The sequence below is a fragment of the Haliotis asinina genome, chromosome 10, assembly GCF_037392515.1.
Source record: "Haliotis asinina isolate JCU_RB_2024 chromosome 10, JCU_Hal_asi_v2, whole genome shotgun sequence".
Lineage (NCBI taxonomy): Eukaryota > Metazoa > Mollusca > Gastropoda > Lepetellida > Haliotidae > Haliotis > Haliotis asinina.
Window position 1 is genome coordinate 50,312,540 of NC_090289.1, and position 240,718 is coordinate 50,553,257.

The window sequence follows — 240,718 nt, forward strand, 5'->3', positions numbered from 1 at the left end:
GCTGTGGCGTGTTCCAGTGCTATTCCTGCAAACATATATTTCCCTGAATTGTTTTGGCGAAAACCTCTCACCTTTGAAGTTTCGCTTGCTTATTTAAAGATCGATCAAAATAGTAATCGAAATGTAACGCTTTCCGTGTAGGATAAAGCACGACTCAGAGGTTGAGAAAGTGAAACACGAGACCGGAGGGTGGTGAGAAGTCAGTCTTACTTCTCCCCACCCGATGGATGAGAGCCTACTTTCCCAACCATAAACGAGGAGTGCTTTATTATACATATAAACCGTCAATGGTGGATAATTAGATGTTCTCTCAACTAAGATGCGCTCTCGGTCTTACTTCTCTCCACCCGATGGTCGGGGGCTTACTTTTCCAACTAAAACCGAGGAGGAGTGCTTTATTATACACATAAACTGTCAATGATGCATAATTAGATGATCACGTGATGATCAATAACTGAAGCGTTGGTAAAGTCAATGCAATGACTAACCTTAAATAGATAATTTAACACAGCATCTTTGTCGGCTCGGCGGCCGTGCGGTGGAGCGTCCTCTTGTTAACTTGACAGATCTGCCTTCATTCCTGCAAAGGAAAACATTTGCGCATAAAACTTTGACGATACTTTTTCAATTGATTTCACACACTCCCTGGTCTGAATTTGAATGTTGATGTTGATATAGATTTTTAAAAAAAAGCGAAACCTAGGAAGATGTCTTACTTACAAAAAGTAAAACCTGGGAGCAAAGAGAAATGTCAGATGCGGTTATTCTGGGAAAAGAAGCCATGTTTAATATACAATGAGAGGCACCCTTCGGGTTTATATTATGCCTGAACACTCAGACAATGTATGGGTTTCATCAGTTTTTTACTGAAGACTGTCGGTCAGCACACGTGTACTATCTTCATTTCTTTGGTGGTACGTACGATATATGGCAGCGATCTGTAAATAATCGAGTATGGACCAGACAATCCCGTGATCAACATCATGAACATCTAACTACGCTATTGGGATAGGATGACGTGTCGGCGAGCCTAAACACACGATCCCTTCAGTCGCCACTTACGACAAGCATGCATTGCTAAAGACCAGTTCGAAACTGGATCTTCACGGATCAAGGTCTCAGAATGGGTTACTGAGTTGAAAAAGAACCAGATCGAGTGACCACTGACGCCCTGAATGCGATTTTGAGCATATTTCATCTGATCGACGTATGCAAATATCCATATATTATTATTCCGTGAAAACATCCCTGAGAGTGCCAGTACTATTATATTTTCTTAAAAATGTTCAAGCTAAAAGCTCCCGATTTGACTATCGATAAAACCATTAGCAGTATCACTATCTCAGAAATCAATGTTTGTCAGATGAGTATATGTTTGTTTTCAACGCTCTCGAACATGTTCCATTTGTGAGCAGCTGTTGATGATTCTCTGTGGCTGTTCACTCCATCAATACAAGCCTGCCTATCGATGTCATGCATTTACTTAGATGGTTTATTCTTCCGTTCAATAAATCCTGTCGAATATAAAGTGTTGATTGTGTGATTGGTCTTCTGATGCTGGAAGGACGAGCTCCCAACTGCAGCGTGTGTAACAGGTGTCTCTTAGAGATTGTTGAGATTGCTGGGTCCGCAGATGAATGTGGAACAAACAATGAGTGACAGAATCCTGAATATGTTTGCGTGGGTGCCCTCTCGGAAATCTACTGGCAACAAGGACGTGTTTTATATATTACCCATGGATGTCGGTTGCTTCATTAACGACGGACTCAGCTATTCCAGCTATATGGTGGTGGTCTGTAAATAATCGAGTCTGGACCAGACAATCCAGTGATCAACATCATTAATATCGATCTGCTCAAATAGGATACGATGACATGTGTCAGCCATGCCAGTGAGCCAGTAATATACTAAGGAAAGTACTGGGTATGTTTAGTAAGACACCTGCTATTAGTGCAAAATAGGACACATACTATCTAGTGTAACGTAAGACACTACCTAGGGCGTTGTAAGACACCTGCTACATAGATGTTGTAAGACACCAGCCAGCTAGTGTGTGTACGGCACCTGCACCCTAGAAAAATGTAAGACACCTGCTGCCTTGAGCATGTAAGTCCCCTGCTACCTATAGAGATGTAAGACACCTACTACCTAGAAAGACGTAAGACACCTACCACTTAGAGAGATGTAAGACACCTGCTACCTAGAGTGTTCAAGACACTTTCTACCTAGAGAGGTGTAAGACACCTGCTACCTAAAGTAAGACACCTGCTACGTACATAGTGTGAGACACCTGCTACCTTGGCTATGTAAGTTACCTGCTACCTAGAGAAATTTAAGACACCAACTATCTAGAAACATGTAAGACGCCTACTACCTAGAGAGTGTATGACACCAGCCACATATAGAGATGTAAGACACCTGCTACTGGGAGTGTTGTAAGACAGCTATTACCTAACGAGATTTAAGACACCTGCTACCTAGAGTGTTCAAGACACTTTCTACCTAGAGAAGTGTAAGACACCTGCTAGGCAGAGTGAGTCAGACACCTGTTAGTCAGAGTGTGCACGACGCCTACTACGTTGATTTTGTGCGACACCTGCTACCTTGAGTATGTAAATTACCTGCTACCTAGAGAGATTTAAGACACAAACTACCTAGAAACATGTAAGACGCCTACAACAAGTGTTGTAAGATAGCTATTACCTAGTGAGATGTAAGACACCTACCGAGTGAGATGTAAGACACCTACCCAGTGAGATGTAAGACACCTACCCAGTGAGATGTAATGTAAGACACCTACTACCTAGAGTGTTGTAAGATACCTACTACCTAGTGAGATGTAAGGCACCTACCTAGTGAGATGTAAGACACCTTCCTAGAGAGATGTAAGACACCTACTACCTAGAGTGTTGTAAGATACCTATTACCTAGTGAGATGTAAGACACCTACCTTGTGAGATGTAAGACACCTTCTTAGTGAGATGTAAGACACCTACTACCTAGAGTGTGTACAACACCAGCCGCATAGAGAGAAGTAAGACAGCTACTGCCTAAAATGTGTAAGACACCTGCTTCTTACAGAGATGTAACACTCTCGCTACCTAGACAGATGTACGACACCTGCAACCTAGAGTATGGCAAGTACTATCTTGTGTATCGTAAAACACTGAATTGAGTATGTATGGCAATTACAACCCCGAGTATCGTAGCTACCGCCTGGAGTATGTAAGAATCTCACTACATAGTGTTTACTGAACCACCTACTTCCTAGACTGTTGTAAGACACCTACTGCCTATAGCGTATCGCAAGGCGCCTTATATATGTATACCCATTCATTTCTATCGAGCAGAGTCGACAAATTGCTTAGTTCCGTGAGAAATTCGGGCACCTGCAGGAATGAATAAAATGTGTCTTTCACAAAGTAATTCTCTCATTACCTGAAGTATCATCGTTTCATATTAAACACTTACAAAGTCAATAGCCTCATTGATTGTTTTCAGCTGGAAGCATCCAATTGACTGGAGGAACACCTGTAGACAATTACCAGTGTTTGGGATATAGATTTGACACCTGGATACGGTGACCATAGATTCAACCATAAGACAGATGTACGTCGTGAAAATCGGTTGAAAGAAAACACAAGCAGACCGAACCGTAGTGAGCGTGCACACCACTGATGTAAGCCTTTTGTTTCGGTTATAGGTCGCAGTCTTTGTGATTGCGAGTACGTGAAGAACAATCGTCCTTATGCATGGATTTGTGTGAGTCGTGTCGTCACGCTTTCTGAAACTGTAAAATTTCGTGATGAATCTAGGAAATCATTGGAATACATCTGTCATATTTAACTATCGCTTGCTACGAGGGTTGGCTGAAAAGTTCTAAGCCTCACTGTGAAAAAAAGTTACAAAGTCCACGTTTGGAATTTATTTTTCTACATAGTCCACTTCCAAGTTCACACACTTTTGCCAGCGATGCTGCAAGGTCCGCATCCCGGTCAGGAAGAAATCTTCTTCAGCTACCCTAAAAAAATCAGTCACAGCGGAAATGACGTCATCATTACTTGCAAAATGGCGACCGGCGAGTTCCTTTTCCATTTTGGGGAACAGGTGGAAGTCAGAAGGAGCCAAATCAGGTGAATAAGGAGGATGGTCAATGAGTTCAAAGCCACAATCGCGGATTGTTGACATGGCCACCACCAATTGGTGAACAGGCGCATTGTCTTGGTAGAAGAGGACACCTTTAGCGACCATCCCTCGTCGTTTGGCTTCGATTGCTTTTCGCAACTGGTTCAGTGGATCAGCATAGTATCTGCCGTTGATAGTTTAACCTTTTTCAAGATAATTAATGAGCAGAATACCCCTGGAATCCCGAAAGACTGATGCCATCACCTTTCCAGCTGAAGGAACAGACTTGGCTTTCTTCAGAGCTGGTGAATCAGGATGCTTCCACTGTCTTGACTGTAGTTTTGTTTCCGGTTGAAAGTGATGTATCCAGGTCTCATCCATGGTTACAAATCGTGCCACAAAATCATCGGGATCTGCTTCAAAACGACGCAAATTGTCAAGAGACGTCTGGAACCTGACACGTTTCTGTTCTGCTGTCAAGAGGTTTGGCACCCATCTTGCAGAAACTTTAGTCATTCCTAATTCGTTGGTGATAATATGCTCAACCCTCTCATGAGAGATGCCCACTACACTAGCAATATGTCGAGTAGTCAATCGTCGATCATCCATCAACATATCGAGCACTCGCGTGATGTTTTCTGGAGTGGTTGCTGTTGAAGGCCTTCCTGAGCCTGGGTCCTCATCAAGGCTTTGTCTGCCACGCGTAAATTCTGCAGCCCACTTCTTTACTGTGGAAAATGAAGGAGCGTCATCCCCTAGAGTGGAGACCATGTCAGCATGTATCTGTGTTGGGGACATCCCTTTCTTTTGCAAGTACTTGATGACTGCCCTGTATTCAGTTTTGTCCATTTCTGATGATTTCAGAGGATAGGTTTACCAAAAGAGCTGTAGTTGAGATAAAACTATTAGTACGTTTGTAGTTCTTGTGTCTATGATTCACTAAATGATTGTTCTCATTGGTGGCAAACACCTGTCTCTACCTGGTGGGGAAAAACCACTCAGACTGAGAACTTTTCAGCCAGCCCTCGTATGATACCCGTCACATGCATGGTCTATAACTAATGAGCAAGAGTATGCAACAAAAGTAGGCTAACAGACACACACTGTGAAATCAGATTGAAACGCGGCATATGATATATTCAATTATGTTCGATTTCATTGAAACCCTTGGCATTGGTGACAAAAACCATTTGTCATTGTATTTTGAACTGTCTGAGGAATTCAGGGGTTCATGTAAGGTACACTGTATTTATTCATAAAGCTGATTGTATGGGGGGAACGATCGACGTGATCGATCGATACGTGAGTTCATAGCCATTCTGCAACCTGGCTGAAAATTCACTTTGACGTTAACTGTGTTTGCGTATAATCCAAAAGATTCTCAGGGATTGGTGATTTTCAAACAACAATACTGCTGGTCAGAATGAAACTTTCTGTCTTCTAAATTCAATTCTCCCAGTAAATTCTGACATTTGAATTAGGGAATCCTATAAATAAACAAACTGCAGGGAACGGTGATTTCGTATCGTGTCAAAAATGGCCAGATTTATGATGCATGCAATTTTCAGTGCATTTGCTTTACAATGAATGGATGTTATCATGGAAAGCCTAATTTCAAACAGAATGTTCGTGATGTATTTGGATAGGATACCAGTATCACAGTGAAGGGGAGGGACATAATTATGTAGCGGAGCGCTATATACCTCCGACTACGTGGCAGTGAGGGTATAATAACGCATGAATGCATGAATTCGGCTTTCAGATAAAACCAGCTCTCTCACAGCCAATATATGTTTGAATCGTGTCTTGTTTATATTGTTTAGATTTTCAATAAATAAACACATAAATAAATCAAACAACACCTGTTATATTTAAAACATGGCTATTACCGTAAACTAAATGTTGCTGTATAGCCTACACTGTAATGTCAATGTATGTCGCCAACTTACCGCTGATCAGAATCCATCGAAACCATTTGGTTGGTAACAGTGTCAGTCTGAGTGCCTCTACTTTCACTTTTGAGTGACAAGAATTTTAAAAAATTGAACTCTATCATTAGCGGACAAATCTTTTTGATCATGTTATTTTTTCAACGTTACCACAGGCTTGAATTTGTGTTTTATTGTCTATGTTGGTCCCAAAAATTGTTTTATATCAGCTGAATCTCTCTTGTACTCTTTATTCGCGTTGCTATCTAAAAGGACAAGACGAATACATGTACATATGATTAGGCGATTAAGGACAAAAGGAATAACAACAATTAATTTGCGTCTATAGAAGGTGAAACGTATAACAACAAGTACCGACCACTATTCTCCAAGCTGCATGATATTTGGATAATTTGGGGTGTGGATGACAGCAACTTTGATTCAACCATATGTAGATTACTTTGTTTAGCTCTCCTGGATTCCAAATATATTTCGCACAAGTTCCAAACGCCACTCCCTTTCTAATCCATGAAAGAATCCACAATGAAATAAATCTGTGCTCCAGCATTTCTGTCTGATCTTGCTGTGTGGTACCAACCATCACATCCCCCTCAAGGTCCTTGTAAATTAACCAAGGTCATCAGCTACTTTGGAAACGTTTTACTAAAAACGTTGAAAAAGGGAACTTGTTGTTCCCCTAGCTGGCCATAAGAATCTAGTGGAATAAACATGAACTGGTCGGCGTGTCAGCTGGGTCGTCACAGACCAAGGGCGCAACTGAGAATGTGACTTTACAGTTTAAAGCAATGTATTTAGTACAATGACAAGACGGGGCAGACTCCACTGCAAATTGTACACATTTGAGGAATCAAAATGGCGGACACTTCAACATCCTTACTCTCTCAGCCCAGGGCCTCCAGTGACAGGGGCGTCAGAACCAAATGTTTCAGAAACAGGCATAGTACATGAATATTTCCCCCATCGCCCAAAATCAGACCGTCCTAAAGGTATTTTTGTCAGTCCTTACTTCAACACTAATCAGCCATCATGAACTGTGGCAGCCATTTTTTGCCCTATAACAGTCGCAAGCACACATGAACAGAGCTATCTAACAACACAGAAACCTGAAGTCCCGTGACATGAATCCCACTGAAGGTCAAGTGACAGGTAGATGGTTGCCAGGAAGGAGGTACCGTTTGCACAAGAGAGCAATGGAAGGTTGTGATTCTGGGTCATCAGTTATTCTACGGGTCGAGGGATATAACAGTATAGAACAGAATTAGGTACGCGCAGTGTCCTCGACTAAGAACACGACGAATCGTTTTACTGAATCATGCTGCTGGGAGATTTAGCAGCGTGGGTGGACGTCATATTCTTCTAACCAGATATTGAACCAGATTTGACAGGCTAGCCAATAAATCCGTGATGGACCTGGATTTCTTGTCGTTGAATTAACTCATAACAGCTCTCGGTGTCATCTTGTGATGTCATTCGTGAAACATTCATAAAGATTGCAACGGACTATTTAGTTTAAATACTGGTGCATGATACGCCAAGATGTAGAACGGCCATATAGCATTTAGGATAATCTCAAGTGCCTCCATGCACCCCAAGAGTGTCCGGCGAGCAGGTTCCGTAAATATGTATAATATACATGTTTTATGAATACAACACTTTGCGTCTTTGACCAAATGTTACTTATTTATCAATCGATTAAGTCTTAACGAAATTGGTGTTTAAGGGGTTTCAACGCTCAAAGACGTTGAATTAGAAACCGTGTTTGAATACAATGAGTGAATCGTCCAGTGCAGTCTAAGCAAACTTATCCTCAGTACTTTTCGTTACACTCCACTACGTTCGTTGGGTTAGATGCTTGTAAGGTCGCCTTCGCCGGTTGGCATGTCGGCAGACCCAACTCCACTACTGAATCTAACCAGAGACCATATAATATGTTCTCTGATCTAACGAAACCTTATGGGAGGTCGCGTCAGGTAACCTTTGAGATTGACCAATCAGAACACAGCTTACCAAATCGCGAACGTGCTCATTCGCACACACCCTTTGAACTTTTTATCTCGGAAAGGTTCGAACACGAACGTTTCCGAATGCTTTTTAGCGTACGCTCGCTTCCGGGTGATGCACACGGCGTACGTACAACCATGACAACGGTGAATAAACAGTCGCTGAAAATTGTGGTTTTGGCAATATTTAAGGATGTTATCTTGCGGAAACATTAGCTAATGGTAACCATGTCAACAGAAACCCCAAAGCGTATATACTACAGGTGAAATAAATGTGTTATATGCGGATTTTTGTTTGTGGAGAGATCTGTGTCAGTGACCTGAATATTTTGACAGTCCCTCCGATCCCTAAATAGTAGCCGTTGTCTGGTTGGTTAAATCTACTTAACCGTCTGGCGCATGATTGGACGGTCATTGGTCGTTCAAAGGTTACCTGACGCGACCTTGTACTAGGTGTTGTTATACTCAGTGGTGGAGTGTAACGAAATACACTGAGACTAAGTTTACTTAGACTGTCGTCCAGTGTATTATAGTTCCCAACCTTTAACAGTTCAGTCAGAGCAAGTACCTTCTCCTCTATTAAGTTTTGATTTGTTTGGTGATAAACGCCGCACTGAACAATATTACAGCTATGTGACGCCGGTCTGTAAATATCGAATCTGAGACAGATATTCCAGTGATTGTCATAAAGAGCATCGATATACGCAACTGGGTGCGTTTGACATGTGTCAGTCAAGTGAGCGAGCCGAAACACCCCATCCCATTAGTCGCCTTTTAGTACAGGCATGGGTTGCTGAAGACCAATTCTGACCCGGATGCTACGGGTCATATATTTAAGTACAATATAGTTAGTGGATATGCCTCTTTGAAGAAACACGTGGGAGCAGGTTTGAACACAACCCCTCGGGCAATAGACAAATACAGACGTGTTTACATAACCAGGACATTGTATCTCCGAAACTCAATCACCGACTCAGTGGGGATTATCTGTTATACAGATCGGACGTCGAAGATTTCAGATTGATATTCCATTTAATAACTGTCACGTGACCCTTTATTCTTTGTGTGAATAATGATAGGTGGTGAATGCATTAGTGATGTGTCTGCGACATTGTTTTATGATAAACATGATCCTGGAACACATGTTTGATTATTGTTAACTTTCATGATTAAAACGCTACACTTTGCTATCTGGCATCGCCAATATTTGAGCCATGCATATAGCAGTACTGTAAGTTTAAGTGCATGATCAACTGATCTTATGATATTACTGATATTATGAACAAAGACCCACTCCGTCCGGGCACGATGACATGGTCATGGCACATGGATCCAATCAGTCCCTTTACGATCGGCATGTGTCGGTAGGCAACCAAGCGAACCCGGAACCACCATGGGGGTCAAGGTCGTGGCAGACGTTGATAAACGGATACTAATGTAACATTACATGGTCGAATTATAATCAGTGATACCATCTGCTGTTGTAGTAACTTGAAGATGTCTGTAAGTTTGGAAATAATTCTCTTTATTTTAATATTTGAAATTAAATCGGTGAATATGATGTAGCCCTGCAATGGCTCGCCTTATCATGCATATACTGACACGCGAAAGAAAATATACACTTATTTTAAATCCTGGCCGAATATGAAACTAACAAGAAAGTGTTGTTCCATGGCGATGTATTTGATACGTGAACCATAGACTCGTTTCAATAAACATATATACATTATAATGGACAAGATATTTCAGAGTATATGTACTCATGGGAGCGAGTGAAGGAGCACATGGAAATACAGTGTGCCATTATTCATTCCCTTAATTTCACCTGCAGAAGCCAGGAAATGATTTATGGAGCCCGTGTACTTTCATGTGTTCTCTTATTCCTTTCCCTGCGTATATATATAACTGACGCTTTCATCCGAACCGCCGCGTTCCTCATAGTGCATAAGATGGCATTCACAAATTTCCCTTCTTAAAATCTTCGGGACACTTCTAAATGCTAGATTTTCTTCTACCTTTCACGACTTGCTTTGAATGCACATTGGTAATTACTGCATGTGGTTCACGTATCATTTGTAGATTTCACTTAAGCTTCAACGCCTTTCTCGAAGTCAACTGTGGGGCAGTAGTTAATGAAAACAATTGCTAGGAAGTGTAATTTTGAGTTAACATCATCGGATAGGGAATATAATTAATGATCTACATTTCTGTGTAATTTGATTACAGATAGATCCAGTGCCACGCGAACGAAATTTTCCATGTGGTTGTATTGTGTGAAGTTCATCTGTGGTGTACTCCTCAATGTCGCTGAATGGAGGCGTAAAAACACACTCACTCACGAACTTTAATACGAGATTACTGTATAGATATGTTTGGTTGAATTTATTGTATTGATATTTTGTCTTTAGATTTCCAAAGGCATAACGTTAAGTCGTACCTTGTTAGACAACAGAAATGAGATTCTACATACGTTTGGAAAGTTTAGAGGTAGGAGAAAGACGTTGAAAAAAGTGTGGAGGCTCTTTTATTGTCACGTGATCAGTCACGTGCCAATGTTTGCTCAAAATGGCGGAGGGGGTGTTAGGCGGAAGTGACGGATTTACTAACACAATCTCGTCAATCTCATGCGAAACTACGCCAGCCCTCTCCAGCTCCTCATGGTTAGACAGTTTTACAGGGGACAGAAGTAGAGTCGTTCTGCCATACACGGACGACCTATCAGATGACGACTTGTTGGATACGGGTCAGACCGACCCCAATCTGACACCTGGTCTTTCACCGACAGCAGATTACAGATCTATGGAAAATGTCAACATGTCGGGCTCCGATCAGCACAGGAGAGCGAACTGTTCGATTACCGTGGAAACTCCTGTGTTTGAAGGCAGGAACGGCCGGCCAGTTGGAATCCTGCCAGATGTGCAGGTGGTCGGCAAACAAGAACAAGGTAGTTTATCTCAAACTGCAGCACTGGTGACTGGCGCCTCTGCATTCGCTGTCAATGGAAATAGACTCGGCCAAACGGCTGTCAGCGAGCATGTGGTGCCTGTGAGCCACAGTCCTCATCCCCAACATCGGAGTACACACTGTCATATGGGACCTACAGGGAGCAGTGATAAGTTGGCCCGGAATCAACTGATCACCGTTGTAGTACTATGTCTCTTGTTTATGGCAGGAGAAGCCATAGGTAAGTTACCTGTTTAATTCTAAGAAATGTGAAAAAAAAATCAGTGCTATTTGCATACAAAAATGGCCGAACATATTTCTTTTGTGTCAAGTTGATTTTGAGTTTAATTTATCATGAACTTGATTTGAGAATTAAATCAAACTTAATAATCAAAAATTTGGATGAAAGTTCATACTGATGCAGATTGCAAATTTAGCAGCTGGTGCAGTGAAAATCAGATAACATACTTACCTCTCTGTACAAAATATTCCAGCCGATTTGGTAGTAATGTGCCATTTGTTTTGGTGGAGAATATAGATCTTGGGTTGTCAACACAGGCAGGTAAAAGATCAGACTGAAACCAACATGACCAAGGCTATATATTTAGTCAGATGTACAAAGTATGTGGGTACAGAATAGAACTACATTTGTCGTGTGCAGAGTCTACTTTAGACTGCAGTCTTGCGCCACTGGTGCATGATACTTAAAATGACGCACTGTCCCTTATCCTTGTGGGCCTGACTGGCGCACTATAAAAATAATTTGACTCATATCAATCATGTGAAAACATACCTCTTCAAACTCTCTGTAACATTTACAACATATTTTTGCAATTCCAAGCAATAAATCAGCATTCATAACCCCTGCAGTGCTGTACTCGATTTTCCACATCTAATGCCGTGCCAAGTCAGTGCATGGAGCTTATATGTAGCCTATTCAAGTCGTGTTGTTTTGTTATACATTAAGAGTCAAGTCCCCGACCAGTGTATTGCCCAGGTCTATATCAAAGGGCAGTAATTGAATTTGAAAAGACAGTGTGCAGTTATCGAAATAAAGTTATCAAAAAGTCATTTGCTGCTGCATTTTCCGAAAGAAAAAAGTTAAAAACTGAAATACCAAAACCGTTGTGAAGTCAAGTGATAACAGTTCTAATATAATAATTGAGATGAAACTGTTAAAAGCCAATGATACGCCAACTGATGTTAAAACCAAAAAGAAAACAGCCACCCGTTCGTTCCAAACGAAATTGAAAGGTTTGTATCCGTGGGTTCCCTATGATGAGTGTAAGAACAAAATGACTAGTGCACTTTGTCTGAAAAATGGAAAATGTAATGTTTTCACTGATGGAACTGATAATTTTGGAACTTCCACGCTCCAGAGACATGCTGATAGTGACAATCATAAATTTGCTGTCCAAACTGAATGGTTGAAGAGGCAAAAGAAATTGGCAGTGAAAAATATGCTTCATGGTGAAGAAAAGGCAGCAATTCAATTTAAATCAACACTTTAATTCATACAACTGAACAGCTATTTGTGTGAGAAATTTATTAAAATTGCAGAGTGAATACATTGTCTCCCTTTTCTTTTCCAGTGACCCACCTACAGTGGCAAATGTCCCACTATTTTAATAAACCATGGGGCAAGGGCCCACTTCTGAATAGTAAATTAGATATTGCATGTGGAGTGAGTGAATGAGTGAGTGAGTTTGGTTTTACGCCGCTTTTAGCAATATTCCAGCGATTTCACAGCGGGGGACACCAGAAAATGGGCCTCACACATTGTACTCGGGTCTTTGGCGTGACGAGCGAACGCTTTATCCACTAGGCTACCCCACCGCTCCCATTGCATGTGGAGCCACTTGCTCAATGGATTATAGATATGGTAACTTTTGTCTCTGATGAAAAATTCTCAACATGCCTGGAGCCTCTATTAGTTTCATGTGTCTGTATTGAAAAATATCAATTAGTTGCAGAAGGACTACTTCCATTGTAATATTATGTCCCTTGTGAATACTGAAAGCAAAGGGATTGTAAGTGGAGAAAGCTTATTTTGATTATCAGAATTAATTAAGATGAACACCCAATATCAGTGTGTAAGCCACATTGTTATAAGCTTGCCTGGAGTGAATTGATTGGTCATATGGAGTTCACGGTTTTCTGAGCCATCATTTGGAGTGATTTCTTGATTGATTGCTGATGAAGGGACACAGGTGCTGATAGAAGTAGGATGAACGTTGAACTTTAACATTAATTAGAATGGCGTGCTGTTTTTGTCTGATATACAATGCAGAATATATTTGCCAGGGATCAAAAGCAACAAGAATGATGGTACCCCATGGTACATGATATGGTGGTGTTTTGTATGTTGTATTATCATTAGTTTAGATTTACATGCAAGTTTTACATTTATGTCTGTGATATTCTTGGTTCTTTTTTTTACTGTCCTTCAGTCATAGTCAGGTTTTCATGTTCAAGTTAAGAAGACTAGAATGTATGACTTGATTTGGTCAAGATGTTGCTGAGTGAATGAGTTTAGTGTTACACCATTCTCAGCAATATTCCAGCTATATGGCAGTGGTCTGTAAATAATCGTGTCATGGTCGGACAATCCATTCACCAACAGCATGATCATCGATCTATGCAATTTGGAACGGAAGACATGTGTCAGCAACGACAGCAAGTCTGACCACCTGGTCACACTGACTGCCTCTTACGATAAGCATTATAAGTCGCCTATTGTTGCAAGCATAGTCGCCTGGTGTGGCAAGCATAGTCGCTTGGTGTGGCAAGCATAGTCGCCTGGTGTGGCAAGCATAGTCGCCTGGTGTGGCAAGCATGGGTTGCTGTCTGATATACTGATGATGTGGCTTAAAGTCTTCCCTCACTCATGATTGTATATGTGAATGTATAACTATGTGTGCAAATGATCTCAAATGAAAGTTTGGATTTATGTATGTTTAAATGTATATGCCCCAAACAAGGATGACCAATTCATGGAAAGTTATCTGAGGTGCTGTATTCTGCTGTACAGAGTCACATGCCTTGGGCACACCAGAAACCTATACTTATCTGTTTGAATCCTGCTTCAACCTGTTAACCATTTCAGGTCTGTCAACACCATACTTGTAACATTCCCGATATGAAACTGAAATACCATGAGGTGACTGGTATACTGATTAAAACAGTATTTAACCCTTACTAACTCACAATGACAAAAGGAATATATCAATAAAAGTTCTCCTAAAAATACATTATTTCAACACTGATATAAAATAATGCAGGAAAACCAATTTTCAGGCAGTATATCATGGTATATAGGATTTGCCAAATTAATTAACTTGTTAAAAAAACTAGGAATTTAATAACAATATTGATTCCTCAAAAACAAAAACAATATAAGAACAAGATTTTTTCATAAAATGAATAGTTGAACTTTTTATGGTAAACTCACATTAGGTTAGTGTGCAAAATTAAGAAAAATATGTTATAAGGGGTTATCAACTTTATCTCCAATCAAAACAACATACCCAAATTAAATGATAAAGGGTGATAGCTCTTGCCCAGGTTTACCTCAGGATAAGTGCTTGTGTGGCCAAAATATCATAAAGTATGATTACAGGCATATATAACTGACATAAAAACATGCTTGTGTCATGACCCATCACATATGCTATGCTCACAAACCACGGTATGCAACCTCTTTAATCAGCTTGTTTAAATTTTTTATTGAATATTTGACTGGTCCATTTGATTTAAACACCATATGACCATATTTATTACCATATAGTACTGGTTTACTAGTACCGGGTGACTGGTACTCGATATATTCATTACTTGAACATGTACCAGTGTACAGTGTTATTAGTGCCAGACATATGTGCCTTATGTATGAACCTGTACACTTTGTGACATTTCAACATCTGAATTATGTAGTCGCAGACTGGTGCTCTATCATATTCTACACCTGATATAAATGATAAGTGATAACAGTTAGAAATGAGTGTCTTGTATGAATGTACTCATTTTTATGTATCAGATATTATTATTAATGATCTCCATGTGGTACTATTAGCATTAACATTGTGAATAGCAATAAGATGTGATTTATCATGTACACTGAAGAAAATAATTGTGAAAGTTGGAGTGTCAAGTACTGTTGATTGTTGGTATTTGTTTATGACCTTTCGCCTTACCTGCAGTTGGTCCATTGTTGTTGTTTATGCAGTGCAACGTGCAGTTAACATCCTCTTGCTTCTTAAAGTATTTCTGCTTGCAATTTGCAATATTTATCACCTTTGCTGTCCTGTGAAACATTATAATTGGGCTGTCCAAAATATAAAAATGATTTAAAAAATATTGGTGCAAAAAGTGTGTTCTTAATAATATCTTCCATAGCACATAGTGAAGATGTACAGTTTTAAATTAAACACACAGTACAGTCTTTATTCATGCACTCCTTCCAAATTATTTTCATACTGCTAGTTTTGTTAGTTTGTGGTCTGAATCATTAAATGTAACACCCTTCACTAGTGCCATGAATTATGTTGAATTTAGAGGACTATGTTACACAATTGTCATCAAATGTGCCTACTCCAATATCTGATAATAGATCAATATGTTGTAAGTGATTATAGATCTATTTGATGTCTATTGATAGCCAATTCAGATTTTAGATTTAATATATAATAGTTCATGAAGTTGCAATTTGTTAAAGCTTCTGGAAAATATATTGACAAAAATGTCTAACACCTATTCAAGTTAATTAGGTGTATGTACCATCATCATCAAGTCTTCAAGAATGGGTGTGCTGTTTCTTTCTAATTGATATCTGTATTTATATACAAAGATTAGACCTAACACCCTGACAAAACAATACAGTGTAACTGTAAGAAAACACCAGCTAAGATATTGTTGAACATGATGATACTGACAGTTTCTACGAGAGGTGTGGAAGAGTAAGTGATTGAGTTTTATGCAGATTTTAGCAATATTCCAGCAATATCACTGTGAGGGACTCCACAAATGGACTTCACACATTGTACTCATGGGGGGAATTGAAAACAAGTCTTCAGGGTGAAGCTCAAACATTGGGGCTGCACCACCTCCTGGTTTATAGTTTTGAAATTGGTTACTGACATTGATATTCGTTTTCTGTGATATTTTGTTCTAAACCTTGAAAAGGTTTTGACAGAGACAAGGTATGTGTTAAATCAAGATAACTGAGCTCCAGAAGTGTCCAGAATGTCTTTTGTGAAAGTGTGCCACATGGCATTCTTCTGTGCTCTTTGAACTTTACAGGTGACAACAAGAATCCTTTTGATCCATCATCAAACTGAATGTCACTTCATCATGAGCTATATATAACTATCAGTTGGGACTTTGACAGTTTTGTTTCAGTAGGATTGATAAGACACTGAATTGTTTTGATTTCTGAATCCCTAATTATATTTTGTGAGTCATTCATTATGAGTTTAAGTGCAAACAAACTATGTTTTCAGGTCTGCTGAAAATCCTTAAATCACCTTGTAATGGGCTATGAAACTCCCAAGAATTTCAGCGAGACCACATGTAAAACTAGCCAGACCTGACCCAAATGTTTTTGTGTCACATTTCTTTTATTCACATTCACTATGATACACTTTACATGAAAGGATCAGTGGACAAAGTTTGAAATGGTATAGTATGAGTGGCATGTCACTTTGTTTAAATTTCCAAATTGGCAATAAACAAACATGTGAAACTGGGACAAAGGCAGAAACACTGAGGTATAAGCTATTTTGTTATCACAATCACAGAACATGTTGGAAATTGCTTCTAGCAATATATTTCTGACTGTCATATACATTCAAACATCTTTTAGTAGCCCTTTATATGTGGTGAAATTTTGATATTCAGGACAAAAATGTGGCACTTGGCTGACATGATATGGTTGAGCAAAGGGTTACTATTGGCACAAAATAGTTTTTCCTGAGCTGAGAGTATGAATGTTCTGTGTAGGACATGATTAACACAATTTGAAATTCTTCCCAGAATAATCTAATGGTTGGACATTCAATATACACATGATAGATATTCTCACTTAGGCCGCATGATGTAAATGTGTAAGTACTTACTAGCTTCATTATGAACAACTCTCATTTTGTATGGCCATAAAATGCGACTATGCTTGTCGTAAGAGGTCACTAACGGGATCGGGTGGTCAGGCTTGCTGACTTGGTTGGCACATGTCATCGGTTCCCAATTGCGCAGATCGATGCCCATGTTGTTGATCACTGGATTGTCTGGTCCAGGCTCGATTATTTACAGACCACAGCCATATAACTGGAATATTGCTGAGTGTGGCGTAAAACTAAACTCACTTGTATTGTATAGATAACTCCGAAAGATTTGTGTCTTTAATGGTTTGTCTATCTTGCAAAAATATGGTGTTCCAATCGATGTGATTGTATAGTTCAGTTTCCTATTTATCGCATACAGTAGGAAAATTGGATTTAGATGTGAGACTATCATCAAATGAACTTAATCCTTTAGTGAGTCTAATATGATCATTCCAAGGGGAAGATATCGTTACATTTGTCATGTTTTAGATGACCAGCTGTTTGAATGACTTCTTTCCATCTTTTCGGAATGCTAAGGATGATATGGTTTAGGTCAAGTACTGTGTCTTTAATGTCAAATTTTGTTATAAGTTCAGCAAATGAGAGTAACTCTTTGGCGTTGAAAATGTCTTAAAATATGAACACTTCCTTGTTTGGAACAGTTATTAATTATCAGACATGGATCACAAAACTGGTGATTTAATCAGAGGGGTTGCATAAAGATTTTGTTTAAGTTAGTATCACCCTGACCAAAGCTTATCTGACCACAACAAATCTTCCTGTACATGTCTAAATTTGAACCTGACCATTGGGCAAGTGACTTTGAAAATCTGTCACTCTGTGTTGAAAATGACCTGTCGTGGGCAGTCAGGCAGTCAGGCAGTCAGGCAGTCAGACAGTCAGGTTTTCAAATGTTGCTTTGTGGTTATTCAGAAGTTATGACTCATACTGGCTATGGATATTTTTGCAGGGGTATTCAATAGAGGTAACTGTTCTCATACAATTGTGTTGATTATAATCCTACTTTCATATGTACTGATCTGTGTATGTGACATGTTACATATACACAGTTAACTCTCAACAGCAATATAAATGTCTTGTTAACAGTAAATGTCATGTGGTGCTTATTTTATCATGATTCATGTGTGTGTGATGCTTGATTCCAATCAGTACATAATGAAAGGTATAATACATTTATGTCAGTAAAAATGGATACATCGATTGTTTTACTCATTGTTAGTATACAACAGCACTTGTGAAATATTTCATCCACTTTTGTACACTCTTGACTTAAAATTGATTGGTTACTGGTGATTAACTTTGCAAACTGTATCTGAATTTGAAGCTTGTATGGAGTTTAATGTACTTCAACTTTTGGTCAGACCTTTTTGTGTGTAGTTAAATATATCATTAATTTCATAATCTTCATAATAAAGTTTGCCAGCAGATAGACAATGGTAAGGAGACTACACAAGGCCAGATGGCGTTGTGTATTTTGTTGTGCATTTCGTACGAGCGTGTTTACGTCAGCCAAAGATACTGTGAGCGTGTGTGTCTTTATGTTGAGAAAGTTCTTGGTGGCAGTGTTGTTTGTGACATCATAGGATGTTTTCTGACAGTGATGTCATAATGTCACAGCTTACTGCTGATGGAGAGTAGCCTTGTTGAACTGTGTACCCAGAAACAGGCCGCTTTAGAGTTAGCATTTGACCAACCGGAGGTTAAAAGAAGAAGGCTCACTTTTGAGTTTAACACTGACACCTCCACCAGAACCACTGAGTCAAAAGAATTTCTTGAAAACATGCCTCCAAGGAGACATTATCCTAACACAAAATCCCATGAGCCTTTTGTTTTTTCAAGCAGAGGAAGCATGATTTCTAGTATGTGTCTGGGTGTGACCTCCAGGCACCAGGTACTCATTCACCAAGCAAATACAATTCACAAATAAAACTAAACTCCTGAAATTAATTAGTTGTAATGTTGTGTCGCAGGTGCATGTTTTTGGAATCAGCAGGATGGTGGTACAGTGGTTCATCATGTTGATGTTAGGGGATTGAGTCCACATATGATAAACTGTGGGAAGCCTATTGAGGGTTTCCTGCTGCAAAACTGCTGAAATATTGCTGAAAGCAGCATAGAACCAATACTGGTTGAGTAAATCAAAGATTACTGAAGTTTACTCAGAACAAAGACAAAATGATAGTATTCATTAAGCAGATAAACAACAACGGGCAAAGTCAATGTAGCTAGGAACTGGAGAAAACCAACTGTTCATATTTGATTGATTAACAGTGATAGCTGGAGTACTGTGTTGTGTTATCAGGTCATTGCAGGCGGATAGGAGGAGGCATCTTTAGTCTGTTGATGGGGGCTCATTGGTTTGTACACATTTGAACTCCTGCAAGTTTTCTTAGGTTGAAGTCCTGGAGCAGTAATCACGTTAGGTTTTGTAAGAGTGCATGCAGAATAAAATAACAATATGTAGTCCAGATCTCATGTAATTTTCATTATAATCCTGAATCATTTAAATTTCTTTTTTATGTGTTGCTGTTTTAAAATACTTTTTGAAATTAAGTATGTCAGAATCTGTGCATCCAAAACATGCACACAAAATATTTTTTTAGGTGTTTTTATTATTTTATTGCATGAAAAATGCAGATTTCTGCATTAACACGAATACTGTGGGGTATTTTTGATAGACAACAACCACAAAAGCAATGGATCAACTGCACATGAACAAGATATACATAGCATTGATTGTTGGAGTGCTTTGTTGTTTATTGATTGTTGATTGTGTGGGTGTCTGTGAGGAGTGGTTGGTTGGAGTGGGGTGGGGGAGGTAGCATGGTTAGTGGAGGGGGATACAATGGGATACATATCCACAGTCTCTGTTGATTGTGGGCTTGTGGATTTCAACTGCTGCCAGTTTCATTTAGTGAAGTCATGGAGGTTTTTGTTTGTTTCTTCATTATCCCACTTGTGGGTGCTGGACAGTTGACTGATCGTCATCATTGTCCAGATACATTTGATAGCTGCTTTCTTTACCAGTTATGAAATGTTTCAGCTGTGCCTCAAATAAGACCTGATAAATCTTTATTTCAATCTCGTTTGTGGTTTGCCCTTGCACCAGGCTCTGACATTCCCCAAGAAAACCAATATGGCTTCCTCTCGTTAAATCTCGCTCATTTCTCGAGATCATCATGATAGTTTCGAACCAATTTACAATCTCAACTATTTTTTTTTCTTTTCTAGATCGAAATACATGAAAATTTCCTTAAAACACATCTTTTGTTTGTTTTCTTTTGTTTTAAAATAAACATGATAACAGTCCTAATCTTGGTGCAGGCATCCACAGTCAGTCCTCGTTATAGCTGTCTATTAGCATGACAATAGTCCTTTCAGTGATTCGTATATAGTCAGCTCTCATTTTTCCGACACTTGTGGGTGCAGAAAAATATGTCGGATCAAGGAGAGGGTCGGATTAATCATGTATTTGTGTGGTAATACAATGTATAAATGTTTACTAAAGGTCATGATCGTCATTCTGTTGCATGCATATCCGAAACACTACATTCAGTTATCGTATGTAAAAGCATTCACAGAAATTAAAAATAATAACAATACATTCTTCAAAAGGCAGATTTCTTTCTTGATCAATGGCGTAATTTTTACTCGGGCACGCTTAGCAGATGGTGTACTTTTTGACATCTTGTCGTGATGAAAACTCAGGTTGATTGTAAGCATTTTATACAGCTTGCTCTATTGTTATTTCTTGATTAAATCGTCCAATTAATTATCTTGTGTTTGTAATTAACAAGTGTGATGTTCACCGACAGCGGTGTCAAGCAGCTAGTAAGGCACACGTTAATTACCACCCATGTGATTGTTTGTTTACGGTTAGATTATCTGAGCAGCTGTGTTGATTGTCGTATTTCCGAATGTTTTACAATGTATTTACAATAATCACTTGCTGGCTTGGTATTTCAGAGTCGGAGTGTGAGAATGCCGGATTAATGAGAGTAATAATCACTGTTTGAAATGGTTCTCTAATTTTTGGTCGGATTCACGTGAATGTCGGATCATTGAGTGTCGGATAGACGAGAGTTGACTGTACTGTTATTTAGAGTCACTTCTGTGTCATACTGTTTTTTCAGTTTTATGACACTATATTGATGTATCCATCTTGCAGAGCTAGCAAAAACCGAACTAGTGAAGCTCCTTTTTCCTTCATGCAATCAGCTAACTGTTCATATTGATTCACCCATTTAACTGAAACATACCTGTGTCTTGAAGTTCCTTGATGCCGACTGTTTCTACTCTTAATCTCTTCTCAGTAACAGATGTATTGGAATGAACAGCTTCACACACTGACTTACAGTCTGTTAAACACACAATGAGCAATATATCTGATTGCTTACTTTTTCCAGATACAAATTCAGCATACAATGTTGACATATATACTACTGTGTCATTGGCATATGCAATTGCTAATGTCTCTGCAACAAGAGTATTGCGCACAACTTATTTGAATTTCTTTGAACCCCAGCACACTGGTGACACTTGTCCGAATTCAATCATCAAGAATATCACATAAGATCCCTGGCTCCCTCCATTTTGTAGATTTCCTAAGGAGTCATCAGCATATGTCAGCAGTTTAAGTTTCCCATCTAGCTTCCTGTATCTCAACACAACTCTCTAACTTTTAATCTGTTTTATGACCTTGTTCACTTCTAAGAGACTGGCCACCACTGCAGATTTTATACAACTTGATATACGACTTGTTTCGAACAAGATATCCTGACAAGTGTGATGAGCCAACCAGAGTATTTGCCCTAAGCAAGACCTCACCACCTTTCTTTCTTCTTCTGAGACTGACTGTTGCTTTTCTGTTGCTCTAGCCTTGTCAATACTGATAAAAGTGAGTTTGTCACTGTATTCACTGTTGTGCAGGAAGGCAGTCTTAAAATGACCATAGCATGAGGTGTCCATTGCTTGTTGACCACAGCAAGCATCATTTTCAAAGCTTCTCCTGCACATGTTGGTGATTCTGACTGCACTACTTTTGAGGCTCCATCTTCAAAACCCCTAGCTACCAGTCTAGCTTTCCAGCTTTCTAGTTTCATTCCGTTCTCGCTTTCTTTAACTGTCAATACCCATTTCGTTGACACGCACTTCTGTCCAGTGTCTTCAACTGTTTCGTATACTTGATTCCTTTTTCAACTGTCCAACTCTGCCTCTTTTTCTTCCACCCAAGAAACACTTCTAACATCATTGCAGAATCATCAACTTCATCTTCTCATCTCTGTTCTTGTATTTCATCATTCACCTTCAAGTCTGTGACTTTAGTAAGATCTATAGACTGTTGAACCCCTAAATATTCTATTGGATCAGTAGGCTCAACATTAAACCAAAATCTATTCTTTCCCAGCCTTGCTGATAATTTTAGCTGTCATAACTTCCCCTGTTTCATCATTCTTGTAGCTGATGGACTCTCCAACATTTAAAGTTCAGTCTTGTCTTATTTACACCTTGTTGTTATGTCTTTCCCTGATCTGTCATTGTCTCCAGATCTCCAAGGTCAACTTCTTCCCAACTTAACTGTTTCTGATCATCACAACAAACTTCCTTTTCATCATGTTTCTGGCATATTTTCATTTTATTTTCTCTTCCTCCGCTTTTGTAACATGTTCAACGTCAAGAGTCTCATCTTCACTGATTTTCCTCAGTCTGTTCCTATGAACTCTGATCATGATTCCACCTTGTCGGAGAAAAAACACAACTCCATCTTGACCAGTAACTCTGGCTGGTCCCCTCCATGGGCCTCACTTGGGCTTGCAGAGCTCTTCCTATTCTGTCATCACATTCTGCTTCCGTGAACGCTTTCTTAGCAGAATGCAATACTCGGAGATGATTCCCAATATTTGTGCTGGAGGTTATTCCTTCCAATACTGGGGGATTATTTGTCAAGATTGATGGAAGGTTTGGATTCCATAGACAAGTTGATAAGCACTGATGCCATGAATGTTATATAGAGCATTCTTTCCTGATAATGCACCACTCAGTGCTATATCCCAGTTACAATTTTCTTGCTTTTTGATTTTATTCAAATTTAAAATAAATGTCAATGTTTAGTTGTGCCCCACAACTGCTCCATTTGACCATGGACTGTAAGCAGGTGTTGTAATCACTTCCACATTAAAGTTCTGACATAAATCATGCATCTGTTTATTGTTGAACTCTCGCCCATAATCTGTGAGTATCTTCATCTTCAGTGGCAACCGAGTGTTGTATATATTTCTCCACAATTGTTTCTGCATACTTATTTTTAATCACTGCTGCTGCATTGAATCTTGTAAACATGTCTATCATGCGAATATACCATAGGTTTTGTTCAAGTTGATGAAGGTCCATTGTGACCACTTCGTAAAAGCCCAATGCCATGGGAAGTCCAGCAACTGGCTTTGCAGGTGTTTTCTTATGTTTGTTACATATATCACAACTGGCCACAGTTTTCTCAGTAATTTCAGTTTTCACTTCAGTAACATTTCCTGATCACTGTATTAGCCTTTGTAGATTTTTCACCGAAGCATGACCAAATTGTCTATGCATTTTTTGTACAATCATAGGAATCTCCTTTTCAGAAGCATCATCCTTCAACCACATCACCTCATCAAACCCCTGTTCTATATTCCCTGTCAAGGCAACACAGTAATGTCCATGTGATATCATTTCTAAATTGACTGCTTCTCCAAACATTGTAGCTTTATCACTGTCCATGTCAATAATGGCTCTAGCTTTCTTAAGGGCTGGCTTTCCAAGCAATAATGGAACGTTGGAATCCACAATCACTGTGTCAATCTGACATTCAGTTGTCTCAGTCACTGCTGGTATCACAGCTGTACATGCCAACAGAAGCCTTTGTGCATCTCCAAAGTTGAAACTTTAAGCAGATGCTCTCTTTTCAGCTACAGTTTTCTTATCTTCACTCATGGAGTTAACATAATGTTCATACCATTTCTTACTACAAACTGATGCGGTACAAGCAGTGACAATAACCGCACAACACTGTGCTTCAACCATCAAGACACCATCATCTCTGGTGATCAGAGCTATATTTTCCTCCGATTCAGTGTAGTGCTTTATCTTTATCTGGACAACCTCCAACCCAGTGAAATGTGGAGAAACAGTGAAACAGTCTGGTCCTTCTTCCAAATTTATCAAATGGATTTGTTCTTCTTTGGCTATAGAACTTTTCCTCAGACCCTGGTTTCTGTTGTTTGTTGAAAAATCTGGGACGTTTTTTTTTTCATTTCTTTTATGGTTTGTCCAAAATATACTTTCTTGTTTAATTTCTGTGGAGTCCATAGTTTCAGTTCCAAAAGTTCGTCTCAAGGATGATTTCATCGCTTTCTATCTTTTACCTGCTGTGGCCATCAAAACTAGCTATTTTTCCTTCTGATTCAGATTTATACTTTTCAAAAGTCTGAAAGCAAGCACTGCATCTGGTAACTGCATGTTGTATTTGATACACATTTTGTACTTTCTTTCATAGATATTGATGAAATCACATACTGACTCAGTTTTCCTCATGAGACTAAAATATTCTGAGAAACCTGTGTACGCTGAATCTACACTGTCTTTTAGGTACCACTTATCCAACTCTTTTAGACATTTGTCCAATTCCTCCTTCTTATTCAATTCATCAACTGGACTTTGTAAGATGGTCTCTTTTGACGTACCTTTCAACACTTGAACTAGCGCCAGTCCCTTCTTTTCATCTGGTAGCTCTGTGAACAGTCGCCAAACCTCTACTTCTGTTTTCCATGTTTCATAGACTCTTGGTCATGAGTAGGCGGTAATAACAATTTTTGTGCCATTTTCACGAACCACGCTCTACTACCAATCATAAATCTATATTTTTTTATGGAGAGAGCCAACTGCACATGAACAAAATATACATGGCTGAAAAGATTAACTAGCATTGATAGTAGGAGTGCTCTGTTGTTTATTGATTGTGTGTGTCTGTATGGAAGTGGGGGGTTAGTGGAGGGGGATTCAGTGGGATGTATATCCACAGTCTCTGTTGATTGCAGGGCTTGTGGATTTCAACTGCTGCCAGTTTCATTTAGTGAAGTCATGGAGGTTTTTGTTTGTTTCTTCATTATCCCACTTGTGGGTGCTGGACAGTTGATCATGTGGTTTGAGATGACTGATTGTCATCATTGTCCAGATACATTTGATAGCTGCATTCTTTACCAGTTATGAAATGTTTCAGCTGTGTCCAAAATAAGACCAGATAAATCTTTATTTCAACCTTGCACCAGGCTCTGACATTCCCCAAGAAAACCAATATGGCTTCCTCCGGTAAAGTCTCGCTCACTTCTCAAGATCGTGATGATAGTCTCAAACCAATCTACAAGACCTATATGAAAACAATTTGATGTCAGCTTAAGTTAAAACCAATCTGGAAGGTTGTGATGTGTGATGGATATTTGGCAGATAGTTGTCCTGTTACTTCTTGGTCTCTCCGCTCTGTAACCTGTTAACCAGAGACAACAGGATCTTCAATAGGCAAAGGTTTTGTTTCTGTTCCTGACTGAAAAAATAACTCCAACCAAATTAAAGAGGAACACCAGTGGGACTTAGGGTTCAAAATCTGTCAGCTGTATGAAAAATCCAGACTTGCTTCATTTAGAGCCATTGCATTACGTTGAGTAGAAGGTGGAAGGAAAATAGTATTGTATGTCTGTGATGCCTTCTATACTGAGAAAACTTAAAGAGACACATGAACTTCAAATAACAACAGATGGTATCTGTATGTCTTTATCCATGTCAGAGACTGGGAGTAATATTGCTGGGTAACCTGGTTGTAAGGGCAGCATGTGATGTGATTGGTTGAGATTTCACTTCCTCTGGCAGTAAGCTGTGTTCAGGGATTGGTATATTGCTGAGAAGGACCATTCAAACAGTGCTTGAGATTTCATTGTCAAATGAGAGATTGCTGGTAGTGCCAAGATATGCAGTTTGGCAGTGGTGTAGGTTTTACATTAACTGGTTTGAAGAGGTTTAAAACTCTCATAGTTTTCGATCAGAAAATTGTATTTGACAAAATATCAAAGAGCAACCTAAAATTACCTTGTGACCTTGTGTGACTTCTACTGAGAGAAAGACTTTTACTGTCTTGATTTTTGCCACTTCAAAGAGCATGGTGAGAATGGTGTATTGATTTATCATTACATGCAGAGCAAGGTGCAAATGATCCATGCTGTGAAACCTGTGTAGACTAAAATATATTCAGGAATTTAACTACAGTGAAGTACAGTAGTAGCACACTCAGTGACAACACTGAATTTATCCCTCAGTTTGTTATACACATTTTGACTAAGCTATGACAAGTAATTGGGACAATATAATCCAGTTTGTTATGTCGGTAAATTACTTCATGCAGAGTGTTATAAAAGTACTGTATTCCATATCATGTAAACTGTCAGCTCAGCATGACTGGAACAGTTTATGCTTAATTCTAATTTTCTCAAATTAATCTGTGAAACTGAGTAGAATGTACTTCTTAGGAGTTAAAGAAATTCTGTAGTTTGAGGCCAAATATTTAATATTGTGGACAAAAATTATATTCATGTCACCCTGTTCTCAAGCTCAGTATTAAGATACGTTACCTAATCCTGAAGGAAAGTGCTACATTGGCTACTAAATGACATAATGACCAGATAATACCAGATTCAGGGCAAGTCCTCAACTGGCCTCTAACGTACCATTCATAAGTAGATTATTGTGAGTTATCATTCCATGTTGTGTAATGGGTGTGAATTACATGAAACAGCCCGAGGCCACATCGGCTACAGTATGTGTTGGGACAAGTGTTACTGTTCATGATGCTGCACCCAAAAGAATTTAACATGCAAATTTCGGTCAGTAAATAATTGAGTCCGGATCAGACAATCTGGTGATCAACATCATGAACATCAGTCAACACAACTGAAATACAATGTCGTGTCAACCAAGTCAGCGAGCACCCAATCCCGTTAGTTGCAGTCTTATGACAAACATAGGTTACTGAAGATCAGTTCCAATCCGGATCTTCACGGCTACGTCACAAGATGAAATACAGTTTCATCTTTCCATCAAATATGAAATGTAGTCATCTTTATTGTCAATTAGTAAAGCCCTTCAAATGTTTTTGTTACTTTGCAAACTGGCTGTAAACTATATCTGTCTGCTAAGCCAATCATGGAAACAACTGCGAGCATTTTAAATTGGTTTAATTTCTCAGTGACTGAAAATGTTACGATTAAAAGAAAACAAGATGTCAGTGTGCATTTATATTTTTTTGTGGATTATAATGCAGCAGTGTCGTTCTTTTGTTACATTTGTATGCACTCTGGAACAGATAATTGTATCAATATTCTTTAGTCAGATGTTTTAGTGAAATTGTAAAATTTCATTGCAATATCCAGGCATTTCATAAATTGTCAGTAACCTGAATCATGTATGCCACATATACAGGTATTGGGAAAGGCAGGAGCTATGGGCCATTTTGCACATTGGAATAAAAAATCGCCCTTGAAAATTTGGAAGTTAAATATCGATATAAGGGCGGTGGCCCATTCTGAATTCAGAAAATGGCTAATAATCATGAAAATGGCCCATTGTCAAAGTTCTCTTTCCCAATCCCTGCATAGATCTATACAACTACAACGATTATGCATGTGAAAACAATAACTTGTTTTGTTGCAGATCAAAGAGCTTCCTAACAAAAGCGTAAATGAAATGAAAGATTCTGTTCAATCTGGAAACAAAAGGATGAGATATGTATCTCCAAATATTTGTCAGTATCAACACAAAGAAACAATATCACTTGCATCTATAGCTGACTAAGATACCTATTTGATGTCACATGTCTTTTAACAATCTAGTGTTATAAAATGTACACAAAGTTTCCTGATAAACGTGTGGTCATTCTGCATCTTGTCACAAAAGTTTTAGGTGTCTCACATGCGTGTAAAGTCTAAAGGGTCAGCTGAGAGTGCATACATGACAGCTATTTTCAGCATATTCTCATTTTTTATTTAAAAACACATTTAAGTTGTATCAGCCAATTATTTGAAGAAATGGCGTTGTTCTCACCAAGGCACATTACCACTGGGTATGGGTGTAGTTCTGCTTTAGTAAACTAACTTTCATAAACACAAACTTTCAACTAATCCGTTGTGCACGATAAGTCATTCATCAATCACTACATTGTCAGTTGATTCCCTGGTCATATTATTTGACAAATCAGATGATAATTCCTCTCTTGTTGTGCATCCATGTACATATTACATAACATCTAATACAGTTACTGACTTAGCACAAAAGACCTGAAGGTTTAAGGTTGAGTAAAATTATCTCAGACCCAAGAACTGCAGGGATTGGGAAATTCAGGGGCCATTGGCCATTTTGCACATTTGAATGAAAAATGGCCCATTAAAATTTGGAAGTTTATTATTGATACAAGGGCAGTGGCTCATTAAGAATTCTGGAAATGGCTAACAATCCTGAAAATGGCCCATTGCCAAAGTTTTCTTTCTCAATCCTTGAAACTGCCAAAGGGGAAACCTTTGTCAGGTAATCTGTGAGTGATACACCAAATTGTAACATGGTTAAATATCAAGCAAAAAAACACAAAAATGATCAAAATCAATCTTGGCAATCATACCATCCAGGCATCAGAAATTCAAAATGTTTATTATCTGGAATACTTTGTGGCGTCCGTATGTGTCTCATTGCCGTAAGCATCTCTCCTAAACTATTGTGATAGCTTAACTAGACATGGTACATATGTTGAGCCTGAAACTTAGATGTACCTTTTGGGGCTTAGACCCAGAAATGACCCATGATATGTCCCTGAAACGTGACTTAGGCTGTGATTATGAGGATGTCATCTTGTCTTGGAGTTTTCAATAAATATTTCATCATGACCTTTGAGTTAGTGAAGTGAGTTTTCTAAGAATTAAACAAGTTTTCAAGCCCAGACAATATTGTAGATATGCTCCATCGTCGAGTGTTTCAAAGACTATAATAATGTATATATTTGTTTGTTGTTCAATCATGAGAAAATGAGATTGATTTCTTTCTGGTTTGGTCACTGAGACCAATTTTTGATTATTTCAATGAATCAGAACTCCACCACTTGGTACGCATGTCAAGCATGATCCTTAGATCTGTCTATTTGGGATTAGACCCAAATATGAATTTGATTTTTTGTGGTTTCCATGAAAGTGTGACTTAGGCTCTGACTATGAGGATGTCATCTTGTCTGGAGCAGATCTCCAAAGATTTAGTTTTGTCAAACTTGGTACGCATGTTCACCATGATCCATAGATGTGCCTTTTGGGAGTTACACATGTGTGTGAATTTTATTTTTTGTGGTGTTCATAACAAGAAGTTTGACTTTGCTCTTTTCCAGAGCAGAACTTTAAAACTGTTCACTATTTCATCACCAAAGTTGGCACATAGATAGGGGTGTACTGGTGCCCTTTGGTAGGTTTGGATTTCTGAATACAGTATGTATGTTTTTGTTTCACAATACCCCACAATACACACCTTTCACTCTGCCATATGCACACCAAAACATTTGACATACTGTAACCATTACTAGTAGACATATTCAAGAAGAGTATTTTCCCATTGGTGGGGATATTGATGACCCTGCATTCTTGTTTTAATGGGACTATAAGTATCAGGGATATTTCCATATAATGGGATCTGGTGGGCACCCACTGCACTTTTTGCATTGAAGAAATTTAAGAAATTAATATGCAAGTGCCCTTTTGTATGTTTGTTTGTTTGCATACTGCTATAAACATTGCTCAGTTGTCCCCCTGACAAATCTTCTCAAGGCAGTTAAAAACATCTAGGTATAAACACACAATGCCATTTACACATATCAGAGGGGTACACAAAGTCCACAGTCAAGACTACCAGTTGTCTGCTGACTCCCAGTTTTGTGGAAGTCACGGTGGCTGAGTGGGTTAAGTAGCTGACTGTGTGCTGGTGATTAGGTGCCTGACTCTAAGGGTGTAGGTTCGAATCCCAAATGGGACTCCAGCAAAAGAGTACTAGAAAATGTACTTTACTCACAAAGTGTAATCCCAAACACAACATACATTACAAGACCTAGGTGACAGTGTTAGACTGCTCAGTTGAAGTCTTAGATCAGTGTCCCTTAGGAGTATCTACATTTTCAATGGTACTGAGAAAGAGACAGCAGTATAAACCATTTTGCATAGCTCTTTATGTCAGGTTTCCAGACAAAAAACATGATGGTTACATTTTTATGCCCCAGCCACATATGGCAGGGGGCATATAGGGTTACCGTCCGTGTCCGTCTGTCTGTCCGTCCATCCATACGAAACAGGGAATGTACTCTATCCTCTTCTTCCCCCAAAACACCCCCTGGAATTTAGTGAACTTATACTGCTGAATGTCATGATTGTTGTGTAATAGGGATGAAGTCTATCCACAGAAACTGCTCAAGAGAAGAGAATTCTGCATGTCTTTTGTTGGGACTCTGAAGGTGTGCGTTTCGTACTTTTGTCACTTTTGCAGATGTTTGAAATTAGTTGAATTTTGTTCTATTCAGAATGTTCGCTACATCCAACAGGGGGTGTATATTATCCAATTCTCCTAAAGATATCCATTATGCCATTCATTTAGATTACACATGTGCTTAAAAGGGACTCCAGAGGTGTGCATCTCATATTTTGATTTTGCTTTCTATATATTTTACCAATTTTAATGCTGGTTGAAGTTACATGAATTTTGTTGAATTTCTCTCTGAATATGGTGTTAAAGGGGATGAAGTATATCCACTTCTCCACAAGAGCATAATTTGTTTTTACTTTGTAAAGTTTTTTGTGTGGTAGAGACATTTGAACTTGCATACAGTTCAAAAGTATTTGCTAAAGGTTTGCAAGATCATACAGCATATTGTAAACCAAAAGTTACTGTGTTCTGTAATCTGATTGGCTGAAAAACATGATTAAATGGTATTAGATTCCCGGAAACTGAAAGACTATTCACCGCGTATTGACACGTAAACAATTGTTTTGTTGTGTCATCAGCAGTGGTGACGTCATTCAAATTATATTGTGACGTAAAGTTAGAATGACGTCACAAATGAGCAACTCCAGATGCTACCATGAGAACCAGCTGAAACGGCCAGCTGATGACACTTCACTGCTGTGTCCGTATTCGATGTAAACAAGTGCAGACAGTAAAACCCCTTTGGTTTACTTTTGTGTTTACAATGTCGATAAACATCATGTGTTGGCCAATTTCCGGGTGTTATTGAGTATTTGAAGCACAGGAATATTTCATTTGAAACCTCCGGCTGACGCCGTCGGTTCTAAATGCATTCCTGTGCTTCAAATACTCAATAACACCCAGAAATTGGCCAACACATGATGTTTATCTCCTAATTGTGTAATTTAATGCACACAGTTATTATATTGACCAGATTTATGTAGATTTAATTTATCTTTTTTATTCAGGAATGCAGATTATACGTTGTGTTGACAGTAGGTTTAAGTGGGATCTTTATAATACCCCTGCAGTGGTGGACAAAGACTAATGCTTAGAATAATGAATATATGTCAATCTAATTAGTAACAAATAATCCCATGTTGAGCGAAAACCAAGCTGAGAAAATACAGGCTTACTTCATTCAGGATTTTAGCATTGCAGGCAGGGCTAGGTTGTCGGGAAAACAATGGCATTCAGGGACTCATAGACATATTCAGGACATATTCGCAAATTGCATTGACTTAGATCTAGTTGATCAATGTGCGAAGGAAAGATTTGGTATTTCATACTTGGGCCAGACCAATTTTATTTCTTGTTTTACAGATTTTTTGTCCTCAGAAAACCCAATGGCAGGATGGAAAAAGAATTAAAATGAAATCGCCAATCAAAGTAATATTCCTTCCAAATGCTTGAAGTATTTTAATTTTGGCAATTTATGGGACAAAAAAGTACCTATGTACATGAGATGCATTTTGCTTGTAAGTTAAAACATTACAATTTTATTTTTTGAGCTGGGAAAATTAAGTTTTTTGTCTTTTTTAAACTTGAAGAAATGTGCTAGGCAGATCCGTAAAACAAGAAATAAAACTAGCCTCAACTCAAAAACAGAAGCTAGCGCAATAGAGAATGCAGGATTCAGTGGACAAGACGTCTTTCTTGATGTGACACTTCAGACATTTAATGGCTAGCTTGTCTGTTATCAGTGAGCAGAAAGGGAGGGGAAGGGGAGATGCCATTACATGACTGGGTTCTGTCTAGATGAAACGTTTGTTCATGATATATTGTTCAGAAATTATCATGTAAATTATTATTTATTACGTTGGAGACTTGTGCAAGTCTAGGACTGAGACTATGCTTGGATGATTAATGCGTACAGTTCAGAGCTATTTCTTAAACAGTGGAAGTGTTTCCTTGACCTGTATTTGACACCATGTTTCAATCATCTTGATGAAGGTGTGTGTTGACTGTAATATGATTAAATAAGTGTGCTCGGAATTAGCCTCAAGGAAACAAAACAGTTGATAAAACGAAAACATATATGATAGTTAGACAAGAAAATATATTGTTCCTGTCATCGTTGCTGATTGCTGTCTAACTATATTCATATATTAAATTTGTTTTCTGTCACCATGGTTACTGACAAAGTTTCCACCAAGTATGTGTAAAATTACCATGATTACCTATGTGGACTTCCGAATACCTGAACAGCCTGATTATGGCAGCTGTTGCCAAGTGAATGACAAGATCATGTCCAATAGCCTGTCTGAGATCAAATCTCAATCATCTAGTCACAGCTTGCTTCTCAGTCAATATGGTTTTCTACTAAAATGAAGTCTCAACAGAGTCAGGTATCCAAGCCAATGAGCCTGTGTCAACATGGCCGTCTGTTACATAGCATCTGCAACAGAGGCAAGTATCCAACACAAGGCAATCTTTTTTCTACATCTGTATTTCAGAAGCTTTGTCATACCCTCAACATCTGTAGCCCAACATTTTCAGATGTATGTATTTTTTTTGAAAATAGTCACAACAGTCATGTGAATAGCAGTTAAGGATGGTTTTATTGAATACTAAACATTGTAACATATTTTTTTATCAACGTGTTGTTGAGCCGTAAGATCCCCTCGAATGTGCACAAGGTCGCTTGTGGCATTGTAGGTGATGGTAACCCACATCATGATACTACTACCGCCAAACCTGTCAGCTTCCTGCACACAGTTTGGTGCAAAACGTTCGCCTCAGTGACGGTAAACATGAGTCCTTCCATCCTGCCTACAGAGCATAAAACATGATTCATCGATGAACTAAACTTGCCTCCATTGTAGATGAGACTATACACAATGTGCCCGATTCCACTGCAGCTGTGCTTGACGATGTTGCTAGGTGAGGATGACACCTCGGACTGGACGTTCAGGTCTGATTCCTGCATCTCGTAGACTGTTGCGTACGGTCTAATCGGAAATCCTATGCAGCCCTGGTATGGCTGAGGTCGCAGTGGTGGTCCTGTCCCAAAGGTGATGTTACCAAACATAGCGATCTTGTGCGGGTGTTGTCACAAGAGGTCGGATCTGGGACAGTCACGAGTTGATCCATGTTGTTCCAACTGACCAATGGCATTGTTGCGTTGTGCTCATTCAGTCTGGGCATCACTTTATTGCATGTCGGTGGCTTAACACTGAGCTATGGAAACCGAAAACCCATCACTTTTATAGAGATTTTGCTCATGTTGCACAGGCGGAACATGAAGATCTCTTAAAGAAATGGACACGAATGTGTTTGGTAAAAAATTCAATGTTTTCATCTGTTTTTATTGTCATTTTTTTCTGACAATTGTTACAGTTAAGAATTTACCATGACAAATGATGTAAGAAATCTGTCGTGAACCAGCAAAACAGAACAAAGACAAGTTGTAAACGTTTAGATATTGTATTATTATGCAATGAGAGCAAGGTATACAAAGTCACAAGGCAATTTATCAATGCTGATTACAAATTCAATACAAGTGAGACAAAATCTAAGGCAATGGCTCACAAAATATAAAGTACAGCAAACTCACCAAAGTCTGAGTGAGAGAGAGAATCAGCTATGCAGAAAGTAAACACAATGATCGGTCTGACAGCGGATGATGTAGATAAGGTGTTGATGATTGTTGGTGATGTAACTTCAGTAAATATGAATGAGTGTCACCCCCAACACGGCAGCCAGCCTTTATACATATATCTACTCAGTCATTTCCCGAAAGTTCGGGCACTTACGAACATTGTCAACATTGTAGAATGCCCTTGAGTAAGTCTCCCGGAAATAAACACATAGAAAACTAGGAGCAGTTAAATTCCGGAAAACCAGAATCCTAAAAGTGTAGACCATCATAAACAAAATGTGACCCATCATATTTAATATTTAAAACACTAAACATTATGGCCCAATAATAATTATTACTGAATTAATAACAAAATATACAAAAAATACACACTCGTAACACAATGCAACATCACATACGATGAGCATGTAATGTTACTACATATATTTCTCTTTAAAATATAAAAGATATCCCACTTGCGTTTTATTTTTTGGAAGTGTATGTATGATTAGAGTTGGCTCAGCACACTTTTTTGTTAATACTTTATCTTTTGGCATCCTGCACTTCAAAACTTCTTTTGACCATTTTCGGCCACTCTTGTTAGTGATGTAATGAAATATGGCACCAGTGTAGAGTGAGTTGTACAGAATCTTATCTCTTGTTATATTTCTATTTTGGTGGGATTACATATTTTAACCTTTATACAGTGTCTCCCATAGAAGCCGTAGGGTCAGTTGTGGTGAAATTTCACTGAATGAAAGTGTGTAGTATTTTCAACTCCCCATTGTTCCTTTTGGAATTGTACATACTTTGACCATACCTTTTCCGTTTTCAAAACATGTGTTTGACTCTATGTCGGCCGGTAGGTATCCATTTATGAGGGCACTTTTCTGTTTCTGATCATTGGAGTTGAATGTTTTCAAGCCACTGCATATTTGTGCAGAGAATCTCTAAATATCAACCAACAACTACTTGTAAGTGTCTGTTTTAACACTGAAAACTGTTACAACGATTAGATTCATGTCTGGTTGACCTAAAGTGCTGCGCCCCTATTTTCCTTTCTGTAAGTGACAAAAGACTGTTGATGGAGTAAGTAGGACACAGGTGAGGCAACCCTCCCATCATCTTCCTGCTGTAATAGGTACAGGGAACCCAATTGTCTTTTGTCTGTTTGGGCACAAATGAGAATGACTAATGATTAAATAATTTGAAACTGGGATAAATGCACAAAGCAAAGATAAAACAAATGATCCTGAAACCCATGTACCATCAGGATCATTGTTCTGATCTGAGCCCAGACGAACAATAAAGCAACACAACTTGCTGCAGAGTTATTGAACAGGTGACCAGGACACAAGTAACATGCCCTGATTGTCTGGAATATGCAGGAAAATGTCAGTACAGGCTTCGTAATCTGTGTCTGGACTGGTCTGTCTCCAGTTCAGAGTAAGCCTGTCTTGTAGGTTGGTTGGTTTCAGGAAACATTTCTACATTACTGGACATAGATCATGGAAGTATTCATGCAAAGAGAAATATGAATACAATATGCTGTTCTGGTTTAATAAACATTATTGTAACTCAATATATGTATACTGTGCAATGCCCTGATGTGTGTATCTGTTTACCACTTGTACTATGCACATTCAAAGCTTGTGTTTTTTCTAAGGATGTTGGTGGACAGATGTAGACTGGGGCACTGTTTGCTGTTTTTTAAGGATGTCGTTGGACAGATTTGATGTGTATATAGATCTGGACAGTGTTTACTGTTGAATGTTTAAAGATGTTGTTGGTCACAATGGTGTAGACTAGGGCTGTGCTTGTGTATTTTTTGAGGATGTGGTTGACCAGATGTATTGTAGACTAGGGCAGTGTGCAGCAAACTGTTCTTGTTACTACTGAAAGGGACTACCTGTTTTTGGTCTTTGCAACTGTACTTCGTTATGCTCATTTTGACAACAAATAAACACCGAGAGACTGGGTTATCAGTATATTTATCATGGATGTAGTTTGCTGAGTGTTATAAGTGTGTCTTGTCATAAGATTTAACCTTTCAGTACTCATGGTATTTGCTTATCAATCAATGATTACAGCTATAGATTCTATCCTGTTTCTCAGTGACCATCACATCTTTTGCACAATCCTATTATCCATTGGTAAATGGGCTTGTATATACATCTGTCTCCTCACATGTGACTTTCTAAGTAGGAATGTATTTGTTTCACCTAGGTTGTTTGCTTTCCTGTAAAATCAAATTTTCATTCATGATGATTCGACATGTGGATACAACTGTGGATGTCTACATGTGTTTTTGCGTGTGTTGGTTTGACTGTGGTAGGGATATATATATTTGTATGTGTAAGTATCTGAGGTAAATGTGAAAACAAATGCAGATAATAATACCAGTGTGTGTGTGTGTGTGTGTGTGTGTGTGTGTGTGTGTGTGTGTGTGTGTGTGTGTGTGTGTGTGTGTGTGTGTGTGTGTGTGTGTGTGTGTGTGTGTGTGTGTGTGTGTGTGTGTGTGTGTGTGTGTGTGTGTGTGTGTGTGTGTGTGAGAGAGAGAGAGAGAGAGAGAGAGAGAAAGATATCTTTTTTATCAACTGCACAATTTTATGTAATATATTTTATCCATTGCACATATTTTAATGCTTTTAAGTCTCTTATAGCCTTTTGGTGACTTTTGCACGCATGCAGGGTTTTGAAAATCTATGTTTGCATTACTTGTACTAAAATAAACTTCACTCTCTGTATCATGTTTGTGATTACAGAAGAAGTGCTGCATGCTTGCAGCTGCGCATAGAAAGAGAATTATTAGTTTAGAGCAGCCTTCATCAAATGTCAAGGTCTGCTCTCGAGTTGTTCTGCTCCTTTACATTGAACCATCTCCTAACTGTTCACATGACATGTTTGGATTAGCTAGCACCACTGTTTTCAGCTTGAACTGGCCAAGCACATGATTTGCGTAAATGGATGCAGCGGAACAGGAAGTGCATGAACCCTCATGTGAAAAATGCACCAGTATCAAGATATGTTTTGTGGGACATCATTATACACATGTTATCCACCAGACATGAAGTGGTTAAAACTGAAAAATCATGCTGGTGTGTTTAAAAAGGAGTCAGAGGTACATGACTTTCTGTTTTAAAGCTGCCTTGCATGTGACTCCTAAGTGACACCGTTAAGCCTGACTTAGCATGTGTGACATTAATATTAACTTGTAGGTAGTTAAATAGTTAGAGGAAAGGGTCACCTGTCATACTACATGTGAGTTACATATTCCCTCAGCAGTAGGTGGACACATTCATCCAGAAGTGGTTCAAGCTTTATTATTATAATAGTTGGCTGAAAAGGACTTTCTGCTTGGAAATTGTTCCGGATTGGTAGGCTTTCCTGATGAGGAATGTCAACGGACTGAAAGTGCTGTTGTACAGTGGAAATGCCAGAAGTAGGTTCCTTTTGAAGTCAGCTGGAGGCAAAGTTCCCTTGTCTTGTAGAGGCAATGTGTATCACCAAGCTGAAGAATGAGATCTGCCTGGAAACAGTGAGGTGGCATGGAATCATTGCTGGTGTTGTCAAGCAGTGGTGCTAAAGGTCTGCTGTCTTTGCTGCACTTGTCTTCTTATCTGCTTTTGTAGCTTAAAATAGTTTGATCCTTAAATCATGTATTGGAACCATATAGCAGTGTTGGAAAGATAGCCCGTCCCGTTACGTCTGAGATGAGTGAATTTTGTGGAGGACGGGTTAAGAAAACATGTATCTGTAACAAAGTCCTCTTAGGACATTGGTTCACCTTGGATTACAAAAGTAGCACCATTAAATATTGACATAGAAGCAAACCATCACTTGATATCTGCTCTTGCAGAGGCATTAAATGCAGTAAAGTGATGTTTATGTCGGACACTTTTATACATGTTGATCGACCGCCCGAGAAATGTATGTCCTCCACTGACTGCACATGTTGCCCAACTTGGCTTGCTGATCAGCTGCTGCAGTTCATGTTGAGTTGGTTGTTTGAGGTCATTGATGTTACGTAACACTGCTCTTTAGTTTCTCTAGTTTTTTATCAGGGAGAGTTCCTGCACAGGTTTCTATTCTGTTTCCTATGAAAATAAACTTTTGTGTTGATTCAACAAATTTGTCATGATTAATTGTAATGCCTGATTATTCAATCTGTTCTTGAAGACATCTCGCTGCTATTTCACTATGTAAAATCCTCCAAACCCCTAACACCTAACAAATACCTGGCCTTATGCTGAAGTTGACTCCCCAAAACCTGTCCATGACTTCCTCTCATGACACCAGGGACTCAAGATGACTCCTCAGTTTTCATGTCTAGGGCAAACGCTGCCATTCAGTACAATATATCTGTTCATTCTGCACATGCCTGCTCGTGCCTGCTCGTGCCTGCTCGTGCCTGCTGGTGCAGTATAGTGCTGTTTCCAGATATGGCACCTGTCTGTCCATAGACTGTTGGAGTTAAATTTTAATAATATAAATGATTACCCCCTTATCCTTTCTCATATTACAAAACAATATAAATAACAAACACATAAACCAACATTCAAATTTAATATATTTTCACAATTAATGGAAAATTAGATTCTTGAGAGGCTTGTAGAAGTTGGTATTCTAGTGTGAGACAAAATGTCATGGATGTCAACTTCTTATCATGGTGGCCTTGTGGGGTCACAGGAAACCCTGTTAAAATCTAGGTGATTGAACAGACCCATCCTTGATACAGTGTTCCCAGAAATTATTGAGAAAATCTTTGTTTTTTTTCTAATGATGCTAAGATTGGAAAAAGGGCTTTCACTATGCACTAAGCATACTAAATAAGGGAGACAACTCTTGAAGGCTTAGAAGGCAGCTCATTACGTCAAGAGTTATCTCCCTTGTCTGAGCAGACAGCTTCCTGTGTTGACATGGCAGAATTTACAGCAAGAGAGAAAAGAAAGCTCATCCTAGATGATTTTGAAAGGGTTGAGGCTGATGCTAAAGTGTTAGCTTGTAGACATGGTATTCCTCTGTCTACAGTATACAGAACTTTGAAGAATATTCAAACAGGAACTGGGATAGAGCACAAAGCAGGGGCAGGTCGGCCTAGGAAATTCAGTGTTGTGGATCGCCGAAGACTTGGGCAGATTGTGAGTAGGGGCAAATTGAAAAGTGTTGAGAACATCAGAAATGAAATGATTAGCAGAGGAAGTCCTCAGGTATGCAATGAAACAGTTAGGCAGGAATTACAGAGACTTAATTGGGTGAAAAAACTTGGAATTCCCTTGCCGTTGATGAAAGATGCACAAAAGGAAAAACGTTTAAACTGGTGTCGAGCTCATGAAAATCAAGATTGGGATAATGTTTTCTTTTCGGATGAAAGTTCTGTTTGGCTTTTCCCTAATTGTGTGAAAATTTGGAGCAAAGATACTGTCAAACCTATCTACCAGCTACCAAAACATAGCCCGAAGTTTCACATGTGGGGTGGCATATCGGCTCGCGGAGTGATGCCATTGTGTGTTTTCACGGGAAACTTGACAAAAGAAAGATACGCTGACATTCTAAATGGTCACCTTCTTCCGACAGCACAAACATTGTTTGAAGATGATTGGATTTTCCAGCATGATAATGACCCAAAACACACTGTGCGCTACACAAAACAGTGGTTGTCGGGCGAAAATGTTCAAGTTTTAGACTGGCCCAGTTACAGCCCAGACCTAAACCCAATTGAGAATGTGTGGGGAGTCATGAAGGACAGAATAAACCAAAAGGGACTGAGAAATATTGAAGATATGAAGGCCGAGGTGGTCCAATATTGGGATACCCTGTCACACGATTACCTACAAACTTTGATGGGTAGTGTGCCTAGGCGTATTCAGGCATGCATTGCTGAGCGAGGAGGTCTAACAAAGTACTAAAACAAGACTGAGACTGTAAAAGGATGATGTTTTAACATGTTTATGTAAGTAAAACGCCAGAAGTTAATAAACGTAATGAGTTACATGACGCAACATGATTCTCAATAATTTCTGGGAATACTATATCTCAATGGTATATGTTTTGATAAATCCACTATACCCTGGATGCATCTATGGCTCATATATTATGTTGTGTTTGACAGGATTTGTTTTCAGGCTTGGTTGATGCATGTCACTGTATTCCAGTTGTAATGACTGAGAATTCACTTAAAACACTTCTTCTGGCTCTGACAACTGTTCCATTGTTTCAAACACGAAAATAGCAATTCCAGTTATGAGGAAGTATCATTGATTGCATGGTCATTTGGTCATATTGGCCAATATTGGCCAATTAATCTTAACACCAGTAAGTGGCTAAATGTAGGTATTGCCCGAGGGAAAGGGAGGGGTTTAGCAATATTTAGGCATGATATGGGCACAAATATAATATTCTGTTTATTGCCAAGGTTGTCAAATTGAGGAAAATATGCCCAAATCTACTTTCAAACGTAGGCTGGCTACCTGCTGAGGCCGCTTGTAAAGCTTCACAGAAGAAACGTGATGTTATAACAAGTTATAACATATATCAAACTGACAGTAGTCTTGACTTAAATTTTGGCACACCTTTTTACCAAATAGTCCATTCTTGCCTGTGACTTGTGTGTAGTGATTTGAATGCATACATGTTTGAGTGACATATATCACTAAATCCATCCTGCACCTGCCGCCGTTCCTATGCCAGTGCTTTAGTACTTTATCTGTCCGAACCATGTCACCTGTAGATGTAAACATTCAGTCACACATTTAATGGGTAAATAAGATGGGTAAATATACACTGGTTGCCTGCTTGTTTACCATACTGTTTGTCCTCTAAAATTTATTGTATTTATGCATAAATACAAAGGAACATTATTTAAATAAGCTTGTTTACTAGTCCATAATCACTTTTGGTGAATGAAGTATGTGTCAAATATCCCAAGACCTAGACCTTGTCAGACCTTGTCAGACCTTGTCTTTTGAATTTAGAATAAGGTGCTGTAGTGGAATGGTAGATGATACAGCATTTGACATAGATATTGTGTTGGGTTGTTGTTGTGTTAATGTTTACATCTGTCACCTGATAAGTGATTTACAATCACCTTAGTGCTTTCTGAAAGGAAATCCAGGTCAAGGGAAGCCCTGTCACAGCTCTGGTTGTGTTGATGAAGACTGTATCAGGTCAGGATGGACTGGGGACAGACATGTGACAGCCATGAAATACCGACACTTTGTTTGCACCATATATGTGTCACACAATGTTGCTGCTGCTCAAACTCTTGGCTATTAAGGTTTACTTGACTTTGCTTTCGTCACCTTGTCAACCTTGCATTGTACAATTTATGATGACCCAACTGTCAAATGAAAAAACCCCAAAAGTGTTGAAACAACAGTGTTTACACAGGCTGCATGAGATACACCAATCAATAGTGTACATCCAGTCTTGTTGCAGTGTGGCATCAGGGTGGTGAAGGGTTTACTCTTGTCTGACTTGATCTTAGTACTAATGTTTTAGTATCACTGAAGGACAGTGGTGGTTATTTCTAGATGGTGAATTCTATTCTTTTGAGTAATATTACAGCAAAATTACAGCAGGGGACACCAGGGTGTGACATGTGTCCATGTGGGGAATCAAAAGTGTACCTTCGACATGAGGAGCAAACACTGCAGCCACAGATTACCCAGCCCTGCTTATTTTTAGTATGGACAAGTGTGGCTTATTTTCACATGTAGATTATATTCAAAATCTATCACAGCCTGGCATTTAGATGGTTGATAGCATGGACAACAATCCTTACTGTTAGATTTTTTTGAAGGTTGCAGCCACTACATTATGTTCCTTCATTACATGTTGACATGACTAGACTTGTAGGCTGGGCATCAACTCCAGCACTGGCTGGGGTTCACTCTTTGTACCAATACTGGGAATCAAACCCAGTATGCCAAGCAATTACCTTCACCACAGGGCTTCTCCGCTGGTGTCGGAAATAGAGAATGAAGTAGTATTGTTAACTTACCATTTATCATTCAAGATACAGTTTATCAGATCTTGTAACAATAGATTGCTGCATTTTATGACCTATATGTTCATTATATTGTGTGCCATAGCTGCTCTACAGTAGAGGTCACAACACACATTGTGTGCCATGTGACAACAGATATATTGTGTGTTATCTGATGACTGATATATGGTGTGCCATAGCTGCACTTACAGTAGAGGTCACAACACACATTGTGTGCCATGTGATGACCGATATATTGTGTGTTATCTGATGACTGATATATCGTGTGCCATAGCTGCTCTTACAGTAGAGGTCACAACACACATTGTGTGCCATGTGATGACCGATATATTGTGTGTTATCTGATGACTGATATATTGTGTGCCATAGCTGCACTTACAGTAGAGGTCACAACACACATTGTGTGCCATGTGGAGACCGATATATTGTGTCTTATCTGATGACTGATATATTGTGTGCCATAGCTGCACTTACAGTAGAGGTCACAACACACATTGTGTGCCATGTGACGACTGATATATTGTGTGTTATCTGATGACTGATATATCGTGTGCCATAGCTGCACTACAGTAGAGGTCACAACACACATTGTGTGCCATGTGACGACCGATATATTGTGTGTTGTCTGATAACTGATATATCGTGTGCCATAGCTGCACTTACAGTAGAGGTCACAACACACATTGTGTGCCATGTGACGACTGATGTATTGTGTGCCATCTGATGACAGATATATTGTATTCCATGTGATAACTGATAAATTCACTGAATATGTTAATATAGACATAATATGTCTCCGATGGTTGAATATAGATTCACAGTGAAAATTGAATTATTCTAATAACATAACAACTTATCATCCCCTACAACAGTGAAGTTGTAGGTGATATAGAACAGAGTGCCATCCTCAATACTTTGTGCGAAGCATATCTCCTAAACTATTCCTGATAACTTAACCATATTTGGTACATATGTCAAGAATGATCCCTAGATGTGTCCTTTGGGGTTAGAATCAGATATGACTTCTATGTTTTTGTGGTATCCATGGAAACATGACTTAGGCTGTGACTGTGACTGATGATGATGATGATGAGATCTTCCAAACTTTACAAACTAGATTCATCAAACTTGGTACATATGTCAAGCATGTTCCCAAGAAGAGCCTTTTATAGATTAGACCCAGATATGAATTTTATATTTTGAGGTTTCCATGGAAACATGATTTAGACTGTGGCTATGAGGTTGTCATCTTGTCCAGAGCAGATCTCCTTAACTATACGTGCTAGCTTTATCAGATTTGGTACATATGTCTGGCATTATCCTACGAAAACATTCCTCTGATTGTGGCTTTGAGGAAATTATCTTGTCCTGAGCTGATCTCCCAAACTTTAGCTTTATCAAACTTGGTGCACATGTTTGCCATGTTTACCATGATATCTAGATGAGCCTTTTTCGGTTAAGCCAGAAAGGGAAGTTTATTTTTTTGTGGTTCCTATGACAACAAGTTTGACTTTGAATGAAATTGGTGGTTGTGCTGTGAAGTTTTCTGGAGCAGAACTTTAAAACCGCTCACTATTTCTTCACCAATCTTAGCACATAGATAGGTCTGTGGTATAAGGGTGACTTTTGGTAGGTTTGAATTTCTAAATAAAATATATTTTCCGTTTCCATGGTAAAAGTTCATCCTTGACAGAATTTGGTGGTAGTTGTCCTTCTAAACTTCCATATGCACACCAAAACATGGACATACTGTAATCATAATTACAGTAATGTTGGAAATAGAAAAATACTGTTTTTAGACTGCTTTTCTGTATCCCTCAAATTTACACAATTGCAAATAGCATATGTCAAAATGGCCCACACCCGCCTAACTGGGCACTCAGTGGGATGCATAATAGGATATCTCGAAAGGTATGTTTACTTACGAAATAGTGCAAAAATAGGTACTGAAAACAACAGATTGCATTATAGTTGGCACTAAGGTGTCTTTTTCATAAGGTTTATGTTGAGATATGTAAGAGTGTATCATACCCATGAAAAGCTTAATACAGCTGTCTTATTATATATAACAAAATATTTTGGTGGCATGACCACCCGATGTTTGACAGGACAGGATATTATTTGTAAATTGTACTGACATGTCGTTTGCTTCCCCAGTTTAACTGCCTAAATCTCAGCTGATATCTCTAATAAACTGCTGTCCTGTAGTGGAGTTCTCTGTTAAACAACAAACCATTAATGATAATCATTGAAATGAGTTCAGTAACATATCTCGCTACTTTCAAAAGGTATGTTGAACTTCTACTAAACCAAAAAGTATAGAAAGAGCCTGAACTCCGATAGTCATATATAAACTTTAACTTGGTGAGGTCATGTATGCCCTAAGGTAAATGCAACTTTTTGTGTGCTTAATGGGCACTTTATGTGACATGCATTGAAACAACTGATTCCATATTCATTGGGTTTGAGTGAATGAATGCAGCATTGTCAAAAACAGCAAAAACAAGGGTGTTGAGACACACCAGCACCAAATTTGATTCAAACGCCCAAACTCGAGACCTATTGCATGAATAAATAAATGTTTTTGTATCAAATCTGGAGTGTATGGTGCTTGACACTGTCCCAGGTATGTATTTAGTGTGCTGCAGTAGAACAAGATGAGGATACATCCAGGAAATGCTGCAGGACATGTAGCCCTAGGAGGTTATAATGGTTATATTTTTTCAGATCTCACATGTATCCCATGTATTTTGTATCATTACTCACTCTGATTGAAAATATATCACTTCTATTAGTCTCATCTGTTTTATCTGTCACACGACAAGTGTACGATGGAAGGTGTTATGATTTCTATCATCAATGGCAGTATGTCTTTTTATGCTGATAATTGATTTCATATTGTCATATATCAGTGAACACTTCAGGAAATGCTTATTTAGAAGACATGAGCTTATACACACCTATAAAACTTTCCGGCGTTAAATAGATTATTTAAGGTATTGTTTTGTACTGTTCTGTTTCAATCTGTATTCAAACATTGTCAGTGGAAGAAATATTTGTGTATTCCACCAAAGTGATGGGTGGAGAAATATTGCATTTTCTGACTGATGGTTTAGTTTTGTGCCAGGGCATTGGGTTCTGAGGGTGAGGCTCAGGAGTATATGGTTCGGAGACATGAGGTTCATGTACATGAGTTTCCGGGACATGAGGTTCAGAGACATGATTTTCATATACATGAGGTTAAGGGGCAAGAAGTTCATTGAGACATGAGGGTCATAGACAAGAGGTTCAGGGGTATGAGGGTGAGACATGAGGTTCAAGGGTATGAGGTTGAGACATGAAGTTCAGAGATATGAGGTTCAGGGGTATGAAGTTCAGAGACATAAGGTTCAGGCACAAGAGGTTTAGGGATATGAGATTCAGAGGTGTGAGGTTCAGGGACGAGATGTTTAGAGACATGAGTTTCAGGGGTATGCGGTTCAGAGACATGAGGTTCGGGGAATGATGTTCAGGGAAAAAATGTCAGAGACTTGAGGTTCAGGGTATGAGGTTCAGAGGCAAGAGGTTCAGAGACATGAGGTTCAGATGTATGATGTTCTGGGGAACGAGATTCAGGCAAAAGAGTGTGAGACATGAGGTTTAGGGGCAAAAGGTTCAGAGACATGAGGTTCAGGGTATGATGTTCAGGGAAAAGAATGTCAGAGACATGAGGTTCAGAGGTATGAGGTTTAGGGGCAAGAGGTTCAGGAGACCTATTTTCAGGGGCACAACCATCCTTTTAGTCAGCAAGGATCTGCTGATCATGGGTTTGAATCCAATATTCATCCTCATGCCATTTTTCATGGGTTTTAGCAAGGTGGTAAATATCTGAGACATGCATTACTTCAGTTTCTCCAAGGACTTTCATACCATTCACAGCCGCATCAAACCACAGTCACTAAATATCAAGGTATCTCACATAGACCTGTCTGCAACTTTAATATAATGAGTCACGATGTCACCCATTCAACTAACACTATGTTGTTGAACCTGACACCTTTTCAGAACACTGTGCAAAGTCTGCATCCAACAGTGGTCAAGGTTATATGGCTTGAATACTTCTAAAATCTGTGTGAAACTTAATGTATTTAATTAAACCTCTGAAAACCTTCCAACATGGCCTAAAGACTTTGAAATCTGACTGTCTGCATTCATGATGCAGGTTCTGGAAGACATAACTGAAAAAGATCTCAACATTTCTTGTTTTCAGGTGGCGCCCTCTCCAACAGCCTTGCCCTCTTCACCGATGTACTTCACCTTGGCAGCGACCTCATCAGTTTTATCATCAGCCTGCTGGCCATTTACTTGTCCAGCAAACCGGCCTCAAAGAAGATGTCGTTCGGCTACCATCGTGCTGGTATACTTTTTCTCTTATCACAGTGGGGTGGTTGGGTTGCCTAGTGGTAAGAGCATTTGCTTGTCACTCCAAACAACTGGGTTCTGTTCCCAAATGGGTATATTGTGTGAAGCCCATTTCTTAAGTCCACTTCATGATAATGCTGGAGTATTGTCAAGAGTCCAACTGAATCATTGCAATTCAACAGAGGGAATCTTTCACAACCTTAACCTTAGGGATTGTGAGACAGGCCAGAACATGATACAACATGATACAACGCTATATGCTTGTCAATACACTCTCAGGGATTTACCAGCTCAAAACAGATGCTTAAAATACAGTCTGCATCCATGGATGCATAAAACTTGTATGCATGTTTAGGAAGGAATCACTTTTCACACATCAACTCTCCTTGAAATGAATGTTAAGCATTAGAGACACAAAATATCTCCACCTGTTAAGTATCTTAAGTGTTTCCCTTTGTTTTTATTATGAATCAGTAGACACAAGTACAAGCAATATCTAAATTCTGAATATGAAACAGGTAACATGTCAGTACACTAACTGCGCTTTTTCGGAGTGGAAATAAAAAAACAAGATTGTGTAGACTGAGTGATGATATGGCGGCTCCTTTGAATCAAGGCTGTATTTTAATCCTTGCTGGATAAAATTATTATTTAGAAAACGCCAAGTGATGCAGCCTCTCATTGCAATATCAATTTTGTCAGCTCACACAATGAGGTCAACAAAAGAAAAGGCAGTTCTCTTCAATGAATTGAAATTTCTCTTGAACCCCTATTTTTCCGCATGGGGAACCCCTTTTTTATATCTGGAACTATCTACTTTAATTGAAATCCTGACAAACTTCTTAGTACAGATACCTCTTTATGCAGTGGGGTAGTTTAGTCGCACTGGTTTGTCATTCTGAAGACCTGTGTTTGATTTCCCACATGAGTACAATGTGTAATGCCTATTTCTTGTGTCCCCTCCTGTGACATTGCTGGAATATTGCTAAAGACAATGTAAAGCCAAACTCACTTACTCACTCCCTTTTTATGTCACAAGGGGAGAGAATTCAGAACCTGTGTTTCTGTTACAGAGGTGTTGGGAGCTCTCTTCAGTGTGTTCATCATCTGGCTGGTGTCAGGAGTTTTGTGCTACATGGCTGTGGAGAGAATTATGCATGAACACTATAAAGATGTGAAGGCAGATGAGATGCTGATAACTGCCACCATTGGAGTTGTCTTCAATCTCATGTGAGTATTTACCAGCTCATCAGAAGGCAACGAGTCAGCTTTAGATTTCATGTGTTCCTTCCATGCAACACATTTTTCTGTGAAGATTGCCCCCAAATTTGAGTCGCACTGCGAACAAACCTTCGCAGGTGCGACCACTATCTTTGTTCACACTGACAAGTTCAGTTGTAACAGCGGCTTAGCTGATTGGCTACTGTGAGCATACAGAGCCAGCAAAGGGAGGTAATAAAAGTTTCGGTCCGAGTGGTAGATGTATCCAGGGTACAGTGGAGATTCATCGGAGCATATACCCTGGAGATATCAAGGATGGGTTGTAGGGAAAATAATGTTGTTTCGGGACTGTGAGACCGACTACACAAAGAAGCATCCATAGACAGATTTTGTTTAGTATTAGCAAGTGAGACATGTAAAACAAGGTGATTCCTACAGTTTGAAAAGAAGAAAAGTGTCGATATAATGCCTAATCATTCATCTGATTGGCTCAGGAACACGCCCATCTGTCTTCAGATAGAGTGGCCAAAGTTTGCTTATTGTTAATCTGGTACAACTTATTTCAGAGGTGCTACCAACTCTTCATGCAGAATGATACCAGTATATATTTTATTTTGAGTGTCCACCCAACTGTTGTTCAGTGATGGCCTAAGGGTGCATGTAAGTTAGTGGGAGCCAGATTGTGAGAAGGCTATGTAGAATGTTATATGCAGGTTGCTTCATCCATGTACCCCTTGTGTACCCATATCCATCTCACTGTATATTTCCAGAATGGGTTTTGTGCTCCATTCAGAGAGATGTTGCAAGTTTGGTGCAGCTCATCGCAGTTTTGGGCACAACCATTCCCATGGGTCAGCCCACGGTCACAAGACCCACCGGAACCAGAGCGAGTACCAGCCTCTACATCAAATTCTAGATGATACAACAGAACTGGATGAACATGAAGATAACCAAGAATTTCATGAATTCAGTCATCGACATAAAAACATTAATGTGCGTGCTGCTTTTATTCATGTTGTGGGAGATATTATTCAAAGCCTTGGAGTGTTTGTTGCAGCTCTTATTATAAAGTTTACGGTAAGTGATTAATCATGAATGTACTTCCAGAATAAAAGAACTAATGAGTGAAATCACGTTCAAGAATTATTAGACTCATGAAACTCAGCCCTCTTTTGTGTAAGCCATGTTTGAATGCATATTATGGAGTGTGAGTGAGTGAGTTTAGTTTTATGCTGCTCTCAGCAATATTCTAGCTATATGATGGGAGTCTGTGGTGTGTGCGGTTCGTTGTATTGCCTTTTGTGGTGAACATGGTTTGCTGACGACCTATTCTGCCCCGGATCTTCACAGGTCACATATTATGGTTATAGACGTACATTGCTGACATAAGTAATACGCTGAACACAAACTGAGGGTTGTGAGACATGAAGAGATATTTCCTTCAAGAATATGAGTTACCTGCCCTTGTCTTCTGCTCAATATGAAAAACGGCAACAAATGATTGACTTCTGTGGACATTTTGCATTTTGTACTAGGTGATACTCTTTTTGTAATTATATTGATATATGGTGGACATTGAATGTCGTCTTGTTTTTCATTGGGTCATTCCAGTCAGATGACCGGTTCCGTCTAGCCGATCCCATCTGTACGTTCCTGTTTTCTCTGTTGGTTCTGATCACCACATTAGCTGTGCTACGTGACACGCTGTTGGTTATGATGGAAGGTGAGTTGATATTACTAGGCCAGTCATAATGTAGGCAGGTCCAGATTCAAGTGCTGATATCCTTGGACCAGTCATCAAGTAAGCAGGTCATGTTTCAAATGCTGATTGTATGCCAGTAATCCTGTCTGCAGTACTTTAGTGACAGATACCAGATTGTCTTTGTCATTGGATTTCAGGTCCAAACACTGCCTGAGAATTCAAGGTATATCAAAATTCAAAATATGGGTAAATGCTGCAACTTCAGAAGCCTGTGAAGCACTGTGATACATCTTCATTAACTGTTACTATGCTGTAGGAATGACATATCTGTTTGAATTAAATTACAAAACAATCTTGTATATAACTCATTGTAGTGATAAAATGCTCATGAAGTTAATGAAGTCCTGGTGCTGGTATTGAAGCAGTATGGAGTGTGGATGGATGCAAGGTGCACAGGTGGAACAAGAAATCTGTAATATGAATGTAGCCAGAGCACAGACTGCTTTACCTTGCTGAAAGCAGGCCATGACTTGATGTGTTGGTAAAAACAACGTCTGCACTCTAAAGTGGACATAGGTATTGAGGAATGTGGTGAAGTATTGACCATGAAAGAATACAGTATGGGCCTTTATTTACATAATGTGTGCAATAATACAAGACAACTTACTGCTACATTTCAACAAAATGCTGTTACTTCAGCAAGTAATAGGCACTTTCGCATCGTCCTCAAGTCAGCCAGGTAGGCCATGTCCTAAGGCAGTGCTTCATGTTCAGTGTTAAGTCTGTGTACATGGGAAACGTTTGTCATTGCAGGAGTTCCAAGAGACATCAACTATGACTGTCTGAAGCAGGAATTGTGTTCAATTGAGGGTGTTGAGATGGTGCACAGCCTGCATGTGTGGTCCCTCACTATAGACAAGAATGCCCTGTCTGTCCATCTGGCAGTCGGTGAGAACACCCTGTTAGTCCATCTTGTAGCCTGTAGACAGGAAAATACTTATGGTCAAAGCCAAAGCTAACCCTCCATTATCATCAGTCAGTTGAATTACTACCTCCAAGATTTACTGGATCAAGCGTCTGAATGGAGGGCTGAAGGATGTTTGTTGGCAGCACTTGTATTGACATAGTACCTGCGATATTATTCATCATGATACGAGTCACGACGATATATAGCACAGTATTGTGCCCTGAAGTTGTGATAATATACAAATCCTGATGCAATGGTGGTGATATGATATGTATTAACCATAATAAAATCTTTCATTCTAACAGCAACTATGAACGACCTTCAGATCAAAACAAAACCATTTTAAAGTATTTCGTCAAATTCCTCAAGTGTTTTTCAATGTTCATTCAGAAACGAGATAATAAAACGTTGGGAATATTAATAACATACAAGCGCTATATTTGACACTGTTCTTGATGCAAAGATTTCTGAGAAAACATTCACTTACAAAGGGAAAATATGTAAACATATATTTTAATCATTCAAACAAAAGTAAGTGTTTTCTCTGGACAGATATAGCGATTCGGCAATATTCAAAGTTACACATCAGTATTGTGGCCATTTTGAAGTATCATGTTTGGATATACAACAATGCAAAACTTGTTCATTCAGCAATTGATGCATGGATCGATGCATTGATGCATATTGTCACACCACTAGTAGTTGGATCACAGTCTAAGTAAACTTATCCTTAGTACTTTTCGTTACACTCCACTACTGAGTCTAACAAAACCTTATGGGAGGTCGTGTCAGGTAACCTTTGAGACTGACCAATCAACACACAGCTTACCAAATCACGAAAGTGGACATTCGCACATACCTTTTGAACTTTTTATCTCGAAAAGGTTTGTACCCGAACGATTCCGAATGCTATTTAGCATACACTCGCTTCTAGGTGATGCACACGGCGTACGTACAACCATGGCAACAGTGAGTAAATATTCGTTGAAAATGGTGTTTTTGGCAATATTCAAGGATGTCATCTTGCGGAAATATTAGCTAATGGAAACCATGTCAACAAAGCCCCCAAAGCATATATACTGTGGGTCAGATAATTGTGTTATATGGGGATTTTTGTTTGTGGAGAGGTCTGTGTCAGTGACCTGAATATTTTGAAAGTCCCTTTGATCCCTAAATAGTAGCCTTTGTCTGAATGGTAAAATCTATTTAACAGTCTTGCGTTTGATTAGACTGTCATCGGTCGCTCAAAGGTTACCTGACGCGACCTTGTACCAGGTTTTGTTAAACTCAGTGGTGGAGTGTAACGAAATACACTGATACTAAGTTTACTTAGACTGAGTTCGATCACTGACTCTTTTGTACCTAAATACCCTTGTTGTTACCTGGCATCAAGGATAAAACATAGACTGTTAGGCTCAATATAGCAGGAAAACTGATGCATGATACACATAGTTTATTAACATGCTACTTCATGGACCCTTGTAGTTTAGACTCTGCTGCATTTAAGCTTATAGGTTAAAACAACCACTTCCCTCATCAATCACCTGTGTTCACTTGGTCACAGGCTTACAATGAGTGAAATCTAGTTGTTTCATCAAAGCCATGTTATTGCCTGGAAATTACCTTCTGTGCCCCATTTCTCAAAGCAACCATAACCTGAAGACGATTGTAACTCCCATACTTTACATAGAGTTTCGACAGGTCACTTTAACCCTGATCAACTGCATGTTCTTGTTACAGATGAGTCAACAGACCACACCAACGTGCTGTCCACAGCCACGAGTAAGATGCAGCGAAATCACAACATCAGTCATGTGACCATTCAGGTGGAGCAGTATGACAGAGAGATCATGTCTTCCTGTGAACAGTGCCAGGAGCCCAAGAAATAGCGGTCCATCTTCTATACACAGTATAAATCAGAGATCTTTATATTTGTATCATTGTACTGAAGGGAACCTATTTTTGACACCAGTATGCTTTCAGTATCTTTTAGTCATGCAAGCAGTGACTGGTGTACTTAACATCATTTGAAACACAAGGGTAATGCTATTTTTCAGGGTATTATCATTTTCAGAAGCCTGAGGTCTTTCATTAAAAACTTCCCAACGATGGAGGCTTCTGCAAATGATAATGCCTTGATGAATAGCATTACTGTTATTATAGCTAAAATGGATAGCCTTTTCAATAAAATAAAAACAAACAATGGCATCAATTTTGAAGCATTTAGTGCTAACAACAAATGATGGAGGTCACTAACACACTTTTTTCAAATATGGAAACGTGGTAGAACAGAACAGATGACATCACTATTGAAAGTGATGACATTTAACCTTGACAGTTGCCCATACTACCAGCCCTACAAGTCTTACATTGCTGCGTGTTTTAATTTATGTTACTATTGTTAAGGGTAGTACCGGCAAGAAAGTGCATAATGGCTCAGGTACATGTGACAAATGTGAGTCAGAAATATTGACAACATGAAGGTGTTTAAGTGATAATTCTATCCATTTTAGCTATAATTTCGTGCAACATATTTACATGGGAATCTGTGCAACAATCTGTGTAATGCTGCCACACCAGCTCATGTGAATGACCAGGTGATATCTCTACCATGATAGCAATGCTGCTCAAACTTTTGACAAATTATACTATATGTAGTGTTATATTTTTTAAAATGATATTCTTCAGACAGTTAATACATAATCGTGGGAAAATAAAGCTTTTCCCAGCTAATTTGTGTTTCAGATTAATACATTTTTCAACAGAAATTCGGAAGAAACAAATATGCTCTATCCCCATGTGACTTGTTATGACCAATGGCTGATCAAAGCCCAGAGATTGCTTTCGGCAAGTAAGTGTTGGCATATGTTACTCTGGTATTTCGACTGAAAATGATAGCTGAGATATACTGCTTAAAATAGGGTAATTACTATCACTTTCTTCAAATCAACTCTAGTCAATATGCCATACGTTAGAGATAATTATAGTCATATTTTATCAAAATGCCTCAAATCACACTTTACATGTCTACTTGTCACAGTCTGGTGTAAAGAATTTCTCTCAGTGATCTCTGGAGCATTCATTAGGAAATTTAACTCACAACTGAAATATTTTATGAATTAAAAGGTCACATGCAACCAAAAAATCAGACATAATTAAAACACAGTTATCACTTTTTCATGATATGTAATATACATTGTTGATTGTGAAAAAAAAAATAAACAAAATTATAAGCATATAATCGCGGGTTTTCTTCCCTCGAAATGAAGCATCCGGTCAGAGCGGGTGCGTATGCACTTTCATAGGCTGGTTCATTTGCCGATATGCAGAAGGCTCATTATGTGTATAGAGAGATGACCTGTTTCCTTGGCATTTATGAAGTATGTTAAGTAATAAGAAAGTAAGTGTGGGTAACAACTTCTTTCATTGTATATGATGCGACAATTCTTTATGGATTCATATATTGTTGTCAAGCAAGAACGATATCACAAGAAACATCTCTGTTCTCACTATAGTGATAATCATTATCATTGCACGCATCACTTGCTGGGTTTTTATGAGTTGTCTTACTGGTTCAGCCTAATCAATGCACATGCGCTATGGGCACAGAGCAGCACATCTGGTAAAACCACTTTTTCTCCCAGTGAGGGAGAAAATTAGTAAATCGTGGAAACTGCAATTTCGTTGTTTTACGAATTTATTAGTTGAATTTGCATTTTTGTTAATTTGTTTCTCTAAGTCCATACCGAAAGGTATCAGAATCTGCAAAGTTGTGTTTCGCATTGCATGTGACCTTTAACTATATTCCACTTATCACAATAGTGATGTTTATTATACTTTTCATGATGGAATTTCCTAGCTATTTCCATGTGATACCTTGCACATGTTATGCTTTGGATATTGTAACCTTGGTTACCAGAGATTTCCAAGGCACAACATGCAACTCGACATGAGGCCATTGATACTTTAGTGTGTATAAGTGTGACGTCCCAGGAGGACGGACTGTGCTTCCATACCAAACAGTATGCAACAAGTCTACTTCTGAAAGTATACTACTCATCAAAATTTTAGACTCACTAGTGTAAATGTAGCCACTTAATACAGTCAGCTGTGTTGAAATTGATTTTGCAAGATATTTCATAGTGTTTAAAGGTACAGTTTATACATGAACTGACGTATTGTAAAACAAATTCTTAACGTTGAAAGAGTTATTGTCACAGGTTCAATAAATGATGAAACTCAGTGAAAATTAGAGAATTCATGACATGGCCTTACACTAAAATTCTGCCGTTCACATGTATGATATTTGCACATGTTTTGCAGCAATTTGATGCATGATTCTCATGCTGTTCTTCTGCATTAGGTTTGTAGTTGGTTTCCTCTGTGGTGAAAGTCATCTTTGATGTAGCCATACATATATGCATAACATAATGCATGCTTTAGGTTAGTCTAAACTTTTGATGGGCGGTATAATATTGTAATGTTCATAAACTGAAAATATCTATGTTCCCGATACTGCAATATATTTTTCAAGAGCTTGTAACATTGTAAGATCTGTGGTTATGATGTTGTATGGTTTAAGTTAATGATATTGTAATATTTATTTTCATGACCTTGTAATATTTTAAGATATATGGTAATGATATTTTAAGATCTAAGTTAATGGTATTGTAATATTTATTTCTCATGAGCTTGTAATATTGTAAGATCTGTGGTTATGATATTGTACGATTTAAGTTAATAATATTGTAATATTTATTTCTCATGAGCTTGTAATATTGTAAGATCTGTGGTTATGATATTGTAAGATTTAAGTTAATGATATTGTAATATTTATTTTCATGAGCTTGTAATATTGTAAGATATATGGTAATGATATTTTAAGTTCTAAGTTAATGATGTAATATTTATTTCGATGAGGTTGTAATATTGTAAGATATATGGTAATGACATTTAAAGATCTAAGTTAATGATATTGTGATACTGACAGTGTGATTTGTGTTTGATTAGTTTATGGTATTTAAAACCACATGTTAATTCTGAGACATTGATATGACAAGCTGGAAACAAATGCCAGGCCATCGTGAATCAGCGCAGTCATGGGTAACTTGGGTACAGAGCTCAGGAGTTGGGTGGGTGTCCTGAGGAGAATCCAGCTACCTCTACCTGTGGTTAGTCATTTGATAACTGGTTAATATTATTCTTACAATAAACTCACATGGTTACAATGTAAGTAGCTAACTTTTCGTTTCTTTCTTATTGGCCTTCATTCGGTTATGAATTTTATAGATATGAGTAAGGAACACCTTCTGTCAGCTTCAGGGTACGGATGATCAGATTATCTTAGATGTTTATGTATACTGGCTTTGTCAACACTTACCAGCCAACTCTTGACACCTTAAGTGGGTACCCAGAAAGGTTTGGAAATAAATAGTAATATACCCAGGTGGAGAACACAGAGTCGTCCTAGACCTATCATGAATGTTTAATCATTTAAGATATTTTTTGTTGTGCAAATAAATTACTTTTGGTTAGTGTCGATATTCTCACTTCAGGCCTCAACCTATTACAGTTTTGTACATCAGTTGCATTTGATTTGATGTTAACGATTGTGGAATCTTTTGCTTGCATGAAGTAAAATCAGTTTTAGGAACCCTGTTTGCTAACATGATTTTATGGGTGCTTCCACAGATATGCCCTTATGCTGTTGTGCCTGTGTAAAATGTAGTCATTGTATGTTATAATCCAGATGTCTCTGCGGAGGATATACCATGCCTACAGTAGTAGCCAAGAAGTCATACATGAGTCATCTCCAAAACACATACTACTTCCCTACGACTACTAAATTGTGCTGAGGAAAAGGAACAAACATGAATGCTGTTACATTGACATGTAGCATTTGAGGACTGATGTTCTGAACCAGTTTCCAGATCTTCAATTTTATTACAAAATGAATTGAATAAACCATTTACTTTGTGAAGTAAGACAAATGATAACAGTCAACACTGAACACAACAAATTTCATGAAATGCCAGGTCAGTATATCAGTTGTTGATTTCCACTGGCATCTCACTGTACACTAACTTTGTCAGTCATCTGTACAAAATGACTAATCTACATGGCTAGTGTATTGCATCTATTGTAGGCCCTATCCTACCTGTCCTCTGGGCTTGCAGCTAGTCAAAGCGAACCAAAAAATATTAGCATTACTGTAAACTAGGTTTGTAATGAATGTGAATGAAAAACTCCATTTTGTACTGCATATAATAGTCAAAATACATATAACAAACTACTCTTAAAACCAACTGAAGATGTTGGTTCCTTTGAATTCCCTAAAACCATAGAGTACTTTGAGTCTTCTTGCTGTCCTCACTGAAAATCAAATAAGCATTTAAATGAAACGTCACATATTCCTTCCCACCCAGTAATACCTCAGAGTGTTCCAAAGGTACAAATATTATTTTGAAAAAGGTGTCACAGCAATTTTCTTTTGTTTGTGTTTGTGATATCTTCTCCTCTAAATTTTTCAGTAAAGGCATGCTTGGAAGGTTTCTTATTTTGATGAAAAATTTCCTCCACATTGCTAGGAACAGTGTGTGCTTCTTGAGAGATGTTCATGTTGTGAGTTGTGTTGTGAGTGTCTGTGTGACATTTATGCTGATGACTTCATATCAAAGTATCAACAGAGCCTAGCCGAGGGAGTATTTTTGTAGCCATTCAATATGTACATACGATATATACCAAGTTATATTTTCGCAACTACTTTTTCTCTTTGTAAATGATCTGAATGTGATGTTGTTTATGGTGTTCTTTATTCAGGATTCTGGTACTAGAATTATACTTACCAAATTATTTCATGAGTATTGACTTTTTTGTGTTACCATAGTAACCAAGTTACATATTTTTAATGAAAATTCAAAGGAATAGTAATTTATACTATTAAACTTAATAAACTTTTAGTATATATTTGGTGGTATGTTTCCACAAAAACATCGTTGTGCCTGAGTTGCCATGCAACAACAGACAAACTTGAAAGAAGCACATTATCATTGTCATGTTATGTAATTCATGTCTCATCCAATATAAGGCTTTAGAAATGTACCCCAGGGCATCACTGTGACTGTTTAGTCCCTAGATGACCAACCAGTGGTTGGATTCAGGTTGAATTGTTGCTATGTTATTCAAATACAGCTGAAGGGACCGGATCAGAATTGCATTATGAATGATGTTAATATAATTAACTATTAATTACTATTAAGTAATTAATGATATAATTACTTAATAGCCATTAATGAAACATGTTTTACTGATACAAACTGACAACAGTGTGTTTTTTGTGTACATGGGAGTGTAGGTCCACAACATGTAAGGCCAATTCTAATAAATACATATGCATATAGACATAAGAGTAATAGAGTAATATCATCACAGTCTGCTTATTTAATCAGTACCAAATCTTCACTTATAAAATCAGTGGTACAGTGCCTGCATGCATTGCAAGACCCAGCCATTTAGTTACCAGCCAGTCAGGTACAGTGCATGGCCTGTTTATTTAGAAAGTTCTCGGTGTTTGAATGAATTGAAGCATAGCCTCTTCCTACAGTTTATTTATTTAAACCTAACACAGGAACATGGTCATAGGTTGTTTTGTGAAACTTTAAGGGAAGCTCTGTATTTTTATTGTTTCTTGTGTCAAGGTACAGTTGTATGCATAAGAATACCATTGCAATACCAGGGTAATATTTACTTGAAAAAAGCTGCAGTATATGCAGATCGATTCACAATTCACACCACACATGATTGCAAATGTGCATGAGTTTCCCAAACAGGTCATTTTACTGTGTAGAGTTTGTGATGTGTTGATCATCCTGGAAGTTAAAAGAGTATATTACTAAGGTTAGGTATAAGCGCCACTGAGCATCTGTACACTTTACAAATGTATAATAATTGTAACTAAGAAATAAATATTTCTCAGGGATGGGATTGTCTTCTTCTTAGTTTTTGGAATGGGTGGGGGTTGGGGATGTGTGTGTATGTGTGTGTGTGGTGGGGAGGTTGGGGATCTGTTGTTGTGAAAGAGATTGTGATAAGATAAAGGCCATTGTATTATTTGAGCTAGTTCTGTCAGAAGATCATTTGGTGCGTGGAAGTAACATTACATTTTGTGTTTGTTTTGTATGCGTAATATTTTTAGTTTACATCAGAACATCAAAGAAACAACATGCATTGCAACTCTGATCTTGTACCTAGATGACTGGAGTAGTTAACTGTGTTGGTTTTAATTTATACTGTTTGATATTGTTTTACAATCTAATCATAGCTCATAGTACTCTACATTCCATGTTGTCTGTTTACCTGTACTTGTTTACTGTACATCATTTTGTTCAACTTTATCTACTTCAGTTTATGTATCTAGCTTTTGTTTATTATGCTCAGATATTTTCAATGTATTTCTCAAAATGTTTTTGTTAATGATACTTTATAGATCTGCAATATTTGTTTTCAATGCCTTTTAAGCATTACATTGAATAACTAGATACAAGTGTTTTCTTGTTTGGAAAATAATGATATTTAGATAAAAATAGATATGAACTTTTCATGAAAGATTTTTTAATGATGAAAACTCTCCTTGTTATAACATTGTAGTTAGAACTGTGGAGTACATTATGCAGAGGTTTATGTTTCATGGTGACGAATATGCTAAATCATACTAAGGACGGTGCAAACAAACCTTAATATCTTGTTGGAATTGAACCCAAATGTGGTTAAGCACTGTACCACCGGACCATGGTGATCACCTTTGTGCCATGTACCATTGAAATCTGGAGATTTTCTACTGTTCAGATGATAGTGCCTGATAGATGATAGATAAATACTAGCATATAGGAAACTGTTGCTGGATTTTTTTCTGATATATTTTCATCTGCTGGGTAGATATATGTTAAAAAAGCAGTCAGATATTATAAGTATCAAGTCATCTCATACTTTTTGACATTCTGTCTGAACCTGTACGTTTTTGTTTCATTTCATATGTTTACAATTGTTTTATGTGTTTGATATTTGGTATTTCTGTTTGTTTACAGGGGTATTTTTAGTCTTTGATAGTCATTCAGCAGTAAAAAAATGTGAGGTTATGACACTTATTGATGGTAACAACTTTCTTATTCTTGCCCTCTCATTAGTTGATTAGAAGTAAGAAAAGAGGAGAAATGTAATAGAAGAAGGATAACAAATTGTTATCTGTGAAAAGTGTAATATATCTGAAAATAATTTTCTTCATCCTTTTACAAGAGTGATGCTATGTACAATCTGACTCAGTGGGGTACCTGTACAGGAAACAGTGGTTGGAAGACAGTATCACAGTGGTTTGATATAGATTATGTTTAATTTGATATTTGAAATGCTGGTGCTCTGAATCTTTTGTGCGTGTTTATTTTCATTTCTTTTTTGTTAAGGACAGACCTGTGAGTGAAGTTTGTACCTGTGTTGTTGTAACATACACCACTACATGGCTTTGGTATATATCATCAGCCTCATGGCCAGTCTGTGGACATTGTGTTGATTTCAAGCTGTAAAACATGAAGTCGTGTTTTTGTGTTTTTTATTCGCTTTACTGTCAAGTGAGCTTTTTTCTTTTAATTGTCTGGTCACTGTCAACATTCACATTTCAAACATCTGAAACTAAGAGGCAAGCAGATTGAATATTGTATAGCTGATCTCAGTAGTTGCCCCTTTACCAGATTTTGCTCCAATTCTTACTTATTGCTGAGCCATTTCTGCAGGCATCATCCTGACATGCTTCAATAATGTGTTATGTGAAGTAACAGATACAGTTGACCCTTGTTTTGTTGAGCTTCAATTAAAAAAATGTCAGTTATTTTCCATGACAGTAAATTTCTGTAAAACAGACACAGTGTTAGGATAGGCTGTTACAATAAGACAGGCACTGTGTTAGGATAGACTGTTAGATTAAGACAGACCCTGTGTTAGGATAGGCTGTTACATTAAATATATTTGGTAGTCTCAGGTCTCAAACACTCAGTTCATTCAGTGTTAATAACTTTGTAACAAATAATGATAGTTTTGTATCAATTGTAGCTCAACTACTACAGTTGCACCTTTCTCACTACCAACATATTTTCATCAATTTCGCACAATTTTGCTAGTCATTGTTCTAATAATAGATGCACTTGCAATCTTAATCCATGTTAGTAATTTCTCACTTTTGATATGTCAGCAGCAGTCATGTGACTTCCTGTCCACATGTACACCATTTCCAGCTTGCACCATGTTGTAGAGTGTGCTTACAGGTTAGACTTGGTTACTGATCGGGGCCCCATTTCACAAAACTCTTGTAAGCCAAAGATCTCGTAAGTTTTCTCGTACCCATTATGCCTCCTACACTGTAACATGAGATACGGATGCTACGAGAATAGTTACGAGATCTTTGGCTTACGAGAGTTTTGTGAAACGGGGCTCTGTAGTCGGATATCATCCTTCCTTTGCAGTTACGACACATGAAGTCAATCAAAGTGACGTGAGTTAAAAGTTTTGTTAGAGAGGGTCTGTGCATGTTAAATTTTGTTTTGAACTATTGTAGTCATCAGGGCCCCATGTCACAAAGCTATCATAATGCTACGACTGTGTTAACTCCTGTTCTTTTACAAAAACTTATGACAGTCATAACGCTACGATAGTTTTGTGAAATGGGACAGGGGAATATTGTCCTTATTTGGAAACTAGTGACACTCTGATGGGTGCACAAAAACATATAATTCACCACATCCAGTTTGACAGACTGATTCATATGAAAGGAATCCCTGCGCATGGAGGGTAAATTCAAGACCACCTAGACTTTGTTAAATCTCAAGTTTGAGACAATGAGGTTCGACTCTAAGGTTGGATTGAATTGTTGTGATTTTGTTACTCTATGACCTTAAGCTAGATTTTTCTAATACTGATGAATTTTTTACATTTCTCGAACTACTTTAGAGCATTCTAAAGCTGAAACCTTATACATTAATAATCATAGTCATTATGTCTCTGATTTGATAAAATGGCTGCCAAACTTTCTTCATAATTTGAGTGAGCTACAGAACAAATGGCTCATTTTTGAATTTGAACAATGACTTGTTACATTTATACAATTTGTCTCATTTGCCTTTTGAGAAGCATTTGCTGTTTGTGACAACGCTCCAAGTGTTTGCTTTGCATAAATAATTTTGACCAACTGTAGTAATTACCCTTGGCTCATGCAGAAAAGTTTTTACCACCAGAAAATGTTTTTTTGACCTGAGCTGAACAAACGAAACAATAAATGTAGAATATATCTGGGTTTCATTTGTTCATCTCCTGTTGACCTTAACTTGATAATAAACAGAGATATAACCGGAGGCCATTGGTATATGGTCTCTAATTAAACTGTGAACAGCTGACATGGTCATCTGTTTAGTTGTTTTGTTTTCTGAACATTGACTTGCACAATGTCAAACAAATAAATATTCAGATTCATGTTATTTGTTTCATTATTTTTTTACCAATTTATTTCTACCCAAATAAGTTCCTGAACAAGGATAATGTGAATTCACCCTTGATTCATGAGGATGAGGACTGAGCATAGTGTTGGCACACTTCTGGCACCTAACACCATATCAGTGTGCTTTAGGATAAGAGATTGAAACTATGCAAGTGTGCCTTATTGCAGGGTGGTGGGGTAGCTAAGTGGTTAAAGTGTTTGGTCGACATGCTGAATTCCCCTTATGGGTACGGTGTATGAAGCCCATTTCTGATGTCCCCTGCCAAGATATTGCTGGAATATTGCTTTAAGTGGCGTAAAACCCAACTCACTCACTCACTCACTACCTCATTGCTAGCTATGCAGCTCCCCATGAGAGGAGATTCAATTGTGTACAAGTAGTCAGTCAGTCAGTCATTAAATTACCCAGTGATCTAAATTTTATATTTACGCAAAACGAGTTACTCAGTCTTTTTGAGAAATATTTGAAATTTATTTGAAAAAAAAACTGAAAAAAAGAAATATACTACCGACAGAAAATAAGGGAATCAAGACATTGAATGTAGATGACTTTGACTGTGACAGAGTCCGTTATCGTGGCGTATCTCCCAAACGCAACATCCAATGACAATGGAATTTCGCATAATGCATGCCCAGCACGTGCTACACGTGCATACAGAAGTTAACTCCTGTAAATGTACTGGAGAAGTCGCAATCACTAATGCAATAGAGATTGACACTTACTGACAGAAATGCCTCCAAGGCAGTATCTCGGTGAAGCAACAAAATGGAGAATTGTGGGGATGATAGAGGAGGGGACATCATTATGTGAAGTTGCCCGGCAGATGGGTAAATCAAAAAGTGTAATTTCACGCCTGTGGGATAAGTACCGTCAAACGGGTGGGGTTGCAACGAGACCTGGGCGTGGTAGACCAAAATCAACGACACCACGACAGGATCGTCTCATTACGTTAATTGCTCTACGCGATAGGTTTAAATCGGCCACTGCCATCAATAGAGAATTCCGCACACTCACTGGAAGACGCATTTCAGCCTCAACCGTTAAAAACCGACTCTATCAAGCTCGTCTGAAAGCAAGACGGCCTTTTAAGGGTGTCACCCTTTCAGCTCACCATAAGCGTCAGAGATTGGCATGGGCTAGGCAGCATCAGGGACGGGCTATGCGCCACTGGCGTTACACCATGTTCTCTGATGAGTCAAGGTTTTGCCTACTATTCACAGATGGCAGAAAACGTTGTTGGCGTCGGAGCGGGGAGCAATATGCCAGAGCAGCAATTCTTGACCATGATCGATATGGAGCTGGTAGTGTCATGGTGTGGGGTGGGATTACACATGACAGACGATCAGATTTGGTCATCATTAACGGAGCCATGACTGGTCAGCGATACGTTGACCAAATATTGCGTCCTGTTGTGGCTCCATTGGCTGGAATTATCGGCCGAAATTTTGTATTCCAAGATGATAATGCCAGACCACATCGGGCCCGAATTGTCTCCGCTTATCTCCGACAAGAAGGTATCCAGACATTGGACTGGCCCTCTAAGTCCCCAGACCTGTCCCCTGCAACCATCCGGAAATTGTTTAACAGCATACCATCAAGGTGCCGTGAATGTGTTGCCCAACATGGTGGACACACCAGATGTTGAACTTGACGCCTAAAATTGATTTAGTGGATATTTAAAGCAGTTTCAAATTCGCTATTATTTCATTAGTTCCCTTATTTCTTGTCGGTAGTATATTTTCGCCCATCTGCTTTCGTGCTGGTTTTCGCTGATGAACACACAGGCGTTGATGAACTCAGAGATATACTACTGGAATAAAGTTATTATACAGCTGGATAAAGTTATTATACAACTGGATGAAGTTATCATACAACTGGATAAAGTTATGAAGGTATTATACTGCTGGAATAAAGTTATTATACAACTGGCTAAAGTTATTATACTTCCGGATTAAAGTTACACTACTGGATAAAGTTGCCATGCATTATTTGATGTTATGCTACCTTTTAGTGCAAAACATACCATGATTTGGGGTGTGTTCTTTGGTGTTTAACTGTTGACAGGATGATATCGGAATCTCTGTGATTATGATACCAGGCATCGTGTCAAAATTCACTTCACAAATTCAGTATTGTATGTGTCCACTGTTGACAACTACAGTATACCCCATTCATACGACTACATTTAGTAGCTGATATGAGTATAATTTACACATATGTAAACATACTTATGTGAGCAATTTTGGTCGTATGAGCGCATTTGCTTAAATGCAAATTTTACACACATATGTAAATTTACACCTAGCCAGCACTAGGTGCAGATTTGCTACACGGTATAAGAAAAAGGTATGGGGGGTCAGTATTTTCTGTCTCTGAATGTAAAAACCGTCATATGAACGCGCAGTAAATTTGCTTAGGGTAAGTAAATGTTACGGTTGGTTGCATCATGTCTATTTTCACTGGTTACTATTGGCAACTGCCGGGATAATCCACGGGACCTGATGCACACAAGTACAGAATGTCAAACAGCGACACTGTGAAGACGAAAATGGCGTCGAAAAAGAAGAATGAAACTAGTAAAACACGTGGCACTGCATGGTCAGATGACGAAACTAGAAGTCTTTTGGGAATTTGGCAGGAATTTAGCATTGAAGAACTACTGGAAGATCCAAAAAGAGACAATGGCCTTATTTACAAATCAGTGGCTACAGAAATGGCTGACAACTTTGAACCATTCCGCATTCATACGTTGAAAAGATCATACAGAGAATGCAAGTCAAACCTAAGAAATAGTGGACAGGGTAAAAAAACCTGCAAATTCTCTGAAGAACTTGACTTGATTCTGGGACACCGCCCAGCATCGTCACCGTTGCGAGTTATTGAATCTCTGAAACGGAAAATCTCCGACAGCGACAGTGATGATGAGTCTACCACCCAACATTCTTGTGACGATGATGAATTTGGGGATATTGTACCATTCGAAAATGAAGATGATGAAAGTAATCAAAAGGATGACGCAACTGATGAAGAGACACAGGAAAAACAGGTAAAAACAGGTAAAAACAGGTAAAAACGGATGCCTCAAATCTGAAAAGGAAACACGTAGATGGAATAAATGACGGGAAAACAAAAGATAAAGAACTGGAGAACAAAAATGGTATTAGTAACGAGAATACAGAAAGAGCTGAAAAGGTCAAGCCAAGTGAAAAGAAAAGGCGGAAATCAAAACTAGAAGTTTCATTGAAGTCAGTAATGGAAGGATTTCGTGAATCAAATCAGAGACCATATAATAGATGGTCTCTGATCAAATGAAAAAGCAGAGGATAAGGTCTTTGATCTTGAGAGGAAAAAGCTGGAGTTGGAAAAACAAAGGCTAGATATGGAAAAAGCGAAGATGGATTCTGAAGAAAGACAAGGGCGCGAGGAAAGGGACCATCAATTAAATATGATGAAGATGTTACTGGGCGTTATCAACAATCAGCCGACGAGACAGGTTCAACCGATGTCATCACATCATTTTAGTACAGGTCAATTGTCACATGGAGATGAAGGTCAGATGTATAGACCTGAATGATTTTATGCCTCCACAGGAAGCTCCCAGTCATCTCTATCCGGTCATCCTGGTCAAATGCAGATAACTGCTCATCCTTTGGTCTCTGAAGATCTGTACATAAATGTATAGAGACTAAAAACCCGTTTCATTTGTGGTTCCAGAGAGGACATTTCCTTTTTAATTATATTGAATGTTTATTCGTCTGACAATGGTAGTTATACTTTAGTGTTTCTGAAGATTTATGCATAGAATGACACACGAAAACATTCTTTACTGAGTTAACCTCTGCAGGTGTGGTGTACATCAATGTATAGAGATACCCAAAACATCCATTGATTTGGTTCCAGAGAGGACATTTCTTTTTTGATTTTACTGAATTTGTGTTAGTTTGACATTGGTAGTTATATTGTAATGTTTCTGAAGACTGATAACATTTACAGATCCTTGGAAAATGGAACTTTCTTTTCATTCCTACAACTAATAGTTTGTCAAGTAAAGCTTCATGTATGTCTCTTCAGAGATATATTCCACATACGCGATTGATGTCTCACTACAATACATATAGTTATGATCAAAATGTTACGATTCTTTCCCGAATTGTTCTTTATTGTTATAAGAAATAAAACTTTTGAAATTTATTTATTTTTTTAATTTTGTTATAAATAGCACATACATGTTGTTCAGTCGATGTTAACACAGGGAATATATTTAATGATGATGAAAATGGCGTTTTAAAATCAACTGATACACGATTCTGTAATTCAAATAATTCAAAGTTCTTTATTCAGATAAAAAATCTGTGAATCTGCTTCCAAGGATGCCCGCACTTACTGAATAGGCTCGCCTACCTCTCTGTATTTTATCATCACTGAGTGCTTTAGTTAAAGCTCATTGCTCAGAAAAGCCTCTGCAAGTGTGTTTCGAAGGTTGTTCGCACATCTGATAGGCTCTCCTACACCATCCTGCATGTCATCGTCTTCATCATCGATGTCAGCTCCTTCATTCTGATTCCACTCATCTCTGTAGACTTCATTGACACTTTCACAAATGGTGTGGAGTACCACACAAGACCCGATCACTGAACAAACAAATTCTATGTTTACGTCAAGTTCTTTTTTGCAAGCATTGCCAGCGCCCCTTTAGTCGGCCAATCGAATTTTCAATAGTCATCCTAGCTCTACTGAGGCGGTAGCTGAATATCTTCTGAGCTGGAGTCAGGTTGGCTCTGTTGGTGTATGGTTTTAATAACAATGAGATGTGATGCTTCACCATACCATGAGGCTGTCATCCACCAACCTTGACCTTGAACAACACATACGTCAGCATAGCGTTCATCTTGCTGTCTGTACACCCTTGCCCTGCCATCTTTGCTGTCCAGATGAAGTCCCGACTCTTCAGTAAACTAAATACTACAATAATCCTGTTTCCTGTACCGTAGATGTTGTCTACACAAGGCAAGATGTGCTTGTCGGTGCCGTTGGAGCTTAATAAGATGTATTGTATTGGGATGCTGTGTTCCTCAGTCGGTTCTGTGCAGTCCTGGAACTGACTGGACATAAGTCAGGAATGGTCCGAGCAGTCGAACTGGCAGTCTGGAATCGATTCCTTGGATGTATCAGTCAAATGTAGTTCTCTTGTGAACGGTTTCGATGGACAAATCTATCGTGTCCCCTTCTCCATAGAGATGAGATTGTGTTTCGATGGACACCTCAATGTCTGTCAACTTCATTTTGGGTCATTCTACTCTCCATCCTAACCACTGAGCAGAGACGCTGGTTTTCAGAAAGCCGTGGCATGACGCTGACACAGTTTATGTTGAAACTTACATCATTTCCACAACACCCAGAGACAAGGAAATAATCAACCGTTCTTCAATTTTCAATATCACGTGTGTGAACTTAGGTGTACAAGGACATTCAAAAAGCGAGTATGTTCGTTGTGCACAAAGTGTGACACATGGCATCAAATGTCATGCAAAGTACTTTGCAAAATGTTTGTTTAGGGTTGTTTTTCTTTTCTTTTCATCTTTTCAAATGATTTAATTTTATGCAGTTTTATGTTATTCACAGTTACTTTTTAGTATCTATGAATGGATTGTGAGGTATGCGTCTGTTCTGTAAGTTTTGCCCTTTCCAAGGTTGAGCTAAATGAACATGATACTGAACAGATCGAATATTTAGAGGCTGACATACACTAGCACGCACGCACGCACGCGCTCACACGTGAAATATTGCTCAGTGCTGCGTTAAACAACAAACTGAATATATGGCACGTTTTATCACAGTTTTTCATTCTGCATACGATACTCTCAGAAACGAAGTATATTTTGATGGGCACTTTAAAAGTTGACTTGACGAAGAATGATGACAATTTTTATGAATATCACTTGCTTGACAATGACATTAGAATTTATGTGGAAACGTCGTCTTCCATAGAAGTTGTATGTCCATAAAATTATCATAATTGTTATAATAAACAGAAGTCGTTATCCATTAAACGTGCCATGCATTCATGTTCGCCAACCCTCATGAATTTCACTCTTCAACTGAATATGTCTTGCGCAATGATAGGACGTTTTCATGACAATATGACTAACAATGGGACACATTCATTCTTGGGGAAGAAGTTCAGATATCTCTGACCAAAGTTTGTATTGTGGCACTGTCAGTAGATCTTAGTTCCCGTGCTGGGGCATAGGTTGATATCAGCTCTGATATTATGAAGGAAAATGCTCCTGCAGACAGATAATTTCGAACTGGGTAATGGTTGTTATTGGGAGCCAGTGAATGTTTCTAAGAACAGGAGTGCTGTGGGATTTCTTGAAGATGAGGGTCACGATTTGTGTTACCGAATTTTGCACCTTTTGACGTTTGTCAAGGAGAACATGAAGGAGTCCTACATAGAGGCTGTTACAGTAGTCAAGTCCACTCAGTGTCAGGCATCTAGCTAGACAATTAACAGTTTCCACGGTAATCCAGGGATGAATATCCCCTAATCACTCGGAGATTCCAGTAGCAAGTCTTAAGGACGTTATTAGCCGTTGGGTCCAGAAGGACACCGCGATCTTTGACAGTCTCTGCTAAATGGACTTCCATGTCTGAAACATTAATAATGTCTATGCCCGCCATTAGGAGGAGCGCTGATGCTTGGTTCCGAAAAGGATCGCTTCAGTTTTATCACTGTTCAATTTGAGTTTGTTTGTGGTCATCCAAGATTCCATCGGCCATATCAGGGAGACAGCTTGTCGTGAAACCCGACTATCGGGGTCGGATGGTCAGGCTCGCTGGCTTTCATGACACAGGTCATCGTTTCCCCAGCTGCGTAGATAGATGCTCATGGTGCTAATCTATGATTTGTCGAGTACAGACTACATTATTTACAGACTGCCACCATATCGCTGTACTGTTGCGGTGCGCATCGGCGCTAAAAAACCAGTCAGCTACACAGCTGTAATATTTCAGAGACTAGTGCCAGTAACATTCGCATAGACGTACATGATCATTCAGTGTAACTGCTGTAGAACAGAAAAATTCTTTATTTTAATTTTGGTAAGATCCAAGTCAATTTGGCAGATTTGTCAAGAATCATCTTAATTACTTACGATCACATAATTTATGTTTAATCTTCCGTTGCTTATTTATCGAAAGACACCAATTGCGCAATTGTACAAACATGTACAGTATCGTGAACTCCTTTAACATGGCGGCCTGTGGGATTGTGCATTGTGGAACCATACATAAACTGATAAATGTGATGTCATTGGATAAATAGTGCTCGGAAATTTGAACGGAAATTATGTGCATATAACAGATGTAATTATAATTTCACATTTGCCTGTCAGACTTTACAAAGACCCATCCTGAACTTCATGAAAATTATTTATTCTACACTGAAACAACATGTAACTCTATGGAAATGACGTCCAGTGTCCGAATATATATAACCGGCACGAGGCTGTACCAGTTAGCTTGATATCAAGGATATGTGCGAATAAAATTAGAACAGACTATAACTGCGCAGTGACGGTTCAAGGATGTGTGGGGAAAATCCGTGACGTCAGTTCCGGTTTTGAATCACACACACATTTCCAACCAGGAAAATTCATCCGTCAATGACTGCTTCAGAATCATGTTTGCAATTAGACAGTTATCAAGATCTGCGTTTGGATTTGCCGCTAGACAGACAGAGAAGGCCATTGTGACCCAGATGTCACGATGCACATATGTGACACACACGCGAGGTAAGAAAAACAATTTCATGAATTAACACGCCAATTTATTCTTGAGAACACCCCTTTAGTCTTGTCAAAGGGGTGGTATCATAAGTAATAAGGTATGATTTTGGTTTTTTTTTGTTTTTTTGTTTTTTTGGGGGGTGGGGGGGGGTGGGGGGGGGGGCAACTTGTAAATGCACGGAAGGCGAACATGTGTGTGAATAAACGCTTCCGATAAGTGATCAGATTGCAAACTATTACAATCTTCAATATATCTGCGAACTAGATGTCAGTACATGTATTTAGAAAACCTTTATTTTTCTTCATGCTGGTGGTCATGGCTCTGTGACTAGCTTAATTACGTGTAATCGTAACCCGGATCGTAGTGTGTAATAAACAAACACTGTTCGGTTATTTACAGTATGTCGATGTCAATGCATATAGTAAATATATCTGCAGCAGGCGGAAAACAAAGAGGTGACTTCATACTTCAACAGAGTTCAATAGGTGCAGTATTTAAGCATTTGTGTTTTTACATTGCGCAGTTGCCAGGTATTTCTCGCAGTGGAAAGTGAACTTATTATAAATATACGTTATAAGAAATCTTAGTGTATAATTCCGACGGAACCACGGTTATGAAATATACCAACAGTTTCTCAGCGGCATGCATGACAGCTGCACGCAGTTTCCCTAGTCTTGATCTTTATACGTGTACTTCATATTTAGGGGCGCTTGGTAGCCTAGTAGTTAAAGCGTTAGCTTATCACGCCGAAGATCCAGGTTCGATTCCGCACATGGGTACAATGTATGAAGCCCATTTCTGGTATCTCCCGCCGTGATCCTGCTGGAGTATTGCTGAATGCGGCGTACAACCACATTCATTCACTCACCCACTTACAGGATAACTCATCTTTACATAAATATATACTCACAGTTCTAACACATGGTAAACCTTTGTGATCACATCGGTACAAGGTGTCTGACATGCGTTTACATATTTCTGTCTCATAAAATACTTAAAGTTTTGAGACACGGATATTTACACATTTTAGATACATATACATATTTTTCAAACGTATGTGACATGCACGTATTCAAGGCGTAGACTGACAATATATGTAACGTTCTTGTAAATGTGACAAATAATTTCCACTTATGAAGACAATGTCTAATCTGAAGTTGCGAAAACAATATAAATAATATAAAACAATTTCAAATAATTTAAAATGCTGAAGAAGTGAAAGAACACCCGAAACTCTAAAATATTTCCATCGTGTCAATACAGGTGGTCTGGCGTGGCGCGAGCTAGTAATTACATTTATGCTAAAAAGTAATTGTATGTTCTTAATCCGCTTTTATGGCTTCTATAGAAACTTCAACACGTAACAGCTTTCTTGAACTGCATTTATGTTCAATACTTTTAGAACACAGTGCATGCTATGAGCGACGTTTTGTCGGGTAAAGGCAAGTAATGCCATACGAGTGTAATATCAGATAAGCAAGCCCTGCTGTTGTTTCATTATATGTACAAGCGACGTGACATCAAGACAACCTGGATTGTATCCAGTGGATGCATATGTCTGACAGCGGGTATTTTCCACCGGGCCCCCTGTCTATAGCCTGTTTCACTATTTGGGCCAGCGTTGTAAACGCTATGCTAGTGGGTTCATTCGATCGAAGAGCGATGTTTTATCGGGAGTGGTAGAATGAGACATTGACCCATGATTGGGTCCGCGGGACATCTTTCTTGTACATACTTTTTACACAGTGAAAGGTGCATGCAAGTACGTTTTCACAAGTTAAGCCTTGCAGGTCATTAAATAGACCATAGCATAGACATATGTATCCAAATTGTCTTTCATTCCCGTTGTTTTAGTCACTACATGCATGACATGCTCAAAGTATATGTGCAGATAAGGTTTTGCGGAGAATCTTCATGTCACGCTTGTCGATCAGAGGGTAATCCTTACACTAACAACTAGTCTCTCAAATAGACATATTTTACACGAAAAAGCTCATAATAAGTGTATGAAAATCTACTTTTGTGTTCGAAAAACGCTACTCCCTCTTTTTTTCTTAATGTTTCTAATGTAAACTACATATAGTTATCTCCCCTCCCCTTGAGCATATGCAAATGAACTGTTGCAAGAAGCTCGGCTGCTGTCAATGCTGGCATCATTGATAAAGCGGTAAGTATGTCACCGTGTCTTTTTTGAAGACAGGAAAGTTACCCGCGTCTACACCTTCAAGTTCTCTCACGAACAATAAGTAAAATATGTAATACTATAATGAAAAGGAGCCCTGAGACTTTCTTACCAGAAGCTGCGGAAATCCAGACCTGCCACATTTTCTAGACTTGTGTGGGCTTACTTGGATATATTTGCTTCAGGGTCTGTGTGATAGACCAGGTAGTCCTCTGCAGAGAACGACTCAGTCTGCTAAAACTGTACTTCAGTAAAAAAAGACATAAATTGTTCGTATAATAATATAGCTCTTGACTACATTACCGTTGAGATATGACCTCTTTGACAACTATCAAAGTGAAAACATTCCGTAACCAGAAACTAACAGTATGGGTGTATGGGTGTGTACGAGCCAGTGGGATGGAGAGTAGAGATGGTCGTCACACATTGTACTCATGTGGGGATTGAACCAGACTTTCGGCGTGGCGCTCAAACGCCTTAACCGTTGGCTTACCACTGTAACCTCCATGAGCTAAGTTAACCTGTCCCCAGTCCTTGAACCCCATTACTTACCAGCGTGGGCTAGAGAGTGAGCAGTGCCTGTGTGATTAAAGAGGCATGATCTAACGAAGCAAAATTAAATGTAGTGGTCACTATCTCCACATCGTCACATACACATGTATTTTAAAGAGGCAAGTTTGTATCCTAATAACAACCCTTAAAAGGTCGGAGCCCGCGTGTGCCTTTCCAGACAAAGCATCTCTACCGTAATGAACTCGCAATGGGGAACTGTAAATTCTGCCTTCCTTTTTGTGTGTGTATCATGTTAGCTAACTGAACATATTGAAGAAGTTTTTTTTAAAGATGAAACATTTGACTGGAACAAGTTTGAATTGGGTAGATATAAATACCAACTGATAAACACTCTCACTGTTCCAGTCTGTTTTTCTACGTTTAAAGACGAGGGGTCTGATCCTTCTAAGATAACGAACTCCTACTGGGAGAAGAAGCTGACACCCGAACAGTACAACGTCACAAGGGAAAAGGGCACCGAACCGGTACGTTCCTGGTTAATGCCACTGAGCTGGGACCAGCGTTGTCTCAGTGCAGTGGACAAATGTACCTGATGATAAGCGTAATGTCCTTTCAGACTCTGATATTGTATTACTTTGTTCCTCGATTTCTTTCGCAGTTTCTTGGCACTAAAAATGTCTTCTCAAAACTTTGGATCAATGTAGTGGTTAAGTCATATCTTGACACCCAAAGCAATCTCTCAAGAGGTTTACATCCTATGTCTAAATATGCTCATGGAAACCAATAAGGGAACACGTGAAAATACACCCTGAATAATACATAGAAGAATTCCTAATTTCGAGGTTATCTGTATATTACACAATTTTCAAGAAAATGATCTGAAAAGAAGTTTAAATCAACGTAATCTTGAGTGAGAGGTAATTCATGACGAACCCGTGTGACTCTGACAGATTAACAATGGTGACTGAAAACACTGAAGGTGATGTCTTTTCTTATTACAACAGGAGGTAGAGACGACTGAAGGTTGTTCATCCATGTGATATTAATGAAGCTACATTAAAACTTGCCTTAAATTTACTTTCTATGCTAATTTTAGCCTTTCACCGGAAAGTTCGTGTACCACAACGAGAAGGGAATTTACACGTGTGTGTGCTGCGAAGCAGCTCTATTCAGGTATATATACTGAGGTTACACCAAGTCACGGATTCTAATTTGCATAAAGTCTATTTCCCTGCGCTGTATACGTGAAGCGAAAGACTGTAGTGTCCAGAACATTGTTAGTATCACCAACCTCAATATCACTCATTTACTGCTATCATGCAAGTCTGTGTCTTAAGATCTATTTAATATATTGGATATCTATTTAATATAATGAACAAACGGGCTTTCTACAACCTATAAGATGCGAACCTATACGTCCAAATGTTTTTTCTTGGCGAAGTTAGCTTATGTCACTCGTTATGTATTGCCCATGATGAAAAGAAGTACTGGTCATTGATGTTGTTCTGTGTCCGATGCTTCTCATGCAGAAAATGGGAAAAACATGGTATGATGAGCGAATTGTGTGTGTACTTTACACAGCTCGTCCACCAAGTTTGATTCGGGGACAGGCTGGCCCTCATTTAGCGACGCCTACCACGAAGCCGAACAGAGTAACGTCATCTGTCGGTCTGATCTCAGTTACGGCATGGTGAGGACAGAGGTGTTATGTAAACAGGTAGCTTATTATTTCATCCATTTGAATGTACTAAACATTCCACAAGCAGAATTATAAGAACATGATAAATATTTTAAAGAAGAGTCTCAATGGAGGATTCGAATCCCAGTTCGTCTAGAGAGACATCCCCTAACATCAGGTGTTCGGACTTGTAAACTTGGCTGTCGATCAATGCTCATGTCTCGTGATTGTCTGGTCCTGCTCAAACTGTTGACAAAACCTCTCCACCTAACTGCTTTAACTGTTGACAAAACCTCTCCACCTAACTGCTTTAACTGTTGACAAAACCTCTCCACCTAACTGCTTAAACTGTTGACAAAACCTCTCCACCTAACTGCTTTAACTGTTGACAAAACCTCTCCACCTAACTGCTTTAACTGTTGACAAAACCTCTCCACCTAACTGCTTTAACTGTTGACAAAACCTCTCCACCTAACTGCTTAAACTGTTGACAAAACCTCTCCACCTAACTGCTCAAACTGTTGACAAAACCTCTCCACCTAACTGCTCAAACTGTTGACAAAACCTCTCCACCTAACTGCTCTAACTGTTGACAAAACCTCTCCACCTAACTGCTTTAACTGTTGACAAAACCTCTCCACCTAACTGCTTAAACTGTTGACAAAACCTCTCCACCTAACTGCTTTAACTGTTGACAAAACCTCTCCACCTAACTGCTTTAACTGTTGACAAAACCTCTCCACCTAACTGCTTTAACTGTTGACAAAACCTCTCCACCTAACTGCTTTAACTGTTGACAAAACCTCTCCACCTAACTGCTTTAACTGTTGACAAAACCTCTCCACCTAACTGCTCAAACTGTTGACAAAACCTCTCCACCTAACTGCTCAAACTGTTGACAAAACCTCTCCACCTAACTGCTTTAACTGCAACGTAACAAATAAACAAATCGAAGTGACAAGCATCAATTCGTGCTCTGCTCTCATATGAAGCCGATAGGCGATACACCTTGAAAATGCGGGAACACTGTACTTCAAAACTCACTCACTTAAAAGATAAATAAAAACCAGAAGAAATTAAATTTCTTGACCACACAGAAAGCACCTTGTATGTTGTATGTTTCAGTGTAATGCCCACCTGGGTCACGTGTTCGAGGACGGCCCTAAGCCCACTGGTCTGCGGTACTGCATCAACAGCGCGTCTCTCGGCTTCAAGAAAACTACGTGATACATCATGTGGTGAAACCACACACCATATTAACGAACAAGAACACAATACATTGCTGACGTTTTGATGTATGTATAGTCTGAAAAACAGCGTTGTGGTGAATGTCAATTGTATTCGAATCTGTGACTGCAATCAATTGATTTTCAAAACGATTTTTTATGTTATGTTGTGATTGATACTGAAATTGAATACATGTGTATATTTATAAGCGCGATATTATCGTTAATCTTTGTGTCGATGTGTGACAGTGCATGATGTTTGCCCGTCATTCGTGACGTGTTCTTAAAAAAGCTAGTGTCGTTCCAGTTGTAAATCTGTATTAATAATAGATAATAATAATAATAAAACTGTATGATATGAGCATAACATACACCCTTATAATGATGATCTTTAAGAAATTGATATAGACATTATCCTACGAGCACGTGTTATGATTTTTAAAAACGAGTGTTCAAGTTCTACTGTTTCAGTCCTTACTGTTGTGTGTGCAAGACAATCCAGTGATCGCTAAGGTGGGTGCCTGTGAGGTCGTATATTCCGCGTGACTCGGAAATGAATATGAGGGTGAGTGAGTTGGGTTTTGCGCGGCTTTAAGCCATATTCCAGCAACACCAGGACGGGGGACAGCAAACACATTGTACCCGTGTGTGAACTCGAACCAGGGTCTTCAGCGTGACGAACGAACGCTTTCACCGTTGGGCTACCCCACCACGCTCAGTGAACAGCATGTAACAGAATACTCAAAAGAACTTGAAGAAAACCCGATTCCTTCATGTGCCTGTTGTTAGTCTATCATGACTCGATAGTAATGCGAAATTATCAGTTGTTCTTAAACCTTATTTGAGAAGTATGTATGAAGAGATATGTGTTGAATGCAGATGGTTGGTACGTGTTGGTATTTCCAGTTCTGATGGTATGATACTGTGTTCAGAAGTTCAAGAAGTCAATCATGAATCACGTCTACAAGAAGCCCGTAATACACTGACTAATTACATATTACTTTATCGGTTTACAGTTTGCTGAGGTCATAAGTGTTAAATTGTTTTTACCATTGTAAGTAATCCACATGATTTTATCGCTCGTTTTGTCTCAGTCACATTTCCCATAGCGTGACTTTGGGCGCAAACAGTTCATGTTTTATGCTTTGTGATTAAAATGAATACGATATTTGTGTATCTGATTTTTTGTTATCTGATTTATCCGCATCGATGGTTTGTCTGACAGTGCAAAAGGGCTCCCCCTCTGTAGTAGGGCTGGGACCCGTATACCCTGGTCGAATGAGTAATGAGTTGGACCCGGGTACCCCTCTTAATACCCGGACCCGTTATGATATTGTGACGAATACAAGTAGATTAAACAATGTTCATATGCTATACTTTCGTGATTAAGAGGTTATGATTATACAATGCCATTTAGAAAGTTGTCAAATGTGACATATTTGGGATTACACTTTTTAAATGAAGTACAGATTCTAGTACTTTTGTTGGGTCTCATCCAGGATTCGAACCCACACCCTCAGAGTCAGGCACCAAATCGCAGGCAAACAAAGAGTCTGTCTTTGGAGATTTGGACATTATTTACAGTCACGTGTTTTGAATATAATGCATGGTTAAGATGTTGAAAAATCGAAAGTTTAGCCTGTGAGCTTAAGAATACATTGCCATTTCTTACAAATGTAATGTCAGGAATTAACATAACGGGTATCCGAGGAGGGTTATGTAACAGGGGGTGGGATAACCGGGTAGAACATTTGGACCCGTCCCAGCCCCACTCTAAAACGTTCGCAGTTGGTCGTTCGCAGTATTCCAGCTACCTCAATACGGCCTTCATATGAATATTGCTTTACCCAGCCTTTATATTTTAGCATTATTCCAGCATTATCACGGAGGACACCAGAAATCGGCTTCACGTTGTTCCCATGTGGGGATTCGTGTATTCGGCATGACGAGCGAACGCTTTAACCACGGCAGATCGTTTGATTATCTCTAAAAAAAATACTGCACCAAGGATTGCCAGAATCTACGCAGATGCGCTTTACCCCAAAGTGTAAGCGCATAGAGCGTATTACACTGACGCCATATATTTCTGTATGCATTGACCATTGTGTTAATGTTTACAACCATGACCGACTCCCACCACGGTGCACGCACGGTCTCACAGTATCAGGCGTGTACTCTTAGTGTCCCCTGGCCGCTATGTAGATATGATGTTAGGGAAATAGTATTCACTTTTTGAAACATCAGTTTACATAACAGTGAGTGAGTGAGACTATCAAGTGATCAACAACATGAGCATCTATCTGCGCAATTGGGAACCGATGACGTGTCAACCAAGTCAGCGAGCCTGACAACCTGATCCCGTTAGTCGCCTCTTACGACAAGCATATAGTCGCCTTTTACGGAAAGAATGGTTTGCTGAAGGGTCATTTTCATAACAAATCTTACACTATTTGTAGTGAATGTGAGGGTTCAGTTTAACGCCACCATGGAACTGATATCACACGTTTCATTATCACTTTGATGATACCCACAAGCAGAGGTGCATTGATGACAGACGTAGAAACATGAAGGGGGTGAATCATCGAACCCACAATCAAAGGTTTCTGACACGGCCAAGGGACGCCTACTCTACAAAGCGCACCCTACTGGGCCGCCACCAATTGCCGCTACCATTATTTGTAACGTACAGTGAGTGAATGAGTTTAGTTTTACGCCACACTCAGCAATATTCCAGCTTTACTGCGGGGGTCTGTAAACAATCAAATCTGGACCAGACAATCCAGTGATCAACAACGTGAGCATCGATCTACGGAATTTGGAACCGAGATAGACCGATCACCCGATCCCGTTAGACGCCTCTTACGACAAGTATACTCGCCTTTTGTGGCAAGCATGGGTTGCTGAAGGCCTATTCTGCCACTGACCTTCATAGGTTGTCCCATTATAAAGCACCGTGCAGCACCGATGTGCAATCCAAGTTTGTGTGGGTATTTTGATTGTCTCGCACAGTGAGTGAGTCATTGCCAAGTAGCGTCAACATATTCATTTACATCACAGAACTTGATGAACACGTACAATGGGTGAGCGACCTGGGACTCGAACCCAGTGAAGATCTGTAGTTTCTAGTTGCCTTAAGTCACGGAACGGTGAACATCGCGGGGTTGCTGGAATGCCTGGGACGCTGGGACAATAGTGTCTTACTACAAATATACGAGAAGTGTTCATTTGTAGGGTACGGTACATATCTTAACCTCTCAGGTCGTGTCCCTGCGTGAAGCTTTAGGAAACGATACAATACTTGCTGAATAATCGTTATGTATTGGTTATTTATTGCAGTATCAAGCTTGTTATTTTGAATGGAACGAAGTATAACGCATTTTGAAAAAAAAAGTACCAGAACACCAAATAGCAGTAACCCAAAAGTTGAAGGTAGGCCTTAAACACGTACATTCACTAACTCACTGAACGGTTGGTGTGCGTGTTGAACGTCTACGGAGTTACACGGTAACTAAGCGGAGGTCTCGACAGTGGAACATTTATACCGTGTTAATCTGTTTGTAAACACTATGATGTATTTGGATTAGCTTCGTAGTCAACCAAGTACAATGGCTGTACGCTCTATAATCCCCTTACCTTAAACCATTAAATCTCTTTCCTTCTTGGCATAGTGTAAAGTGAAATTCACCATGTTGCACTGTCAATTTTTCGTATGTTTTTATCTTTACAGTTTTATGAATATAGTCTTTAATTCAAACTAGTAGCCTAAAATTATAAATAGACATTTTTGAAAAATTATGTCGCTAGATTAACCCCGTGCATGCGTATATTGTCAGTGACAACGTTGATGCAATTTCATATCAGTGATCAAAAGATGAAGTATATCAATATATAGATATTCACAGTATTTTACGATCATCCCTTGTCATATACAGTCAAAATATTTCTCAATAAAATAGGAATCGCATATTAAGTTTTGATGGAAGAAACCACAAGTTGGATTTTTGACCATGTGCATGTAGCTTTACATTTTCATTTTGTTTTTGAGCAAAAACACTTTAAGTCTGAGTGAAAGGTGGAATGGACATTTTGTAGAATGTGTGCTGATAAAAATCGACTTTCGATATGATCATCTGACTGGTACTTTATTTTGTTTTTGTCCGGGATAACATTCTGCCCGGGATGAGGGTGCCAACATTGTTACCTAGCAACGGGCATTCGCCCGTCAATGCCTCGCCAACGTTCGTGAGAGAGCAGTTGTCTCGTGTCTTGCTTTGCGTATTGTGGTGGAATATTTAGTACCAAATCATGTATGAAGACGATGGATCATCGGAAGGCCCAAGGGGCACCTTTGAAATATACAAAGCAGAGGCTGATGCACTTTTCAAACAGGGAGACTACAGAAAATCCATCGAAAGTTACACGACGGTAACGTTTTGCTTTTCACTTTGATTTTGCAAAAACGCAGTCAGCCGAAGTTTACATTTGATTATTGTCTTTAGATGTACTTTAATAAGTAGGAACGTCCATGCCATTGAAGTACTGACACGTGTCTCGCCACGCTGCGGTCCGTTCTTTATTTGCACAATATGTATTACTCTGCTGATGCTGAAAGTTTGGGTCCAAAACGGCTGCCCGTTTTATATATGTTGCATGACCGGGTACATTGGAAAACTATTTTTAGAATCCATTTAAAGATCTCTAAGTCATCAGTTACCTCCAAAATATGCTAATTTCAATCAACGTAAACATTTATTTCCTGAAGAAAAAAATAATTGGTCAGAGTTTTTAGTGCAAGATTGAAGTCCAAATCACATCCTTTTTTGTTTATCTTTTCTCAAAATCCCTTTCTGAGAATGGTACTATGAACACCAGCGATCAGTGTCAACATGTAGTATTTTAGCCAAAACTGAAGAATAATCTAATCAATTTTTCTGGTCCTTTTGTCCTTTTCTTTTCAGAAGTCTTAACCCTTCTTTCCATGTCTTTGTTATGATATGTATTAGCATGTGCATTGTGTCATTTTTCTTTATGATTTTTACTGAATTTGTAATGAATCTTGGAGATTGGAAGGCCTTGATGTACATCACAGTGAGGACTATTAACTGATTCAGGATATCTTACTTATTGTATATCGTAAAATAATGTGATAAATGTTTTGATGAAAGTATGCAGTTGCTCTACTGCAGTACTTTTAAATATGGCAGCATGCTTCTACTGCTGGTAGGGTGTCTAGAAAACAAAGACTCACAATGCTAGTAATGATCCCCCATCCTTGATAAACGTTAATTAAGGTTTGAAACAATTTTTAATCAAGTTCATTTAGTTGCTTTGTTATTGTGGAGCTTATGTGAATGATAATTCTGCATAAGTTAATGCTAAGCTTCTCTGCCCGATGAAGCGCCACTTAACGAGTGTAAAGCTTTACCTGTTACAAACAGCACACTAAGCATTAAAAGTGGAACAGTTGACACGGATTTATGTGAGGTAAATGTGTCTTTTTTCCAATGCCAATCCAAGCTGACAGCTTTATGTTATATTTAGTGTAAAATGCATGCGGGGCTAAAAATGGCATTTGATATGGACAAATGCTATGGATGAATAACCTCTTTATTCACTTGTAAAAGGAAGCTGATCATCCATAAAGTTTGTTCACATCTGATTTACCAAATTCTTAATATGCCACTCAAAGAAGTTACGTGATACTTAAGGCTCAGAGAAAGTCTCAAATGCCCTGTGAATGTTGTACGATATCTTGGCTGTCTGGCTTTGTAATTGTACCCTTCAACAGGACTGTTTTGCCTGGTCCAAACCTGATTCTTTACAGACTCCCTAAATAGGAGTCGGTCTGCTTGATAGCTGTCAGCAATGTTCACTGAAATAAGAAATGAGGCCCATAGAGAAATTAAGCATGATACACAGAGGGTCTCTATATTCACTCCTCTAAGGTCAACATTTAGAGTGAACTGAAAATATAATATTACTCATATTGATAGCAGAAAACCTATAACTCTCAAGAACTCAAGAGATCATTGTAGTTTTGAACACAATGAACATGTGCAGAGTTTTCACAATGTGGACAATGATATGCTTTTGTATTTGTTTCAAATTAGTTAATTTCATTTTGACCAAATATACACAGGACTAGTTTGCCAGTAGTCATTATTATCTTACATTCCCAAAGAAGTCTGTGAATATCTCCTACAAATTTGCCTCTATAGGGTGACAGGCTTGTTTTATGTAGAAACAACAGTCAAGGCATGACAGTACATGCAAGTAAAGGTAGTCAGATTGTGTTATTTACTTACTACATAAGAAAATACATTGTTGTTAAAGGCTACTCACACTTAACAATTTTTGTTTTTTACAGGCACTGGAACTTCAGACAGGAGACAAAACCTGCCTAGTTGCGAGATCTAAGTGCCATCTTCAGCTGGGTGATACCAAAAATGCCCTTGCTGATGCTGAAGCTTCTCTTGAGGAGGATAAGACTTTTCACAAGGTCAGTTCTGAAGTTTGCTGAGCATTTCATCAATCAAAATATGTTAATATGTACACACTGGTCCAAGTCTTTCTATGTAATTATTGGATTCAGTATTTATTACTATTACTGAGAAATATAAGATTGTTCTGCTTGCTTGAGTGAAATGTTTGGTCCTGTGTAGCAATGGTCTGCATGATATTGTTCAGGGGGTCTACCAGAAAGCTGAAGCGCTATACTACAAGGGAGACTTTGAGATGGCATTGGTGTTCTATCACCGTGGTCACAAGCTACGACCAGAGCTACAGGAGTTCCGATTGGGGATACAGAAAGCTCAGGAGGCTATTGACAACTCAGTTGGAAGTGAGTTAAATGGTTATGCCATGTTTGGTTAGGTGTATTAATGGTAGAAGAAGGAAGGTAATACTTTTTGTGTGTGAAGTCACGTGACAAGTAACCCTTGGTCATATGGATTTTGTCATGGATATTCCCTTTTGTTGTCAGTGACTCTTGAAAATCATCAGTGCCCAGTCTTTGTGTTTTCTCCTCTTGCCTTGGACAACAAGTTCACAAAAAATTAATGTTAAGGTGAAATGCTCTAAATATGATTTTTCATTCCTGTCAGATGAATCATTGAATATCCACATGCATAAAATTTCCAGATAAATATTTTAATGAAATGGGAACCTATTTTCAAAGGTGTGACAGAATACTTTATCATATATGATGAACTGTGTTTCAGCTGTTTTAGAGGAACTGTATTTTAGTGTTTGTAGATCCAACTTGGTACAATGTGTAAAGCTCATTTCAGGTGTACCCCAGTGATAATGCTGGAATACTGCTAAATGCCGCATAACACAAAATTCACTCACTAATTATGTAGAAACTAAGAACACACACATACTGTCAGAATATTTTAAAATACTATTTACTTGCAGCTCCAGAGAAGGTGAAGCTCAACACAAGTGGGGACCTGACATTCTTTCAGGATCAGGATGATGTAGGTGTACACAAAGACAGTTATGTAATGAATTTTGTTGTTTTTGACATCAAAAGCCTTACATTAAGGTAACAGCATGTTATTGTTTTGTTTGGAATAAAGAATGCAACAAAGGATCCTTGTTATGGTCCAGATGGCACACCTTTAAGATAAAATTCAAATACATGTATAACAAAGCATCATGGCTTAATTAACATAGATATGAGATTTTGTTTCTTGAGTTCATTGTTGAGGTCATCACACTAGGTCCTTCTGGAGTATTGTAGGGAAATGAACTGTCATATGTGACTTTGAATGTTGCAGAAGCAGAAGAGAAAGCGACAAGCATATGGAAGCTTTGCTCGCCAAAATGCCCAGCAGCAGAGTAAGCAGAAGCGAGACACAACCCGTTCCCAGGCCAACGAGAGGACCATCAAACAGATGCTGGGCGAGCTGTATGGGGACAGGAAGTACCTGGAACTTCTACTCAAAGAGACAGGTACAGAGACAGTACATTAGGGTCACTTTACATTGTGATGTGCTGCAGCCTGAAACAAGTTGGCAGCCTTTCAGTATTCTGGGCCTGGACTACACAAACAGTATTTTGATAGCCAGGCTATAAAATTATTTTCCATTTAAAGTGAAACCCAGTCACCAGGTCACATGATATATACCCAATCATGTTTGGATTCTTAGACATTGGGTACTGAGCGCCCTTAACTCACCCTGTATGGAAGAGAACAGAAAATGATTCACTCATATTTTAACACTGGTCTTTTTTTGTCAAGTAATATTTCCTTGGGTGCATACACAAATGAGATGTACATACTTCTTGTTCAAGGAATACAATCCACACTGGTTAACTCAGGGACTGCAATCTGTGTATGAGTGGGTCATCCATGTTAAACTGTGGCATGGTATGTGGTAGAACTAGCTCAGTTAAACCATCCAAAGTGCAAACTGGTATGAAGAGACACACCCACAAAAACATATCGCTACAGAAGTGCAATATTCTTTAGTCCAACATGAAACTCCATTTCACTCAGCACATGTAGGGATAGCATACCAGTGTTACATGTATCAGTGTAAATAGAAGTCAAGGAGGAGTGAATTACCTGTCAAATAGTATTTCATACTCGCATTTCAAGTTTGTTCAGTAGTTATTTGAGATAGAGCATACTCTAAAATATATGAATCAAAAGTATTCTGAAATGATCATCATCCACTCCTCGGTGATGCTCACTACTTTAATACAATGATATCGCGGGTGTCTTTATTTTGGCAGGGACCATATACCGGTATATGGTCTCTGATTTTGGTAACAGACAGGCAATGGTGCCCACAGATATACTGATCTGTTTTAACTCACCTTTTGTTTACATTGGTTTAGATGCCTCAACGAATACAGGAAAGACAATCTCAGACCTGGTGGAGGAAGGTCTCTCATACCTAGACACTCGCACAGATTTCTGGAGACAGCAGAAGCCCATGTACACTAGACTGTATGAACGTAGGGAACAGCGACGACGCCGTGACTCTGGAAACAAGGGCCAGTCTCCGCAGGAATATGTCATGAGTGAATTGGAGAAGATAGATGAAGGTAACACTGGATAAACAAGTATTAGAAGTGTAGTAACAGTAGTACCTGAGGCTGGTTGTCAGCGGTGAAGGTTTTAAACATAATACCTATCACTACTGCTATAAGCTACATAGAGTCAGCCAGTGCTGTGTCAAGTATATGTAATGTTTACTAATATCACCATGGAGTTAATATTTCTAGATTTATCTACTAGTGTATTCCATGTGCAAGCACACTGTAGTTGGTAACTACACTGAGAGTTCCATAAGTGTTTAAAAGGATTTCTTACGACTAGTATCCATGAGTAAGAGGGTTAAGTTTGCCACAGTTTAGGGGTTATTTGACATCTCAAAGTGTCAGCTTGGTGGGGTAGAATATAATATGTGTGGCACAGGTACAACACGTTTACTACTTGGGTGAAATCATAAAGCATATGTATGGTGTGGACAGAACAGAAATACGATAATGAATTTAGAACTGTATAGCTTTCTCAGCAGATCTTGGCACGTTTAAGATGTAGCTCTACACAATCACTTATGGGCCTACATATTACCATGTCACCAGGTTTCTGAATTCGGGAGTGTAATGATTATCCTCTTGAACTGTAATTGTTCCTCTTGTAACTGTGTTCTTCAATCTACCAGCACAACTAAATGGAAAGACATCTGAGAGTCTGAAGCGATCAGAGAAGTGTCTGGTAACAGTACAGAACTATGGTGATGATGTCATCCCCAACAAGATGGAGGTGATGGCCAACTTGCACAGCTACATCGGTAATGCCTTCCTCGACATGGGTCAGTATGAGAAGGCACTGCACCATCACAGCATTGACCTTGACATTGGAGAAAAGAAGTAAGTCTTCTGATTTAGAAAGTTTGACTGATCATCTTAAAGGTCACATGCAACGTAAAACACAACTTTGCAGATTCTGGTACCTTTCGGTATGCACTTACTGAAACAAATCATAAAAAATGCCAATTCAACCTATAAAGTTGAAAAACTTGGAGTTAAAACGTTTCACTAAATTCCCCCCAGCGCTGGGGGGTAAACTGGTTTCAACAGCTGTGCTGCGCTGCGTCCATAACGCATGCGCAGTGAATAGGTTCGCGGAGCTTGGAACAGTACGAATGCCCAGCGTCTGAGGTCATGAGCAGTAGTCTAATCTTGGTTGTGTACACAAACAAGTAAATAATCTACTAGTTACGTAAAAAAACTTGTTGATTGTGGTAAGCAGTCTCTGTCACAGAGAAAGCTCAGTGTCTGGTTTATTCACACCTATATGTCTGTCTGCCTGTCTGCTAAAGACAACATGCAATACACAGCTTCAATCATTGACCACGTGCAATTTGAACTTAACACCTATCAGACTATACGACATAAAGAAAATAAGTTGATTAATGACTTGTGCACCCGAGTCCTGAGTCTGCCACATTATGTAATTAGGCACATGTGATAAACATGACATGTTTTTATGTCTGTGGGTTGCAAACAAACTACATTCATTTTTTTCGGATGACTGGATCTGACGGAAACTGGTGCAAACTCTTGTCAGTTTCAAGTCCTGCTTTGTACTTGGATGAGTGACAGATTCCAGCCACGCAGTAGTTTGCCATCTCCTGACATTATTTTTGATTGGATAGAGCGCAAATTCAGAGAACATGTATTTTCCAAACCCAACATCTTTATATACATTCTTCATGGATAACGACTTCTTTCAGTGTATATGATTTTGTTTGACAACAGTATATGAATCCACACTGAAACGACGCATCAAGTACACAAAAAGAAGTTGTTATCCATAAAGAAACTTACTTTCTTGTGACTGGCTATACTTCTAAAATGCCCATCAAACAGATCATCTTTCTGTACACACAGTAAACCCTCAGCATATCAGGAAATGAACCAACCAATTGGAAGCTGTCGTTACACTTGAGTGCATATCCACCCGCTATGACTGGGTTTGGTCTCCCGAGGGCTTCGTTTCGGGGGAAGTAAGCCCAAGTACAAAAGATTGCACTTTTGAATCGCGATTGTACACTTAGAATTTTGTGTATTTGTTTTTTTAAAAGCAGCAATGTATATTATATGTCATGAATAAGTGATAAATGTGTTTTAATTATGTTTGATTTTTTGGTTGCATGTGACCTTTAAGTATTTTGGACTTGTCTGAGGACAAATAGTGATAATCAGGAGTGCTGGTTAAAATTCATCCCCAATAATCTGTGTTTGTAACAAGAGGCAATTGAATGAAGCTAAGAGGGTAAGATTCTTATGGATAACAACTTCTTTATTACATATGATGCGACGTTTCGGTATGGATCCTTATACCGTTGTCAAGCAAGACAACGTTGTCAAGCAGCAGTTGTTATCCATGAAGAATCTTACCCTCTTATTACTCTTCAGCTTCTAATAACGCCAATCAAACAAATGAATGAAACTAGTGGTCAAACTTGGTACCTGGCTGATTGAATGTCATTGTGCCATCCACTAAATACTGTTATGAGTATGCAAGTAAATTGTTCCATTCACAGTGTATACCTTATGTTGATCTCATTTTTGATTTAAGAAAGGTGTTGTCATATACAGTGAAAGTTGTCTAAACCAGTCTTCATTGGGACTGAATAAATAATCCAGTTTAGACAGTGTGCTGGATTGAAGAGCTGATGATAAATGTACAAGTCACGAATGGGACTGAGACTTTATGCCGGTGTTGACAACTTGCTTGGATTGGAGAAATGCCGTTTGTTACAGCTTCCATTGTACAGGAGTTTATCATTTCTTTATTTTGACCATGCTGTTCCCTGTGAGTGATGATGTTGACTGTTGTGTCTGGCAGTAAGCTGACTGATGCTGTGTCCCGGGGGCTGGACAATCTGGGAAGGGTGCACGCAAGAAGTGGCAGCTTTGCGAAGGCGATACAGGTGTAAGTATGCAGCACACTGTACCACAGGGGTTGATTCTGCTGAGTTTCATTTTTAAGGCACATACATGGTTATTTTTTCACTATTGCAGTCCAATCATTGCTGGGGCCTTGAGGATTGCTTTGTAGCATTTGTGCCTATGTACCAGTTGTTAGGGACATGTTTAAATTTGAGCATTGTTGGGGAATTAAACCCAGGCGGTGAGACATATGCCATCCACATGCCCCACATACTATCTACAGATCTTCACCATTAACTGAAAAGATATATGGGTCAAGTTCATGTTGGCTTCTGTGTAGACTCTTCTGTGATTGTATGTTAGTACTGGTGTGACTAGTATTATTTGTTTATGCAATGCTTTTATCTTATGGGATTGTTTGTGTGTAGGTGGGAGCGCAAGTTGCCTCTGACCAAGTCATCCCTGGAGAACACCTGGCTGTACCACGAGATTGGGCGCTGCCACTTGGAGCTGGGTGAATATGCAGATGCCAAGAATTATGGGGAGAAGTCTCTAACAGCATCGGAGGATGCTCAGGACACAGTGTGGCAGCTGCAGGCATCAGTTCTCATAGCTCAGGCACAGGGTGAGAAACAAACAAATAGTGTATGACAGGTTGTGAGTTGGGTTTAGTTGCAAGAAGTCATGCCAGCTTGATGTTGTTGGAAAGCCTGAAGTATGCAGGTCTTTGACTTTTATCACTGGATTGTCTGGTCTCAATTATTTGCAGACCACTTCCATGTAGCTGGAATATTGCTGAGTCCAGTGTGAAACTAAGTTCACTGATCTTTATAAACTTTGAAGATAGTGTTTCCAAACCAAAACAGGATACATGATCAGAGTGAATTATCACAGTCATGAAAGTTCTTGTACATGCATGGTTACTAAGGAAATCATTATTGAAGTATTCATGCATTGCCTTTGTCCATTAATAGAGTACTGGTGGGTGGAATATTTTTGCTATTGTAAGGAGAGAATTCAAGCTTTCCTCGCTTAATGTGTTCTTTGCTGCCAAGCATCTGTTTGTGAATTTATTGAAGTCTGGTAACTGATGTGTTGTTGACAGTGAAGCTTGCAGACCTCCAAGGGGCGTTGGTCAGTTTTGAGAAGGCAATGGACCTAGCCATGGTGCAGGATGACCGATCAGCAGAGGTAGCCATCAAAAAGGCCATTGATGAAGTCAACAACAAGATTGTCCAGTCACTCAAAGCAGATAAAGAAGGTGGGTACTGCTAGATGGTGCATGCTATACCTGTACATTGTGTGAACAAGAATATGGTTTCATCACTAGACCAGACCAAAGGAGTCTTACAGATTTCCTTGGTCGTCTATAACTTAGGATGAAAGTCACATTGTTCATTTGTGGTTTAGTTTCTCTTAAGTCAAGAACAGAAACCTCTTCTGTTAAAGATGATTTAGAATAACAAGAAGAAGAATAATGCTTTCAGTTGAACACAATTGTTTCTCTCTGCCATTTTTCACTCCATGCAATAAAATCAATACAGACACCTGTAATTTTTTTATAATCTATCAGGTGATGTCAGTCACTTGACTGTCTAGTCCACCTGTGATTGTTGATGGCGACTGTCTGTTTCCAGGTGGGGCTAGTGAGGAGAAGACAGGAGAAGAGAGTGAGAAAACAGAACAGGATGACAACAACGCAGCGGAAGAAGGTGAGAGTTAGACATTGGGCCTAGATTTTCAAAGCTAATATAGTCGTAAGTGCCATATGTTAATATTGACTTACAACTATCTTTGCAGTTAGAGAACTTAAAAAATATAGGCCATGGCTTATTATAAAATTTTACTCTGACCAAAGTTGAAGGGTGGTAAGGTATCCAAGTGGTTGAAGTTTTCGACACATGGGTGAAATGTCAGAAGCTCATTTCTGGTGTCCCCTACCTTTGTATTGCTGGGAGGTTGCTTAAAGCTATGTTAAACTGAACCCACTCACTCACTGAACATAGTTGATATGTGTGAATAATAAATAAATTGAAAATATCCTGTTTTTTTAAGGCATGACAGGTTTAATGCATGACAGAATATGCCATACAGAAATGATTGTCTTTGGACTCTTGTTGGTTAACTAAGAACCATTGAATCAACTTGTGAATGACAAGATTGAATGAAGCTTTTGTAAAATCTAACTCTTTCTCCATGAAAACCACCCATGTGATACTTGTTTCAGACCCTGCTGCCTAGAATAGGACAGACACAGGTCAGCTGATGCCACTAATTAGTTACAACTCAGACATGCCTTTATGTCTATGGTCAGACGTTTGTTGTCATGGTGATATCTCCATGACAGTAGTACTGCCATATATTTCGGGATTACTTACACTGGGAGATCTTGCAGTTGAAGGCTTTGGGCATTCAGGATTGACTTTATTTTGTTAGGTGGTTATTTCACGCCAGTTAAATGTTGAGTACATAATTTCCTTGTTACAAATGTGTCAAAATGTCAAATATTATGTGTTCATATTATGTTTACACTTGTTGAAAGTGGATTGAAGCCAACTGTGATATGCATTAAAGGTATTTACAACATTAACTTGCATGTCTCCGAGTTTGTGTACATGCATAAAATATTTGTGGCAGTCTATAAAAGGTATAAAAGTCCACGTTTTATGACTGTGTGGTAAGGAGGGGTCGATTTTGTCTTATGTGTGTGACTTAATTTGACTTGATGTTGATACGATTCACACCTGTCAAGGGGATGATTTTGTACTAAACAATGTGTCAATGGGAAAATCTTTCGCACCATGTGCATAACTATTTACACATGATGTTACAACAGCCACGGAAAGGGACATGATTGTATAAATGCATTAGTACGAATGTATGTCCAGCTGACCCTCAGACTGGCGGTTCTGTTTCTGTACCTGCATGCAGAACCATTCAACCTTTGTAAACAGGATAAATATGCAATGGAAACAGTTCTTCGGGTTTTGTGATATCTTGGTAATGAAAGTTAACTATATGCATCAAAATTTGTAGAAATATAGTATTGTTTGCAATAACATTCATATAAACAATAAAAAGTAATGAACCAAGCATCGTGCCCTGTGGCACACCAGCCTTTGTGTACATTCCTGTAGATATTTTCCCATTCACAAGCAGCTTTGGCTACGATTACTTATGTAAACTAGTAACTTAAGTAAGACCTCATAACAACTGCACCTTTTACACCCCGCCTTTCTAATCTCTGTACAAGTTTACTGTCCCATAAACAGTAACACTCATACACATTTTACTGGAAACGTATCAGCTCGAAATATTGCAATGATCATTTCTCCAACAACGAACCGCATAGGTTTCCCGCAAAGGTACGGGGCTACCACTTTTCATTCACTTGACACACCAAAGGACTTCCGTTTCAGGACACGTGTTACAAGTTACTGGATGGATGGTCTAGACTCGAGTATTTAAAAGACCAACGTCATATATCCTAAGCGTGCATCAAAATGGTATTATATTTCCCCGTTTTCTTGCTTGATAAGAGGAGAGGTGTGATTATGTAAAAAGTTGTTTTATTAACCCTAGAAACTGCCTAAAATCATCAACACCAACAACAAAAACAAACGCTTTGCACTCACAACTCATATTTTCTTTTCTGAAGCCACAAACTGAGAATGAAAGAAATAAGGGCACCACTAATAAATAAGAATCAAATATCAAAAGAATACAACTAGGTCACTCTTGTGACAAAACTTCAAAATAAAATAATCAAAAGAATACTACTGGGTCACTCATGAGTCCCCTTTATATTGGTCCACTTCAGCTGGATATATATTTCTATAACGTTTGTGTGAGGGAAAAAGGCGTACTGTCTCGGGGATTTGTCGCGTGTACAGGAGGGTCCCTACCGAGTGGAGTAGGACACAATGTTTAATCCCACGTACCTGACATGTCTGTATTCCATGAACCCGTGAAGGTCCGTGTTAGAATTGGGGCTTCAGTAAAACATACCTGTCGTACGAGGCATCTAACGGGATCGGGTCGTCAAGTCCGCTGACTTGCTGGGCACTTGTCATCGTATCCCAGTACGTAGATCGATGTACATGATGTTGATCAGTCGATTTACTGGTCCAGACTCGATTATTTACAGGCTGCCGCGATATCAGCTGGAATGTTTGCTGAGTTCGGCGTAAAACTAAACAAACCCAGTCACACTCACTTTTTACCAGGACACTACCCACGACTGTTTAAATGGAGCGTACGGTTGGGCCTGGAACAGAAATACCAGTGATCTATGAGCTACGCATCGATTTGACATGTCCCCAGACTACGATTTGTAATTAATGTTTGTTAGCAAAAGAGATCTTTGTGAGTTGATAACACAAAATTCTACTTCTACTGGTATACTTAGTGAGACCAGGTTCACAACAGCCTATACATGCTTGTTGAAAGAGGCAACTAAGTGGATCAGGTTCACTAGTGTTGTGTGGACACGATAAGTAACGAAAACAAACATCAACTTTCGAAACTGAGCAACAGAATATGCAAGACTTGTTTGTTTTAAAAGTATCTTGCCTCCGAAAATGAAATTCTCAAAACATTTTTAGAATGTGTCATATCGGGGTATACCCAGTCCTAGCCACCCTCAGCGTAGAGCTTATACCCACTGCTGTTTGTACACTTGACATAGTGAAAGGCAACTGACAACCAGTAGTCTTCACATTCATAGCGCATGATATGAGGCTCTCCAGACACTATACACTAGTGACCCAGTATCACAACACTCTGCGGACAGTGGACCTTTAAATACTTCCAGGAAGTGTCAGGTAGGGCATCAATTTTATTTGCTATATTCATTCTGAACCAATGAAATTAGCCCCAAACCCAGCCACATGTCAGGGCTAACGGATATCAGGCATTCAAAATGTTACCAGTCCAAAATGAATTTAACCATACCAAGAATTCTCTCAGATGTATGGAAGATTTAAAATTTGCTCAAGACCGTCGGCCTGGCTAGCTGTACGTTTACACCGTCAGTTACAAATCTAACCCGGACGGGCCTTGTTTCATACAGTGTTCTAAACCCATTTTGTTTCGATTTCATTAATTGTTTAAGAGGCAAGTGTACACACAAACTCCACCTTATTGTAATATAAAGTTGACAATTATAGAATTAGGCGATATCAATGTTTTAAAATGTTTAATGATCACTTGTCTCACTTTGAATGAAGATAGCTCATTGTAAGGACTGAAGTGTTGAAAATGCAGGAAATAACAGAATTTATGCAGAAAATAGTTTATCCGAAATGTTTTTTACGTGAACCGATGTACCTTAAGCTGTAGATGTTTTGCTTAAGAAGTGTTTCAAAGGATAAACATGTTCAATATTAAGCCATACACTTGTAAATAACATTATAAATAAATGAATGCAGAAAACCCGTTAAAATCGACCGGATTACAACTGGTCGACCACGACCCATTTGGAAGAGGCGACTAACGGGATCAGGTGATCACACTGTTAATGAATGTCATTGTGTCCAAATTGCGTTGTGGTAAATACATGCCCGTGATGCCAATCACCGGAGTGGCTGGTCCAGACTCCAGATAATTTACAGACTGCCATCATATAGCTGGCAAATTACATTGCGTGTCGTTTAACAACAAACAATGTAGATGATAAACAACGGGTATTTCATATTTTTACATGAGAGTGTCGTAAAGATCAATATTACCCGAGCGAAATATTTCGAGATATGTTTGATTAGGCGTCTTATGTTCTTGCGCTGTAATTCACGCCTGCTTTCCCAGCTGTATGAAATTCTGTCAGTAGTGTGAACATACCCAAGTCTAATTTCTGAAATAAGTCATGCTAGGGACCCCCATTGTTCACCACAGAACAATGCACGCTGTTCATGTACAAACATATGCTTGTACCATTAAGTCAGTATATATACACAGATCGGTGTCAAGCAATAAAAGTTTTCAATAAGTTGCCAAATATGTCGGAAAGAATGGGTTACATTCAGTTTGTTGTGTTTGCACGCTTTGTGCTTGAGGCAGGACACAGCCATATTCAACTAGCTGCCACTCAGATATACAAGTCAGCGTGAAATACAGAAAAAAACCCAAGGAACCTGATTCCTGTGTGGTGCCATTTACCGCGCCTGATACAGACACTAGAACAGCATTAATCAGTAACGAAAAATGTGTGTTTGTTGCAAAATCATTACGTTGAAAAAAGAAAACCCGATTTTTTTTTCACTTACATGTTCCGGGAGATTCCTCGGACGCTGTGTCGTCCCATGGATCGACAGTACTGAAGAACATATGTGGTGCCATATATGGACCTTACCATTGGTGGGGTAGCCTAGTGGTTAAAGCGTCCGCTCGTCCCGCCGAAGACCAAGGTTCATTTCCCCACATGGGTGCAATGTGTGAAGCCCATTCCTAGTTTTCCCCGACGTAATATTGCTGGAATAATGCCATTGGTTTATTATCGGTAAACGTGTATATTTTACATTTGGAAAGGCCCCGTATTGTTTCAAGTTTTGTATTAAATATGTTACTGGTATTCATAAGTCGCACATATTCCAGCATGACAACATTCTCTGGCTCAGGTACGTGTCATTATCTGACGTAAGTACCTTTGCAGGGGGTTAGGATATCAGCCGAGTAGGGGAAGATTAATATCTGTCAAGAGCACAGACAGATTATCGAGTGACACGAACTTGTTTACACAATAATGCTTAGGGAGAGGATATATTACCTTGTACCGCCACTGATACTGGCGAGATGGGATGTATTACCGTCATGAACGACGCATACCTCAAGTTACAAATAGTTGTAATGTCAAGTCTATTATATTCACCAAGTGTTACACGTATAAAACGAAAAAAGAGATCCTAAATGTTTACGTGTGGTTTATATGACGAAACCAGATACAGTGTTTGGGCTGTGATGTCAATAGGTACCAAACGGAAACGTCCAGCACGTGTAAACATGCCTAACAAAATACACACGCACGCTGTCTATACTTTGGGTGGCAAAGGGAACGATACACGTGTCACTAATACCTCTGGTGGTAAAGGGTACGACTCATGTGTCATCAATACCTCGGGTGATCAAGGAAACAACATATACACCATCAATACCTCGGGGGTCAAAGGAACAACACATTGTCGTCAATCAATACTTTAAAGGTCAAGGGAACAACAGATGTGTCGTCAAGGGAACGACACGTGTCATCAGTCAGTACCCCAAAGCTTGAGGGAACAACACATGTGTCATCAATACCTTGGGGGTCAAGGGAACGACATGTGTCTCATTAACACCCCGGGTGGTTAAGAATATGGCACTCATGTCATCAATACCTCTAGTGGTCAAGGAATCGACACACATGCCATTAGTGGTAAAGGGAATGGTATACAAGTCGTCTACACCACGGGTGGTCAAGGTCAACACGATGCCAGGTGCTTGAACTTGAGAAAACTCACATTACCCCTTGTGTTTACGTTTGCTTTACCTCAGTTCAGCTCTCCCTGGACAATGCGACCATGCACATGCCAAATTGTGGCCATATCCTATTGTAAATATGTAATTACGCAGCAAGTACCATACGGATACTACCTTCTTGAACAAGTTGTTCAAAGATTACGACAGTGTTTACAATAATCTCCACACGTACCTATTAGGAACTTCAAATGTGTAAATAAATTTGATAAAAACAAAACTTGAAACGAAACTATTATTCAAATCCCTGTGAAGGAGGACAGCAAGTAGGTACATCCAACAAAGCAAGGATATCAGAGATACGTCAACTTGATGTTTGCTCAACCTTAAAATACTAATAGAAAACACATTCCGTCAGATCAGTATTTCGCGTCTGTGCAATAGTGATTTTCCCTGAAGGAACACAAGCAGACGAGTGTAAAACTTATCTTTGATTTACATATGACCCGGATTAAGTAATGGAGACTTGCCTGTCACAGGTAAAACATACCGGTCGATTGCCTAGAGACTATCTACAACAGAATATACCCAGATTAACTTTCCTCTGTGATCAAACACCAAGATGGATCCCCGGTGCTCCATTTGTCATAGAAAGGACTCTCATATTACACCGATAGGTGTGCGGCCATACATACAACAGAAAGTATACCTGGCATACACTCTCGCGTCAGGATACGGTGGCTTGACTATCGCGTAGGCTGGAAAAGGTAAGGGAAGAAGATTAAGGACAGGGGACGGGAGAGGCACGGGTGTTGGGTCTGGGAAGACAGGGACATGTATATGTTATACAGCCTTCACTGGACACAGGTGGTAACATGATGACACTAATGTTTCCCGAACCTCTCAGAAAACTGTTTTAGATATACTTAGGGGCAAAATAAACTATACACCTATGTGTGATGGTTGTAAAGGTGAAACAAACAAGCACATGTTATTCGATGTTGTCTCATTTGATACGAGCATCAACGCTGTGTTTTAGACCTCACATTCGAAGTGCTGAGGCGACCGATTTTTTGCGCGAATCCAACATCATAATTAATGTATAGGTTTTTTTCTGTCAGCTTATACACCTGCCATAATTTTGTGTATAAAGATGATGCAATGTCGACATTAAGTAATTTTATAGAAGCGCATTATCTTTTACCTGTTATGTTTTTTTATTTGATTTTCAGCTATGTTTGTTTATGTGACAGCATGTTCTTACTGGTTAGTAAATGTCGTAGGCCGCACCCACAGTTTGTTTGTTGTATCACAGTCACCTTTAAGTAGTGATGTCAAGGCTGGACAAGCCAGTGGTTGATATTAACAGTAACACCGGTACGATGACACGTCATGAAACAAGTCGCCTAGGCTGACCAACTTTTCCACTTGGTAGGTTTATTGGAATCAGCCCATGGGGTGCCATAGTTTAGTGTTTCTGATCACTATGTCAACTGTTCCATATGGAACATACATAAAGAGAGTATGCATGATGAAAAGATGCACATCTCTCTGGACATTGGTGTGGCATTTGTAGTTGACTACATGTAATGGCCTTGTTTGGTTGCAGGTTTCATGCAAGACGACAGATTGATCAAGATACCGAAACGAAATCCACAAACGACCTCCATGTCGTCAACCTGTCGTGTGAATATTAACAATGGCTTGTGCTTATATGTAGCACCTTAGTTCCTCTGATAGATAAGTAATATATCTGGCTGCTGAAGAAAAGTCTGAGTGTAAATATGGCGGCTAGCGTTTCATTCGGTCGTCAACGTGAGAAGACCTCGTTCCTGCGCACACGTTACCTGTTTGACATCTACATGCGCGAGGGTGATGCGCAGATGAAGGACAAGAAGTACCGGAAGGCTGTAGAGAGTTACGACGCTGTGAGTACAATATGGCCGCCCCCAGCATGCTATTTACACAAAAGGGTCATGTTCCTTATTCCCTTTTTGAACTTGCCACAGTTAAGCAAACGAGGTAGTGAGTTGTTTCATACGTCACTTGTCAAAATGTTTGAAAACGGAGGGGGGGTACTCAAACTGGGCTCTTACTAACAGGGGAAGCATACTGGGGTCTTTGACGCGACGAGCGAAAGCTACACCCCATCCTTTCTACCTTGACCTTTCTCTTTAGTGACTCCCCACCCCACCCCCACCCCCACCCCCTTGATTCTGCCGACTATTCACTGATGCAGGAGCAAACATACACTCTGAAACGTCTTGTTATTCAAAATACAGACGTTGACATCCATAAATCATGCTTTTCTTGACCTCCCGAGTTATGATCGAATTAATTACCCACTAGGTTTAAAATTATTCATTTTGCACTTGAATAAGACATCTTAATGCAGAAACATATTTGAGGACAGTTGCGATAATTAGTGTTTCGAGATAATACGCTCCGGCAGTCCCGCACCTTCATGGCTGTGTTAAGACCTACTGATTATGTGTTTCTTGGATTGCTAGCACGGTACCCTTTCAAGTCTAGATATCGCCAGAGTCGTGTCTTACACCTACATCCAGTTCGTTTTCCTCCCCTACTATTTGGTTGAAAATGTATACTGAATGAAACAAATAAGGGAACATATACCGTCATGGTATATGTTCTTTATTCTCAGATTAACTCCCACAGCGCTTTTCAAAGCTGGTTATGAAAACTGGAAAATATTAAATATTAATAAATATTTATTTGTTTTTCCGAGTATATATTAGGTATGTCTAATGCCCGTTGAACATGATCATAGTAAAACAGAGGAATCGGTATCGCCCGTTCGTTTTGTTATGACCTGAATATGAAGACTGAATCAGTGAAGTATTTATCATTCATGAACTGAAATTAATAAATTCCCGAGACCGACTTTTGCATCTGAATAACCGAAAAAGAAAGCCATGATACACGAGCAGTACTTTGAATAAAGCCGCTGTGTCATGTACCCCGAAAAGTTAATAATATCAAGTTCAAAGAATGTTGTGCCACGAGTGAGATAAGTTCAAGTTTGGCTGACAAAAAGTTTATTGAGGCACTGCCATGCTGTGTTAGTATACGGCCATATATCTGGGAGACCTATCATTCAAAACTGCTCCAAGAGAGGTGAGGACGGTGCGTTATCTGTGAGTGACATGTAGATATTGAGCACAAGCGACATCCCATTGCAGCAAGCATGTAGGCCGAGTTATGGGTCTTTTAATTACCATTTGACATACACGCCATGATTAACCCAGGCAGTTATTATACAGAATTACTGCGATTACGTTGGGTGGAGTCATCTAAGGTTCGCCATGTCAGATGAAGTTCATGAATGGGCCTTTCATCTACTACTACTACTACTACATACACACATAATGTGTTCTGTTTTTTCCGAATTTCTTCTGGTGCGATAATCTTCCTTGATGTGTACACGTGGGACTTATGGGAGGGACGGGTAGCCGAGTGGTTAAAGCATTCGCTCGTCATACCGAAGACCAGGGTTCTATTTCCCACTTTTGTGAAATGTGTGAAGCCTATTTCTGGTGTGAACCGACGTGATATTGCACTCACTCATGAATGTTGCCGTGACAGGGCCCACTGATCAAAGTGTGTTTGATTAGTTCGTGTTCATGAACTTCTGGGGCGGTGCTTTGCATAACGTTGGCTCGTCACGCCGACAACCCTGTTCGATTCCCCACGTTGCTACAATGTGTGAAGCCCCTTTGTGTCAACCGCCGCGATATTGATGAAATATTGCTAAATGCGACGTAAACTATATTCACTCACTCACTCACTCTCACATGAACTTCATAGACGTAATTTACATCGGGCATATCTCCAAACACGAAGTTGACTCTGACCTGAAGTACCACCAAAGGATACTAAGTATTGCATGTGTTGTTGCAGGCGCTCCGACTAGACAAATCTAACCTGGCGGCCCATGTGGGGAAGTCGCATTGTCACCTGCGTCTGGGACACGCGAAGCAGGCGTTAGCGGACGTGGAGAAAGCACTGTCCATTGATAATGTCTATCCACCGGTAACTACTGTCCTGGAATGTTTTTTGAAGTTACAAACAAACTGCCTCTGTCATGTTTCGTATTTGAACAGACATCATCTTCACCAGATACACATTTGATCTGTATACTAGCGTATACAGCCTGCTGACGTCACACACAGTTGCTCGGGTAGACACTTTTCCATGGATGGCATATCACTGAATGATAAACAGTGATTGGGGTGATCTGATGTTACAGGCAGTGCTCCAGAAGGCCAACATCTTCTTCACGCTCTGCAACTACGACATGGCGCTGCTCTTCTACCATCGTGGTCACAAGGTCAGTCCAAATAGCGTCCAGTTTCAAGAGGGCATCACCAGATGCCGACAGCACATCACTGAGGCCACTGCAGGTATATAAATCCTTTGTACACCAGCAGGGGAGTGGTTGAATGTGTAGCATAGCAAGGATTTCTACAGCATTTCAGTTATCTCAGGTTGTCCTCGCAAAAGAACAGAAGCAACCAGTTTTAGGGACGTTGTACCAGCTGTGATGACTGATGTGAAAGATTAAAGTCTCCCAAGTTTACTTAGGATTTACGTGCTACACCGAACATATCTCTTTTTGCACTTTGCACATGCGGGTTAACCTTCGTCCCAAGTCACAGATGAACCGAATATTTCATTCTGTATGCTAACCTTTCAGGCAAGACGATGAAACTGACAGAGGCTGGAGACTTGACCCTCTACGTTCACAAAAAGGTACAGGAACCATAATCGCGAAAAGCCTCGGCCGGTGTCACCACCTGTAAAACCTGTATTGTAGGATTGTAGAAGTTATTCACTGACGTGCACGATATATATTAAAGTTCATTCTATAAAACTAAAACTATTATTTAACACATCATGATGTCACATTATATACTCTAATCCTCTTTTATTCATGGACACAGATGAGGAAGATGGGCGGAGCTAGAACACAGAGGGACCAGCCCACCAGAGACCCTTTATCACGTCACAGCAGTGCAGGAAAAGCTAAGAAGAAATACGTTAACCCATTATTCAGATTAGGTAGAAAACAGCCAATCAAGTTATCACGAATCGGAAACAGAGCCAATCAAAACAGGTCGAACAAGTCAACAAATCAGAGTCGAGGTTCAGGCGGGACTGTGTATTCGGAGCCGGACGAAAGGACCATGCGGGAGATACTTGGCGAGCTGTATGGTGACAGGGTCTATCTGAGAGACGTTGTCCGCCAAACAGGTACTTTTCATTACGTCTCTCGGGTCAGCATGAGATCGTTACATATATATCATACACGGGAGTTTAACGGTATTTACATAGATGTATTTATAGTAATAGGTATCTACCTGACCACGGAGAGGTTATTTGTTGGTTCTAATTAAGTACAAGCGTTTATTTATGATCAGCCCTCAGCAACGCTTGCTTGTCGAAAGAACCGACTAATGCATGTCGTTGCAACGAAATTGCATAGATCAATGCTTATCTTGGATCAGTGGATTTTCTGGTCCAGACACGATACTTTACAGATGGTCGCCGTGTGGTTTGAACTAAGTAGCGTATACAGAGACCGAAACCTTAATACCACTAAACATATTTCGGGTACCGTACTTATAGAAAATTTTACGGTCCTTATAAGCCATTTGTGTAACAATTGACCACTACATGTGTATAGTCTTAAACAAAGTTGTCGGTAAAAAACGACGAGACCATATGGACTGGTTCCCATTTCCTCATCGGTATGTTCTTGTTTTTCGTATCTTTTCCTTGACTATGAAGTTTAGGGTGTTTAGAGAAGGCTGTATTGGAACGGTCCTAACGCGTGAATCTGTTATATAATTACATTCCCATTTTTCTATGGCATTGACATCAACATCACTTTTTACCTGTCTCCAGATGAAGGAGAGTCTCAACTTGATGTTGAAATCAACTCTATAGCTGAGAATGGTCTTCATTTCCTTCTGGAGAGGGTGACCTACTGGAATCTCAGACGTCTGCCCCCAGATCCCCCTCCATCCCCTCCACTATCACGCAAACACAGTCGCCAGGGAAGTAGTACACTGCGGACACTCACAGAGTCTCCACTTCCTAGACAGAAGAGTTCCATCTGGAACAGAGAGGTCAGCGATCTCATTAGGGTCTTGAATGAAGAGAACTCACGGGATGACTCTGAAGAGGAAGTGGAAGGTATTGTGGGATACAGACCTTACAAAAAGGAAAAGAAAAAAGTTAGAAAACTGCATTTTGAGTTTGCCACCTACAGACCGGGAAGTGAAATGAGCAGGAGAAGAGGAGAGGACAGCGCCAAAAGCGGACAGAAGAAGACACAGGATCAGATAGAGCAAATGGCAGACATTGTAGAGGAAGAAGAGGAAGATCATGTTCTGGACTACTTGATGAGGGAGCTAGCGGACATTGTGGATGGTAAGGCGTTTATTGGTGTTCGTGTTATTGACAAGTAAATCTATTTCGGGGGGTTTGTATTCCTGGTTAATTTTATCTGGTCACAAACTGAATGTAGTAGCAGGTAGTGCACATGACATTCACGCATATGCATACAGGCGTCGGAGAGCGTCAAAAGAAATCGGCTCTGACATCAACTCATCTGGAAACGTGTTGCCATTTCTGACGCTGAACGCCCTCAACGTAGACAGTCACGCTGGTGTTGTGTTGTCAAGGTTCTTTCTCTGAGTGAGATCATGCCGAAATTAGCGTTTGACAGTGTGACGACATTCAAGCAGTGGCTGAATGTGACGTTACAGTCACCCTGTCAGCAGAGCGTCATGAGCGTCACGTCCATTTCTCGCTATCGAATCCAGAACCCAAACCGGAAACAGGAACTCAACACGGACACGAGATACAGCAGGTGCCTCGTCAGTTGCTAAATCACCGGAACTGACACAAACATTGCACCCGTTCGACTTCTCACTGCAGGGATTGGGAGCGTTACATTTCGTCATATTTTGGTCATGTCGTTTAGAGGATTTAATACCAACTTCCAGCGATAACTACCTTTGGCATACTACTATTTAAATTTTGTCACCAATACAGATATTATATAGCTTATATCAATATCATTGGCGCCAGTTTCTAACACGACGTGTTACCATAGGTGGAACGCACACATGTTTTATAGATTCAGTTTACCATTAAGGATTATAAACTTCGTTAAAGTTATAACAAGACAATTCTTTGGAAACACGCTGCGTTATCGCCAGTTGATGCAAATTCTGAAATCTGTAAATCAAAACTTGTTATTTCAGCTTTTGAACATGAAGACTATGGAGAGTGCAAACGGAGGGCCTATGTTTGTCTACAGACAGTATACAACTACACCGAGGACGAGATAGTTGACAAGCGCGACGTTGTGGCCAGGATACACAGTTTCCTTGGTAACGCACATCTGGAACTAGGTGAATATGAAGAAGCACAGGAACACCACGAGAAAGACCTCGCCATTGGAGAAGAATGGTGAGTGGCATGTGCTATCAATACCTTCGGTATATATACACATAGTGGGCGAGTTTAGTTTTACGCCACGCTCAACAATATTCCAGCTGTATGGCGACGGTTTGTAAATAATCGAGTCTGGACTAGACAATCCAGTGATCAACAGCATGAACATCCATCTGCCCAAATGGGAACCGATGACGCTTGTCAACCAAGTCAGCAAGCCTGACCACCCGATCCCGTTAACATGGCAAGCATGGGTGGCTGAAGACCTATGCTACCCCGTATCATGCAAGCACAAAACATATTTCAATGTTACACTTAATACACTATAAAACACCTGTATTAACACATTTGTATCTATCTATCTATCTATCTATTTATCTATCTATCTATCTATCTATCTATATAGATATAAAATATATAAATAGTACGACGTTGCTATGCTATAATATTTCATATCATGTCTTTTCCCAGCAATATTGACGAACCAGTATCACGGGCTCTTGGAAACCTTGGCCGAGTATTCGTGTACAGGAAACAATTCCACAAGGCATTAGGGGCGTGAGTGGATGATTCTCATTTTAGTCCATAGAGTAAACAGATAGCACAGCAAACATAGTAGAGTGAACTGCACTTATAACGAACATCTTATAACGAACTGACGGGTGTGACGAAAAGGTTGTTGTGCCAGCCACTTGCTGCATATTACAGTCGAAATGCGTTTAACCCCCATTTACGCTTATAACGAACTAAAGTTACTTGTTCCTTAAGTTCGTTATAACAGCTGTGTAGTGGACACCTCTGTTTCATCTCAGTCTTTAGAAACATCCTAGCGATGTCGTATTGTCATGCAGTTTATCGCTTTCAACGAAACCCCAGAAGTGTCAGTAATAGCTATTGTTTTGCTGATCACACCAACTCGTAAAAAATGAAGCAAAGCTCGTTAAACGTTAGTCACTTGCCAACATGGATAGACATCATTTTCCAATATTTTGAAATCTCAGATTTGCAAGGAAGACGAAGTTAGCGGAGAGACCGATCGAGAGGGCGTGGCTCTTCCATGAAATAGGGGACTGTTTCCTGAGTCTCAGCCAATACGGTTACGCAAGGGATTGTGGGAGGAAGTCTCTGCACGCAGCGGAAGAAGCAGAACATCGTCTGTACCAGCTCCAGGCCTGCGTCCTCATCGGAGTTGCCCAAGGTACCCGGTCAATGTCTTGTCGTAGTCAGACCAGCTTGTCTCACATAAGAAAACTGGAAGCACTAATTCATAGCATTACACACGGACGTAACTGCGAAATAAGTGAGCATGTCCATGCCTACCGGACGTCCTAGTCGTACTGAATGTCAAGGTCAGAAAGAAGTTGTCAAGCAAGTAGTATTCTGTTTGGCAGGCAAGGATGATGATACTGTAACGGGGATGGACCATCTGTGAGGAGATGTCTGTCAATACCCAACTGTCAACAAGAATACAACACAGTGTAAAATACCACAGCACAACCGCTTAGCCCACTCACCCAGTGGAAGTCGCGGTGGCTGAGCGGGCTAGGCGGCTGATTCTGTGTGCTGGCGATTAGGTGCCTGACTCTGAGGGTGCGGGTTCGAATCCCGGATGGGACTCGACCAAAAAGGTGCTCGAATTTGTACTTTACTAAGAAAGTGAAATCCCAAATATGACATATGTTGCATTTGACCACTTTCTAAATGACATCGTGTAATCACACAGCACACTATTGGTACCACGAAAGACAAAACATGGCGAAAAGTACCACAGCATTACTTCAGGTACTACTACACACAAGTTGCAATTCCAGTAAGAGTTGGCCACTCTTCACGTTAATCTACAGTGAAAGGGAACATTTTGATAGAAACTCTCTATGGAGGTATCCGTCCATTGTCTCGGGGGTGTTTCCAGGAGTTAGAATACCGATACCTAACGGTCGCCTGTGAGATTCTTGGTTTGTTTCAGGAGTTGTATTACAGATGCATAATGTAAATGCAAGTTTGATGTGGGAGAAAATCACGAGATGATGTAGGTTTTAGATGTTTCCATTTTGGTAAAATCGTCAAACACGATAGTACTATTTATGGGAAATCTAGAAACATTATCATTGCGAACCTGAGATTCCTGTCTTCCGTCATAGCTGCCTGTTACATTTGTTTCAGTTAAACTGAGGGAATACAGCGATGCTTATGTTCTCTTTGAACGGGGTCTAGACCTTGCCAAGATAGAAGGTGAGACATAGCAACCCATCGACTTCACGAATGTGTGATCCTGAGTGCACATTGTAAACCAGGCTTCTCTTTACATATTTAGCACCTATCAAATGCCAACATATTATGTTTTTTTCACTGCTGGTGTTTATCTGTGTTTATACGTCTGTCCATAAACATAGATAAACCAAACGCAAGCATATGGAAAAAGCTGGACAGCAAGTGTATCGCACTCGAACGAGTGTCAATTCCAAGCGAATTCAGACCAAACTACTTTGACTAAATTTACTTTGTGAATCGATCATTGGGGTAGATGCTTTCCCACACAATCCTCCCTTCGTCTGTATATTCTTTTGAGAAACATCGGGCAATTATGTATTTCAGGAGACCGTGACTCTGAACAGATGATAACACGAGCTTTAGGTGAGGTGAACACCCGTATGTCAGAACGGGCCAAGGCACGAGGTCATAACAGACAGTTGTCCCCGGACATTGGTCAAAGCAAGCAGCCTTTTGAATCAGGACACGCAAACATACAAGAGGCAGGAGGGGAGGGGAATAAGGTTAACAATACCCTGCTTGAAGACAGCAGCGACGAAATTCAACCGACAAAAGTCATTAACCATACCCCGGCAGACGGCAAGGAAGAAGGAACAGAGCGGTCAATAAAGAGTGGCCATACAGGCTCAGAGGATAGGGAGCAGACGAAAACGATTTACTCTACATCAGTGGATGATGTCAGACACGAACCGAACAACCCAATTCTAGAAGATCCACGCAAGAGTCAGCAGGAATCATTTATAGTGAATGAAGATGCTAGGGACACTCCAGACGATCTTCCCGACACAGAGACAACAGATAGTGATACTGTCTCTGATGATCATCAGGAGACTTCTGCCAGGGACGAATACAGTGATGGGACAGAGGCTGACTATGAAACAGCGAGTGATACTTCCACTGTCAGGGACGACTCTGGTGATAGCACTTTCCAGGGAGACCGTCGATCCCGGGCTTAGACATGACGACTGGTGGTATCCGGGTCGATCTCGGGCCTATATCTTGTGCTATTCGGGTGTATCTCCGACCTTGACAGGACTACTTGTGCTATCCGGGTCGATACCGGGCCTGGACAGGACAACCTGTGGCATCCGGGTCGATCTCGGATCTGGACAGGATAACATGAGGTGTCTGTGTCGATCTCGGGCTTAGACATGACGACTGGTGGTATCCGGGTCGATCTCGGGCCTATATCTTGTGCTATTCGGGTGTATCTCCGACCTTGACAAGACTACATGTGCTATCCGGGTCGATCTCGGGCCCGGACAGGACAAATTGTGCTATCCTGATCGATCGGGGCTTTAGACGACTTGTGGTATCTGGGTCAGTCTCGGCTCTGTACAGGACGACATGTGGTATCCGGGTCGATCTCGGGTCTTGACAGAACGATTTGTGGTATCCGGACTGCTCTCTGCCCCGACATAACGACCTGTATTCGGGTCGATCTTGGGGCAGGGCACGAGGGACCGTTCATAACCGCTCATAACGGACTGTTAATAACTTATGGCTAGAGGACATCCGGGTCGATTTCGGGCCAAGACTGGACGGCTTGTGTTTTCTAAACGAGGGAGCTTGCTGATGAAAGTGGCTTAATGCAACGTCAAATCAGGTTAAATTCATTGTCACTCAATAAATGACCTACTGTTATCTACCGTGTTGTTATTTGAGCAGATTTCCTGAAAGTCCAAATTTTCCATAATACCCCTAAAAATGTAACACCATAAAACACCATAGTGCTGAATGATAGAAAACTCAAAATGGTCACCGAGACACAACGTACATGGTTTACGTAGACCACGCACACACACACACACACACACACAGAGGGAGAGAGAGAGAGAGACGCTACAAGTAAAACGGCGCCACATGATCGGATGATCAGATGATGACCTTTTACATTCATGAGCTATAACAGATCCTCGCCGTCATTACGTATATATACATATGGAAATTAATTAAGCAACACCAAATTCAAAGACACATAAAAACTTAACAAAGTTTAACGAAGTAATTTTGATGATTGATTATTCAATTTTGATGTATTGACATACAGCATGAGCTTTTCATGGGTTGATATGACGCGCGTGAAGCTTGCACAGCGCACGTGCATTGCTTTAACCTCAACTTTCGAAAAATGCACTTTTTCCCTGGGGTGTTTACAAGCGCAGGTTGTCGATTGCATTCGGTTTTTCATTCATTTCAATGTCATGGCACGTAGGAAATTATCAGAGGCCACTCGTTGGCAAATAATCGGCATGAGGAATGCTGGTATGTCTCTAAGACAAATCGGGACTCAAATCGGACGACATCATTCCATAATTTCAAAACTTTTGAAAAAATACCGGGCCACTAATGAAGTTAAAGACCTGCCTAGACCAGGAAGACCCAGGAAGACCACAGTCCGGGAGGACAGAGCTTTACTGAGACTTGTACGGCGCAGGTCCTTCGACTCGAGCTCTCGGTTGAGACAGGAGTGGCTTCCAGGGAGACCCATCTCGAACAGGACTGTTCGGAATCGTCTGAAAGCTGCAGGATACCGGGCAAGGAGGCCAATCAAGCGACCCAGACTGTCTCCAGCCCATAAGGCAGCCCGACTGGCCTGGTGTAATGACCGTTTGCACTGGAACATTGCCTCTTGGAGGAAGGTCCATTTCTCAGATGAGAGCCGGTTCTTGCTGCACATGGTGGACGGTCGTACTCGGGTCTGGAGGCAGAGGAACACAGCAATGGCTCCACGGAACATCCAGGAGACTGTGGCCTTTGGGGGAGGTTCCGTTATGGTATGGGGGTGCATTTCCATGAACTGCAAGTTGGATATCATTACCATCCGTGGCAACCTTAACGGTGTTCGTTACCAACAGGAGGTTCTTGACAGGGCTGTGGTACCTCATTTTGAGAACCATCCTCTGGCAACGAGACCCATATTTATGGACGACAATGCTAGACCTCACAGGGCGCATGCTGTAAATGATTTTTTGCGGCAAAATGCAATTGACAGAATTCCATGGCCTGCCATGAGCCCTGACCTCAACCCCATTGAACATTTGTGGGACTTTATTGGCCGTCGTGTGAGGCAGAGAGACCCACCAGTCCATAATCTCAACGAATTGACGGCTGCCCTGCATGAGGAGTGGAACAGGATCCCCCAGAATCAGATCCGGAGACTCATCCAAGGAATGAGGAGGCGTCTGGAATCGGTGGTGCGTGCGCAGGGAGGACACACTAGATATTGATGAAAGTCGGTGTGCAGACTCTCAGATGACTGTTCTTTCTTTCCATGTGACATTTGTGTTAATACACCTGACAACAACGTCTGTGGATGAATAGTAAATTGTGTCCATTTTTTCATGAATTTAAGACAGTTTTAAGAATTTGGATTTCGTTGCAATAAAGCAAAGTCTTGATACTTTTTCCCTTTAAGTTGTTTGTCAGAGATCGTCTGTTGAATAAAAAAGTGTCAAACTATATCAACCCGGCATATTTTGATTGTCAGAACACTTCAAAGTTGCTCCAATAGAAAAAATTGGGGTGTTGCTTGATTAATTTCCAGGTGTATATATAATGGCAAACTCAAAATACATGGTCGGTGAACTGTAAAACTTATCTAATTAACGGCACTGCCGATAAACGACGCCATTTCCAGTCCTATCGCTGACAGGCATGTTACACTCAAGACAGACGTGTTCGCAGTGAGGTGTGAAATTCAACCACGCACAAACTGGCAAATCTCAGCTTAGCCGTTCATCATGCTATTATACCCACACGTCATGCCCTTTAATTCCCAAAGAACCGAAATCCGATTTCCTTGGATTTGTAGAATTCTGGGTAGGTCCATGTTGTCAAGAAACAAACACTGACTTCCTGTACCAACAGTCACACGGATGCTTGAACTCAAGACATGAGGGAAGGAAGTAACCTGGCTGAACTGACAGCCATCAGTGACACCAACTGACACCTGTCAATGGATGCTAAATCGTTACATCCTTCGTCCAGATTTTTATTGCAAAGTTCCAGACCCTGGATCCACGGAGATGTGGAATATAACCTCATAAACCGTTGAGCTGTTACAGTCTTATATATGACACCATTATATACTGTGCTTAACGGGAGGTTGACACATTATTCCACCCTATAAGGTCATATCGTTGTAGGTGTTCACGTGAATGGATGGAGCAGCCTGAGGATGTTTCCGTGGAATAAATAATGTGTTGTTACGTTGTTCAATGCGCATGTCACAAACCTGGTAGAGTGGAGCTGCTACATCGTGTGGAATAGTTGGACGGGAAGTACTGAAGTTTGTGTAGCACTTACATGAAACATGCCTATGTTTACCCAACACCAAACTCTGGTACTGCTCAGGTCTGGAACTTAATGTTATTGGTAACATTCTAGCGCACGACAAAGCGCCTTGCTCGGAGCTGTGATTGAACATCGAATAGTGTTACCACCTTGATCATTCGGAGTGTACGTAGTGCAATATACGTGCACACAATAATGTTTAGTCTTGCTAAGAGATCGCAACTAACCTCCAGGGAATTTGTGGAACTGTTGGATGGAAGATTATGATGTAAATATAAGGAACAAACTGCGTATACAACTGGATAAACACATACTCTTCTCTAAACTAACATGATCACGTGAACAAAAAAAAAACCAAAAAAAAAAAACCCCCAAAACCCAGAAAGTGAAATCAAAATGGTGGACATAAAAATGGCGACATCTCGTCTCGCAGACGACAGAGGAGTGAAGGATGTTGGATCCGCCTCCAGGTGTCTGTTTGACATCTACCTGAAGGATGGACAGGAGTTTGTGGGGCAGCAGGACTACAAGAAGGCCATGAGCAGTTACAACAAGGTGAGGAAGGATTTGGCCGTTACTATGGATAATACGTATTTGGCGATGTTGAACATCAATCTACGGGTATGCATCAAGAGAACTCTCGAGATATAAATATTTCTGTTGAGAGATTTGTATAATTACGTAGAAACGAGTATAATATCTATCTACCGATCTATCTATCTATCTATCTATCTATCTATCTATCTATCTATCTATCTTTATTCTGTACAAATATACTGAAATAATAAACAAAGGGACAAAAATAGGTTGTGTCGACGGGATTACAAGACGCACTTTTCATTATGTTATTACACACATTTCAGGATAGCCGAATCAATACAGTTATGTCGACATGGATTTGATTGACTTTGCTTTTGAGTAGTCCCTCTTGATCATGCAATTTCTTAATGCAGGCCTTAGAAATACAGTCACGTGATTCCACGGCCCTGATCGCGAGAAGTTGGTGTTATTTGAAAATGGGAAAACGATACGCAGCACTTCGAGATGCGGAAACGGTGCTGGAGACGGACGTCACGAACATAGAGGCAAGGGATGAACAGCTCATAAAGCTTTACATTTTTTTATATGAATCCATTTCCACAAAGTCATATAAGTGACAATATGAATAGTGACCAGTCTTCGGTAATACATTATGGATTTATGGTCACATGCATGTGTGTACTAAATGTTATGCCTATTCTATTCTATTTTCTGTATTTTATTTTTTACGACCACCTCCTCTGTGTAGTGTGTAGAGTGTTTGCCAGAGGGTTTGAAGTATGGGGTTTGATCTCCGGCGGCGTTATACAATGGAACGTAGAGACCCTTCCTTGGGCTCGGCAATAAAAGGACAGAACCGGGACATGTCTCCGTAAACAGTCCATGTGTAACTGTAGCATGATATGTCATTAGCTGCAGCAGATGTACAGGCATGCACGTGTAGTAATCTTGAACGCAATGTTAAATCCCATTTCACATCCAGATATGACATCAGTCAAATTCCATCTGTAACTGTATGTTTAGTGGCACCATGTTGGTTCATGACGTCACAGAACATTTCTGAAGGTTATCGTACAGTCCCCGAAGTGACGCAGGTCATTAACGGTTATCAAGATCGAAGGTTTAGGACAAGACTTAGCACGAAATTGTATGCATACGACTATGCCATGCACGGCTTTCTTGATATGTCATCTTTCCTCGTAGGCCCTGCACGCCAAAGCGGAAGTGCTGTACCAGAGCGGTAACTTCGAGCTGTCACTGATCTACTTTCATCGCGGACTCAAACAGCGCCCGAAGAGTAAAGCGTTTCTGGATGGCGTAGACAAATCTCAGAAATCAGTGCTCAAGTTTGGCGGTGAGATCGCTGAATACAATATGTGGATAGTACATGTCCGACAATTAATTTTCCCTTCTGATTGTACGACTGTGTGTAATTATTCACATTGGCCTTATGTTTCATTTTGTAGGCAGTAACCGGGGTTTCAGAATGTCCACTGCTGGAGACCTGTCTCTTTTTATGCGCAGAAAGGTAAGTATTTAACTGATAGTTGAATCTGGCATTGCTGTATTATTTCAAGTACATAAAGATAACCACAACGTATCTAAAAACAAAATAAAATCTTACTGATCAAGAGAAATCCATTAAAACAGTAACCGGTGAAAGAACCCGTGATTATATTTACTAGCACTCTTACTTGCACAAAGTGATCTTAGCGCTACAATGAACTCCTATCCTCCAACACAGGCTTAGGATAGCCGTATCATTAAGATAGCTTTGCGCAAGTGGGACCAGGTCTTCGCTTAAAGGTATCCATGGTAATAGTCACAAATACATACAAACGCAAATAAACGTTTTTTGGAGTTGCAGGACAGACTTTATGCTCAATCGTCCATACTTGACGACCACTGTCGGGTGATGATATTGTGTGAAAGGGGTTATCATGTGCCATATTTGTTCAGGTGGTTTCCCTAGGCTTCATGATATTCATCCAGAAACGTGTAAGGTAGCCTGATCCATACCATAAGATCAGTGTGGCAACACGATATGGACCCTTACCGTGGATAGTGTATACTGCCTGCTATCTAAATCATATATCACTATCACTCTAAAACAGTTTGATCTATTTTTTTGCGAACTTATCGTTAAGAATAGTTTGAATCTAATGATTATTTAAATTTTCAAACGGACTCACATGAAAATTTCAAAGAAACGTCTATAAACGATTTCCTTGCATGCATTGAAGCACTCGAGAAGAAGAAACTTAGACCCTGAAAGGTCCGCACGAGCAGATGTAGCTCCACCTATATCGGACAGGACGCATGACAGAGCATGGAAACCAGGACCACACGACTTCCTGTCAACATTTCACCGTCCTCTGGCCAGAATAACAAAGAAACCTGGAGTAACCCACTTCCGGTAGTGTTATTTTCTTATTTATTTTCAGCATCGGTGTTGAAAATTACTTCTATGCCTGAAGTTTTAGGTAAAAGTAGTGTTTGCTTTACGTATTTTCAAAATAAGTCTACTTTCAGTTCAGTGACTAACCACTCAGAAAGATGTGCATCCGAAATCTCTGACATGACCGGAACACAACCAACAGATGGCGCTGCTCTTAAGCAGATTCTGGGACAACTGTATACAGACAAGAAATACTTTCAAAATCTCTACCAGTCCGTCGGTAAGACCACATTACTTACAGTATGGGACTAACGTGTTATCACTGATGCAGTCAGGGAAAGGGATGGGGGAGGGTGGGGGTGGGGGTGGGGGTGGGGGGACCGTGTGAGTGGATGTTTTGGGGTTAAAATATTCTTTGGTTTCAAAAGGTACATTGTTCAGTGGGTGTCTGACAAAAGTCGTTACGAGACACACACGCACGCGCGCACGCGCAATTACAGAAGTATCATACGTTTTGAACGCTTTGAACGCCGACTGAAAATGTTTCCCAAGGCCCGAGGGTCAGAAGAGGTCCACGCAACACGTGTTTGCCGTGAGTCGACCAAATAATGAGTGAATGGTCACATAGTGTTCTTTGGATAACAACTGGCATCTACAAAATATTATGTAATGCCAACACCAGAAAGTATCAATTTTCGAGGAATTTATGCAAAAATAGAGAAGAACATTTTAAGGAATCTACGAGTAGTCCTGATGTTAAAAAGAAGCGTTATAGTTTGTGTCCTAGAATATTTTGGAGATAATGTATTCTGATCTTTTTCAGATATGTCTATGGTAAACAAGGGCTCCATCTCAGACTTGGCCGAGAGTGGAATAAACTTCCTCCAAGAACGAGGTACATACTGGGATAAACTTGGCCCCCTACCACCGCCACAACCAAATCGTCGCTTATACCAAAGAAAACATGTGTCTACATCCGGTGCTCCTTCGCCTTTGTACAGTGTTACAACAAACCTAACATCGGGTACAATATTCCCAGGACGTGTCGATGCCGTGCCACGTACAACTGACGTCAACTTCTCCTTTATGTCACATGAACCAGATGAGGAAACCTCAGTTGCTATGGAGACGGACTGCCATGGTGCTGGAGCGTCTATCAATCTGTTTTTGGCGTCTGAAGCCAGCGTGACATCAATGGGTGGCAGCACACTACATTATTTCGCACAGGAACTGGAAGTCATTGAGAAGCGTGAGTTATTTTTATACTTTCTTTGCATTGCTATCCAGTTTTCATATCAAACATATATGTGTGTCTCTAAATGAATGCCCAATTGGGATGCTCATGCTACTGATCACGGGATTATCTGGTCCTGACTCCGTTATTTACATACAGCCGTCATATAGCTGGAATATTGTTGAGTGTGGTGTTAAACAGCAAATGAACAAACTATCCAAACGAAAGCAGCATTGATACATTATAACTGAGAAATGCTCACTGTAAGAAACGACTTAATGGGGCAGTAGTCTCTGCAATCTTAACGCTTATGGGTCTGGGACGTTGGGACTTGTGTGAGTACATGCCATCTTACCCCGATTTACGGGTTGCTCTCACAATATCCATACTGGAGCATTTGATCCAAACTTATGCAACCGATATTTTGCTGCAAGACTGAGTGCAGCGTTTAAGGACCTACTAATACTGTTGCTCTTTTTCAGTTTTCACACAAGGCAGATTCACCGACTGTAGTGACCGTGCCGAAGCTTGCCTTGCTGATGTTGAGGCTGCAAGTGAAAGGGAGATAACTCAGAAATGGGACTTACTTGCTACCCTACACAGTTACATCGGCAACGCTGCTGCCTGCAGAGGGAAATACTCAAAGGCAGAGTTCCACCATGCCAAAGACCTGGAAATTGGCGAGTTAGAGTGAGTTAACAGGTGCCATTGACATGGGATGCAGTATGTGCAATCTCTTTCAGTTTCATCTTTAGCTGTAAGAGAACAGACACTCACAATGCGTTAACAGACAATTGGGTAACACTCTTACTGCGTTAACAGATAGTAGGTTAACAGACACTCTTAGTGCTTTAACAGATAGTAGGTTAACAGACACGCTTTGAATGATGTTTTAAGCCGATTTTCACAATAGCATAACACCAGGGGGACACCAGAAATGGTCTTCACACATTATATCCACGTGGGGAATCGAACCCGGGTCTGTGGAAAGCGCGTTTTTAACTAGCTACCCATCGCCCCCGGTATATGAAAGGATTAGTAGTGAAAGTGCAGGTATTTGGGTCAATATAAAGATAAAAATGTTTTCGTCGTTCTGCAAGAACCGTCAAATCAATGCCGTTCAGTTCTCACTGCATACATAATCTCACTATATTAAAGGTGACTGTTTCAGGGACATGCCGGAAGTTAGTTCTAGAGCGCTGGGTAATCTTGGCCGGATGTACTGCACCCGGCGGAAGTACAACAAGGCTCTGGACGTGTAAGTATGATAACGCCCAGCTGATCCCTGCACAATACAACCAACGGTAGTCATCGTCAAGATTGTCACGGTGTTATGCCGTTCCCAAATAGCTGCAAGAGTATGCAGTCTTCCCTTCATAACTCACACAACTGACATTAACGTATTCATTATCCAGGTAAAACGTTGTGCGCGCGCGCGTGCGTGCGTCCTATAATGCGTGTGTAATTAGGCCTGAAACAAAAATTTGGGTGAATCTTTTAGCTGTTGCACATGTCTCATGTATTGCTTAACGAAAACAATAGTCTGTTAATTTCTTCAATACAGTCTGGCAAGAAAGGCCCCCCTCTGTACAACCCCGCCAGAAGTGGCGTGGGTGTTCCTGGACATCGGCACGTGCTTCATGGCGCTTGGGTATCATGATTATGCAAGGGATTGTGGGAAGAAAGTGCTGAGTGTGACTCGTCATTCAGACCTGCATGACGAAGTGTTCCAGGCACAACTCCTTGTGGCCAGCAGTGAAGGTGAGTGATTGGGTGAGTGGGTGAGTGGGTGAGTGGGTGAGTGAGCTGAATCTTTCATTTCCGCGCCTCATGCTCCTCAAATATATTCCATATCAAGAGCAAAGCATCAAAGAGATGCTTACATGTCCTAACTGGAACCGCATGCTCAACAATCACTTGAGGTAGTATAGCTTTTTCGCCAATATTCTTCATTATAGCAATATTCCATCTTTGTTGGTTAAGACAAAGATACATTTTGTGTACCAATGCCAGCTACTGCTTAGTGTGACATAACCATAAATCTCGTAAATTATTCTATTGATTAATTAATTCATCTGGAAGCCGAAGCATAGATTTATGTGTCTGTCTTGTTATTCATATTGTTCCACTCATACGGAAAGATTTATTTTGCTTTGTAGAGAGGATGAGAAACTACGAAAAAGCATCGAGGTCCTTTTCAACAGCGTTGGGCACGGCTATAACTAGAGGTACGTTTTGTGGGGCCAGTGATCTCACAACTTTGTGAATAATATTTCTGTCAACAATATCAGATTGTGGTCGTTTGTCAGAGGACAGGTGCGAGACATATTTTATCATTTCCCCCTATAAAGTTTGAGCCGTATTTACAAGTATACTGAAGCTTCCAAAATATGACACTTTAAACACTGGACTGTAGTGCTGCTGACCTACTGTATGCAACAACCATCCACTCAGTATACAGGTATGTATTAATTAATGATTGATGGTAGAGCACGAAATGCATACAATTTGGTAACCACCCATTGATTGTCAATGAGACATTAGTGTAGCTGTCCTCAGTATTCTGCCATTCACGCCCTGTGGAATCTGTTCAAACAGATAACCTGGGTAGGTCATCCTGTGGTGTTAACGCTTATGTTAATATCTACTTTGTTCAAAGAGGAAGACATTGATAGGAAATTTCTTGAATGACAAGTCTCGTTAATACACGTATTTATAATCTGTGCATAGGAATTACGACAGCAAATATCAGTCAATGTAAACCAGTCATTTTACCATACATTTACCACATTCGTAGTTTCAATGTAGTTCGTTGGAGGTACAGAGGAAAACACTCTTTACTGATACGTGTTAAATTCTATTCAGGTGACAAGATGGCAGAATACGCCATACGAAATGAAATGAAGAAGATTGAAAAGAAATTAGCGTTCCAGAAACCAAGACAGAGACAAGAAGTGACAAGTTCAAGGCAACATATCCATACTGACAAGACGGACATTTCATCATATCTCGCACACAACGTAGATAGACAACTGGAGAATAGTAGTGCTACAGACCAAGACAATAACCAGACAGAAACATTGGCAGACACGAACGTTATGCATGCTGCATCTGAACAAGATGTGTCTGAACCTGTCAGACCTATAGACACGTTAAGGGAAGTCGATGGATATGCATTCAAGGAATTTGACGGTGTCACAATCTTGTCTGTGTTACAAAGGTTGCGAGAAGAGTCTAGCACTAGTTCGACCCATACCATATCTGAATACCAAGAATCGGAAGCAGAAAAACTTGATGACATTGCATCAGATTTAGATCAGATTGACAGCCCAGAGGTTAAGCGAAAGCCATTAATGAAAAAACGTCGCTCCTTTGTGAGACAGGGGTCAAAGAGTCATTTACAGAGACATATCTCATTTAAGCTGTGGGACGAAAAAGACAACCTGTTTGAGCACAACGAGGAGGGTCCAAAGTCCACGGGAAGAGATGGTTCATCAACTGGAAGAACCCTGTCAAACCGGGAAAGGGCAGTGTTGACTATCCGAGAAAACACATCGCGAATCAGGTATCAAAAGATGGACAGAGACTGGACTCCTCGAGATATCGATCTTGCCAAGTATTCCAGAGATGAGCTAGAAAAGGAAACGTCATTCCATGAAAAGCTAGAAGGAAATGTGGTCGCTGCTGCTCTTGCAGAAAGTGGCTATCTTGATTTGATAAGGATGGTTGGTTCGGAGTTTGATATGGCTGGGGGTCTTCCCAATACTGACATTGACAACTACACGTCAGATCCTGAGAAAAAGAGCGAATTACAAACTAACGACATAAACGATGATATTAAGATCACATCCTCTGGAAAACACGTCACGGACTCTGCACTTGATAGCATTACAAACCAGTCCCAGAACGTAGATGAATACTCTGAAGTACATGCTACACTGTTAAAGGAAGACACTGGAGAGTGCGAAACCCTGCAGCCCATTTTTCTCTATCCTCAGGATAGTGAATCATTTTCATGTCCTTTTGATAGTGAATTTGTGGCAGATGAAGAAGACGTCATGGTTGTGTCCACAAGTGGGATCATACAGGAGGATCATAAACCTCAAGCCACGATGCCTCGGCGTCTCTCGGTTGTATTTGAAGATGCCACCAAGAAATTCAAACAGCCTTCTGATCAAGACAACAGACTAGATGCAGATTTGAAGGATATGACCCTTCCATCTGAAGCCGTTCCCACTTTGAATGTACTTGAAATGAACAAACCGGAACCCAAATCAGCTGTTGGTGCTACATCCAATGAACCAGGAGTCTCTGCAAAAAGTGCTGAGGTAGCTTCAACTCCCCCAAACACACCTAGGTCAAGAACATCAAATAAATCTCTAGAATCAAGGGTAATCCCCCAAAATAGCATGAAAGTATCAAACAGAAACAGACAAGTTCAGTTTGAAACGAACGCAAATATAAAACAATTATCAACTCCGAGAAAAACCAAATCAATACCCAAAGAATCAAAGCCAATCACTGTTGTACAAAAACAAGCACTATCTAACCAGGGTTCTAAAGAAACCCCTAGAAGGTATGACTCGCACAGAACAGTGAATTTAGCAAAGGGTGAAACAAGCACTGAAAAGAAGATTATTCAAGCTAGAGTTAGCTCTACTGGCCCTCCTCGGCACAGGTCACAGCCGAAGTCAGATCCCAGAACAGCCAAACACAAAGTCACTGAACAGAGAATAGAGAAAGTTCAACAAGAACAAACATCAGAAATGGGAACTCAGAAGCAGACGTCTACCAGAAAGAGGACACTTTACAAATCAAAGTTTCATGACAGTCTCGCAACGAAGCCTGAGTCAAAAAAGGTTCCTGCAAAGTATGGCCGAGGATTAGTACTCCCTAAGGTACAAAGAGCACGAAAAACAAAATCCATGGGTAACTCGAAATCAGAATCTGAAACGACCACTGTTGTGAATAAAGATGAACAGAGCATTAAGAGTGAGGACAAGGAAGGCGAAGGTACAGTGGATGCTGATAATGCTGAAAAACCAGAGACGCTATCTTTTGTTCAAAGACTAAAATCATTCTTGGGCTTCCTGTCTTTGAGAAAGCCAGAGCCGTTACCAAAAATACAAGAAGCAGATCCCGAGGGCAAATTAGTATCTTTCAGCACTGACACAGATAATGGTAATATAGATATTAAAAAGGATGCAGTGCCTGCGTCCGTGGGGGAAGAGATGAAAGATGAAGAAGAAATAGTTAATCAGTGTAGCGAAGTGAACCAAGGAGCGTCTGGTATGAGAACGGGAAAGGCCAAACTTCTTCCAGTAATGAAAGACAGTCCGTACACTAAGGTTGTCAGAAGCCCAAGAACGAAGGCCAAACTCCAAATGCTAACTGTGAAACCAAAGAGCAGGCGACCAGGAGCGAGGGGTTGGAAAGGCAGTTCTGTTCCATCGACGCAAAGTAATCGTAACCCCAATCGTACCAACGTAGCACAGACATTTCCCAGAAACCAATCTGTTACTGAAAGTGTAGGCGCATCTCCATCCAACACGGTTCAAAGAGATATTCGCCCTAACAAGGTAGAGGAAACTAGAGATAGTGTGATTCAAAGGAGTGAAATACCTACGTTCATTAAGAAAAGGAATCTTCTTTATAAATTGTCTAATAAAGATGGCCAGATTCTGTTCACACCAGTGGAATCAAATGAACCGAAGAACAAGTGGAAGGTTGTCTACATGAGGGTAAGAAAAGGGGAGAGACAGTTCACGGTTCCTGTTATCCAGGAACCCTCTGCTGAGGAGACAGGGTCTGCAAAGACACTGGGTACATCTGCTGAGACATTGGGTACATCTGCAGAGAAGGTAAAGCCACCTCAGAAACTCTACCCGATGAGAAGGCAGTCAAAGAAACAGTTCCGGAAAAGGATGGCAACAAGCCTTGGGAATGTTCCCGAGGAATGGGACTCAGGTGTTGCCCCCAAGCCAAGGAGTTCTCCACGGAACGCAAAACCAGTGGTAATTCCAATCCGAGACGACACGGATCGGTACAAGGCCACGAAGTTTGACATTAATTACCTTACGACTATCTTTGAAACCAAAAATGACATGGGTAAGAGGTTGGTGGCATCTGGTGAAACTACAAGTTCCGATAAGGGTGTGACATTGCGGGTTCCACGAGGTCAAGAGGTGGTTTACAGGCAGACAGACAGAGAGGGAAATATTGTATTTATACCCGTTGTAAAGACTCCAGCACACAAGATTGTCCTTGTGAAGGTGAAGCGGAAAGATCAGACATTTGTATTACCGGTTATTGTTGACAAAACATAATAACAGAGAATCATTGTCATGTCTTACAATGAGACTTGACGTCAATCAAAAGCTCAACACACCGATGGTCTCAAACAGAGCCCTGAACAGTTTTCAAGAACGATGACAACGTTTAGAGTATCTTTGATCACTGAACAATCATTCGTTAAGAATGATGGTTGGTTATTACATTAACATTGTAACGATACTTAATGTATGTTTCACTTCCTGGAAAGGCAAATATCACTCCGTTGATTCAAGTAAGAAGGAGGGGGCTGTTCATTGAATTGACTGGAAAATATGCAGTGTGGCACATATACATCATGTGGACATCTCTCCGTAACTAAATAGTTCCATATGCTGCTTTGCGTTAAGTGGTTACCAATATATACTGTTGATGTTTACCCTTGAAGATCCGGGTTAGATATGATTTTCAGTAACCCATGCTTGTCGTAAGAGGCGAGTAACGGGATCGTACGGTCAGGCATAAAACTTGCTGACTGGGTTGACACTGCCGAAAGAGGCGAGTAACGGGATCGGGCGGTCAGGCTTGCTGACTGGGTGGACGCTGTCGTAAGAGGCGATGGTCAGGCTTGCTGATTGGGTTTGACTCATGTCATCGTATCCCAGTTGCGTGTATTGATGTTCATTCTGTTGATCCCTGGATTATCTGGTCCTTTTCCAATTATATACAGACTACCGCCATATAGCTGGAATATTGCTGAGTGCTGGGTAAAACTAAACTCACTCACTCACTGTTGATGCTTATATTAATACCTTGCAAAGGATTGAACCTATGGTGGATCTGTCACTGCGTAGTAGACTGACAATGCAACGTTTTGGTCAACTTCTGTTCGGAATGTAACATTTATAAATGCTTCAGTGACATGACGGCTGAGATTAGAGTTGAGTGGTCTCCAGTGGCAGAACCAGGATCTGATGATCTGCCGATCTGCCGATCTGCTGGTCTACTATTAAAAGATTCCCAGTGACTTGGATGCACCATACTGTGTTCAAGGTTTTCATCTAGTAGGTTAGCACTATTGGTGGTCCGATAAATTAAAATAATCGAAGACTGGTCGCATTGACGAAACGACCGAGCAATCGATCGCGGTTTCTCATAATCGAACACGAACGATTTTGGAATAACTGATTAGTCTTTGAAACACTTAACGATGGAATATATCTTCAAAGTTTTCAGGACCAAAAAAAACGTGTTTTATTGTTAGAAATCTCAATTCACTGAGTGAATATTAGAATATTTCTGACTGAATATACCTTGAAGTTAATGTTCATGATAGACAAGTCATAAGCCTGTCGCTTTAAAGTAACATGTTGCATCATGTATACTTATCTGCAATAACACCCTGAATAGGAAAATCTGAAAAATGACGCTAACCACATTTCGATGATTGATCGATTGTAACGAAACAATCATCAGTTATTAGATTTTAACCAATTCCTAACACTAGTTAACATGTAACCTTCGTTACGGCAAGATGGCTTCCTACGGCACTACTGTAATTACACAATGCCATATAGAAAGTGGTCAAATGTAACATATGTCATATTTAGAATTACACTTTCTTAGTAAAGTACAGATGTTAAATTTTAAAAAATAATGGTCTACAGTGATGTATCGAGCTTGAAAACCGTCAAATGAGAATGACAGCCATGCAAATGTACATGGCTATTCTATTGTGCATCTGCATTACATGATAAAGAGAAATGGTAGTGCGTTCTTAAGATGGCTGCCTGTTTGTCAACGCGTATACCTCTACTCCCTCACCAAACTGAAAGTTCAGGTTCCCCAGTTTGTTTAAGGGTATACAGTCACTAATCAGTATTCAACAAGAGTGAAAGAACATAACACACTGGGATGTACTCAAGCCTGGTCGGGTTCTTTCAACACACAAAGTAAAGTGGGTCTACAGCACATTTGTTATGCGCAATTGCCATCCCAGCCACAGTAATGTGCATGTTAAACTACCCTGGGACATATAATGCTTACGGTCACACCACGCACCTTTGCTTGCACGGTAGTATTTGGGGGCCATTTTGACTTGTGCATGTCCTTTATTTGAAAGGTCGACATGACCAAAATACGAAATCAACTATGCTAGCCACTCTTGCTATTTTCTTAGGAGTATGAGACCTTGTGGCAATGCATGATTGTTATACTTCTGTACAGTTACAATGAAGAACCTGACATTTCAGCTGGGGGTACATATAAGTAATGCTGAAATTTACTTTCTTATGAGTAGTTGTGGCGATGTCAGCATATAAACATCGGCGGGAAAACTGCAGATACTTTTATACATACATGCATGCATCCATCCATCCATCCATCCATCCATCCATCCATACATACATACATACATGCATACCTACCTACCTACCTACCTACCTACCTACCTACCTACATACATACATACATACATACATACATACATCGTTTAAGTTTTTTCAATGGTGGTTTTCTTTCTGATAAGGACAAACGTAGTGGATAAACAACTTCTTTATTAGGATGATGCGACGTTTCGGTACAGATTCTTGTATCGCCTGATACTAGCTTGACAACGATACAAGAATATGTATCCATATGTTGCATCATCCGAATAAATAAGCTGTTCATCCATAAAGTTTGTTCTTACCTGATTTGCCATGAAACATGCCACTCAAAGAGGTTTTCTTTCGGTAAGATCGAAATTCCGAAATGGAAGTAAAATATCTGAATATATCACATACGTACACATGTGCTGAGTGAAGGGTACAGTGTACAGGATGGACGATAAAGGTGTACGGATGACATGATGCGGTCATGCTAAAATAGCACTAAAACTGCGTGGAGAGAAACACACCAAGTAGGCCAAAGGGGCACAATATATATTATGTGGAATACGCAAGATGAAACAAAACACACTGTATTCCCATCCACCGTGCATGCATTTACAACATAAGACAAAATTTGGCAATTCAACAACACTCAAAACCATACATTCAACGCGAAAACCATTCTTCAATTCTGACAATGTTGAAACTTTTGGTGACACAGACAACATATTCCATTGCAATGTACTGTTAACAAATGTTACATTTCAATATTCTCACAAAACATTATTTTTTAAATTAGGTTTCCTTATAATAATAATTAATAAAATAATGAAATATACTGAAATCATCTTCACACATAAACACATGAATTTATAACCAGCAGCTGATTGGTCAGCTGATTGCTGATTGCCATGATGCCAGTCACTGGATTGTCTGGGTCAAACTCCATTATTGATCGTTTGTACAAACTACCTTCATAGACTTGGAGACCTGCTCAGTGTAGCGTTGAGATAAGTTGCCACCCACAGGAACGTTGTCGTTGATATGACGCCTTGGAACCCACAGTAACTCACCCACTTTGATGGGAGATGAATTAAACATACAACACAGTGGACGTGAAAGTTTCAGACAGCTAATACGCTTAGAGAAGTGGTAAATCATTACATTTTTTAGATTAATTACTGACTGGTTTTAATATCCGATGAAACCTTTAGATAAAATATTGAATTCCCATTGTGGTGAAACATGAAATAGACTATATTCTGTTAGATAAGGGAGATAATCCGCGGGAAATGTCAATAGTCAAAATGGCCGAAGAGAGAGTCTCGTTTATAGAGGAAGATCTACCCGTGGCTGCTTTTCCGAAGATAGCGGACATCAGACGACAGGGAAAATTATGCGACGTAACCCTGAAGGTAGACAGTGTGATGGTCAGAAATTGCTAAAACTCACAAGGCAATTGCATCAATGGCGGATGCTATTTGTTGTGTCAAGATCAACTGACCCAGTTTGACTGACTGCAGGCTCTTGTTTGTTTATTTTAGCAGATTCTAACTTCTGTTTATAAATACATGACATATATTGACGTTATCAGTGAGACTAATGATCTGCTGGATTTTTAGGCTAATATATTACCATGGCAAGTAACGTATGCTCTTGTGTTACTTGATGTAGACTTTGTGACCTAATAAACATGTTTACTTGACAAAAGAACATTGAAATTATCAATTTATGCTTACCATAAGAGGAAAGGTGGCTCTGCTTATTGTAAGAGGTGACTAATGTGATTGGGTGGTCAGGCTCGTTGACTTGGTTGGCACATCCCAGATAGCTTTAGGAATTGGGCCAACATTGACAGACATTGGCTCAACGTAGGTAACCAAAGGGCCAATGTAGGGCTAATGTCTGAATGCTATCTGGGATGTCATCGGTTCCCAAATGTGCTACCTGTGAAGGTCCCGGGGTGGAATAGGCCTTCAGCAACCCATGCTTGCCATAAAAGGTGACTATGCTTGTCGTAAGAGAGGACTAACAGGATCGGGTGGTCAGGCTCGCTGACTTGGTTGACACATGTCATCGGTTCCCAATTGTGCAGATCGATGCTCATGTTGTTGGTCACTGGATTGTGTGGTCCAGACTTGATTATTTACAGACCGCCGCCATATAGCTGGAATATTGCTGAGTGCGGTGTAAAACTAAACTCACTCACTCACCCCAAATGTGCAGGTTGATGCTCGTGCTATTGATCACTGGATTGTCTGGCAGGTATCGTGTGTTTGTTCATGTGTTTGTTAGATTGGTCACGATTATGCATTGAATAGGTGGTAGTTTTATATCTTCAGGATATTTAGAATTTAAAACTTTATATCTGTTTGATAAACATTAAGGAAAATATGAAGTTAGATTGGGTCAGTGCACATGTACCTATTTGTACATTTGTTATGGATTTGACACACTTGTATGTAAGTTGAACTAAAGCCATCTGTCAGTCACATGGCACATACTTTGCAACAGGCTCACCCCAGGTAATAGTAATCATGTTATATCTCCACATGCACACCTGACCCTGCATATTAAACATATCCACATATGCCCCCTCACCTGTATAATCAATACCACAACATGTGCTTGAGCCATGTGTAGGTAAACTTTATTGCTGCCCCGACTCTGCACAAATAGCATCTCCATGTGTGCCTCACAGATCTCCATATTTATAACTAATGTTCATATTTCCACAGGTAGGAGATCAGAAGTTCTCAGCTCACCGCATCATTCTGGCAGCGACCATTCCCTACTTCCATGCAATGTTCACACACGACATGGTGGAATCCAAGCAGGATGAGATCGGCATGCAAGGCATCGATGCCAGGTGGGCATGTCTACCATTCTGTTTCAGTATCAAAATATTGATTCAGTGTCCATCGTGATCTTCCTTAGGGAGGTGTTCCCTGAGCAAACGTGATTGCAAATATAACTTTGAAACACAATATTGTTCTCCATGTGGTATTGACAGTGTACATTCAGTTTACAATATTTCAGTTTCTGATATTCTTTTTACAACAACAACATTGATAGGTTTAGTGGCTTGAGAAAGTGAGTGAGTGAGTTTAGTTTTATGCCGCACTCAGCAATATTCCAGCTAAATGGCGACCATCTGTAAATAATCGAATCTGGACCAGACAGTCCAGTAATCAACAGCATGAGCATCGATCTGTGCAATTGGGAACTGATGACGTGTCAACCAAGTCCTGACCGCCCGATCCTGTTAGTCACCTCTGACGACAAGCAAAGTTGCCTTTTATGACAAGCATGGGTTGTATTCTATCCCGTTTCTTCATGGGTTGGCTCTAGAAAGTAGTTTCTCTGATGAGGACTAAGATGAGGAGAGGTGATAAAAGGAGCATTATGAGATTAATCAGCATTTTCAAACTAAGCTGGAAATTCACATTAAAGGGAAGAACTTTCAGGTGGTAAGACAAAGGCCCAGATAAGCTGCATATGCTAGTAAAATACATGTGAAAAAATCCCAATTTACATGGAAAAATATTTGTTGTGTACCAATTACGCATTTAAAATGTTAGATATGCTGAAAAGTTTAAAACTATGAGTACGAAATACATTTATAAAAATCGCTTAATGAAAAAGACATCAGTTGATATCAAGTTGTACTGTTAGTAAGGACTAGCGAAAATGAAATACCCACTCAACATTCATAATACCCACTCCAAGAAAATACAGTGGGTACAGTACCCACATGAGCTAAATCTTATCTGGGGCTCTGCTGAGATAACCGTTAGATTGAAACACTTCACCCACAGATTGCCATGGTTACTCATGTGTTGTTTCTGGCAGTGCCCTGGAGTCACTGGTGAACTACGCCTACAACGGCCGTGTTGAGATCAACCTGAACAATGTGCAGTCTCTGCTCATTGCTGCTAGCTTCCTCCACATGCAGAGTGTGAAGGAGGCATGCTGTGACTTCCTCAAGGACAGGTGGGTAGAACTGACATGCTGAGGTACTTGCAGCAATCCTTTTTTTGCAGTTTTGTCTCCATAGGAGAATATGGTGACAATCAACTTCAAAGTAACATCTGTATAGAGAATCTGGGCCAAGGCAAGCCCAGTCATCTGAGGCATCACTGTTAAGAGTTGTGTCCATTGAATGTGGAGAAATGTGTCTTTGTGGGTTCAGATCCCAGCTTGCCATGATTATGTTTCATGGTTTGTCAGCACCATAAGGGGGCTTCCTGTGTGGTTGATATGAAGCGTGAGTATCATGACTAGGTCAAAACAGTCATTTTGTCATGACTTGAAATTCATGGTGAACTGACTGTTTCACATTAGACTTGTTTTCGCCAAAAGTTCTGATACTGTATGTGTTTGGTTTTTGAAGACTGCACCCACAGAACTGCCTTGCAGTGCGAGCCTTTGCAGACCAGTATATGTGCTCCAGGCTGGTGGAAGCGGCCAACAAGTACATCCAGAACAACTTCCGTCAGGTGTCTTGCACAGAGGAGTTCCTCAATCTCACCCACACTGACATGGTCGACATAATCTCCAGGGATGAACTCAATGTCACCAATGAAGAACAGGTACCACAAGTTTGTCATCATTAACAAATATAATATACAAGATGTGCATTGGTAACTTCCTCTTAGCAATACCATTAGTTGCTGGCTGTTTGAATCAGAATATGATTATTGGGTTACCACTTCATTACATGTATGCAGTCGTGTGTGGCAGTCGTGTCTGCACCACTCAAACCACTGACGTCAACACTGGACAAACCACTGATATCTTCACGAATCAAACCAGTGACATTTGTACCACTACAAACCCGTGACTTCTGCACCAGGAATACCATTGATGTCTGCTTCACACAAGCTAGCGACGTCTGCGCAAGGCAAACCAGTAACACCTGCACCACTCAAACCAATGACGTCTGCACCATTCAAACCAGTAGTTGATAATATGCAGCAGTACTCATGTGAATGTGGTGACAATTGGACATGCCTCAATTTACTGACATGCTATCCTCATTGACTGCCCTGGAATCTGTACAGCCACACTAGGAGCAGAGTTGAAGAGGGTTATTTTTCCATAGGTTGTGATGGCACACTGTCTTGAACAAAATAACTTTAAGACAAATGAACACATTACAGATGTGACTTGTTTGCTCTTGCTGACAGGTATTTGAGTCAGCCCTGAGGTGGGTGAAACACTTGGTAGAGAAAAGGAAGGAGTCCCTACCAGAGTTGATGGTGAAGGTCCGGTTACCGTTGCTCACTCCTCAGTATCTGTCAGACAAGGTGGCAACTGAGGAACTGATCAAGAGCTCTCTGCAGTGCAGGTAATAAGTATACTAGAAAACTGACTTTGAAAGTAATACGAGGACTGTGTTGGGTAAAAGTTTGTTAGGTTCAGCATGCCTAGGTGAAAAAAGTTCTCATTTTATAACAAAAATATTCTGAAAATGTTGCAGGCGCCATGCACAGGTGAGTCGACTTAAACATATTTGGCACACACTGACGATGTACACATGTATGCATGTTTTGCATGTATATCTGTTTGTAAGTCAGTTCTGAGATTTAGTGAAGGCATTCTGCTTACATTTCTCAGAGATTTGTTGGATGAAGCTCGAGATTACCACCTGATGCCAGAGAGACGGACATTGTTGCAGACTTTCAAAACACGACCACGGTGTTGTACTGATGTGCCTGGCATCATATATGCTGTGGGTGGCCTCACGTCCTCGGGTATGTCTGTTTACATCTTACATTGTCAATTTACATCTTCAGGTATTTGATTTTATTTCTTAAGGTGCGAGAGTTACCATCTTCAGATACTGGAGATCACATCCTTGGGTGCTTTAGCTCAAATCATAAGATTCTTCAGTTCACATTATCAGTTCACATCATCACTGTTATGTCAGTTCCGAAAACTGATGTTATAGGTGACTCTCTAAGCACAGTGGAGTGTTTTGATCCGGTCGTGGGGCGGTGGAAAGTGGCAGAGGCAATGAGCACCATGAGGAGTCGAGTGGGTGTTGCTGTCCTCAATGGTGAGTCTATAGTGTCTTACACTGACCACTTACCTTGTGACTGCTCTAATTACATATCCTGAGCACTGACTAGTTTACACCCATGCCTTTCTGTAGTTAATCAAATACACAGACAAACCAATCAATGTGATGGATGTACAGGATATAGAAACACCACAGAAAAGTATTGAACTATGCCTTTCTGTAGTCAACCTCACCTGGTCACCTGTTGTGTGTTTGTTCAGGTTACCTGTATGCCATTGGCGGCTACAATGGCATGGACAGACTGAACACAGTGGAGGTGTTCGAGCAGGAGAGCAAACGCTGGAAGAAAGTGTCCCCTATGAACTGCAAGAGAAGGTAGGGGAGACAACCATGTATAATCAGCTGTTGGATTCTTCAGTTTCAACAATTGTATGTTTAATGATAAGTTTTCCTTAGAGCCTTCAGAACATCTATTAGAGACTAGGTGAACCTGAGTAAAACAACATTCAGGTGCAGTGACAAAAATCAATAACAAATGGAGCAACACACACTGTTTCCTTACCTGAAGATTATACCGAGCTTCTGTTTCACCCTTGCCTAGTGCTCTGGGAGCAGCAGCCTTGAATGGAAAGCTGTTTGTCTGTGGTGGGTATGATGGAGTCTCATCTCTCAAGTCCGTCGAGTGCTTCGATCCCAAGTCGAACATGTAAGTGTTGATAACATGTTGCCATGTCATTAAGAGTGAATTAATAAGCTGGGTCTCCGAAGTATACCCGCAGTATTGTTTGAATAACCCCAGAAATGGTTTAACATATTGTAACGATTGTATTTATTCTTCTGTGGTGAATTAATTAAGTTCTTTGCCAATTGGACAGAGTTTATATAAATGGTTGAGTGAATGGAGTTATTTCCCTTTCACAGGTGGACAATGATGACAAGTATGCAAAAATACCGAAGTGCAGCTGGTGTTGCTGTATTGCATGGTGACATCTACGCCTGTGGCGGCCATGATGGATTGTCAATTTTTGATTCTGTAAGTTCGGTTCTCATCCTGTCATGAACCTAACTGTTCTGGATTCTCAGACCATATTATTTGACGCATGTTATTCATGGCCACCATTTTTATGAACTCTGTCTCTTACCAATATGTAGAATGTCTTCCCTTTTTTCTACTATTTCAGTATATCAATTTGCATTATATTTCCGTATCCTGACTCATACCTATGCTGTCTCCTTCTTCTAATCGAACATAGTGGGACGCTTGAATCCCTTGAAGTTCCCTTCATAAAATCTGACGAAAAATCAACACTCACCCATGAGTAACCTCCCTTTAGCCCATGCATTGGCACACAAATCGGTCTAATCTTCAACTACCAGATCTTCACTGAAACAACGGACCAGCTCCTCTTTGAAGTCTTCCAGCAATTATGTTGTCCCTCCCAATGAATGAGAAATCTATGATGTATCTCGATGCCTACTACCTGAGGTGCAGAGCTTCAGGGAATCAGCGCAACATGCAGCATCTACTATACCTTCATCTACTGCATCTACAACGGCGCTGCAACCTTCAGCGCTGACATTTACAACATGTACCCTCAAGAGGTCGGGTGCTCCTGTGAATTTTTTCTGCAGCATTTGGTCATCAGCAGTCAACTACAGTCACCTATGTGACGATCCGACAGCTGCCACAGGTCTGTCAGATGAAGAAGATGCATTTGTACACTTCTGTTCACAAAGATCTTCAGCATCAGCTGTATCATCTTGACACAGTTTAGAGGTTGCACAGTGTGAACACTTCGGTTCACGAAGATCGTCGCCATTAGTTATGACATCTTGGTGTAGTTTAGAGGTTAGTTTTAGAGAGTTCCGATCCTCTAGATCGGACATCCTTCGAACTGTTGACACAGAAACTGCTGTTTCTACTTGCCCTATCAATGGCAGCACGGATGTCTAAAATACATGCTCTAGACTTTGTCACCGGTCATCGTGAGATTGTGTACCAAGGACTGTTATGGGATTTATCGCCAAAAATCAAGTGTCTGGACAACCAGTGCAATTATGCATCCCGGTGTATTTGACAGTCAGGCCACATGATACATAGGATTCATCATTATGCCCAGTCAAGGAGACAAAGTTCATGCAACTGTTTATCCCACTATCTACTGAGAGAGCTACGGAAATATCCTGCATCACTATCTCTGTATGGATGAGAGCTGTTATACTGAGGGCCTACAAAGCAGCAGGATTTGAACATCCGAGAGCCCCCAATCCACATGAAGTAAGAGCTTTGGTGTTGACATCCGCTCTACCTGGAAACAGCTCGCTTACAACAATAATGGAGGACTGCTTTTGCACATCATCCACTGTGATGGAAACCACCACACACATGACAACACCACTGAGGACGTCACCGACATTAACCAGTTTAGGCCCCTGGTTGTACCACAACAACTAACAGTTCCACAGATGGAACCCCTATTTATCAAGTGTGATGATGACCCTGTACTTGTAAAGGAGTTACTTATACATGAAGAAGGGTTGCAACTCTATGATGAGGACATCATGAAGAAAGAGTTGCTATTAGATTGCTTGCTGGAGGAAGAAACTAGTACATCTAAAATCTCACTGTTTATCAAGTAATATTGAGACCAAGATGGTCTGTGGAGTAAAATGGTTGAGAGTCCATGTCTCGTACAGACTAGCACGAGTTATTTGACCCTGTACTTGTAATGAAGATACTTGTACATGAAGAAGGGTTGCGAGTGGTCTTCATTGGAAATCTTCACATACAGTTCCATTAGACACTAGCAGGATGCTAGCTGATCTATATATCATCATGGTCTAGTCAATGAATGATACTTCTAGAGAAGACAGGTTCGACTGGATGTGATCCCCTCCATCTCACAGATGAATATTGGAAGAACAGGAATACCTGGATGGATGAGTGTATTGAACATCTGCTTCTTTTAGGTGGGACTTCAAGGGATTTCAAGTATTCAACTATCTTCACATAGAGGGTGGAGATAAGCAAAACAAGCATGAGTCAGGATGAGTATAAAATATCAATTTTATTCAGAAAATTACATTTTCATTTCATATCTGCACAAAATGTAGCTATTAAGTTTCACAATGAATATGAAATAGAGTTATCTTTCTTTGCTATTTATCCCTTCTCAATAAATAGTCCACTAAATAATAACATCAGATACCACGTTGATTTAATTTCATAGTTACATCATCATGATTATGTCATAAAAGTCAGGACAAGTGGGAAAATTAGTCAGGACAATTTACTTTCTTAAAGTCACTTGCACTTTTGCAAGTTTTTTTCCCTCCCAAAATTGAATCCCAGATGTGTGTCCACCACGTGAAGATGCTAGGTTGAAATATAAGATGATTATTGGTATAAATCACTTGGTTGCTTGGTATGAATGCTTGTAATATGAATCACAGGATTGTTTAGTGCAGGCTTGATTGACAGATAGATTCAAATAGCTTTACTATTGTTGACAGCTGTGTTAGAAAGATAGGAAACATGTTGTGATAACTATACCAACATTTTCACCCACAGAGCTTTGATTAGACACTGTTGATTGTTTGGTTGTAGGTAGAATGTTACAACACGACAACGGGACAATGGAGAACTATAGCCAACATGAACTCCAAACGCTGTCGCCTAGGCGTGGCAGCTCTCAATGGTAAACTGTATGCCGTTGGAGGCTACGATGGTGCAATGTTTCTCAAGACTGTTGAGCGCTATGACCCAGGCACGAATACATGGGAATATGTTTTGCATATGAAGATGAAGAGAAGTCGAGTTGCCATAGCAGCAACGTATGGGAAGTTATATGCAATAGGAGGCTACGATGGTCAGGCCAACTTGAACTCAGTGGAGATGTATGATCCGGAGTCTAACACATGGACGTTTGTTGCCTCCATGAGTGCCCATGAAGGAGGGGTAGGTGTGGGCGTAGTCCCCATGGAGGAAGCAACAGTGTGATGGAGGGGGTGTCATGACAGTGGATGTGAATCTCGGAAACACTCTTACAGAACTGGTTCTCTGTAGCTCATTCTCATGTATACTGAGTGATGTTGTATGGTAGATGCTTTGTGATGTTTGCTTGAAGGATGCCTAGTAATGTTGCTTCAAGGATGCCAAGTGATCTTGCTTGAAGGATGCAGTGTGATGTTGCTTGAAGGATGCAGTGTGATGTTGCTTGAAGGATGCCAAGTGATGTTGCTTGAATGATGCTGAGTGATCTTGCTTGAATGATGCAGACTGATGACGCTTGGAGGATGCTGTGTGATGTCGCTTGAAGTTGAAGGATGCCGACTGATGTTGCTTGGAGGATGACGAGTGATGTTGCTTGAAAGATGCTGCGTGATGAGTTATGTAACTTGAAGGAAGCCAAGTGATGTTGCATGAACAAGTTGATTCAGGCCGTTTGCTAGTCCAGCATAGAATGTTCTGTTGTTTTGAATGTCTTACTAATAGGTTGCCATGTGTTTCTGATTGTAGATGAGTAATTCACACCCACAAATGAAGTGAAAAAAAACATTTTCCTCATTGTTGGTCCCAAGACAGACTTAGCCATGAGCTCCAGATTGATCTGAATGTCACCGATTACTTTTGGAACTGACAGTCCATTGTTTCAGACATGTATAGGGCATGGTAGTCCATGTTGCTCCTTAGGTTATGTAGTTTTTTTATTGATCAAAGACAGGTGCCCCCGACAATCTGAAGTGCTTCCTCTCCCCTTGTACATCCTGTAGGCCTAAGTCATTGTAGATCGTCATTTTCTCTGTTTACAGCAAGACAGGCTGTTGTTTGCTGTTTTATCACAGCCAATTATCCCTCACATATTTGTACTATGTCAGAATGTGCACATTTGCATGCTCATTTTTATTGTGTCTGGAAATGACAAAAACTGTAAAATCATTTGTAATATATGGTTGTTAGTCAACACTGTGATTGCTATCTGTGATAGTGTGCCAGCATGTCAATCTCTTTCTGTATAGGGCAGGGGAACAGCTGTTTATAGGGCATTACACACTCCATATATCTGTGTTACATACAGTATACATCATATGATTCTTTAAGGAACATTTAGATACAGGGTGTTATACAGTCCATGCTTTTGTGTTATATACAGTATGCAGCATGGGATTCCTTTCTCTGTACATGGTTGGCGAACAGCTAAATACAGGTGTTATACACTCCATGCTTCTGTGTTATATACAGTATACAGGTCCCGTGAAGGTCCCGGGGTAGAATAGGCCCTCAGCAACCCATGCTTGCCATAAAAGGCGACTATGCTTGTCATAAGAGGCGACTAACGGGATCAGGTCGTCAGACTCTCTGATTTGGTTGACACGTCATCGGGTCCCAATTGTGCAGATCGATGCTCATGTTGTTGATCACTGGATTGTCTGGTCCAAACTCAGTTATTTACAAACCGCCGCCATATAGCTGGAATATTGCTGTGCGCGGCATAAAACTCACTCACTCACTCAGTAATCAGCATGTGATTCCTTTCTCTGTACATTGTTGGGCAACAGGTAGATACAGGTGTTATACACTGTGCTTCTGTGTTATATACAGTATGCAGCATGTGATTCCTTTCTCTGTACAGGGTTTAGGAAGGGGTAGATACAGGTGTTATACACTCTGTGCTTCTGTGTTATATACAGTATACAGCATGTGATTCCCTTCTCTGTACAGGTTAGGGAAACAGGTAGATACAGGGTGTTATACATTCTATGCTTCTGTGTTATATACACAATACAGCATGTGTTTCTTTTCTCTGTAGAGGGTCGGGGAACAAGTACATACAAATGTTATACTCCTGTTTGCTTCTGTATCATGTGCAGTATACAGCATGTGATTCCTTTCTCTGTACAAGGTTTGGGAAGAGGTAGATACAGGTGTTAAACACTTCATGCTTCATGTATTAAATACAGTTTGCAGCACCAGATCCCTTTCTCTGTACATTGTTGGGCAACTGGTAGATACAGGGTGTTATACATTCTATGCTTCTGTGTTATATACAGTATACAGCATGTGATTCCTTTCTCTGTACATGGCTGGGCAACAGGTAGATACAGGGTGTTATACATTCTATGCTTCTGTGTTATATACAGTATACAGCATGTGATTTCTTTCTCTATACATGACTTGGCAACGGGTAGATACAGGTGTTATACACTCCATGCTTCTGTGTTATATACAGTATACAACATGTGGTTCCTTTGTCTGTATAGGGTCAGGGAACAGGTAGATACAGGTGTTGTACACTCTGTGCTTCTGTGTTTTATACATTATACAGCATGTGATTCTTTCCTCTGTACGGGGCAGGAAAACAGGTAGATACAGGTGTTATACACTCCATGCTTCTGTATTATATACACAATACAGCATGTGATTCCTTTCTCTGTACAGGGTTTAGGAACAAGTAGAGGCAGGGTGTTATACACTCCATGCTTCTGCGTTATATACAGTATACAGCATGTGATTCCTTTCTCTGCACATGGTTGGGGAACAAGTAGATACAGGTGTTATACACTCCATGGTACTGTATTATATACAGTATACAGCATGTGATTCCTTTCTCTGTACAGGGTTTAGGATCAGATAGATACAGGCTGTTACAGACTTGATGCTTCTGTATTATATACACAATACAGCATGTGATTCTTTCCTCTGTACGGGGCAGGAAAACAGGTAGATACAGGTGTTATACACTCCATGGTACTGTATTATATACAGTATACAACATGTGATTCCTTTCTCTGTACAGGGTTTAGGATCAGATAGATACAGGCTGTTACAGACTTCATGCTTCTGTATTATATACACAATACAGCATGTGATTCTTTCCTGTGTACAGGGCAGGGGAACAGGTAGATACAGGTGTTATACACTCCATGGTACTGTATTATATACAGTATACAACATGTGATTCCTTTCTCTGTACAGGGTTTAGGATCAGATAGATACAGGCTGTTACAGACTTGATGCTTCTGTATTATATACACAATACAGCATGTGATTCTTTCCTCTGTACGGGGCAGGAAAACAGGTAGATACAGGTGTTATACACTCCATGCTTCTGTATTATATACACAATACAGCATGTGATTCTTTCCTCTGTACGGGGCAGGAAAACAGGTAGATACAGGTGTTATACACTCCATGGTACTGTATTATATACAGTATACAACATGTGATTCCTTTCTCTGTACAGGGTTTAGGATCAGATAGATACAGGCTGTTACAGACTTCATGCTTCTGTATTATATACACAATACAGCATGTGATTCTTTCCTGTGTACAGGGCAGGGGAACAGGTAGATACAGGTGTTATACACTCCATGGTACTGTATTATATACAGTATACAACATGTGATTCCTTTCTCTGTACAGGGTTTAGGATCAGATAGATACAGGCTGTTACAGACTTGATGCTTCTGTATTATATACACAATACAGCATGTGATTCTTTCCTCTGTACGGGGCAGGAAAACAGGTAGATACAGGTGTTATACACTCCATGCTTCTGTATTATATACAGTATACAGCATGTGATTCCTTTCTCTGTACACAGTTGGGGAAGAGGTAGATACAGGTGTTATACACTCTGTGCTTCTGTGTTATATACAGTATACAGCATGCGATTCCTTTCTCTGTACAAGGTTTGGGAAGAGGTAGATACAGGTGTTAAACACTTCATGCTTCTCGTATTAAATACAGTTTGCAGCAGCAGATCCCTTTTTCTGTACATTGTTGGGCAACAGGTAGATACAGGGTGTTATACACTCTCTGCTTCTGTGTTATATACAGTATACAGCATGTGATTCCTTTCTCTGTACACAGTTGGGGACCTGGTAGATACAGGGTGTTATACACTCTGTGCTTCTGTGTTATATACAGTATGCAGCATGTGATTCCTTTCTCTGTACAGGGTTTAGGAAGGGGTAGATACATGTGTTATACACTCTGTGCTTCTGTGTTATATACAGTACACAGCACGTGATTCCCTTCTCTGTACAGGTTAGGGAAACAGGTAGATACAGGCTGTTACACACTCTATGCTACTGTGTTATATACACAATACAGCATGTGATTCTTTTCTCTGTAGGGGGTCGGGGAACAAGTACATACAAATGTTATACTCCTGTTTGCTTCTGTGTTATACACAGAATACAGTATGTGATTCCCTTCTCTGTACAGTTTAGGGAAAGAGGTAGATACAGGGTGTTACACACTCTATGCTACTGTGTTATATACACAATACAGCATGTGATTCTTTTTTCTGTAGAGGGTCGGGGAACAAGTACATACAAATGTTATACTCCTGTTTGCTTCTGTATCATGTGCAGTATACAGCATGTGATTCCTTTCTCTGTACAAGGTTTGGGAAGAGGTAGATACAGGTGTTAAACACTTCATGCTTCATGTATTAAATACAGTTTGCAGCACCAGATCCCTTTCTCTGTACATTGTTGGGCAACAGGTAGATACAGGGTGTTATACACTCTCTGCTTCTGTGTTATATACAGTATACAGCATGTGATTCCTTTCTCTGTACATGGCTGGGCAACAGGTAGATACAGGTGTTGTACACTCTGTGCTTTTGTGTTTTATACACTATACAGCATGTGATTCCTTTCTCTGTACAGGGCTTAGGAACAAGTAGAGGCAGGGTGTTATACACTCCATGCTTCTGTGTTATATACAGTATACAGCATGTGATTCCTTTCTCTGCACATGGTTGGGGAACAAGTAGATACAGGTGTTATACACTCCATGGTACTGTGTTATATACAGTATGCAGCATGTGATTCCTTTCTCTGTACAGGGTTGGGGAACAGTTACACACAGACGTTATGCTCCCCTTTGTTTCTGTATTATATACAGTATACAGCATGTGATTCCTTTCTCTGTACAGGGTTTAGGAACAGATAGATACAGGTGTTATACACTCCATGCTTCTGTGTTTTATACATTATACAGCATGTGATTCCTTTCTCTGTACAGGGTTTAGGAACAGATAGATACAGGCTGTTACAGACTTCATGATTCTGTATTATATACACAATACAGCATGTGATTCTTTCCTCTGTACAGGGCAGGGGAACAGGTAGATACAGGTGTTATACGCTCCATGCTTCTGTATTATATACAGTATACAGCATGTGATTCCTTTCTCTGCACATGGTTGGGGAACAAGTAGATACAGGTGTTATACACTCCATGGTACTGTGTTATATACAGTATACAGCATATGATTCCTTACTCTGTACAGGGTTTAGGATCAGATAGATACAGGCTGTTACAGACGTGATGCTTCTGTATTATATACACAATACAGCATGTGATTCTTTCCTCAGTACAGGGCAGGGGAACAGGTAGATACAGGTGTTATACACTCCATGCTTCTGTGTCATATACAGTATACAGCATATGATTCCTTTCTCTGTACAGGGTTGGGGAACAGGTACACACAGATGTTATACTCCCCTTTGTTTCTGTATTATATACAGTATACAGCATGTCATTCTTTCCTCTGTACATGTTTGGGGAACAGATGGAGACATGTTGTTACACACTCTATGCTACTGTGTTATATACAGTATACAGCATGTGATTCCTTTTTTTATGTTAAATACCGTTTGCAGCACGTGATCCCTTTCTCTGCACAGGGTCAGGATGCAGGTAGATACAGGGTGTTACAAACTACATGCTTTTGTGTTATATACAGTATATCGCACATGATTCCTTTCTCTGTACAAGGTCTGGGAACTTTTCTTTGTTTTATAGAGTAATGAAAGTACTGGTAACTTGAAGGGATATCAGGAAAAAACGTCATGACATGTTGGTACATTGTCCTGCTTGAACATGGGGTGTGTTTACTTCTGGACCAGGACTTGTTTTGTAAGTCTGGTGCTGCTAGTCCCCATTGATGTGAAGTCAACATGAATGTGTGTTTGTCCCTTATTTGTGATGTACTAGGGTAAGCAGGTAGTTAGAGGTTTGTTGATATCAACTGATTTGTGTTTGAATCCCAGTTCTGCCCTTAGTCATTTGGTTGCGCAGTGAATGTGCAAGTATCGTTAGCTTCCTTGACCTGCATCATGTTAAGCATGTACACTGTGATATCGCTGGAATACTGATAAATCTTACCTTCATGCACCCTTACTCAAGTCCTCCTTACCCTGAAGACGTCAAAGCCAGTCTTTATTAAGTTGTGTCCTGTCATTGATGCACTGCTCTTTTATGTACAAAAAGTGTTGTCCCATCGTGACATCATTTTCATGCTCTTTCATAGTCACCATTTTAAATGAACCCATGAAGATCTGGTGTAGAATATGGCTTCAGCAACCCATGCTTGCCATAAAAGGCGACTATGCTTGTCATAAGAGTCAACAAACAGGATCGGGTGGTCAGGCTCACTGACTTGGTTTACATGTCATTGGTTCCCAGTTGCACAGATTGATGCTCATGCTGTTTGTCACTTGATTGTCTAGTCTAGGCTTCATTATTTACAGGCCGTTGCCATATAGCAGGAATATTGCTGAGTGAGGTGTAAAACTAAACTCACTCACTCACTCACTCACTCACTCACTCACTCACTCACTCACTCACTCACCATATCAGTGGACTTGGAAGCCATGAAAAATGTTGAAGCAGTGCCCATTGTTTGCCTTGTAGCGTTGTTTGAGTGGTCATGTTAAGTTGAGGAGACCTGATGGTGCTAAATGATTGATTAGAGTTCTTCTGAATGTCAGTGGATACTGTGCTGTATGGCTTGTAGGGCATGTCTGTTTTTATCTTGCTTTTATCCAGCTAGGAAACTTAAGGATCACTACACTGTGAATATTGTCAGGTGATAGTGTATTAAGATGCAGCTGTGTGTACTTTATGTCAGAACTGTTCCGCATCAGCTAGTGCATGTTCAGTTTGTACGTGTTCAGCTGCTGCAGATACAGCTCATCCAGCTACTAATTCCTCTCATACAGTGTTGTGTCAGGCTCTGGAAACAAAGCATTAGCAGTAGGAAGAAGCTTGGATGAACTGGCAGTGTTGTTACAATGTCCGGTATTTCATCTCCTCACGTCTTGTCCCCCTCTAGTCACGTGAATCACCAGGTCATGCTGCACTTGGCGTCCACACTCAAATATGATTCGGATGGGATATTTTTTCCTGCGAAAGAGCCACCAATTTAACACCTCAGCGAAACCAGTAATTACTTTGGGAAGAAATACAGGCCTGTTTAAAGTTTCTGTTACGAAAAAGGCATAAGATTTTGTTGATGAAAACGAAGGTAAGTTCTTCTGCATTCAACAGATTCCTATGAAAACATTGTATTCAGCATAAGTGACATGAAACCATTTTCACTCACTTGCGGTGATTTGAAAGTCTTGCCCGGACCATCATACTTTCTTACGATTGTTTTAATTGTTGGATGAAATGATGCACAAGAGTCGGCATCACTTAAATATTGGTCTTGAAATATAAAATATATACTGGACAAATTAAAGTAGGGATATTGGTATTTTTATGATTGATATTTCATAAGTGTGTCTATGAATAGATCATTATTCATGATTTCAAAGTTTACATATATATCTAACTATTTTTGTCCATTATATGCTACACAAATGGAATCCAGAACAAACGGAACAATGGCTAATGTCGTCTCAGGCAATCAACACTAGCCCATTCATTCCAGACTTGAATTGGAGTCTTGTTTAAATGTATTTCCTGGGATCAGGGAGACCGAATAGAGAGATTAGTTCTTAGGGAAGAGGCCCAGATGATGGATTTAAACTTCATTCGAGTGAGCAAAATAAGGGGTTGTTTCACATTAGATTTGTACTCAAAATTGAAGAAACATGTCAGATATGATAAGTATACTGAACAGCAAGAGAAACACGTTTTGAAAATAGGAAATGTAAAAATAAGCATACATATTTATGTCTTCTATTTAAGAGCTTGACCCTCTCCCTCCTCCCCACAAAAGTGTCATTTCTTCTGCTGTTCAGTATAGATGTCTTGTGCTGACTGTATCCATTGCACTAAAGTTGCCACTTAGTTATCTGAGGCTGCACTTCATGGTACCAAGTTAGTGCTTTGTTACCGTGGTATTATTTGTACATAGATTATAAAAAAAATGTTACAAGAAAGTAATTAAAAAAATGTAATTTCATTCAAGTGGGAATTAAAGTAGGTTTGAAAATTTTGTTGATATGTAAAACACTGTGATTTCTGTGGATGGAGGTGGTGTGTGTTTGTTTATTATTCTGCGTATGTTTATGGCTTTTCCTTTCCTGAACTCCAGTATTATGCTTTTTTTCCCCTTTAAACCAAAAAAAAAAAATTATATGTACTGTACAAATGTTAATGACTGCATGTAATAATGACGTTGCTTGTGATAACGTGTTTTCGCCATTGATGAAACATCCTTGTAAAGCTGGATATTTTGTAAGCAGTAATTTTTGTAATTATGATACCCGGCATTACACTACAAAACCTTGGTAACTGTGATGGAAGGTGACCCATATCTCTGTAGCCATAATTTCATATTGTATGAACACCAACACTGTGCCTGGCTCTGAGGTAGTGGAGTCAGCACGTATGTCAGTCTTTCATTGTGAGTCACTGCTCGGATTCACCTTTATGTGCTTTATGTTTTTGTGTCAAACCAATTTATTTATGCTTGTACATATGTAAATATACTAATGTCCACACAACTGCCTCTCTTGTTGTTGATAAACTACAGTGATGATGGTTGGTAATGCTGACAGTTTTGGCTACAGAGCAGGCTGTTGTTTCAGCTGACATTGACACTTTAGCTGATATTAAAAGCGGCTAGAGTTTCACCTCATGGTTGGGATAATGAGGTAGCTTAATGTGTTCACTCATCACGCTGATGACCTATGTGCCCTTTTGTGCACATAATATGATGCCCATTTCAGGTGTCCCTTACTGTCATATTGATAAAAGTTGTGTAAAGATAAATTAACTCACCCACTCATTCCACTCCTGGCTACCTAATGATCCAAACCCATGTGTTTTCATGATGATAACCTAATGCTTTCACAATAGGGAAAGCTGAAGTTCTGGTATAACTTGAGTACTGTTTACATTTATCACAAACAATTTACATCACTTCTGGGTCACCAGTAGAATCTTCAGCTTAAGCACCACAGTTTGCTGTGCAGAGTTGTGTCCCTTTTGTATGCCATGATTCACTGGTCCTGTGTCTGAATCTCCAACTTACTCTGATTATTAGCATTTGTTGGGGTACCAGTATCTTGTCTCATTGCTTGAACTGAAGTGATCAATCCCACTGAGCTCCATCTTCTTGCTACTTATCCTCTTCATTAGCATGATAGGCCAAGCAGGTATTGATACAGCCACACTGGCCTTGATACAGCACAGCAGTATTGATTAATACGTTAATACAGACATATAAACTTTGATATACCCCTGTAGGCCTTGATAAAGACATACTGGCCTAGGTGCAGCATAGTAGGTACTGATAAAGCATAATAGGCATTAATGCAGCCATATAAACTTTGATACAACATGTAGGCCTTGATACAGACATATTGGCCCTGGTAAAACATAGCAGGTATTGATACAGTCATGTTGGCCTTGATACAGCCATGTAGGCTTGCTACACTCATGTAGGACTTTGCACAAGCACGTAGGCCTTGATACAGTCGTGTAGGCCTTGCTACAGTCATGTTGGCTTGCTACAGTCATGTAGGGCTTGGCACAGGCATGTAGGCCTTGATACAGTCGTGTTGGCCTTGATACAGCCATGTAGGCTTGCTACAGTCATGTAGGGCTTGGCACAGGCACGTAGGCCTTGATACAGTCGTGTTGGCCTTGATACAGCCATGTAGGCTTGCTACAGTCATGTAGGGCTTGGCACAGGCACGTAGGCCTTGATACAGTCGTGTAGGCCTTGGTACAGCATGGTAGATTTTGTTACAGCCGTGTAGGCCTTGAAAGGCCAGGCAGGTCCAGAGCAGGGTAAAACACATTCACTCATTATCATTGAACCACGGGTACGTTTGGAATTTCCCGTGTGAAGACTTCAGTATGTTTCATAGTCTGAAAGCAGACAACTAAAGTTAGGAAGTTGTCCTCTTGAAAAAAATATGCATTCAGCCATTTTTGATATAGTCCCATGTCAGTAAGAGGCACAAGTCGTCATACAATGGAGTGAAACATTAGCTGTACACCCGTCTTTGTTAATTTTCGGTTGAGAACTACCCCAGTTTTCACAACGCTGAAATATTAAACAAAGAAAAATCTTGTAATACCTAATATGTCACATTTATTGGTCAAGTGATCCTCAAACGAGTTATTTACAGTAACTGTTTGAAACATATTGATTTTTGAAAGATAACAACCACTGGCATTTTAACCTAAAAAGATCAGGATTATCCTGTTCCGTTTCCCACCAGTACAAAGCCCCATACTGTTTGTCTCACAGGACCGCGTACGGGCATGTCATTATGTTGACTAGACTACATCCGTGAGCTTGCACTGAGTTGACCTTTACGTGAAGCATAGACTGCGCCAAGCCTCGTTTCAAATACCAAAATCGTTCAGTATGTTTTCAAACTTCAGCCTTAAACATAAATCATATTTGTCAAACTAATGTATTTCATGAAATAACAAACAATATTAACACAATTCGGTCGTTTGTGAACGTTTCTATTTATAACAACCAATCGTGGGAAGGTATTGTACTACCATGATTCACATTTCACCACGGACGGGGAACCAGTCTAGACTGGTGTGATTCACATGGCATTCACATTTTGATGCGCGTTACTCCAAGATATACATGGTTAACGCGATAGTAAGTTAAGAGTGTGACAACGTATGAATGCAAGTGAAGAAGACGGTCATATTTGTTTGGGAACACACGGATCATACACGTAACGCTCAGACCATGCGGGGTCTCGTAATAGTGTGCCTGCTCTGTTGCGCCGCCTCTCAGCGAACACATGTGCCGGTATCAAACGGAACTTTCATATCCGACAATAATGGTCCTTCGGGGTCTGTGGAAGATAAACATTACCATGGTAACAGGACAGGTACAATTTCCAGGAGGAATAAGGGATTACATTTTTCGTCATTATTGATGTCACTGTATTCGGAGTCCGGGATATTGAAAGTAAACGACTTATTACGTATGTTGAGAGATGTCGGTGTGCCGGTAGGCGACGACCATCGACATCAGTCTAATCAGCATGATCATCAGCGGAGACCAGAACCTAGTGCAGGCAACATTCGACGCCGTGAGAGAGACGTCACAAAGACAGACCGGTTACCACGTGGATCTGAAGGAACACATACAAAGGGAAACGGGGAAGGCACCGATCACAAGGTAATTGACCACTCCTAACGTGTGCATTCCACACTGTAAGCGGTTAACTGCTTAACGCATAGATACAGGTACATAACAAAATTCAATCTATGAGGCGTGTGGTGTCCTTGTCCCAGCCTTTTTTTGCTGTAAACTCACGGTTCTTTGTTTGCAAATATATCAAATTGTCCAAAAGTATCCTGATACATAATTCAGAATATTTCAACTTAATTCTGCTTATTTATTGTGTTGTTAAAAATAACATTTCACAAATATTTTCTTGATTTTCGGAAACACGTGTTTTTTGTTTTACAATTACATACACGTATCAAAACACATGATTTCATTTAAATTTATTTAATTTAATTCAGATAATTCATGTCGGTGTTAGAGCATTCCTTCTCGGTACCGCCGACACTTAAAGCACGTATCTGCAGTAGCCATTTTCTAAGCGTTTATAAATATACGTAGTTTCCTCAAATTACATTGGATTTATTCGTACAAAGAGGTATGATGATGCCTCATAGCAAACCCTAAAGGGGAACTAAAGCTAAGGGTAGTTAAAGGATGTTTGAGCAGCAAGATCGTGAAGAACTGTTGGATAGGGATAGAATACACGTGAAGAGGGGAAACTTTGATGTAGCTAATCCTAACTCTTAACAAAGCCCCTCCGGATCGAAGAGAACCGCCAAATCTGTGAAGCGAGAGCCAGCGTCTCGGCCAATCAGGGCCACAGCATACTGCGCCCGGTAAACTGCACTCTCTCTCAGTAATTTGCAGTTGTGCAGCTGTCGTTCGCCAAGGGTCAGTACGTCGGCCTTTCTGCAGCACCCTTTGCAGAACAATAGCCGTAGCGCGGGCCCGCTTTTGCAATTGTCGACGAGGGCGTTATTAGTGGTTACGTCGAGGTAAAGGCCAGAATAGTTTAACACATTCAAGTGACTTCTTATGGCTTCAGTGACACGGGTATTTGGAAAAATACTGAAGTTTAGTTGTCTTTTTTTCATAAATTTAAAGATCTTATATAAATGAAACGGAGAAAGTAAGAAAGTAAGTACTAAGAAAGTGAGATCCCAAATATGACATATGTTGAAACGGAGACACTTCGTCACACTTTTACCTTAATTTGTAGCCTCGTCAGGGCGCAGGCCAGGAAATTTTACACATTAAAATGACTTCCTGGACTTCGATGACATCACGTATTATGCAAAATACTCACGTTGAGTTCTCTTTTTTCAAAATTGAAAAGTCTTATGAACATGAAACTGAGGCATTTCGTCACTCCCCATTATCTAAATCTGTAGCAGGAAAGCAGATAACATGAAAAAGCCCTAAAACAAAAACAAAAAAAAGGAAGAAAAAAGTAGAAAAGAAAAGAAAAACAAACAAAAGAAATACAAAAGAAAAAACAAACAAGAACAACTTACAGCACCCCCTCCCCCCTAAGAAAAATAAATAAATAAATAAATAAATGAATAAATAAATAAATAAATAAATGACTGACTGACTGACTGACTGACTGACAATGAATGAATGAATAAATAAATAAAAGCAAAAACTGCAAAAAATTACTTTCACCTGCATAGGGTATACTGCCTGCTGAACAGTTATCGCCCTATTTTAGCGGTTTTTTCAAGCTTACTCAGCTGTACGTTAAATGGATTAAACAAAATTAATTATGATACATAAGATACTGCCGCCAATCGTTTGTTTTTGTCTAAGGCGGCGGAAGGGATTCATGACAGTACAGAGAAGTGTTTTCTTACAACTAACCGTAACAGCTATTGCCATTTCAGAATTTATCATATCATAATGTATATTTATATCTTAGTGTAACCCTGAGTAACTGGTTTTGTGACTAATTGAATAATGGCAAAGCAGATCTGACTGTTCATACAAATCAAAGCACATTTAAAATTGTCCAAACATAAATATGTCAATCAAAAAGATTTTCTTTATTATTGTTCCATTCTTTCCCATCTTTCTGCTCTCGTATGTCCATCTTGTATAATGAATGTAAATAATATTTTGAAAATACTAAGGAGCGAGTGTTCTATGTTGTATAACTTGTACCCAATCCTCTTCTCATGAAAAAACTCTGTTAAAACAAAGCTTATTGACTGTTTTTCCTCAGTAGATTGATAAGGAATGAAACAATAGATAAGGAGTGAAACAATTAATGACTGCTGTGAACTTGCTATTATATAGATCGCGTGACATATATTGAACCCTGTATTGGGTTTTGTCGTTTCAGGCATCCTGGTTCCCGGGCCTCTCATTAATATTTATGAATAATAATAATGAATATTAATGAGAGGCCCGGGGACCAGGATGTCGTTTCAGGGTCTGTATGACCAGTGCACATGCGCTGTTCCCTGTTACCTTTGCCATCATGACTCACCCAGGATTCCGCTCAGAGTTTGACTGGGCAACAGCGGTATGCCACCTGACACTTTTCTACAAGGTCACAAAGGAGCCCAAACAGATTTGGAACATTTGAACGTTTTACACAGATATTATCATTTAAACCAGTTTTTGCATTTGTTTGGGATATTCAATATATTTACTCTTTCCCAGTCTATTAATCCGTCTAATGAAACCCGGTCATATTTCTTTGCTGTTTAAAGTCTCAACTTCCGAGTGTGAGTTATCGTGTCAGGGCGCCCTAACAGTTATACGTGTCCAAGTTTCAGTTCATGCTGCAGAGTGCGTTATAATATAGCATGTCTAAGCGTATTGCATGTGCACAGACAGGTAACTATTTCAGTGACCAAATCTAGGATATTCTTGACATAATTTCATCCATGTTGAATTCGAAGGTACTTCCACATTGGCGATCCCACCCCCTACCCCGCCTAAAAGAAAACCCAAATAAAACGACATGTGACGTTTCTCTGCCTCAAATGCCCCATCGATGATAGATCTGTGTTGATTGCCAATGGTTGTCCGAACAGTTTCCGTGCCCTAGCGAAACGGTTTTGAAGGTGATGATGGACAATCTACCGATTGTGCCTCATCGTTGTCACAGGCGGCCTTCCATTGCGAAGACGGTCGGTTGTGCTTCCAGTGGCTTGGACTCGTTGCCGCAGGTGGGACATAGTTCGGACATGAACAGAAAAATGATTTGCAACATGTCTTGCAGTCTGGCCAACATTCTGCCAAAGCTTGGTCTCTCTGTCCCTTTGTTAGTAGTATCATGTTGCTACTGTCGAACAGTGAATGATTCGCTGCATGTTCTGTGGCTCTCCATAAAGCTCTGACACCTCGGGATGCACGTGCAGTGTCATTTTCATCAAATACGCACAAAACCTCGCCCCATCAATACTTTAGTACCTGCATTTTGACATGTTTTGTTTTTATTAAATACAGAATCTCAAACCAGTTTTTTAACACTGGCTACGAACCAGGTCTAGCTAACATATAAAAAGTGAAAAAATAAAAATTAAGATGAAACGTATCTGGCAAAACTTTTGGCAGGGTGACGTTTCTTTTGCGCTTAAGTAAATATGTACTAGAATTCATGTATGTAAACTTCACACATGCAATAATAATTTATAATGTGTGGTTGTCAAAAAATATTGTTTCCATTCAAAATTCCATCATACTGAATGATATATTGGGTATGCATCTTACACGTGACCTTCCCGTCGTTGTTTTAAACATCTTTGTAAATTTGAGAAATAACATGAAAATGCTTCTAGTTACATGATATGGTCTACTAGGGGCGAGCGGAAAAAGGCTATGTCTATGTAGGCATGTTGATTTTAGGATAAGTTTTCGCTTAAAAATGTGTAACTCAGTTTCTACGAAGAAAAATATGCTATAAGCATAAAGTATGCTATATCAGTTATGTGTTACCCCGTCACACGTAGAACGCTAGGAGTTCGATATGAGTAAGCGATTGGGTCGTACATGTAACGTCGACAACAGGAAAGTTATCCTGACAAATGTAATTGTATACACATGACCTCCACCTAAATTCACGGGCGATTTTATCATGTCCAAAAAGTCGGTTTTATCCCAGCGTATAGGAATTGTTCTTCTAAAACACGAAGCTGGCATGTTCTCGCCTAACACATTGGCCTTTACATTTCATGATTGCAGTATGAGGATTTGGGTATTCTGAAGCGATTTAAAAGACGAAACTACTAAAAATAACTTTTCTTGGACAAAATGTTGACGTTGACAAAACGAAACGTACATGAACCGGGCATATACTGTTGCAACATCGGCTCTGGCTTGAATATTAACCACGCCGTTATTAGACCATTTGTAAGGGCAATGTGGCCTAAACATGCGATCATACCATAACGTACTGGAATTTTGGCTCTTATGATGCGATCGTTTTCGTGTTAGCACGATAGGTTACAATGCTTTGTATTTAGATAGTATTGAGGGCTTGCCCAGTTTTTTAGCAACAATCATATGTAAGCCTGGACTTTTTTTATAATGCCAGGTACGCCCCTGGAATTGACATGTAAAGACATGCTTCACACAACATCTAAGAGGTTATTAGTTGCAACGTCACGTGTGCTTCGAAGACAAGAACATGCGGGTGATAATCTTTTCACTGTAGTATGTACATGAACATTTTCTGAAGTGAGTCAAAGGACGAAACATTTTACTTTTCTTGACATGACAATACGAAGAATGTAAGGAAATACACGATGGCAAGATATTGGCCGGCGTGACATCGGGGCAATCTTGAGAACATGACCCACAAGGTTATTCGTCAAGTTAGGAGGAAGCACGTGACCACTGGTGAAGTAATGGCTCGTCCCAGACCCGGATGACTTGGAAAGACCACGCCGATAATGGTCGATCCCTAATTCAGTTGGCAAGACCCATGGCCCATATATGCGCTGGCAGGAGAGAGTTGGAGTTTGACCTCCAGCAGCACAACCGGAAGGAGGCTGTGGGTTGCTGCTCTGTAGGGAACGTCGTCCAATCAGACGCCCCTTCCCCACCCGTAGGTACAGGTAGGAACTTCCGGGGTGGTGCAGGCCCAATACAACTTGAGGACAGAACACATGGCTCATTCGACTGATGACAATGGCTGTCTTCTACACGTTTCCGACGGGCTTTGTCGGGGGCGGAGACGTCGGAAAGAAGCAAGTCACCAGGACATGATCCAAGCAGCTGAATTATTCGGTGGTGGCTCAGTGGTGGTTTGGGGTTGCGTATGACTGCAGGTTGTATCTCGTTACAGAACCTGGGACACTCAGTGTCAACTTTACATGGTGATAGTTCCACGTATTGATAGCCATCCCCTTACCAGTCCATTGATAACAACGGCAACTGAGCAGTCAAAATATGACACTTGCATGTAAAACGTGACACTTTGACGATTTTCAGTGTGATATGTGTCTTATGTTTTACTGAAATCTAGTGTTTATTAGTGTTTAATTGTGTCAAGCGGAGGAGACGAGAGTTACTGAAGTTGTAGTAACCATGTGTATCCGTAGTAAAAGATTATGAATGAGATCCCGCATTCCGATGTCACGTGATTTACTCAACCGGCCGTTGAAGTCACCTTGAGGGTTTATTACACATGTGCCGAAATATGTTTCATGTGTTATCACTTATTTTGACACTCATGAACAATAGGTTGGAGGATGACAAGAAGGTGGTCGTGTATCTGCTTGTGATGGAGTTTGGGAATGGAGATCTTGGTCTGAAGGCGCTTTGGGTCTTTTAGGGCAAGGTTATGAAGTTGCTGCAATAGTTCTGTTGACTGTTGGGGATAGATAGTGGTTTAGGGCTACAAGCACCTTCAGGTGTTCACTGTCTTCTTGTAGATTTGTCAAGCATATGTTCTTTGCGTTTCTGGTTAATGCGCAGATTATGCTTGGGAGATTATCCTAATTCGAGGATGATGTTAAGAGTTTCAGTGGATGTACTAATCCGTATGGGTAGGTTTTGTGTACACAGTAGTCTAGAGGTGGTTCGAGGAGGTACAGCAAGTAATCAAGTAATGATAACTGTTCTGTCCAGTTTTCAACGCGAATATTGATGCGAGGGTGTTGGTTGCTGAATAAGAACATGTTGATGTTGGGGGGTGACCAAAGCATCGTCTACTTTTCGGTAACAGCTGGTTGGTTTGAAGTGTACAGTTTAGAGCTTTCTGTATAAAGTAACAACAACACCAAACAGGATTTCCCAGCCAGGCCTGTACACATAAAGAAACTCCAACATCTTATTGTCTCACAAACCAAACCAAAGACGATCATGCTATGAAGCAATTTAGCGAGTGTGTGTTTATTTCGCCAAAGCATTTTATAAAAAAATAATTTCACTACAGAACATACATAAGTAAATTTCTTTCTTATAAGTAACATGTATACATTTCAAAGTGATGAAAATAATGTGTTAAAACTTTCAAATGTAACAAATCCCACATTACCTCACACACAAACACCAAAGGGCGTAGTCAAACCAAAATGGTGCTACCTATCAGTGAAACACGAAGTTATTAAATAATCCCCTACCTTCTGGCGAAGTAGAATAACATAATACAGCATAATTACAGTTTACTTTAGGGTAAATAACGAGGACGCTTGTCACTGGAACATTCCACGTGAGCCTTGTGGTGCCCAGCAGCAATGTATACGTAGTTGGCTCTGGTCGATCAGTGCCACTTGTTGCTTTGGCGTAATGCTTTTTTTTGGTCAATAAACAACGTCAGTACAACGAAGAAACGACAAGCCATGAAGTGCCGTGCTCACAAGTCAACACATTGATTACGTTGCTGTCTCATTACTTGCTGAGTGGGTTCCGTCCTCTTGCGCAATTTAGTACAATAACCACTCCAGAATTCTGGGACCAACTCATTCAGCTGGAGATACATGTATAAATATTAGTCAGTATTTTTTGATGCATCTAATTACAACACCTGGACATAAAATAGAGAAATGCGATTGTTTAAACTTTAACATTATTTACATTTTAATTTGTAAATGCCATTTCCTCATGAAACAAAGAATTGGAATTAGTGTAACCATAGCTGGTTGTAGTGTCTCTTTTCACTATTACACCAGAAAATTTGGATCGACAGAAAAGTACTTTATTGTCTGAATTGGTAAACGAGACTCATGTTTCTGTTTGCAAGTTGGTTGCACTACATGATACATCAACTGACTTGAACTGACAGCCTGGGATGTGACATGACATCTCTGTGAGATGGACATTGCGGAGGAAGAGCAACGACGTTTCTGACCGTAGTGTGTTGTTAAGGCGACTGGTGTAATTGTTCATGCCTGTGCCCAGAAACAGCCATATTTCCTAGTCCTAATTCTTAGTGCGCCAACGCACTGCCTCAGATAGCCTCGTTGTTGCCATGACACGGACACGCTGGTTGGAATGTGTATGTGAAACAGAGATGGTTGACGTCATCTTGCCAGATATGCCAAGATACAATAACATTCATTTAGTCGACAAGTTTGAAAAACATATCACGGATATTTATAGTGCTTGTAATACCAGTGTCAAGATATTAGCGCTGTATGGAAAGCGTGGGCTGTATCAGTGTCAAGATATTAGCGCTGTATGGAAAGCGTGGATTGTAACACGGCAATACATGGCATTCTTGGACTAAGACTTCTTCTTATAAGACGATATAGCTGAGTGGTGATCTGTTCCGACATGTCAACTGCTGCTGAGCCCGAAGACCAGTGTTTCGTTAACAACGTCAGACACTTGTACCAATGAGAGCAAATGTTTGGAAACATGAAATATGTTCAAATGTAACCGTTTTTGAGATTGTAAACAAGATGTCGTCCCAGCTCAGTGTAGCGTTCGAGAGACGGCTCTCTCGATCAGATGTACGGCTGTCTAGTATGCACGGTAGCTAACCGCATGATCTGGAGTACTTATGTTGTATTTTCTAGTTTCATATAACGACGAAATGCAAGGAATTTGTCAGAATGTGCACAACAACGAAAACGGGGAACACAATGACATCGTAGGTGTGTTGAGGCCTCAGGGTTTCGATGTGAAAATTGGGAAATAGGGAATTCACGTCAACGCCCCAGTTTGAGGCTATATATACTTGAAAACTTGGAACATTCACTCATTATATAAAGAAGCACCCACGAGAATGGGTCAGATGTCAGACTTGATCATTGTACCCCGACGGAGAGGATAGTTGTTTGCTATATCAACCACTGGATTGTGTGGCCCATATAGCTGAAAGTTTCCTGACAGCGGCGTTTCTATGTAGGTGACATCACACCACGTGGGAAAGGATATTAAACTGACTTTAATAAACGAGTAATGGCTATCCTCGTCATAGATGCACTTCACTCCATACTCAAACATTTCCACTCAGTTGTTCAAATAACCAACTGAGCATATTCCCTACACCTACACCTGCAACATCTACTCGAAAAGACGCATGCACAGACAAACAACCCTTAAACAGAAGCTGTATAAAGATATTTTTATAAACATTATATTCTGCTGTGACTTTATCTGCTGTCTTTCAATTTTTTTTAAACTAAAAAAGCCAAAGCATGTTACGACATTGAAGAGTGACATGTTAAGTACAAATGCCTTTCACGGGGTCATTTAAACATTTATTTAAACATTGAAATTTTCGATTTGTCTGACAGTCGTGTTGACGTTTTATCAATGATTTTACGAACGACTATTGCACAGGACCGACTGCTATATCGTTTGGAAGGAGACTACCGTGGTGAGTTTCGATATGGAATAAATAGGTATGGAATTCTGTAAGGGACATTATCATGATCTCGATCTTTAGGCACTGAAATGGTGTTTACAATATTGCACAGATACATATTAGATTTCTAATATTACGCTGAAAGTGGAAGACCTGCAAGAGCCGACATTCACCGTGACAATATGTTATATTTGTTCCAGTGTCTAGGCCTGGACAGCGTGGTGGCGCTACTTGGAGAGGAAATACGTGACCCACAGGACCTCTTGTACCTGGCTCCAGTGATACTGTATCAGCTGACCTCATTCTGTCGACAGCGTCAGCGGGTGTCCAATACAGCTGACCACCGTTCTCCTAACCAACGTCAACAACACCATCATCAACATCACTTTCATCATCAGAAGCATCACAACCAACACCGACACCACCAACACCAACATCAACATCAGAATCCACATGAAACCATTAATAACAAACAAAACGAAAGCAGCAGTGTCAGGAGTACAGCTGACTATAGCCTTCACGAGCACCTGAATGCCAGTATACGTAACCATAGCAACAGAGAACATGCCCAACATCATGATCACCATCATGGACACAGGAAACATTATGACCATCATTTAAAGAAAGCGGTAGAGAAGGGTAACCAAAGCGACAGCCATCAAGAGGCAGGAGAAGAGAGTAGTCACCTTGAAAAGGATAAACAGGGTTCTCATAATGCCCACGTACATCACTTCTATAGAGGAGGAGATCACCATGAGGAGCACAGGCATAAGACAGCATCCGGCCAGGTCAAAGGTTACCATAGTGGCCACGTGCACCATGTTCATGAAGGAGTGGAGACGAACAGTAGTCATGGTGACCATATACACCATAGTTCAGAAGACAAGGACAAGCATCTCCATGGTGATCACACAGATCATGATTCTACGGACAAGAACATGAATCTCCATGGAGACCATGTACATCACTCTTCACGGGACAGAGAGAAGGATTTCCATGGCGAACATGTGCATAATGCTTCCAGGAACAAAGACAGTCATCTCCATGGAGACCATGTACATCACTCTTCACCGGACAGAGAGGAGGATCTCCATGGCGACCATATGCATAATGCTTCCAGGAACAATGACAATCATCTCCATGGAGACCATGTACGTCACTCTTTACGGGACAGAGAGAAGCATTTCCATGGCGACCATGTACATAATGCTTCCAGGAACAAGGACAATCATCTCCATGGAGACCATGTCCATGAAATGCCTGGCCACCTTGATCACTCAGATGACAACATGCATCACCACTTCAATCAGTCACCCTTAAAAGGTACGTATTTGAGAAAATGTTTCATATCCAACCTCTTATTAATCTCTAAGTCCAGTGAAAGTAAGGCCGGGACGGGTCCAGATTTTCTTCCTGGGTGCTCCATCCCCTAATACCCTTCCATACCCAGATACCCGTAATACTAATGAAAGCTGTACTCCTGATATCAAATTTGTGAGAAATGACAATATATTCTTCAGCTGGAAGGCTAATATCTGGGGTTCTTAATATCTTAACCATGTGTTATATTCAAAACAATTGACTGTCATTGTCTATTAATCTTCAAAGACAATACAACCTCTTACTCATGAACCAATAACATATTACATTGTTTAATCTATTAGTCACATATTGATAACGGGTCTAGGCATTGACACTGGTACCCTGTCCATCTCATCACCCACCTGTCCCGGGTATCCGGGGTACCCGTTCCAGTCGTAAATGAAAGCGTGTTTCATCTTCGAGTATATTGATGCCAGTCCTGTAACGTCTGAATCTTTCAGTTTGGGGATCCAGCATCCTGGCTGTTCTGTTCATCAGTCTCGTGGGCCTCGGGTGCGTCGTCATCATACCCGTCATGAGGAGGGTCTCCTATAACTACGTTCTGCAGTTCCTGGTTGCCGTTGCTGTCGGGGCACTCACTGGGGACGCGCTGCTTCACCTACTGCCACATGTAAGTTCGGAACACGTGACTAGGAAAGTGTCTGAATGCATATGTGTTATTTGTCAAAAAACCTTCAACTTGTATCTCCAACCTGCCCTATTCTTTCACAGGCGATGACAGGCGATATCCATGACAATCACGAAGGAACGCACGAGGACAGTCACCATAGTGAACATTTTGATTACCATAGCAACTCACTGTGGATGGGTCTTTGTGGAATGGGTGGACTGATTACTTTCTTTACCATGGAGAGGCTGCTCAGGATATTCATGGAAAGAAGAACGAAGACGAAGGTCAGTTTACGGTCACCCGATTTTTTAAAACATGTTATGATCAGTAACATGCGTTCACCAGCACGCATCAGAATGAGTAACAGTGTGGGTTTTTAGTTTTACGACTCTTTCAACAATATTCCAGCAACATCACGGCAGGGAACACAAAACATTAGCTGCATGCATTGTGCCCATGTGGGGAATCGTACCTAGATCTTCGGCGTGAAAAACGAACGCCATAAGGCCAGTCCACCGCCCCAGCAAGCACCAGAACTTGATTTGATTCCCATATGGTTTGATAGTATTGGAAAACCAGCTGTACTGCCTGCACGTGGCTTCTGCCTTGTGCATGTGCGTGTGCGTGTGCGTGTGCTTGTGCGTGCGATCCTTAAAAGTTTAAGATTGAAATGTACCTTTGCAATTTGAATATTACCCCAGAAAAAGAAGGCCTCTTCTGCACCGTCCGCAAGCACGGAAAAGTCAACCACCGATGCAGCCGACAGCGTAGTGGGAGTGAAGCTGTCAGCCCACGAGGACCCCGACTACCAGGAATGCGAGGAAATGATGTTCAACGTGTACAGGCAGAACAGTGAGTACCTCTAGAACATATGTACAGACAACACAGTCAGTACACCTAGTAACACATGTCCAGGCAGCACAGTGAGTACCTCTAGAACACGTGTACAGACAACACAGTCAGTACCTGGAGAACACGTGTACAGACAACACAATGGGTAGCTCTAGAACATGTGTACAGGCAGCACAGTGAGTACCTCTAGAACATATGTACAGACAACACAGTCAGTACACCTAGTAACACATGTCCAGGCAGCACAGTGAGTACCTGGAGAACATATGTACAGACAACACAGTCAGTACACCTAGTAACACATGTCCAGGCAGCACAGTGAGTACCTCTAGAACATATGTACAGACAACACAGTCAGTACACCTAGTAACACATGTCCAGGCAGCACAGTGAGTACCTGGAGAACATATGTACAGACAACACAGTCAGTACACCTAGTAACACATGTCCAGGCAGCACAGTGAGTACCCGGAGAACATATGTACAGACAACACAGTCAGTACACCTAGTAACACATGTCCAGGCAGCACAGTAAGTACCTCTAGAACATATGTACAGACAACACAGTCAGTACACCTAGTAACACATGTCCAGGCAGCACAGTAAGTACCTCTAGAACATATGTACAGACAACACAGTCAGTACACCTAGTAACACATGTCCAGGCAGCACAGTAAGTACCTCTAGAACATATGTACAGACAACACAGTCAGTACACCTAGTAACACATGTCCAGGCAGCACAGTGAGTACCTGGAGAACATATGTACAGACAACACAGTCAGTACACCTAGTAACACATGTCCAGGCAGCACAGTGAGTACCTGGAGAACATATGTACAGACAACACAGTCAGTACACCTAGTAACACATGTCCAGGCAGCACAGTGAGTACCTGGAGAACATATGTACAGACAACACAGTCAGTACACCTAGTAACACATGTCCAGGCAGCACAGTGAGTACCTGGAGAACATATGTACAGACAACACAGTCAGTACACCTAGTAACACATGTCCAGGCAGCACAGTGAGTACCTCTAGAACATATGTACAGACAACACAGTCAGTACACCTAGTAACACATGTCCAGGCAGCACAGTAAGTACCTGGAGAACATATGTACAGACAACACAGTCAGTACACCTAGTAACACATGTCCAGGCAGCACAGTGAGTACCTCTAGAACACGTGTACAGACAACACAGTCAGTACCTGGAGAACACGTGTACAGACAACACAATGGGTAGCTCTAGAACATGTGTACAGGCAGCACAGTGAGTACCTCTAGAACATATGTACAGACAACACAGTCAGTACACCTAGTAACACATGTCCAGGCAGCACAGTGAGTACCTGGAGAACATATGTACAGACAACACAGTCAGTACACCTAGTAACACATGTCCAGGCAGCACAGTGAGTACCTCTAGAACATATGTACAGACAACACAGTCAGTACACCTAGTAACACATGTCCAGGCAGCACAGTGAGTACCTGGAGAACATATGTACAGACAACACAGTCAGTACACCTAGTAACACATGTCCAGGCAGCACAGTGAGTACCTGGAGAACATATGTACAGACAACACAGTCAGTACACCTAGTAACACATGTCCAGGCAGCACAGTAAGTACCTCTAGAACATATGTACAGACAACACAGTCAGTACACCTAGTAACACATGTCCAGGCAGCACAGTGAGTACCTGGAGAACATATGTACAGACAACACAGTCAGTACACCTAGTAACACATGTCCAGGCAGCACAGTGAGTACCTCTAGAACATATGTACAGACAACACAGTCAGTACACCTAGTAACACATGTCCAGGCAGCACAGTGAGTACCTGGAGAACATATGTACAGACAACACAGTCAGTACACCTAGTAACACATGTCCAGGCAGCACAGTGAGTACCTGGAGAACATATGTACAGACAACACAGTCAGTACACCTAGTAACACATGTCCAGGCAGCACAGTGAGTACCTCTAGAACATATGTACAGACAACACAGTCAGTACACCTAGTAACACATGTCCAGGCAGCACAGTGAGTACCTGGAGAACATATGTACAGACAACACAGTCAGTACACCTAGTAACACATGTCCAGGCAGCACAGTGAGTACCTCTAGAACATATGTACAGACAACACAGTCAGTACACCTAGTAACACATGTCCAGGCAGCACAGTAAGTACCTGGAGAACATATGTACAGACAACACAGTCAATACACCTAGTAACACATGTCCAGGCAGCACAGTGAGTACCTCTAGAACATATGTACAGACAACACAGTCAGTACACCTAGTAACACATGTCCAGGCAGCACAGTGAGTACCTCTAGAACATATGTACAGACAACACAGTCAGTACACCTAGTAACACATGTCCAGGCAGCACAGTGAGTACCTGGAGAACATATGTACAGACAACACAGTCAGTACACCTAGTAACACATGTCCAGGCAGCACAGTGAGTACCTGGAGAACATATGTACAGACAACACAGTCAGTACACCTAGTAACACATGTCCAGGCAGCACAGTAAGTACCTCTAGAACATATGTACAGACAACACAGTCAGTACACCTAGTAACACATGTCCAGGCAGCACAGTAAGTACCTGGAGAACATATGTACAGACAACACAGTCAGTACACCTAGTAACACATGTCCAGGCAGCACAGTGAGTACCTCTAGAACATATGTACAGACAACACAGTCAGTACACCTAGTAACACATGTCCAGGCAGCACAGTGAGTACCTCTAGAACATATGTACAGACAACACAGTCAGTACACCTAGTAACACATGTCCAGGCAGCACAGTGAGTACCTGGAGAACATATGTACAGACAACACAGTCAGTACACCTAGTAACACATGTCCAGGCAGCACAGTGAGTACCTGGAGAACATATGTACAGACAACACAGTCAGTACACCTAGTAACACATGTCCAGGCAGCACAGTGAGTACCTCTAGAACATATGTACAGACAACACAGTCAGTACACCTAGTAACACATGTCCAGGCAGCACAGTAAGTACCTGGAGAACATATGTACAGACAACACAGTCAGTACACCTAGTAACACATGTCCAGGCAGCACAGTGAGTACCTCTAGAACACGTGTACAGACAACACAGTCAGTACCTGGAGAACACGTGTACAGACAACACAATGGGTAGCTCTAGAACATGTGTACAGGCAGCACAGTGAGTACCTCTAGAACATATGTACAGACAACACAGTCAGTACACCTAGTAACACATGTCCAGGCAGCACAGTGAGTACCTGGAGAACATATGTACAGACAACACAGTCAGTACACCTAGTAACACATGTCCAGGCAGCACAGTGAGTACCTCTAGAACATATGTACAGACAACACAGTCAGTACACCTAGTAACACATGTCCAGGCAGCACAGTGAGTACCTGGAGAACATATGTACAGACAACACAGTCAGTACACCTAGTAACACATGTCCAGGCAGCACAGTGAGTACCTGGAGAACATATGTACAGACAACACAGTCAGTACACCTAGTAACACATGTCCAGGCAGCACAGTAAGTACCTCTAGAACATATGTACAGACAACACAGTCAGTACACCTAGTAACACATGTCCAGGCAGCACAGTAAGTACCTCTAGAACATATGTACAGACAACACAGTCAGTACACCTAGTAACACATGTCCAGGCAGCACAGTGAGTACCTGGAGAACACGTGTACAGACAACACAATGGGTAGCTCTAGAACATGTGTACAGGCAGCACAGTGAGTACCTCTAGAACATATGTACAGACAACACAGTCAGTACACCTAGTAACACATGTCCAGGCAGCACAGTAAGTACCTCTAGAACATATGTACAGACAACACAGTCAGTACACCTAGTAACACATGTCCAGGCAGCACAGTAAGTACCTCTAGAACATATGTACAGACAACACAGTCAGTACACCTAGTAACACATGTCCAGGCAGCACAGTGAGTACCTGGAGAACATATGTACAGACAACACAGTCAGTACACCTAGTAACACATGTCCAGGCAGCACAGTGAGTACCTCTAGAACATATGTACAGACAACACAGTCAGTACACCTAGTAACACATGTCCAGGCAGCACAGTGAGTACCTGGAGAACATATGTACAGACAACACAGTCAGTACACCTAGTAACACATGTCCAGGCAGCACAGTGAGTACCTGGAGAACATATGTACAGACAACACAGTCAGTACACCTAGTAACACATGTCCAGGCAGCACAGTGAGTACCTCTAGAACATATGTACAGACAACACAGTCAGTACACCTAGTAACACATGTCCAGGCAGCACAGTGAGTACCTGGAGAACATATGTACAGACAACACAGTCAGTACACCTAGTAACACATGTCCAGGCAGCACAGTGAGTACCTCTAGAACATATGTACAGACAACACAGTCAGTACACCTAGTAACACATGTCCAGGCAGCACAGTAAGTACCTGGAGAACATATGTACAGACAACACAGTCAGTACACCTAGTAACACATGTCCAGGCAGCACAGTGAGTACCTCTAGAACATATGTACAGACAACACAGTCAGTACACCTAGTAACACATGTCCAGGCAGCACAGTGAGTACCTCTAGAACATATGTACAGACAACACAGTCAGTACACCTAGTAACACATGTCCAGGCAGCACAGTGAGTACCTGGAGAACATATGTACAGACAACACAGTCAGTACACCTAGTAACACATGTCCAGGCAGCACAGTGAGTACCTGGAGAACATATGTACAGACAACACAGTCAGTACACCTAGTAACACATGTCCAGGCAGCACAGTAAGTACCTCTAGAACATATGTACAGACAACACAGTCAGTACACCTAGTAACACATGTCCACGCAGCACAGTGAGTACCTGGAGAACACGTGTACAGACAACACAATGGGTAGCTCTAGAACATGTGTACAGGCAGCACAGTAAGTACCTCTAGAACACGTGTACAGGCAGCACAGTGAGTACCTGGAGAACACGTGTACAGACAACACAATGGGTAGCTCTAGAACATGTGTACAGGCAGCACAGTAAGTACCTCTAGAACACGTGTACAGGCAGCACAGTGAGTACCTGGAGAACACGTGTACAGACAACACAATGGGTAGCTCTAGAACATGTGTACAGGCAGCACAGTGAGTACCTCTAGAACATATGTACAGACAACACAGTCAGTACACCTAGTAACACATGTCCAGGCAGCACAGTGAGTACCTGGAGAACACGTGTACAGACAACACAATGGGTAGCTCTAGAACATGTGTACAGGCAGCACAGTAAGTACCTCTAGAACACGTGTACAGACAACACAATGGGTAGCTCTAGAACATGTGTACAGGCAGCACAGTAAGTACCTCTAGAACACGTGTACAGGCAGCACAGTGAGTACCTGGAGAACACGTGTACAGACAACACAATGGGTAGCTCTAGAACATATGTACAGGCAGCACAGTAAGTACCTCTAGAACACGTGTACAGGCAGCACAGTGAGTACCTCTAGAACACGTGTACAGGCAGCACAGTAAGTACCTCTAGAACACGTGTACAGGCAGCACAGTGAGTACCTCTAGAACACGTGTACAGGCAGCACAGTGAGTACCTGGAGAACACGTGTACAGACAACACAATGGGTAGCTCTAGAACATATGTACAGGCAGCACAGTAAGTACCTCTAGAACACGTGTACAGGCAGCACAGTAAGTACCTCTAGAACACGTGTACAGGCAGCACAGTGAGTACCTCTAGAACACGTGTACAGGCAGCACAGTGAGTACCTGGAGAACACGTGTACAGACAACACAATGGGTAGCTCTAGAACATGTGTACAGGCAGCACAGTAAGTACCTCTAGAACACGTGTACAGGCAGCACAGTGAGTACCTGGAGAACACGTGTACAGGCAGCACAGTAAGTACCTCTAGAACATGTGTACAGGCAGCACAGTGAGTACCTCTAGAACATATGTACAGACAACACAGTCAGTACACCTAGTAACACATGTCCAGGCAGCACAGTAAGTACCTCTAGAACATATGTACAGACAACACAGTCAGTACACCTAGTAACACATGTCCAGGCAGCACAGTAAGTACCTCTAGAACATATGTACAGACAACACAGTCAGTACACCTAGTAACACATGTCCAGGCAGCACAGTGAGTACCTGGAGAACATATGTACAGACAACACAGTCAGTACACCTAGTAACACATGTCCAGGCAGCACAGTGAGTACCTCTAGAACATATGTACAGACAACACAGTCAGTACACCTAGTAACACATGTCCAGGCAGCACAGTGAGTACCTGGAGAACATATGTACAGACAACACAGTCAGTACACCTAGTAACACATGTCCAGGCAGCACAGTGAGTACCTGGAGAACATATGTACAGACAACACAGTCAGTACACCTAGTAACACATGTCCAGGCAGCACAGTGAGTACCTCTAGAACATATGTACAGACAACACAGTCAGTACACCTAGTAACACATGTCCAGGCAGCACAGTGAGTACCTGGAGAACATATGTACAGACAACACAGTCAGTACACCTAGTAACACATGTCCAGGCAGCACAGTGAGTACCTCTAGAACATATGTACAGACAACACAGTCAGTACACCTAGTAACACATGTCCAGGCAGCACAGTAAGTACCTGGAGAACATATGTACAGACAACACAGTCAGTACACCTAGTAACACATGTCCAGGCAGCACAGTGAGTACCTCTAGAACATATGTACAGACAACACAGTCAGTACACCTAGTAACACATGTCCAGGCAGCACAGTGAGTACCTCTAGAACATATGTACAGACAACACAGTCAGTACACCTAGTAACACATGTCCAGGCAGCACAGTGAGTACCTGGAGAACATATGTACAGACAACACAGTCAGTACACCTAGTAACACATGTCCAGGCAGCACAGTGAGTACCTGGAGAACATATGTACAGACAACACAGTCAGTACACCTAGTAACACATGTCCAGGCAGCACAGTAAGTACCTCTAGAACATATGTACAGACAACACAGTCAGTACACCTAGTAACACATGTCCACGCAGCACAGTGAGTACCTGGAGAACACGTGTACAGACAACACAATGGGTAGCTCTAGAACATGTGTACAGGCAGCACAGTAAGTACCTCTAGAACACGTGTACAGGCAGCACAGTGAGTACCTGGAGAACACGTGTACAGACAACACAATGGGTAGCTCTAGAACATGTGTACAGGCAGCACAGTAAGTACCTCTAGAACACGTGTACAGGCAGCACAGTGAGTACCTGGAGAACACGTGTACAGACAACACAATGGGTAGCTCTAGAACATGTGTACAGGCAGCACAGTGAGTACCTCTAGAACATATGTACAGACAACACAGTCAGTACACCTAGTAACACATGTCCAGGCAGCACAGTGAGTACCTGGAGAACACGTGTACAGACAACACAATGGGTAGCTCTAGAACATGTGTACAGGCAGCACAGTAAGTACCTCTAGAACACGTGTACAGACAACACAATGGGTAGCTCTAGAACATGTGTACAGGCAGCACAGTAAGTACCTCTAGAACACGTGTACAGGCAGCACAGTGAGTACCTGGAGAACACGTGTACAGACAACACAATGGGTAGCTCTAGAACATATGTACAGGCAGCACAGTAAGTACCTCTAGAACACGTGTACAGGCAGCACAGTGAGTACCTCTAGAACACGTGTACAGGCAGCACAGTAAGTACCTCTAGAACACGTGTACAGGCAGCACAGTGAGTACCTCTAGAACACGTGTACAGGCAGCACAGTGAGTACCTGGAGAACACGTGTACAGACAACACAATGGGTAGCTCTAGAACATATGTACAGGCAGCACAGTAAGTACCTCTAGAACACGTGTACAGGCAGCACAGTAAGTACCTCTAGAACACGTGTACAGGCAGCACAGTGAGTACCTCTAGAACACGTGTACAGGCAGCACAGTGAGTACCTGGAGAACACGTGTACAGACAACACAATGGGTAGCTCTAGAACATGTGTACAGGCAGCACAGTAAGTACCTCTAGAACACGTGTACAGACAACACAATGGGTAGCTCTAGAACATGTGTACAGGCAGCACAGTAAGTACCTCTAGAACATGTGTACAGGCAGCACAGTGAGTACCTCTAGAACATATGTACAGACAACACAGTCAGTACACCTAGTAACACATGTCCAGGCAGCACAGTAAGTACCTGGAGAACACGTGTACAGACAACACAATGGGTAGCTCTAGAACATGTGTACAGGCAGCACAGTGAGTACCTGGAGAACACGTGTACAGACAACACAATGGGTAGCTCTAGAACATGTGTACAGGCAGCACAGTAAGTACCTCTAGAACACGTGTATATGACGAACAGGTGTATATGGCGTACAGACAAATTAATGTTCACGTTTGCACCGATATCTGAGGCAAAAATTGAAATGCCTTGCCATCGTGTATTTTTTTAAATACATTTTGATATGTCACGGAAAGTAAATCTTTAGTACATTCGTCTATCAGTTCAGAAAACCGTCATTAGTTTTTGCATTTCAAACCAATTGTCTTTGTGTTTTTTGTGATAGCTGCACACAGTTCATTTACTTCAATGGTTTTGCTCTACAGGATTACCAATTGGAGCATGTGCAGGCAGCCTTCTGTCTATGACGACAATCACCCATCCAGAAATGAGTGTGTCGCGAAGTGAGAATCAGCCTCTTTCTGAATCTGAACAAGGGCACGGTCACTCTCATTTAAACAATCAGCTCCCGACGTCAGTAGCAACGATTGCATGGATGGTGATTCTTGGAGACGGTATCCACAACTTCAGCGACGGGCTTGCGCTTGGTGCAGGCTTTGCCAACAGTATCACAGGTGGTATCAGCACCACCATCGCCATCTTCTGTCACGAACTGCCTCACGAGATGGGTAGGACATAAAACAGAACCATTCCCACTAATCTTAGCTGCGTTAATTCGAATTCATCCATTTTTGGTGATTTCAACATTACCGAGTTCAAGCCCTGCATTTGTATTAACATGTTAGGCTGGTTGATAAAGGTGTGAAAAACCAGTTGTTAGAACATGCTGGCTCTGTTCGAACGCAATAGGTTATAAAATACATCCACCTGACTGAAGTCGGGAATACACGGCAATGAAAAGAAGTTCACTCTGTTCGGTCCATTATGACTGGTGCATATTGCAATATATACTCTTCCAAAATAGGGGAACTGCTCTTTTATGGCACGACTGTCGAATTTCGGAGACATATGGGACTGAATCAATGTTGATACAACAATAATGAATGTTCTCACCACATGAATTTCCTTCAAAGCAAAGCTGTTTGTTCAGTTATCCCCCTTGTAAGGTGACTGGAGTATGACATGAAACTTTCAGGTTTATAATTTTCAGTCAGCGGTGTGTGATTTGACGCTGAAAACCCTGACCATGCACAGATGCAAGACAATTGGTCTACACTGATTTATCGACCTGCCTGAAAAACGTCAAGATTCATAATGACTCACGTGCTTTCATTGCATTGTGTTTGCTTGTGGTGATAACGTGAAATGATGCTGCATATACAAGATCAATGCCATTGTCATTGTAACGTTCCTCATTGGGTTTTCTTTCTACCAGGCTTCAAAGTTCAGGGTCCCCTGTTTTTTGTGAAGAGTGTACTTCACTCCAGTTTTAGAGTAACATGTGTAAAAACAGGTCCTCGGTAACTCCATCAAGCCATGGCACCCGAAATCAACGAGATCACCACGGCTCGTCTCCTCTGCTTCAATACCTTACAACACTATTGCTTGACAAGTATTAGATGGGCCAGCGCGGTGAACGCGTTTTTGACAAGTAGGCGGGGCAAGTAATCTGGACGAATACACTTGGTTGCTACAGGTGGCACGTGCAATATATGCTGACTGTGGCGTGAAATCAGTACAGCTACTGTTTAACTTGTGTCTTGTAGAGCGACTTAGTTCAGCAAGGCACTATCACGGCACGAGTCAAATTTTGAATGTTTGCAGATTTCAGATTCACATCGCCAGGTTAGGGAAGCATGGGCAAATTGGTCATTCTCGGGGAAGGGAGGTGGTCTGCAATGTTATCATTTACATAGAAAAGACGTGCAGCCAAGGCAGACGCTATTTCTGAAAGTCCCCTTGCTACTGGTCTTTCCAAGGCAACTTTAAAAAGCATTAAAGAGGAAGATAATACGGGATCACGTAGGGCCTACTTTCATTAGTCCCAACAAGTTGCGCAAACTCAAAACTTTCAAGCACAAACCTGATGATTTTGACCGGTGTGCAGTCCATCAATTTGTACAAAGTTTATATAGAGTACAAAATCAACTGCCTACTCTAGATATGATATGGCAAGAGGCCAATTGTACTACCAGGGTTCAAAGGTAAATTTTCGAATTTAGGTGGCGGGAAACGCAGTCAAATTGTAAGGTTTTAATGGAAGGAAATAACATCGTGGTAAAGCGTTTGTAATACTTGCTAAGCAGTAGTATGACATAACAATCAAAACACGATTCGCACGAGGAAATTGAACTTTTCAACATTCAGACGACAACTTGTTACCGTCTTGTTCCAAATGGAATGTTCTTGAGGACGTTCCCATATATGCAGATTGGGGTCATTTATCAGGTTGTGGTTCATCTAATACTTGTCAAGCAGTACCCACAGGCAATTGATTACTTGATGTATAATCAGGGACTATTGCTGAGTCACTCTTCACCAGTGCTGTTTACAGCACAGCCCGTGCTCGTAATGCTTTGTCATTGGTTGTTGTTGCTCACAGGAGACTTTGCCGTGCTGCTGCAGACGGGGATGTCGGTGAAGCAGGCCATCATCTACAACTGTGTGTCCTCTGTGCTCTGCTTCTTCGGGATGGTCATTGGTGTTGTCCTTGGCAACGTTGGGGATGCCTCCCTTTGGATCTTTGCCTGTATAGCTGGAACCTTCCTGTACATAGCTTTGGTTGACATGGTGAGAGCGGCTTCACAGCTTTACCCTCGTATTGTTGCTTGTGACTCTAATACAATCAATATCGGCACTACAGACATACAGAATCTAATAAGTCTTTGAACGGTATTTACTCAGAATGCTAAGGTATACCCAAATCCGTTTCCATGACTACAGGTCAGAGAGTAGCTATGAAAATTAGAAACTGCGATTCTTCCTTGATGTATTTTGAATAGTAGATGTGCATTAGTTGGCATGTTCGACAAAAGGTTGAAAGTTTGGGGTATTTTTCGGCCTAATCGTAATGATTGTCAGTTGATTCTGCAAACTTCTCTTAGATCCATTTAACCATTTTCATATTGATAAAACATATTGCCCGGAAGTTAAATTTAGAGACATCGTTTCGCGGAAACCTGAGGAAATTATGATTTTATTTCAGCTTCCCGAATTATGTGTGACGCCGTCGAAGGGAGATAACCCATACTGTATACTGGGCATACAGCTGCTAGGAATTATGGTTGGAGCGAGTATTATGGCTGTGATAGCAGTCTATGAGCACAGTTTAATGATGCTGTTGGATCTGTGACGTGCACATCTATGTTTTAGTCGCTACATTGTGGGTTACAAAGTAACCCTATGCATCTATGTTTTAGTCGCTACATTGTGGGTTACAAAGTAACCCTATGCACCTGTGTTATAGTCGCTACATTGTGGGTTGCAAAGTAACCCCATGCCTCTGTGTTATAGTCGCTACCTTGGTTACAAAGTAACCATATACATCTGTGTTACGAGCTGACTGTCCAAACGCACAGGCTAACCCTGACGTTGGTAGTACAGAACTGAATTGTGAAATCAAAGAAATGTTATTGAACGCACAGTTGTAGGTTTAGAATAAGGCCTTTCTACGCACCAAATGTCTAACAGCACTATAAGTAACAAGCATTACGAGACTCGGCGTAAGTGCACTCACAAATGTTCGGAATCCTGGCAGCTAATTGCTCACTGAAAGAAGCCATTTTCCCTATTTGAATCCAAAATCATGTAAGGGGCGGATAAGAATTATTTATTTTCAATTACGTATCCGACCCTGACATGACAAATACATTAAAAACATGCCAGGGAGGAAGCGTCTCGAAAAGCCTTATGCTAAACTTGGAGAGTCAGAGTCAACCAGAATCTTTCCCATCCCGAAACGATTAAGCTGGTGACGTTCGTAAACAACAAGACAGAGAATTGTCGGCATATTCCTCTCGCTGACGTCGCACCGACTCGTTTGTTGTGTTTCAAGATTAGAGGTGCTGTCTCTAGTCAATATGACCCTTAAATCGCCAACATTTTGCCTTCGAGAAGCCGGCCATATTCCTTAACAAGAAGACAGAGAACTGAGCATTCCATCTGCTGTCGTCAACATAAATGGAAGAAAACAGTCTCTACGGCAACGTGACCACTGCCCTAAGTCGCATCGACTGGCTTGGTATGTTTCCATGTTTAGGGTGGTTTAGGGTTTGTAGTTCATATGGTGAACGGAATAAGATGTATGTACCTTCCATATAAAACATTCCAAGAGAATTACCTAGTGTCCTAGTGCTGCATGTATACACATGGGGAGAAGCATCGCAACAAATACTTTCTGTCATTGTATCATTATGTTACCATTAATCATGGTAAAGTAACTTATCCAAATCTCAGCCTATCTGGGCTAGTTCACTGTCTCGAGGAATAATTAACGGGTAAATCTTAATGCCAAAAGAGCAAAAGCTGTAGTATATTCAGAGATATACATACCGGTATAGCCTGACGTATTCTCATATGACTTTAAAGGGGCACTGATGCGGAGCAATTTCCGTGGACTGGTGTAAACTTTTGTTATTGTTTTTCTCCCGTGAGTACCCGGATGATATCCCAGAATTCGTGACTGGTTCGTGACCTCTGCTGCGCAGTCTGTATGCGCAATTGAGAGTTTAACTATACTCAGATCAGCTAAGGTGAAGCCATTTTACTTCATTACAAATGTATTATGAAAACAAATGAAACACTTTGAAGGTTAATCATCTGCCAGTGGTAGAAATGGTGAAAAAAACTATTAGGACAGAAAAATAACGAAGCCAGTGTACGTCTCTATATTTTGTCTCATAACCCTAATTAGTTTATTGTCATAATCGTATGATTTTGAAAATTAATACAAGAACACACGGCCTGCTTATACTTATAGTAAATTTCTAACATGACAGCAACATTCATACATTGTATAGATTGCCAATGTGGATCCTATTTCCACACATAGGCGATCTAGTGTGTGTTTTCTGTCATATAGATTCTGCTGAATGCTACAACAACAAAAATTAAAACAGAATGCAAATAATTAATGTAAAACAGACTAATTTTATAGCAACAATATCAGGTTACTGCCTTGTTCAAGAATGTATGCATCAATATCCACATAAAAGAACGATATTCCATTCATCTGCAGCTGGTAAATATTCCTGCTCTGTGTCGTGTGTCCTACAACAGTCTAATTTGAGAAAAAGTAACACATCTTTTAACGTCTTTCACATTGGTGAAAACCTGATAAACCTCTCATTGGTCACCCAAGATAGCACGCCTGGCAACTAATTGTATGATGTCCGCCATTCTAAGTAATTCAGTTAACCAATAATGAGCAATTAATCAATCAACAGAAAGGTGGTTAATTCTTTGAAGGGAGGATGTTGTTTTTACAGTCGCACTTTACGACAGGATGTAGTCAGTATAGATTAGTGCATCTACACACACTGCCTTTTGACAAATCCACTGTAGAAGATAAAAGTAGTTAATCAATCAGTGTGTTATCGGTTAATCCTTTGATCGATGTTTGTTTTTGTAACTCAGCTGATAAACCCTCTTGCATTACTTACATGCACATATTACATAACATAGAATACATTTGCCATTACAGACCTTAATTTATGATGTTGAGTATTTACTCCAGACAGGAGAAATGCCAAATGGGAACCTTTGTTGAGTAACCTGAGTGTTGTTACTACTAATTATATCTGTTATAAATAACTACCAAAATTTACGTATGATATTTGCTATCACAGCTGAACCAACACCCTAAACTATCTAAATATATAGCTTTGCAATCTTTCGGACTGAAACAAATGGCTGTAGACATAACATGATTTAATATCGAGGTAAAAAACACAGATATAGGATCAAATTGGAGCAGTCACTATACCATCCAAGCATCCGAAAAAAAATACACTGCTGGGATATTTTGTTACGATCAGACAAGGAATACCATGGACATTTTTAAATAATGACATATGATGGGCATCCGGCCTCCTGACTGTTTAGACGATGAAATTCTGCTAGTATGGACAGGAACCCAGTCCCTTTGTCCGTCACCGTCGAGGCGCTGACCAATTTGCAGTTTGGTTTCGTAATTAGACCGTTACTGAGAAACATTATTCGCTCCGCATCATTGCCCCTTTAATCAACAGTTATGGCCATTTTCAGGATTCAGACATACAATAATCAAGAAATCACACATGCGTAAATGACCGCGCAGTGTGTTAGTTTTAACTGCAACCCCAGCCAGCTGGAATAACGTCACCCAGTCTCCTTCTTTGAGGTATTGCGTATAATTCATTGAGCGCTTGTTCCAGCGCCTTTAGATTTTGTCCTGGCGCATGTCTCTTTTGTAATCTCAAGACCTATAATGTCCCAAACCAAGGGCTCCTTTCACAAAGCAAGCTTTAGTAAGGTTAACCTTAACTCCCATTCTTTAACATTGCACTGAGGTTATCTTAGACTTAGGTAACCGTAGAGCAATGTTAAGCAATGAGAGTTAAGGTTAACCTTAGTTAAGGATGCTTTGTGAAAGGAGCCCCTGCTCTATAGGATTGAGATATGGACTCTATGAAGACTGGTCTTCTGTTCACAGGGTGGTCGTCGAATAGTGATAGCACCATCCTGTCACATGATATACTGCCTTTTTGTCCGATCGCCACAATATCAGGTTTACAACCATTGTTTACAATCATTTGACTTGTCGATCTATAAGAACGATTTACTGAAACTTAAAGACGACTACATGTATTGCACGTGAAGTGCGCCCTTAATCCTGGCACGTGCACAGGTAAATTCAACGTAGAGTTCTTCATAGTTATAATATCACAGGTGTTGAGACACATGTTTCCATGTGTATAGAAGGTGTCTTGTTATCGCCCTCTTTGTTGAGCGTGACCATGGTAACGTTCTCCACGCCCCTTCTTCTTCAAAGAAACATCACTGGACAGAGGTACCTCGTGCCGTAGTTTCTTCTACATTGATAATGTCAGTGATTTATGTGTATATTTCGTGAAGGCATTAAAGTGATACTGCAATATATGGTCTATGTGTGTCAGCTTGTATATTCATTAAAGTGATACTGCAATATATTATGGCTATATGTGTCAGCTTGTATATTCATTAAATGTTTCGTACTGTATATTTCCTCAATAATGAGATCCATTAAGCAGTACGAATAACTAGAATACTTAATAACAAACGAAGAACACAGACACATACATACAGACACACACGCACGCGCACGCACGCACGCGTGCGCATGGTAAGGACACAATAGTTTTTTGACATAGCTTCAATAACACATAAAATAGAATGGTCTAAGCTATGTGCTGTGTACAACATTATGGTTTTACATACACGTATATATTTATGAGAACTTCGGCTTATTACTTTATGCTGTTGGATAAATCCCCTTTTAGTGTCAGAATACTGTTTGTCACATATCATTTGTAAACATAATGTTTTGCTACGGTAATCCCATGATAAAGACTTTAAAAAACTGATCTAAAGAATCTGTTTTTTTTTACAAGCAATACATTCTCTCTTTAATTTTGACATATTTACACAAATTGCTGTTGCCAAACAAAAAACTTCAACACAAAAGGTATGACTGATGAACAATAAAAGATGTGATGATTAACAGTATCAGGTAAATCACACTTCTTACAATTGGCAGTATTAACAGTATCAGGTAAATCACACTTCTCACAATTGGCAGTATTAACAGTATCAGGTAAATCACACTTCTCACAATTGGCAGTATTAACAGTATCAGGTAAATCACACTTCTCACAATTGGCAGTATTAACAGTATCAGGTAAATCACACTTCTCACAATTATAAGTATTTTTACTGTTAAGTCTATGTAAGTAAACATTACATGGAACATGTATCGTGTAAAGTTTAAATATAAAGTTGTCTGAATTTATTTTCTACCGATAAACTCACAATAGGTCTGCATTTGTCTTTTGCAACTTACGGTGGTGTGGTAACTAATTTCTTTGCAACAAAATTTAGATTTTATTGTCTCATTAATTGGAGTGAGTGGATGATTTTAGTTCTCCCCAGCATTTAGCGATGTTACCGCGGGGAACACAAGGGATGGGCACGGCACAACGTCAAAGCCGGGTATAGTCCAGCTGGCTCAAAAGCGGACGAATGAATTGTAATCTAACTCGAAAACTACTAAACATACGCAATGAAACGCTAATCATTATCAAAACATCATACCAACTCTGTGAGTTTTGCAGAATTTCTGTCCTAAATATGAAAAAAATTGTTTAACAAACTATCATTAAAATACTGGCACAGTTCAGTACTTGTTACGAGGGAGGAGTGCAGAGAACGGGACAGCCAGGTGTGTCAGAAAAGTTAATGAATGAATAACTTTGTCGGCACTTGTGCTTGTGCTTCCCGAATAGCTGGCTGTCCGTTTCATCGAGTATTTAATGCTTATTAGTATTCGAGTTAAGACTACAACTCATCGGTCCACTTTTGAGCCACATCACAGCATTATATAAATCCTCATATTCTTTGGTAGACACCTCCTGCCAATACATTCTCAAAACATGTGGACAATATGCACTTTTTTCACACTGTGAGTGACAATACTCCACAAACATTACGGCGATGGACACCAGATATGGTCTTTACCCATTTTACCCATTTGGGTAATCGAACCCGGGCCTTCGGCGTGACGAACGAACGCTTTAACCACTAGGCCACCCCACCGCCCCCATTCACACTGTGGCCCAAATACACTTCCATCATGGCGTAACACATGTTGTGAGATGCTGGTCTGGCACGTTCATCAAGACGCTGACTAGCCTTAATCGAGGCCATCCGAGAGTCGAAATGGCTTGGTCCTGTAGATTCTGCTCCAGTCATTACCTCGCCGCTGTGTCGAATCTTTAATATGTCGAAGAATAAGACGTAATGGTCTTTGAATAACATAGAATCTGACTCAATAAACAACGTGATTGTGACATGTACACTATTTCCAATAAAAACACAAGCTCCATTGACTGAAAACAGATTTATTACCGAAATATTGTTGCTGAGGGTAACAATAATAAAATATAGTTTATAACAGAAAAATTGGCACAAAACGCGAAAACACGTTTTATGTTATTTCACTGCAGAAAACAAACATTTAAACCGAATTTGAATCGGTCTCACAAGATTCGTTCTGCACTCGTAGTGGTAGTAAAGGTTTAACAGATCACCGTGACCACGGACATCACCATCGTCTGGGTAAGACAATAGCTAGCGCTAAGCTGTGGTGTCGAGTGCAATACACGATGGGGGCAATGACGTCAGACAGACGTGGTCACATGACAGACCAATATGATTTGGGCTCCAACTAGGCTTTGACCTTTAACCACGATTCGACGTTCTGAGGTGCTATGGAAGTGTAACATGGAGGTTACTTCATTGTAATACAAGACCATGGTGTTGGCAAATTAGTCCACATAGTCAGCGGTAATTTGGGGTCGAACCCACGGCCAGATGATTATCACACGAAAAAGGGAGGCAACTCACACTGAATTGCTGTGCCTTAGACCTCTAGTCCACGCTTTATCGCAAGGAAGTACGAAAAAACGTCTAGAAACACACTGACAAATATACACTCAATGTAAACGTAATAGAAACTCTGATAAAATATACACGTCAAGAATATGAGCTACACCATGCAAGAAACGCACAGTGTCTAAGCGGTTATTCACCGATCAATGCTTGTTTGTTTGTCATATGATACATATTTTAGTTGACTGGAACACTTGAGACATGTGTGTCAACATTACTGACACAGTGATCCGACCCCCGTAGAAACAGCCGAGTCATCAATCCGGATTGTAAACTGCCGTTCATGCTGTTTACAGCTTCTATGACGTCACAGATCTCGCCCTAGTCGATCGATCTCGGACACGACGAAGTCCATGTCGTGGAATGTGCTGTTGGTGTTGGACACAACCATCCGGAAGAAATTGACTCTGTGTCCATCAGGTTGGTATCCAATCAGTAGAGTTCCTTGTTCTGTCATACGTTGTTTGATGAGGGGCGCGACCTATCGACAATGGGTAAGAGTTTAGGTTATCATCCAATAATAGTAATGCTATCAAGTTTATATTAATGTTGCAATCAGTCCTTTGAAGGTTGTTCATTCTGCGAACACAGTTGACCTGTCAGTGGAGTTCTCAAATCACTTTGTCATGACTCTGAAGGCTGGGGAGTACACGTGCAGAACAGAATGTATGGAAGTGGGTGGGGGGATGCCACATCATCCTGCCCGGTACCCATCTGCTGCTGGGTGAAGAGAGGCCAGTTACAAAGGTACCATGTTAGAACACTACATTATAACAGAGTATACTTCATGAAGAAATTGTAAATTTACAACCACAACACACATAAACACCAATACGAATGAATGAATGAATGAATGAATGAATAATAAAAAAAACCAACACACAAAGAAATAATCTAAAAAGTGTGTCGAGCATGTGAGTCAGTGTTCCTGAGGGCTGTAACCAGTTCACCTACTTGTCCCATGTCAGTATTGAGTTCCTTCAGCTGTGACAGCGTTCTACACAGGACCTGATACTGTCATCCTTCATCTGCTATATCTGTTTGCACATGTTTATTATGGCGTGATTTATCTCAGCCACTGCAATAACTACTTAACACATCGGTGATTCTTACAAGTCTGGCAAATAAATACACATGCACGTTTACACATGTTTCTTTGAGCCGGGTTGGCTTCTACACCGCATATTGCAATGCCCTATCAATGATGCGATAACTTTAATGCACATTCACATTGTATCCAGCCTTCAGCATCGCTAGCCTAATACACGTACATGTATATATACATACCTTCGCAATCGCCTCCCACCAAGTCGCGTCTTCCGTTTTATTGCGCATGCTCTGAGGGATGTACCAGAAGCAGACATTTGTGCATTCAGGCTGCAATGCAGGAAACACCCAAATCATGCAAATATTTACACTATACATTATATGCATAGTGACGGTATGTGAACTTATCACTGTCGATCACGGCAGATTAATTCGAATCAATAATTGCCAGGGATGCGGCATTGCGAGATTTGGACGACCACCAAAGCTTTTCGGGTCGACACGTCGATATGAGGAAATATATTGTCCTCTACATTTATGAGTATGTAAGACATACTAGTCATATGTGCTAATGAATGAAAGGTTAAGGTGTCAAACTTCATAATGTCGTTCTATATTCTTTACCACAAAAATATCACGGAGTCAACCATTGGATTACTACCAACTCTGTTTTACTGACATATTATTGTTATTCCGTCAGCTTCACTTAAACATATGGTCGGCAGTCACTGAGGAGTAGCGATCATGGATCAGGCGGTGGGTCCGACAATTGTCTTTACGGTTTACAATGACTTACAGTGTCTTACGGAACATTACGTGAGAGTGTCAGTACCTCTTCTAGGACAAGTCGGAACCCACTAGTGGCCTGAAGCTTCTTTGTTAAATACCTGTAATTACAATACAAAAGAATGAAATCATGGATACGACAACTTGAATTTGATTAATGTTCGTATACATCACCAATTTAAATACGATGCAAATCATTAATATTTTCCATTATGAATCAGCAGACATGTAATCTCATTATTCTTGACAGACATGTGTAGGCGAGTTCGTCATTATGGTGTTGAATTACGCTGTTTGTCTCGTTACTACAGAAAATAATCACGCATTTTTATCACATGCTACCAATATGGCTAATTATATACGGACTTTGAATTAATCTAGCTGAATGGAAACCAGGAAGAAGTTCATATTCATTGCGGATGGTGGTTTAACATATGTCCTTTTTACATACAGATCAGGCAAGTCTGTGGTGGGATCTTCACTCACCTCGAACAAGCAAATATATTGTCGATATCTCTCTCGAACTGTTGATCTCCTTTGGCCTTCCACATCATCCAGAGCTTGAGGACGTCGACTTTGCGGCCACACTGGACGGACTTATCCCCGGTATCGTAGCTGACGTCATAGAATTTATCTTGTTGGAAGAGGTACTTGGCCTTCGCAGAATGGCACTCAGACAGCAGGTTCTGAAACAAGGTCATGGTCACACAGGTTCTGAAACAAGGGCAGTGTCACAATCTCACAGGTTCGGAAACAAGTGCGGGGTCACAAGTACACACATTCGGAAACAGGGGCCAGGACACGGTAACACAGGTTCTGAAATAAGGGCAAGGTCACGGTCACCCAGGTTTTGAAAGAAGAGCAAGGTCAGGGTCACCCAGGTTCTGAAGCAAGGGCAAGATCACAGCCACGCAGCTTAAGAAGCAAGGGCTAGGTCACAGATTCTGAGGAACGTTGAAGTTACAGTCAGACATGTTTTACGAAATGACAGAGGTTCCAAAGTAAGTGAGTGAAAGTTGTTTCACACCTCAGTCAGTATTGATGCAGTTGTTGCCTGAGTGGGCAGCAAGTGGTTGCCTGTAAATTAAAACGCCTGTTAACGTTAACTATAGGGAGTGGGCAGGTAGCGGTTGCCTTATATAGACAGCCTATTGATGTTAGATATAGGGAGCGGGCAGCCAGTGGTTGCCTTATATAGACAGCCTGTTGATGTTAGGGAGTGGGCAGCTGTACCTACCTTGTGCCGTGTGAGGAAGGCGGAGGTCTGCAGCACAGTTCCCATCATCTTGTGGGGATTCCACGTCAATGAGTCAGCCCTGCATACCAAGGGTGTGAACAACAAACCATAAAATTATTGAAATACTTAATAAATAATAAATATTTCTCTGCGGCCACAACCTATTTAGGTGCTAGTGAGTGAATATTGCTTAACGCCGCATCAGCAAAGTTGCAACTATTCGTGGCGACATTTAGGCTCTAGGTTCAGTACATAAAACAGACAAGGCTCTTTCCATAGCTATAATATAAGAATGCCCAGGCACTAAAGCAAAAGTTCATTGACACGTACTACTTTATCAGAGGTTAGTCCTGATACGAAAATACAATGGTAGGGTTGAAACAGGGAACTGCATCGGACAAATCTCCACATGTCAACCATGACATGTTTCGGAGGCTGTACACATTCGTAACCTTGATGATGTGTCGTATGTCGTACTGGTTGTAACTGTTACATCAGCCATACAGGCCTACCTCTCTATTCCCTTCATGAGGTTTCTGAGACTTCGAGACAGGAGCACCCCAGCGCCCCATGCACCATCCACGTGCATCCATATCCCGTACTTCTCGCATACGTCGGCGATGTCGACAAGCGGGTCGTATGCCCCGAGTACTGTCGTGCCAGCAGTCGCGTTGACCATCACTGGAACCATACCCTGCAAATATGAGATCGATCATGTATGTGTGTATGCATGCGTGCGTGCGTGCGTATATTGCGGTGCTAGACAAACCTTACTTTCACTCAATAAGAAGTGCAACTGAAGGCGTAGAGTATTTGTTGTTTGTGATCAAGAACTGATCACGATTTTGTCGGGTTTTAGTCATTAATTGCGTATTCTGCACGCAATCAAAACCGTAACAAGAGTGGACGTGATTAGAAAAATTAAGAAATTCATGTGTACGAACATTTCCTTTGGCTTTCAAGATGGCGTCCTCGAGAGCAGACGACAGCATCCTGCCTTTGTCGTCACACTTGACAGCGATGACATTGTCCAGACCGAGGCCGAGGAACGACGCCCCCTTCTTCATTGAGTAATGTCCCTGCAAAGTCGACGGTCACTACAATCAGTGTCATTATGAAAACAGTGCCCTCAAACCGTAAACTAGGTGGTCGAAGCACCTGGCAAACACCAACACTAATACAACTCTCTGGAAAAAACATAAATCGCAGTCTAGTCTGCTCTACTTATACTTTGTATTAGAAGTGTATCGAATGATACCGAGCCTAAGTTTACTTAGACTGACAAAATCGATGCAAGTACTGCAAACGGCGTGTCGCGGTCGCCGAAATGAGTAAGGTAATCGAGTGAAATAATAGAATGCATATGTAATGATTTAGATGAGATTTTTCATGACTACGCTTTATTCAAAGGGACACTGTATGCATAATGACGTTTAGTGTCATTTCACCAAACGACTGCTGCGGATATAACCCAATATCAACTGCAGGGCAAAATGAAATACACCCATGTTAAATAAAGGTTAAAAGTGAAACATTCAAGAGATGTTTTAAATCTTAGGGGTGTTAGGTAACTCATTTCAGCCCAATAACATTTTGATTAAGTCAGTAATATTTCTGCGAAATCAAGTTAGGCTAGCTGTTCGTACAAATACTACTATGTACTGTATCCATGCGTTTAGTTCCGTTGATTGTACCTAGAAGGATGTCACAATATGTCCTTACCGTCTCTGACGTCATGATGCACAAGGGAGGTAATCCCGCCATTCCTGCAGTCTTCGCTGAAGGGTATTTGTTGTAGCGAGCCAGGTTGATAGCATACATGTTGGAGACAGAACCACCTGTAAGATGACGGAAACGAGAAGGGTTGCGACAATCATAAACAGAATCAAGGCTATTAATGCCGTTATTTCGTAGTAGAAAGAGAATCTGTCACGTACCAGGGCAGAAGATTGCGTCACCATCTTCAAAACCAGCCAGAGAACACATCTTGGATAGGACGGTCTTCTCCATCAGGGTGAACACTGGTGCCACTTCGTATGTGTACCTGGGCAGGTAGACAGACAGGTGAGGCAGGTGTGAAGGTAGACGGGTAATGTGGAAGGTAAACAGGCAATACAGGTATGGAGGTAAACAGGAAATCAGGTATGTGGATAAAGTGGCAAAATGGGTGTTGAGGTAGACAGGTAATAAAGATTTAGAAGTAGACTGGCATGACAGAAGTAACTAAACATGAGGTCTAATGTTATGAATACAGCCAAGCAGAGCATGACTCAGGTATACATAACATAATATGGAAACGCATTCAATAAGGAAGAAAACAAAGGTAAACACGAGTAATCACATCTGTATAGATACAAAATGGGACAAGGCATTTGTTGCGACACACGGAGGTAAATCATAAGAAATACTTAATAGCTCACTGGCTGGTGTTGAGAGCCTCAGTTAGCCACGCCCCTGCCAGAGTGTATGGGTCGAATCCGCCATATAACTGGTTGAAAAAATGGGGATGTCCTGAAAGGAAACAATGGTAGTGTTGTTTGTATTATATACAGGTCGAGGTGATATTACAATCATGTGAAAATCTGATACTATATATAAGTATAGGTGATATTACATGCATGCTTACGTGATTACAGACTGATATATGTGTTGTTACGTACATTTATAGGTGTTATAACACAGAGGTAAAGATTCACGGGTCATTAGATACAGATGGATGAAAGGCCTTGCTCCAATATACAAACATAAATCGGTGTTATTTCATTAAATACACCATTCAGGGTATCATTTCGTATCATGATGAATAAATAAGAATACTCAGTGATGGTTTGAAGGTTCCCTTCCATAGGTCAGTGAAGAAGAGGGTATTTTATCATTGACATGAGAATTCTAAACGGTGATACCAAACCAATCACTGGTCTCACGTTACCATTCACGAATCCATCGTGCCATCGTTTAGTATTTTATTTATTACTCACACAGCATTAGTAAAATAGTATCTCAGAATTCATCCTACAGACGGAGCGTATTACGCAGTCGTAACATGGGTTGTGCGTGTAAATACATTTCAGTTATGATTGTCAACATTAGTCTTTTGATTTGATTTTTAAAAATACACAAGTGGTATGAAAAAAGGACCAAATGAATTCAACCAGCGTATTACCCTTTTTATATTAAGGCAATTACACGCAACTCCTCTGGGATTCGCGACTTCAAGTGTTGTGAATGACAGCCGACATTTTGTTTTGATCACGTTACTTTGGTCATGCGACCAAGTGCAAATACGTCCGCCAGCACGAGATGTAATAAGATTGTAGAATTACTGAACAGTGATATCTTCAACGGATGAGTAATATAAGATTCATTGTGATATATACTTCTTTCTTAGGTGTGCAGATAAACAAAAAAATGAACATTCCGTTGCGCGGTTGGATTCTTTTACTCCAAGGAGCCTCGTTAATATCTGTAGCAGAATATCTGCATATATCATGGTAGTCTACTAACACCAAGCTGATACGCCGTGATATGGCTGCATTAGTGTACACATTGGCCTAAACCTCACTCACTCACTCAATCAATCAATCACTCACAGAAAGCAGTGCTGTCGAGCAGACGAACCTGACTTTACGCTATACTTGACGATCTGTTTGGCCATGCTAATGAGTGTCTGGTCAGGTGTCCCATCTTGGCCAATGTCCAAATCTAAGATTGACTCCAGTTCTTTAGGATGCTTGAACTCCACCACTTTGCTAAAACACAGAAGATCATTGTTTGTGTAATTGATTTAGATGTGACATATTTCCTACAAGCCAATTTCCTAACGTCTAAACTGCGTAGACGACTACTCATGCTGTTGATCACTGGACTGTCTAGCCCTGACTTGATTGTTTACAGATCGCCGTCATATCGCTGGTATATTGCTGAGTGTGGCGTCAGTAACAAACCAACCAATCAAATCAACTCCACCTGTTGACGTCCAGCCCTTCCTGTAAGGCCTCTCTGACCATCACGTGAAACATGGCAGTCAGGAAATCCGTGTTCAGAGCACCTCTTGGTTCTGAAAATAGCGAGCATTGAAATTATCAACAAAACCTGACATAAATGCGTCTGTATAGATGCACACGGGCCAGTGGGCCTCTGGAGGGATTGGCATCTCTAAATGGTCGTAGCTTGGTGCTGATGAACGTGTAGAGAATACCATTGATAATATAAATCATTATTGCCTTTGCAAGTGTGTGTTAAGGTGCCACTGGCGAGGTAGGACGTGATCTCCTGCTCTCGAACACCTTGTCTGATGACAAGCAGGACATGCTCTCCTGCTCTCGATCACCTCGTCTGATCACAAGTAGGACATGCTCTCCTGCTCTCGAACACCTTGTCTGATCACAAGTAGGACATGCTCTCCTGCTCTCGAACACCTTGTCTGATCACGGATAGGACATGCTCTCCTGCTCTCGAACACCTTGTCTGATCACAAGCAGGACATGCTCTCCTGCTCTCGAACACCTTGTCTGATCACGGATAGGACTTGCTCTCCTGCTCTCGAACACCTTGTCTGATGACAAGCAGGATATGCTCTCCTGCTCTCGATCACCTTGTCTGATCACAAGTAGGACATGCTCTCCTGCTCTCGAACACCTTGTATGATCACAAGTAGGACATGCTCTCCTGCTCTCGAACACCTCGTCTGATCACAGGTAGGACATGCTCTCCTGCTCTCGAACACCTTGTCTGATGACAAGCAGGACATGCTCTCCTGCTCTCGATCACCTTGTCTGATCACAAGTAGGACATGCTCTCCTGCTCTCGAACACCTTGTATGATCACAAGTAGGACATGCTCTCCTGCTCTCGAACACCTCGTCTGATCACAGGTAGGACATGCTCTCCTGCTCTCGAACACCTTGTATGATCACAAGTAGGACATGCTCTCCTGCTCTCGAACACCTCGTCTGATCACAGGTAGGACATGCTCTCCTGCTCTCGAACACCTCGTCTGATCACAGGTAGGACATGCTCTCCTGCTCTCGAACACCTCGTCTGATCACAAGTAGGACATGCTCTCCTGCTCTCGAACACCTCGTCTGATCACAGGTAGGACATGCTCTCCTGCTCTCGAACACCTTGTATGATCACAAGTAGGACATGCTCTCCTGCTCTCGAACACCTCGTCTGATCACAGGTAGGACATGCTCTCCTGCTCTCGAACACCTCGTCTGATCACAGGTAGGACATGCTCTCCTGCTCTCGATCACCTTGTCTGATCACAAGTAGGACATGCTCTCCTGCTCTCGAACACCTTGTATGATCACAAGTAGGACATGCTCTCCTGCTCTCGAACACCTCGTCTGATCACAGGTAGGACATGCTCTCCTGCTGTCGAACACCTTGTATGATCACAAGTAGGACATGCTCTCCTGCTCTCGAACACCTCGTCTGATCACAGGTAGGACATGCTCTCCTGCTCTCGAACACCTCGTCTGATCACAGGTAGGACATGCTCTCCTGCTCTCGAACACCTTGTCTGATCACAGATAGGACATGCTCTCCTGCTCTCGAATACCTTGTCTGATCACTACTTGACAGATATAGGTAAACACACGATAATGGTATAGTCGGAAACTCAGAATAGATGTCTCATGACAATGGAAAAGGTTGTCTTATCTGCATACTATAAATGAGTATAAAAGTAATTTTTAAAGAAATAAATGGATAGTGTCATTATGCCAACCTTACTACACGTGGTGTCGCAATGGTTGAATTAAACTAACGCTTACTATTTGAATATATATAATTTAATTTTGATAGTAACAAACAAAACCATAATAATTAACAAGGAGCCACAGTGAGTACGAAGAATCCTGAACCTGGGGAGATCTAGACGTGCTTCATTTAGGGCTTAAGCATTGCAGGGAGGGCTATGCAGTGGGCTAATTAATGTGGTTCAGGGACTGTGAGACAGAATAAAGTCGAATGGTACCCACTTTTCGCAGGACTAGCGTCTCCACGCCGGGCTCCATTTTTCACGCCGCTCTGAGTTGAACTGTCCGCCATGTTGACTATGTTCGTGACGCCGTCCTGAGCCACAGTGTTCTGGAATACCTGTAATAAGATTAAAAGAACTCATCAAACATCCTTCTTCCCACCACCCCAGCCATGGATACTTCCACAACCTTGGTTTCAAAAAATTAGTTCCCTGTCGTTTGTGTCGCTTGTACTAAACGCTTTACTTCCATTAGATTAACTATATTGCCAAAACCAGTTAAAGTTGGTAACATCTGTCACAAATACATATCAATATCAGAAATCTCATTGCATGAAAGCAGCTCTTTCAAACCCACGGACGCAAGGAATGACACTGATTGCACCAGATGTTCCCAGCAACAGGTAGCTTGTGCATCAGCATCCTCCCCAGACAAAAGAGTCATCTGGCCTGCATGAAGTCAAGCATAGAAGTACTGTCGGAGATAGAAATGAAACTTTTTTTTCATTTATCGCTATGTAATGGTTTACTCTCATGAGAACTGCATTGAACTGCATCACAAATGATCTACAGGGATTAATTGGGGATTGATTACCTGAGCGGAGGCACCCTATGACATGTAATGGGCACTCCCCATCAGGTCTCCCAGAAGAACCATATATTTAAAATTGCAACTGTCAAAAATGTCCGTAAACATGAAATGAAACTGGTCTGATCTAAAGGTAAAATATAAAGGAATGATTTATTAAGTTAATAAATTTTGCCCGAATGTACGACGAAACGTGCTATTCTGTATGTCCTCTTTCCCATCCCACTGAATGCCCATTTAGGTCGAAGTGGATTATTTTTTATTTGCAGTATCGGTAAATCAGTGTTCGATTAAACTTGATCACGTTGTAACGCAGCAAAATCGTCCTAAAATATACCACTCAAATGAAGTCAAGAACCACTCGATTCCATGTCAGATGAACTACAACTAGACATACACTGTGTAAACAAACCAGTGTTTACGTACGTATACAACCAAAGTCAGTGCACTTTCTTCACTAGCAAGAAACGTCCCAAGAGTTTTGTCTGTAAAAGCGTGGTGGGATAGCCTAGTGGTTAAAGCGTTCGCTCGTCACGCCAGTCACGGGTTCAGCGTGTGAAGCCCATTTCTTGTGTACCCGACGTGATGTTCCTTGATTGTTGCTATAAGCGATTTAACACCATCACTCACTATCCTAGATTGGAACAGTTCGAGTGAAGAGCATGGTACACTTAAATACACATGTTAGGTGAGTGGATGGTACCCTTCCATGCTCTATTGAACCGAGTTCGATGCATTACACGGATAACATGGTTTCTTTGTGGTGGTGAAGCTGCAGTAGCACTCGGCAACATTCCAGCTATATGACTGCGGTCTGTATACATTCGAACCCGGAATGAGGAACATACGAGGTGCGTATTGTGCTTAGGACTGCGTGTGAAAGAAATGACAATGCGCAACTGATGTAGGATACGTAGAAGGATGACAAAGCCTTCACATTTTATGAAAATGTCTTTAAGCCATAGCTATTGACTTCCTGTAGGGATCTATAAGTGAGAAGCGTCACGTTCAAACATAGTCGTGTTTTAATGGAAACATGCAGTGTGTGTTTAACATATACTATACGTGGGATTACACTTTCTTAGTAAAGTACAATTTCTCTGTGTGTGCATATGAGTTTGTTTGCCATTTAACGCCGTACTCGCATTATAGAATTAGGAGATAAACATACTGTGTCGGGAAATCAGAGGTATATAACGAATTTATAATAGCTCTAAATTTGATTTAAATACAAAATTTAGAGCTATTACAATTTCGTTATATACCGCTGATTTTCCAACACAATACGTTTATCTCCATTCTACCAGAACCGTGTTATTCAGATTTTAAACAAGTACATGATGTGTTTGAAAATCAGAGGTATGTGACGTGATTATATACCTCTGGATGACTTTGATTAGCCAATCACAATCCAGTATTTACTGAAGTCATGGTAGAACAGACTTTCTGGTTGATCGTGGCCACTGTGCCTAGCAGCATAAGACACCATATCGCAGTCAAGCTTATCAACTATGACGCTGAGCCTGACAGTGGTTAATTTTAGACAAAACCTGCCCAGATGCCTGTGTCAACGCATGGGGTATAATACTCAGAACTATACATGCAATATTTTGACGAAGGCGAAGGCATAGCTGAATTCAAACTTCTTTAGTTGGTTACACGAGACATATCGAACAAGTATACATGAATGACATGGGCGGAGTTGAAACTCAACCCTAGGGCGTTTCCTGCGAGCAGCATCATCCTGCTCGCGGTCGCATCAACACAGGTAGTCTGAATACAGGACTCTCAATCTTTCAATATAGATCGCATCGGTGACAGATACAGCCAAGGGGTTGTTACCAATAAAGGCCATATTATTCATATGCAGTAATTAAGGAAGTGACAAAGAGGAACGGCTGACAAAACAATGCACAGTGTGGTAGTGATAAGGATTAAGAATACAAATGAAATAGTTACCATTACGTCGCACATGGCTTGGCAACATAAATTTTGGAAATATTTGGACCATGGCTGTCGTAAATAAGACCCTACAACATCTGGTGGTAACGTACATGCACCAGCTACTCTGACTTTCTTTCCCTTGCTCACAACCAGCGTACACTGAACCATTGCCCATATTGTATGATCCCCAGCTGTGGAGAGCTTGTACACTGAACCACTGCCCATATTGTATGATCCCCAGCTGTGGAGAGCTTGTACACTGAACCATTGCCCATATTGTATGATCCCCAGCTGTGGAGAGCTGGTACTTTGAACCACTGCCCATATTGTATGATCCCCAGCTGTGGAGAGCTTGTACACTGAACCACTGCCCATATTGTATGATCCCCAGCTGTGGAGAGCTTGTACACTGAACCACTGTCCATATTGTATGATCCCCAGCTGTGGAGAGCTTGTACACTGAACCACTGCCCATATTGTATGATCCCCAGCTGTGGAGAGCTTGTACACTGAACCACTGCCCATATTGTATGATCCCCAGCTGTGGAGAGCTTGTACACTGAACCACTGCCCATATTGTATGATCCCCAGCTGTGGAGAGCTTGTACACTGAACCACTGCCCATATTGTATGATCCCCAGCTGTGGAGAGCTTGTACACTGAACCACTGTCCAAATTGTATGATCCCCAGCTGTGGAGAGCTTGTACACTGAACCATTGCCCATATTGTATGATCCCCAGCTGTGGAGAGCTTGTACACTGAACCACTGCCCATATTGTATGATCCCCAGCTGTGGAGAGCTTGTACACTGAACCACTGCCCATATTGTATGATCCCCAGCTGTGGAGAGCTTGTACACTGAACCACTGCCCATATTGTATGATCCCCAGCTGTGGATAGCTTGTACACTGAACCACTGCCCATATTGTATGATCCCCAGCTGTGGAGAGCTTGTACACTGAACCACTGCCCATATTGTATGATCCCCAGCTGTGGAGAGCTTGTACACTGAACCACTGCCCATATTGTATGATCCCCAGCTGTGGAGAGCTTGTACACTGAACCACTGCCCATATTGTATGATCCCCAGCTGTGGAGAGCTTGTACACTGAACCACTGTCCATATTGTATGATCCCCAGCTGTGGAGAGCTTGTACACTGAACCATTGCCCATATTGTATGATCCCCAGCTGTGGAGAGCTTGTACACTGAACCATTGCCCACATTGTATGATCCCCAGCTGTGGAGAGCTTGTACACTGAACCACTGCCCATATTGTATGATCCCCAGCTGTGGAGAGCTTGTACACTGAACCACTGCCCATATTGTATGATCCCCAGCTGTGGAGAGCTTGTACACTGAACCATTGCCCATATTGTATGATCCCCAGCTGTGGAGAGCTTGTACACTGAACCATTGCCCATATTGTATGATCCCCAGCTGTGGAGAGCTTGTACACTGAACCACTGCCCATATTGTATGATCCCCAGCTGTGGATAGCTTGTACACTGAACCACTGCCCATATTGTATGATCCCCAGCTGTGGAGAGCTTGTACACTGAACCACTGCCCATATTGTATGATCCCCAGCTGTGGAGAGCTTGTACACTGAACCACTGCCCATATTGTATGATCCCCAGCTGTGGAGAGCTTGTACACTGAACCACTGCCCACATTGTATGATGTGGAGAGCTTGTACACTGAACCACTGCCCATATTGTATGATCCCCAGCTGTGGAGAGCTTGTACACTGAACCACTGCCCATATTGTATGATCCCCAGCTGTGGAGAGCTTGTACACTGAACCATTGCCCATATTGTATGATCCCCAGCTGTGGAGAGCTGGTACTTTGAACCACTGCCCATATTGTATGATCCCCAGCTGTGGAGAGCTTGTACACTGAACCACTGCCCATATTGTATGATCCCCAGCTGTGGAGAGCTTGTACACTGAACCACTGTCCATATTGTATGATCCCCAGCTGTGGAGAGCTTGTACACTGAACCACTGCCCATATTGTATGATCCCCAGCTGTGGAGAGCTTGTACACTGAACCATTGCCCATATTGTATGATCCCCAGCTGTGGAGAGCTTGTACACTGAACCACTGCCCATATTGTATGATCCCCAGCTGTGGAGAGCTTGTACACTGAACCACTGCCCATATTGTATGATCCCCAGCTGTGGAGAGCTTGTACACTGAACCATTGCCCATATTGTATGATCCCCAGCTGTGGAGAGCTTGTACACTGAACCACTGCCCATATTGTATGATCCCCAGCTGTGGAGAGCTTGTACATTGAACCACTGCCCATATTGTATGATCCCCAGCTGTGGAGAGCTTGTACACTGAACCACTGCCCATATTGTATGATCCCCAGCTGTGGAGAGCTTGTACACTGAACCACTGTCCATATTGTATGATCCCCAGCTGTGGAGAGCTTGTACACTGAACCACTGCCCATATTGTATGATCCCCAGCTGTGGAGAGCTTGTACACTGAACCATTGCCCATATTGTATGATCCCCAGCTGTGGAGAGCTTGTACACTGAACCACTGCCCATATTGTATGATCCCCAGCTGTGGAGAGCTTGTACACTGAACCACTGCCCATATTGTATGATCCCCAGCTGTGGAGAGCTTGTACACTGAACCACTGCCCATATTGTATGATCCCCAGCTGTGGAGAGCTTGTACACTGAACCACTGCCCATATTGTATGATCCCCAGCTGTGGAGAGCTTGTACACTGAACCACTGCCCATATTGTATGATCCCCAGCTGTGGAGAGCTTGTACACTGAACCACTGCCCATATTGTATGATCCCCAGCTGTGGAGAGCTTGTACACTGAACCACTGCCCATATTGTATGATCCCCAGCTGTGGAGAGCTTGTACACTGAACCATTGCCCATATTGTATGATCCCCAGCTGTGGAGAGCTTGTACACTGAACCACTGCCCATATTGTATGATGTGGAGAGCTTGTACACTGAACCACTGCCCATATTGTATGATCCCCAGCTGTGGAGAGCTTGTACACTGAACCACTGCCCATATTGTATGATCCCCAGCTGTGGAGAGCTTGTACACTGAACCATTGCCCATATTGTATGATCCCCAGCTGTGGAGAGCTGGTACTTTGAACCACTGCCCATATTGTATGATCCCCAGCTGTGGAGAGCTTGTACACTGAACCACTGCCCATATTGTATGATCCCCAGCTGTGGAGAGCTTGTACACTGAACCACTGTCCATATTGTATGATCCCCAGCTGTGGAGAGCTTGTACACTGAACCACTGCCCATATTGTATGATCCCCAGCTGTGGAGAGCTTGTACACTGAACCACTGCCCATATTGTATGATCCCCAGCTGTGGAGAGCTTGTACACTGAACCACTGCCCATATTGTATGATCCCCAGCTGTGGAGAGCTTGTACACTGAACCACTGCCCATATTGTATGATCCCCAGCTGTGGAGAGCTTGTACACTGAACCACTGCCCACATTGTATGATCCCCAGCTGTGGAGAGCTTGTACACTGAACCACTGCCCATATTGTATGATCCCCAGCTGTGGAGAGCTTGTACACTGAACCACTGCCCATATTGTATGATCCCCAGCTGTGGAGAGCTTGTACAGTGAACCACTGCCCATATTGTATGATCCCCAGCTGTGGAGAGCTTGTACACTGAACCACTGCCCATATTGTATGATCCCCAGCTGTGGAGAGCTTGTACACTGAACCACTGCCCATATTGTATGATCCCCAGCTGTGGAGAGCTTGTACACTGAACCATTGCCCATATTGTATGATCCCCAGCTGTGGAGAGCTTGTACACTGAACCACTGTCCATATTGTATGATCCCCAGCTGTGGAGAGCTTGTACACTGAACCACTGCCCATGTTGTATGATCCCCAGCTGTGGAGAGCTTGTACACTGAACCACTGCCCATATTGTATGATCCCCAGCTGTGGAGAGCTTGTACACTGAACCACTGTCCATGTTGTATGATCCCCAGCTGTGGAGAGCTTGTACACTGAACCACTGTCCATATTGTATGATCCCCAGCTGTGGAGAGCTTGTACACTGAACCACTGCCCATATTGTATGATCCCCAGCTGTGGAGAGCTTGTACACTGAACCACTGCCCATATTGTATGATCCCCAGCTGTGGAGAGCTTGTACACTGAACCACTGTCCATATTGTATGATCCCCAGCTGTGGAGAGCTTGTACACTGAACCACTGTCCATTTTGTATGATCCCCAGCTGTGGAGAGCTTGTACATTGAACCACTGTCCATATTGTATGATCCCCAGCTGTGGAGAGCTTGTACACTGAACCATTGCCCATATTGTATGATCCCCAGCTGTGGAGAGCTTGTACACTGAACCACTGCCCATGTTGTATGATCCCCAGCTGTGGAGAGCTTGTACACTGAACCACTGTCCATGTTGTATGATCCCCAGCTGTGGAGAGCTTGTACACTGAACCACTGCCCATATTGTATGATCCCCAGCTGTGGAGAGCTTGTACACTGAACCACTGCCCATATTGTATGATCCCCAGCTGTGGAGAGCTTGTACACTGAACCACTGCCCATATTGTATGATCCCCAGCTGTGGAGAGCTTGTACATTGAACCACTGTCCATATTGTATGATCCCCAGCTGTGGAGAGCTTGTACACTGAACCACTGCCCATATTGTATGATCCCCAGCTGTGGAGAGCTTGTACACTGAACCACTGCCCATATTGTATGATCCCCAGCTGTGGAGAGCTTGTACACTGAACCATTGCCCATATTGTATGATCCCCAGCTGTGGAGAGCTTGTACACTGAACCATTGCCCATATTGTATGATCCCCAGCTGTGGAGAGCTTGTACACTGAACCACTGTCCATATTGTATGATCCCCAGCTGTGGGGAGCTTGTACACTGAACCATTGCCCATATTGTATGATCCCCAACTGTGGAGAGCTTGTACACTGAACCACTGCCCATATTGTATGATCCCCAGCTGTGGAGAGCTTGTACACTGAACCACTGCCCATATTGTATGATCCCCAGCTGTGGAGAGCTTGTACACTGAACCACTGCCCATATTGTATGATCCCCAGCTGTGGAGAGCTTGTACACTGAACCACTGCCCATATTGTATGATCCCCAACTGTGGAGAGCTTGTACACTGAATCACTGCCCATATTGTATGATCCCCAGCTGTGGAGAGCTTGTACACTGAACCACTGCCCATATTGTATGATCCCCAGCTGTGGAGAGCTTGTACACTGAACCACTGCCCATATTGTATGATCCCCAGCTGTGGAGAGCTTGTACACTGAACCACTGCCCATATTGTATGAGCCCAGCTGTGGAGAGCTTGTACACTGAACCACTGCCCATGTTGTATGATCCCCAGCTGTGGAGAGCTTGTACACTGAACCATTGCCCATATTGTATGATCCCCAGCTGTGGAGAGCTTGTACACTGAACCACTGTCCATATTGTATGATCCCCAGCTGTGGATAGCTTGTACACTGAACCACTGCCCATATTGTATGATCCCCAGCTGTGGAGAGCTTGTACACTGAACCACTGCCCATATTGTATGATCCCCAGCTGTGGAGAGCTTGTACACTGAACCACTGTCCATATTGTATGATCCCCAGCTGTGGAGAGCTTGTACACTGAACCACTGCCCATATTGTATGATCCCCAGCTGTGGAGAGCTTGTACACTGAACCATTGCCCATATTGTATGATCCCCAGCTGTGGAGAGCTTGTACACTGAACCACTGCCCATATTGTATGATCCCCAGCTGTGGAGAGCTTGTACACTGAACCACTGCCCATATTGTATGATCCCCAGCTGTGGAGAGCTTGTACACTGAACCACTGCCCATATTGTATGATCCCCAGCTGTGGAGAGCTTGTACACTGAACCACTGCCCATATTGTATGATCCCCAGCTGTGGAGAGCTTGTACACTGAACCACTGCCCATATTGTATGATCCCCAGCTGTGGAGAGCTTGTACACTGAACCACTGCCCATATTGTATGATCCCCAGCTGTGGAGAGCTTGTACACTGAACCACTGCCCATATTGTATGATCCCCAGCTGTGGAGAGCTTGTACACTGAACCATTGCCCATATTGTATGATCCCCAGCTGTGGAGAGCTTGTACACTGAACCACTGCCCATATTGTATGATGTGGAGAGCTTGTACACTGAACCACTGCCCATATTGTATGATCCCCAGCTGTGGAGAGCTTGTACACTGAACCACTGCCCATATTGTATGATCCCCAGCTGTGGAGAGCTTGTACACTGAACCACTGCCCATATTGTATGATCCCCAGCTGTGGAGAGCTTGTACACTGAACCACTGCCCACATTGTATGATCCCCAGCTGTGGAGAGCTTGTACACTGAACCACTGCCCATATTGTATGATCCCCAGCTGTGGAGAGCTTGTACACTGAACCACTGCCCATATTGTATGATCCCCAGCTGTGGAGAGCTTGTACAGTGAACCACTGCCCATATTGTATGATCCCCAGCTGTGGAGAGCTTGTACACTGAACCACTGCCCATATTGTATGATCCCCAGCTGTGGAGAGCTTGTACACTGAACCACTGCCCATATTGTATGATCCCCAGCTGTGGAGAGCTTGTACACTGAACCATTGCCCATATTGTATGATCCCCAGCTGTGGAGAGCTTGTACACTGAACCACTGTCCATGTTGTATGATCCCCAGCTGTGGAGAGCTTGTACACTGAACCACTGCCCATGTTGTATGATCCCCAGCTGTGGAGAGCTTGTACATTGAACCACTGTCCATATTGTATGATCCCCAGCTGTGGAGAGCTTGTACACTGAACCACTGTCCATATTGTATGATCCCCAGCTGTGGAGAGCTTGTACACTGAACCACTGTCCATATTGTATGATCCCCAGCTGTGGAGAGCTTGTACACTGAACCACTGCCCATATTGTATGATCCCCAGCTGTGGAGAGCTTGTACACTGAACCACTGCCCATATTGTATGATCCCCAGCTGTGGAGAGCTTGTACACTGAACCACTGTCCATATTGTATGATCCCCAGCTGTGGAGAGCTTGTACACTGAACCACTGTCCATTTTGTATGATCCCCAGCTGTGGAGAGCTTGTACATTGAACCACTGTCCATATTGTATGATCCCCAGCTGTGGAGAGCTTGTACACTGAACCACTGCCCATGTTGTATGATCCCCAGCTGTGGAGAGCTTGTACACTGAACCACTGTCCATGTTGTATGATCCCCAGCTGTGGAGAGCTTGTACACTGAACCACTGCCCATATTGTATGATCCCCAGCTGTGGAGAGCTTGTACACTGAACCACTGCCCATATTGTATGATCCCCAGCTGTGGAGAGCTTGTACACTGAACCACTGTCCATTTTGTATGATCCCCAGCTGTGGAGAGCTTGTACACTGAACCACTGCCCATATTGTATGATCCCCAGCTGTGGAGAGCTTGTACACTGAACCACTGCCCATGTTGTATGATCCCCAGCTGTGGAGAGCTTGTACACTGAACCACTGTCCATGTTGTATGATCCCCAGCTGTGGAGAGCTTGTACACTGAACCACTGCCCATATTGTATGATCCCCAGCTGTGGAGAGCTTGTACACTGAACCACTGCCCATATTGTATGATCCCCAGCTGTGGAGAGCTTGTACACTGAACCACTGTCCATATTGTATGATCCCCAGCTGTGGAGAGCTTGTACACTGAACCACTGCCCATATTGTATGATCCCCAGCTGTGGAGAGCTTGTACACTGAACCATTGCCCATATTGTATGATCCCCAGCTGTGGAGAGCTTGTACACTGAACCACTGCCCATATTGTATGATCCCCAGCTGTGGAGAGCTTGTACACTGAACCACTGCCCATATTGTATGATCCCCAGCTGTGGAGAGCTTGTACACTGAACCACTGTCCAAATTGTATGATCCCCAGCTGTGGAGAGCTTGTACACTGAACCACTGTCCATATTGTATGATCCCCAGCTGTGGAGAGCTTGTACACTGAACCATTGCCCATATTGTATGATCCCCAGCTGTGGAGAGCTTGTACACTGAACCACTGCCCATATTGTATGATCCCCAGCTGTGGAGAGCTTGTACACTGAACCACTGCCCATATTGTATGATCCCCAGCTGTGGAGAGCTTGTACACTGAACCACTGTCCATATTGTATGATCCCCAGCTGTGGAGAGCTTGTACACTGAACCATTGCCCATATTGTATGATCCCCAGCTGTGGAGAGCTTGTACACTGAACCATTGCCCACATTGTATGATCCCCAGCTGTGGAGAGCTTGTACACTGAACCACTGCCCATATTGTATGATCCCCAGCTGTGGAGAGCTTGTACACTGAACCACTGCCCATATTGTATGATCCCCAGCTGTGGAGAGCTTGTACACTGAACCATTGCCCATATTGTATGATCCCCAGCTGTGGAGAGCTTGTACACTGAACCATTGCCCATATTGTATGATCCCCAGCTGTGGAGAGCTTGTACACTGAACCACTGCCCATATTGTATGATCCCCAGCTGTGGAGAGCTTGTACACTGAACCACTGCCCATATTGTATGATCCCCAGCTGTGGAGAGCTTGTACACTGAACCACTGCCCATATTGTATGATCCCCAGCTGTGGAGAGCTTGTACACTGAACCACTGCCCATATTGTATGATCCCCAGCTGTGGAGAGCTTGTACACTGAACCACTGCCCACATTGTATGATGTGGAGAGCTTGTACACTGAACCACTGCCCATATTGTATGATCCCCAGCTGTGGAGAGCTTGTACACTGAACCACTGCCCATATTGTATGATCCCCAGCTGTGGAGAGCTTGTACACTGAACCATTGCCCATATTGTATGATCCCCAGCTGTGGAGAGCTGGTACTTTGAACCACTGCCCATATTGTATGATCCCCAGCTGTGGAGAGCTTGTACACTGAACCACTGTCCATATTGTATGATCCCCAGCTGTGGAGAGCTTGTACACTGAACCACTGCCCATATTGTATGATCCCCAGCTGTGGAGAGCTTGTACACTGAACCACTGCCCATATTGTATGATCCCCAGCTGTGGAGAGCTTGTACACTGAACCACTGCCCATATTGTATGATCCCCAGCTGTGGAGAGCTTGTACACTGAACCACTGCCCATATTGTATGATCCCCAGCTGTGGAGAGCTTGTACACTGAACCATTGCCCATATTGTATGATCCCCAGCTGTGGAGAGCTTGTACACTGAACCACTGCCCATATTGTATGATCCCCAGCTGTGGAGAGCTTGTACACTGAACCACTGCCCATATTGTATGATCCCCAGCTGTGGAGAGCTTGTACACTGAACCACTGCCCATATTGTATGATCCCCAGCTGTGGAGAGCTTGTACACTGAACCACTGTCCATATTGTATGATCCCCAGCTGTGGAGAGCTTGTACACTGAACCACTGCCCATATTGTATGATCCCCAGCTGTGGAGAGCTTGTACACTGAACCATTGCCCATATTGTATGATCCCCAGCTGTGGAGAGCTTGTACACTGAACCACTGCCCACATTGTATGATCCCCAGCTGTGGAGAGCTTGTACACTGAACCACTGCCCATATTGTATGATCCCCAGCTGTGGAGAGCTTGTACACTGAACCACTGCCCATATTGTATGATCCCCAGCTGTGGAGAGCTTGTACACTGAACCACTGCCCATATTGTATGATCCCCAGCTGTGGAGAGCTTGTACACTGAACCACTGCCCATATTGTATGATCCCCAGCTGTGGAGAGCTTGTACACTGAACCACTGCCCATATTGTATGATCCCCAGCTGTGGAGAGCTTGTACACTGAACCACTGCCCATATTGTATGATCCCCAGCTGTGGAGAGCTTGTACACTGAACCATTGCCCATATTGTATGATCCCCAGCTGTGGAGAGCTTGTACACTGAACCACTGCCCATATTGTATGATGTGGAGAGCTTGTACACTGAACCACTGCCCATATTGTATGATCCCCAGCTGTGGAGAGCTTGTACACTGAACCACTGCCCATATTGTATGATCCCCAGCTGTGGAGAGCTTGTACACTGAACCATTGCCCATATTGTATGATCCCCAGCTGTGGAGAGCTGGTACTTTGAACCACTGCCCATATTGTATGATCCCCAGCTGTGGAGAGCTTGTACACTGAACCACTGCCCATATTGTATGATCCCCAGCTGTGGAGAGCTTGTACACTGAACCACTGTCCATATTGTATGATCCCCAGCTGTGGAGAGCTTGTACACTGAACCACTGCCCATATTGTATGATCCCCAGCTGTGGAGAGCTTGTACACTGAACCACTGCCCATATTGTATGATCCCCAGCTGTGGAGAGCTTGTACACTGAACCACTGCCCATATTGTATGATCCCCAGCTGTGGAGAGCTTGTACACTGAACCACTGCCCATATTGTATGATCCCCAGCTGTGGAGAGCTTGTACACTGAACCACTGCCCACATTGTATGATCCCCAGCTGTGGAGAGCTTGTACACTGAACCACTGCCCATATTGTATGATCCCCAGCTGTGGAGAGCTTGTACACTGAACCACTGCCCATATTGTATGATCCCCAGCTGTGGAGAGCTTGTACACTGAACCACTGCCCATATTGTATGATCCCCAGCTGTGGAGAGCTTGTACACTGAACCACTGCCCATATTGTATGATCCCCAGCTGTGGAGAGCTTGTACACTGAACCACTTCCCATATTGTATGATCCCCAGCTGTGGAGAGCTTGTACACTGAACCATTGCCCATATTGTATGATCCCCAGCTGTGGAGAGCTTGTACACTGAACCACTGTCCATATTGTATGATCCCCAGCTGTGGAGAGCTTGTACACTGAACCACTGCCCATGTTGTATGATCCCCAGCTGTGGAGAGCTTGTACACTGAACCACTGCCCATATTGTATGATCCCCAGCTGTGGAGAGCTTGTACACTGAACCACTGTCCATATTGTATGATCCCCAGCTGTGGAGAGCTTGTACACTGAACCACTGTCCATATTGTATGATCCCCAGCTGTGGAGAGCTTGTACACTGAACCACTGCCCATATTGTATGATCCCCAGCTGTGGAGAGCTTGTACACTGAACCACTGCCCACATTGTATGATCCCCAGCTGTGGAGAGCTTGTACACTGAACCACTGTCCATATTGTATGATCCCCAGCTGTGGAGAGCTTGTACACTGAACCACTGTCCATTTTGTATGATCCCCAGCTGTGGAGAGCTTGTACATTGAACCACTGTCCATATTGTATGATCCCCAGCTGTGGAGAGCTTGTACACTGAACCATTGCCGATATTGTATGATCCCCAGCTGTGGAGAGCTTGTACACTGAACCACTGCCCATGTTGTATGATCCCCAGCTGTGGAGAGCTTGTACACTGAACCACTGTCCATGTTGTATGATCCCCAGCTGTGGAGAGCTTGTACACTGAACCACTGCCCATATTGTATGATCCCCAGCTGTGGAGAGCTTGTACACTGAACCACTGCCCATATTGTATGATCCCCAGCTGTGGAGAGCTTGTACACTGAACCACTGCCCATATTGTATGATCCCCAGCTGTGGAGAGCTTGTACATTGAACCACTGTCCATATTGTATGATCCCCAGCTGTGGAGAGCTTGTACACTGAACCACTGCCCATATTGTATGATCCCCAGCTGTGGAGAGCTTGTACACTGAACCACTGCCCATATTGTATGATCCCCAGCTGTGGAGAGCTTGTACACTGAACCATTGCCCATATTGTATGATCCCCAGCTGTGGAGAGCTTGTACACTGAACCATTGCCCATATTGTATGATCCCCAGCTGTGGAGAGCTTGTACACTGAACCACTGTCCATATTGTATGATCCCCAGCTGTGGGGAGCTTGTACACTGAACCATTGCCCATATTGTATGATCCCCAACTGTGGAGAGCTTGTACACTGAACCACTGCCCATATTGTATGATCCCCAGCTGTGGAGAGCTTGTACACTGAACCACTGCCCATATTGTATGATCCCCAGCTGTGGAGAGCTTGTACACTGAACCACTGCCCATATTGTATGATCCCCAGCTGTGGAGAGCTTGTACACTGAACCACTGCCCATATTGTATGATCCCCAACTGTGGAGAGCTTGTACACTGAATCACTGCCCATATTGTATGATCCCCAGCTGTGGAGAGCTTGTACACTGAACCACTGCCCATATTGTATGATCCCCAGCTGTGGAGAGCTTGTACACTGAACCACTGCCCATATTGTATGATCCCCAGCTGTGGAGAGCTTGTACACTGAACCACTGCCCATATTGTATGAGCCCAGCTGTGGAGAGCTTGTACACTGAACCACTGCCCATGTTGTATGATCCCCAGCTGTGGAGAGCTTGTACACTGAACCATTGCCCATATTGTATGATCCCCAGCTGTGGAGAGCTTGTACACTGAACCACTGTCCATATTGTATGATCCCCAGCTGTGGGGAGCTTGTACACTGAACCATTGCCCATATTGTATGATCCCCAGCTGTGGAGATCTTGTACACTGAACCACTGCCTATATTGTATGATCCCCAGCTGTGGAGAGCTTGTACACTGAACCACTGCCCATATTGTATGATCCCCAGCTGTGGAGAGCTTGTACACTGAACCACTGCCCATATTGTATGATCCCCAGCTGTGGAGAGCTTGTACACTGAACCACTGCCCATATTGTATGATCCCCAGCTGTGGAGAGCTTGTACACTGAATCACTGCCCATATTGTATGATCCCCAGCTGTGGAGAGCTTGTACACTGAACCACTGCCCATATTGTATGATCCCCAGCTGTGGAGAGCTTGTACACTGAACCATTGCCCATATTGTATGATCCCCAGCTGTGGAGAGCTTGTACACTTAACCACTGTCCATATTGTATGATCCCCAGCTGTGGAGAGCTTGTACACTGAACCATTGCCCATGTTGTATGATCCCCAGCTGTGGAGAGCTTGTACACTGAACCATTGCCCATGTTGTATGATCCCCAGCTGTGGAGAGCTTGTACACTGAACCACTGCCCATATTGTATGATCCCCAGCTGTGGAGAGCTTGTACACTGAACCACTGCCCATATTGTATGATCCCCAGCTGTGGAGAGCTTGTACACTGAACCACTGCCCATATTGTATGATCCCCAGCTGTGGAGAGCTTGTACACTGAACCACTGCCCATATTGTATGATCCCCAGCTGTGGAGAGCTTGTACACTTAACCACTGTCCATATTGTATGATCCCCAGCTGTGGAGAGCTTGTACACTGAACCACTGTCCATATTGTATGATCCTCAGCTGTGGAGAGCTTGTACACTGAACCGTTGCCCATATTGTATGATCCCCAGCTGTGGAGAGCTTGTACACTGAACCACTGCCCATATTGTATGATCCCCAGCTGTGGAGAGCTTGTACACTGAACCACTGCCCATATTGTATGATCCCCAGCTGTGGAGAGCTTGTACACTTAACCACTGTCCATATTGTATGATCCCCAGCTGTGGAGAGCTTGTACACTGAACCATTGCCCATATTGTATGATCCCCAGCTGTGGAGAGCTTGTACACTGAACCATTGCCCATATTGTATGATCCCCAGCTGTGGAGAGCTTGTACACTGAACCACTGTCCATATTGTATGATCCCCAGCTGTGGAGAGCTTGTACACTGAACCACTGCCCATATTGTATGATCCCCAGCTGTGGAGAGCTTGTACACTGAACCACTGTCCATATTGTATGATCCCCAGCTGTGGAGAGCTTGTACACTGAACCACTGCCATATTGTATGATCCCCAGCTGTGGAGAGCTTGTTCACTGAACCATTGCCCATATTGTATGATCCCCAGCTGTGGAGAGCTTGTACACTGAACCACTGCCCATATTGTATGATCCCCAGCTGTGGAGAGCTTGTCCACTGAACCACTGCCCATATTGTATGATCCCCAGCTGTGGAGAGCTTGTCCACTGAACCATTGCCCATATTGTATGATCCCCAGCTGTGGAGAGCTTGTACACTGAACCACTGCCCATATTGTATGATCCCCAGCTGTGGAGAGCTTGACCAGGGATCATCGATGTCCTGTGTGAAGTACTACATTATCGGAAAATCTGTCACCAGAATCAGATGCAATGTCCAGATATCGAGTCAGAATAATCCCAAAGATCTATAAAGTCGGTTACATACACACTCCAGCATACATTTTACATCCTGTCGAAAGTATTGAAATTTGTAATGCTCATAAATGCCTCAGAGTATGAGACTATTCAATATGAATCTTGACCGACCTTGCACAGTTACAGACAGACGATACCTTCATGTTATTGTAATTAAATTTAAGTCTGCCCGCGGGATATCGTATTACTTTTAACTACACTTATTGATAACCTTCAGCTATGTGGGTTAATGTAAAATGTTGCTGCATTAATGCCACCCAAAATAGTGACCTTTCGGTTTTTGGGGTGCTTGGAAACCTGCCCTCAGGGGTGAAATGTATCCTCAGGGGTGAAATGGGTTGCCAGGCCTAAAAAAACCCAAAGAATGGAAATATGACGTTTTACTTTAAATATAGCCCTGCGTTTAGAGAACATTCAAGTTCAACAGAGGCTAATGACTTTTTTCCGGGACAAGTTACACGCATGCTGGACATCTGTCGCAGGAATAGGGTTCAAACAACACGGGCTTGACACTCAATGGAAACAATATATATAACAACATCCAGGGGCGACATTAGTTGCGGGATTAAGGCTGCTGGGTCATAGCTCGGAGCTTGTGCGAGACCGACTTAACTGATAATAATACAACAATGAAATACCTCGATAGGAGGAATATATATTTGATATCATTGCGTTCTGTTAGATTAAAGTATGAAACCAGAGATCATATAACAGATGATTATTAAATGATCTCTGATGAAACGGTCGAACTGCGCTGAATTGTGCAACACCACCACGTGATAGTGTTCTGTCATGTCGTGGTTTTCCTTTTTTTCTTTTGAACGTAAAAACGGATGAAGGATATATATATATATATATGTGTGTGTGTGTGTGTGTGTGTGTGTGTGTGTGTGTGTGTGTGTGTGTGTGTGTGTGTGTGTGTATACAGCATACAAGTGAAAACACTCATGTATACTTCCTAAACATGTACATGGTCGTGTGTCTGCACAGCAGGGCAGGTGTTCGCATACGAACGTGATGAAGCAATGTTGTTTCTCAAACGTGTTTGATGGTTCGTTGTGTCAACCTTTGCAGAACGTTAGGGGGTCTCTCGGTATAACCAGGAACAGGGATTGTCACTCTGCCACGGATTCTTTGGAGGCGAAAGCGATATTCTAATATACTCAGCACTAATAAACCTTTGGTCTGATGAAACTGATAATTATTTGTGACTTACTGAACTTCCTCCATGACACTTTTTGATGGGGTAGAATACCGTTCAACGCGGTCATGATCTTATCTCCGATGTGTTTATTTTATATGGCGGATTTTGTTTTTTTCACCCATGGGCCTGAAATTAAGGTCGGTCAGTCGGGTCAGAACATGCTGACCTTTTCAAGGTCGGCTGGAGTCATTACTGATTCTGCGTTCCATTCGTGTCATCGTCACTGCTGTCTTGTCATATATGCCTCATGGAATCTGTGTCTTCGGGCACTCGTATCCGAGAGTGGTTTTTCCAGTTTCTTAGACACCCAGGGACGTGGGTTACACACAAAAAAAACGCGCCCGTTATTTAACCTGACTTTGGCTGACAAGGATACCTAAATACTACCTAAATATAAAGCTTTGTAACACGACAAAACTGACTTGCTACGCGCCTATCAACTGCGGTGACAAACCCATGTGAGTTACATCGATGGTATTAAACACGTGTGAGATCGATTTGCATGTTTATGATTGGCTACTCCATGGTGATGAGCTAAGGTCACCTTATGACAGACTGCCATCCCAGTTGCAATATATTACTGCTAGACACATATTAGATGATCCTGCGCACTAAACGCATTTGTGACAAGAGAGGCGGTACAACGAATTGGGCGAGTACACTTGGCTGCTACAGGTAGCTTGACGATTATGCACGTGCAATACATGCTAACTGTGACATGAAATCAACACCACTACTGATTAACACCTGTCTCGCTACTGTTTTACACCTGTCTCAATACTGTTAAACAGATTTCATTTGTAGTAAAAAATGTCCAAGTTAGGAAAACATGGGCAAATAGTTCATTCTCAGGCAAGGGAGATAGCATACAATGGTATCATGTATATGGACAAAAATTGTGCAACCAAAGCAGATTCTCTTTTACAAAGTAGCCTTGCTACTGGACTCTCAACGGCAACCTTAAAGCGCATTAAGGCAGAAGGTGGTAGGTGTGCGAGTGGACCTACATTTATCAGTCCCACCAAGTTGCGCAAACACAAAACTTGCAGTTACAAACTTGATGATTTCGACCGGTGTGCAGTCCGTCAATTTGTACAAAGTGTATATGGCGTAAAAAAACAACTACTCACTCTGGATACGATGTATGATATGGCAAAGTGCCAGTTGAACTACAAGGGTCTAAGGAAAGTTTTCGAAAAAATCTCAAAGACATGGGGTTTAGGTGGCGAAAAACGCAGTCAAACCGTAAACATTTAACGGAACGTAAAGACATTGGTTCCAAGCGTTTGCAATACTTGCGTGCAATAAAGAAATACAGAGAAGAAAATCGAACACTCATCTTTATGGATGAAACATGGTTGCATGTACACCACATTGTCCCAAAATGTTGGCAACTTGAGGGTGAAGTCGTAATAAATGGGGTTCAACCTCCGTCTGGCACCGGACCTCGGCTTATTGTGGTTCATGCAGGGGGTGAAAACGGTTTTGTTCCAAATGCTTTGCTTGTTTTTGATTCCAAACTCAAATCAGCAGACTATCATGACGAGATGAACTTTGATAATTTTTCGAAATGGCTCCAGGAAAAGTTGATCCCAAACCTTCCACTGCACACTGTCATCGTTATGGATAATGCACCATATCATAGCAAGCAAGTGGACAAATGTCCGCCAACCGCCAACAGAAAAGATGACGTAAAAGCGTGGCTACAAATGCACAATATCTCATTTGATGAGAAAATGCTTAAAGCCGAACTATTGTTTCTTGCAAAATCCAACAAATCGGGCCTTGTTTACAGAGTAGACATGATGTTGAAGCAACATGGTCATGATGTACTACGTCTCCCTCCATACCACGCAGAACTAAACCCGATTGAGATAATTTGGGCAAATGTGAAAAAATATGTCGCTTCACAAAACTTGCAGTTCACAAAACGTTCCTTAAGAGTTGCCATAAATGAAAGGATGTAACAATTGAAGATGGTTACTGGCAACGTGAAATCGCAGTAGAAAGGGAAATTGACAGACTAGTGATTGACTTAGGACTTGCAAGTGATTAAGACACCGAGACTGATTCAGAGAGTGATAATTAAAGCATAAATCAGTAAGTCCGCCTAATTTTCCAGCATTGTTGTGTGTTGTATAATAATTGACACATACTATATCAGGTTTTTACTGTTCCCATACTTTGTCATGAAAAAGAGTAATCTTTGGTGAGTTGTCTGTATTTTATATCCTTTTAGTCACTGATAAATCTACTGAGTCTGGTACTGAGTAATCCCCAAACCGACAAATTTGTGTACAAAGATATTTCTCACTGACTTATCAATGTCAAAAGGTATTTTCAGTTTTCTGTACACAATTTTATTGACCGTAATAAAAATATGACAGAAATTTGGAAATATTGTTTGAATACTAACCAATTCTCTGGAACCGGTTATATAAATTTCCAAGACATGTATTCCCGGTCGATCACCAGCGGAATTATGGACGAAAATCAGCCCGTACAGAGAAATAGGAACAAAATTATGGGATAAAAATATTTCTCCCTTGCTACTCTGTTTTAGCCACCACCATTCAGTAACAGATAACTTTTAACATATTAAAAAGTTAAATGAAACACAATTAACTATATGTAGTTATTATCTATTTAATATTTAGCAGACGAAAAGTCAACTTTACCCATTAAAACAACACCGCATATTCCTTCGAATGATAAGACTGCAATTTCAGGCATACGATACTGATATTCCACGCTAACCTTTAGTTAAGACGAAGATAAATAGATGATTGGGGCATTGACAAGCATTTTAGATATTTAACAATTTTGTTAAAAAAAAAACCCAGGAAAATGTCACTTGCTTGAAATAGATCGGTGGTCCTAAATATATTTACTCAGTATATTGTGTTGATTCAATTCGTTGGGATTGTACCTGTTCCCAAATCGAGTGTGCTATAACAATTCATGCGTGAAACGCACAGTGAAAATGAACTTCTCGATATTTATCAGACAACCTGTCTCCCTCTTGTTTCAAGTGGATCGTTCTGTGGGGCGTTCACAAGTATGCAAATTGGGGTCATTTGTGAGGTCATGGATCATCTTATATGTGTTTACCAGTAATAGGTTTATCTATTTTTCGCAACTCTTTCAATTGTATGGTTTTGGAGTGTTCGGTGGCATGTTTCTAACAATAGCAATCACAAATTTTGGTTTACATAAATTAGTTCGTTATTCCGTTTTCTTGCATACAATTCATAGTATGCAAAGTTTGCTGTTTGGTCCGTTATGATGGTAAACATCAGTTGTGGAAGATGAAAGTTCAGAATCCGTCCATTTTACCGATTTTGCAGTTCATTTCGACATCAGGTGTGGATCTGTCTCTTCACATGTGTGTCAGCCTTCATAACATGCAAAACTATGGCCATGTCGGTGGTAGTGAGAGAATCAGTGAGTGAGTGAGTGAGTGAATGATATGGCATTTAAGTATTTGTGTTATGCTGTCGGTATTTAACTGTTGGTGTGAGGTTGTTGGTGTTGGTGAAAAGTAGTTTAAGTGTAGCTGTTGGGTGTTGGGATGTTGAAGCTCATGTCTAACTGTTGCTTAATCCGTGTTTCTGGTTAGGTGTGTTGGTGCAGAGTTCCGCTAATTTTATTCTTCAGAGCTGATTCTTGCTCTTTATAGCCCTGAGGTGTCGTTAAAAGAATAAAAAGAAGTGATATCCATAAAAGGTGTCATGTATTCATGTTCGTCCACCTTGTAAGTACCTTCCACGATGTGATGTAAACCTATGTGCAACTAAAATGGGATGTTGATTGCTTTCATTTCCGCAGTGCCACGCTGGATTACCAAAAGCCTTCAGGCATTATTACCATCGCGACTTCGGAAAGCATTGAATGCTTCGTCAGGTACAACAAGACAAGTGAAGTACAACGCATAAATAACGTCAGGAACTTCCTGGTTCACGCCATTGATTTTGGGGATAGTTCAATGACATTACACTTTAATACCTCACAACAAAACGTGGCCGTGCGATTATAATATTTCTAAAAAATATCATTTTAAATACACATGACAACGCTACCGCTATTCATAACAAGATAATTGATTGGTTTATGAGTAAACAGTTCAGGTGAACAACTGCCCGAACTGCGAGAAGATGTTATCGCACTGTGTCTGTGTAGGAACGCCAAGACAGCCCGGAGTCCGCACGTGAAGACCAAATTAGAGTAGGGTAGATTATGTAACGTTGAACTTCAGTGACATCGTGTCAGGAGACGGGGCACGCACGTGTCACATGTTTAGATAAATGTGTGCAAGTAGTTTTGTTCATTTTGAAGTATGGATTTTGGAGCGTTAAGAGCGTGTGCGTCTTCGTTACTTTAGTTTGAGCGTATGCGTATTTGTGCGCGACCACACTGAATATGACTATGGATATTCTGAATATGACTGTTAGAGAATGGCAGATATTCCTACAAATCACGAACACCTGACAAACACACGAACACATAGTGCACATCATAACCTATGAGTGGAGATGTTTCACATTGGCGTTTTCGTTGATATAGGTGTTATTGTTATTTGTTAAGGGAAACTAATGTTTTTTTATTACTTGGTCGACTGAAGGACTCCGGTTCCTGCGCACAACACTTTAAATTAAACCAGGTAACCTACTCCGCGGAACGGCTAGACAATGGAATTTCAGAAATCAGAATCTTCTAACCAAACCAGGCCTAAAAATGTCAACATGACAGCAGTAGGCTATGAGAGTGAGTTTCTTTTTACGGCGCTTTTAGCAATATTTCTGCAATATCATGACGGGGAACATCAGAAATTGGCCTAACACATTGTATCCATGTAGGGAATCGAACCCGGGTCTTCAGCGTGACGAGCGAGCACTTTAAGCAGTGGGCTACCCTACCACCTGTTTGGGTTTTAAGAAAGGTAAACTGTTTAACAATGATTAAGAAGTGACTTCTGTATCTTCGGAGTGTATGGAAGTATAAGCAAGCAACAAATTGACAACTGCTTTTTAAATAATCACATCAGAATAGCATATGCTTATTCAGCCATGAACATAGACAAAGACCGAAGATAAAAATACCCAGTTCAGTAAACATGGTTCAGCGTAATGATTCAAAACAAGTTCCCGACAATCAAAGTTAAATGAGTCCGTCTGCAGGCATGTCTCTTTGCAGGGGTATAAAAACCTTTTGCTTTTATGTCGGGAGCACATTTGTCAATTACTAGCATACCACAATACATTTATCGTGTCTTTGAATGGCAGTTTATTTCCAAAGGAAGTATATTGCTAGAAGAGTTAGTACTTTTGAGAACTGAGAATCGATACTAGAAAAACGCCATTTGTGTGGATACAAGTAGAGCGAGTTCTGCATGCTAAACTCTGGCATGCTAAACGCTGAAGAAAGGACAGCTGGGTCAAGCTGACCGAGTGTATCCTGTTTCATATGTGTTCTTTGATATCTGACAAGTTAGCTCATGTAAATCATTGTGACAAGAATGACGATAAGAGCATGGAGCAAATGCGTTAAGGTAACTGTATGGACATCCAAAACTTTAAATGACATTTAGAGAGGACACGCTTAGATTGCGACCAGACAACAGCCAGCCGGGTACATATCTACCTAGTGAATGAAGCCCACTGATGTAAGTTCAAAGGGTATGCTCACACTCTGAAACTCTATGTTCTTGACGATAAAGAAGAATCCACAATTTTCTCTTTGATTAAACCTAACGAACCTACTTGTTAAGTACGACTTCCAGCGAAGCTGACCAAAATTCACGGCGACATGGCTTAATAAAACAAATCTAAGAACGATATGTTGTATTGATGACAACTTCTACATTATGTTTAGATGCAACTTTTCCTAACATATTGTAATGAAGATGTCATGCTTAAAATGCCAATCGTACAGATAGGAAAATCAAGAAATCCTGTTATGAAATATTTTTAAATATGTTTTTAAAAGGCGAACATCCCCTCACTCTCGACAGATGTAACAAAATTCATCTAAAACCGAAAGTTCAGTTCCAAAACACTAAAAGTTCCTCTCCAAAACGCTGGACGCCCAATCACTAAAACGCTATAGTTCCATTCCTGAAACGCTGTTTGAAACAGAACAATGTTTTCAGCAACAAAACGTGACCGTGCTGTTATTTCTCTAAGACATCATTTTAAATAAGCATGAGAACGCTGCCACTATTTCATAACAAGATAATTTGTTTTCAAAATGTGTCTACAAATATAAAACTTTAAAAATGTTGCTTTACCTTACAGCTGGGGAGAAAGCTCCGTTCAGTGTGCGCCGACAGTCCTAGAATGTCCTTATAGATTTTTCCACTGAAACTTTCCGCTGACAAAACGTGACCCTGTCCTACAGCTGCAGGTCAAGGTGACCCCGCAGCAGACATACAGTTAACGCTGCGTGACGGTCTGCCTTGGGCGGCCATGCAGAATGCAGGACAGAGAATTACATGGAGGGTTCAGGAAGTGGTGTCGGTTAGCAGTGAATTCTCGTTAACTCGAACTGTTAGATTTTTTAAACCTCTGTCTCGAACTATGGATTAGTCGATAATAGCTTTGAGGTGTGACCGACATGGGGTGTGCATGATACTAGGCCGATGGTTAGGATGTGGTTCAATCGATCGAGCAGTGCAGCTTTCAATTACACAACAGAATCTACGTCAGTCACCCAACGCAGTGTGTCACGTCCATGCTCAGTGGACACATATTGGATGACAAACATTGACTGAAAACGCCCTTTTCAGGGACATACAAGCAGACTGGCTATTCAGCTGAGTCACGATGACATGGCAAAATCTTTCAAAGTCAAGCCATAGCTCTGTTTCGCTTGAACAACTTCTCACAGTTTGTGACATTCATGACATGGGAATACTTATACAGTAAACAGACATATCCACGTATATAATACCAGTTTTTTTATTTAATTCACACATAATGTTATTTATTTGGACACATGTAAAAGCAAGATGTCAGCATCGTAGCTATCCTCGATTATCTCCAAGGTATAATTATCATAAGTTTCAACTATACCTTCCTTGGCTGACTTTTTCATCCATTCAGATGTCTACGTTGGGAAGTTGAGAGTACTAATCACAATTCACATCGCTTCTTAAATTACTAACCGTTTCGGACCTGTCAATTTGTCTGTATGATTTCCCCAAAAATCTGAATCGCTCTGCGAACAAACCTTCGCTGCTGGGTTGCGATCGCTATCTTTGTTGACACCAAGATGACTGGCTTCAGTGAAAATGCGGTGTCAGAAAAAGGAGGTAATAAACTTATCGGGGCGAGTCATAGATGCATTCCGGGTATAGTGGAAACTTATTTTGTTGGAACCTCCTAAAAAGGCAGACGCTGGTTTGACAAACAGCTGGTTCAGTGATGTTACTGGTTTGCTGGATCCATCTGTGCCATACCATCGGTTCTCTCTGTTGAGTTGGGCACAAGTTGGGCATGATATTTCTTTGAAACGTCAGTTATGTATTATCCACAAATCGCTACCACTATGAAATATGCAGAATTCCTGCGTCGAAAACATTACATCCTCTGACCATAGTTGGTAACACCCAGCTGTTTCCGGCGTTAGGCTAATTAATATTAGTGACCCCCGGTATTGATTATTGGGTATGGGGTATGGGGGATTCGTTTTGGCGTCGATGTTCCTTATCCCACACAGGAATACAGATTGTTTCGGTATATATTCCTGTATATGTCCTTTCATAAGCTTTGATATGCAATGCGACTCCAGGGTCGAGTTTCACAAAACTCTCGTAAGTCTAAGATCTAGTATCCATTCTCATAGCATTCGTACCTCACATGGTGTAACACCTCACATGGTGTAGCACCTCACACGGTGTAACACCTCACATGGTGTAGCACCTCACATGGTGTAGCACCTCACATGGTGTAACACCTCACATGGTGTAGCACCTCACATGGTGTAACACCTCACATGGTGTAGCACCTCACATGGTGTAACACCTCACATGGTGTAGCACCTCACATGGTGTAACACCTCACATGGTGTACCACCTCACACGGTGTAGCACCTCACACGGTGTAACACCTCACACGGTGTAACACCTCACACGGTGTAGCACCTCACACGGTGTAGCACCTCACACGGTGTAACACCTCACACGGTGTAGCACCTCACATGGTGTAACACCTCACACGGTGTAACACCTCACACGGTGTAGCACCTCACATGGTGTAACACCTCACATGGTGCAACACCTCACATGGTGTAACACCTCACATGGTGTAGCACCTCACATGGTGTAGCACCTCACATGGTGTAGCACCTCACATGGTGTAGCACCTCACATGGTGTAGCACCTCACATGGTGTAGCACCTCACATGGTGTAGCACCTCACATGGTGTAACACCTCACATGGTGTAGCACCTCACATGGTGTAGCACCTCACATGGTGTAACACCTCACATGGTGTAACACCTGACATGGTGTAACACCTGACATGGTGTAGCACCCTCACATGGTGCAACACCTCACATGGTGCAACACCTCACATGGTGCAGCACCTCACATGGTGTAACACCTCACATGGTGTAGCACCTCACATGGTGTAACACCTCACATGGTGTAGCACCTCACATGGTGTAACACCTCACATGGTGTAACACCTCACATGGTGTAACGTAGGTGGTACGAATGCAACGAGAAAAGTTACGAGATATTAGGCTGAAGAGAGTAGTGTGAAACGGGACCCAGGTCTATTACGGCCGCTTCATGTGCGGCAGCGGACATAAACATCTGCAGTCAGAATCCACCTTCGCAAACTGGATACCTGTAGCTATCCTCCCAAACCTTCTTCACGTCCGCAGACTAAAACAGAAGTATATACGGTCCAGGGCTCGGCTAGAATTCTGAATAATCTTTCAGGAAATGGGACAACAAAACTTAATCTGAAGTATTCTTCCACAACTGTAGCAACAGTATGTCTCACGCGAAGGATGGAAGACCACGGGCGAGATACCTGCATGACGTAATACCAATATATCATGGTACACATTTACGTCATGCCATCACTGACATATGATGTCTGATAGCAGATTTACCCATTCATATTTTTTAATTAAGGTGTCTGGAAGAACATAACAACACATTATACATCATTATCAAAATGAACTGTATCCTTATAAGCACTGTAAAATTCTAGTGTTGTCTTATCTTTGCTCGCTTAAATCATTGATCGTTTATTGCTCATCCGAGTTTAAACAGGTAACCAACAAGTTTTTAAATTCAGGCTGTTTGTTCATCTGGTTGACCCACTGTTGCTTAAAGTCTAGTACAGATAGTGACCACAATATTTTCATATCTCAAAGAACTCATCTCATTCAACTAATCTTCATACAATAAACTACACACTTTATCCTTTCCGTGTTTTCCCAAAAGCAAAACAGTAATTGCCGTGTTGCATATTCCTAGTAATTACCTAGTGATTGATTTCTTCTCACCATGTAATCCATGCAGTTACATTATCACAATATCAAATATGTAAGCTCAGTTCACCCCCACCCGAACTTTCCCTCGGACATAAAGGTTTGTAGAGATCCCTGTACTGCCGAAGCCTGTTGTTATAACCGGGTCGTGGTTCCGACACATTATGTAACACGTCCATCCATCTCACCCAGTTGCCCGGGGTCATGAAAGGTTATTTCAGGCTGTTGACGCCCTTGGTGCCAGAGGGTTAAACAACACTGTGTCTGTCATGTAATTAATCATTAATGTAAAGAGGTGTTTTCTACAAACAGTGCTTCTAGCTTGCCTCCGGGGGTAGGGTGTGGTGTCACGCTGACTACTTGAGTAAGACCTGAGTATTTCATGTAGTGTAGGCTATGTGTGGATGATTTTATGTCATAAAAGTGTGAGAATGGCATATGCACGCGACGTAATTTTAATTTATGTAGTTGACATGCGGAAGTGTGAAATATCCGTTAAAATAAGTCCGGACTGACTACAGTTCCAGTGGCAGGGAGATAGGAAACGTGAAAAAAGGACTACACAGAGGAGAGATTAGTACAGAAATGAGCAATGTGGATTTGTTTCAAAGTTCAAAGCGACTTACATGGAACAGACCATGTTTTTATGCAAATTAGTCTGCGATGACGTTGTAATACAAACGACACTTTTTAAATGACATTTTTGAAATTAAATTTAGCTTCGTTACAAACCATACCTACCGCAAAAAATAATAACTTTCATGCTGAAACTATTAAGGATGTGGCTACCATGGAGTCTCACTATCACTACAAAAAGAAGCAGGTATGAGGGGTCGTCTCAAAGGCAAAATCAGGACGAGTGAAGCAAATGCTTATGGGTATCTTGTGTCATACTCTTTTACAAATGTTAACATAAGCTTCATGAAAGAAAGACACGTAAGATGTTAATCAATGGATGAGACATCTCCAACACACATGAAAAAGCACAAAATATTTTAAAATGTCTCCTTGTACCCGTAGACAGCGCATGCATTTCATGCTGTGTGAGTCGACCTAATTGCCATTTATAGTTTTCAGTCTAGTTTTGATCTTTTGTTTTCAGCCTTTAGCCGTATTTCTTCTAAGTTTTGCCCGATTTTACGAGTAAACATGATTTTCTGGATATCCTCTTATGCATCCTTTTAAGCTGAAGTGAGGTATTTCGACATATCCTTTTTGGAGTTGTGTAAATGTAAGGGATAGAGAGTAACAGCATAAAACAGTGTTGTTGTTTGTTTTTGTTTTTGTTTTTTTTATTGTTTCCGACATTAGGAAAGGGATTCAGCTGGTTTCATAGTGAGTGAGTTTGGTTTTACGCCGCTTTAAGCAATATTTTAGCAGTATCACGGCGGTGGACACCAGAAATAGGTCTCACACATTGCACTCTTGTGGTCAATGGAATCCTGGTTTTCAGCGTGACGAGCGAACGCTTTGAATCACTGGGCTACCCGACCGTCCCATTTTTATAGTGCTAACCTACTAAGATACCATGTTTCAGTTTAAGGGAAATTACCCAACTCACGGTATACCCACAGTGGCTTGTATTGCTGAAAATAATACGTCCTGGGTCAAACAAGCGCACACTGATATCCATACACATGTAAAGAAGGAAAAGCATGTAACGCGCACAAGGTTGTCAAACATCCCCCTGTGGGTATACCGATATTGAACCATCAGTCAGTGTATTAACCCAAAATGTTAAAGGTCACATGCAACGTGAAACACAACTTTGCAGATTCTGATACCTTTCGGTATTCACATACCGAAACAAATCAACAAAAATGCCAGTTCAACCTAAAATACAGTTTCAATCATTGACCACATCCAATTTGAACTTAACACCTATCTGTCTATGAACAAACTAAACTGATTTATGACTCGTGCACCCGGGTCTTGTCTCTGCCACATTATGTAATTAGGCAGGTGTGATACTTGTACGCATGATATGTTTTTTATGTCTATGGGCTGCAAGCAAACTACATGCATTTTTCTTGGCTGACTGGATCTGACTGCAAACTCTTGTCATTTTCAAGTCCTGCTTTGAACTATGGTTCAATTTCTTTATTATACAAGGTCACAACGTTTCGAGACAGGTTCTAGTCTCTTCTTCAGAGAAACGTTGTGACCTTGTATAATATAGAAGTTGAACCATAAAGCATTTTTAGTTTGATTCCTCCAACTTCTAAATGCCTTTGAAACAACTCCTGCTTTGTACTTGGTCGAAATGACAGTTCCCAGCCACGCTGTAGTTCACCATCTCTACTGAGATGATTTTTTTATTAGATCGAACGCATATTCAGAGAACATGTATTTACAGAACTCAACATCTTTTTATTCATTCTTTATGGATGACAACTTTTTTATGTATATGATTTTGTTTGACAATGGTATATGAATCCATACTGAAACGACGCATCAAGTACTATAACAGAATTTGTGATCCATAAAGAATCTTACTTTCTTGTGACTCGCCATACTTCTAAAAAACTCCATCAAACAGATCATCTTTCTGTACACACAATGAGCCCTCATCGTTACACTTGAGTGTCCACCCACCCACTATGACTGGGTTCGGTCTCCCGAGGGCTTCGTTAAGTAAGTACAAGCACAAAATATTGCGATTGTACGCTTGCAACTGTGTTTATTTGCTTGTTCAAAAGCAGCAATGTATATTATATGTCACGAATAAGTGATAATTGTGATTTAATAATGTTTGATATTTTGGTTGTGACATTTAAGCCTTGGACAACTATTAACATATTTTGGTGCCAGCTGACCAGGAAGTCGACCCACTCACCCTACTCTCGATAGACAGAAGCTGTCCCCTTGATCATGGAGGTGGAGAGAGTATTGTATTATAGGCATGTCAACAGAACATAGTCTGACTCAGCATCTGTTTCAAGTGGTCATTGTCCGGGTCAAGCTGTTCAAGTACTGACCAGTCTGTCACCGGCCCTCACATACGGCAACAAAGTTCACGGCTTCATTACTTCGTGTTCATGGTGTATAAAACCAAAATAGGCTTTGGGAGCTCTTGAACTCTTTATGGACTACCGGACAAAAGAAAGAATCTATGACTGTGGGTGGCTAAACTGAAACGGTCAAGAAATGGTTATTCTGACGTCATACTTACATCTGACGTCGACCTTTGAAGGTCCCGGGGTAGAATAGGCCTTTAAAAACCCATGCTTGCCATAAAAGGCGACTGTGCTTGTCGTATGAGGCGACTAACGGGATCGGGTGGTCAGGCTCGCTGACTTGGTTGACACATGTCATCAGTTCCCAATTGCGCAGATCGATGCTCATGTTGTTGATCACTGGATTGTCTGGTCCAGACTCGATTATTTACAGACCGCCGCCATATAGCCGGAATATTGCTGAGTGCGGCGTAAAGCTAAACTCACTCACTCACTCACATCTGACGTCATCAAGACATCGTAGAATATTCTGTGAACAAACAATCACATGCCTAAGGGTGGTGGTGGTGGTGGTGGTGTGTGTGTGTGTGTGTGTGTGTGTGTGTGTGTGTGTGTGTGTGTGTGTGTGTGTGTGTGTGTGTATACATATGCATATATACATGCATTTTCAAACATAATCTTCTTGTCAGTAGAGCTATACATATATATACTTCTGCGACAGTTATTTTCATCCATATTCCTTAGACTGCATAAAAATAAATGTTTCTCAGCCACATTATTTTCGGCATTTTTAATATTTTTTTTATAGAAAATAAGTGACGAGGGAGGAACACATTTTTATTTCTTTTCTCTCAGAAATACAGCTTGGAAGGTTTAGCCACGTGTTGAGAAGTCGTACATTCAGTCACACTCTTCTTACCGACACTCACCCTTATACTGGACAAATGTATGACGCTACAAAGTCAAAATTATTTTTACTCAAATGGCAATAAAAATTGTTACGAGCATAAATAAAAGTGACTCTCCGATGCCCGAGAAACATTTAACTTTTTTATTTAGCCTTAGCATTGATTGTTGAATCTCCATAATAAATAAATACTTTATCTATTATGATTGGGGTGAAGGAAGCGTCAGTATATATCTTCAGTCGTTATGGGTGTGGCAGTGTGATGATGGGCACATTATCAAATTTTAGAAAATGTTTGGTGATTTTTCGTGCCAGTTGTGTGGTATGCATATTAAACTTCCGTGTAACCTCTCGCGAAAGTTAGTGTTGTGTTCAAATGGTATATGGCAATGCATGTATAATAAATTAACGAAAAATGGTGATTTCTCTTTATCATTTGGATACGATAACATTCATGAACCAAGGCATGCAGCCTAAACGACCGACCTCAGCTATTGGATGCCGTGGACCATTTCTAAATTGGGTAGCTGTTGTTAGTATGGCTATTCTGATTATCAGTTGCTAACATTTGTTATGGCGTCACTGATGCTTGATTCTGATGCACCGTGGTTGTCATACATTCTTCAAAGCATGAAATGCATAGGTCATTTTGAGAACGTTGCACTCATGTAGATGTTGTAAAAACCATACAAATATACTATATCTTTCTAAAACGTCATCTATGTGTGATTGTAAACGCGTCAAAACGCGTCATTTTTAACTTTCCCTTTATTCCCCTTATTGCAAAGCAATCTGGTGTCGCAAGTAAGCGGATCACAATGACAAAGCAAACGTAGCATTTAGTGTTGTCATTCGTTTTTCCGCCAATCCAAACATCACCATTGGCCGCCTTGAAGCTGGGAAGTCGCAGTGTGCAGTTGCCCGAAATTTCAGCGTTCGTCAGAACACCATATCTCGCCTTTGGGTCGTTTCCCGCAATCCAGTTCCGCCCATGATCGCGCCAGAGTTGGCGGTCCAAGAGTCACCATCCATAGCCCAGGACCGATACATCTGATTTGTCCACTTGCGTCATCGTCTAACCACAATCATGGAGACTGCACAACGCATCCCTTGTTTGAGAAGAAACTGTCAGGAATCGTTTACGTGAAGTGCAGTTTCCTCCAATATAGCACTGTTTGAGATGAGAAACTTTCGTCGGCACAATCTTTTGCGCTGGTGTCGATGAACTAGAACCTTAGAAACTGGAGGCGAGTTTGGTTCAGTGAGGAATCACTTCTTCTGATGAGAAAGACATTATGATTACTGTCGGGGAAATGAACATTTTGCTCCTAATTACATTCGACAGTTCAGAGATTCAGTGGAGGTTGTGTCAAATATACCAAGATGGCGTCAGGGGTAGACCTGTGTAAACTGCTGTCCGACTCAAATCGTGTCTTGAATGGTTATACTAACGGAGAAGGCGTACAAAGTGTACTAAATGACCACTGTAGTGGTGAGGATATATCCGGTGATCTGGCACAAACTCAAGATATGCATATTGGTGAAGTCGTGGGCAATGTTGTGATGACAAACTCGACAGACGAAACAAACAACGGTGGTGAGTGTGAATTTGTTGTACCCGATTTACACAATCAGAATGGATATGCGGATACTATTGAGTACATCATTTCTGATCATTAGGACCAATCAAGGAGATAATGGCAAAGTTCGAAAGGGACCTCGCCGACTTGAGGGGTGAACTGATACAAGAAATTGATTACCTCAATCAGAAGATTACACAACTCCAGTGTGACAATAAGCAGCTGACGCGCGATAGAGACGGCGTAAATAATGAGCTTAAGAAAACAAACGAATACATGGAAAAACTAAAACAAAGTACCGTGAAGGCCGTAGAGCGCATGCGCAAGGAAAACAATGACAGAGTAACAGAAGTTGAAGCATGTAAGTCACAGTTACAATCCACTCATACAGATATGTTGTCACTTAGAAAAGAACTGGATAGGTATGCAAAACTCCAAAATGAAATTGTCACAGAAGCATCGAAGTTAAAAGAAAGCATAGAGGAATTAAACAGTTCAAATAAAAGAATGGATAAAAGAGTAACTGACCTTCGAAAGCATGTGTCTGATGCTAATATGAAATTGGAAGAGAAGAGCTTAGAGATAACTCGTTTCTCCGATGACAGAAGCCTCGGTATCACAAACCTGAAATCAAAAGTCTCCTTACTAACCAATGGAGTGAACTCACTGGAGAGTGATATAGCGGAAGTAGACAAGTCATGCAAATCAATAGAACATGCCATGGTGGATCTCCGGAAGAAAGTAGTGACTCTGGAAAAACAACTGAAACAAACGGCAGGCAAAAAGTGCGTGAATAAGAAGGACTCTACTGAAAGAGGTGTACAGTGCATCTCTGTCAACGCTGCATCACAGGTCATAGAGAAGTCGACAGAATCAACCCCAAAACGCGTACACCCTATCAACAATGGACTCACGCAAGATAAAACTCAACCATCATGTTTGACTCCAGAAGTCCAAGAGTCCACTCACGTTCCGTCCTACAGTGAGTGCTTGCAGTAAAACCCAAGCAAAGCCCAGACTCCAGGCGATCTGCAGCCGGAACAGCACGCAAAACCTAACCAGGCAGTATCACACATCAAAACTATTGTGAGCAGGGACCAGTGCCCTGCTACTCGAGACGTACCTGAAGAATTCTGTGCTGCTCCCCCAAGGATGAGGACAGCGCGCTTCTACATAGGCGGAATCAACAAATCCAACACCATGGAATCACTCAAGCGGTACTTGGAAAATAGAAACGTACACATTACGTTTTTAAGGTTCTTTAATCGGCCAGACAAACGCTTTGCTTCAGCCCAAGTGAATGTACTTCTGCAGGACAAAGAAAAACTTGAAGATGCTTCCTTTTGGCCTGAACATATCGTGGTTAAACCATGGCTGTCCAGAGATCAGTTCTGGCAGAAGATCCACAGTAGAGGAAAGACATCAACAAACCCTGCTCATGAACAAAAGTAACATGTTAAATCTGATGTGTTGGAATGCAAGAGGCATCATGTCTAGTGCACCATACCTCAACAGGTGCTTAGAAGAACACTGCATTGACATATGCGCTATAGCAGATCACCAACTCAGGGGGTATAACTTGGCGTTTATTGATGTCCTGAATGAAAACTACCACGCCATTGCTAGCCCTGCCCCAGAACCAGCTCACAACATACATAGTGCATGTGCAAGTGGAGGGACAGCATTACTGATCCACAGAAAGCTGCAGCGGTATGTCTCTGATTTAAAACTGGACTGTGAAAGTGGCCGTATATCAGGAATAGAAATCGACAATCAAGACAACACTTATACATACTTCATATGTGTTTACTTACCTCCGTCAAACCGATCAGTTGATGTGTTCATATATTATCTCCAACAGTTACAAGATACATATGATGCCTACTCACTCAGAGGACGAGTTTATTTCCTTGGGGATTTCAACACAGGTCTCTGTGGACCCAGACACAGCAGAACACTGGACAGTAGAGGAGTTGCTCTCACTGCATTCATTCAGAAGAACAGACTAATCCCGGTTAACATGCTGAACAATTGCAGAGGACCAACATCTACTTTCCAAGCTTATGAAGGTGGTCCTAGAACAGTTTTAGACTATATTCTAGTCCCAGAAGACATAGCCAGTGTTACCCAGAGTATTCAGGTAAAGGACGACAACCCATACAACATATCAGACCACCACCCAGTTATATGTTCAGTACCCAACGTCATCAATGGAGATGTTCCTCCAGAGTACAACTTCTCCAGGCCATCCTGGGACAAGGCAATACGTGATGGCACACTGACTGACTACACCTGTAGTGTTTCCAATCTACTCTGGACGATTCAACTTCCTTCAAGTGAGTGCGACTCAGAAGACATCGAAATGTTCTACACTGAAATTGTTAGCTGCTTAAAGAGATCGTCCGACAAATTCATCCCACAATCCCACTTCTCAAAACACTTAAAGCCATATTGGAAAGGCGTGGTTAAAGATCATCATCGCACTATGATGAGGGCAAGAGACACGTGGATCAAGAGTGGGCGTCCTCGGGGAATGCACCACGAAGTGTTTCGTCAGTATAAGAGGAACAAGGATGCTTTTAGAACTGCTCTCAAGACGGCGGCCCTGCAGTTTGAGACTGATGAGTACAGCAAGCTGGACAAGCTTAGCGATGTCGACCAAAAACTTTTCTGGTCCCTGCTGCGGCGAGGTAGCACAAGACACCAAATAACATGTTTAATGTCCAAGGATAAGCATGTTCGTAATCCAAAAGAGATATGCAACGTCCTTGCAGATCACCTTAAAAACGTCTTCATGGACAAGTCAGAACCACATTTCTGTGAAACCTTCAAGCTACACATTGTAAAAGAAGTTGAAGCTATACGTCAGAAAATAGAAACAGAAAAGAATCTGTCAGACATTGTTCCCATCACTCAAGAGGAGATAACTCAACTATCCCGATCCCTTAAAAACAACAAGGCTGCTGGAGAAGATGGAGTTACCTATGAACACTTAAAGTATGGCGGTAAATACTTATCCAAATGTCTCTCGGTACTTTTTAACCTTATCTTGCAAACGGGCTATATACCGAAGGCTTGGAAGAATGGAGTAATAGTACCAATTTACAAAGGAGGAGATGAATCTAGAATGAACCCAGACTCTTATAGGGGTATCACTCTGCTACCAGCGATACTTAAACGCTTCGAACTCGTCATCTCTAGAAGACTGCCACAAATAACTGAATCAGACAGCTTTCCGTCCAACCAACAGTTTGGATTCCAGAAAGGCATGTCATCTATTCACACATCGTTTGTAGTACAGGAAACTGCACACCACTATTCAGAGCGCTCAGACTCCGTACATGTAGCCTTTCTGGATAGTTCTAAGGCTTTTGACACTGTGTACCAGCCTGGTCTCCTGCTGAAGCTCCATCGGATGAACGTACCTCATCACTTATGGTCAGTACTAGATCACATCTACCAGAACATGAAGAGTTGTGTCCTAGTAAACAACGAGAAATCTGACTGGTTCCAGCTTCATAGAGGAGTCCGCCAAGGAAGCGTTTTATCTGCCAAATTGTATCTATTGTATATAGATGAACTTCTGAGAAACCTCCACAAGTGCGGAAAAGGATCAATCTTAATGGACATCAGTGTAACAGCTCCAACCCAGGCAGATGATATAACCCTGATATCACCAATCAAATCCCATCTACAAGACATGGTAGCTATGTGCGAATCATACAGTAGACAGTGGCGATTTACATTTTCTCCATCAAAAAGCAGAGTTCTAACTTTTGGACCAGTCAGCCATTCTAACCTGGACATTAAGTTATATGGTCAAAAAATCCCAATTACCAGAGAAATAAAACACTTTGGAATAACTCTCTCAGCAGAATACAACTCCTGGAATAGAACCATCGATGCCTGCTCGAAGATGAGATCAACAACAATGTCACTGTTAAAAACAGGGCTACACGTTAGAGGATTAAATCCTTTAGTCAGCTCTAAAATCATTAAATCTATCTGTGTCCCAAGATCCCTTTTTGGGTGTGAACTGTGGAACAACTTAAGCAAAGCACAAGTGTTGGCTCTGGAACGCTCCCTGAGAGCAGCCCTCAAGATAGCACAAGGCCTACCTCGTTCTACGAGAACAGATATCTGCAACGCACTGCTCGGCTGGACATCACTGGAGTCTGAAATAGACAAGCGAAAGCTGCTGTTCCTTGGAAACCTGTGTAAAGGCAAAACAGACTTCCTCCCCAGGCGTATCTTGTCAACAAGACTGGTTCTGTCTAAGTACAAGTATTCAAAAAATCCTCTTGGCTTTGTCCCGGACATCAAACGGATTGCAGAGAAATACAACCTCACAAGTTTCCTTCACGCCTTCAGTAGCCATGGAACATTCCCTAATAGACTTACCTGGAAGAGGATTGTAAAAGATGCTATTAAAGGGAGAGAGCTCGACACATGGAAAAAACGAATAGAAACCAACCCAGACCTGAGACACCTCCTACAGATTCATCCAGTTATCTCCCCCCACAAAGCGTGGGTAACGGCGAAGAGAGTTCCAGGTATGAAGGAAGCTGCAGCCTTTGTGATCCAGATGTGCGCCATGTGGAGGCCAGGAAACCTCCAGGGTGTGTGCAGGCTGTGCAGGAACAGTCACACAGACTTACTGGTACACATTGTGTGCATGTGTCATGAAACAGAAAAACAGAGAGACAGCCTCTGGTGCAACATAGTGGACAGGTGCTCTGTGGAGGTCAGTGCAGCTCTACATCAGAAGCCTGATGTGGAATTAGTATGCTGTCTACTGTCCTGTCATTCTCCTGTGCCAAATCCGGACATTGAACACACATTCTCTGAAGTAGTAATGAAAGGCTTACTCGAGTTTAAAAAAATAACTGTCCTCGAAAAGGAGTATTATAATCACCGCTTTTAAATCTACAAGTTACTAAAAATTCAGATGCCGATATAATGTAAAGCTGTTATAACTTACTTCCCTTGTAACTCTCCTCTGGAGGAATAAAGAATATATATATATTGGCCGCCTTGAAGCTGGGAAGTCGCAGTGTGCAGTTGCCCGAAATTTCAGCGTTCGTCAGAACACCATATCTCGCCTTTGGGTCGTTTCCCGCAATCCAGTTCCGCCCATGATCGCGCCAGAGTTGGCGGTCCAAGAGTCACCATCCATAGCCCAGGACCGATACATCTGATTTGTCCACTTGCGTCATCGTCTAACCACAATCATGGAGACTGCACAACGCATCCCTTGTTTGAGAAGAAACTGTCAGGAATCGTTTACGTGAAGTGCAGTTTCCTCCAATATAGCACTGTTTGAGATGAGAAACTTTCGTCGGCACAATCTTTTGCGCTGGTGTCGATGAACTAGAACCTTAGAAACTGGAGGCGAGTTTGGTTCAGTGAGGAATCACTTCTTCTGATGAGAAAGACATTATGATTACTGTCGGGGAAATGAACATTTTGCTCCTAATTACATTCGACAGTTCAGAGATTCAGTGGAGGTTGTGTCAAGGTGTGGTGTGCAGCTCACAAAGATCTGTCATAGTTTGGGTTCAGGGAAATTTTACCGCAAATCGGTACATCAACGAAGTCCTTGCGCGTGACATGTGAATCTTCGATTCTGGACGGACAGATGGATTTTTTTCATGAAACGAAATCGTTGCATGACATCGCTTCTTCACATACAGCACGCGTCACGATCCGCTACCTTGCAAATCTTAACGTCAGTGTCTTTCCATGGCCTTCTCGATCACCAGATCTAAACCCGAAAGAATATTTATGGGATGACATCAAAACACCCCTCAGACACTTATATAGCTTGAGATCGCATTGCAGGAAGAGTGCTGAAGAATTCCGCAAGAGCGACTTTGTCGACGTATCCAGTCTCTGCCGAGACGTTGTCGAGCAGTAATTGCTGCAAATGGTGGACATAGAAAGTAGTCACTTTGATGCCATCTTGTGACTCAAGTAAACAGGAACACAACAATAAAGGCTGCTGTTGTGTTTTCAAACTCTTTTGTCTATATTCGCATGAGTAAACTCGCGAGCCTCCCCAAAACACAGCCCCCATGCACACTAACCGACTTACTGTGCAAAGCCTCGAGCCTCCCCACAACACAACACAATGCCCACAAACCGAGTTACTGTGGAAAGCGTTGAACCTCCCCACAACACCGTGTGCACTAACCGAGCAAAGCGGCGAGTATCCCCCCAAGACAACATCATGTGCACTAGCCGATTTATTGCGCAAAGCGGCGTTAAACCTACTCACTCACGGTGTAACAGCTGTGCATGAGAATCCATAGTTTAACATGACCGCCCTCCCGGCAGTTTGCCATACACACAATTGTAGGTACTGCATGTTATAGTGTTTAAGGTCACACACAGGCTCAATACCTCAACGACCGCCTAGTTCTGTATGAACCGAGCGTGCTATATATAGTGTATTCAACCCGTAACGAAAGCTCTTCGCGACCATGTCAACTTCCGTGACTGTCAGAGGGGCGTGACTGCGCTGATAGCCATGAAGCACATGACGTGACACTGTATAGATTTCAGTGTTGTGTGTACACGTGACATCCAGCATGTGACTAGATCAATAGATGATGTCTCGTTATCCTTGAGTTTACAAAGGGTTAATGGTTTCACGTGAGTTTTGTCATCTGCCCGGTTGCACACACTGGAAACACGACCGACGTCTCGAGGGACTTATCTACCCGGAGAGCTAGTGCAGGTAAGAGTGTAGTGCCCACTGAACGCCTTGTTTGGTATATTAAACTTTGAGACACAGAGATGTTTAAGTAAACAGGTGGTTATATATACGTTCTCTAAGGTCATCAACCTATGCATAAGATGTCAGTTATATCGGATGGCTAGTAGGCTGTGCAGATATCGGCCTGTTGTTGTTAATGTTAGATGCTTATACAATAACGAAACTTTCGGTGACCTTTGGACGAGTAAACACCCTATCTCTAAGGTGTGGGATAGTCTTGAGGTTTAAGCTTTCGCTCGTCATGCAGAAGGCCCGAGTTCAATTCCACACATGGGTACAACGCGTGAATCCCATTTCATGTTCTACCCGATGTCGTGATATTGCTGTAATACTGCTAAAAGCGGTAACTCACTCATTCACTCTCAGATGTCGCGGGGCGCTGCAGCAATGGGCGGGTAATGCGAGTGCAGTGGTTTAAGTGTTGGGTTTGCACTCCAAAAAGTCCCTGTTTGATTCCCTTCAAGATAATAATGTGTGAAGTTGAATATTATGTGACCGGGTCTAGCTGGAATATTGCCCCAAATGGCAAAAACCCTTCTTCAGACACTGAGGTTCACCATTGCTCTCGTCACTATAGAAGCCCCTCCCCCACCCCCCACTCCATACCTACAAGCCATTGAGTATTCTTGAGATCGGTGCTTCCACAAATTTATAACTACCCAGGTAGATGTTTCCTCCAGAGGCAACTGTTGTCTGGTGTCCGTAACAGCTGTCAGTGATCACGTGACACGGGTGTATGCCAAAAGTTTCTTAACAAGATGTTTCCACTACTTTCCAGACAGTAATATGGCGTTTCCATGGGTTGTTGGGCTGCTGATTACCATGGCAACTTCGTGTCAGTCAGCGAAACGTCCAAACATCGTCTTCATCGTTGCAGATGATCTGGTACGTGCAGACAGATCTGGACAATAGAAAAAACATCAAGTAAACAAACAAAATAAAACATCTTTTTTTCACAACAGGCTTTTTCGATTTCGGTAACCCATACTAGTAAGGTGCGACTAAGGGGATCGGGAGGTCAGATATTGCTGGTGTATTCTTGCTGGAGACGCAAAACATATATACACTTATGTGATAATTCAACTGTCAACTGATTCTAAACATGACGTTGGTGTACAGTGACTGCCAATGTAGTTGTGTTATGAAGAACGATAACACATGGTCTTTCTGTAAATGGAAAATCTGTTCTTGTGTATCTACAGGGATACAACGATGTCAGCTTCCATGGGTCTAATCAGATTCCCACACCCAACATCGACAACCTCGCCTACAACGGTATCATCCTTAACAACTACTACGTGTCTCCTATTTGTACCCCGACTAGAAGCGCCATCATGACCGGCAGACACCCCATACACACAGGTGAGGGGGATACCACATACACACAGGTGAGGGGGACACCACATACACACAGGTGAGATGGACGCCCCAGCACGCATGCAACAGTCTCTATGCACAGGTGGACTCCCCAGATAAACGAGTGAGATGGACACCCCATACACACAGGTGAGACGGACTGCTCATTTACTCAGGTGAGATGGACACCCCGACACGAATGCAACAGTCTCTATACACAGGTGGACTCCCCAGATACACGGGTGAGATGGACACTACATACACACAGCTGAGATTGACTCTCCATTTACTCACGTGAGACTGAAGCTCTATTTACAAAGCTGAGACAATCGGCCTAGGTACCAAAAACAACGAAATAACACAGACGTCTCATTGTTTTTCTCCAGGGATGCAGCACAGTGTGATCGCAGGCGAGGAGCCATACGGCCTTCCTCTGACTGAGACCATCATGCCCCAGTACTTCAAGGAGCTGGGCTACAAGAGCCACATTGTGGGCAAGGTGGGGACCGTCTCAAAACTAAATCAGGGCTTCAGTACCCAACACAAATAAGACTGAACACGATAATAAGAATGATCTGTTTGTTTATGTGTTTCCCTTAGAAGCAGGCAACGAACAAATATTCAGATGGTCATTCTTCCTAAGGCTGCATTTGCACTTATGAAAACCAAATTATAAAAAATGTTCGCCTGATTTCAGTGGCATCTTGGATTCTTCGCCAAAGAGTATACGCCCACCTACCGTGGGTTCGACTCCCATTTTGGCTACTGGCTGGGCTGCGAGGACTACTTCGACCATACTTCGGAGGCGTGGCTGGTAGGTGTCCGTCCTTGACCATCATGCTCTCAGCTGAGATGTGAAACTGCGTAGAGACGTCGACATCAGTGGAAGCATGGTTGTAATAGTAGGGAGGGGTAGGTCAGTTGCATATGGTTAGAGTTAGAGTTACTTGTTAGGCGAGGACGCTGGGCGAAATTATTGTTTGGCGACACGGAAGGATCTGTGTGAAACTTTAGGCGGGTGCGACAGGGCCAGCTGAATAAATAAAGATTGACGCGAACGTGTGACTAATGACGAGGTTTGAGGAAGGATTAAGACAAAATGAGTGTTTAAGATCACGACTGTACCATTAGGTGAGAAGTGAAAAGGAACGTAAGGTTGTAGACCTCTTACGAGGTGAGATGAGGCGAGGTGAGACGAGGTGAGACGAGGTGAGGCGAGGTGAAATGGGGTTTTAGCGTTGTAATTAAGAATGTTTCGCCGATATGACCAAGTACATGCTTGTGTATGTGTGGCTGTAAGTACTATCCAAGACTTCAGCTAGTTTTAAAGTGCTAGCTCAATGAGATATCAGCTGACCATGAATACAAGGCTCAGACGCATTTTACTGACTCCGACCAGTCCTTGGTGTACTGTTAATGCCGAGCGTCAGGCAGGGATCAACAAGTACCATATTTTAACGTCTTTTGGTATGACGCGGCCAGGCGAATGCTCGAGCCAGACCTATTACGGATGCACGAGAGTATACAGTAGTGTAGAGATCGGACAGTGTATTCAGACGGTAGTGATTGACGGTTAAGGCGAGAGAGGACAACGTCAATCAGTTCTCGTAAACTGGACGTTAGAACGATTACAATAAAACCAAATCTTGCGAACACCACTGAGGGTAACATTGTCTATGAAACCAAAATATTTCGTTGCGTAGATGAAGTCTAATACTTCACATGCAGCAGTACTGACCAATACTGAGATGAACGTCACACAAATCAAGTATATAAAAGACACTTGCAAAGCTCAAGACTGATGTATAGGGGTAGAGATATCTGGGGAGTTACATAGTAACATCAAACGTAAACAGGACCTCTGTCACAATGAACAAAGAAACAGCGACCTTGACCTCGACTTCCTGTGTTGGCAGAGTCAGTGGGGCCTGGACTTCCGGCGGAACATGGATCTACTGGACAACTACACTGGCCAGTACTCCACGGAACTGTTCACACAAGAGGCCGTCAACATCATCAACACGCACAACAAGTCAGAGGTGGGGCGTAGTTCGTTTCTCAACACTCAAGCACGTATCCTAATTCAAAATAATAGATGTTTGCTAGCTTCCAGTATAGGCTTTCTAGATGATGCAAATACTTATCTTGCAGCTGCTGAGTATGCAATGATATACTATACATAGTTAGTATTCGTAGTATCTTACATCACCTTGAGTCATCACTGTCTGGAGTCGGACAAAGGTTCACAGCTCCATCTCTGCTGGCCATTGTACCTATCAGGCGATGTATCACGTTAATATTGCTTAACAAATTGGGATGTAAACGTTACTTTAGGGGCACATTCCATAGCAAAAAAAAAACATTCCCAGAAAATCGCGTTGGTGTGTAGACGATACTGTATCTGACTAAATGCTGTGTTCGTTATACAAGCCGTTATATAAGGTTTGAAGCGTCAGAAGGTGTTGATAAGTAGCCCTGCTGTTTGCTTGTCAGACTCGAGGCCTAAGTTCGATTCCTCTTACCTTTTATTACGTGAAGCCTCTGTATTTATTACAAAAATAACTTAACAGTGGAACGGTGTAAACCCCATCTCACTCTGCCGTATTGCTGTGGTGACTGCCTAACGGCGCTTGTACTCCCATCTCCAGCCCCTTCTGCTGTACCTCCCGTACCAAGCGGTCCACAGCGGCAACCTAGACGCCTTCCCCCTACAGGCGCCGGAGATGTACACCAAGCGCTTCCCCAACATCCAGAACATCAACCGGAAGCTGTACGCAGGTTAGCGTCCCTGGGATGGTGTGGATGGACACAAAGGGGATTTGTGGCTCCCACCTAATAACAGTCTAAGTAAATTTAGCCTCTGTACTTCTCGTTACACTCCACTAGTCTCAGTCTCAGTGGTGGAGTGTAACGAATAACACTGAGACTAAGTTTACTTAGACTGCAACTAATAAGTATCCTGAACGGGCGTCTTTCCAAACGAAAATATGTCATATATACTTCTGATGTACGACAGTTGTTTCTGTTGTAAATACAGTCAAGTCTTATGTATCCTACAATCGGCTTTATCCGACACTTTAGTCAGTAAAATTATAAATTGTAAACGTAATCTAGTCTCATTTGAGAATGAAGATTTTTATGGATATCAACTTCTTTATGAGAGAACACAACGTTTCGGAGTTAATGCTTACTCTTTCATCAGGTGATTGAGAAAGGGATACAGAGGTGTATTTATATGTACAGGTAAAACAATAACAAAGTAACAAGTGGAATGAGTTAACGAAAGCTAGTATAAACAAGCACTGATAGGAAGCCGATAGTTAAGATAACAATGATGGAAGCCAATGGTAATGCATTACAGTTGATTGGATATGTTTACATAACACAGATACGGGGTAAGGACGATGTACATGATTGGGGATAAGGATGGAAGCCAATGGTGATACATTACGCATGATAGGATGATGTACATAACACACGATAGGGGGTGAGCATGTTTACATGAGGGTTGATGATGTACAAACACAAGTAGGTAAGGATGTACTCGGGTAGATTGGCTATACATGAATTACATAGATAGAATGTACACAGGTAGATGAGATAAATTTATCAATAAGTCCCAGGCACTTGGTAGGTACACTCCTTGGTCGCGGTTGATGGCTGGTTTCTGTCTCCGGACGCACACCGACCAGTACATCCACTACAACTGTAATGCATTACCATTGGCTTCCATCATTGTTATCTTAACTATCGGCTTCCTATCAGTGCTTGTTTATACTAGCTTTCGTTAACTCATTCCACTTGTTACTTTGTTATTGTTTTACCTGTACATATAAATACACCTCTGTATCCCTTTCTCAATCACCTGATGAAAGAGTAAGCATTAACTCCGAAACGTTGTGTTCTCTCATAAAGAAGTTGATATCCATAAAAATCTTCATTCTTATGTATTTTCACTTCTAAATGACATTCAAAGACTTAGTCTCATTTGTTTACTCCGACATCTCGTTAATCCGTCAATTTGCTATGCAATGAACGGTGTCGGATTAACACGATATGACTGTGCACGAAACGGTTCTCCGATACATAACTAATTGCTAAAATTACTTTTCAAGCCGGTTGTTGCTGTACAAAGCGACCTTAGCGACCTTGACGGTAAGGTGATCGTAACTCACATACCTTAACATAGACTTACGACGGTCGTAGCGCTACGGTTACTGTTCAGCAGGATGCTGGATTGCCTTCATCTGGTGTCGTTTCTGGCTGTATAGTGTTCAAGTACCAGTGTGGGTTTGAAGCATAGATGGTGATACATGTATACCATTAAGTAGGGGATATTGAGGGTTAAGCCAAGAAGGAACCTATGATGATGAGAAATTAAGGGGAAACGTCACAATTTATTCTATTTCTTTAGAACTGTTTCATCTGCCTGAATATATATCACTTCTTCTGATATGGATAGACACTGGCTTGTTGTGTGCTCGCGAAATGGAATATCCCCTACTTTTTTTAATGGTATATATTCTTAAGTTCAATATAAACCGTATTTTCTATGGTATGTTGAACGTGTTAGGCTAGCGGCTGATTATGTGTCCTTAGTAAATGTTGCATGCAAGTAGGTCGGTCATCCATCCATATGAGCCTGGGCCTAGATTTTCGAAGGTCTCTTAGCGCTAAGATTGTTGTACACTAAGTATCATACATTGAGATTAACGTACGATAATCTTAGCGCTAAGAGAGCTTCGAAAATATAGGCCCTGTTCAGTATGTGGAGGCCCTGGTGATGATTATGGTATAATCTGTTAACCATGCAGGTATGGTGTCTGCCCTGGACGACGGCGTCGGGGAGGTGGTGAAAGCTCTGAACCAGGCTGGACTCATGAACAACACCATCATAGCGTTCACCACTGACAACGGGGGACCCTCCAACGGGTTTGACGGTAACGCTGCCAGCAACTACCCTCTCAGGTAACGTCACGAGAGAAGAACAACCTAAAATGATTAACCACGGGCATCAAGTCGATTGTCAGGATATGTCAGAGTCAGAATGTTCTACTTATTCAATCTAGTTTACGGGTTGTTTTATCTCTGACAAGAAAAGCGGATGCTAAACGTTTGTGTATATACCAGCAACAGGTTCGTTGAATGTTGGAACAGGAGCGCTGCAATTATCTGTGCTGAGTAAGGTCCCTTGGGCACACCAGAAATATTTTGTCTGTTGTGTCCAGCCCTGGTGGCCCCTGTTATATTGCTCGATCATCCCACTTGTCAACTGGTAGAATGTAATCAATTGCAGCGCAAACGTTGGATGACGTTCAACACTAAAACATATATTTATGAATAAAAAGACTTGATGTTTCATGTTTTTCAGAGGGGTCAAGGCTACGCTGTGGGAGGGCGGAGTTCGCGGGGTGGGGTTCGTTCACAGCCCCCTTCTCCAAAAATCCGGGTACGTATCTCAGCAGATGATGCATGTGACAGACTGGCTGCCCACGTTGTTCAGCGCGGCGGGCGGCGACCCCAAGAGGTTGAAAAAACAGGACGGTTTCGACTCCTGGAACATGCTGTCCACCAATGGCGCACCAGTCCGGACAGAGATGCTACACAACATCGACCCTCTCGGCAAATTCGGTGGCTTGAGAGTTGGGGAGTACAAGCTTCTTACTGGCAACGTCGGGTATGGCGATGGATGGAATGGTTGGTACCCGCCCTGGCAGCTGGAGGAGGATACAGACCGTCTCCATGGCAGCAAATATGACAAAATGTCAGACAACGCATGGACAAAATATGCAGAATCGCGCGTGATACCTTCCAATGATATCCATGTTACAGCGGCGGGAAATTATCCAACAAGCAGACGACCTTCTGGCAGTCCCGTTCCCATCAGCTGTGGACCCAAACCGCAGAACGCCAGCACGAACTGCGAGCCGATAAAGGCTCCTTGTCTCTACCACATCCCCTCCGACCCCTGCGAGTACCACAACATCGCCGACCAACACCAGGACATCGTCATCCAGCTCTTGACTCGACTCGAACAGTACACATACACCATGATTCCCCCTGGAAACAAACCATTTGATAAGAATGGCAACCCTTCTCTCCATGGCAACGCCTGGGTTCCGTGGGTGGAGTTGTAGACTAGTGGACATTTCTATAGAGGTGTCAGTAAGATCTCCTAATTATATCCTCACCTCTTGGGTAAACCGGGTACGATCTTTAGAGCTGTTATTTTGACCACTCGTTTATACAAGCTTTAATCTTTCCTCTGCAGTATTACTGAGAAACTGTAGCGCAGATAGGGTTGGTCTATCCATGACAGCTGAAATTTAAAATACAAAATACACATCGTAATACCTGTCACTGAAACGGATACTTGTTCATAGTATTCACATATGCATTCTTACTACATTCCCTGCAACTGTCTCAGATGGTTAGTCCAGATTTTATAGGAAATCCTAGCACAAGAAATGACCCAAGTGATGTGCAATATATACCTGACTTGTGATATCTGTATATTAATGCTAGCACGACAACTAGCATTAGTGGTATACTCCTGCCATGGTTAGTGTTACTGTGTGGAGATCATCTGTAAATATACAGCCGTTATTTCCTGTTTATGCCATGCCGGAGGGGTAGCCTAGTAGTTAAAGCGTTCGTCCGTCACTACGAAGGCCTGGTTCGATTCCACACATAGGTACAATATGTGAAGCCCATTTCTGGTATCCCCCGCCGTGATATTGCAGGAATGTTGCTAAAAGCGGCGTAAAACCCAACTCACTCACTCGTCAATCGCTGTGGTGAAGAATTACGATTATGTTACATCTACTCACCGCCCCACTCTGGACATTACCGTCTACTTGAAAGAGGCGGTGGGGTAGCTTGCGGATTAAAGGGTTCGTCCGTAAAGCTGAAAACCCGGGTTGGATTCCAAACACGGACGCAATGTGTGATGCCCGTTCCTGGAGTCTTCCGCTGTAGTACTGATGAAATATGAATATTAAATGCGGCACAGAACATTATTCACCCACTCTACCACACATTAACGAGGATCTACATATGGACTTTATGGTGGAATACGGTATATCCATGACAATCAAGGTTGGTTAGTTATTTTTCATAGAACCTCTGTTTTTCCATAGGTATAGTTTGTTATTTCTTTATAATTGTGGACTGCGTGTCGGGACAAATAAATGTATTTTTGTCGGTATTTGTTCTGTTTCATTGGTGAGAGGAACAGAGAACATATCTCCACGTGCTGTTGCAAACCAGACATCAGATCTTGAATGACTTGAACTAGCAATCAACACAGCTGAACCCAAGAATGTAAATTACCAGTGTCCTGAAGTCGTTGGGGGTGGTAGTGTAGCCTAGTGGTGAATGCGTTCGCTTCCCACATGGGTACAATGTGTGAAGCCGATTTCTGGTGTACCCTGCTGTGATATAGCTGGAATGTTGCTAAAAGCGGCGTTAAACTAATCCCACTCACTCAGTCATGAAGCAGATAAGTGCGGAGATGCCCAACATTAGCATGTTGACTTGTCAATACTCCAGTCTGAACTGGACAACACCACTCATAGCAAGGAGAAGGACCTACATCGGTGACACTTTTCCTGCAGTCGGCCTGACTCCCCCATGATGTAGTGTCTTCATATACGCATGTTGTGTTTGTGCCATTGAATTGGACACTATCAGACGTCATGGAGTGAGATGCCCAGAGTGGTTTCAGGTCACGTATTTGACCTACGCCTGACACGCGGATCAAGTCGTTAGTTAAACAAGTTTTAACCTAAGTTGAAAAAAGTTCTGAGACTTATATATTTAATTGGCAAGGTAATATTAAGAAGATCTGCAGTTTCAATTTCACTACATTTCGTGTACTTTTTGTTTAAAGTGAAATTCATCGGTACGTTTTCACTGAACAAGGAAGTACCCAGATTCGTGAACATATATATGTATCTCTACGCTTTGATTTGTGTTATCATAAGAGATCAATACAACATATACCATATTTGGGATTTCACTTTCTTAGTAAAGTACAAATTCTAGCACTTTTTGGTTGAGTCCCTTTTGGTTCGAACCCGCATCCTCAGAGTCAGGCACCTAATCGCCAGCACACAGTCAGCCGCCGAGCCCGCTCAGCCACTGCAACTTCCACTACAATACAAGTACACCACGACGACTCATTGTTTTAACAGCCCCGGAGACTGTTGTCAGTCAGGTTGCCTGGTCCAGAGAAGTGTATTTCCTGGTTGCCGTGGTTTGGATGGAATATCACAACCAACCGAGTTGTCTGGTCCAGAGAAGAGTAATTACTGGCTGGGTTTCCTGCACGGTGCAATCAGGAACCACACTGTGTCAATGCTTGCAGTGTTAATCGGCTATCACTCCCAAGCTGTCCCCTTGCATATCACACAGGCTAGCCACAATTGTCAAGGGTAACTGAATCATGTCTTACTAATTGCTTGGATTCCTCTATTAGGAAATGAACTAAAGAGTACAATAAATGTTACCATTTATTATTTGCTTTGATCACAAAGTATACAAATAATGTACTTCATTTGTACAGCAATGAAGTGAATCTCCTAGTTCAAACCTTCGTAATTCTGTCAGTTTACATCTGGAAGGAAGGAAGGATTCATTGTTCTTTGGTGGCCTATCAAGTCGCACATTTAACCGAAATACTGGCCACGTACTGGAACAAATACTCATTACTCATCTTTCCAAAGTCTTATCTTATTACGTTTTCTAATGAATCAGGAACAGCCATGTGCCAACACCGCTGTATGTAATGATGTACTTCAATGAACTGAAATCACCTGATTGCTCCTTGAAACATTAAATAGAAACTGTTTTAAAAATGTGTTCATAATGTATATTCTGATGTACAATACAGTATATTAAAACTAAGTACAAAAGCCCTTGACACTACATGCCTTTATCATCAGCAACATAAGACTTCACCCATGGAAATACATTTCATTCATATAGTTCTAATCTCAGTCGGGAATTTGTTAATTCCCCATGGAGTATTCTTACTGACAAATGCCATGGACTTATGACTAGTATTGACTTGAGTACATGTAATTCCCTGGGCTTAGATTTTCAAAGCTCTCTCTATGATATTACTAGTCAAAACCATCATACAATAACTTTAAGTAACTTTAAGTTTGTACGATTATCTTAGCACTATGACAGCTTCGAAAATGTAGGCCCTCAAATATTTCATCAATAGTACATCCCTGCAATCATCTCCCCTAGGAAACAATGATTATAGGTTCATAATGACAGTTACATGTAGACATGACTTCACGCATTACGCCATACACAGAACTTCAGGGTAACCTTTCAATAAGAACAAGCCGTTTTTGCATGTTCCAGACCTACCTTATTTGTACAAATGAAACATGACCATATTTTATCATAGTTACTTGTAGACAATCTGCCCTCTACTACTTCCTGTCAGAAAGTGTGTCATGCACACACAAAAGTATGGACTGCCATGGAAGGTCTCAGGTCTCTCTAAGTGCAGCTTAATGACAATGAACACTATCTGGGAAGTTAGTCATGGAGAGGCAAGTCGAGCAGGACTGGACCAGACTGAGAAATGGTTAATGGCTTGTAGTCAGTCTAGCCAACAGACACCATTCTGAAACTGGTTTTGTTGTTTACAGTTCTATTGTCTATCAGGTATAATTATTCTTCATGAAATTTTGGGATGGCTGCCACTGAAAACACAAGAGAACCACTGAATGGCAACGTTTCACAATGTTGGATGCTAGAGAGAGGACAAGCTTCTTGTATAATAAAGCATTTGTGCATAACAACTTCTTGTTTATTGCATAAAGTGTACATTTTGGTGTAGATTCTTGCACTGTTTTCAAACTGCAAGTGACTAAAACCAACAGCTTACTCCCCATCTGACCCACCCACTAATGTATCACTTGGTATTCAATTACATATCATTATTGGTGTTAATCACATGTTTGTCACAACATACTGTGTGCATATATTTCTCAATGCTTGTTGTGGTCTCAGCAAACAACAAGTTATCCATGAGCTCACATACTTTACTATTAACATACCATCTTCCAGAATGCTGATCAAACCATTACATGTGATTTGCGTAGCTGGTACTATAACAGACAGAAGCCATACAAATGTACAAATACAAATGGAGACCAGCTTTCCATATGGTCTCAGTAAACAGATATGTATAACTGACTTTGTCATGAATGATGGCAGTATGCCCAAAACAACAAATATTATTAACACATCATGCATCAACAATAAAAACTAAAACAGCATGAAGATGACATGGTTTTCTGCCCCTGGTTATCACATTTGTTCAAAGAAAACATAAAAGAGGCTGCATTATTATAAAAAGTCTGAAACACAGGATTATCCATTCTAAATCTGAGTGATGTATCACAAATTAACCCATGGGTCCCACACACCTCCATGATGTGACGGGTTGCCACGGTCGTCAGAGCCCTTGTTCCCTGGGGGAACCATGGTGTAGCTGTACTGCTCAAGACGAGTTAGTAGCTGTATCACAATGTCTTTTTTCTCGTCTGCGATGTTGTTGTATTCACAAGGATCTGATGGAATGTGAAACAAACATGGCGACTTTGTAGGATCGCAGTTTGTGCTAGCATTCGCAGGTTTGGGACCACAGTTGACTGTGACCGGTGAGAACTGGTTACGACGTGATTTACTGCTGTTTGGTTTGGGCAGATAACCATGACCTGTGAAGTATTCACGAGGGAACCCGTTCCTGGTGTAGTTATCAACATGAAAATACAGGTTGTCTGAAGTAAGTTGCCATGGTGGGTACCACCCATCCCAATTCATTCCAACATCACCCGTCAACAGTTTGTAATCACCAACTCTCAATCCGGCAAAGCCATCAGTAGGGTCTATGTTATGGAGCATTTCAGACCTAACTGGCTTCCCATTGGTTGACAGCATTTCCCATGAGTCAAAGCCATCTGGGTGTTTCAGTCTTTTTGGATCACCCCCAGCAGCTCGGTACAGTGTTGGGAGCCAGTCGGTGACATGGAGCATATTCTCAGACACGTACCCAGACGTCTGGAGTAGTGGGCTATGGACAATGCCCACCCCTCGCACTCCACCTTCCCAAAGAGTGTTTTTCACCCCTCTGCATGAAAATAGAACATGTGTCACGAACAGCTTGTAACTCTGCACAATGCTTCACTCTGCAACATTCAACATTCTGCTGTTTGATGGCAGTCTATAAACAATAAAGTCTGGACAGACAACCTAGTGATCATTACTAGCATTGATTTTCACAACTAGGGTATGACGACATGTATCATATCTCAGTAAACCAGACCCCCTGATCGTGCTAGTTGCTGCTTACAAGAAGTATGGGTAGCAACCATCAATTCTAACAAGGATTTTCATCGATTGGAGAAATTTGGAGAACACCTTTTTCTGAAATTCTAAAACAATCACTACCGAGAACAATAACACTGGATGTAGACATTTTTTAAAATTCTTAAAAGCTGGCCTAATTACTTCAGTGGATGGCTGGCTTTGAGATCATATTTTTTATTTGTTTTATGTTCAGCAGTTGTATTTCGTTTCTCCCCACGTAAACAGGTGCTCTTTTATTCAATACCAATAGCAACATGCATTATTTGGTGGACATCTAATCTAGTCCTTATGCTTCAACTTACGAGGTCGTAGTATGGAAAGTAAACCCAATAATTAGAAAAATACATCTAATTAAAATGATTATAATACTGACCTTTACCACTATGGTTGTTATTTGCTCACAATGTAAACCATGTAAATTGAAACAGAAGGTGAATATTTTCCAGAAAATATCCCCCTCCTTTTCCTCAACCACTCTAGATATTACATTGCTTATCCGTAACATATTCACTCTTGTACAAGAAATGATACAGTTTTACCTGGAGTCTATTGTCTATGGTTACCTGAGAGGGAAGTTGCTGGCTGCGTTAAAGTCAAATCCGTTAGATGGACCACCATTATCGGTTGTGAACACGATAATGGAGTTGTTGAGAAGACCAGTGTCTGTGAGGGCCTTCATCACCTCCCCAACACCGTCGTCCAGGGCAGATATCATGCCTGGAGGGATACATTCATCATGGGTCAAGGAAAAGGCATCAGCTCAGATAACACTTGTTGTAACAAGTGTTCTGTTGGATAATGCCACACTCTGCTATGTTTCAGCTATAAGGCAGCGATCTGTAAATAACTGAGTCTGGGCTAGACAATACAATGATCAACATCATGAGTATCGATGTATGCAATTTGGATATGATGACATGTGTCAACTAACCAAGTCAGCAAGCCTCACCACCTGATCCTGTTAGTCTCTGCAAGAGTGACGGAAGACCAGTTCTAGCCAGGATCTTCATGGATACTCAATATTGTGAATGACTAGAGCCACAAAACTCAATCACAAATAGAATGATGACAAAGTCTGTCACATCCCATGGAGTTTCTACAAGCTCACTGTTGTAAATAAAATTACTTCTGGGAAAATCATCGGCATCTGTCCTTACAATACAAAAGAGCTTCAAATTTTCATGAAGCGAAATAACGGGTTTGGCAGTAACAAATTGAACACTCAAAGACTGACAAAGATATGATATTTTAGTAATAATAAAGTTATTTTCAATTGCTGCCACATATTTTTAAATACAGTCTCATGCCACAAAATATTGTTCCTTGCAGAGAAAGATCTTCAACAGTTTGAAACATAAATCTTTTTTCCAAGCAATATAAACCAATAGACATAAGAAAGTACCTGCCTCATGTGATTATTTAAAACAAAAGAGATGTATACATTCAGGAAAGGTTAACTAAATTAAACATAACAATCATGCTACTGCCACAAAAACTGTCCAACAGTTAGACACAATGGATAGGAACATTTTTCACAATGACCTCACGTTTGTTGCCTATCATATCGGAGTGAAAATCTGAATTTCACAGTTGGCCCCTGAAGTGAATGGTACTTAAGCAGTACTTGTATAACACTTTCCCACAATACATTCAACACAAGTGTTGTCAAAGCTTCATGCATCTCACCTGCAAGTAACCTCCTCTTGATGTTTTGAATATGAGGGAACCTGTCTACATATTTCTTGGGTGCCTGAAGTGTGAATGCATTTGGGTTGCCACTGTGGACAGCCTGGTAGGGCAGATACAGCAGGAGGGGCTGCAAGGCGAGAAACACAGGTGATACACTCATTCACTGGAGGAAGGTGTGCTAGACATCTGACCCTGGTGTACAATATACCTGTACTGACATGGTCAATATACTTGTAACAGAAGCACAAACTTATACCAGTTCTAGGCATTCAACATACGTATATCAAGGTGCAACACACAAATCTACTAGGTAGATATACAATTTTCCAGGTGAACAACATACCTGCAACAGGTGTACACCATAGCAATTCCAGGTACACAACATTCCAGGTGTACAACATACCTCAGTTTGGTTGTGGTTTTTGATGATGCTAACAGCCTCCTGTGTAAAGATCTCTGTGGAGTAGTTCCCATACTGGTCGTGGAGGGCCTCCATGTTCCGGCGGAAGTCCAATCCCCATTGTTTCTGGGAAGACAATCAGTCATAAATAAGGCAAATATATTCCAATTCCTGGAATCTACAGAACCCCATACTAACTAGGTGACATCAATTAAAGCCATTCAACCCTGTTCTGTTCATGGCATGCCTTGATCCAACACAATATAACACACGCTGTTTTATTCACAACATATCACCTGGTCTGACACAACCCTGTTCTATTCATGACACATCACTTGGTTTGACACAAGCATGTTCTATTCATGACATATCACCTCGTTCGGCACAACCCTGTTCTGTTCATGACACATCATTTAGTCTGACACATTCATGTTCTATTCATGACACATCACCTAGTCCAACACAACCCAGTCTTTGCCCCCGGGAGACAATGCTTCTCTACCATGTTTGCCTCAGCTGTGTGGTCGAAGTAGTCCTCTGCTCCCAACCAGTAGCCCAAATGTGACTCAAAGCCGCGGTATGTGGGGGTATACTCTTTTGCAAAGAAACCCAGGTGCCACTGGAAGTCAGCAGAACACATTCGTCACAAGGGACATATATCCACAGCTTGCACACATATTCATCTCCACATCATCAGCGTATACAGACACAATAGTAAAATGCTAGCATCAATATTTAGAAAAGAACAGACGTTTGTAGAAGAAATAATTATTGAGTATGCAAAGTTGGTTTGCTGGCTGTCAGTGATGTTTACAATATATTTTTTAAACTTTACACTGAATAATTATCAAGATTCTGTACTAGGCAAGGGCCCATGTCACTATCAACCTTATCACCTTGCCAACTATATGTCGTCTGTATCCGAGTTCCTGGAAGTACTGAGGCATGATGGTCTCATTCAGAGGAAGTCCGTACGGGGCATCGCCAACAAGCACACCCACCTGCATACCTGAGACACAGAATATATGTTTAAGATAAGATGTCACAGTTAACCATGGCACACAGATGACTTTACTACAGCAGTGTCTCCTCTGAACAGGGGGTCAGTCTCATCTGAGGGTGTGGGACTGTGGTCTCCATTGGGCGAAGAAGAACAATTTTTATGGACTGACAATGAAAGTGTATATGGGGTGTTTGTCTGTGTCCTGTCTTTTCCATATGATCTGTCAGTATGGGATGTCAGTCTCAGCTGTGTGTCTACTACATAACATGGACTAGACAATCCTGTGACTCCCATCATGAGCATTGATCCGTGTCCATCTCACCAGTATAGATTGATTGTCTGATTCACCACCAGTGTGCATGAGGTGTCTGGCTCACCTGTGTGTATGGGATGTCCACCTCACCTGTGTGTATGGGGTGTCGACCAGTCATGAGAGCACTTCTAGTTGGTGTACATATAGGAGATACATAGTAGTTGTTGAGGATGATGCCATTGTAGGCGAGGTTGTCGATGTTGGGGGTGGGGATCTGATTAGACCCATGGAAACTAACATCGTTGTATCCCTGTAAACATAAATAACCTGGTACAGCAATTTTCCAGCCATATGACAGTGGCCTGTAAACAATCAAGTCTGGACCAGACAATCTGTATCTCGTATCAACTAGGTCTGTGAGCCTCAGCACCCAATATTATGTCTCTACTTTAGCTTATTCGTGACCAATTACCACCATGTTACACCTGTACTTGGTGTTGTACTGTGTGCAATGTTATGTATTGATGCACAATATAAAAATGGTCTTCAGTAACTGGTGCTTGTAATAAGAGACAAATGTGACCAGGTGGGCAGATTTGCTGACTTGGTTGACACATGTCATCGAATACAAATTGCACAGATCAATACTCATGTTGTTGATCACTGGATTGTTTGTTCCAGACTCAGGAACGGAAAGGCCAGCACCTTGTAGCTGCATTATTGCCTAGTGAAAGGTTAGACAACAAGCCAACCTTCAACAATACACCTATTCTGAGTGATTTACCAACAATACATCACAGTTCTCAAAAGTATAAAAAGAAGTCTGCCAAGGATTAGGTTCATATCATTCATTATACGTTTTATGGAGAAACAAAATGGACGAACTGAAGACCTTATACTGCAATACATACTTAAACATGGTAAAGCATACTGTTTCATCCCTAGTATTAAAAGCATGTATATTCAGAAACTCTGCATCAGTCTGTGAGAACACATGCAGAGATATCTGTTCTATCTGTAAATTTTAACTATGCTGACTTGCACACTTTTAGTCCACAGTACATGGAACATGGAACGAAATCAGCCTTGATTACCAGATCATCTGCTACGATGAGGATAATGTGTGGTCGTGTCGCCGCCATGGACAGTGCAGGTAGCACCAGGAGGAGAAAGATGGGGAGGTCACTCATGTCGACACTGATGTAACCTGTAAACTCATATGGCAACATAATCATATGACTGGAACATTCACGTGTGGGGTACGTATTCAATAAGCATTGAAAAAATGTCTAACATCATTAACAAGTGAGAAGATATTATTAAACATCGTTTTGAACAGTACATCTGCTGAATCACGAGGTCACAACTAAAACTAAAAGGGGCAATTACATTCCTAGCAAGTTTTATTTAAATTGTTCAGACACTACTTTAATGTACCAGCTAATAATAACTGCATTTTTTTCAAATATAGTCTCTTATATGTCAGTATGTCTAGCCGTTGAGGCATACCTCCGTTATCTGTGTATTCCTGTATTCAGCCCATGCGTTAAATCACGTATAAATAACACCTGTTGCCATGCTGAAGGCTGCATGAATCAATTCCCCCCACCTGGTGTCCTCTTACGTGCACCGTCTGTTTCATTTGTTTACTAACATTAAGGGGCAGATAACTCTCAATTCATGTTCAAATTAGGGGAAGAGGACGTAAAATCGGTTAGGAGACGTTCAGTTGCCGAGTGCAAGATATTCAAACCAAACATCCGAAGAGAAAATGCATAATAAAATTTTTGGTGAACAGAATCATGGAATATTTAATAAAAATCTGTTTGAGAACAAAGTCGATTGTCATGCTTGACAAGTGTCTTGCCATGTCTGTACACTTGCACGTGGAACTCATGTTTATCATGTGATATAAAAGTATATTAAAGTTATAACATCGATCCAGAGAACACATATAGTGCAAATAATGCCATTTTGCCATCTACCGAATTACTTACCCGTTGTTTCACAGGAAGACGAACAATGGTCTGGGTTAGCTTACGCGCTGGTGACTGCGCTTTGATTACAATCGACCCCGGCAGTTAACACATGGGGGTCGATAAACCGGCTGTATAACGAGGTTCCCGTGACTAGAAGTAGGCGGTCACGGGACCGTTATGTCTCATCACTGCCACGCTCTTGATCTACTGTTTGATGGTACGCACATTCGAGTTCAAAGACAATGTGTTTCGTCTTTTTTCAAAATATTATGTTGTACAGGTTAAATATTAGATCATGAAAGTTACCAGCTATCTAAGCACATGCTGTGACAATGATATAGGATATACTAGGTAACAGTCACAACAGCTACACTGAATATTGTTGTGAGGCACATGCTAGACTTGCACAAGTCTCGAAGGTGATAATTAATTAATTAATTAATTAATTAATTAATTAATTAATTAATTAATTAATTAATAGTTTAAATGAAAAATTCAGAAAAAATATATTAATTAATTAATTAATTAGTTTAAATGAAAAATTCTGAAACAGTGTGTGACAACAGTGTGGCGTCCGGTTATTTAGACTTGTAGAATTATGCATGGGTCTCGCATTTAGTACAGCCTTGGATCAAGACTAGGGACGTACATACTGAGAACATACCCTTCAGGTATTGATGTGAAAGGAGCTGTTACAGATGAAGGATTCGATCTTTGTATGTCTTACCTTGTATAGGATATGTATGCAGGTGGATTGATACCCTGTATATGTCCCAGTAACTTATTGTTTTTGTATATGGTCTATACATATGATTTATAGTATCAACGTGACGGACATGCTTGCAACGGAAATCTCTTAAAGTGAGGATACGATTCGCAGCAGTAACCCTCATTCTCGCGAGTGGATATGGTACATCGAAACGGCCTGTTGTCGTGTACGATTGCCAGAGTTTTCTATCGGGTTGATCGGGCATACACATCCGGCAGTAAAGGACAAACAAAAGAGGTTAACGGAAGTTGTGTCCTCTCGTGCTTGATACTGTAAATAACATCCCTAGAATTATGTGGCTTCATAGCCTGTCAATCAAACGACGTCCCCATAACTGCTTTTGTTTCTATTAGCAAAGCGTTTCCCCTATGTCTTTG

General features: G+C 41.3%; 11 protein-coding genes and 1 long non-coding RNA gene across 16 annotated transcripts; 10 read left to right on the forward strand and 2 right to left on the reverse strand.

The window, feature by feature from the left end:
* Positions 1–10,620: 10,620 nt before the first annotated feature.
* On the forward strand, positions 10,621–53,802 carry LOC137298890 (proton-coupled zinc antiporter SLC30A2-like). The gene is made up of 7 exons (XM_067831249.1): positions 10,621–11,258; positions 46,534–46,680; positions 47,759–47,915; positions 48,677–48,983; positions 49,518–49,629; positions 50,422–50,556; positions 52,316–53,802. The coding sequence occupies exons 1-7, from the start codon at positions 10,640–10,642 to the stop codon at positions 52,462–52,464; spliced, it is 1,626 nt and encodes a 541-aa protein (XP_067687350.1). The 5' UTR covers positions 10,621–10,639; the 3' UTR covers positions 52,465–53,802.
* Positions 53,803–69,675: 15,873 nt separating this feature from the next.
* Positions 69,676–76,673, forward strand: LOC137298004 (peptide methionine sulfoxide reductase MsrB-like). Its single transcript, XM_067830024.1, has 5 exons — positions 69,676–69,905; positions 73,001–73,119; positions 73,692–73,768; positions 74,177–74,312; positions 75,399–76,673. The coding sequence occupies exons 1-5, from the start codon at positions 69,794–69,796 to the stop codon at positions 75,498–75,500; spliced, it is 546 nt and encodes a 181-aa protein (XP_067686125.1). The 5' UTR covers positions 69,676–69,793; the 3' UTR covers positions 75,501–76,673.
* Positions 76,674–79,654: 2,981 nt separating this feature from the next.
* LOC137298318 (outer dynein arm-docking complex subunit 4-like) lies at positions 79,655–90,005 on the forward strand. The gene is made up of 12 exons (XM_067830522.1): positions 79,655–79,924; positions 81,867–81,998; positions 82,187–82,340; positions 82,916–82,977; positions 83,281–83,455; positions 84,347–84,556; positions 85,180–85,387; positions 87,372–87,458; positions 87,844–88,040; positions 88,521–88,676; positions 89,053–89,127; positions 89,643–90,005. The coding sequence occupies exons 1-12, from the start codon at positions 79,805–79,807 to the stop codon at positions 89,654–89,656; spliced, it is 1,590 nt and encodes a 529-aa protein (XP_067686623.1). The 5' UTR covers positions 79,655–79,804; the 3' UTR covers positions 89,657–90,005.
* Positions 90,006–92,071: 2,066 nt separating this feature from the next.
* On the forward strand, positions 92,072–106,261 carry LOC137298344 (outer dynein arm-docking complex subunit 4-like). Of its 2 annotated transcripts, none has more exons than XM_067830560.1 (12): positions 92,072–92,238; positions 96,471–96,789; positions 98,780–98,911; positions 99,129–99,282; positions 99,576–99,631; positions 99,823–100,132; positions 100,787–101,314; positions 102,154–102,361; positions 102,818–102,904; positions 103,348–103,544; positions 104,510–104,578; positions 104,942–106,261. In XM_067830560.1, exons 2-12 carry the CDS (start codon positions 96,646–96,648, stop codon positions 105,571–105,573), a joined length of 2,517 nt encoding a protein of 838 aa, XP_067686661.1. In that variant the 5' UTR covers positions 92,072–92,238; positions 96,471–96,645; the 3' UTR covers positions 105,574–106,261. The 2 variants fall into 2 exon arrangements, with proteins under 2 accessions (XP_067686661.1, XP_067686662.1); XM_067830561.1 differs by lacking the exon at positions 92,072–92,238 and adding an exon at positions 95,436–95,628.
* A 5,477-nt stretch (positions 106,262–111,738) lies between these two features.
* LOC137299085 (uncharacterized) lies at positions 111,739–112,880 on the forward strand. The gene is made up of 3 exons (XR_010957782.1): positions 111,739–111,869; positions 111,986–112,131; positions 112,675–112,880. It is a non-coding gene; the product is annotated as an uncharacterized lncRNA (long non-coding RNA).
* A 57-nt stretch (positions 112,881–112,937) lies between these two features.
* LOC137298754 (outer dynein arm-docking complex subunit 4-like) lies at positions 112,938–114,854 on the forward strand. Its single transcript, XM_067831029.1, has 4 exons — positions 112,938–113,100; positions 113,568–113,775; positions 114,257–114,343; positions 114,650–114,854. The coding sequence occupies exons 1-4, from the start codon at positions 112,938–112,940 to the stop codon at positions 114,852–114,854; spliced, it is 663 nt and encodes a 220-aa protein (XP_067687130.1).
* An 8,173-nt stretch (positions 114,855–123,027) lies between these two features.
* LOC137298536 (kelch-like protein 18) lies at positions 123,028–140,502 on the forward strand. Its single transcript, XM_067830835.1, has 17 exons — positions 123,028–123,139; positions 124,463–124,593; positions 125,577–125,717; positions 126,118–126,316; positions 126,914–127,074; positions 127,344–127,480; positions 127,678–127,785; positions 128,010–128,124; positions 128,351–128,455; positions 128,671–128,782; positions 131,357–132,998; positions 133,359–133,664; positions 133,765–134,023; positions 135,554–135,711; positions 135,991–136,082; positions 136,273–136,352; positions 136,452–140,502. The coding sequence occupies exons 1-11, from the start codon at positions 123,032–123,034 to the stop codon at positions 131,747–131,749; spliced, it is 1,710 nt and encodes a 569-aa protein (XP_067686936.1). The 5' UTR covers positions 123,028–123,031; the 3' UTR covers positions 131,750–132,998; positions 133,359–133,664; positions 133,765–134,023; positions 135,554–135,711; positions 135,991–136,082; positions 136,273–136,352; positions 136,452–140,502.
* Positions 140,503–142,658: 2,156 nt separating this feature from the next.
* Positions 142,659–166,322, forward strand: LOC137298755 (zinc transporter ZIP6-like). Its single transcript, XM_067831031.1, has 8 exons — positions 142,659–143,162; positions 152,022–153,144; positions 153,645–153,814; positions 153,916–154,098; positions 154,516–154,666; positions 163,396–163,698; positions 165,573–165,760; positions 166,176–166,322. Exons 1-8 carry the CDS (start codon positions 142,659–142,661, stop codon positions 166,320–166,322), a joined length of 2,769 nt encoding a protein of 922 aa, XP_067687132.1.
* Positions 166,323–172,087: 5,765 nt separating this feature from the next.
* On the reverse strand, positions 172,088–206,190 carry LOC137297863 (cysteine sulfinic acid decarboxylase-like). 2 transcript variants are annotated; one of them, XM_067829829.1, is made up of 14 exons: positions 206,056–206,190; positions 181,708–181,825; positions 179,691–179,781; positions 179,343–179,473; positions 178,145–178,235; positions 177,662–177,768; positions 177,447–177,562; positions 176,669–176,803; positions 176,237–176,418; positions 175,725–175,803; positions 174,974–175,173; positions 174,534–174,588; positions 173,942–174,031; positions 172,088–173,135 (listed from the first exon to the last, which is right to left on the reverse strand). In XM_067829829.1, the coding sequence occupies exons 2-14, from the start codon at positions 181,775–181,777 to the stop codon at positions 172,962–172,964; spliced, it is 1,521 nt and encodes a 506-aa protein (XP_067685930.1). In that variant the 5' UTR covers positions 181,778–181,825; positions 206,056–206,190; the 3' UTR covers positions 172,088–172,961. The 2 variants fall into 2 exon arrangements, with proteins under 2 accessions (XP_067685930.1, XP_067685931.1); XM_067829830.1 differs by lacking the exon at positions 172,088–173,135 and adding an exon at positions 173,231–173,371 and having other exon boundaries at positions 206,056–206,126.
* An 8,330-nt stretch (positions 206,191–214,520) lies between these two features.
* Positions 214,521–215,873, forward strand: LOC137298756 (uncharacterized). Its single transcript, XM_067831032.1, has 3 exons — positions 214,521–214,734; positions 214,818–215,699; positions 215,812–215,873. The coding sequence occupies exons 1-3, from the start codon at positions 214,521–214,523 to the stop codon at positions 215,871–215,873; spliced, it is 1,158 nt and encodes a 385-aa protein (XP_067687133.1).
* A 5,233-nt stretch (positions 215,874–221,106) lies between these two features.
* LOC137298200 (arylsulfatase B-like) lies at positions 221,107–230,054 on the forward strand. 2 transcript variants are annotated; one of them, XM_067830358.1, is made up of 9 exons: positions 221,107–221,456; positions 222,274–222,380; positions 222,698–222,857; positions 223,238–223,350; positions 223,549–223,665; positions 224,768–224,890; positions 225,500–225,629; positions 227,666–227,819; positions 228,223–230,054. In XM_067830358.1, the coding sequence occupies exons 2-9, from the start codon at positions 222,282–222,284 to the stop codon at positions 228,986–228,988; spliced, it is 1,662 nt and encodes a 553-aa protein (XP_067686459.1). In that variant the 5' UTR covers positions 221,107–221,456; positions 222,274–222,281; the 3' UTR covers positions 228,989–230,054. The 2 variants fall into 2 exon arrangements, with proteins under 2 accessions (XP_067686459.1, XP_067686460.1); XM_067830359.1 differs by lacking the exons at positions 221,107–221,456; positions 222,274–222,380; positions 222,698–222,857 and adding an exon at positions 222,900–223,001.
* Positions 230,055–231,351: 1,297 nt separating this feature from the next.
* Positions 231,352–239,946, reverse strand: LOC137298367 (arylsulfatase B-like). Of its 2 annotated transcripts, none has more exons than XM_067830588.1 (9): positions 239,591–239,946; positions 238,688–238,800; positions 237,744–237,903; positions 237,234–237,346; positions 236,840–236,956; positions 236,341–236,463; positions 235,935–236,064; positions 234,812–234,965; positions 231,352–234,009 (listed from the first exon to the last, which is right to left on the reverse strand). In XM_067830588.1, the coding sequence occupies exons 2-9, from the start codon at positions 238,781–238,783 to the stop codon at positions 233,277–233,279; spliced, it is 1,626 nt and encodes a 541-aa protein (XP_067686689.1). In that variant the 5' UTR covers positions 238,784–238,800; positions 239,591–239,946; the 3' UTR covers positions 231,352–233,276. The 2 variants fall into 2 exon arrangements, with proteins under 2 accessions (XP_067686689.1, XP_067686688.1); XM_067830587.1 differs by lacking the exon at positions 239,591–239,946 and adding an exon at positions 239,103–239,250.
* Positions 239,947–240,718: the final 772 nt, after the last annotated feature.

What these genes read in the sequence shown, in the direction of transcription:
- LOC137298890 (XM_067831249.1), top strand. Translation starts at nt 10,640, where the DNA reads ATGGCGGAGGGGGTGTTAGGCGGAAGTGACGGATTTACTAACACAATC. An exon ending in GTTCGGCTACCATCGTGCTG is followed by an intron (nt 46,681 to 47,758) that starts GTATACTTTTTC and finishes TTTCTGTTACAG; the next exon opens with AGGTGTTGGGAGCTCTCTTC. An exon ending in GTCTGTCCATCTGGCAGTCG is followed by an intron (nt 50,557 to 52,315) that starts GTGAGAACACCC and finishes TTCTTGTTACAG; the next exon opens with ATGAGTCAACAGACCACACC.
- LOC137298004 (XM_067830024.1), top strand. Translation starts at nt 69,794, where the DNA reads ATGTTTGCAATTAGACAGTTATCAAGATCTGCGTTTGGATTTGCCGCT. An exon ending in ATATGTGACACACACGCGAG is followed by an intron (nt 69,906 to 73,000) that starts GTAAGAAAAACA and finishes TCACTGTTCCAG; the next exon opens with TCTGTTTTTCTACGTTTAAA. An exon ending in GGGAAAAGGGCACCGAACCG is followed by an intron (nt 73,120 to 73,691) that starts GTACGTTCCTGG and finishes TGCTAATTTTAG; the next exon opens with CCTTTCACCGGAAAGTTCGT.
- LOC137298318 (XM_067830522.1), top strand. Translation starts at nt 79,805, where the DNA reads ATGTATGAAGACGATGGATCATCGGAAGGCCCAAGGGGCACCTTTGAA. An exon ending in TTTGCGAAGGCGATACAGGT is followed by an intron (nt 87,459 to 87,843) that starts GTAAGTATGCAG and finishes GTTTGTGTGTAG; the next exon opens with GTGGGAGCGCAAGTTGCCTC. An exon ending in ACTCAAAGCAGATAAAGAAG is followed by an intron (nt 88,677 to 89,052) that starts GTGGGTACTGCT and finishes GTCTGTTTCCAG; the next exon opens with GTGGGGCTAGTGAGGAGAAG.
- LOC137298344 (XM_067830560.1), top strand. Translation starts at nt 96,646, where the DNA reads ATGGCGGCTAGCGTTTCATTCGGTCGTCAACGTGAGAAGACCTCGTTC. An exon ending in GCTAGCGGACATTGTGGATG is followed by an intron (nt 101,315 to 102,153) that starts GTAAGGCGTTTA and finishes TTGTTATTTCAG; the next exon opens with CTTTTGAACATGAAGACTAT. An exon ending in CCTCATCGGAGTTGCCCAAG is followed by an intron (nt 103,545 to 104,509) that starts GTACCCGGTCAA and finishes CATTTGTTTCAG; the next exon opens with TTAAACTGAGGGAATACAGC.
- LOC137298754 (XM_067831029.1), top strand. Translation starts at nt 112,938, where the DNA reads ATGTCACATGAACCAGATGAGGAAACCTCAGTTGCTATGGAGACGGAC. An exon ending in ACTGGAAGTCATTGAGAAGC is followed by an intron (nt 113,101 to 113,567) that starts GTGAGTTATTTT and finishes GCTCTTTTTCAG; the next exon opens with TTTTCACACAAGGCAGATTC. An exon ending in CTGGAAATTGGCGAGTTAGA is followed by an intron (nt 113,776 to 114,256) that starts GTGAGTTAACAG and finishes TGACTGTTTCAG; the next exon opens with GGACATGCCGGAAGTTAGTT.
- LOC137298536 (XM_067830835.1), top strand. Translation starts at nt 123,032, where the DNA reads ATGGCCGAAGAGAGAGTCTCGTTTATAGAGGAAGATCTACCCGTGGCT. An exon ending in ATGCAAGGCATCGATGCCAG is followed by an intron (nt 124,594 to 125,576) that starts GTGGGCATGTCT and finishes TGTTTCTGGCAG; the next exon opens with TGCCCTGGAGTCACTGGTGA. An exon ending in GATTGTCAATTTTTGATTCT is followed by an intron (nt 128,783 to 131,356) that starts GTAAGTTCGGTT and finishes GTTTGGTTGTAG; the next exon opens with GTAGAATGTTACAACACGAC.
- LOC137298755 (XM_067831031.1), top strand. Translation starts at nt 142,659, where the DNA reads ATGCAAGTGAAGAAGACGGTCATATTTGTTTGGGAACACACGGATCAT. An exon ending in CAACGTGTACAGGCAGAACA is followed by an intron (nt 154,667 to 163,395) that starts GTGAGTACCTCT and finishes TTTGCTCTACAG; the next exon opens with GATTACCAATTGGAGCATGT. An exon ending in ACATAGCTTTGGTTGACATG is followed by an intron (nt 165,761 to 166,175) that starts GTGAGAGCGGCT and finishes ATTTTATTTCAG; the next exon opens with CTTCCCGAATTATGTGTGAC.
- LOC137297863 (XM_067829829.1), bottom strand. Translation starts at nt 181,777, where the DNA reads ATGGCGGACAGTTCAACTCAGAGCGGCGTGAAAAATGGAGCCCGGCGT. An exon ending in CTCATGAAGGGAATAGAGAG is followed by an intron (nt 175,804 to 176,236) that starts GTAGGCCTGTAT and finishes CTTGGTATGCAG; the next exon opens with GGCTGACTCATTGACGTGGA. An exon ending in AATATATTTGCTTGTTCGAG is followed by an intron (nt 174,589 to 174,973) that starts GTGAGTGAAGAT and finishes TTGTAATTACAG; the next exon opens with GTATTTAACAAAGAAGCTTC.
- LOC137298756 (XM_067831032.1), top strand. Translation starts at nt 214,521, where the DNA reads ATGGCGTCAGGGGTAGACCTGTGTAAACTGCTGTCCGACTCAAATCGT. An exon ending in AGACGAAACAAACAACGGTG is followed by an intron (nt 214,735 to 214,817) that starts GTGAGTGTGAAT and finishes TCTGATCATTAG; the next exon opens with GACCAATCAAGGAGATAATG. An exon ending in CACTCACGTTCCGTCCTACA is followed by an intron (nt 215,700 to 215,811) that starts GTGAGTGCTTGC and finishes TATTGTGAGCAG; the next exon opens with GGACCAGTGCCCTGCTACTC.
- LOC137298200 (XM_067830358.1), top strand. Translation starts at nt 222,282, where the DNA reads ATGGCGTTTCCATGGGTTGTTGGGCTGCTGATTACCATGGCAACTTCG. An exon ending in TCATCGTTGCAGATGATCTG is followed by an intron (nt 222,381 to 222,697) that starts GTACGTGCAGAC and finishes GTGTATCTACAG; the next exon opens with GGATACAACGATGTCAGCTT. An exon ending in CAACCGGAAGCTGTACGCAG is followed by an intron (nt 225,630 to 227,665) that starts GTTAGCGTCCCT and finishes TTAACCATGCAG; the next exon opens with GTATGGTGTCTGCCCTGGAC.
- LOC137298367 (XM_067830588.1), bottom strand. Translation starts at nt 238,783, where the DNA reads ATGAGTGACCTCCCCATCTTTCTCCTCCTGGTGCTACCTGCACTGTCC. An exon ending in TCGACACCCCATACACACAG is followed by an intron (nt 237,347 to 237,743) that starts GTGAGGTGGACA and finishes TCTGTGTCTCAG; the next exon opens with GTATGCAGGTGGGTGTGCTT. An exon ending in GCCAGCAACTTCCCTCTCAG is followed by an intron (nt 234,010 to 234,811) that starts GTAACCATAGAC and finishes ATTTTCATGCAG; the next exon opens with AGGGGTGAAAAACACTCTTT.